We start from the raw sequence: 288,358 nt of genomic DNA, 5'->3' as shown, positions 1-288,358 counted from the left end.
AGACCTTTCAACCGAAAATTGATATACATATGGTGCTGACTTCAATTTCCAAATTATTAATTTTCCCTTTCTTGATAGTATCATCCTTCGTTCCTCTAACTACGGTGATTACCAGTTGACTTTATATTTAAGGACTTTTCCCTATTATTACGATTTCCGTGACATATCTCGACTACTGACACAGGGTTTCGAGATGCAGGTTGATGAAGACCATGGGAAAGTCAGGATCACGTTTGGTAATGATATATTTGCTTCTGTGATAGTAACTTTTCGATGTCTCTTGATATGCCTAATAGCTCCACTGTCATCCCCTTACTACTCATTTTGAGAATGTGACTAATCCCAGATATCGCCTTGATTTGTATGGCGGGTGTCGTTCGTGACCTAGATTGGAATTACGGGTGTCGTCGTGACCTAGATTTGTATGGCGGGTGTCGTTCGTGACCTAGATTTGTATGGCAGGTGTTGCCGTGACCTAGATTTGTATGGCGGCTGTCGCCGTGACCTAGATTTGTATGGCGGGTGTCGCCGTAACCTAGATTTGTATGGTGGGTGTCGTTGTGACCTAGATTTGTATGGCGGGTCTCGTCATGACCTAGATTTGCATGGCGGGTGTCGTTCGTGAAGCCGAAGACACTTCTTTTACTTCCTGTACTTTTAAAGTCCATATTTTTGATCGTATTATGTCCTCATTGTGGTTTCGTTATTATTTCGATTTTTTTTTTCGTTTGCTTTTATTGATCAAAAGTTCTCCGGAGTTCTTATTATCCACATCAATTATTTTCTGCTACGTCTAGAGCACAAGCATGCCAGCAAAGCTTGACATAAAGCGACCATATTACCTACGTACATGTAAGCAGAACGCTGACATGTTAAGGCTATGCAATTGTGTCACGTCTCGTTTAAGAAAACGAAAACTAGAACCCATTGCTATGTTACATTGTAATCCATTGCCGTGTTCCATTGTAAAACCCAATATTAATTACACAAAATACAATTGTATTATCTAATTAAAAATACATAGTAAGGAAGGACAGCGAATATAATCTTCCATGGGTGTCTTTGTTTACACCTACCTCGTAATCCATTTCTATTTTTGGTAAAGTAATGGCGGACGAACTCGTGACGACGTGTACACCTACGCGACGCCATTTGACTTTCTCTGAAAAGCATTGTTTACAAACTTCAATCGAGGTTAACACTGCTTAAAACTCGTAAACAAATATTCATAAAGCATTCTTACTAGTCGCTTTAATGAGGACGAATTATACAGTTGTAGTCGCTATAATGAGTATGAAATCTACAATTATAGTCACCTCAATGAGTATGAAATCTACAGTTATTGTCGCTTTAATGAGTATGATATATACAATTATAGTCACCTCAATGAGTATAAAATTTAGTTAGAGTATGAAATCTACAGTTATAGTCGCTTTAATGAGTATGAAATCAACAATTATAGTCACCTCAATGAGTATGAAATCTACAGTTATAGTCGCTTTAATGAGTATGATATATACAATTATAGTCACCGCAATGGGTATAAAATCTAGTTAGAGTATGAACTCTTCAGTTATAGTCGCTATAATGAGTATAAAATATACAGTAATAGTTACTTTAATGAATAAGAAATCTACAGTTATAGTCGCATTAATGAGTATAAAATCTACAGTTATAGTTGCTTTAATGAATAAGAAATCTACAGTTATAGTTGCTTTAATGAGTATAAAATATACAGTTATAGTTGCTTTAATGAGTATGAAATCTACAGTTGTAGTCGTTTTAATGAGCATAAATTCTACAGTGAAAGTCACTTTAATAGTATTTAATCGGAGTAAATTTTGGATAAATGATTAATTGAGCAACATCAGGAACCAGCAATATCCTCGACATAACAAATCGACAAGACAAAATATAAATCATCAGAACGGTACTCGATGCACTGAAAGGGAAACACAGTACTATGACCTCTAGTAGTTAACAGAATTTCACGAGGAGAATTTCAGTCTCATAGAATCGATCATGGTTGCAGGCTGTCAAGCGTGTCCGCTGTCAAAGTACATCTCTTGTTTGCCTTGGTCGTTTCAGGATGATGATCTATTGTAACGACCATATTCTGCTATTTTACTATGATTGCTGCTGGTAAGGACATTTTGGTTCGAGTATTTGTAACGAGACTTTATAGTAAATGGATAACTGGTAACGAGAATTCACATCAAAACGACAACTGTGAAATAAACTTCCAATTAAAACATCTACTGTGTATTGGTAATGATAATTTATATTAAATCGATTAGTAAAATGACTACTGGTAACGATAATTCATATTAAAACGACTACTGGTAACGAGAATTCATATTAAAACGACTACTGGTAACCAGAATTCATATTAAAACGACTACTGGTAACGATAATTCATATTAAAACGAATACTGGTAACGAGAATTCATATTAAAACGACTACTGGTAACGAGAATTCATATTAAAACGAATACTGGTAACGAGACTTCATAAAAAATACTACTGTTAACGTGAATTCCTATAAAAACGACCAAATTCACATTAAACCGAATAGTAAAAAGACTTCTGATAACGAGACCGACAAGAAACAACTACTGGTAGCGAGATCTCCAATGAAGACAACCATTTTTAATGAGAATTCAGAATAAAACGACCAGGAAAAAAGAACAAGAACGGCTATTGGTAAAGACACTTAATAATAAGAACGGCTACTGGTAAAGACACTTAATAATAAGAACGGCTATTGGTAAAGACACTTAATAATAAGAACGGCTACTGGTAAAGACACTTAATAATAAGAACGGCTATTGGTAAAGACACTTAATAATAAGAACGGCTATTGGTAAAGACACTTCATAATGAGAACGGCTATTGGTAAAGACACTTAATAATAAGAACGGCTATTGGTAAAGACACTTAATAATAAGAACGGCTATTGGTAAAGACACTTCATAATAAGAACGGCTATTGGTAAAGAGACTTAACAATAAGAACGGCTATTGGTAAAGACACTTAATAATAAGAACGGTTATTGGTAAAGACACTCAATAATAAGAACGACTATTCGTAAAGACACTTAATAATAAGAACGGCTATTGGTAAAGACACTTAATGATAAGAACGGCTATTGCTAAAGACACTTCATAATAAGAACGGCTATTGGTAAAGACACTTAATAATAAGAACGACTATTGGTAAAGACACTTAATAATAAGAACGGCTATTAGTAAAGACACTTAATAATAAGAACGGCTATTGGTAAAGACACTTGTTAATAAGAACGGCTATTGGTAAAGACACTTAATAATAAGAACGGCTATGGGTAAAGACACTTAATAATAAGAACGGCTATTGGTAAAGACACTTGATAATAAGAACGGCTATTAGTAAAGACACTTCATAATAAGAACGGCTATTGGTAAAGACACTTCATAATAAGAACGGCTATTAGTAAAGACACTTCATAATAAGAACGGCTATTGGTAAAGACACTTGATAATAAGAACGGCTATTGGTAAAGACACTTGATAATAAGAACGGCTATTGGTAAAGACACTTAATAATAAGAACGGCTATTGGTAAAGACACTTCATAATAAGAACGGCTATTAGTAAAGACACTTAATAATAAGAACGGCTATTAGTAAAGACACTTAATAATAAGAACGGCTATTAGTAAAGACACTTGATAATAAGAACAGCTATTGGTAAAGACACTTAATAATAAGAACGGTTATTGGTAAAGACACTTGATAATAAGAACGGCTATTAGTAAAGACACTTAATAATAAGAACGGCTATTGGTAAAGACACTTAATAATAAGAACGGATATTGGTAAAGACACTTGATAATAAGAACGACTATTAGTAAAGACACTTAATAATAAGAACGGCTATTGGTAAAGACACTTAATAATAAGAACGGCTATTGGTAAAGACACTTAATAATAAGAACGGCTATTGGTAAAGACACTTAATAATAAGAACGGCTATTGGTAAAGACACTTAATAATAAGAACGGCTATTGGTAAAGACACTTAATAATAAGAACGGCTATTAGTAAAGACACTTGATAATAAGAATGGCTATTGGTAAAGACACTTCAAAATATTAATATTAATACGACTGCTGGTTATAAGACTAGTAACGAGAAATCCCTAGAATTATCATTGGTAATGAAAATTCATATTAAATCGAATAAATGACTATTTGTAACGAGAATTCCTCGACCTTTGGAAATAAGAAGTCCTATTAAAACGATTACTTGTCACGATAATTCCTCGACCTTTGGTAAGGAGAATTCCTATTAAAACGATTACTCCTAACGAGAATTCCTCGACCTTTGGTAATGAGTATTCCTATTAGTAAGATTACTTGTTACGAGAATTCCTCGACTTTTAAAAATGAGAAGTCTTATTAAAACGATTACTGGTAACAAGAATTCATCGACCTTTGGTAACGAGAAGTCCTATTAATCCGACTACTGCTAACAATATATCCTATTAAAACAAATACAAGTAAGAAGAATAAAAACAGTAAAAGACTAATTGTAACAAGACTTCATATAAAAACGACTACTGACAACGACAATTCCTACCAGATGAAAACAGGATAGGAATACGATGAAACAGGCCATTAGTACCACAATAACAAATGATATCCCAACATACCGCGTCCGACTTTCTTAAAAATCTGATAGGAGATACATATAGAAGATACTTTTCTGGTCCCTATGGAATTGATAAACCCACAGTTTATATGTAAATACGACCGAATGACACATGAACTGATCAAGGTCGTAATAACCTACCACATACAGTGGTCCTCTTCACAAACACTTCCAAACAGAGAGTACTGTTTTAAAAAGATACCCTCAGAATAAATATTCATGATTCATATAGTAAAGTGTCATCTTGAACAGACAAAATGTGTCTTAATGTCTGGTTTTCCAAATACCCTTTTAAGAAACATGTTATTCACTATCTGCATCTCAGTGTCATAGCTAACACCATCAGACAACTGCTAGTAAAACAACCCATATCTTGTCACGCCACGGGCGATAATTACACACTAGGTCAGTCCAGGAGGAGCACTAACACCAGGAACAACTAGGGCATATGCACTGTCCAATGGAAGCGCCAAGACCGGGGCAAACAGGACACGTGCACTGCCCTGAGGAAGCACTATGTCCGAGACAACCAGGACACGTGCACTGCCTAGAGGAAGCACTAAGACCTGAGACAATCAGGACACGTACACTGCCCAGAGGAAGCACTATGTCCGAGACAACCAGGACACGTGCACTGCCCAGAGGAAGCATTAAGTCCGAGACAACCAGGACACGTGCACTGCCCAGAGGAAACAATAAAACCGAGCCAACCAGGACACGTGCACTGCCCAGAGGAAGCATTAAGTCCGAGACAACCAGGACACGTGCACTGCCCAGAGGAAACAATAAAACCGAGCCAACCAGGACACGTGCACTGCCCAGAGGAAGCATTAAGTCCGAGACAACCAGGACACGTGCACTGCGGCGGCGTTAAAGTAAATTCGTCTTTAGTCACAGCCACATGAAATGTTGGAGAAATCAAAGGACACTTGAAACGGTGCTCTCGTGCCGACAGTAGAGCCAGACACATAGATAGTCTTACTATTATCTTTATGGCGGCATTATATGACAATCATATACGGAAGAATTGACACCAGTAGGTTTAGTTTTAACGGAAAGTGTCTATACACATATAATTTAGGCATTCCGATATGGTATTGTTTTAGATAAAGTCCGCTAGGGACAGGCGAGCTAGCTGCGAGGTGTCTTTATCGAAAATGCATTTGGACTTTATAGAAAAAGGACAATAACCGCATGTCGTCTGATACATATTACTTTCAAGAGACAAACAATATTGAGCGTTACAATAACAATGCTACAAAGATCATCAGAGAATAGTAATTTGAATGAAACATGTTACCCCACTGTTCATTTTAGTACAATCTGACAGGTAACGGTATTGCTTGTTTCATTTGAATCAATTTTCATTTGCTAATAGTTAAGATGTTGTAAAATTGATCCACTTTCATCCTGCTCAGCCTTCGTGAAATGGTTCGTGATAGACGGCCAGCATTGGGATTATATTCCATTGCATTGAAACTGAATAGCAATGAAATGGACAGGTACCCCCAGATAACAGCTTCTTCGTGCTGAACTGTCACATATCAAACCCGATTAACATCGCGAGTTAGCTCACAAAATTAGCGAATAGTGACAAGTTTAGTTTCGGAGTGGTAGGACATGGATTGCCAGTAATGCTCCATCCGACACCTGTGTCCACACAGACCTGGAGTTTAATTGACTATTCGCGATGGCACCTTGATCCTAACCGGGCTCATCCATCACATAAAGCAGTGAAATCTACAACGGATATTGATTACCTGTCCACGTGATTGATATGATTGGCTATAGAACTCGGCATTTAGACCAGTCCTTCCTGGTATTATCACGGGGTCGTCAGCAGTCTCCGCTATTATCTCCTCAGTGGCCGAGTGAAGATGTATCCAGATAGCGTCATAAATTGTCTTTCTAATAGTATGTATTTATTGTAATACTTGTGATGAAAACACACTTGTTAAGTTGGTAAACATATATCATTTCGGGTAAATCTATGTCTAAAATATCGAAGGGTGATGTATCAAACGGTACATTCCGTTGCCAAACGTCCATACAGTGTTTTTTTATTTGTATTGGTTACTTTCCAGAAACAGTCGTGACCAATACTTCAACAGCTTTTCTCTGATCTCCCGCCAATCCTCCACTGAATGGGTGGATCGCGGTGATGTCGGGATATTAGTTCACATCGGGGCATTGAAATGATTATTAACAGATGTTACTGTATGTATTTATGTTGTCTTTGAGAAATCCTGTTTCATTACTTTCTGTTGACACAGTTAAATTTTATATGGCGTACTGCGTGGCCTACTACGTTTGGGTGATACACCATATTTGTTTTGCATTTCATGCATATGAACATAAATAGAATGGCCATGAGATGTCTGACTTTCTTAGATGGCATTCACTTTAATGACAGTTGATTTTATCAAATTAGAAGAAGATATCATAAATTGGTTCATTGAACAGATGCAGTGACTTGCGAACAGAAAAACAGTTAAGTGTTTGTAAGCTGCAATATTTTTAAAAACAATTCCCCATCGTGTCATTGACTGTCAACCCTTCACTAGTCCCGAGACTGTATAGGCACTCAGACTGACGGACCGTCCGTCGATTTTAGCATTCATCTTTCCCTTCACATCGCTCATATTCATTCATTGATTTCGGTCGTCAACATCGGCTGTTAAAATAAAAATTCATCAACTGCTATCGTGTGATCGTCTGTCTCTTCTCCACTGTAGCAAACAATCATATACATGTCAGTCCTAACAGCCCGGGCCATGTAGATAAGGTACCTCGTGTCAATGTTTCTACTGTTCACCAATACCATGTCCTGATTAAATGTATCAATTTCGCTTCCATATTTGTCCTTTAATTCTCTATGGAACTGTGGTCAACAAACGTACGCTTAGCTCCTCAAACACCCGAGGTCAGAAGATTAATGGTAAGTCGTACTTTGTCGAATCTGATGTCATACTGACCTAGTTAATGTACACCACACTCCCTTCTCGGAAGCAGTTGTCTTGAATTAATGGGAGTTATCAAAATAAAGACTTTGAAATAAACGATCAGTTGACAATATGCTAATTAGGCATGTTTTAATTATGTTCATTATTGTACTTAATCTCCAGCTTTCCTGATAATGTTTTTTTCAATACGATCATACATGTATTTTAAAACGTCATCGCTTGGGAAAATGAATGGTGAGCACGTTTCGAGCACAAAAACCTTCCAGTTTAAAAATGCATTTAAGATCAGTATTGATTTACTGAAGAATAGCGTGTTTCTATCTTCTGGTTAGAAAATTGGGGAAAACATAATCTGTGCCCCAACTGGTGAGATCTGTCTTCGTATGACGTCAGCTGTTATGAGGACTTTAAATGAACAACAAACAATATTTGCGTTAAGCAGCCATCTTGTTCCAATTGTCAGTACTATTCTAATATATTCTCTCGGACGGGCGCAGGCCATACCATTATACGCCATGTCCAAGATACATTTAGTAGTAAAAATGAGTTAACTTCCAGTTGCATTAACTGAACGGAAAGCAAAACGAAGCATAAAGTATGGTTTCTATCAACACATGAAACGCAGGAGTTTAGTCAAGGATTGGTAGAACAAAAGAAAACACAAAGAGACCTTTGATCAGGAACGCTTCATATGAAGTTCTCTGATGTTTTTATCATCGCGTTACCATGACTACTTGTCATGCTGGACCATGTACAAAGGATATTTCCCTTAGAAACGTAATCAATTTAAATCTGTGATTTACATGAAAAATGGCGTAAATAAAAACTTCCATAGGCATGTCGGCTGCTCAATATATTACCTCATATACTGCCATGGTCTGACCGCCATGTTGAATCACTGGATCACGGCGACAAGTCTCGGAGCACGTAACGAGATTACTGGAGTCTTATAGAAACCACGTCGACAGGAGAGGCGAAGGTAATAGAGTTAGTACCATCAGTTTATTTATCACTGTCAGCGGGGAAAAACTGTTCTATATAAGGTAATTCCTGAGATATATACGTTATACAACCTAAGGTTACTGAAGTACGGAAACCTAGCCAAACTCACGTAGCAGGATTCCAGGACATACCAAGTCGATCAATCAATAATAAAAAAAATGTTATTTTTTTTAAATAAATGACACAACTATTACAATATTTGGAAATGAGACATATAATGAGGATTGAGTGTTCCAACTATTTATCAATACAGTACGGCTGGTGTACTTCTATACGGCCGTGGTAACCTCAATTGATTTCCTTCTACCTATACCATTACCTCTCGTATTGGGATCCTCAATGGCCGGCCAAGCGTCGTATTGGGATCCTAAAAGGTCGATCGCGCGTCGTATTGGGATACTCGAGGGCGACCAGGCGTAGTATTTGGGCACTAAAGGGCCAACCACGTGTCGTCTGGGGATAATAAAGGGCCGGCCAAGCGTCGTATTGGGATCCTAAAGGGCCGATCACGCGTCGTATTGGGATCCTAAAGGGCCGGCCAAGTGTCGTATTGGGATCCTAAAGGGCCGGTCACGCGTCGTATTGGGACACTTAAGGGCCGACTACGCGTCGTATGCGGATACTAAAGGGCCGATCATCTGTCGTATTAAGACACTAAATAGCAGACCACGCGTCGTACTTTAGGGTCGGCGCCGTATCGTATTGGTGACTACGCGTCGTATGCAGATACTAAAGGGTCGACCAAGCGTAGTATTGTGACACGAAATAACAGACCACGCGTCTTATTGGGTTAATTAAGGATCGACCACGCGTAAGGCATCGAGCTTTCTGTTGGTTCATGGACCAAAATGACAGTTAGCGCCTTGTTGGTTTATGGACCTAAATGACATTTAGCGCTCTGTTGGTTCATGGACCAGAATAGCATTTAACATTCTGTCGGTTGATGCACATGGAGAATTAGTCGATTCCATATTCCTTTGATTTTCACACGAATACAGGAATATTAAGCGCACTTTGCCGTCCTATTTTCTAGAATCGAGCATCGAATAAAATTCCTACTTTTCGCCAAATGTAAAGGAGACATACCGATATTGACAGATCCACTAGACATGTCTCAAAGTAGGATTTGGCGGCTCTTGACACTGACAGGGTATAAATAGTTTGGAAACAAATAATCGATAACAGATGAAGAAACTTGGAAAGAGCTTGTACTTTTAAGATAAATACTTCAAACTTCAATCGCCTCAAATCATCAGACTAGCTGTTTCCATAGCAACTTATTGGCTTTTTTCAATCATCTGTTCAAACATTAAGAGGAAGTGCATATTTGTCTCTGAATACATATAATCCTCTTAGAATACCAGAAGGAAAAATCCGATCACGGACCACTTATTCCGCGCTCGCGCTGTACAAGACACAGGAGAGTGATCAGGGAGCCGACAGTCAATGACGGACATCAAAATTGTCTGATCGTATTAACATGAACACAAACACCTCGGAGCCATATCAGGAAGTTAGTATAACAGTAAACAGAATATGTAGGCGAAGTTATCGGCAGTGTCATACCTATTAAAAAAACGCACACTCAACAGAACTGTTAACCGTAATTTCAAGCGAAATGTGGAACAATTTCAGAGTACAGAAACGATACCGTTAGACATGTGTTATAAAATTTCCGATATACAATAGAGGTGACTAAATCTATCAATAAATACTGTCAGCGTTCGTGATATGCCGGAGGAAAGCAACGAAAATGACAAGTAATATTTACTTGATAAACAATAATACCGACACGTTAGAGATACCATACTCCTTATCGCCCGACAAACTGCGCAATGACCTCAAATACCAAGCTCTAAAGATTACGACAGGCATTAATATATTTCTAAAAAGCAAGGTATAACTCATACACATTTTCTGGTTTTTGATATACACTTTTTTTTTTTGCCATGAAGAGTCTGGCCTGCTCTACTCTGATTTAGAATCAGCTGAATGCGTGTATACTGATGCGTAAAGGTCAGTTTATCTGCCTTATAGTTTACATAACAAGGTGATGATAAGATGATGTTAAGTTTTATTGCTATACAGAGTTTTATCTTCTGTGCCGATTCAAAACAACTGCTAAAACCATGTCATTTGACTCTCTGGTTTTGTATAGTTTAACGTCCTATCAACAACTATGTTCTTTTAGGGACGGCTTGACTCTCTGTTTTGGTTTGAACTGTTTAACGTCCTATCAACAGCAATGGTCTTTTAAGGATGGCCTAAATCTCTGTTTTGTTTCGATTTGTCAACGTCCTATCAACAGCTATAGTCTTTTAGGACGACTTTACTCTCTGTTTGGGTTTGTACTGCTCCTATCAACAGCTACGGTCTTTTAAGGACGACTTAACTCTCTGTTTTGGTTTGTACTGCTCCTATCAACAGCTACGGTCTTTTAAGGATGGCTTGACTCTCAGTGAACACCAATGCGAAAAGAAACGTATGTAAAGGATAACATTCTTCACAATCTAAAAATAAACACTTCCCCAAGGATGTTTTTTTTTTACCTTTGATTAAAATCCAATCATAACTGTTTAATTTGTAGGGATTTGAATCAAATGTTGACGGACGGTAGATCGACAAACGAACGGCGGACGTTGCGCCATGCCATAAGCTCACCGGCCCTTCGTGCCAGGTGAGCTAAATATATTTTTTGGACCTCTGTTAGACATAAACTTCAAACAATTCTTCTCTATTGATTAGATAGGTATTTTGTGTTCGTCATCACATTCCCTTGTAGTCTTTGCTTGAGTCGACCTGTAACATGTATCATGTTCTCGTGAAGACGAATGCTTTCATGTGTTACACGCAAATTGATTCCGTAAAATATTCCCAGTTGGTCCTCGCTATCAGTGACGATTAATTTGAACGGTATTACAGCAATGTTCTCCCAGGATACTCGTCAGTAATGGCGGGTTTGGTGTGATACATGAAACATATTCTCGTTGTCCTCATCAGAGGTGACGATTGATTTCTTGTATATAATCATAGCCTTGTTCCTCTTGATCCTGACGACGATCGGTCTTAACTTTTTGCTAGTGATATTGAATTAGTACACATCCATTTGGTATGGCATTGATAAAACGAGTCTAAGGTTTTATTATTATTATGTTATAGAGCTGCTTACATAAATTCTATGTAAAATAAATATAAATTGTAAGAATATGTTTATCAGCAGCATTTTATCAGACTCTCATGGAATCTAAAACGACTTTCTTTGATGACGTCACGATGCGGGTAACGTTAAATGCTACCAAAACTGAAACAATGAGAACAATTACAGCGCTGCCAATGGGGACAACTAGGGAATGAGAAACTGTTTTGTGTCCTGTGTTTGGGACATAAAAGCGACCAAAATAAATCTGCTATAGCCATACATACATTTGGGACCTATACTCTCTACATTCTAACTGCCCTTCTTTCTCTAACGACGCGAGAGTCCTGCTTTAGCAAGGTTATGTCTCCTGGCCGAGACATTGTCTATAAAATTGGTACTTATAGCTCTCAGATTGACATCCAGCTTAAGATGAAGTCTTCGCTGAATACTAGCTAGCCCATAACCCACGGACTCCGTCCTCGTTTGACCAGAGTTGTTTTGGGGCCGTAAAGTCCCAAACAACCACCCATTGCCACATTTTATATATCACTATATGGAGTTTAGTGTTTTTATATTTCATGTTCACTGACGTCAATCAAATATTTTATTACAAATAGTTTGATTCATACATTTAACCACCGATATTATATTTTTATAATTGTATTTCTATTGCAAATCCTTTTATGATCACTACGAACGGAAATCAATTAGCAGTGTATGTTTTGGCGCATGGTGATCACAAGTACATGTGTTGTATGTTACCAGTATATCAACAGTATACCACTCGTAATATACCACTAGTATATCACCAATATACACCAGTATACACCGGTATACCACCGGTATATCACCAGTATATCAACAGTATACCACTCGTAATATACTACCAGTATATCACCAATATACACCAGTATACACCGGTATACCACCAGTATACCTCTAGTACATCACCAGTATATCAACAGTATACCACTCGTAATATACCACCAGTATATCACCAATATACACCGGTATACCACCAGTATACACCGATATACCATCAGTATACACCAGTATATCACCAGTCTACACCAGTATATCAACAGTATACCACGAGTTTATCACCAGTTTACCAACAGTATACCACTCGTAATATACCACCAGTATATCACCAATATACACCGGTATACCATCAGTATACACCAGTATACTACCGGTACATCACCAGTATACCTCTAGTACATCACCAGTACATCACCAGTATACCACGAGTACATCACCAGTATACCACGAGTTTATCACCAGTATACCACGAGTACATCACCAGTTTACCACGAGTTTATCACCAGTATACCACGAGTACATCACCAGTATACCACGAGTTTATCACCAGTATACCACGAGTACATCACCAGTATACCACGAGTACATCACCAGTATACCACGAGTTTATCACCAGTATACCACGAGTTTATCACCAGTATACCACGAGTACATCACCAGTATACCACGAGTACATCACCAGTTTACCATCAGTATACCACGAGTACATCACCAGTATACCACGAGTTTATCACCAGTATACCACGAGTTTATCACCAGTTTACCATCAGTATACCACGAGTACATCACCAGTATATCACCAGTTACAATGTATGCATGTCGTAGAACCATTTTACGTTTTGTTTAAACATTCATTACTTACATTCAAATGACCAATACTATGTTTGATCCTATGTTTATCAACGTCACTTTGACTCTTCCCCTCGCTTCGTAAGAAGCAAACATATTGATGACTATAGGCTGGTTCATGAATGATGTTGGCAATAACGAAACATAAAGTTAAATGTCGGAAATCTATAGGGAATACAGATAATTCGAGCACTGTACTTTTAAAATGTAAATGTTTGTATTGGACATGTCCCCCATTAAATCACTAAGCGATAATAGGAGTGGGATGCTTCATGCAGGCAGATTATTATCAGACTCACTTCTGAGGATACAGCTTTTACCACACGCTCCATCGCAGAGACAGTCTTTGCGGGGACTCACACAAGTCCCGTTTTGGCACTTCTTCTTACATGTGCGGCCATTGTTTTTGTCAATCCGTCGAGGACAGTCTTCGTTTGCTGGCAAAGGAACAAATGAAAAAAACATTAGCTAAAGTAGAGAGGAAACGCAAACATCTTTGTTTCATGAACAATTAACATCGTGGCACCTACACTGTCCTTAACCACTGGTACACCTCTACTATACAATAAGTGTTACTGTATGTTGTAATGAAAACAAAATCTCCCAGAGATCCTCTGGCACAAATATTCTTCTATGGGGAAATCAAGATATCACTTTTGAACAAAAACAGCAAAAGTTTTACCTATATATGTAAGTACATTACAGATACAAACCATTCCAAGTAGTCTTAATTACACAATTTTTTAGTGTGTAAGCCTTGGGTAATACTCTTGGGTAGTTTAGGGTACAGAGAAACAACTGTCAACAAATTAAAACAAATTATGATGTTAATTTAATCAATCTAGATAAAAATTCTATCCAAACATCAAGACAGTAATGAAGTATACAAAATGCATTTAAGTTAGGAAAGGGCTAACTAAGTTGTAAGAACTTGTGCCTAATCCATTTTGTCATTTTAAAGGAATCAAATATTTTTAAACCAATGAAAATGAAGCCGTCCCCTGATCTGACCTATAGGCACGGTACCCTCCACGTTCCACAGTGACAGAAGTAATCGTGCTACATGGGTTTTGGTATGTTTTCGAAACTCTCTGAAAATATCTGACAAAGAATTTTCACTGAGATGACAATGGCGTTACTCTTACTTCGTTCATTATTTCTGAATCCCCTGACGTCACAGTTAAAATTGACGTCATTTAAGGTGTCATCTCGTCTTATAGAACATATATCTTAATTAATTCGTGGTGCAACGCAGTATTAAAATGAACTATCGAAATCATATAATCATGATGTGCCGCCATGACAGGCATATAAAGCCCAAATGAACATGGCAAACGGCGCCAATGACTGATCCGATGTGTCATTAAATATAAGTGTTAACGTTTTTTCTTTGTTTTTTTAGTTTCTGAGATCAAAATTTAAACAAAATTAATTGTTTATCCTTAAATCTATGGTTGTAGCATTTATGATGTTGGAATTAAGCTAACACAGCTCAGAGACTTGTGGCGGCACATCACGATTGTGCATTTGGCAATATGTGTTTTACTTGCATAAGCGAATACATTATTTATGTATGTTTTAATGTTAAATGCTTACAGTGCAGATCTACAGTAAAATCACACAAAAAAACGTATTTACTCCTCATTGTTAACGCCTTAATAGGACAACTTCACGTCAACGTCATCGATTGACAGAAATAGATCCTGACGACAGATTGAAATAAAAACACAAAATTATGAATAATGCTTTCCTATGAGTTTCCATTAGTGTCGCTCAAAAACTCCGTTCTTGTCACGTTACAGGACACATTGATGATACTGTCTTTGAATAAATCGGTGTCCTTAAATGAATCGTTTGGAGATTCTCCTTTTCTAGTCATCTGTCATAGATCCTAGGTAATGATAGAAAATGAGTTCGGTATTACGTGGGTCAAGCCCGAGCGTGTATCGGACTAAGTGGTCAATTTAAGCGGCCATGGCTTGGTACGTGCGTGCTGTACCACGACATAGCAAACCTATATTATAGCCATAGGATCAAGGCATTGTCACAAATGACTAGTCTAGGCGGATTTGGCGGGAATTAATGAGCGCCGGATGTCGCCGCATGCAAATGGAACAAAACCAGCAGGTCTGAGGACTCTGGAGAGTCTGGCGCGGCAAGAGCATGGGCGTCTGTTAGTCCTAACACGGCAGTAATTAAACCTGCTTTATTTTCAGTTTGATGCAATTTTGTCAATGTCAATGTTTGTGCATGGGTGTGTGAGGCGTATTATCTAACGTAAAACAGCTGGCCGGTACCTAAAACAAGAATTTCATGTCTAGAAATCTATTCAGTACCCATCTAACTACACGTCGCCATGACAACGCACTTTAACAACAATGGAAAACGCTCCTAGAGACCCGACATAAATTGCACGTGACGTGTTCAGTTGCATGACTTGATTATCATCCGGAGTAGTTTTCTCACAGAACCTCCATCAAACAATGTGTATGTAAAACCATTGTCATATTTTAATGATCCATTCTCAGGCGAGCTAAGATGCCACGGGATGAATTGAAAGGCACCAGAGTGTTCTTATAAAGTATAAACCAACTGTGGTACTGTTGTATTGAATTCGTGCCATAAGGAGAACAAACAACTATACAAGGTGTATTGTCTTCAGTACAGCTAATGACAACTCTCTGAATAACAGGCCAAATTACCAATGCTGAGAGTCACACGGCAAGTCGGAAATGGGGTTATGAAATATTGATGGCGGCAGTTACAGGTTGTGATGTGTGTCAAGGTGACAGAGGTGTGCTACATGTCTACCTACCTTGCTGTAAAAATGATACATCCACATCGATTTTGTCTGGTCATAAAACCAGGTAATCAAACATATCAAACGTGTACCTTAACAGGTCTTCCGCATGATTGGGTGTTTATAACCAAACACGACGGGTAATGTCATTCAGGGTTTTAGCCATTATTATTTAAACCTTGTTTATATTGGTTCTTTTATTCTGGCTATCAAATGATCAACACAACAACATCGTGCCATTCATAACCGACACTCATCTGACAAAACTACATTGTTTCCATGACGATCTGTCGGTTTATAATCGTTTGCTTCTTTGTCATAAAACTGCATTTTTGTCTAAAAATCGTCTGCTCCTATCTCACCAAACTACTTTGGTTCCATGGCGATTTCAACGTGGTCGTCTGCTTCTATCTTACCAAACTACCTTGGTTCTATGACGATTTGTCGCGTGACCGTCTCCTTCTATCTTACCAAACTACCTTGGTTCTATAACGATTTGTCGCGTGGTCGTCTGCTTCTATCTTACCAAACTACGTTGGTTCTATGACGATTTGTCGCGTGGTCGTCTGCTTCTATCTTACCAAACTACATTGATTCTATAACGATTTGTCGCGTGGTCGTCTGCTTCTATCTTACCAAACTACCTTGATTCTATGACGATTTGTCGCGAGGTCGTCTGCTTCTATCTTACCAAACTACCTTGGTTCTATGACGATTTGCCGCGTGGTCGTCTGCTTCTATCTTACCAAACTACCTTGGTTCTATGACGATTTGTCGCGTGGTCGTCTGCTTCTATCTTACCAAACTACCTTGGTTTTATGACGATTTGTCGCGTACCCGTCTCCTTCTATCTTACCGAACTACATTGGTTCTATGACGATTTGTCGCGTGGTCGTCTGCTTCTATCTTACCAACTACATTGGTTCTATGACGATTTGTCGCGTGGTCGTCTGCTTCTATCTTACCAAACTACCTTGGTTCTATGACGATTTGTCGCGTGGTCGTCTGCTTCTATCTTACCAAACTACCTTGGTTTTATGACGATTTGTCGCGTGACCGTCTCCTTCTATCTTACCGAACTACATTGGTTCTATGACGATTTGTCGCGTGGTCGTCTGCTTCTATCTCACAAAACTACCTTGGTTCCATGACGATCTGTCACGTTACCGTCTTTTGATATCTCGCCAAACTACATTTGCGTCAAATAAGCGTCTGCTTCTATATCCCAGGCTAAATTAGTTTCACGGCGACTTGTGAAGTGATCGCATAATAATTTAGCCAGTGACATAACTTTTGTCGTCACCGGAAGTCGTTCTGTGTTCAAATTGAGTTAAAAAAGAAACTAATTGAAGTTCGAAATGTTCTCACCTAATTTCTAATTTTACACAAAACCAATTCTCAACATCCAAAACATCCTGTTAGTCTATTACAGACATTATTTCAGATCATGAGAGAGTTTATCTAATCTTTTTACTCGAATTACTTATCAACTTATCCTTCATTTTCTAAGTATGAAATATGTAAAGAAAAGATCTTATAAAAATTGATTCTGAAACATTGTCATTGTCATATGTCGATGGTTGCAAGGCGATGTTTCATAGCAGGGAAAGAGTTACATTTGGACTTTCTCCGTGATCTGACAGCGATCATGGTGGAACATAAACCGATCACTTTTTCGGTAGTCTCAGTTTACCTGATTTCCTCGACCTCTGTTTTGTTTTGTTTTTGTTTTTGTTTCATTTTTTGTTTTTGTTTTTCGGCCATTAATAAACACGCACATTCAATGAATAAAATAATTTCATGTGCACGTGTAAAACATGTAACAGTTCCTGGTGACTGAATATTAGTGATATCAATCAATAGACCGCGAATCGTGTCCTAACCTTGATGTTACGGCTTTCATCGCCGTAAATACCATCGTATCTAGTCAGCGCCATCCTCATCATTAAAGCAAAGACCGGTATGATTGGGTTTGATCTTTTGTAATCACGTGAAACATGTGCTGAACGGGATGGCGTTAATATAGAGGAAGAATGACCCTACCTGTAACACAGTAGAATGTCCCTACCTGTAACACAGCAGAATGTCCCTACCTGTAACACAGACAGTAGAATGTCCCTACCTGTAACACAGACAGTAGAATGTCCCTACCTGTAACACAGACAGTAGAATGTCCCTACCTGTAACAGACAGTAGAATGTCTCTACCTATAACACATACAGTAGAATGTCCCTACCTGTAACACAGACAGTAGAATGTCCCTACCTGTAACACAGACAGTAGAATGTCCCTACCTGTAACACAGACAGTATAATGTCCCTACCTGTAACATCCAGTAGAATGTCACTACCTGTAACACAGACAGTAGAATGTCCCTACCTGTAACACAGACAGTAGAATGTCCCTACCTGTAACACAGACAGTATAATGTCCCTACCTGTAACACAGACAGTAGAATGTCCCTACCTGTAACACAGACAGTAGAATGTCCCTACCTGTAACACAGACAGTAGAATGTCCCTACCTGTAATACAGACAGTAGAATGTCCCTACCTGTAACAGACAGTAGAATGTCCCTACCTATAACACAGACAGTAGAATGTCCCTACCTGTAACAGTAAAATGTCCCTACCTGTAACACAGACAGTAGAATGTCCCTACCTATAACAGTAAAATGTCCCTACCTGTAACACAGACAGTAGAATGTCCCTACCTATAACAGTAAAATGTCCCTACCTGTAACAGACAGTAGAATGTCCCTACCTGTAACACAGACAGTAGAATGTCCCTACCTGTAACACAGACAGTAGAATGTCCCTACCTGTAACACAGACAGTAGAATGTCCCTACCTGTAACACAGACAGTAGAATGTCCCTACCTGTAACACAGACAGTAGAATGTCCCTACCTGTAACACAGACAGTAGAATGTCCCTACCTGTAATACAGAATTAAGACTGATGAGAGGACCGTTTTATTGGTGATTTAGTGGGCCGAAAGGGCACGCGATCGGTGATGTAACATTGCAGGTAAAATAACGGACGGCTGCTCGCTTAACATGTAAAAAAATATTTATAACCCCATAAATAAACGTACTCGCAGAATTGTGGACAAAAACACAGTCATCAATGTACCGTCGACACGCTGCTGTACAATTGTCGTTAATCGACCGTCATATTATCGTAACTTACCTGTAAATGTCAATTTATCACGCCATCACACCGGCGAGGTGTGACTGTCCATTTATAGGCATCTTACCGGCACTACACGGTAGTGAGAGCGGTCGATCCGTACAAGTCTGGTACGGAGACTTATTAGATGGCCTGCCCTCTATCGGATTCCGTACGACATCGACGTTTGTTTGGATGTTTCCAAAAATCCAGTGTGAATTCTGTCACGTTTCTCTCATAATTCTAATTGAATATTCTGTTTCATTTTCCCTCTTGAAAAATGGACCGATCGAATTTTCCCAGAACTCATAATTTATTATGTCACTGGGTAATGGACTTTGATGAGTTCGGCAGCTATGATTAAACTGTGGCAATGCGTCAGACGCGTTAGTTCGGCAGATATGAAGGTGTGATAGGAAATGCCCACACCTGTTGTGGTGTCCGTTCTCTGCAATACGGGTTGTACGAACATTAGAATGCTTATTTGACGACGACAGATTAGAATATCAAATAAATATTCCAAAAAACCGTGAACAGAATACAAAGTGTGCATACATCGGCTATGAAAAGGTATGCATGACTCAGGCGAAAGACAGACAATAACACATCCCTGTCTCGAGAGCCCATTCTACAGTCATGAAGTACAGTATCTACAAATTGTGTCATTTACATCCGGGCATTATGTCGTCTATCCCATCATTCTCAGTGTTAACCAAGTACATCTCTTCCCCAGTGTAGAAGGTCAAAGAAATACTTCCAGACAAAGCAATGCCCTCGATGTCATTTGTCAAAGACGCAAAAAATATATGGAATGAATCTTCTGTGTTACTGAGGTTGGGTAACTTGGGAGTCTGTGTTATTGAAAAGTCTTGGTAATATAAATGTTGCCGGTATTAATGATGGAATTCTAATTAACACACAGATTACCCCTATTGCTCCGAGTCATTGGTATTCTGCAGTCTTCGGTAATATCATTACACCACTGATGAACAGTTGATTACGAGAACACTATTTCAAGTATGTGATTATATTAAGGTTTACATTTTTTACACTAGTAACCTCCCGCGTAAAAGCCCACAACTGCTGACAATCGTACAACATAACAAAGTGACGTCAACGTTTAGTACAGCTACATTTGGTATTTACGTAAGCGTGGTATCGCACTTTGGTACAACCACAGGAGGATAGCTGCAGGGGAATGTATTATCTGGGCTTTTCGTTCTGTTATAGTAGTCCGGAATCAAAAATCGTGACGTGAAATCCACATTATGACGGAAATCTCCATAGAGTTTCCGATAAACGTTCGTCGCGAGTCGGAGATGGTTAATATTTATACATAGTTGTCGTCTTTTTAGGGCACTATTGTCTAATGAATGGTATTGTCTCTGGATGACATAGAGTCACGTTCAATTCCGCGCCAACGATAGTGCCAAAGTGCCCGCAGGAGCGGGATACTATTGCCTCATATTACCCATGTGTGAAGCCAATGGGGAGTCAGTATTATGTCATGTGATGTACTGAGGAAACACAACTCTGTTCTAAAGAGCTGAATCACTTTTTTAATGTATATATTAATAATTATTGCAGGCTTTTCAAAATATGTCATAATATGAAACATGTCTACACTCACAAAAAGACTATTAATAGTCGAAACAGATACAATATACAATATACAACACACACAGATCCAATATACAACACTCACAGATACAATATACAACACTCACAGATACAATATACAACATACAACACTCACAGAACCAATATACAACATACAACACTCACACATCAAATATACAACACTCACAGATACAATATACAACACTTACATATACAATATACAACATACAACACTCACAGATATACGTAACATACAACACTCACAGATACAATATACAACACTCATAGATACAATATACAACATACAACACTCACAGATACAAGATACAACATACAACACTCACATATACAATATACAACACTCACAGATACAATATACAACACTCACAGATGCAATATACACCATACAACACTTACAGATACAATATACAACACTCACAGATACAATATACAACACTCACAGATCCAAGATACAACACTCACAGATACAATATACAACATACAACACTCACATATATACGTAACATACAACACTCACAGATACAATATACAACACTCATAGATACAATATACATGTACAACATACAACACTCACAGATACAAGATACAACATACAACACTCACAGATACAAGATACAACACTCACATATACAATATACAACACTCACAGATGCAATATACACCATACAACACTTACAGATACAATATACAACACTCACAGATACAATATGCAACATACAACACTCACAGATCCAAGATACAACACTCACAGATACAATATACAACATACAACACTCACAGATCCAAGATACAACACTCACAGATACAATATACAATAAACAACATTCAGATACAATATACAACATACAACACTTACATATACAATATACAACACTCACAGATGCAATATACAACATACAACACTCACAGATACAATATACAACACTCACAGATACAAGATACAACAAACAACACTCACAGATACAATATACAACATACAACACTCACAGATACAATATACAACACTCACAGATACAATATACAACATACAACACTCACAGATACAATATACAACACTCACATATACAATATACAACATACAACACTCACAGATACAATATACAACATACAACACTCACATATACAATATACAACACTCACAGATACAATATACAACACTCACAGATGCAATATACACCATACAACACTTACAGATACAATATACAACACTCACAGATACAATATACAACACTCACAGATCCAAGATACAACACTCACAGATACAATATACAACATACAACACTCACATATATACGTAACATACAACACTCACAGATACAATATACAACACTCATAGATACAATATACATGTACAACATACAACACTCACAGATACAAGATACAACATACAACACTCACAGATACAAGATACAACACTCACATATACAATATACAACACTCACAGATGCAATATACACCATACAACACTTACAGATACAATATACAACACTCACAGATACAATATGCAACATACAACACTCACAGATCCAAGATACAACACTCACAGATACAATATACAACATACAACACTCACAGATCCAAGATACAACACTCACAGATACAATATACAATAAACAACATTCAGATACAATATACAACATACAACACTTACATATACAATATACAACACTCACAGATGCAATATACAACATACAACACTCACAGATACAATATACAACACTCACAGATACAATATACAACAAACAACACTCACAGATACAATATACAACATACAACACTCACAGATACAATATACAACACTCACAGATACAATATACAACATACAACACTCACAGATACAATATACAACACTCACATATACAATATACAACACTCACAGATATACGTAACATACAACACTCACAGATACAATATACAACACTCAGATACAATATACAACATACAACATTCACAGATACAATATACACCATACAACACTTACATATACAATATACACCAAACAACACTCACAGATACAATATACAACATACAACACTCACAGATACAATATACAACACTCACAGATACAATATACAATTTACGTACAACACAATATACAACACTCACAGATACAATATACAACATACAACACTCACAGATACAATATACAATTTACGTACAACACAACATGTAACACTCACAGATACAATATACAATTTACGTACAACACAACATGCAACACTCACATATACAATATACAACACTCACAGATACAATATACAACATACAACACTCACAGATACAATAAACAACACTCACATATACAATATACAACATACAACACTCACAGATATACGTAACATACAACACTCAGATACAATATACAACACTCATAGATACAATATACAACATACAACACTCACAGATACAAGATACAACATACAACACTCACAGATACAATATACAACACTCACAGATACAATATACAACATACAACACCCACAGATACAATATACAACATAAAACACTCACAGATATACGTAACATACAACACTCACAAATACAAGATACACCATACAACACTCACACATCAAATATACAACACTCACAGATACAATATACAACACTCACATATACAATATACAACACTCACAGATACAATATACAACACTCACATATACAATATACAACTCACAGATACAATATACAACATACAACACTCACAGATACAAGATACAACATACAACACTCACAGATACAATATACAACATACAACACTCACAGATACAACATACAACACTCACAGATACAATATACAACATACAACACTCACAGATATACGTAGCATACAACACTCACAGATACAATATACAACACTCACAAATACAATATACAACACTCACAGATAAGACAATTAATAGTCGATATAGATACAATATACAAACGCCTCCACCTACTTTTCCAACCGCTGCTGGCAGCGGATTCGTTAATCGAACCCCAATCTATTACTATAAGAAAAAAATACTTAGATGTAACTGAATCCCCAATCCACTGCTGCAGCGGATTTGTTATTTGAATCCAATCGTCAAAATGTCAATTAAAAGAAATATCATTTAAACATAAAACACTGAATCCCCAATCCGCTGCTGGATTCGTTATTCGAATCGCCAACCGCTGCCAGTTATTCGAATCCCCAATAACGAATAACGAATCCGCTGCTAACTTCAGCCCGCTATATACGGTAGGTGTCTTCTGATCTATAAAGCTTTAGATCTACCGGACATTTCTGGCACTGTCACCAGTCACTTATAATACACGTGTAGGTGTCTCGTGACCTATAAACCTTGAGATCTACCGGACATTTCTGACACTGTCACCAGTCACTTATAACACACGGGTAGGTGTCTCGTGAGTTATAAACCTTTAGATCTACCGGACATTTCTGGCACTGTCACCAGTCACTTATAACACACGGGTAGGTGTCTCGTGACCTATAAACCTTGAGATCTACCGGACATTTCTGGCACTGTCACCAGTCACTTATAACACACGGGTAGGTGTCTCGTGACCTATAAACCTTGAGACCTACCGGACATTTCTGGCACTGTCACCAGTCACTTATAACACACGGGTAGGTGTCTCGTGAGTTATAAACCTTGAGATCTACCGGACATTTCTGGCACTGTCACCAGTCACTTATAACACACGGGTAGGTGTCTCGTGAGTTATAAACCTTGAGACCTACCGGGAACTTCTGACACTGTCACCAGTCACTTATAACACACGGGTAGGTGTCTCGTGAGTTATAAACCTTGAGACCTACCGGACATTTCTGGCACTGTCACCAGTCACTTATAACACACGGGTAGGTGTCTCGTGAGTTATAAACCTTGAGATCTACCGGACATTTCTGGAACTGTCATCAGTCACTTATAACACACGGGTAGGTGTCTCGTGACCTATAAACCTTGAGACCTACCGGGAATTTCTGACACTGTCACCAGTCACTTATAACACACGGGTAGGTGTCTCGTGAGTTATAAACCTTGAGACCTACCGGACATTTCTGGCACTGTCACCAGTCACTTATAACACACGGGTAGGTGTCTCGTGACCTATAAACCTTGAGACCTACCGGGAATTTCTGACACTGTCACCAGTCACTTATAACACACGGGTAGGTGTCTCGTGAGTTATAAACCTTGAGACCTACCGGACATTTCTGGCACTGTCACCAGTCACTTATAACACACGGGTAGGTGTCTCGTGACCTATAAACCTTGAGATCTACCGGACATTTCTGGCACTGTCACCAGTCACTTATAACACACGGGTAGGTGTCTCGTGACCTATAAATCTTTAGATCTACCGGACATTTCTGGCACTGTCACCAGTCACTTATAACACACGGGTAGGTGTCTCGTGACCTATAAACCTTGAGATCTACCGGACATTTCTGTCACTGTCCCCAGTCACTTATAACACACGGGTAGGTTTCTAGTGAGTCATCACTTATAACACACGGGTAGGTGTCTAGTGAGTTATAAACCTTGAGATCTACCGGACATTTCTGGCACTGTCACCAGTCACTTATAACACACGGGTAGGTGTCTAGTGAGTCATCACTTATAACACACGGGTAGGTGTCTCGTGAGTTATAAACCTTGAGATCTACCGGACATTTCTGGCACTGTCACTATTGACTTATAATTTGAAATCATTGCGATATCTCCGCGGTATTTATCACATCTTTTTAATCTCCACAAACATGCAAGCAGTTCCGTGCCTTGTGGAGAAAGAAATCTATATATAGGTTTCATTTTTAAATCAAAAGGTTTGCTCTCCTTCTACTTAATCAATACAATGATAATTTACAGTTTACAGTAGACTTGTAATACCCCTGACAATAGCTGTATGTAGAGCCTTTATCATATTCCCTGTATACATGCATTCACTGCTATTGTTCAGGATCCGCGTTTTATATTATCAGGGCGCGGAAAGAAATTAATTTTTAAAGAAAATATCGGGGAAATGCCATTCGAAAGCTGGCTTTCATTCCTTGTTGATTTACTACTATATTTGGAATTAGAAATATGAGTTATGATTATAAATATGATTGGTAATTTCCTTTTCAGTCGTAGTCATGGTAATAATATCAAGTTTGACGAAAATATTTCTTCGATGCACAGAACTGACATGTCACATATGTGTAGAACGGTTTCAATTACCAAGGCTATACTGCAGAAAGTACGCCATTCAAAGACACGGTAAGAACTCAGCCAGATAGGTAATGTTTGAAAATGAAAGTTTCTTACTGTCCTGGGTGATGAATTGGCTTCATAGCACACAATTTTCTTTTCCTTAATGTCCCTTCAGAAAAAAATGAATTCTATAAATATCTTTTTAGTGACAAATATAAGGCGTATTTCCCCTAAAATCTACTGACAAGCGCAGCAGACAGGCACAGACGACTTGTTATAGTTGTATAGACATCCATAAAAACACAGGACCAGCTTCCTTCTTACCTAATGTTGTCTTTTCGTTGTCTGGTTCTTACATACAATGGTGGTGAATAGGTAGTATACAGTAGGCAATAAGCACGATACAATAAGTAGGATTAACTGCTCGTGCATTAAGCATTAGGTAATAAGCACGATGCAATAAGTAGGTTGACTTGCTCGGGCATTAAGCAGTAGGCGATAAGCACGATACAAAAAGTAGGTTGACTTGCTCGGGCATTAAGCAGTAGGCGATAAGCACGATACAAAAAGTAGGTTGACTTGCTCGGGCATTAAGCAATAGGCAATAAGCACGATACAAAAAGAAGGGTGAATTGCTCGGGCATTAAGCAATAGGCAATAAGCACGATGGAACAAGTAGGGGGCATCAACTCACCCAATAACTGTTGTGAACACAAACCTCATACCGACGATTACACCACAACAGATGTAACCAATACCCCCATACCGACGATTACATCACAACAGATGTAAACACTACACCCATACCGACGATTACATCACCACAGTTGTAACCACTACCCCCATACCGACGATTACATCACCACAGATGTAAACACCACCCCCATACCGACGATTACATCACCACAGATGTAACCACTACCACTATACCGACGATTACATCACCACAGATGTAAACACTATCCCCATACCGACGATTACATCACCACAGATGTAAACACTACCCCCATACCGACGATTACATCACAACAGATGTAAACACTATCCCCATACCGACGATTACATCACCACAGATGTAAACACTACCCCCATACCGACGATTACATCACAACAGTTGTAACCACTACCCCCATACCGACGATTACATCACCACAGATGTAAACACTACCCCTATACCGACGATTACATCACCACAGATGTAACCACTAACCCCATACCGACGATTACATCACAACAGTTGTAAACACTATCCCCATACCGACGATTACATCACCACAGATGTAACCACTATCCCCATACCGACGATTACATCACAACAGTTGTAAACACTACCCCCACACCGACGATTACATCACCACAGTTGTAAACACTACCACCATACCGACGATTACATCACAACAGTTGTAAACACTACCCCCACACCGACGATTACATCACCACAGATGTAAACACTACCCCCATACCGACGATTACATCACCACAGATGTAAACACTACCCCCATACCGACGATTACATCACCACAGATGTAACCACTACCCCGATACCGACGATTACATCACCACAGATGTAACCACTACCCCGATACCGACGATTACATCACAACAGTTGTAAACACTACCCCTATACCGACGATTACATCACCACAGATGTAAACACTACCCCCATACCGACGATTACATCACAACAGATGTAACCACTACCACTATACCGACGATTACATCACCACAGTTGTAACCACTACCCCCATACCGACGATTACATCACCACAGATGTAAACACTACCCCCATACCGACGATTGCATCACCACAGATGTAAACACTACCCCCATACCGACGATTACACCACAACAGATGTAAACACTACCCCCATACCGACGATCACATCACAACAGATGTAAACACTAACCCCATACCGACGATTGCATCACCACAGATGTAACCACTACCCCCATACCGACGATTACATCACAACAGTTGTAAACACTACCACCATACCGACGATTACATCACAACAGATGTAACCACTACCCCCATACCGACGATTACATCACCACAGATGTAACCACTACCCCCATACCGACGATTACATCACAACAGATGTAAACACTACCCCCATACCGACGATTACATCACCACAGATGTAAACACTACCCCATACCGACGATTACATCACCACAGATGTAACCACTACCACTATACCGACGATTACATCACCGCAGATGTAAACACTACCCCCATACCGACGATTACATCACAACAGATGTAAACACTAACCCCATACCGACGATTACTTCACCACAGATGTAACCACTACCCCCATACCGACGATTACATCACAACAGTTGTAACCACTACCCCCATACCGACGATTACATCACCACAGATGTAACCACTACCACCATACCGACGATTACACCACTACAGTTGTAACCACTACCCCCATACCGACGATTACATCACCACAGATGTAAACACTACCCCTATACCGACGATTACATCACAACAGATGTAAACACTACCCCCATACCGACGATTACATCACTACAGCTGTAACCACTACCCCCATACCGACGATTACATCACCACAGATGTAAACACTACCCCATACCGACGATTACATCACAACACATGTAAACACTACCACTATACCGACGATTACATCACAACAGATGTAAACACTACCCCCATACCGACGATTACATCACAACAGATGTAAACACTACCCCCATACCGACGATTACATCACCACAGATGTAAACACTACCCCCATACCGACGATTACATCACCACAGATGTAACCACTACCCCGATACCGACGATTACATCATCACAGATGTAAACACTACCCCCATACCGACGACTACATCACCACAGATGTAACCACTACCCCCATACCGACGATTACATCACCACAGATGTAAACACTACCCCCATACCGACGATTACATCACCACAGATGTAAACACTACCCCCATACCGACGATTACATCACCACAGATGTAAACACTACCCCGATACCGACGATTACATCACCACAGATGTAACCACTACCCCCATACCGACGATTACATCACAACCGTTGTAACCACTACCCCCATACCGACGATTACATCACCACAGATGTAAACACTACCCCGATACCGACGATTACATCACCACAGATGTAAACACTATCCCCATACCGACGATTACACCACAACAGATGTAAACACTACCCCATACCGACGATTACATCACCACAGATGTAAACACTAACCCCATACCGACGATTACACCACCACAGATGTAAACACTAACCCTATACCGACGATTACATCACCAAAGATGTAAACACTACCCCATACCGACGATTACATCACCACAGATGTAAACACTATCCCCATACCGACGATTACATCACAACAGATGTAAACACTACCCTCATACCGACGATTACATCACCACAGATGTAAACACTAACCCTATACCGACGATTACATCACCACAGATGTAACCACTACCCCCATACCGACGATTACATCACAACAGATGTAACCACCACCCCCATACCGACGATTACATCACCACAGATGTAAACACTACCACCATACCGACGATTACATCACCACAGATGTAAACACAAACCTCATACCGACGATTACATCACCACAGATGTAAACACTACCCCCATACCGACGATTACATCACCACAGATGTAAACACTACCCCCATACCGACGATTACATCACCACAGATGTAAACACTACCCCCATACCGACGATTACATCACCACAGATGTAAACACTACCCCCATACCGACGATTACATCACCACAGATGTAAACACTACCCCCATAACGACGATTACATCACCACAGATGTAAACACTACCCCTATACCGACGATTACATCACAACTTAAATCGTCCATTTCTACTTCCTGGTGTTCCACATGTTCTAAACAAATGGTCGGATATCTTATTCCTCTTAAATCATTCTCTCTGATAACATTTGCATTAGTGATATGAAAAAATCGTGGCTTTGATTTTATCAGTATTTGTGATACTGGAGAGTAATACACCGCGAGCAATGACAGCAGCTGAAGTTAGCCTCTTGACCGAAGTTCATTGTCAATAAGGACGTGTGGAGGGCTTTACTACGGTACACTTAAGATATGATTATCTTTCTAATCAGCCCAGAGATATTATATTTACCGACATCAATTTCTTTACAGTTTTGTGGTGTACATGAAGATGTTCCCGCTTTAGGAGAAATCTGCTGTACATCACTATACTATACGTAGCCTTCTGTATCCTATACTGGTACCATGCCACTCCTAGTGCTCGGCTCCCTGGAGTGGATACCATGTTGAGGAAAGACATTTTATTTATCCTATAATGGCCTTGTGTAGTCTAAACAAACGTACGACGGCGATGTAACATGTACACAGCCTGTATTAATAACACATAACACGTTCTTTCTTCACAAAAATAATACACTGCCGTCAGGGGAAATGTTAACACTAAATAAACTGTTTGCGCGCAGTTGAAACTTTTTTGAAAGGATCCTATAATTAGTTGATCGTCAATTAACTGGCTTAGCCTGAAAGCGATCCTGTTGATTTTCCAAATAATTCTAATAAAAAATACAGTTTCTAGGGCACTCAGATTTTACTGGTTCCTTCATAGATAGCTCCGTCATTTTTTGAAAACTGCGCAGCAATCTATTCGATAAACATGTTTCTTATACGAAATGTGATCCTGGGTGTCAGGGAGCAGATGTACGTGGTGGGTTTCTCTACTTTGTTTTTCTACGGTTTTATTGACTGAGAACTGAATCCTCGTTGGAAATCTCGGCAAACCGGCCACTTCTTGTACGGAAACTTCACACGAGAAAACAGCGTAACTGTCTGTATATGTGGCGAGGACACAGGTTATACGGCATCAAAGTTTGAAAGCCTCGCGAGGATTTTTGACTGGTGTCGAGGAGACACCAATACAAGTGCTAAACAAAGCACAGAAACGCCGAGCAATGAGGAAATAAAGGACCTCAAGGACAAAGAGTATACAGCGTAAACGTTTGTAACAGTCGCGAGGACACAGAGAATACAACGGAAACGTTTGTAAGCGTCGCGAGGACACAGACTCTTGTATAGCGTAAACGTTTGCAAGCGTAGCTAGACACTGTGTATACAGCTTAAACATTTGTAAGCGTCGCGAGGATAACGTAAACCTTTGTAAGCGTCTCGAGGATAACGTACAGTGTACGTTTGTAACCTTCGTGACAACAGACTAGACATCGTTAACATTTGTTAGCGTATTGATGGAATCCATGTTTTTTTCTGGGTACTTTTTTCGGCCGTTAATGGGCCCCATTCCCAATAGCAATACTTTCATATTTTAGCCAAATTCCAAAAAGTTGCGGTTTACTCCTGAACAAATCTTTCCCAATTCACCAATGTTTTTCCCAAAATGAGACAAACAGGCCCTTTCCCAAACCAGTGATAAAAAGTCCTGGAATCGATCATAACGCGTTAATGTTTGTATGCGTCGCAATCACTGTTGTGAACGTCGCGAAGACGCAAATTTTACTTCTCACTCATAAACTTTGTGAAGAAGAAACTTTCCATTGATAACTTTTATGAGTAGTATGCTATTTACAAAGCTAGTGATAACATGTTTTCTCATTAGAAAAAAAAAAAAACTCCGATAGAAGAAAAAGTTTCATTGAAATATATAATGTAAGTAAAGTTCGCCCATTGGATACAATTGGTTGGAACGCCGGATAACACGACGGGTCTCGGCTGTCTACCTTCCGGATTACAGACAGTCCACACTGTTCTGTAACTCATTAGTCACGTTATGTCCGGTACTGTACATAGGGTTGTATATCACTTCCCTTGATCTGTCTCACTTTAAAACATTGATTCCATTTTCTACTCTATCAAAACCTAAAATGGCATTTGACAGGGGTGGATTTAATTTAACTAGGAAATAACAGCGAGTGTCAAAGATTTATCAATAAACATGACGATGTTCCGCGGACGGCCATGATGTAAGAGTGAGTTACAAGATTGGATTCTCCACCTCCGGATACTGTAATTCAGAAACACGTGTTTTCTACAGTATCCATGAGGACTGTATTAGAGACAATAATGTATTCTTTTACAATATACTTTGTTTTTCTAGGTTGTGGTATACGGTCCCAACAATATCTTCAATTATATGAAGGTATTGTTGTTATCAGCAAAAAGTTATGCTACTTATCATTGCGAGTGTGGTTTATAATACTGTACTGTGGTACAGATAGAAACATTGTCTAATTGAACTGTGGTATATACAAAAAGTTTGTGTCACTGAACTTTGGTATAGACAAAGTTTGTCACCGTGAACTGTGGTAAAGACAAAAATTGTCACACTGAACTTTGGTATAGACAGAAAATTTGTCACAGTAAACTGTGGTATAGATAGAAAATTTGTCATAGTGAACTGTGGTATAGGCAGAAAGTTTGTCACATTGAACTGTGGTATAGACAGAAAGTTTGTCATAGTGAACTGTGGTGTAGACAGAATGTTTGTCACAGTGAACTGTGATATAGACAGAACGTTTGTCATAGTGAACTGTTGTGTTATAGACAGAAAGTTTGTCATAGTGAACTGTGGTATAGACAGAAAGTTTGTCATAGTGAACTGTGGTATAGACAGAAAGTTTGTCATAGTGAACTGTGGTATAGACAGAAAGTTTGTCACAGTGAACTGTGGTATAGACAGAAAGTTTGTCACAGTGAACTGTGGTATAGACAGAAAGTTTGTCACAGTAAACTGTGTAATAGATAGAAAGTTTTTCACAGTGAACTGTGGTATAGACAGAAAGTTTGTCATAGTGAACTGTGGTATAGACAGAAAGTTTGTCACAGTGAACTGTGGTATAGACAGAAAGTTTGTCACAGTGAACTGTGGTATAGACATAAAGTTTGTCACAGTAAACTGTAGTATAGACAGAAAGTTTGTCACAATGAACTGTAGTAAAGACAGAAAGTTTGTCACAGTGAACTGTGGTATAGACAGAAAGTTTGTCACAGTGAACTGTGGTATAGACAGAAAGTTTGTCACAGTAAACTGTGATATAGACAGAAAGTTTGTCACAGTGAACTGTGTTATAGACAGAATGTTTGTCACAGTGAACTGTGGTATAGACAGAAAGTTTGTCACAGTAAACTGTGATATAGACAGAAAGTTTGTCACAGTGAACTGTGGTATAGACAGAAAGTTTGTCACAGTGAACTGTGGTATAGACATAAAGTTTGTCACAGTGAACTGTGGTATAGACATAAAGTTTGTCACAGTGAACTGTGGTATAGACATAAAGTTTGTCACAGTAAACTGTAGTATAGACAGAAAATTTGTCACAGTGAACTATGATATTGGCAGAAAGGTTTTTCATAGAGAACTTTATTATCTCTACAGATAAAGAGAATGCAGTATTCCAAACCAGCGTAAGATGATGCATGCTACACAGCACAGAAGGTTATAGACAGAACATCATATTTCTTCTCCCCGTCTCGCATCAATAATGCAAAACATCCGCGCCAAACAAATGAATGTTGAAAGCATAACAAAATAATCAAACGTAATCTCCTGCACAACTTTCACACGTGTTTTGTACATAAGGAATTGCTGCACATATTAACAGGGCTGGAGGTATACAGAGTCGAATAATATGACGTTGTTTTCACTTATGAACACAGGAACAGGCTGCACATTAGGAATCCCCCCTTAAATGACAAGCATTTGATGATATGAGAAACACCAGAATATTCTCTGTGAACGGCGATGATTGATTTTGGTAACATTATCGTGATTTCTGCCAGATAGTGATTAGATTAAGTTCTCTAACGCGCCCTCTAACTTCACTGTTTGACCTTTGGTCGGAGTGAGTACCTACGTAGTAAACAAGATAAACAGCAGTTGTTATTATAGATACCGAGAACGTGTAAGTCCTCCAAATAAATACTACGTCCTAATGTCCATGTCCTCCAAAACAGATACTACGTCCTAATGTCTAAGTCCTCCAAATAAACATCAAATATGTACCGTCCCAATGTTTAAGCCCTCTCAGTGTGTATCAAATATGTACCGTCCCAATGTGTAAGCCCTCTCAGATTATATCAAATATGTACCGTCCCAATGTGTAAGCCCTCTCAGATTATATCAAATATGTACCGTCCCAATGTGTAAGCCCTCTCAGTGTGTATCAAATATGTACCGTCCCAATGTGTAAGCCCTCTTAGATTATATCAAATATGTACCGTCCCAATGTTTAAGCCCTCTCAGTGTGTATCAAATATGTACCGTCCCAATGTTTAAGCCCTCTCAGATTATATCAGATATGTACCGTCCCAATGTTTAAGCCCTCTCAGTGTGTATCAAATATGTACCGTCCAAATGTGTAAGCCCTCTCAGTGTGTACCAAGTATGTACCGTCCCAATGTGTAAGCCCTCTCAGTGTGTATCAAATATGTACCGTCCCAAAGTGTAAGCCCTCTCAGTGTGTATCAAGTATGTACCGTCCCAATGTGTAAGCCCTCTCAGTGTGTATCAACTATGTACCGTCCCAATGTGTAAGCCCTCTCAGTGTGTATCAACTATGTACCGTCCCAATGTGTAAGCCCTCTCAGATTATATCAAATATGTACCGTCCCAATGTGTAAGCCCTCTCAGTGTGTATCAACTATGTACCGTCCCAATGTGTAAGCCCTCTCAGTGTGTATCAAGTATGTACCGTCCCAATGTGTAAGCCCTCTCAGTGTGTATCAAGTATGTACCGTCCCAATGTGTAAGCCCTCTCAGTGTGCATCAAATATGTACCGTCCCAATGTGTAAGCCCTCTCAGTGTGTATCAAGTATGTACCGTCCCAATGTGTAAGCCCTCTCAGTGTGTATCAACTATGTACCGTCCCAATGTGTAAGCCCTCTCAGTGTGTATCAAGTATGTACCGTTCATAACTTAAATGTGTTGAGCTTTCTCAGAGTGTATAAAGTATGTACCGTTCATAACTTAAATGTGTAAGCTTTCTGAATGTGTATCAAATATGTACAATATGTACAGTTCTTACCGATAATGTGTTACCTTTTACAATGCGGTGTTTTTTAACGTTTTAAAAAGACAAAACGTTTGTGTCACAATGTCAAATGTTTGTGCTACTTACATTATATCTAATTCATAAAAACAAACAGTTGTCTTATTGACAAATATTCGTGTTACAAAGACAACTGTTCCAAAAATATTTAAGTTACAAAGTCATATTTTGAGATGTGTCACAAAAACAAGTCACTTTGTTATAGCCGTCATTTAAAAGTCAAATTCTTACTATAGTGGAACGCCACAAGAGGATAAACACGGGACAAAAGGAGCCAGATTCATGACATTGTTACGGACATTAAATTTAAGTTACGTCGCATCTGATGGCCAAAACATTGTAGTACAAAATGATATCACCAGGTCGTCAGTCTAATAACAACTACAGAGATGTATGTAAGACACCAGTGTGTTCTGTAGGTAACGAATCTCATACGTCTGTTTACATCGACAAACACGTGCACCGCACAGGTGTAAAACGCACATGTGTGTAAAGTGTGAGGCAGACTTACCATATGTAAACACAAGCATCAAAGACAGCAGGTACAGTCCACGTAATTCCATGTTCCGTGTGTAGACAGTTATCTGTGACGATGGCACACAGCCGCTGAATCACGCTTCACTACCACTTTAGAACGGATCTGTGACGAGCTATTTAGACCCCGGCTGACACACGCCCGACCTCGGAAACTAATTAGATTTGCACATTTCTCTGTAGATCCTGCCTATATTGACTTAAAGCTCGTTCGCCCTCCCGTGCACTTTATCTCTATTGGACAACTCTGAACGCGCACGTGGTGGACAGCTAGGCCGAGGAGTAGTAGAGAAGTTGTATGAAAACTCATTTCCACAGAAGAGTCATCAGCGTCACAAGAATTAACTAACCGGTCTAAACTTGTCCAAAAACAACGACGTGCGGTGTGCAATTAAGTTGTCTGAGAAAGTTGTTCCCCAAAGGAGTTATTGGACTGAGTCAGTAATCCCAATCCGCCTATTTGTTAAGCCGTACTGTCGCTCTCTGTGGTCCCTGGTCAATTTCTCTGCGTTTTCAATACTTCTATCATAACATATGTTGTACGTTTCAAGGCCGTGCACTACTCATCTCCGTGCTATGTGAATTCCACAAGTGTTTATAGCAGGGATTCAACTGTACAGCGGCAGCTAATTTGTCAGATCTGGCGTTGATTCAGGAACGAATTTGAAACTGATTTTGAGTTGTAGCATCTCGCTTTAGGATATTTATTATATGATGAAGGTGATGACGATTTGCGTCCGAATCCCTTTCACGCTCGACGGAGGCTAGGCCCAGGGGATAGACGGTATATACGTTACTAACAAACTCGGGTTCGTCTGATACATCTATAGACAAAAAACCAATTCGAAGAAAGAAACCAATTGCCTTTCAGGTGATATTTCTGGCGACATTCGCTGATTTTTAATCTTGGAGAGAGTGGGCGAGGGAGATTTAAAGAAGGAAATTAGGAATAAGACATTTAGGCGAGAAAACCACTAGCTACAGAAAATGTAAACAAACACAGCAAGTTAAGCAATCGACCATCAACGTGTCATGTAATTACGTCGGTGTAAAACGCTGGTGATACAAGCCATTACGCCAATGAACAGAGCCATATCTCTCGGATCGCGCCACGGAACCATCAGCACCGCCAACACACCAGCAGAGGTTGCAGAGGGGCGCCGGTGCTTGCTTTAAATCTAAGAAGACATAATTGTTTGTATAATAAAAAATATTTGGAGATATCTAAATGTGTGATTCCGTAATGGAATCGTTTGAAAAGCACTCGAGGGAGAGCGTTGCTAATGCACATCTCCGGATCTGGAGCTTTTCCTAACTGAAGAACGTCGTTATAGTGCCAGTTTTTTATAATCCAAAGTGGGCGATTGTATGGCGATATATCTTGTCAGCCACCTCCGAGAATCTGTGCTGATGGAACCGATGATCATTTATTTATTGTAAACAACGGTCGTCCGCCTGCATTTATTACCCACTCGTAGTTTCAAAAACAATTATCAGAATAAAATCAGATCAATATTTATTCTTGTAGATATTTTATATAGATATAACCGCCTGGAAGAAGGTCTCAAAACCTACTGTTAAGTAACGTACTCCAAGCGTTACGAAACTTTCTGAATGTCGACCGTTAAGACCCCATATTTACATACATAAAAAGTTTCCCAATTATAAGTTTGTATTGTATTCCTGTAATAGTTGCCGAATGAAAAAACACAGTGAAATTACATTCAATTTTACGATGAACATAAAATATTTTTCCAACAGCAGCAACCATTTGTAAATTTAATGTTAAAATGATCAGTTTTGAAAACGTACTGATGTTGTCGACCTCGCTCCCTCGTGCCTGTGGACATGCCGTTGTCGACCTCGCTCTCTCGTGCCTGTGGACATGCCGTTGTCGACCTCGCTCCCTCGTGCCTGTGGACATGCCGTTGTCGACCTCGCTCCCTCGTGCATGTGCACATGCCGTTGTCGACCTCGCTCTCTCGTGCCTGTGGACATGCCGTTGTCCACATCGCTCCCTCGTGCCTGTGGACATGCCGTTGTCGATCTCGTTCGCCTGTGCCTGTGGACCTCGCTCCCTCGTGCCTGTGGACATTTCGTTGTCCACATCGCTCCCTCGTGCCTGTCGACATGCCTTGTCGATCTCGTTCGCCTGTGCCTGTGGACCTCGCTCCCTCGTGCCTGTGGACATGCCGTTGTCGACCTCGCTCTCTCGTGCCTGTGGACATTTCGTTGTCCACATCGCTCCCTCGTGCCTGTCGACATGCCGTTGTCGATCTCGTTCGCCTGTGCCTGTGGACCTCGCTCCCTCGTGCCTGTGGACATGCCGTTGTCTACCTCGCTCCCTCGTGCCTGTGGACATGCCGTTGTCTACCTCGCTCCCTCGTGCCTGTGGACATGCCGTTGTCGACCTCGCTCCCTCGTGCCTGTGGACATGCCGTTGTCGACCTCGCTCCCTCGTGCCTGTGTACATGCCTTTGTCTACCTCGCTCCCTCGTGCCTGTGGACATGCCGTTGTCGACCTCGCTCCCTCGTGCCTGTGGACATGCCGTTGTCGACCTCGCTCCCTCGTGCCTGTGGTCATGCCGTTTGTTATAAGCATATAGATAGATTGGACACATTTAGATAGAGTGTTAGCGTTTAGGTAGAGTGTACGCATTTATATAGAGTGTTATATGCAATATTTAGATTGTTGTAAGCATTTAGATAGAGTATAAGTATGTCGAAATGTAGTAAGAATTTGCCTTTTATCGGCTTTTTTCATCATTCATAATCAGAAATATAATTCAGTGATGACGTTTAAAACAATCAGATACCGACGCATTTGTTTTAATTTGTATTGATACAGCAGGACGAAGTACATATATTTACATGTAACAAAATCAATATATATTCGCGTTAAAGTCCTATATAAACCGTTTGTCAGGCATTTATATCCATTTACAATATTGATAAAACAACACATGTACCCTTCCCTTGTGATTCCTGCATTAAAGACAACACACTTATCACGTAACGAAGGGAGCAATTCGAACTGGCAGGCTGGTGTAGGAGTGAACTGGCAGGCTGGTGTAGGAGTGAACTGGCAGGCTGGTTGTAGGAGTGAACTGACGGGCTGGTTGTAGGAGTGAATTGACGGGCTGGTTGTAGGAATGAACTGGCAGGCTGGTTGTAGGAATGAACTGGCAGGCTGTGTGTAGGAGTGAACTGGCAGGCTGGTTGTAGGAGTGAACTGACAGGCTGGTTGTACATTGTAGGAATGAACTGGCAGGCTGTGTGTAGGAGTGAACTGGCAGGCTGGTTGTAGGAGTGAATTGACAGGCTGGTTGTAGGAGTGAACTGACAGGCTGGTTGTAGGAGTGAACTGGCAGGCTGGTTGTAGGAGTGAACTGGCAGGCTGGTTGTAGGAGTGAACTGGCAGGCTGTGTGTAGGAGTGAACTGGCAGGCTGGTTGTAGGAGTGAACTGGCAGGCTTGTTGTAGCAGTGAACTGGCAGGCTGGTTGTGGGAGTGAACTGGCAGGCTGGCTGTAGGAGTGAACTGGCAGGCTTGTTGTAGCAGTGAACTGGCAGGCTGGTTGTGGGAGTGAACTGGCAGGCTGGCTGTAGGAGTGAATTGACGGGCTGGTTGTAGGAGTGAATTGACAGGCTGGTTGTAGGAGTGAACTGACGGGCTGGTTGTAGGAGTGAATTGACAGGCTGGTTGTAGGAGTGAACTGGCAGGCTGGTTGTAGGAGTGAACTGACGGGCTGGTTGTAGGAGTGAATTGACAGGCTGGTTGTAGGAGTGAACTGGCAGGCTGTGTGTAGGAGTGAACTGGCAGGCTGGTTGTAGGAGTGAACTGGCAGGCTGGTTGTAGCAGTGAACTGGCAGGCTGGTTGTGGGAGTGAACTGGCAGGCTGGCTGTAGGAGTGAACTGGCAGGCTGTGTGTAGGAGTGAATTGACGGGCTGGTTGTAGGAGTGAATTGACAGGCTGGTTGTGGGAGTGAACTGGCAGGCTGGCTGTAGGAGTGAATTGACGGGCTGGTTGTAGGAGTGAATTGACAGGCTGGTTGTAGGAGTGAACTGACGGGCTGGTTGTAGGAGTGAATTGACAGGCTGGTTGTAGGAATGAACTGGCAGGCTGTGTGTAGGAGTGAACTGGCAGGCTGGTTGTAGGAGTGAATTGACAGGCTGGTTGTAGGAGTGAACTGACAGGTTGTGTGTAGGAGTGAACTGGCAGGCTGGTTGTAGGAGTGAACTGACAGGCTGGTTGTAGGAGTGAACTGGCAGGCTGGTTGTAGGAGTGAACTGGCAGGCTGTGTGTAGGAGTGAACTGGCAGGCTGTGTGTAGGAGTGAACTGGCAGGCTGGTTGTAGGAGTGAACTGGCAGGCTGGTTGTAGCAGTGAACTGGCAGGCTGGTTGTGGGAGTGAACTGGCAGGCTGGCTGTAGGAGTGAATTGACAGGCTGGTTGTAGGAGTGAATTGACGGGCTGGTTGTAGGAGTGAATTGACAGGCTGGTTGTAGGAGTGAACTGGCAGGCTGGTTGTAGGAGTGAATTGACGGGCTGGTTGTAGGAGTGAATTGACGGGCTGGTTGTAGGAGTGAATTGACGGGCTGGTTGTAGGAGTGAACTGACAGGCTGGTTGTAGGAGTGAACTGACGGGCTGGTTGTAGGAGTGAACTGACAGGCTGGTTGTAGGAGTGAATTGACGGGCTGGTTGTAGGAGTGAATTGACGGGCTGGTTGTAGGAGTGAATTGACAGGCTGGTTGTAGGAGTGAACTGACAGACTCGTTTTAGGATTGAACTGACAGGCTGGTTTTAGGAGTTAACTGACAGGCTGGTTGTATGAGTGAACTGGCAGGCTGGTTTTGGGAGTTGACTGACAGGCTGGTTGGTTAACAAGTTTTAAAAAAAATGTACAATTAATATAGAATCAAAGTGAATTTTCCCTTTAGTCATTCAAAATGATCAATATATAGGGATTTCGAAGATAAAATGTACCTTTAACATCAATTTAGAGTAAATATCCCCTTCAGTGATGACTTCATTCATCAATTGCCCCTCTCTACCTATCGTGATCATTTAAAACCATGACAGCGAATCAACTCAATCTAATTACTGTTCATCACGTTTCTGTAGCATTTAACGGCTTTATTGTGTGACCACTTGAACGATGGCCTTGATAAGATCTCAGCTCCTTAAACATAGACTTGGATTGTATTGTCATAAATCGTTATTGAGCGATATAAAACTTGAAGTGGGTTTAACGTGGATCATACGCTCACTAACTTGACAGGGTATACACGTGAAAGATGTCACTAACTTGACAGGGTATACACGTGAAAGATGTCACCAAATGAGAGCCATGATCTTTGATAATGTGAGAGGGGAGTCACGTGACGCTGACTATCCAATCGCACAGTTGTGCAGAGCGATGATCTCTAATTATATGACAGATAAGTCACGTGAGATCATAACCGTATAGAAAGTTGCACGGCGGATGTCAATAATGAAAATATAAGTATTTTTGTTTTGTTAAACGGCGTTTCATCCATGCGAATTTCGAAAAAGGACGAAATCTCCGCAACATCACGTGCATATGTTGATGACGATCTTGTTACAGTTATGACAGACAATGTGTGTGATAACATTGGTCGTTCGTATATCAGTTTTATTTCACATTGATTCAATTATACACAATCTCCAGAGAAACACTGGTGGTTTGATCGATGCCATAACGACACTGGTCAGACATATAAATATGGAATTGAACAGTTGTCGTAATACGATAAGCAGTATAAAGGACATTTCCTTAACTGGTCACGACAAAACACGTAAGCAAACAAATCACATGACACTTCTCCCAGTTTATCGTGAAGGAAAAGTAAAACACAACAACTGTGTCTGTCAAGGTGTGTGGGAACAAACTGTGTAGGAACAAACACGTGTCTGTCAATGTGTGCGGGAACAAACTGTGTAGGAACAAACACGTGTCTGTCAAGGTGTGCGGGAACAAACTGTGTAGGAACAAACTGTGTAGGAACAAACTGTGTAGGAACAAACACGTGTCTGTCAAGGTGTGCGGGAACAAACTGTGTAGGAACAAACACGTGTCTGTCAAGGTGTGCGGGAACAAACTGTGTAGGAACAAACACGTGTCTGTCAAGGTGTGCGGGAACAAACTGTGTAGGAACAAACACGTGTCTGTCAAGGTGTGCGGGAACAAACTGTGTAGGAACAAACGTGTGCATGTCAATGTGGTGTAGGAACAAACACGTGTCTGTCAAGGTGTGCGGGAACAGACTGTGTTTGTATTATATGATTGTATTACACGTCATTTTACACAAAGCTAGACGACCAAAGAAAACAGGAAAGGCATAACATGATTATAATATCATATTCTATTAAATGGTAGAAATTAAACTGGCACCGAGCGTTTGTGTACTGGACACTGATGTTTTGTTATTCGTGTGATTAGACCCAACATCCGTTTGTAATGCGAGTCGACAGTAAAGGTCGTGAAATCTAAAAATAATACAGGTAAAAGCGGATACAGAAATTCTGATTTTTTAAAGAAATAAAATCAAATAATTTCTCTTAACATTTGTGACACATGCATCACTGTTGGAATCATTAACGATAATTCCTATTGTCATTCAAATTCAATTCATCGATTTATGAACACCAATGCTACCGCCAGCATCCACCATATTTACAGATGTGTATAGATAGACATGTAACTACTGTTTACTCGTGAAGCGATGAACGGAGCACTGATCCGTAAGAAACGTCAATTGGCTCCGACTCTGGATTTCTGGAGACACGAGATGAACAATTCTATAAGGGGAAATGCTACAGTTTACATGGTAAAATATTGCGCTTGGTATATATTGCTAACTCTGGCTTTGCCGTTGGCGGACAGTATATCACTATCATTGGTGATAATCTGACTCAAAATCGATAAAATCAGAGCAGATATGAACAAAAAACAGAGACAGCACTTGATAATAAAATCGAATGATCCGGAAGGCAAAGCGTCCCCCGTTCTATCGACGAAACCCGCAATACAAATAAAGGTCACGACGATACCCGTCATACAAATCTAGGTCACGACGACACTCGCCATACAAATCTAGGTCACGACGACACTCGCCATACAAATATAGGTCACAACGACACCCGTCATACAAATCTAAGTCACGACGACACCCGTCATACAAATCTAGGTCACGACGACACACCCCATGCAGATCTATGTCACGACGACACACGCCATACAAATCTAAGTCACAACGACACCCCCATACAGATCTAAGTCACAACGACACCCGCCGTGCAGATCCAGGTCATGACGACACCCAACGTACAGATCTGGGTCACGACGACACCTGTCATACAAAACTAGGTCAAGACGACACACGCCATACAGATCAAGGTCACGACGACACGCGTCATACAATTCTAGGTCAAAATTACACCCGCAATACAAACCAAGGCCACGACGACTCCCGCCAGGCAAACCTAGGTCACGACGACACCCGCCAGGCAAACCTAGGTCACGACGACACCCGCCATACAAATCGAGGGTACGACGACAACCGCCATACAAATCGAGGGTACGACGACACCCGCCATAAATTATAGGTCACGGCCACACCGGTCACACAAATATAGGTCACGACGACACGCCATAGTCTAGTGTCCTCCGTAACAGTGTTATATTAGAGGAATATCTTACATGTGTCCTCGTGTAACGGTGTTATATTGGAGGAATATCTCTTACACTGTCCTCGTGTAACAATGTTATATTAGAGGAATATCTTACACGTCGAGGCCTCGTGTAACAGTGTTATATTAGAGGAATATCTTACACGTGTCCTCGTGTAACAGGTTTTTATTGGAGGAATATCTTACACGTGTCCTCGTGTAACAGTGTTATATTAGAGGAATATCTTACACGTGTCCTCGTGTAACAGTGTTATATTAGAGGAATATCTTACACGTGTCCTCGTGTAACAATGTTATATCAGAGGAATATCTTACACGTGTCCTCGTGTAACAATGTTATATTAGAGGAATATCTTACACGTGTCCTCGTGTAACAGTGTTATATTGAGGAATATCTTACACGTGTCCTCGTGTAACAATGTTATATTAGAGGAATATCTTACACGTGTCCTCGTGTAACAATGTTATATCAGAGGAATATCTTACACGTGTCCTCGTGTAACAATGTTATATTAGAGGAATATCTTACACGTGTCCTCGTGTAACAATGTTATATCAGAGGAATATCTTACACGTGTCCTCGTGTAACAATGTTATATTAGAGGAATATCTTACACGTGTCCTCGTGTAACAGTGTTATATTAGAGGAATATCTTACACGTGTCCTCGTGTAACAGTGTTATATTGAGGAATATCTTACACGTGTCCTCGTGTAACAATGTTATATCAGAGGAATATCTTACACGTGTCCTCGTGTAACAGTGTTATACATGTATCAGAGGAATATCTTACACGTGGCATCGTGTAACAGTGTTATATAAGAGGAATATCTTACACGTGTTCTCGTGTAACAGTGTTATATTAGAGGAATATCTTACACGTGTCCTCGTGTAACAGTGTTATATTGAGGAATATCTTACACGTGTCCTCGTGTAACAATGTTATATTAGAGGAATATCTTACACGTGTCCTCGTGTAACAGTGTTATATTAGAGGAATATCTTACACGTGTCCTCGTGTAACAGTGTTATATTGAGGAATATCTTACACGTGTCCTCGTGTAACAATGTTATATTAGAGGAATATCTTACACGTGTCCTCGTGTAACAATGTTATATTAGAGGAATATCTTACACGTGTCCTCGTGTAACAGTGTTATATTAGAGGAATATCTTACACTGTCCTCGTGTAACAGTGTTATATTAGAGGAATATCTTACACGTGTCCTCGTGTAACAATGTTATATTAGAGGAATATCTTACAGGTGTCCTCGTGTAACAATGTTTTATAAGAGGAATATCTTACACTGTCCTCGTGTAACAGTGTTATATTAGAGGAATATCTTACACTGTCCTCGTGTAACAGTGTTATATTAGAGGAATATATTACACATGGCCTCGTGTAACAGTGTTATATTAGAGGAATATCTTACACTGTCCTCGTGTAACAGTGTTATATTAGAGGAATATCTTACACGTGTCCTCGTGTAACAGTGTAATATTAGAGAAATATCTTAGAGTGTCCTCGTCATACCTAGTACCAGAATGTGTTGTATAGGGGATAAACTTACTGAAGAAGAACACGAAGTAGGCGGCGTGATCCTTCAGAGAATTTGTGATTTACTACAAAAGATGTAAATAATATATTTAGCAAATATCGATTAGGACAATTCTTAACATGGTACAAAGAAAAAACGAATTAAAAACGTCACGGAATCGGGGTGGGGGGGGTGGGGGGGGGGGGGGGGGGGGGGGGTTAGAGTGTATAACAAGTACACTCTGGTTATTGCTTTCCTATCGGGATGGAGCAAAAACAAAAAACAACTTGTCGGTTGAGCCCAAGTTGAACTTATCACTCCTCTTTCGTCCGTAGCTACGCCTTTTGTGCTATTTTAGTAAAGGTATGAATAATTAACATCGCAGGAGGTCTGGTTTGATGCTTTAAATTCGTTAAAAATAGTGTTTACCATATAAGTACAGCTAACCCAATCGTTTATATTAACTAGATATCACTTTTGATTGATTCCAATCCAAATGTTTGATTTTGTCCTATAGAACAAGGCCAAGTTTGGAATCGATGATATTTCCCCGTGATAACTTTCATACATACATGTACCTACTTCTTTCTGATTCCTCACAATCATTCTAACTATAAACACATGTTTGACTGTCGTGTTATATAAAGTACGTACAAATACAAACACTTTGACAACATGTTAATATCAAGGAAGATTTTACATCACGTGTACCGCCGATTGTTGTGGATTTCTGTAACATTTACATACACATAAGGGAGAAATCATTATATATTTGCTAAATGAAATAAATGTTGTGACTTTTCGTATCATTTTAATGTTGTATTCAAAATGTTACGAAAAGAAATTAGGTCACAGTATGTAAGACTCGTGCGATAAAACGTCATGGTATACTCTTCACATTTTCAATTTTTATTACCATGACTACTGTGATTTTATTCGATGTACACATCGAGTGATCGTACAGTATTGTATCTAGTACAAAATTGTCAACTAACGATTACAGAAACAATCAGACGACAGGTATCCATGTTATGCTTGCTGGTGAATTATGGGTACATGTCTGTACGTACGGGGGAATGGGGGTCGAGATTACAGGTATCTGTCCGTAGGTGTGAGATTACGTTCATTGTACCGACGATGATTAAGCTGACTACGTCATTGGGTCAAAGCAGCGATACAAATGGGTCCCGATACTATACCTGGCGACAATCTTGTTGTTAGGTAAATTACGACGCGGTTGCTAAATGTTTAATGTTTGAAAGAGTTTAAACGAATCCGTAACTCTCCAATTAATACTGGATATAATTACATACATATACCTCCGAAACACAGGGAGAACACCTTAGTTCATATCGGTGCTAACATTAACTTAATAGGGGCATTCATCGAACTGGACGCCAATGTGTAAGACTCAAAAACACCAGGAAGGCGTGGTGGTTTACTGAGGTATTTTAAAGTTTATGTTTTAACAAGTATGAAAGACCATCCGCCACAGGTTCGAGGAAGGAGGGACCTCCCATCCCGTGAAGAAGAGGCAAGCGAGCTCGGAGAGCATGTATTCGAGGAAGAAGAGAAAATAGTTGATGTTCCCGAGGACGAAAGGAGATGTATCAACGCGAAGATGTGCCTTATGACGTCATCGACCGACACAGGGAAGAATCTGTAAGCTACATTGATTTTTATTCCGTGTTTAAAACGCTAACATTGTGTTTGAAAAGTTGACACTGCAAGAGAATAATTTCGTGTAACCATTCAGGAAATTGTTTATATACAATGCCATAAGGTGTTGATAACCGTCGTTTTAACGACATGGATAAGGATGCGACACCCCTGTACCCGATGATGTATTTCTGGTTGTAGGTATGACCTCCTGAGCAGTCTCCTGGGAGATGTCCTGTATGAACGACCAGTTGATGCGCTCGAGAATCTTGAGGATAGAATCATTGACCGGAAGAGGGAGGCTCTCTCGTTCGACTCTTCCACTCTCCTTGACAAACCTACGACTTCACAGGAACAGTACCTCGCGCATTCGCAATGGAGAATATTTCAGGTCGGTCTGTGTTGATCTGTTATACATTAATAATGATATAAACTGACGGTAAATGGTTTTCAGATAACAAGTCAACATTTAGTTTTCTTTTCAAATTTCTTTGATTTGAAGCTTGTTTAGATGTTGTTATTGCTAAAATATCTAGTCATTTACAACAAACCTGCTCAGATTGGAAGTGTCAAAATTCAAAGTGTAATTCACCTTTTGAACTTTTTAATGCAATGGACGATCCGATGTATGACTGCTTGACTTCCGGGGTATACTCAAGTGACCATTTAGATCTAGATTTGTTTTCAAATTGTACCAACATGGGCAATTTTGATTTAAATCAATAAAACATTTCGTTGTAGAAAACATGAATCTTATTATCGATTTAATATAAAATCATGTACATGTGTATGTCCAGAGTGTCACAATAGTTTATTTGAGGAAAGAATCCTTTCCTTGAACCTATCAACGCCTCGTTATCCATTTAGAGTTTTAAAGAGATGCACACATAATCATACAAAGCTTTGTATCAGAACTATCCCAGTATAACTTTACTGGTATTACTGCTAGGTATAACACAGTGCTGATATTCCTGGAATGCTTATCGAAGGTGCTACACCTCCAACAAACAGTGTTTTATGTATCAAAAACACGAATAGACTGACATGTATTTTTTCTTTATCAATAAAAGATACACACTTTACACTTTTACCAACCTCGGCAATTGCCATCTTTAAAAAAAAAAAAAATAGAAATAATTACTAGTAATACCGTTCCGAAAGAAATTCCATTTCGCTCTGCCTCCATATTGAATGAAAATACTGATTGCGCATGCGCCGAAAACAGAAACGCAAACGAGTAATGGCGATCGTACTATGAACCGAGGAAGGACACAGATGTTAATATCTCCAGAAAATAAGGAATCAAGCGTAAACTAGATTATGAAATGAATAAAAGGAGGGTTCCAATCTATTCGACTATTAGATAATATGAATACCGGGATCGTAATGTATTTACATACATGGATCTGAATTTCCTGTCGTAGTTGTACTGAGATGAATATTTATGATATGTGTACAATTCGCATCCATGTATGTAAACATCTAATAGATGACTTCCACTATGATCATGTCAGGAGGTTCGGCCGACCATCCATGCGCCATTGAAATGTTCTTTTTTAAGAATGCCGATGTGGGGCAGCGGTATAAGCTGCGGGTATTTCTGGCTAGGCGATTGGGTGCCGTAGATCGTGAGTTCAAGGCCGGTCAGGGCACGAGTCATAAAGTTGTCTTCCTTTGTCAATTGTGTTACTATGTTATATATTGTATATAAAACGACAATGAAATCGGAACACAATCGGAAATGTTTTTGTTTGGAGAAGCAAGTGTGTAACGTTCGGTCTGTTGTTATCATTACTGAAAACTGTAAGCATATGCTTAAACTTACTGATACAAATCCAGTGAAATGGGGCCGAAGGGGATATCGGTAAGAATGCTTTTCAGTTCGTGGGTGGCAGCATGCAGAGGATCGTGATTATTCACGAAGGATAATATTGAAATGGTTATTTTGTTTTTATTTTCTTTTTGCATTTTATGATAGACAACAGGCAGTATTTGCACCAGCTGAATCCACCATGTTTATTTTCTTCTCTATGTAAATCTCTCCCAGAATGCACTGCGATCAAGGTCACGTGTATGCAAAGGAAATTATAATGTTGGTCTCTTTCATGGGCAGGGATATTCAAAAGTTCGTAACTTCTTGGCTTCATTACAACAATTTTGGACATTATAAAATTTTCCTTTTTATTTGTAGTCTTAAACAGGCATGCATATATGGACTAAATGTTATTTATTGTCAAAATAATAACAATATATTACACTCTGTCTGAGGTGTAGCATCTCTAATCGATAACATTTTATTTTCAGAATGCTGGTGAAGATACCGAGGAGTATAAAAGGTCGTTCCGAAATGAACACGGTAAGATACCGAGGAGTACAAAAATAGCCGTTCCGTACTGAATACGGTAAGATATATACCGAGGAGTACAAAAATAGTCGTTCCGTACTGAATACGGTAAGATATATACCGAGGAGTACAAAAATAGTCGTTCCGTGCTGAATACGGTAAGATATATACCGAGGAGTACAAAAATAGTCGTTCCGTACTGAATACGGTAAGATATATACCGAGGAGTACAAAAGAACGACTTATCTAGAACATGGAACGATACCAAGGAGTACAAAATGTCAAACAGGTACAGAACACGGTAAGATATCGAGGAGTACAAAATGTCAAACATGTACAGAACATGGTTAGATAACTAGGAGTACAAAATGTCAAACATGTACAGAACATGGTTAGATATCGAGGAGTACAAAATGTCAAACATGTACAGAACATGGTTAGATATCGAGGAGTACAAAATGTCAAACATGTACAGAACATGGTTAGATATCGAGGAGTACAAAATGTCAAACATGTACAGAACATGGTTAGATATCGAGGAGTACAAAATGTCAAACATGTACAGAACATGGTTAGATATCGAGGAGTACAAAATGTCAAACATGTACAGAACATGGTTAGATATCGAGGAGTACAAAATGTCAAACATGTACAGAACATGGTTAGATATCGAGGAGTACAAAATGTCAAACATGTACAGAACATGGTTAGATATCGAGGAGTACAAAATGTCAATTATGTACAGAACATGGTTAGATATCGAGGAGTACAAAATGTCAAACATGTACAGAACATGGTTAGATATAAGAAGTACGAAGTGGCCACTTTGTACAGACCAGGTAAGATGCCAAGGGGTACAAAATGTGAACATGTACGAAACATGGTGAGATGCCAAGGAGTATAAAACTCAAACTAGTACGAAAGGTGGACTTGTATAGTAAGATACCGAGGATAACAGAAATTGGATGATTTCAGCAGTAATACAAACATCCCTTTACCTAATATACATAGTGACCTAATGGCAATAAAGTCGGAAACATGCTCAATATGATAAAGTTAATACTGACCTCAATGCTTCCAATATGACCTTCATTGTCAGGGAAAGAGAGCCATATCAGTCATGAAAATAAATAACTTTACCTAAAATACCACCCAATGCCTTATATCAGCCAAAGCATAATGATCTTCTAATTGTGTATTGGAAGCTCTATAGCACTTGTTTACTCTTTATACAAAATTAACTCTTTGAATTTGTCACAACTAAATTCCGGATGTTCATACAATGCCAGTTATAGGAGTATAGTCCCTGAAATGGATACAGACAATATATCCGCGGATGCTCTCATCGGAGGCGTTCTAGTCCAATGTAAATAGCAGGTTAAACGGACATCAACACTGTCTGGTAGTCATCATCAACCGAGCACATATAGTTGTGAAATCTCTCGGTGACAGTCGCTCCAACAAAAGGTCACCTCGACATTCTGATCAACCATAGTCCATCTTTGGGGATCATTAAACACTGCGGCATAAGGAGAAATACATGTAGCTTAAACTATGGTCTAATGAGTGTATGGTTTAAGTAATGGTGCAAGTGAGGGATTAAGGGCATGTGTATAGAGAAGGGTGTAAGTAACGGGTATAGGGAGTGTGTATGGAGAAGGGTGTAAGTAACGGGTATAGGGAGTGTGTATAGAGAAGGGTGTAAGTAACGGGTATAGGGAGTGTGTATGGGGAAGGGTGTAATTAACGGGTATAGGGAGTGTGTATGGGGAAGGGTGTAAGTAACGGGTATAGGGAGTGTGTATGGGGAAGGGTGTAAGTAACGGGTATAGGGAGTGTGTATGGAGAAGGGTGTAAGTAACGGGTATAGGGCATGGGTATGGAGAAGGGTGTAAGTAACGGGTATAGGGAGTGTGTATGGGAAGGGTGTAAGTAACGGGTATAGGGAGTGTGTATGGGGAAGGGTTGTTAATTAACGGGTATAGGGAGTGTGTATGGGGAAGGGTTGTAAGTAACGGGTATAGGGAGTGTGTATGGGGAAGGGTGTAAGTAACGGGTATAGGGAGTGTGTATGGAGAGGGGTGTAAATAACGGGTATAGGGAGTGTGTATGGGGAAGGGTGTAAGTAACGGGTATAGGGAGTGTGTATGGGGAAGGGTGTAAGTAACAGGTATAGGGAGTGTGTATGGGGAAGGGTGTCAGTAACGGGTATAGGGAGTGTGTATGGGGAAGGATGTAAGTAACGGGTATAGGGAGTGTGTATGGGGAAGGGTGTAAGTAACAGGTATAGGGAATGTGTATGGGGAAGGGTGTAAGTAACGGGTATAGGGAGTGTGTATGGGGAAGGGTGTAAGTAACGGGTATAGGGAGTGTGTATGGGGAAGGGTGTAAGTAGCAGGGTATAGGGAGAGTGTATGGGGAAGGGTGTAAGTAGCAGGTATAGGGAGTGTGTATGGGGAAGGGTGTAAGTAACGGGTATAGGGAGTGTGTATGGGAAGGGTGTAGTAAAAGGGTATAGGGAGTGTGTATGGGAGAAGGGTGTAAGTAACGGGTATAGGGAATGTGTATGGGGAAGGATGTAAGTAACGGGTATAGGGAGTGTGTATGGGGAAGGGTGTAAGTAACAGGGTATAGGGAGTGTGTATGGGGAAGGGTGTAAGTAACGGGTATAGGGGAGGTGTATGGGGAAGGGTGTAAGTAACGGGTATAGGGAGTGTGTATGGGGAAGGGTGTAATTAACAGGTATAGGGAGTGTGTATGGAGAAGGGTGTAAGTAACGGGTATAGGGAATGTGTATGGGGAAGAGTGTAAGTAACGGGTATAAGGAGTGTGTATGGGGAAGGGTGTCAGTAACGAGTATAGGGAGTGTGTATGGGGAAGGGTGTAAGTAACGGGTATAGGGAGTGTGTATGGAGAAGGGTGTAAGTAACGGGTATAGGGAGTGTGTATAGAGAAGGGTGTCAGTAACGGGTATAGGGAGTGTGTATGGGGAAGGGTGTCAGTAACGGGTATAGGGAGTGTGTATGGGGAAGGGTGTAAGTAACGGGTATAGGGAGTGTGTATGGGGAAGGGTGTAAGTAACGGGTATAGGGAGTGTGTATGGGGAAGGGTGTCAGTAACGGGTATAGGGAGTGTGTATGGGGAAGGGTGTAAGTAACGGGTATAGGGAGTGTGTATGGAGAAGGGTGTAAGTAACGGGTATAGGGAGTGTGTATAGAGAAGGGTGTCAGTAACGGGTATAGGGAGTGTGTATGGGGAAGGGTGTCAGTAACGGGTATAGGGAGTGTGTATGGGAAGGGTGTCAGTAACGGGTATAGGGAGTGTGTATGGGGAAGGGTGTAAGTAACGGGTATAGGGAGTGTGTATGGGGAAGGGTGTCAGTAACGGGTATAGGGAGTGTGTATAGAGAAGGGTGTAAGTAACAGGTATAGGGAGTGTGTATGGGGAAGGGTGTCAGTAACGGGTATAGGGAATGTGTATGGGGAAGGGTGTAAGTAACGGGTATAGGGAGTGTGTATGGAATAGGGTGTAAGTAACGGGTATAGGGAGTGTGTATGGAATAGGGTGTAAGTAACGGGTATAGGGAGTGTGTATGGAGAAGGGTGTAAGTAACGGGTATAGGGAGTGTGTATGGAATAGGGTGTCAGTAACGGGTATAGGGAATGTGTATGGGGAAGGGTGTAAGTAACGGGTATAGGGAGTGTGTATGGAATAGGGTGTAAGTAACGGGTATAGGGGTGTGTATGGAATAGGGTGTAAGTAACGGGTATAGGGAGTGTGTATGGGGAAGGGTGTAAGTAACGGGTATAGGGAGTTTGTATAGAGAAGGATGTAAGTAACGGGTATAGGGAGTGTGTATGGGGAAGGATGTAAGTAACGGGTATAGGGAGTGTGTATGGGGAAGGGTGTAAGTAACGGGTATAGGGAGTGTGTATGGGGAAGGGTGTCAGTAACGAGTATAGGGAGTGTGTATGGGGAAGGGTGTCAGTAACGAGTATAGGGAGTGTGTATGGGGAAGGGTGTAAGTAACGGGTATAGGGAGTGTGTATGGGGAAGGGTGTAAGTAACGGGTATAGGGAGTGTGTATGGGGAAGGGTGTCAGTAACGGGTATAGGGAGTGTGTATGGGGAAGGGTGTAAGTAACGGGTATAGGGAGTGTGTATGGGGAAGGGTGTAAGTAACAGGTATAGGGAGTGTGTATGGGGAAGGGTGTAAGTAACGGGGTATAGGGAGTGTGTATGGGGAAGGGTGTAAGTAACGGGTATAGGGAGTGTGTATGGGGAAGGGTGTCAGTAACGGGTATAGGGAATGTGTATGGGGAAGGGTGTAAGTAACGGGTATAGGGAGTGTGTATGGGGAAGGATGTAAGTAACGGGTATATGGAGTGTGTATGGGGAAGGATGTAAGTAACGGGTATAGGGAGTGTGTATGGGGAAGGGTGTAAGTAACGGGTATAGGGAGTGTGTATAGAGAAGGGTGTAAGTAACGGGTATAGGGAGTGTGTATGGAGAAGGGTGTAAATAACGGGTATAGGGAGTGTGTATGGGGAAGGGTGTAAGTAACGGGTATAGGGAGTGTGTATGGGGAAGGGTGTAAGTAACAGGTATAGGGAGTGTGTATGGGGAAGGGTGTCAGTAACGGGTATAGGGAGTGTGTATTGGGAAGGATGTAAGTAACGGGTATAGGGAGTGTGTATGGGGAAGGGTGTAAGTAACAGGTATAGGGAATGTGTATGGGGAAGGGTGTAAGTAACGGGTATAGGGAGTGTGTATGGGGAAGGGTGTAAGTAACGGGTATAGGGAGTGTGTATGGAGAAGGGTGTAAGTAACGGGTATAGGGAGTGTGTATGGGGAAGGGTGTAAGTAACGGGTATAGGGAGTGTGTATGGGGAAGGGTGTCAGTAACGGGTATAGGGAGTGTGTATGGGGAAGGGTGTAATAACGGTATAGGGAGTGTGTATGGGGAAGGGTGTAAGTAACGGGTATAGGGAGTGTGTATGGAGAATGGTGTAAGTAACGGGTATAGGGAGTGTGTATGGGGAAGGTTGTGAGTAACGGGTATAGGGAGTGTGTATGGAGAAGGGTGTAAGTAACGGGTATAGGGAGTGTATATGGGGAAGGGTGTAAGTAACGGGTATAGGGAGTGTGTATGGGGAAGGGTGTAAGTAACGGGTATAGGGAGTGTGTATGGAGAAGGGTGTAAGTAACGGGTATAGGGAGTGTGTATGGGGAAGGGTGTAAGTAACGGGTATAGGGAGTGTGTATGGGGAAGGTATAAGTAACGGGTATAGGGGTGTGTATGGGGAAGGGTGTAAGTAACGGGTATAGGGAGTGGTGTATGGGGAAGGGTGTAAGTAACGGGTATAGGGAGTATTATTGGGGAAGGGTGTGTAAGTAACGGGTATAGGGAGTGTGTATGGGAGAAGGGTGTAAGTAACAGGTATAGGGAATGTGTATGGGGAAAGGGTGTAAGTACGGGTTATAGGGAGTGGTGTATGGTGAAGGGTGTAAGTAAACGGGTATAGGAAGTGTGTATGGAGAAGGGTGTAAGTAACGGGTATAGGGAGTGTGGTATGGTGAAGGGGTGTAAGTAACGGGGTATAGGGGAGTGTGTATGGGGAATGGTGTCAGTAACGGGTATAGGGAGTGGTGTATGGGGAAGGGTGTAATAACGGGTAGATGGAATTGTGTATGGGGAAGGGTGTAAGTAACGGGTATAGGGAGTGTGTATGGAGAATGGTGTAAGTAACGGGTATAGGGAGTGTGTATGGGGAAGGTTGTGAGTAACGGGTATAGGGAGTGTGTATGGAGAAGGGTGTAAGTAACGGGTATAGGGAGTGTATATGGGGAAGGGTGTAAGTAACGGGTATAGGGAGTGTGTATGGAATAGGGTGTAAGTAACGGGTATAGGGAGTGTGTATGGAGAAGGGTGTAAGTAACGGGTATAGGGAGTGTGTATGGGGAAGGGTGTAAGTAACGGGTATAGGGAGTGTGTATGGGGAAGGGTATAAGTAACGGGTATAGGGCGTGTGTATGGGGAAGGGTGTAAGTAACGGGTATAGGGAGTGTGTATGGGGAAGGGTGTAAGTAACGGGTATAGGGAGTATGTATGGGGAAGGGTGTAAGTAACGGGTATAGGGAGTGTGTATGGGGAAGGGTGTCAGTAACGGGTATAGGGAGTGTGTATAGAGAAGGGTGTAAGTAACGGGTATAGGGAGTGTGTATGGAGAAGGGTGTAAGAGATGGACATAGTGAGTGCGGAGAAGTTTGTGTCATTAGTGCAAATTAAGAGATGATTTTTTTTTTGAACTTTTATTGATACTTCCGCTCGGTACGCGTTATTTATTTTCAAAATAAGTATTTCTAAGTTAAACTTGTACCTCATCTGCCTGTATTGAATTTGTTCGGTCCATGGCGTGTGGTGTAATTTAAAGAAACTATTTTGCCAAGTAATGGGAGAGCCATTTTTGAGAGAACAAGACCGTGTTTTATATAGTTCCGTCGATTAGACGCCATTATGAAGACCTCGGCAGTTTCCAATTACTTGTTGTGCTGCTATTGAATAACTACAACCAATTTGTTTGTAAGATTGATCTGAGGGTGGTATAGCGTTGATATAACGTGTTATAAGACCTCTTGTGATCCCCTCGCGATGGTCGGCGATGGGCATAGCGATAGGCTCGTTCGGATCCAATTGCCATGAAACTTTGTACTTACTCATAACAATCAACTCTCGAACGAGTTCGTTACATAAGGTCAAAACTGATGCCACTAGGTGTTACTTTCAATAGATTCCCGATGTCCTCGCTTTACATACTTCAGTAATGATGAAATTGTGCTGAAACTTCAAATACTTACTCATATCCATCATATCTTGTACGAGTTAACATTTCAAACCTTGAGTCAAATTTGAGGTCCAACAACCTAAATGTTTGAAGACCATACTCAGTGGACTTCATTAATTGCCTGAGTGTCCTGAAACTCCATACACTTGCAGTATTTGCAGTTCCGTCTCCTGTGATTCAAAATGAGGTCAGTCTTACTATAAATAGATTTGGTAGCCTGTGCGCTACCAGCTTCATTAATAATCAGATTGTTCTGTAACTTATCTTACCCACAGATATACTTTCTTGTTATGATGTTGATCAGTGTTTCCCAAGTGGAATCTACAGTTCTTCATCTTTTGTTGCGTATTGGTCAATGTTGGAGAGCGAGGAGATTTGTGTCGCTCGAGATGCTCGTTAAAAATAGGGTTATGAATAACTATTCAGCAAACTTGGCAATAGTTATCACCATATAAACCCATACAATGTCTTTACTGTCACCCCTTGTTAATGTCAAGTCTAGTCACTGTGTTAATATTAAGTGTCGTCACTCTGGGCTATTAAGTGTCGTCACTCTGGGCTATTAAGTCTAGTCACTTTGGGCTAATATTAAGTCTAGTCACTTTGGGCTAATATTAAGTCTAGTCATTTTGGGCTATATTAAGTCTAGTCACTCTAGGCTAATATTAGGTCTAGTCACTCTAGGCTTATATTAAGTCTGGTCTCTCTGGGTTAATATTAAGTCTGGGCAATGTAATCACATTTTATTCAGTTAGAATCTATCAATCAGTTATGTTTGGTTAGTTTCGGAACATTTTGTTCTCATTGAATTTCCTACCAGGTCCCGATAGGGACTGGGTCGCCCCGTAATCCTCTACCGTCCCGATAGGGACTGGGTCACCCCGTCCTTCCGTCCTGATAGGGACTGGGTCGCCCCGTAATCCTCTACCGTCCCGATAGGGACTGGGTCACCCCGTCCTTCCGTCCTGATAGGGACTGGGTCGCCCCGTAATCCTCTCCCGTCCCGATAGGGACTGTGTCGCCCCGTCCTCCCGTCCCGATAGGGACTGTGTCGCCCCGTAATCCTCTCCCGTCCCGATATAGACTGTGTCGCCCCGTCCTCCGGTCCCGATAGGGACTGTGTCGCCCCGATCTCCCGTCCCGATAGGGACTGTGTCGCCCCGTAATCCTCTACCGTCCCGATAGGGACTGTGTCACCCCGTCCTCCCGTCCCGATAGGGACTGTGTCGCCCCGTCCTCCCGTCCCGATAGGGACTGTGTCGCCCCGATCTCCCGTCCCGATAGGGTTTGTGTCGCCCCGTCCTTCCGTCCCGATAGGGACTGTGTCGCCCCGTAATCCTCTCCCGTCCCGATAGGGACTGTGTCACCCGTCCTCCCGTCCCGATAGGGACTGTGTCGCCCCGATCTCCCGTCCCGATAGGGACTGGGTCGCCCCGTCCTCCCGTCCCGATAGGGATTGTGTCGCCCCGTAATCCTCTCCCGTCCTGATAGGGACTGTGTCGCCCCGATCTCCCGTCCGATAGGGACTGTGTCGCCCCGATCTCCCGTCCCGATAGGGACTGTGTCGCCCCGTCCTCCCGTCCCGATAGGGACTGTGTCACCCGTCCTCCCGTCCCGATAGGGACTGTGTCGCCCTGATCTCCCGTCCCGATAGGGACTGTGTCACCCCGTAATCCTCTACCGTCCCGATAGGGACTGTGTCGCCCCGTAATCCTCTACCGTCCCGATAGGGACTGTGTCGCCCCGATCTCCCGTCCCGATAGGGACTGTGTCGCCCCGATCTCCCGTCCCGATAGGGACTGTGTCGCCCCCATCTCCCGTCCCGATAGGGACTGTGTCGCCCCGATCTCCCGTCCCGATAGGGAAAGTGTCGCCCCGTCCTCTACCGTCCCGATAGGGACTGTGTCGCCCCGTCCTCTACCGTCCCGATAGGGACTGTGTCTCCCCGATCACCCGTCCCGATAGGGACTGTGTCGCCCCGATCTCCCGTCCCGATAGGGACTGTGTCGCCCCGATCTCCCGTCCCGATAGGGACTGTGTCGCCCCGATCTCCCGTCCCGATAGGGACTGTGTCGTCCCGTCCTCCCGTCCCGATAGGGACTGTGTCGCCCCGTCCTTCCGTCCTGATAGGGACTGTGTCACCCCGATCTCCCGTCCCGATAGGGACTGTGTCGCCCCGATCTCCCGCCCCGATAGGGACTGTGTCGCTCCGATCTCCCGTCCCGATAGGGACTGTGTCGCCCCGATCTGCCGTCCCGATAGGGACTGTGTCGCCCTATGTCCCGCCCCGATAGAGACTGTGTCACCCCGTCCTCCCGTCCCGATAGGGACTGTGTCGCTCCGATCTCCCGTCCCGATAGGGTTTGTGTCGCCCCGATCTGCCGTCCTGATATACCTTTTCTATATAGTCCTCAGTCACATCTCTATTTAACATCAGTTCAGTAGAGTCTTCCTCACCATTCCTCCTCCACATCTTACCATCTCGATTACATCTCCCATTGTCATTTCTGACCTAATACATATCCCTGGGTTGTTATCTCCGTTCCCTACAACGTACTCTTTGACTGTGCCTCATCAAGTTCATCCTTCTCGAACAGCATACACCAACGACGTTTCATCAAACCTCCATTTCTGTCCCCCACAACACACACATCCTGACCTTTCAACATTTTACATTACAAATAATGACAAGAGTTAGTCCTATTACTTTTTTTTTTTTTTAAGCTGACCCATCAGAGGATGATAAATACGTAATTCTTCCGAACCTTCTACGCCAAGCCTATTTCTTCGAACAAATCGGATTCGGTCTTCCAAGAGAAGAAATTGTAAGAGTATCGATTGCCATGCGTGACATCGTTGAGCAATGGCCGATCGAGAACATCCGGTTCTGGGGGAAGATCTTCGGCATACATCAGAATTACTATGTAGTGGAGACCGAGTTCCAAGAAGGTGACTACGAGAGTGACACAAGCGATCTAGGATTGGAGGAAGATATCGCAGACGAAGGGGTATGTCCAGTAGTTCGATAAATTAAGAGCTTGCCTGTTAAAATACTTCCTTTGAAGTGTTTCCGTTACATTTCGTTTGACTTTATAATAATTTAATCCATGAACTGAAAACAAAACAAAGTTTAATTTTGTAATCAATAAATCATTCAAACAGCCAATACTCAGGTAGGTCGATACTAGCATTGTAAACTTTTAATCTGGATATTTACCGTTGGTAGCTGAAGATTGTATATGTATTTACCGTGGGTAACTAAAGTTTGTATATGTATTTACCGGGGGTAACATAAGTTTGTAGATTGTATATGTATTTACCGTGGGTAACTAAAGTTTGTATATGTATTTCATTTCTTACCAACAGACAACAGACAGTTTATTTGATGGTAAGTTGACGTGTGTCCGTGTATACTATGGTAAGATAAAGAATGAGGACTTCCTTATCCAACAAGGTTGACACAAACGTTAATTCCAGACAGCTTGTTTGATGGTAAGTTGCCGTAACACATTCTAATTAACATTTATGATGGCGACAGACTGTCTTTATGACAGTAGGTTGACATCGGTCTGTATCATAGTAGGTTAAGGAGAGTCTGTATGACAGTAGGTTGACATCGGCCTGTATCATAGTAGGTTAAGGAGAGTCTTTATGACAGTAGGTTGACATCGGCCTGTATCATAGTAGGTTAAGGAGAGTCTTTATGACAGTAGGTTGACATCGGCCTGTATGGTGGTAGGTTAAGGAGAGTCTGTATGACAGTAGGTTGACATCGGCCTGTATCATAGTAGGTTAAGGAGAGTCTTTATGACAGTAGGTTGACATCAGTCTGTATGGTGGTAGGTTGACATCAGAGTGCATGGTGACAGGTTGACATCAGTCTGTGTGGTGACAGGTTGACATCAGTCTGTGTGGTGGTAGGTTGACATCAGTCTGTATGGTGGTAGGTTGACATCAGAGTGTGTGGTGGTAGGTTGACCTCAGTCTGTATTGTGGTTGGTTGACATCAGAGTGTGTGGTGGTTGGTTGACATCAGTCTGTATGGTGGTAGGTTGACATCAGTCTGTATGGTGGTAGGTTGACATCAGAGTGTGTGGTGACAGGTTGACATCAGTCTGTGTGGTGGTAGGTTGACATCAGTCTGTATTGTGGTAGGTTGACATCAGTCTGTATTGTGGTTGGTTGACATCAGTCTGTATTGTGGTTGGTTGACATCAACCTGTGTGGTGACAGGTTGACATCAGTATGTGTGGTGGTAGGTTGACATCAGCCTGTATGGTGGTAGGTTGACATCAGTCTGTATGGTGGTAGGTTGACATCAGCCTGTATTGTGGTAGGTTGACATCAGCCTGTATGATGGTAGGTTGACATCAGTCTTTATGGTGGTAGGTTGACATCAGCCTGTATTGTGGTAGGTTGACATCAACCTGTGTGGTGATAGGTTGACATCAGTCTGTGTGGTGGTAGGTTGACATCAGTCTGTATGGTGGTAGGTTGACATCAGCCTGTATTGTGGTAGGTTGACATCAGAGTGTATGGTGGTAGGTTGACATCAGCCTGTGTGGTGACAGGTTGACATCAGTCTGTATGATGGTAGGTTGACATCAGCCTGTGTGGTGACAGGTTGACCTCAGTCTGTATGATGGTAGGTTGACATCAGCCTGTGTGGTGACAGGTTGACATCAGAGTGTATGGTGACAGTTTGACATCAGCCTGCATGGTGGTAGGTTGACATCAGCCTGTGTGGTGACAGGTTGACATCAGTCTGAATTGTGGTAGGTTGACATCAGTCTGTATTGGGGTTGGTTGACATCAGTCTGTATTGTGATAGGTTGACATCAGCCTGTATGGTGGTAGGTTGACATCAGTCTGTATTGTGATAGGTTGACATCAGTCTGTATTGTGGTAGGTTGACATCAGTCTATATGGTGGGTGGTTGACACCAGAGTGTGTGGTGGTAGGTTGACATAAGCCTGTATGATGGTAGGTTGACATCAGCCTGTATGATGGTAGGTTGACATCAGCCTGTATGGTGGTAGGTTGACATCAGTCTGTGTGGTTGGTTGACATCAGCCTGTATTGTGGTAGGTGGACATCAGCCTGTGTGGTGACAGGTTGACATCAGTCTGTGTGATGATAGGTTGACATCCGTCTGTATGGTGGTAGGTTGACATCAGCCTGTAAGGTGGTAGGTTGACATCAGTCTGTATTGTGGTTGGTTGACATCAGTCTGTATTGTGGTAGGTTGACATCAGCCTGTATGATGGTAGGTTGACATCAGCCTGTATGATGGTAGGTTGACATCAGTCTATATGGTGGTAGGTTGACATCAGTCTGTATTGTGGTTGGTTGACATCAGTCTGTATTGTGGAAGGATGGTATCAGCCTGTATGATGGTAGGTTGACATCAGTCTCTGTGGTGGTAGGTTGACATCAGTCTGTATTGTGGTTGGTTGACATCAGTCTGTATTGTGGTAGGTTGACATCAGTCTGTATTGTGGTTGGTTGACATCAGTCTGTATTGTGGTTGGTTGACATCAGTCTGTATTGTGGAAGGATGGTATCAGCCTGTATTGTGGTAGGTTGACATCAGTCTCTGTGGTGGTAGGTTGACATCAGCCTGTATGGTGGTTGGTTGACATCAGTCTGTGTGGTGGTAGGTTGACATCAGTCTGTATGGTAGTATGTTGACATCAGTCTCTGTGGTGGTAGGTTGACATCAGTCTGTATGGTGGTTGGTTGACATCAGTCTGTATGGTGACAGGTTGACATCAGTCTGTATGGTGGTAGGTTGACATCAGCCTGTATGATGGTAGGATGGTATCAGCCTGTATGATGGTAGGTTGACATCAGCCTGTATGATGGTAGGATGGTATCAGCCTGTATGATGGTAGGTTGACATCAGCCTGTATGATGGTAGGTTGACATCAGCCTGTATGATGGTAGGATGGTATCAGCCTGTATGATGGTAGGTTGACATCAGCCTGTATGATGGTAGGATGGTATCAGCCTGTATGGTGGTAGGTTGACATCAGCCTGTATGATGGTAGGATGGTATCAGCCTGTATGATGGTAGGTTGACATCAGCCTGTATGATGGTAGGTTGACATCAGCCTGTATGATGGTAGGATGGTATCAGCCTGTATGATGGTAGGTTGACATCAGCCTGTATGATGGTAGGTTGACATCAGCCTGTATGATGGTAGGATGGTATCAGCCTGTATGGTGGTAGGTTGGCATCAGCCTGTATGATGGTAGGTTGACATCAGCCTGTATGATGGTAGGATGGTATCAGCCTGTATGGTGGTAGGTTGACATCAGCCTGTATGATGGTAGGTTGACATCAGCCTGTATGATGGTAGGATGGTATCAGCCTGTATGGTGGTAGGATGACATCAGCCTGTATGACACTAGATGGACAACTGTCTGTGTTGCGGTCGGCTGACGACAGATCAGCTGTTAAATAGATAACGTTAGGTATAACAATACAAGTTGAAAGCAGACATAAGGATTTATCCCACGAATGATTTTCAACATGAACACGTGAATATGGAGTTTGTTTAAGATCAGTTGAATTTATCGTTTTAATGTTATTGATTATGCGTTTCACAGTATAAGGGCGTCGACAGTTAAACGAATTTAGAAACGCAATTCTCGTTTAAACTTTAACTTGCATGTGCCTGTCTACAGTTGTCTTGGATTGATCATTCAATAATTCCATATTACCAACACCTAGGGAGAAGACATTGGCAGTGGCAGGCCGGTAGTTTTATATAGGCGCGGTTTATTACGACTTCAAATGCAATACTTTAATAGAATATTTACAAGCTACCACAATCGATTAATCAGCTTCCCCCTTGTGATGTTGTTGACAATATTGGTTTGACTTAGAAGTGTAATTGTGTGCCGTGTTGCCGTTGATTGTTTGTATATACTTGTAAGTATATTTCCATTTCAGAGCTATCTACATCCGATGACATCAAACCAACATATAAGCCAAATCCAAAAATCCCGTGTGAAGCTTTAGGAACCGGTCTTAATAAGAAGATCTACTTTGTATGTTCCGAACGTAAGCTTACTTTTGAATGACCTCCTATATATATGACACTCGGCTAACATAAAGCACCGTACCAATTCTCACATGCTTTACATGAACGTGAAGGAATGAGAATTTCGAACTAAGATAAAGCCATACCAGTCTGACATTTTATTAACTCTACATGTCCTCGCTTCCGGCATGGTAGTAAAGGTTGACGGAGCGAGGTACAATTAAATGATAATTTGGTATTCGGCCCTTACCAGACACCATAGCAAACACTCTTTCATTAAAATGTGCTACTTGTCTACTTATTGGGTGAGAGAATGAGCCAGGACGTAGGGACACTTCTGATTAGTGGCGACACTCGAGAGAATATAAATAACATACTCCAGTCTGATTGCTATAACTTGTAATTATTGGGGATGAATAGGAGGGATGCTGAGAGAGGCTTGGGAACCAAAACATACTTGGTTACCATGGGTAATAACGCTGTAATGATTTTATGACAGACGGCATTACCAATGATGTAGATTGTCAATTGTTGAAGACAGGTCGTATAGATATAAATCAGTTTATCATCTGGTATTCCCCTACTCCCATCCCCACGATATGGCAATGTAGTGCTTGATATCTGGTAGCCAATCATACTCCATCCGGTCAGCAGGTCAAAGGTCATTTAAGAGTGGGGTTTTAAGTGATATGATAGTACCAGAAATGACAATACGTTAAGAACATTTCGTTACTTTAACCTTATGACAAGATATACTTCCGGGTCGGGTGGTATAGAAATAAATCCGGATAGTTTGATATTGTCCTTCACTACACGGGATATAGATGGGTATATGCGCGCGTAATAAGAAGCCAGTTGAGAAGACACCACAGCCTGTTTACATGTTATGAGAAGTTTATAGATAAGACACTATAGCCTGTTTACATGTTATGAGAAGTTAATAGATAAGACACCACAGCCTGTTTACATGTTATGAGAAGTTTATAGATAAGACACTACAAACCTGTTTACATGTTATGAGAAGTTTATAGATAAGACACCACAGCCTGTTTACATGTTATGAGAAGTTTATAGATAAGACACCACAGCCTGTTTACATGTTATGAGAAGTTTATAGATAAGACACTATAGCCTGTTTACATGTTATGAGAAGTTTATAGATAAGACACCACAGCCTGTTTACATGTTATGAGAAGTTTAGAAGTAAGACACCACAGCCTGTTTACATGTTATGAGAAGTTTATAGATAAGACACCACAGCCTGTTTACATGTTATGAGAAGTTTATAGATAAGACACTACAAGCCTGTTTACATGTTATGAGAAGTTTAGAAGTAAGACACTATAGCATGTTTACATGTTATGAGAAGTTTATAGATAAGACACGCCGCCTGTTTACATGTTATGAGAAGTTTATAGATAAGACACGCCGCCTGTTTACATGTTATGAGAAGTTTAGAAGTAAGACCCCATCGCCTGTTTACATGTTATGAGAAGTTTAGAAGTAAGACCCCATCGCCTGTTTACATGTTATGAGAAGTTTAGAAGTAAGACACCACAGCCTGTTTACATGTTATGAGAAGTTTATAGATAAGACACTATAGCCTGTTTACATGTTATGAGAAGTTTATAGATAAGACACCATAGCCTGTTTACATGTTATGAGAGGTTTAGAAGTAAGACACTATAGCCTGTTTACATGTTATGAGAAGTTTATAGATAAGACACTATAGCCTGTTTACATGTTATGAGAAGTTTATAGATAAGACACTATAGTCTGTTTACATGTTATGAGAAGTTTAGAAGTAAGACACTACAGTCTGTTTACATGTTATGAGAAGTTTAGAAGTAAGACACCATAGCATGTTTATATGTTATGAGAAGTTTATAGATAAGACACCACAGTCTGTTTATATGTTATGAGAAGTTTAGAAGTAAGACACTATAGTCTGTTTACATGTTATGAGAAGTTTACAGATAAGACACTATAGCCTGTTTACATGTTATGAGAAGTTTAGGATTAGACACTATAGCCTGTTTACATGTTATGAGAAGTTTATAGATAAGACACCACAGCCTGTTTATATGTTATGAGAAGTTTATAGATAAGACACTACAGTCTGTTTACATGTTATGAGAAGTTTAGAAGTAAGACACTACAGTCTGTTTACATGTTATGAGAAGTTTAGAAGTAAGACACCATAGCATGTTTATATGTTATGAGAAGTTTATAGATAAGACACTATAGCCTGTTTATATGTTATGAGAAGTTTAGAAGTAAGACACCACAGCCTGTTTACATGTTATGAGAAGTTTATAGATAAGACACTACAGTCTGTTTACATGTTATGAGAAGTTTATAGATAAGACACCATATCCTGTTTACATGTTATGAGAAGTTTATAGATAAGACACCATAGCCTGTTTATATGTTATGAGAAGTTTATAGATAAGACACCAAAGCCTGTTTACATGTTATGAGAAGTTTAGAAGTAAGACACTATAGTCTGTTTACATGTTATGAGAAGTTTACAGATAAGACACTATAGCCTGTTTACATGTTATGAGAAGTTTAGGATTAGACACTATAGCCTGTTTATATGTTATGAGAAGTTTATAGATAAGACACTACAGTCTGTTTACATGTTATGAGAAGTTTAGAAGTAAGACACTACAGTCTGTTTACATGTTATGAGAAGTTTAGAAGTAAGACACCATAGCATGTTTATATGTTATGAGAAGTTTATAGATAAGACACTATAGCCTGTTTATATGTTATGAGAAGTTTAGAAGTAAGACACCACAGCCTGTTTACATGTTATGAGAAGTTTATAGATAAGACACTACAGTCTGTTTACATGTTATGAGAAGTTTATAGATAAGACACCATATCCTGTTTACATGTTATGAGAAGTTTATAGATAAGACACCATAGCCTGTTTATATGTTATGAGAAGTTTATAGATAAGACACCAAAGCCTGTTTACATGTTATGAGAAGTTTAGAAGTAAGACACTATAGTCTGTTTACATGTTATGAGAAGTTTAGAAGTAAGACACCATAGCCTGTTTACATGTTATGAGAAGTTTAGAAGTAAGACACTATAGTCTGTTAACATGTCAATTGTTCCATGTATTCTGTCATTGGTTACACATGTCCTATGTACGGGACAGTGGTTTGTACAAAGTTCACGTGATCCATGTGTTGTTGTCTCCTTCTCGATATTAAGCGATGGTTATATTCATTTGAATGACGTCATCACACATGGGGTCGTTGCTACAGAGAACACACTGCTTTTTAACGGCCAAAGCCCATCTCAATACGAATAGAGAAATGGGCCTAAATAATAGATGAGGGTCGCATTGAGAAGACGCCTGAGTTCTTTTTTGCAATATAAAATTTCGTTCATAAGAGGCAATGCTATTAGGAGTCCAAGCTTCATTTCGTGCCGACTGTTTCATGCGATCGAGGGTGTAAAATTCCAATTACAGAGTCGGTTATAGTTTCTGTCTACAGATCAAATGTGAACTTTGGTGTATTTTGAAATATTGGTTGATTTTGACAGCTGGATTACCCTGGGAGAGATTGCCTCATATCACTCCAGCACAGGTGGTGGCAGCACGGCAAATCCGGCGGTACTTCACCGGCACACTGGATGATCCGGTAGGTGGCAAGCAGTGTCTGCGAGCGTCTTGACCCATGGGGACACTCGTCACATCTCGACAGATTCCGTGCATACATTAATAGATGCCGGAATCAGCCGAGGTTAGCCGAATGCAATGGGGACTGGTTTATGCCCAATACCTAATAACTAAAATTAGCAAATGTGCTTGCTCTTAGTCCAAATATACCTAAAAAGTGTGTAGACCATTTTAGTGGACTACAATCTATTCAAATATACATGTACCTTAAAAATCAATAGACTATTTGGGAGACTAATTCGAAACGTATACAAAATGTTTTTTCTATGTTTTTTGAAAATTCCATAGGACTGTGAGCGTAAACATCATATTGTCATCAGGGAGTCTTTCTGATATGAAGATAAACATTTTGTCTGTTTTGATTATTGATATGAGCAAAAACTCATGATGAATCAAGCCTCTATGCAGTATTTTACAGTTCGCGTAACTTTGCGAAGGATTCACAGTTGTTTATGAATTCATGTCTATGAATTGTGTAGCTTAAAGACACAACTAATCATCTGTGAACATGATGGCCCGCCATCTTGAAAAGACCGTTCTGTAACGGGTATACGATAGTGATCAATGCTACTTCTGTTTTTCTAGTTGAATATTCGCACAAGTGAGAAAGTCTATGTATTGTATTATACTCAATATCGTCTTTGTCAGAAAGTCTATATATAGAGGATATTGAATGGTTCCCCGTTTAATATAACATATATTTCACGAGTATGACAGAATATCGATATTTTCACGAGTGTGAAGCACGAGTGAAAAATATCGTAATATTCTGTCATACGAGTGAAATATATGTTATATTTAACGGGAAACCATTCAATTTTCTTTTTATTGCATTTCATAAACTTAAAAACAAAATTTTAAAAATCGAAAAATTAATAGTCAAAAAGTGCGGGAATCAGTAATGACGTCATCTCTTTGTGACGTTACTCAACGTCAACATGACGGCGCCATTTTGAAATGGCTGATCAGCGCAATGTAAGCGTTTTCTGCTGTTATCGGAGAATCTGTGCATGATTAACTAGCGTCAAGTGAGTATTTAGTCAAAAACTAGTCAGAATATTTCAGAAATACAGCAAAATAACCAATTTATCTATCTCCGCTTCGATTGGAAAAATCGGCAAATTTCAACGAGGTGAATACAAAGGTCCGCTGTGATTGATCAAAACCGGAAAACTGATATTTTCACTGCAAAACTTATATTTTCACTGTTAAATCTTATATTTTCACTGCTCATCGCTGCAGTGAAAATATAAGTTTTATTAGTGTCATCAATCTCTATATTTCACTGGCAAAAATGCAATAAACTGTATTATAAGCTTACCCCCAGATCGTCTATGTGAGGAAGGCTATGTACTGTATTATACCCCCAGATCGTCTATGTGAGGAAGGCTATGTACTGTATTATACCCCCAGATCGTCTATGTGAGGAAGGCTATGTACTGTATTATACCCACAGATCGTCTATGTGAGGAAGGCCATGTACTGTATTATACCCCCAGATCGTCCATGTGATGAAGGCTATGTACTGTATTATACCCCCAGATCGTCTATGTGAGGAAGGCTGTGTACTGTATTATACCCCCAGATCGTCTATGTAAGGAAGGCTATGTACTGTATTATACCCCCAGATCGTCTATGTGAGGAAGGCTATGTACTGTATTATACCCCCAGATCGTCTATGTGAGGAAGGCTATGTACTGTATTATACCCCCAGATCGTCTATGTGAGGAAGGCTATGTACTGTATTATACCCCCAGATCGTCTATGTGAGGAAGGCTATGTACTGTATTATACCCCCAGATCGTCCGTATGAGGAAGGCTATGTACTGTATTATACCCCCAGATCGTCTATGTGAGGAAGGTTATGTACTGTATTATACCCCCAGATCGTCTATGTGAGGAAGGCTATGTACTGTATTATACCCCCAGATCGTCTATGTGAGGAAGGCTATGTACTGTATTATACCCCAGATCGTCTATGTGAGGAAGGCTATGTACTGTATTATACCCCCAGATCGTCTATGTGAGGAAGGCTGTGTACTGTATTATACCCCCAGATCGTCTATGTGAGGAAGGCTATGTACTGTATTATACCCCCAGATCGTCCATGTGAGGAAGGCTATGTACTGTATTATACCCCCAGATCGTCTATGTGAGGAAGGCTACGTACTGTATTATACCCCCAGATCGTCTATGTGAGGAAGGTAATGTACTGTATTATACCCCCAGATCGTCTATGTTAGGAAGGCTATGTACTGTATTATACCCCCAGATCGTCCGTATGAGGAAGGCTATGTACTGTATTATACCCCCAGATCGTCTATGTGAGGAAGGCTGTGTACTGTATTATACCCCCAGATCGTCTATGTGAGGAAGGCTATGTACTGTATTATACCCCCAGATCGTCCATGTGAGGAAGGCTATGTACTGTATTATACCCCCAGATCGTCTATGTGAGGAAGGCTACGTACTGTATTATACCCCCAGATCGTCTATGTGAGGAAGGTAATGTACTGTATTATACCCCCAGATCGTCTATGTTAGGAAGGCTATGTACTGTATTATACCCCCAGATCGTCCGTATGAGGAAGGCTATGTACTGTATTATACCCCCAGATCGTCTATGTGAGGAAGGCTATGTACTGTATTATACCCCCAGATCTTCTATGTGAGGAAGGCTATGTACTGTATTATACCCACAGATCGTCTATGTGAGGAAGGCCATGTACTGTATTATACCCCCAGATCGTCTATGTGAGGAAGGCTATGTACTGTATTATACCCACAGATCGTCTATGTGAGGAAGGCCATGTACTGTATTATACCCCCAGATCGTCCATGTGATGAAGGCTATGTACTGTATTATACCCCCAGATCGTCTATGTGAGGAAGGCTATGTACTGTATTATACCCCCAGATCGTCTATGTGAGGAAGGCTATGTACTGTATTATACCCCCAGATCGTCTATGTGAGGAAGGCTATGTACTGTATTATACCCCCAGATCGTCTATGTGAGTAAGGCTATGTACTGTATTATACCCACAGGTCGTCTATGTGAGGAAGGCTATGTACTGTATTATACCCCCAGATCGTCTATGTGAGGAAGGCTATGTACTGTATTATACCCACAGATCGTCTATGTGAGGAAGGCTATGTACTCTATTATACCCACAGATCGTCTATGTGAGGAAGGCTATGTACTGTATTATACCCCCAGATCGTCTATGTGAGGAAGGCTATGTACTGTATTATACCCCCAGATCGTCTATGTGAGGAAGGCTATGTACTGTATTATACCCCCAGATCTTCTATGTGATGAAGGCTATGTACTGTATTAAACCCCCAGATCGTCTATGTGAGTAAGGCTATGTACTGTATTATACCCACAGGTCGTCTATGTGAGGAAGGCTATGTACTGTATTATACCCCCAGATCGTCTATGTGAGGAAGGCTATGTACTGTATTATACCCCCAGATCGTCTATGTGAGGAAGGCTATGTACTGTATTATACCCACAGATCGTCCATGTGAGGAAGGCTATGTACTGTATTATACCCCCAGATCGTCTATGTGAGGAAGGCTATGTACTGTATTATACCCACAGATCGTCTATGTGAGGAAGGCTATGTACTGTATTATACCCACAGATCGTCTATGTGAGGAAGGCTATGTACTGTATTATACCCCCAGATCGTCTATGTGAGGAAGGCTATGTACTGTATTATACCCCCAGATCGTCTATGTGAGGAAGGCCATGTACTGTATTATACCCCCAGATCGTCTATGTGAGGAAGGCTATGTACTGTATTATACCCCCAGATCGTCTATGTGAGGAAGGCTGTGTACTGTATTATACCCCCAGATCGTCTATGTGAGGAAGGCCATGTACTGTATTATACCCCCAGATCGTCTATGTGAGGAAGGCTACGTACTGTATTATACCCCCAGATCGTCTATGTGAGGAAGGCTATGTACTGTATTATACACCCAGATCGTCTATGTGAGGAAGGCTATGTACTGTATTATACCCCCAGATCGTCTATGTAAGGAAGGCTATGTACTGTATTATACCCCCAGATCGTCTATGTGAGGAAGGCTATGTACTGTATTATACCCCCAGATCGTCTATGTGAGGAAGGCTATGTACTGTATTATACCCCCAGATCGTCTATGTGAGGAAGGCTATGTACTGTATTATACCCCCAGATCGTCTATGTGAGGAAGGCTATGTACTGTATTATACCCATAGATCGTCCGTGTGAGGAAGGCTATGTACTGTATTATACCCCTAGATCGTCTATGTGAGGAAGGCTGTGTACTGTATTATACCCCCAGATCGTCTATGTGAGGAAGGCTATGTACTGTATTATACCCCCAGATCGTCTATGTGAGGAAGGCTGTGTACTGTATTATACCCCAGATCGTCCGTGTGAGGAAGGTTATGTACTGTATTATACCCCCAGATCGTCTATGTGAGGAAGGTTATGTACTGTATTATACCCCCAGATCGTCTATGTAAGGAAGGCTATGTACTGTATTATACCCCCAGATCGTCTATGTGAGGAAGGCTATGTACTGTATTATACCCCCAGATCGTCTATGTGAGGAAGGCTATGTACTGTATTATACCCCCAGATCGTCTATGTGAGGAAGGTTATGTACTGTAGTATACCCCCAGATCGTCTATGTGAGGAAGGCTATGTACTGTATTATACCCCCAGATCGTCTATGCGAGGAAGGCTGTGTACTGTATTATACCCCAGATCGTCCGTGTGAGGAAGGTTATGTACTGTATTATACCCCCAGATCGTCTATGTGAGGAAGGCTATGTACTGTATTATACCCACAGATCGTCTATGTGAGGAAGGCTACGTAGTGAAATACTACAATGAACACTCAGTACTTTATTTTTAGCGCTAAAATTGCTTCCCCCGTTGACACATCCTGGAGTCTATATTGTGGATCGGGAGACTTGGCATGCCAATTTGACGTAATCTCAGTCAATAGTACTATTACACGTTCTAGATTCGACACTATTTAAGAAGGCACTGCCTTATTTCAATGACCAAATACGTTAACTTAACGTTAAACAGTCTAGCCAACCAGTTACCGGTGTTGTCTGATACTCTCTTATGGAGTAATGTCTTGTACTGTTGACACGAGGAGCGCCGGTATTGACGTTCCAGTCTCCAAAGCAAAATGCAAAATACTGTTATTTACATAAAAAACAGACTGTGATTGACGTGTACAATCTTTGATTTCGGCTTCGATTCTGGAAAATAACAAAAAAAAAAAAAAAAAAAAAAACAGACACATGATCAGTCAATCGGAAATTGGCCCATTAGAAAAGTATGCAAATTCTGCCAACAGTCCTTCTATATCTGTCCTACGTGTATAACGTATCGTGGGAATGTAGCTACTGTAAATATCAATAACTTACGGGTATATTGAAAACGGAAACTCGCTGATTTGCCACTTCATAACAGACAGTTAAACGTCGACGGCTACATTGGAAAATAACCAATTTAACAGCCTGACTTCACCTCCATATCTGCATATAATTACTTTTTAAATCAATGACTGAGGCATTATGGATATTGGTTAATTGATGCTAGAAATATCAACACTTATTCATCTGGTGTAATTTTCGTCAAAGAGACCAATAATGCATACATGTAGTTTATCACGTGGTCGATACAATGGCCTTTCTCATTGGTCAATCCTGAAGTAAGATATGGACAATCTTTATATGCAAGTGAATTTAACTTTTGACAAATTAAAGGACATTCTCTATGCTAGTGTACAGTCACGTGACACTGACACAATATGACCCTTGGCGCCTGCTCAATGTCCAGCGATTAACGGTATCGAAAGTGATACTAGCATGTTAATGAAATGAAAACAATGTCACCAAAGCAACACGTTTTTGTGCATGCAAATGAACAGCTGTATTTGAACTCAGGCAAGTAGATAAGGTAAGTCAAGCGAAAAGCAATGAGATAGACATGAAAGGTCGTGTTCTCAGCTAATAATAGATTAAACAAACTTCTACACAGCGGATGAACTATTCCGTTAGGGACAAATTTCCAATATCACTCCTTCGACCTAAACGCGAAGGAGCGAAGAAGCGAAGGAGCGAAGGAGCGAAGTTCCATCGCTCCTTCGCCATCTTGTTTTCGCTCCTTCGCTTCTTCGCTTCTTCGCTCCTTCGCCATCGTGTTTTCGCTTCTTCGCTCCTTCGCGTTTAGGTCGAATGAGCGAAGGTTTGGCCCTAACGGAACACAATACTTTTATATTTTTCGGGCGTTGAGACTTACCTTTGTACGTATAATTCAGAATAACAGTATTTCAGTCTAGCTATTGATCTCATTGCCATAATCAATACGTTGATATTCTACCACGCAGCATAATGTAAACATTAGCGATAGATGGGCTTGATACACCATTCCAGCTTTTCGACTATCAAGCACTGTCGTCAAAGCTCTTGAGATGTTTTGCTTTATGTGTGTTACAGATCATCGCCTACCCACCATTCCCAGGAATCGAACGAAACTATCTGCGTGCGCAGATTGCTCGGATAAGTGCGGCAACAAGCGTATCTCCAATTGGCTACTTTCGGTTCGACGACCAAGAGGAGGAAGAAGAAGCGGAGGAGGCAGGTATGGCATTACTTAAACAGTGAAGTGTTACTGTGATCTTAGAGACAGGTATGTCTCGAGACTCTTAAACAAAGATTCTAAAACAGTAAATGTTTACCGAGATCACGGAGACAGGTAATGAAATTCTAAAACAGTAAATGTTTACCGAGATCACGGAGACCGGTAATGAAATTCTAAAACAGTAAATGTTTACCGAGATCACGGAGACCGGTAATGAAATTCTAAAACAGTAAATGTTTACCGAGATCACGGAGACAGGTAATACAATTCTAAAACAGTAAATGTTTACCGAGATCACGGAGACCGGTAATGAAATTCTAAAACAGTAAATGTTTACCGAGATCACGGAGACCGGTAATGAAATTCTAAAACAGTAAATGTTTACCGAGATCACGGAGACAGGTAATGAAATTCTAAAACAGTAAATGTTTACCGAGATCACGGAGACCGGTAATGAAATTCTAAAACAGTAAATGTTTACCGAGATCACGGAGACCGGTAATTGAACTATAAAGTAGTAACTTTTAATAAAATCAATAAACTGCTGATGTAGACACAGACAACTAATCTTAAAGATACACCAAGATTATGCAACTTTCCTTGTATTACAAATAGCGATTGAAAATGATCAAGACTTTAAGACAGCCCGAAGAAGGCGGTAGACAAGATGGTAGGGTAGAAATCCCTGACAAGGCCAAAGTACGATCATGGTCTAATATAATCAGTCATATTCTCGCTTAATTGTTGTTTTGATCTGATTCCAATGTATGTTTGTATCAATCAAGGCTCATTCTGATTCGTCATCACGCTTGTTTCTCTTATCACCTTGTATCTTTGCAGCTATCATGTTCTCGATGTCAGAAATCAGAAGCTTGACAAATTGGTCAATAATGATAATAATCATAATGATAAATCGAATTGTACAAATTTGATGTTTCTTTTGTAACGTATCTATCGTAGAAATGATCTCGACTGAGTTATCTTGGTGGCATAATTCGATACCGGCACGTCGACACATTTTACCGTAGTAGATTGGGGTATTGGACATCCACTAGAGTTTCCTGTCAGTATCTTTACCAGAATATCATATGGTTCTCTTTCCTAATGAAGAATATTTCAGAAAAGTAAAGGATGATGGCCACTATTCTATTATCTAGTTTGTGTCATCAGTGGTTTAATCAGGAGGAAGACCTATTGGGTGTTTAATCATTGTAAACGGGTACGTCATTACGAAGGGGAAGAGTGACAGCTTTGTCATTCCAAGGTGTAAAGTAATGTATCAAAATAATGTCGTCTGAAGTTTTACAAACATAACAAGATTAGCTGAGAGTTGCTAACAGAAGATGGAGCTGTTACAGGAAAATTGGAAATCGTTTCCTAGGAAACTGAGCCTTGTGACTCCCGGCTCGTTGGTGCTCACCACGTTCTGACTTTGTATTCTATCAGCAGGTGGACGTAGTGCGTGTGTGATTGACACCGAGTATGATGGACTGCCCCTCCGGGAACTCGTGGACCCTAATCTACAGTCATGGTGTCACCACGTTCAGTCAATACTACCGCAGGTAAACATCCCATAATATCACGTCATGGTTTTTACGTGGAATTTAGTACAATAATGTTGAGAATTGCTATTTGACTTTGTTATTTAAAGGTATTTTTTTTAACAATTAAAGCTAAAACGGAGAATGCCAAAAAATCCAGTTAGCACCATCAACTTATATAACTAACGGTAGAGACAGTCGGATAATGTCATAAACAGAAATCTCAGGATATGTCTGTAGTCGGAATGTCATAAACACACATCTCAGAATATGTCTGTAGTTGGAAAATGTCATAAACATACATCTCAGGATATGTCTGTAGTCGGAAAATGCCATAAACACACATCTCAGGATCGGGAAATGCTATGAAATTCCGGCTATATGTAACGTAAATTATTCGAATCGAAACACAATTTACAGGGTAGGAACACTTGGTACAACCCTGTGTCGGCCCATATCGAGGGGGAAATGGAGGATAGCGAGATAGAGGACAGAGAGGAACCCGACGAACCGACACCGGAAGTTGGTCCGCCATTGTTGTCTCCTTTATCAGAAGATCAGAGTGAGTATTGTCGCATCAAAGTTTATGTGTGATTGAGGGAAAAGTCTGTTTGGCTGTGAAAAGTGTCTTTAAACATTCAGATGCAACAATAAAACTAAAACAAAAAACACACGTTCCATCAATTAAAACTCTTCTGATGTACGTGCTTCACAAATTATATGTAAGGGATTCAGTTGTTTTTGATTTTTCTGGAAAGAAAATAACACGGATGATGTAGGTGGACAGTAAGACGGATGATGTAGGTGGACAATAACACGGGTGATGTAGGTGGACAATAACACGGGTGATGTAGGTGGACAATAACACGGGTGATGTAGGTGGACAATAACACGGATGATGTAGGTGGACAATAACACGGATGATGTAGGTGGACAGTAAGACGGATGATGTAGGTGGACAATAACACAGGTGATGTAGGTGGACAATAACACGGGTGATGTAGGTGGACAATAACACGGATGATGTAGGTGGACAGTAACACGGGTGATGTAGGTGGACAGTAACACGGGTGATGTAGGTGGACAATAACACGGATGATGTAGGTGAAATATAACACGGGTGATGTAGGTGGACAATAACACGGGTGATGTAGGTGGACAATAACACGGGTGATGTAGGTGGACAATAACACGGATGATGTAGGTGGACAATAACACGGGTGATGTAGGTGGACAATAACACGGGTGATGTAGGTGGACAATAACACGGGTGATGTAGGTGGACAATAACACGGGTGATGTAGGTGGACAATAACACGGATGATGTAGGTGGAATATAACACGGATGATGTAGGTGGACAATAACACGGGTGATGTAGGTGGACAATAACACGGATGATGAAGGTGAAATATAACACGGGTGATGTAGGTGGAATATAACACGGGTGATGTAGGTGGACAATAACACGGGTGATGTAGGTGGACAATAACACGGGTGATGTAGGTGGACAATAACACGGGTGATGTAGGTGGAATATAACACGGGTGATGTAGGTGGACAATAACACGGGTGATGTAGGTGGACAATAACACGGATGATGAAGGTGAAATATAACACGGGTGATGTAGGTGGACAATAACACGGGTGATGTAGGTGGACAATAACACAGGTGATGTAGGTGGACAATAACACGGGCGATGTAGGTGGACAATAACACGGATGATGTAGGTGGACAATAACACGGGTGATGTAGGTGGACAATAACACATGTGATGTAGGTGAAATATAACACGGGTGATGTAGGTGGAATATAACACGGGTGATGTAGGTGGAATATAACACGGGTGATGTAGGTGGACAATAACACGGGTGATGTAGGTGGACAATAACACGGGTGATGTAGGTGGACAATAACACAGGTGATGTAGGTGGACAATAACACGGGTGATGTAGGTGGACAATAACACGGGTGATGTAGGTGGACAATAACACGGATGATGTAGGTGGACAATAACACGGATGATGTAGGTGGACAATAACACGGGTGATGTAGGTGGACAATAACACGGGTGATGTAGGTGGACAATAACACGGGTGATGTAGGTGGACAATAACACGGGTGATGTAGGTGGACAATAACACGGATGATGTAGGTGGACAATAACACGGGTGATGTAGGTGGACAATAACACGGGTGATGTAGGTGGACAGTAACACGGGTGATGTAGGTGGACAATAACACGGATGATGTAGGTGGAATATAACACGGATGATGTAGGTGGACAATAACACGGATGATGTAGGTGGACAATAACACGGATGATGTAGGTGGACAATAACACGGATGATGTAGGTGGACAATAACACGGATGATGTAGGTGGAATATAACACGGGTGATGTAGGTGAACAATAACACGGATGATGTAGGTGGACAATAACACGGATGATGTAGGTGGAATATAACACGGATGATGTAGGTGGACAGTAACACGGTGATGTAGGTGGAATATAACACGGGTGATGTAGGTGGACAATAACACGGATGATGTAGGTGGACAATAACACGGGTGATGTAGGTGGAATATAACACGGATGATGTAGGTGGACAGTAACACGGGTGATGTAGGTGGAATATAACACGGGTGATGTAGGTGGACAATAACACGGGTGATGTAGGTTGACAGTAACACAGGTGATGTAGGTGGAATATAACACGGGTGATGTAGGTGGACAGTAACACGGATGATGTAGGTGGAATATAACACGGGTGAAGTAGGTTGACAGTAACACAGGTGATGTAGGTGGAATATAACACGGGTGATGTAGGTGGACAATAACACGGATGATGTAGGTGGAATATAACACGGGTGAAGTAGGTTGACAGTAACACAGGTGATGTAGGTGGAATATAACACGGGTGATGTAGGTGGACAATAACACGGATGATGTAGGTGGAATATAACACGGGTGAAGTAGGTTGACAGTAACACAGGTGATGTAGGTGGAATATAACACGGGTGATGTAGGTGGACAATAACACGGGTGATGTAGGTGGACAATAACACAGGTGATGTAGGTGGACAATAACACGGGTGATGTAGGTGGACAATAACACGGGTGATGTAGGTGGACAATAACACGGGTGAAGTAGGTGGACAATAACACGGGTGATGTAGGTGGACAATAACACGGGTGATGTAGGTGGACAATAACACGGGTGATGTAGGTGGACAATAACACGGGTGAAGTAGGTGGACAATAACACGGGTGATGTAGGTGGACAATAACACGGGTGATGTAGGGGGACAATAACACGGATGATGTAGGTGGACAATAGCACGGATGATGTAGGTGGACAATAACACGGGTGATGTAGGTGGACAATAACACGGGTGATGTAGGTGGAATATAACACGGGTGATGTAGGTGGAATATAACACGGGTGATGTAGGTGGACAATAACACAGGTGATGTAGGTGGACAATAGCACGGATGATGTAGGTGGACAATAACACGGGTGATGTAGGTGGACAATAACACGGGTGATGTAGGTGGACAATAACACGGGTGATGTAGGTGGACAATAACACGGATGATGTAGGTGGACAATAACACGGATGATGTAGGTGGACAATAACACGGATGATGTAGGTGGACAGTAAGACGGATGATGTAGGTGGACAGTAACACGGGTGATGTAGGTGGACAATAACACGGGTGATGTAGGTGGACAATAACACAGGTGATGTAGGTGGACAGTAATACGGGTGATGTAGGTGGACAATAACACGGGTGATGTAGGTGGACAATAACACGGGTGATGTAGGTGGACAATAACACGGGTGATGTAGGTGGACAATAACACGGGTGATGTAGGTGGACAATAACACGGGTGATGTAGGTGGACAATAACACGGTGATGTAGGTGGACAATAACACGGGTGATGTAGGTGGACAATAACACGGGTGATGTAGGTGGACAATAACACGGGTGATGTAGGTGGACAGTAACACGGGTGATGTAGGTGGACAATAACACGGGTGATGTAGGTGGACAATAACACGGGTGATGTAGGTGGACAATAACACGGGTGATGTAGGTGGACAGTAACACGGGTGATGTAGGTGGACAATAACACGGGTGATGTAGGTGGACAATAACACGGGTGATGTAGGTGGACAATAACACGGGTGATGTAGGTGGACAGTAATACGGGTGATGTAGGTGGACAATAACACGGGTGATGTAGATGGACAATAACACGGGTGATGTAGGTGAAATATAACACGGATGATGTAGGTGGACAATAACACGGATGATGTAGGTGGAATATAACACGGGTGATGTAGGTGGAATATAACACGGGTGATGTAGATGGACAATAACACGGATGATGTAGGTGGAATATAACACGGGTGATGTAGGTGGACAATAACACGGGTGATGTAGGTGGACAATAACACGGATGATGTAGGCGGAATATAACACGGGTGATGTAGGTGGAATATAACACGGGTGATGTAGGTGGACAATAACACAGGTGATGTAGGTGGACAATAACACAGGTGATGTAGGTGGACAATAACACGGGTGATGTAGGTGGACAATAACACGGGTGATGTAGGTGAAATATAACACGGATGATGTAGGTGGACAATAACACGGATGATGTAGGTAGAATATAACACGGGTGATGTAGGTGGAATATAACACGGGTGATGTAGATGGACAATAACACGGATGATGTAGGTGGAATATAACACGGGTGATGTAGGTGGACAATAACACGGGTGATGTAGGTGGACAATAACACGGATGATGTAGGTGGAATATAACACGGGTGATGTAGGTGGAATATAACACGGGTGATGTAGATGGACAATAACACGGATGATGTAGGTGAAATATAACACGGGTGATGTAGGTGGACAATAACACGGGTGATGTAGGTGGAAATATAACACGGGTGATGTAGGTGGACAATAACACGGGTGATGTAGGTGTACAATAACACGGGTGATGTGGGTGGAAAATTGCGCTAATTTCTGCATGCTATACATTCTAATGTATTTTCTTCTGTTGATTTAATTTCTGATGGCCACGAGATTCCTGAGATTTCGACTCGGGTCGAGGTCGAGGGATCAGTTGTCTCCGAGATTCAACATCAGGAAAGACAAGGCGGGATAACTCGTACATGTTTCGTAAACAGGTATAGGCGAAAGTCCGGCTTGGATTGCCCGTCACTCTTCTAAACTGGTGCCCGAGTATTCCATTGCAATGCTACAATCAAACACTTGGCCAGGAGCTGTCACATTTGGAGCCGACAGGGGCAGGTAAAATTCGCGATCAATATTACGTGATTAAAAGCAAAACCATTTTAACTGCCGGATTATTTTAAACCATTGTGAACTTTTTTTTTATCAGTAAAACTTTGTCTTAGACCAGTACGTTATTGACTTACAACGAATGTACTAATATCCTGACATACCAAGTCAGTGTTACTTAACTATTGTTTCTGTGCTTGTTTTATGTACATTTTCTGTACTTGTTTTATGTACACTTTCTGTACTTGTTTTTAAGTACACTTTCTGTACTTGTTTTAAGTACACTTTCTGTACTTGTTTTAAGTACACTTTCTGTACTTGTTATGTACACTTTCTGTACTTATTTTATGTACACTTTCTGTACTTGTTTTATGTACACTTTCTGTATTAGTTTTATGTACACTTACTGTACTTGTTTTAAGTACACTTTCTGTACTTGTTTTATGAACACTTTCTGTACTTGTTTTAAGTACACTTTCTGTACTTGTTTCATGTACACTTTCTGTACTTGTATTATGAACACTTTCTGTACTTATTTGAAGTACACTTTCTGTACTTGTTTTAAGTACACTTTCTGTACTTGTTTGATGTACACTTTCTGTACTTGTTATGTACACTTTCTGTACTTGTTATGTACACTTTCTGTACTTGTTTTATGTACACTTTCTGTACTTGTTTTATGTACACTTTCTGTACTTGTTTATGTACACTTTCTGTACTTGTTTTATGTACACTTTCTGTACTTGTTTTATGTACACTTTCTGTACTTGTTTTATGTACACTTTCTGTACTTGTTTTTATGTACACTTTCTGTACTTGTTTGAAGTACACTTTCTGTACTTGTTTTAAGTACACTTTCTGTACTTGTTTTATGTACACTTTCTGTACTTGTTTTATGTACACTTTCTGTACTTGTTTTATGTACACTTTCTGTACTTGTTATGTACACTTTCTGTACTTGTTTTATGTACACTTTCTGTACTTGTTTTAAGTACACTTTCTGTACTTGTTTTAAGTACACTTTCTGTACTTGTTTTATGTACACTTTCTGTACTTGTTATGTACACTTTCTGTACTTGTTTTATGTACACTTTCTGTATTTGTTTTATGTACACTTTCGACGTTTATGACACTTCTGTCTTGTTTTACCGCGTATTTCCGGAAACCCCAACGTTTTTGACACTTTGTACTGTTTTGTACATTTGTATTTTTTAGTACCCTTTCTGTACGTTTTTGTACACTTTCTGTTTTTGGTTTATGTACACTTCTGTACTGTTTATGTACACTTTCTGTATGTTTTATGTACACTCTGTACTTGTTTTAATGTACATTTCTGTATTGTTTATGTAAAAATTCTGACTTGTTTTTAATTTTTACAAACTTTCTGTACTTGTTTATGTACACTTTGTACTTGTTTTATGGGAAATTTCTGTACTTGTTTAGTACACTTTTGTATTGTTTTATGTACACTTTCTGACTTGTTTATGTACACTTTCTGTACGTTTTATGTACACTTTCGTATTTTTTTATAACACCTTTGTACCTGTTTTATGTACACTTTCTGTACTTTTTTTTATGTACACTTTCTGTACTTGTTTTATGTACACTTTCTGTACTTGTTTTATGTACACTTTCTGTACTTGTTTTATGTACACTTTCTGTACTTGTTTTATGTACACTTTCTGTACTTGTTTTATGTACACTTTCTGTATTTGTTTTATGTACACTTTCTGTACTTGTTTTATGTACACTTTCTGTACTTGTTTTATGTACACTTTCTGTACTTGTTTTATGTACACTTTCTGTACTTGTTTTATGTACACTTTCTGTACTTGTTTTATGTACACTTTCTGTACTTGTTTTATGTACACTTTCTGTACTTGTTTTATGTACACTTTCTGTACTTGTTTTATGTACACTTTCTGTACTTGTTTTATGTACACTTTCTGTACTTGTTTTATGTACACTTTCTGTACTTGTTTTATGTACACTTTCTGTACTTGTTTTATGTACACTTTCTGTACTTGTTTTATGTACACTTTCTGTACTTGTTTTATGTACACTTTCTGTACTTGTTTTATGTACACTTTCTGTACTTGTTTTATGTACACTTTCTGTACTTGTTTTATGTACACTTTCTGTACTTGTTTTATGTACACTTTCTGTACTTGTTTTAAGTACACTTTCTGTACTTGTTTTTATGTACACTTTCTGTACTTGTTTTATGTACACTTTCTGTACTTGTTTTATGTACACTTTCTGTACTTGTTTTAATGTACACTTTCTGTACTTGTTTTATGTACACTTTCTGTACTTGTTTTAAGTACACTTCTGTATTTGTTTTAATGTACACTTTCTGTACTTGTTTTAGTACACTTTCTGTACTTGTTTTAAGTACACTTTCTGTACTTGTTTTATGTACACTTTCTGTACTTGTTTTAAGTACACTTTCTGTACTTGTTTTATGTACACTTTCTGTACTTGTTTTATGTACACTTTCTGTACTTGTTTTATGTACACTTTCTGTACTTGTTTTAAGTACACTTTCTGTACTTGTTTTATGTACACTTTCTGTACTTGTTTTAAGTACACTTTCTGTACTTGTTTATGTACACTTTCTGTACTTGTTTTATGTACACTTTCTGTATGTTTATGTAAAACTTTCTGTTAAGTTTTATGAAAACTTTTTGTATGTTTAAGTACACTTTCTGTACTTGTTTTATGTACACTTTCTGTACTTGTTTTTATGAACACTTTCTGTACTTGTTTTATGTACACTTTCTGTACTTGTTTTAAGTACACTTTCTGTATTTCTTTTATGTACACTTTCTGTACTTGTTTAAGTACACTTTTCTGTAAATTTGTTTTTATGTACACTTTCTGTATGTTTTTAAGTAACCTTTTTGTACTTTATGTACACTTTTTGTACTTTTTATAACCTTTTGTACTTTTTATGTACACTTTGTACTTTTTTTAAGTACCCCTTTTTGTATTGTTTTAGTACACTTGTCCGTTACTTTTTTTATGTACACTTTCTGTACTGTTTTATGTAACTTTCTGTACTTTTTTTATGTACCACTTTCTGTACTTGTTTTAAGGGTTTAACACTTTCTGGGACTTGTTTTTAAGTAACTTTCTGTACTGTTTTATGTACACTTTCTGTACTTGTTTTATGTACATTTCTGTACTTGTTTTATGGACACTTTCTGTACTTGTTTTATGTACATTTCTTGTACTTGTTTTAAGTACACTTTCTTACTTGTTTTAATGTACACTTGCTGTACTTGTTTTAAGTACACTTTCTGTACTTGTTTTATGTAACACTTTCTGTACTTGTTTAATGTACACTTTCTGTAATTGTTTTATGGACACTTTCTGTACTTTGTTTTATGTAACCCTTTCTGTACTTGTTTTAGGTACACTTCTGTACTTGTTTATATGTACACTTTCTGTACTTGTTTAATGTACACTTTCTGTACTTGTTTTATGTAGCACTTTCTGTACTTGTTTTATGAACACTTTCTGTACTTGTTTTAATGTACACTTTCTGTACTTGTTTCCCGGAGAGTATAACTACACTTTCTGTACTTGTTTTATGTACACTTTCTGTACCTGTTTTAATGTACACTTTCCTGTACTTGTTTTAAATGTCACTTCTGTACTTGTTTTATGTACACTTTCTGTACACTTTCTGTACTTGTTTTATGTACACTTTCTGTACTTGTTTTATGTACACTTTCTGTACTTGTTTTATGAACACTTTCTGTACTTGTTTTATGTACACTTTCTGTACTTGTTTTAAGTACACTTTCTGTACTTGTTTTATGTACACTTTCTGTACTTGTTTTATGTACACTTTCTGTACTTGTTTTATGTACACTTTCTGTACTTGTTTTAAGTACACTTTATGTACTTGTTTTATGTACACTTTCTGTACTTGTTTATGTACACTTTCTGTACTTGTTTTATGTACACTTTCTGTACTTGTTTACAGTAGAATGATCTGTAACATTGTTAATGACACTTTCTGTACGTGTTTTAAGGTACACTTTCTGTACCTGTTTTAAGTACACTTTCTGTACTTGTTTTTATGCACTTTCTGTACTTGTTTTATGTACACTTTCTGTACTTGTTTTATGTACACTTTCTGTATTCCTTTTATGTACACTTTCTGTACTTGTTTTATGTACACTTTCTGTACTTGTTTTATGTACACTTTCTGTACTTGTTTTATGTACACTTTCTGTACTTGTTTTATGTACACTTTCTGTACTTGTTTTATGTACACTTTCTGTACTTGTTTTATGTACACTTTCTGTACTTGTTTTAAGTACACTTTCTGTACTTGTTTTAAGTACACTTTCTGTACTTGTTTTATGTACACTTTCTGTACTTGTTTTATGTACACTTTCTGTACTTGTTTTATGTCACTTTCTGTACTTGTTTTATGTACACTTTGCTTGTCTTGATTTTATGTACACTTTCTGTACTTGTTTTATGTACACTTTCTGTACTTGATTTTTATGACACTAATTCTGTAGCTTGTTTTATGTAACCTTTTATGTACTGTTGTTTTATGTACATATTTGTGCTTGTTTCACATGTAGCTTTTCTGTACTTAATATTGAATACATTTTCTGTACTTGTTTCCAGAGACATTACTAACATGTATGTACATTCTGTACTTGTTTTATGTACACTTTCTGTATTGTTTTATGTACACTTTCTGTACTTGTTTATGTACACTTTCTGTATTTGTTTTATGTACACTTTCTGTACTTGTTTTATGTACACTTTCTGTACTTGTTTTATGTACACTTTCTGTACTGGTTTTATGTACACTTTCTTTACTTATTTTATGTACACTTTCTGTACTTGTTTCCAGGAGAAGGACTAACATATGAATACTTTCTGTACTTGTTTTATGTACATTTTCTGTATTTGTTTTATGTACACTTTCTGTACTTGTTTTATGTACACTTTCTGTACTTGTTTCCAGGAGAAGGACTAACATATGAACACTTTCTGTACTTGTTTTATGTACACTTTCTGTACTTGTTTTATGTACACTTTCTGTACTTGTTTTATGTACACTTTCTGTACTTGTTTTATGTACACTTTCTGTACTTGTTTTATGTACACTTTCTGTACTTGTTTCCAGGAGAAGGACTAACATATGAACAATTTCTGTTGTATGCATGCAGGTTGATGTGCATGTTCAACTTCCCTTCCCTTCCAATATTCACCTGATAGGATTTAACTAGGACGCTTAAGTACATGAACTACAATTGTGAAGTCGATAGTAAATACCCACTTATTGGAGAAAAAAATCATAAACGGTAATGGAAGTGAATCAAACTCAAACATTTTGATTTAATTTCGATGACACCCCACCCACTCATTAAACACTATCGATATTAACATATTGATTTCTAATACAGATTTTTTGAGACGTTATATGTTGGGTGGGGACTGAAGAACCTCCCAGCCGAGTACGACCCTACCATTCCCTCATCTGCAATGACGGAGTTCCCGAGTGGACCGGAAGTGACGGAAGCAGATGACCCTACACCGGAAGAGGAAGCAGCATTCAAGGCGGCATTACAGGAGAAGGAGCAGGACGATGAAGTGGGCGGTGATGAGGAGGGGGAGGACGAGGATGACTGAAGGAGATAATCAGTTGTGTCAGGAGAAAATGACTCAAAGTGTGAATAAGAGCTCAAATGTATTTATATTTTTTAAAATAAAACATTATTGATAGGACATGCAATGTCTTACAAAATCATTAATTTACCTTGTTCTCATTTCTATAATACCCGCATGTGTAATTAGCATTACAATTACAGTCTCACTCCACCTGGAGAAAAAAATAGTAAAAGGGATTAAGTAAAATGGGAAGTATGCAGTGCATTACTGTCTCCCATCACACTGTGGAGTCAATAGTACTGTGTATGATAGAGTACATTATACAATTATTGCATTTTGTGCTCGGTGTATACGAGATTATATACGGACCTGGTCAAGAGTTTGTTCATCAAGGTCGCAGACCTTGTCCGTATAGTCTCGTTGCGGCCTCGATGAACAAACTCTTGACCAGATCCGTATAGTCTCGTGTACACCGAACACAAAAGGCAATAACTGTTTTGTAATATCGCACACTAAAATGAATGAATACAAATCCCAAGGCTCAATCCAGACTAAATCATGTTGACTAAAGTTTTCAAAGTCGGCATGCAGACTGACCTTTGGAACTTAAATATGGCCGGAATAGCCTTGTTGCACCTAAGTATTTTCCCGGGTATTCAACAAGTCTTTTTTTCTTCAAAATATCTTCTAATCCCTCCTCGTTTATTGTAGCGAAACGTTGTTGGGGTATCTCGTCTGCAATATTGTAAACAAAGTGATGCCGAAAAATTGTTTGTTTCCAGCATTCTGATTGGCTATTGTCCAAAATAACACGTTGAGTGATTGGAGGCAAAGATTGGAGCACGAACAGGTCGGCAATGGCCGCAATGCCTGTGGAATTTCCCATCTGAGCTATTTTTTTAGCACGATCAGGTCTACTCACTGATGGGTACTAGTGAGGGAAACAGGAAATTGGCCAATGAAAATTAAGGAAACACTCCAGTCATATTACAAATGCTTATATAGTCTATCACAAGAAACGCAAGCAAAACCAAAACTCTGTTGATGACCATAGAAGACCAAGTACCTCCGTAATATTCAAAGATGGCGCGTGTCACCTCTCTATGGCTATGTGCATTGTCAATATGAGTACAGGGAGACAATACAACAACATTCTGTAAATAACACTGTTTATCTTTAATCTCGAACGCAGCGTATTTCCCCGCTTCAGCTAATTCGAAGGGTAGTAAACTTTCCTTAACTATATACAATGTACTAATTTTGTAGATTTTGTTATTGCTGTTTTATCTATTAAAGGCACGTATCTTTCATACAGTGTGTCTAAATACACATTAACTAAATTGTACTTGACCACCAACATTCTGAACTACCATATTAACACAATCCTCTATTCTCTCATTGATGGCAATGACAGGGTAGACCTAGAAATCTGAACGTCGTACAAACCACACTTTAGATGACAGACAGATGTACCTATGATAGAATGAGAATCGTTACACCACCTTTGCAATAACTGAAATTCACTATGGACCATTCCTACCAACGGTTCTCCTTTCTGGACAGTGGAACTTCACAGGAAGGTGATACGTTATATCATATCTCCTCTACACCTAACCCATTGGCAAACACTATACATACTACCTACACTTCAACGCCCACCTCCCACCTCAGTACTATACATACTACCTACACCTCCAATTTCATCAAAATACGATAAGATAATTTCTTATGCGTGCCTTCTCACTAGAATGTCCATCAACTTGACTCTAAATAGCCAAAAATATAAATACAATTGAGCTGTATGATTTTGGTCTTTAGGGTCTGTCTAGGAGTGTTAGAATTTAGCTGAGCAATTATTAACAAAACTGTTATGGGCTGGTGTCCAGTCTAACCTTCTCACTATAGTGAGATTATACTCTCTGACAGGCAATCTACAAAACACACTCACAATTTATCCTAACCCTAGTGTCCGTGGTCACACAGAGCCACGACTCCTACCAAATAGTATCGACCGTTATGTCAGATATATTCCCAGGCCTGCCTATCAAACCAAATCGCCCCCACCTTCACCTATAGTTCGGTTGACCGTCGTGGTCCCAAATGTAAAAGTCCTCCTCGATAGAGCCTGGCTGTTCAAGGTTTGTCATTCTAAGATAAATATTACATTTTCGTCCGATGACCAGCTCCACCGACAAGGACAGGGGATCGAAAGGAAACCATGGTGAAAACCGACCGATATACTCTGGTATTGAACTCTACAAATTAGCTTTACTTTAATGCTGTGTAGTCTTCTCCCAGCACCACCACCCAACACCACCACCCAGCACCACCACCCAACACCACCACCCAGCACCACCACCCAACACCACCACCCAGCACCACCACCCAACACCACCACCCAGCACCACCAGCACCACCACCCAGCACCACCACCCAGAACCACCTTAATAGGTTAATCGGGACAACAAAGTCAGATGGATGGTATTATTAAAGTCAGAATGATAGTTCCTGAGATTTATTTTACTCGTTTTATTGGGAAGCATGACCGATGTCCTATACTTTTACATATTCGAATGTGCTAGGTAACATGAACTGCAGAGTTTGTTACAGTCTTCGTATATTTGGACCTAGCCTAGTGAGTATGGATGGGAGGGAAGGAGGTTGTGAGATTTACCAACAGTTAATCTAACCCCCCCCCCCCCCCCCCCCCCCCCCCCCCCCCCCCAAATATGTTTATCGATCCACCATCTTGTGATTTTTTTTTCATCTTGTAATTACATGATAACCAGGCCATGTATAGGATAAATCCCGTAAGTCAGATTATGATTCATTTATACATTTGATCAGTAATATTTTATCGTTAACTAAGGTAGGTGACATATTTGTATCTGTGTGTAGTACACGAAGGCGGAGACATGACAACTGTTCGTGGTGGGACAATACACTTTGACCTATATACTGACATTGGACACAGAAGCAGGATGAACTCTCCATTTCCTTGGTCAATGTATCGAGGAAGGTAAGCAATTATTTTTCCAATATAATGATTTTGCAAGATATATACATTGTAGATAACAAAAATCTAGCTGTGTCATACCATTCCTATTAAACACTGATTAGCACATGTAATGACAGACTGATATAAAACGCCAGTAATGTATTCGAATAGATGATGACCGGTACATATGGATGATGATCGGCAGACAATTCGTTGTGTGGACACCAGTCAAATAGGTAGTTGTGTGGTCACCAGTCAAATAGGTAGTTGTGTGGACACCGGTCAAATAGGTGGTTGTGTTGTCACCAGTCAAATAGGTGGTTGTGTTGTCACCGGTCAAATAGGTAGTTGTGTGGACACCGGTCAAATACATGTAGGTAGTTGTGTGGACACCGGTCAAATAGGTAGTTGTGTGGACACCGGTCAAATAGGTAGTTGTGTGGACACCGGTCAAATAGGTAGTTGTGTGGACACCGGTCAAATAGGTAGTTGTGTGGACACCGGTCAAAATGGTATTTGTGTTGACACCAGTCAAATAGATACACATTTCATTCGCCATGACATATTGCAGAGGTTTAGAGAGGTTTACGTATAATCTGATATTTCCCTTTTTTTGCATTTTTGCCAGTGAAATATAGAAATTTATCAAACTAATAAACCTTGCAGCGATGAGCAGTGAAATTATAAGATTTTGCAGTGAAAATATAAGTTTTCCGTTTTTGACCAATCAGTGCGAACCTTTGTATTCACCTCATTGAAACTTGTCGATTTTCCCAATCGAAGCGGAGATAGATAAATTAGTTATTTTGCTGTATTTCTGAAATATTCTGACTAGTTTTTGACAAAATACTCACTTGACGTTAGCTATTCATGCACAGATTCTCCAATAACAGCAGAAAACGCTTAAAGTCACATACTCCCGAAGAAACATATATCAATGTTTACATTTTGAGCTTTTTACAGTTTTCGGACTTGATACATGCCTGACAGATTATCGTGAATCAGAAACTGAAAGAAAATGTGTATTTATGAATGTATACGGGGAATTCCCAAAAATGATAGCTGTGGCTGCCGGACCAAGTTTCTCTGATAATTAGTCCCACAATGCAACGACAGGTTTTACAGTCCATACAAAAAGGTGGAACGCCGAAAGCGTGGACCTGCGAAAACGCAGACAGAATCTGCCAAAAAAAAACAAAAACGCAAAAGTGAGTTGAATCGGCAAAACACGAGTATTTCCTTAGGAAAGGAAATGATTCGTTGGAACTTAGCAAGAGAAGAAAAGGAAATAGACTCGAATTCCGATTTTGCCGGACGTCTATTGGATTGCTGATTAGCTTTTGAACATTGTCAACCTCACCGATCTAAAATTTTATCGATGTTTTGTTGTATGCATATTGCTACATTTTAGAATTAAGTATTTAAATGTAAATTATGTTTGTTGATTTTATTCAGTTACCTGGGTATTACGCGAATATTCTGTTAATATGTTTAAATGAAAGCATTATTTGGAAAAGTTCACGTATGCTCGATGTAAACAACGCCCATGTGTGTAGTTTATGTGCATCGCACGTTGTTATAGCCTCGTTCTCGCCTCCGTGACAAATCTCGCTATAAATATAAATGCGGCGAGTTATTTTTATACACTGATGTCTCAAGGACTCCCCCAGTCAAGCGTCCAGGCCAGTGGTCATTGTTATGTTAGGATAGCGTGAATGAGCGTCTTGGATTACCATTAATACATATGTGCAACTTGAATTTTAGGTTGTTTGGGAGTATATGACTCTAAATTGCGCTGATCAGTCCTTTCAAAATGGCGCCGTCAAGTTGACGAGGAGTAACGTCACAAAGAAATGATGTCATTACTGATTCCCGCACTTTTTGACACAATTAATTTTTCGATTTTTTAAACTTAAATGTTTTTAAGTATATAAAATGCAATAAAAAGAAAAATGAATGGTTTCCCGTTGAATATAAGATATATTTCACTCATATGACATAATATTTCGATATTTTTCACTCGTGCTTCGCACTCGTGAAAATATCGATATTCTGTCATATGAGTGAAATATATGTAATATGCAACGGAAAACCATTCAATATCCTCTATATCTTTCTCAGGTGAAATGTTATCATAACTCGATTTTAAGTGAGTTCATTCCCTTTGCTTGTGCTCGGGTTCGCTACGACCAACACGAAGCAATTCTGTAAACAAAGTCCATCTTCCAAATCTAAAAATCATATAATTTATTTTGACATGTCTTTTTTCAGTGGTGCCCATGATACTCCCCAGTACAAGATCATTTCTGTTAACTCTCACAGTGGGCTGGTGTTGTTTAGAGGAATTCCCATCATCTTACTTGGATAGAACAGGTGCGGTCACCTATATGGTATTCGGTCTTATAAATGCATCTACATGTATATTAAAGCTGGTGGTGAAAACATTACTCGAAAGAAATTTGTTTTGTACCTATTTAAACAAGAAATGATTCCGATAAAAACTGTCCATGGACAACTAAAACCATTTCTTTTTCCAGGGCATTTGGGAATACGATCCACCGCAAAATTCTTCATGAATGCAGCGTTCTTGGCATTTCGGAATGGATATTTTGACCGTGCTAACATTGATAATGATTATACACATGCCTTTTTCCTCGTAAGCCAGAGTCTGAGACTGTCAAATCATCTTTATTGTGACATTGTACGCTTATCGTCGTCCGATCTTCTTGTGGCGAGTCGAGCAGCTGCAGTAGGGCGCACATCTATGACCAATCTGTACATCCTGTCATGCGCAGATACAAAAGTAGAGCTTGCCCGTTGCGTAACCGCTCTCGTCATGACGAATGTGGACACCAGACGCCCAACTCCACTGCCCAAGTGGTTCAAAGTAAAACATACGTCTGCTACTAGTGCTAACTTTGATCTTTTACAAAATGAAGTCAAAACAAGTCGAGAATTTCAGCAAGTTCCCGAAGAGTGTTTCCGGAGTGAAGTGAAAACCAGATATAGTGACACAGACTTCAACAACCATGTCAATCAGACAGAATACATACAGTTCTGTCTGGAGGGTGTAGAGGAAGCGTCTCAGTCCGGTTATTATAGACACTTCACGTCAGATATACTCTTGTACCCAGTTCTAGAGTTCGATATCATACATCTCGGCGAATCTCGCGCCTGCGAGATATTGACGGTTTCCACATGGCAAGATAAAACAAACGACCAATTAGTGCATTTCTCTATTCATAATAAATCGTCGTCGAAATGTGTTGCTGTCGCTACGATCAAATTTGGTTCCCAATCATTGAGAACGCCAGCAAGTTCTAGTCTGTAGATTTGAATGAAATGTGTAAATATTAGACATGAAAATATAGGCAAAGTATCGCGTTTGGAGATAATTGTTTTAAATGTATTGTTGTTTTAGTATTGCAATGCATTTTGACGTTAGAAAGCTTGCATAGTCGTTTACTCGAGAGGAATGGCTTGTATCGATTCTACATTCCTGAAGTTTATTACAAAATTCACAGAACGTATTTTGTTGTCTAAATAACTTTATAATTCTGATCAATGCCTGTCTTATTACTGCGACCTTGACCAAAGGCTCTCGACATTGCTAAATGGCATATACCAAATATTGACATTATCTGGACATGAACATTCCACTGTATATTATCATAATGAGTTTAGTAACAATGGAATCAAAATGAATGAAAGTAACTAATAAATAATATGAAAGCTTGATTTTGGTAAGTGTTCATTGTAATACGACGAGACGTATTGATTGTCCAAAAGGACCAAGAAAGGCGTACAACTAGAAGATCGGCTATTTTGTTTTCTTCACACCTGTAAGTAGGCTTCAATGACCATAAGTGGGCCGTGTGAATTAATATATTGGTGCTGACCATTTGAATAACCGAAGTTAATATGTTCCGAGTTCCTAATCGATTGGATATAGTCAGCTTCACCGACGTGGCGAGTCTGTGGTCCGTAGTCCTTAATCATTTTGTCCACAGGTTTGAACACTTTGATTTCGATATCTAAGTGCTGATGTTTTATCTGTACGATTTTGTGCCCAATACAAGCTCCCCTTAAATTAACAACCAATAACAGGTATAGCATTGAGCTGACCATGCTTTAAATCTCGATGTGATCGGTATCAATATAAATAGCCCGGCTTAACCAATATCGGTAAGCTGGGAAGTTCAATGTATTGATAGCTTTAAATGAGTATGTTTCTCTCTCAGATTGATTTTTTTTAAGTGTACGAAATAACAAATGTTTTGAAAGAAGCAAAATATAAAATCAAAATTTCCATTTCGTCAGTTACAATACAAAACAGGTAATCCGTATAGCAGAGTTATTTTAAATATCGGTAAATATCGGTAAATATACCTCTTTTGTTGTCCGTGTAATAATGATAATTGGTAAACCATTCTTCAGCACTGAACTGGCATACTAATGATCCTGATCTAGTGGACAGAGCGAGACACGCGTTAGTGTATATATCTATATGTATGTGTTAGTAGTGTATATATATATATGTTAGTGTATTGGGTGGTTATCTAGTCATTCACAGTAGTTAGACACGCGGGCTTTAACGTTCTGGGGGTTCCTTGTGTACTATTTACAGGTACACAATGTATTCATGTTACAACCTGGATATCGGCGTACAACATGGCACCTGAGGCATGTCAGATATAGGTAAGGGTATCAATGCATGCGAGTATTTGAAAACATTCATGTTATTAGTGGTACAGAATGCATTAACGGGATATATAAATACGTTGTGGATATGTGTTAACACTAGATTCAGTGTGTCGATGGACACTGTTTATGTCAAGAGTGATAAATGGTGTTTAGTAGTTATGTTTGTGTTAAACCTGTTAATACCTTCCGTGTTGAGAACAGTGTAACCTTGTCGGAGATCAACTATTAGCTAGGCTACTCTGCCACGTAATTGTAGCTTTGGAAAGGTAAATCGAACCATTCCGATAATACAGGAAAGTCAATAGAGGAAAGTCAAACTAACTCTTTTTATTGTATATATTTACTTAAGATTATTAATCTACTTGCCTCATACTCCAATACTAGGGGATTATGTGTGTCATGTTGACAGAATGGTAACGGAGCGGCTATCAGCAACACTGGTTGAATGGGCAATGTAGTAAGTCCAAATACATGGCACTCCAGTGTCGGTAAGTATTTCATATTCTCATGCACGATATTTCACTAGCTGAAGATGTTAACGCTTATCAAAATTGCAGTGAACTTGTTACCGATTTCTGTAGTTTAGGTACAGTGAACTTGTTATAACTTTCTATAGTTTTGGTACAGTGAACTTTTTACCACTTTAGGCCAATCAAGGTCATAATATGAGACCAGTTAATCCGGAATGGTCAGCGTTATCTGTTTATCAATAAACCCCAATGTCACTCTAGGCCAACCTAATATGAGATCAGGTTAGATAACGGAACCACCTGGCATATTAACATTGTATAACTTAATACCACGCAAGGAAGTAAAACGTTCCCTAATCAGATCGTAATGGCGCCCAATAAACTCATCCGTGGTCTTCAATTTACAAAATGGTCATTTAAGTCACACTAGTAATCACGTCAGATTACTAGGTTAGAATATCCACAGTATCAACAGATTGATTTAATCCCGTGTATCATGTCTCTAAAATGGTTACAGTCAGAGAAACACAATATCTGAAATGAATGATGGGACTAATTTATTGACTTGGCGATATGTATTGGTAATATTTTCGAGAAGTCATTTAACGAATTGAAGATCAATTAAAACTGATATTTTCAACATATGTATAGATACTGCTGGCGGTGAGGACCCCGCCCCTTGGATGTCAACAACGGTCCGTTCCAACAGAACATTTGCAGATCACCTTGTCGCCAAGGCAACCGGTTTCAGGAGGATTAATGAAAACACAGTAGTTAATCAATCAAAGGGTGAGTAAAGTCAAGAAAAGAACTCCCAATTCTGATATTGGAGATAGGTAAAATCAAAAGAGAAGAACTCTCAAATCCTCAAATCTGGTATTGGAGAAAATCAAAAGAGAAGAACTCCCTAATCTGGTATTGGAGGTAGGTTAAGTCAAGAGAGAACTCCCAAATGTAGTATTGGAGATAGGTAAAGTCAAGAGAGAAGAACTCCCAAATCTGATGTTGGAGGAAGGTAAAATCAAGAGAGAAGAACTCTCAAATCTTATGTTGGAGGTAGGTAAAATCAAGAGAGAAGAACTCCCAAATCGTATGTTGGAGGAAGGTAAAATCAAGAGAGAAGAACTCCCAAATCTTATGTTGGAGGAAGGTAAAATCAAGAGAGAAGAACTCCCAAATCTTATGTTGGAGGTAGGTAAAGTCTCCTCAATCAAACATTCCGTTCACCTCTTGTGATTTGCGTTATGATCACTGACAACAGGAACACGTCAAATAACCATTAGCTATTAGTTTTGATTTAAAATTTCTTCCAGATCCGGAGACAACATATGGAGTGAAATGGAGTCGAGGATTTTGTAAAGGCCGTCACATCTTTGAGATAGGTTTCCCGACGTGGATGCGAGGAAAACATGCTAGTGTGGGAATCGCAAACGAAAGCGCACCAATTTACCTTCATAAAAGTGCTGCCCTAGTTGGAGAAACAAAGGATTCATGGGGAATTGATCTTGTGACGTCACGTACGGTTCACAACGGAAAGGAGATTTCAAAGTTTCCCAGGGGTGGTCAACGTAAGTTACCGGACAGATTTTACATGTATGTCGACATACCAGAGAGGAAATTATTATTTGGGGCTGATGGGATATTTTATGGGTGCGCCTTCTCCGATATGGACATTGAGGGACAAACTGTGTATCCTATGATATCAGCTACGTCACCAGGGGCAGCAGTCACCATGGTCTACAGAGGAAAAGGTAGGCGGGTCGGTAGTTTACAGCAGAAACCTTCATGCTTATATATAGTACTTTTGTCTAGGTCTTGGGTTACATTTTACAACGTTAGAACACTGTATATTAGTAAACGACACATCAAGTTGTCTATTTGAACCACAATCCAACATCTTCGTGACAATTCTTTTTCTTTGTTTATCATTGTTTATGTTCGTGTCATGCTAAAATTGAAGTTACACAACTCGCATCTATTTTGCCGGAGTTTCTTGCCTTGATGCAATTTATCTCCGTTATGCTTCTCACATAAGTTTTCCTCACACTGTATTTTCGAAGCGGAGCCAAGCATAGAGTAGAAAACTACTTCAGGGAATTCAGTCATAAATGTATCTATTCTTTTCGCAGGTATCATCGTGACAGGTCCTATCCGCAAGACAAGATGACGTAATCACTTCCGGTTCAGGGTGTTTCCGTGATGACGTGTTCTCTTCATTGCCATGTGAAGAAATCTTCAAGTTTATATCTAACTTCTGTGTAATCCCTGTACATAGAATTAATTACCATAACAGCTGTATACAGCGTTACCCTTTAGGTACCACACGTGCAAGATCGGGATAGGTCAGCACGTGTCATGGGTACCGTAGTTACGTACTAAGCACAGAAGGAAAATATCTACAAGAGTCATCAAAGTTTGGCCTTTCTAGTGTCTAACGCAGTCATCGTTAGTGATACGCATTGACAATATCTCACTGACGAGGGCACCTGTTTTGTATAAAGCTAAATATGTGAAATGTCCAGATACCCAGTGTCTTTTCCATTATATTAATGATTCCACTGTATAGACAATTAAAATATTCATTTATATAAGTTTGCGCTCATTGTTTTGCCGAGGTACTTAAAACAACGTCGTTATTTGAAATCTAAAGAATGAAATAATAATACAACGGCACTCGACTGAGTTCTGCCATGTTGGAATCGCGATTGAAAAGAAAGTTACGTACTTTCTCCGAGTAGTGATATATCAGATTTATCACATGCAACTGATTCTAACGTTAAATACCAAGTTATCCCGGTGATAATGAAGACGAAATGTTTCTGAAGGCTCGGAGAGTCCCATTATTGTTATGGAATATACAAGTCCATAGTTACGGTGAGTCCATGTATGGATACATACACTAGGCCATAGCTACATATTACAAGAAAAGTCGTCAAGCCGTGAAGTGATTCTTCCAGTCCTCGATCACATCATTTCGCTGTTAGGGCTTGTCAATGTCGGCGTCCACAATGACTCCTCCCTTCCTTATAACCAATATCAGTAATGCTCTCACTGCAGCTTCTCTCCAATCACCCGATGGCTGTAATTCTGATTCTTCTTGCGAATCTCGCGGAACTCCCATTCCGACTGTACGGGGCAGCCAAAAATTATCTAGCAGAGCTCCCAATACGTTATGGAACATTTTTGTGGTTGGTAATTGTTTGTACGATTAGATTTCCTATATCACAGCCAGTTGTCCATTTGTCTGGGGAAACGTGACAGTTTAAACGCCAAAACGTCACGTTTAAAATAACAGGTAGTGATATACGGAAATCTATTTACCAACAAGACGCTGATTTTTCTCTGCACAAATCCTGACCCTTTGCCATCCTCTCCCTCATATACTTGCAACGCTCTTAAGGACCCTCCACCAATGAATCCACCACACACTACTGGTTAATGTTAACAGGTGAAACCATGGTGTACATACGAAATGGTTGAAAATTGTTAGCTCCGCCTGATATATGTATAACATTAACATTATCACCAGTCTACTAAAGTAATCAACAACCGACCCCAAGGCCGCCGATCTGAGCAGCTGCTGAAGCCCATTACCATTTTTGGAGCCTTTTTAGGGTGATGTCTGAAGTCCATACAGCATCACCCATGCTAGCTTTAGTTAGTTATTCAATGTATTCAGCATTGTTTATCCGCTGGTGACATCAGCAGTGTATATGTGCTAGGGTTTTTTTTTTTTTTTTTTTCCGTTACCGACAGACAGAGGCATGGAACCGGTTGCCGTGGCATTTTGGGTGTCTTTGGGTGACAATAAGAACAACGTTCTTGGTTCTTAGCGCCCTGACATTGAGAAAGGGCACAGAACATGTTCCAAAAACAAGAATCTCGTATCGAAACCTAGACCATACACAGCAAGAACAAGGCATTGTCTTTATGTAGACTGCCAAACGTCTGCACTTTATCCATATTGTGCTCAATAAACATCACTGATGCGGGAAATCGCTATACTGTTATTTAAATAATATCTGCACAGTATAGTGACTTATGACGTATAAATAAGAGTATAATGAGTGTTTGAGATTTTCAGCTGCCCACTAATGGTTTGTGGACGCCAATGTTTCTGCTACGTTCACGGAGACGGGGCGAAAATTTACAGGAACATGTTCTACACTGTTCTCGAAACAACAAGAACGTGTCGTCCGAGACTGTGGCTGTGAATGTTTTATCCTATGTTAAAGGGAGATAATCTGTTTATATGATATCAATGGTACAACATCAGATTTTTAAACTTGTCAGCTGAAAGGCCGGAAGGCTGTAATAACAGACAGAAAACCAGTTATGATTAATAGTATACGGTTCACGTTTTGACCAGTATACAGCTTTATTGCTAATATGTATATATTACAAAAACAAAATTCAACTTTGAAATAGCTGACCCCAGTTTCATCAACATATCCCTTAACTTAAGGGGATTCTGTATTATTGAAGGAAGATTCAAATTCCTTAAGATTTTCCTATAAATCCATTAATGTTTTCCAGTGAAAAGTTTCAAGCTAAGGAATATTGTTGACACAGGGGCCTGCTAACTTAACATACTTTAGAGCTTCTGTAGGGTATGTCCTGGCGTTTGGTTTATTTGGCCTATTTTGTTTAACGTCCTATTAACAGCCAGGGACATTTAAGGATGTGCCTGGTTTTTTGAGGTAGGGAAAAGCCGAAGTTCCTGGAGAAAAACAAGCGATCTATGGCCAGTACCAGGCAACTGCCCCATATGTCCTTACAACCAGTAAAATTATCAAATAACTTTCACATGTTAACCCATGTGTCAATAGCCTCTACAGTACCTTCAGCTGAATATCTTTTTTCACAAACTACATTATTATGAAGTTCACAACAAAAATATGCACATGTGATGATGTTGAGACATACAATGTAATACATGTTTATGTATAGTAAAATTATTAACAATGAAAACTTTTCTATAGTATGAATACCCAGGTATTACAATATCAAAAAGTAATTTAAACTTGGTCCATAAGGTAGTCATGGCAGCACAATTACAATAAAATATAAACTTGGTGAACATTACATATGTACAAAAACTATACTGATTTGTGATAAAAATAAACAATAGAAACCAAACAACATAAATCGGCCAGTCATGCCCTGCAGCAACAATTTGTACACTCATCGTATTACATTTAAAACTGTGCCAAAATATAATGTAGTGTGTTACTAAGGTACAGGGAAATATTTTAGGATTTGTAGATACAAAATATATACACTTAACTTTACTAGCCAAAGGAATCAGGCAGGCAGATCCAAATTGCTTCACCTTTAAAAAGTCATGTTTGCATTATTTCCAATATTACATAAAATATTATAAGTGAAGAGAGGAACAAGACATAAATGAAGTATTAATCATTGTCTTGGCAATGTAGGTAAAGTAGCAAGCTATACTCTGGACAACCTTCTGTATAAATAAGGCTATAGCCAAAATGAACAATACTGTGGATATACAAATCACATCCCAAATTGACTTACTTTCTTACAATAAAAAGATAGATTTTATAGAGATTTTCAAGAGTTGAATGGAGATTTCCAAGGCAAATTTAAAATTCCAAAATGAAATAACCCTTAAAAACTCATGAAATCAACATTCTGATTATAGAACCTACCAATTTAAGTTTCAAAGAGATTGGTTTGAAATTGACAGAAGAGATCTTCAGACTGCAACAGCACCATACATCAACAACAAGTCTAAATTAAAACTGAACCATGTGCCATAACCCATTACAGTATTGAAGGGACATACAGCCATATAATCCTGGTACTACAACCTTTCTGATTATTACACATTAACAACCTAAATTTCTAATCATTTTGACATATTTCTTTGACTACATGTAACTAGAACACTGACAGGTCAGCAAGGGCCATGCCATGTGGCTATATATCCTTTAGAATCAGCAAGAAGCCATTTGCCTGCACTTTCAATAAGAAAGCACTGTATGAAGTTTGAGGTCGATTGGCTCAAACGGAACTCATGTTATTGCAAGGAAACTGTTTTTCTGTTTATTGTAACAGTGACCTTGATCATTTCAAACTATAAAAAAATTCTAAGCATCTAAGCATGTATGAAAGTATTGAAAGAATTAGATTGACTACAGCAAACTAAATTTTGCATGGAAAGTGATGAGTTCTTATATATTCATAAAGTAACAGTGACCTTGACCTTTGAGTTCTAAGCAAGCTCTTTCAATTAGGAAGCACTGTAGGAAGTTAAAGTTACATCGGCCCAAGAAAAGTCAAATTATTGCTTGGAAACTTATTTTCTATTTATAGTAACAGTGACCTTGACCTTTGCCTTTGACACTGAAAAGCAATCCTAAACAAGCACTTCCAAAAAAGAAGCACTGTATGAATTAAGTTTGAGGTAGATCGCTTTGAAGTTTCAGTCTGATTGGCAAAAGCAAACTGAAGTTATTGCATGGAAACTTTTTTTCTATATTTAGTGACCTTGACCAAGCAGGTATTCAGTTTCATCCCAGTATGTCGTGTGTGATGAAAAGAAAGGGCTAAGAGATGGACGGATGTTGCAGGGTATACTTTAACACAACCCATTGTCGATGTGCATATCAAAATATTTAGTGCTGAATTTACAATTTCAATGCATAATGTGAAGTCTGCACCATTATAAGACAAGAAATAATTTGTAGAAAATATTACTGCTACAAAAGTAACCCTGTAATAGGTAAACAATGGCCTGAGATCACCGACTCCTGCATTAATGACACATGACAGGTGATTGCTATTTATCAATATAATGCTGAAAATATAATACTTTAGAGTAATATTGTATATGTAGTACCTCGTCTTATTTCAATTCATCTCATCAAACTTAATATGAAAATGGCGCTGTTCAGGGATTATTGACATGGCATCACGATGTAAAATAGATATTCACATCCACAGTAATGTACACACCTTTACATAAGTACATTGATACCCAAGATAACAGTCTCGCCCACCATCTATACTAATACTCAGGATAACAGTCTCGTCCACCGTCTATACTAATACCCAGGATAACAGTCTCGTCCACCATCTATACTAATACTCAGGATAACAGTCTCGTCCACCATCTATACTAATACCCAGGATAACAGTCTCGTCCACCATCTATACTAATACCCAGGATAACAGTCTCGTCCACCGTCTATACTAATACCCAGGATAACAGTCTCGTCCACCGTCTATACTAATACCCAGGATAACAGTCTCGTCCACCGTCTATACTAATACCCAGGATAATAGTCTCGTCCACCATCTATACTAATACCCAGGATAACAGTCTCGCCCACCATCTATACTAATACTCAGGATAACAGTCTCGTCCACCGTCTATACTAATACCCAGGATAACAGTCTCGTCCACCGTCTATACTAATACTCAGGATAACAGTCTCGCCCACCATCTATACTAATACTCAGGATAACAGTCTCGTCCACCGTCTATACTAATACCCAGGATAACAGTCTCGTCCACCGTCTATACTAATAGTAATACCAAGGATAACAGTCTCGTCCACCGTCTATATCAATACCCAGGATAACAGTCTCGTCCACCGTCTTAGTAATACCCAGGATAACAGTCTCGTCCACCGTCTATACTAATACCCAGGATAACAGTCTCGTCCACCATCTATACTAATACCCAGGATAACAGTCTCGTCCACCATCTATACTAATACCCAGGATAACAGTCTCGTCCACCATCTATACTAATACCCAGGATAACAGTCTCGTCCACCATCTATACTAATACCCAGGATAACAATCTCGTCCACCATCTATACTAATACCCAGGATAACAGTCTCGTCCACCATCTATACTAATACCCAGGATAACAGTCTCGTCCACCGTCTATACTAATACCCAGGATAACAGTCTCGTCCACCATCTATACTAATACCCAGGATAACAGTCTCGTCCATCGTCTATACTAATACCCAGGATAACAGCCTCATCCATCGTCTATATTAATACCCAGAACTCTCGTCCACCATCTATACTAATGGTATTATACCCAGAGCTCTCTCATTCACAGTCTATACTAATACTCACAACTCACTCGTCCACCATCTATAGTAATACTCACAATTCTCTCTTCAAACATCTATACTAATATCTAACTAACAGTTAAGCATCCCAAGACATACTGAATGATTTTAGATTCTGTATCATCTTCTGTAGTGTTACATTCTGCCTACTCTTGAAGAGGAGTACTCAGATTGTAACGGTTGGATAGTGAAGACGACCCTGTATGAAAATGTATAAACCACTAGTGGTCATATGTTGAAAGACAAGGTGCTGATAAAGTTTTCCTGATTTATTAGGTTTTTGATTTTTGACAAGGTGAAATGGGAATCTCTTTAGCCTCTCTTCAGACTTTCAATGAACATGTCGGATTGAAAAGAAGTGGTGAATATTAATTATTTTATGGCTGGACATTCTCTACTTTTAGATTTAGATTTTCTTTTTTTCCTAAATGAGGCATTACTAAAATGCAAACAAGAAGGTTGGCCTAAACCAGCAGAAACCTTGACAGACTGACCTTATCACCAATCCATGAGTGACAAATGCATTGCAATCTATTCAAAAAGTGCTTTCAGACATTTGAAGCAAGTCTCCTGTGAAGCTACTAAGTAAAAGATAGTAAAAACGACACCACATCATTATCAAGAAAACAATGGTTTCCTGTATGAGAATGTTTTAAGTCGGGCAGTATGTTTCAAATACATCCCTGTTTGATGTCTAATCCTTCAGCTGAAGAGCTGTATAACCCTGGTGTATCCTAGCAGTCAGGTTTTGTCTGTCTTTCAGGAGCTGCTCCAGGCTGAGACTGCCCGACTCCATCAACATACCTGTCAACAGAAAATGAAGGATGTAAGTCTCAAGCTTCTCAAAACATTCACTCAAATGTCTCCCATTTTGACTATAAAAAGATTTCCCTGTCAACTTCTATGATGTGACAGATTGCATACACTAAACCTGAAGTAAGTGTTGAATGAACAGCATGTGGATCTCTTATTGCTACTGAAACACGTACTGTTACATTGTAGATGCCTTGAATAGACTAGACAATTCCATCACTTAACAGTTGGCGATTAGACAATTCAATTCTTAACAGTTGATGAATACACAATTCCATCAATTACATTTAGTGATAAGACAATTCCATCATTTACATTTGGTGACTAGACAATTCCATCATTGAAATTTGGTAACTAGACAATCCCATCATTAAAATTTGGTGACTAGACAATTCCATCATTAACAGTTGGTGACTAGACAATTCTATCATTAAAATTTGGTGACTAGACAATTCCATCATTAAAATTTGTGACTAGACAATTCCATCATTAACAGTTGGTGACTAGACAATTCCATCATTAACAGTTGGTGACTAGACAATTCCATCATTAGCATTTGGTGACTAGACAATCCCATCATTGAAATTTGGTGACTAGACAATTCCATCATTAACATTTGGTGACTAGAAAATTCAATCATTAAAATTTGTGACTAGACAATTCCATCATTAAAATTTGGTGACTAGACAATTCCATCATTGAAATTTGGTGACTTGACAATTCCATCATCAACATTTGGTGACTAGACAATTCCATCATTAAAATTTGTGACTAGACAATCCCATCATTAAAATTTGTGATTAGACAATTCCATCATTGAAATTTGGTGACTTGACAATTCCATCATCAACATTTGGTGACTAGACAATTCCATCATTGAAATTTGGTGACTTGACAATCCCATCATTAAAATTTGTGATTAGACAATTCCATCATTAAAATTTGTGACTAGACAATTCCATCATCAACATTTGGTGACTAGATAATTCCATCATTGAAATTTGGTGACTTGACAATTCCATCATCAACACTTGGTGACTAGACAATTCCATCATTAAAATTTGTGACTAGACAATTCCATCATTAAAATTTGGTGACTAGACAATTCCATCATTAAAATTTGGAGACTAGACAATTCCATCATCAACATTTGGTGACTAGACAAATCCATCATCAACATTTGGTGACTTGACAATTCCATCATTAAAATTTGGTGACTAGACAATTCCATCATTAAAATTTGGAGACTAGACAATTCCATCATTGAAATTTGGTGACTAGACAATTCCATCATTAAAATGTGGTGACTAGACAATTCCATCATCAACAGTAGGTAACCAGACTATTCCATTAGTTAATAGTAGGTAACTAGTCTATTCCATTAGTTAACAGTTGGTGACTAGACTATTCCATTAGTTAATAGTAGGTAACTAGACTATTCCATTTGTCAACAGTAAGTAACTAGACTATTCCATTAGTTAATAGCAAGTAACTAGACTATTCCATTAGTCAACAGTAGGTAACCAGACTATTCCATTAGTTAATAGCAAGTAACTAGACTATTCCATTAGTTAACAGTTGGTGACTAGACTATTCCATTATTTAACAGTTGGTGACTAGACTATTCCATTAGTTAATAGTAGGTAACTAGACTATTCCATTAGTCAACAGTAAGTAACTAGACTATTCCATTAGTTAACAGTAGGTAACTAGACTATTCCATTATTTAACAGTTGGTGACTGGACTATTCCATTAGTTAACAGCAGGTAACTAGTCTATTCCATTTGTTAACAGTAGGTACCTAGACTATTCCATTAGTTAACAGTAGGTAACTAGACTATTCCATTATTTAAAAGTTGGTGACTGGACTATTCCATTAGTTAACAGTAGGTAACTAGACTATTCCATTAGTTTACAGTAGGTGACTAGACTATTCCATTAGTTAACAGTAAGTAACTAGACTATTCCATTAGTTAACAGTAGGTAACTAGACTATTCCATTATTTAACAGTAGGTAACTAGACTATTCCATTAGTTAACAGTAAGTAACTAGATTATTCCATTATTTAACAGTAGGTAACTAGACTATTCCATTATTTAACAGTAGGTAACTAGACTATTTTATTAGTTAACAGTAAGTAACTGGACTATTCCATTATTTAACAGTTGGTGACTAGACTATTCCATTATTTAACAGTTGGTGACTAGACTATTCCATTAGTCAACAGTAAGTAACTAGACTATTCCATTAGTTAACAGTAGGTAACTAGACTATTCCATTATTTAACAGTTGGTGACTGGACTATTCCATTAGTTAACAGTAAGTAACTAGACTATTCCATTAGTTAACAGTAGGTGACTAGACTATTCCATTAGTTAACAGTAGGTGACTAGACTATTCCATTAGTTAACAGTAGGTAACTAGACTATTCCATTAGTTAACAGTAGATAACTAGACTATTCCATTATTTAACAGTTGGTGACTAGACTATTCCATTATTTAACAGTAGGTAACTAGACTTTTCCATTAGTTAACAGTAGGTAACTAGTCTATTCTATTTGATAACAGTAGGTAACTAGACTATTCCATTATTTAACAGTAGATAACTAGTCTATTCCATTTGTTAACAGTAGGTAACTAGTCTATTCCATTTGTTAACAGTAGGTAACTAGACTATTCCATTAGTTAACAGTAAGTAACTAGGCTATTCCATTAGTTAACAGAAAGTAACTAGACTATTCCATTAGTTAACAGTAAGTAACTAGACTATTCCATTAGTTAACAGTAAGTAACTACATGTAGACTATTTCATTAGTTAACAGTAGGTAACTACATGTAGATTATTTCATTAGTTAACAGTAGGTAACTAGACTATTCCATTAGTTTACAGGTGACTAGACTATTCCATTAGTTAACAGTAAGTAACTACATGTAGACTATTTCATTAGTTAACAGTAGGTAACTACATGTAGACTATTTCATTAGTTAACAGTAGGTAACTACATGTAGACTATTCCATTAGTTAACAGTAAGTCACTAGACTATTCCATTAGTTAACAGTAAGTAACTACATGTAGACTATTTCATTAGTTAACAGTAGGTAACTACATTAGACTATTTCATTAGTTAACAGTAGGTAACTAGTCTATTCCATTATTTAACAGTAGGTAACTAGACTATTCCATTAGTTTACAGGTGACTAGACTATTCCATTATTTAACAGTAGGTAACTAGTCTATTCCATTATTTAATAGTAAGTAACTAGACTATTCCATTAGTTAACAGTAAGTAACTAGACTATTCCATTAGTCAACAGTAGGTAACCAGACTATTCCATTAGTTAATAGCAAGTAACTAGACTATTCCATTAGTTAACAGTTGGTGACTAGACTATTCCATTATTTAACAGTTGGTGACTAGACTATTCCATTAGTTAATAGTAGGTAACTAGACTATTCCATTAGTCAACAGTAAGTAACTAGACTATTCCATTAGTTAACAGTAGGTAACTAGACTATTCCATTATTTAACAGTTGGTGACTGGACTATTCCATTAGTTAACAGTAGGTAACTAGTCTATTCCATTTGTTAACAGTAGGTACCTAGACTATTCCATTAGTTAACAGTAGGTAACTAGACTATTCCATTATTTAAAAGTTGGTGACTGGACTATTCCATTAGTTAACAGTAGGTAACTAGACTATTCCATTAGTTTACAGTAGGTGACTAGACTATTCCATTAGTTAACAGTAAGTAACTAGACTATTCCATTAGTTAACAGTAGGTAACTAGACTATTTCATTATTTAACAGTAGGTAACTAGACTATTCCATTAGTTAACAGTAAGTAACTAGATTATTCCATTATTTAACAGTAGGTAACTAGACTATTCCATTATTTAACAGTAGGTAACTAGACTATTCCATTAGTTAACAGTAAGTAACTGGACTATTCCATTATTTAACAGTTGGTGACTAGACTATTCCATTATTTAACAGTTGGTGACTAGACTATTCCATTAGTCAACAGTAAGTAACTAGACTATTCCATTAGTTAACAGTAGGTAACTAGACTATTCCATTATTTAACAGTTGGTGACTGGACTATTCCATTAGTTAACAGTAAGTCACTAGACTATTCCATTAGTTAACAGTAAGTAACTACATGTAGACTATTTCATTAGTTAACAGTTGGTAACTACATGTAGACTATTTCATTAGTTAACAGTAGGTAACTAGTCTATTCCATTATTTAACAGTAGGTAACTAGACTATTCCATTAGTTAACAGTAGGTAACTAGACTATTCCATTATTTAACAGTTGGTGACTGGACTATTCCATTAGTTAATAGTAAGTAACTAGACTATTCCATTAATTAACAGTAGGTAACTAGACTATTCCATTAGTTTACAGGTGACTAGACTATTCCATTAGTTAACAGTAAGTAACTAGACTATTCCATTTGTTAACAGTAGGTAACTAGACTATTCCATTAGTTAACAGTAAGTAACTACATGTAGACTATTTCATTAGTTAACAGTAGGTAACTACATGTAGACTATTTCATTAGTTAACAGTAGGTAACTAGTCTATTCCATTAGTTAACAGTAGGTAACTAGACTATTTCAGTAGTTAACAGTAGGTGACTAGACTATTCCATTATTTAACAGTAGGTAACTAGACTATTCCATTAGTTAATAGTAAGTAACTAGACTATTCCATTAGTTTACAGTAGGTGACTAGACTATTCCATTAGTTAACAGTAGGTAACTAGACTATTCCATTATTTAACAGTTGGTGACTGGACTATTCCATTAGTTAACAGCAGGTAACTAGACTATTCCATTAGTTTACAGTAGGTGACTAGACTATTCCATTAGTTAACAGTAGGTAACTAGACTATTCCATTAGTTAACAGTAGGTAACTAGACTATTCCATTATTTAACAGTAGGTAACTAGTCTATTCCATTAGTTAACAGTAGGTAACTAGACTATTCCATTAGTTAACAGTAGGTAACTACATGTAGACTATTTCATTAGTTAACAGTAGGTAACTAGACTATTCCATTAGTTTACAGGTGACTAGACCATTCCATTAGTTAACAGTAGGTGATTAGAATATTCCATTCGTTAACAGTAGGTGATTAGACTATTCCATTAGTTAACAGTAGGTGACTAGACTATTCCATTAGTTAACAGTAGGTGACTAGACTCTTCCATTTGTTAACAGTAGGTAATTATATAGTAGGTGACTAGACAACTCTAACAACAGATTAAGACAATGAGTGATGAATCACTTGCAGTAAAACCTTTAAAGGATGATAACAGACCTGTGATTTTGGAAGCTATATCTAGTAAAACCTTTCGACGATGAATCTATGATAACAAACCTGTGATTTTTGAAACTATATCTCGTTAAACCTTTAGACGATGAATCTATGATAACAAACCTGTAATTTTAGAAGCTATATCTGAATCAGGGTATATGTTCTCCACTGCCTCAAACAACTGGTCTCCTATGGAATCTTCAGTGTCTGAACCCTCATCACTGAAATTATCAGACACCTCCTCAACTGCCTCAGGCTCTCTAGCAGACAGAGACATCAGTGCTTGCTCTACTGCCTGCCTTAGGACCTCGGGGTCATGTAACATCATTTCCACTTCCACAGATTCTGCTTCCAGTAACATTCCTTAAGAAAAGAGTATGCATGATACAAGTATGGTAATAAACACATATCAAAAACCTGTACATACTATAATGTATGTCAGTATCAAGATGTATAAAGGGCCTGTATGTATTAATTATAGATACCATGAAATGTAAAGTGCATTATCTAATACATGCATGTACAATGTAAGTGCAATAGGCTAAGGTTTGCTACCAGGTATGGGCTTAAATTTATTGGCAGATCAATATATAGAGAATTCAATTTGATACACTATTTCTCTTTATGTTCAGCAGAAAATTGTTTTTGATTTCATTTCAATACCAAAATTCTCATATGGGAATTTTATCTGTACAGAAGCCAATATTTATTTGGTATCCTTAATTCACCTAAATATCAAGTTTAGAGCAGTATCTAAATTTCAACCAAGAAGAGGCCACTCTTTGCTTCAGCAAGGTTGCCATGGCAACAAATCCTATATAGTGATGTTTGGCATCCCTTAATACCCCTGTACACCAAATTTGGTCAGAATCAGTCAATAATTAAATTTTGACCCATCAAAGTCACTTCTGGCTTTAGCTTGGATTTCATGGCAACAAAATGCAAATACCTTTGTATAATAAATTTGGTCAAAATTGGCCAATATCTTAACTTTGCCCAATCATATTCGGGATTGTGTTGCCAAGGTAATAGTTTTGGAAACACCTAATATGTCAAAATATAGGTTTTTTTTTTAATTCACCATTTTACAAAGGTTAATGAAATTGACTGAAGAGTTATGGCCCTTTATCAAAAACCTGTTTAAAGTGACCATTTACCATATGGCAGCTAAAATTTCAAAGAAAAAAGGTCACATGCACATCTACATAAGGTCTTTTATTTACATAGTGACAATACAGTTTATTAGCAATGTGAGATGTGACATAGCTATAGGTGAAGGGACCATTTATGTACATACTGCTGGTACTTTGTTAGAATTTGAATAATATTGAAACTTTTTAAAGTTTTTATTTAAATATAATAATGGAAGACCAATAACATGTTAAGAGAATAATTTTATTTTCAATCTTACCTGTTATCTGACAAGGCAATGCTGGTTCTAGCTGACTGACTTTTTCAAACAATGAATCAGCTACAGAGATGGGAAGAATTTCTGAAGCAGGAAGTGCCTTGACTAATTCGTTTTCCTCTATATACGATCCACTACAACAGAGAATAAGCCCCATGTTAATACATACATGTATCAATTTCTTTATTATAGTGTGAAGTATCATGTCGCCTTTTATTACCTGTTCCTCTGTCCTATTAAACATCCCATCTGTTACACAGGTAAGAACCCATATTCTTTTTATGATCTGAGCCTCCCATCCTTTCACCTGAACTTAGCAATTCATATTATCCATTTGCTAAATTGTATGTACCTTCAAAACATTGTCTCTTATGACTACTTTTTAAAGTTCCTAAATGTTTTTAAATTATTCAAATTTCTCCAGATTTCTAAGTAGAAAGTATTAGGGTATTTAGTAAATCAAATATGGCAACAACAAATACAGCACCATGTATATGTCCTTAATATAAGTATAAAATGATGTGCTTTAAAGATCCCAGAATAAATGAAAACTATCGAGCAATGGCTTGGAATTCCTTCATTTCACTGACTAGCAGTGATTTATGGATGAGAAAAACTGTGTTAAGGAAACACATCAAGAGCTAGTGCTGCTATCACAATTAAAATTTAACCTGCACATACTACTTTTCCTTCACATATATACCTTTCCTTCACATACTGTTCCTTCACATACTGTTCCTTCACATACCTTTCATTCACATACCGTTCCTTCACATACTCTTCCTTAAAATATCATTCCTTCACATACCATTCCTTCAAAGTTTCTTCTGCTAAACGGATCCTAGTTCCTAGGAAATCTTTGTCCTCCAGCAAGCGGAAGGCGTCTTCTTTTCCACACTCCAATAAGATTCCTGTTATTTTCTGTGCATGGCACTCATTTCTACAATACTCAAGTACTTTACTATAAAGATGTTCTCCTAAAACTTCCCTAAAGTCAAGTAACTTGGGATGCTTCATATTGTCCATGTTCTTCTGTGACATTTTGTTGACCACCGCATTGATGTAGTCACTCTGTGCAGATATTATCAGTGATAAATTACACTATTTAACCTGTTATTTATGAAGGTAGACTGATGGGGTGTGAGAGGGAAAGGATGGGTTTACATATATAACCAATGTCATTTTCTACATAACTGATTTATAAATATATATGAACAAGAAATAAATTTCAAAGTTGGAAACATTTAATTTGTAAAGAATCTGCTGGAATCTGGTCTTTTATTTTCCCCATTCAGTCTTCAGACACCAATGTTTCATAGAGTCCATGTTACCTGTAAATTACATGAAAGACAAACTTATGATTCGATCATACTTTTAAAACATAGTTTAAAGCCTTATCAAGCTAAATATCACAACAGTATTTTAACATATCTAATGGTTGAGAAATTGCAACTGGGGAAGTGGAATGTCACATTGCAAATGGTCTAAGTCTATATGTATATAATTTTATTTTTCAATCCAAGCAAGCTATCTGTTTGATATTTAAAATACATGGAAGTTGATAGTCATTAACAAAACATTTATATTTGCAAAACAACATAAAAAAAACAAAAACATGAAAACAAAAAAATGCTTTTCACATCTGAATGCTTTAGTCACATTAGACCTGATTCTCCCCTAGTTAATTACAAGATACTATAAGTATTTTGACCTCTGTTACTCTGGGATATTATCCCTTTCCTACCAAACTTGAAATATGTTTATTGAACCACAGGTACTCGCCTCATCTGTCAATACACCCAACATATAATCAAACATATATGGATCATGACACTTATATCCAATAGCTGCCAGCACAAAATTTTATACTGCTGCATCACAAAAATATTCAATATCATAAAATGTAATTATGGAATGCTAAAAGAGTATAATATATAATTATTTATTCCGAATAGTTGATATCAATAAATGACTGGTGTTGATCAGTAATTGGCAAAAAACTTATGTTTGAAAATTTGAGAAATTTATCACAAATTTGACTAAAATGCCCACGAATGTTTGGTCTGAATGGCAGTTGGTGCACAGGTAACCAGGTCGCCCCAGTCAAGACACACCTGGAATAAGACTACACAGGTAAGCATGTGACTAACCCGTGTAGACTTATTCCAGGTGTCTCCTGATACAGACGACCCAGTTACCTGCATTACCATTCAGACCAAACAACTTTTCTCAAATTTTCATGCAAACGTTTTTTGCCAATTACTGATCAACAACAGTCAATTATCGTAATCAACTAAAAAAGATGTAAACTTTATTTATTTTACTGTAACAGAGCACATGATTAATGAAATCAGAGACCTACATTAATTTAGTGTAGTATTTTTCTATATTAGTGTAGTATTTTTCTATGTTTCTATTTTCTGTTATACCATCTTTGCTTTAGGAATTTTAATAGCCCGTCAATCTGTTGACCGTTGGTAATTAGATGGGGGGGGGACACGTGGGGATGATATCCCGTGAAGTAATCAATTCACCACGCCCGTGGCAGTAATCGTCTGCCCGGCCCCCGTTCATGTTTATTGCCCCTGTCAGAGAGGTATTAATTGCCTCTCATCCCTATTATCCACTACAAATGGCTGGACCTGTCTGGGAGCTCCAGCGATGCCCCATCTTTATTACACATGGTCAACATTTACTCGCGGCTAATTGTTTTTCTAAGTGTTATGTACATTGTTATTTACACATTTAAGTCACCGGAGCGGAAGGCTCCGGTACAGGTGTGCACCGCTCCGGCAGGGCTCCGGCAGGGCTCCGGCACTCCGTTAGGTTTTGGTATAAAAGGGGTGAAAGCGAGAGCGGAGGGGGAGTTCAGTTCAGAGAGGGAGTTCGTGGAGTGCAAGGAGTTAGTTGCAGTTCGAGGGGGAGTTCAAGCCAGAGAGTGTTAGGTGTTACTTTGCTGGATGTTGCTACGTATGCTGATGAAAGCGAGAGCGGTGTTGCCATTTATATATGCTCTGTACACTGCTGATGTTGCTGAATACATAGGCTGAAACTTTACGACGGTGTTGAATTGTGTTTCTCGACGACCCACACTATTTAATTCTAAACTTGGGTATTGTGGCGGGTGTCTGACGCTACCTCGAGGACACGTAACGAGGGCTGCGGGACTTTGAGTATATAGTTCCCCGGCTATTTCGCTACATTAGTATATATAGGTCTCTGATTACAACAATTGCGAAAATAGTTACATTAACTTATATTAATCACGCTTGTTGGCCCGGATGGAAGCTCCCAAGGGGTCTTACTGTGGGAGGAAACCGGAGTACCCAGAGAAAACCCACGTGGTTGGTAGCCCATACATTTTCACGTCCGATCGGGGAATCGAACCCCGGCAGCTAGCATAAGTGAAAGCCAAGTGTGTTACCACTGTGCCAACCGACCACCCAACTAGTTAGCATAAATATAGAAATTATATGCTCTTTTATGATTCCGTTATTATATTTGATGATATTTTATACTTATGCTGGCATAATATGGGGAGTACAATTGCAAGTGTACAAGAGCTTATCTATACTGGGTTTTTTTTTTTTTTTTTTGTGAAACAGTTATATATAATAATATCATTTTAATAGTGTTTATCTATGTCGTGCCATGCTTTTTATTTTGTAAATTGTAAATTTTGTAATGCAAAAAAACTCAATTTAGACAGTTTATGGTTTTACATGAATGTGTAAAATGTATGTGTAAACAGAGCTTGTTCATTGCAACCTTTTTTCTCAATAATATTATCTCCCTTTGGTCAACAAACCATTCAAAACAGTCCGGACGTCTGCGTCATGTGTTTCCTGAAGCCGACTATTTACACATTTTAATTTAAGGACTAATTGTGACATTTACGAAGTAAACAATTGCATATTGATGTATAGAAAAACAGAAGAAAAAAACATACCGTACTTACCTTAGCTATCCGCAATTTCCGTCACAAAGATAATCAGGCTTCCTTATTAGAATTTAGCTGTTTCCGGCAAAAACTATCATTCATCCGCTACTCGAAAGAGTTCTCGGATATAATCAAAATTTTAACTCATTATTGAATTGGACAATCGAATGATATTTAATCTATTTTGAAAGATACCATACCTGTATACACAAAAAATAAATACATTTCCAAATAATTGGTGTGATCATTTTTATCAGTTCTCACTCACGAACTACTTTCTTACTCTCTTTCTCGCTGTAACTTCCTGAGGTGACCATGCTTTCCTTTGCTTCTTCATTTCTATTGGCAGATTACTTAAAATATCTCAACCAAAATGTTTCAAATTAATAAATCAAACACATAAAACTCTTTTAGCGACAATGATGTTTAAAATAATTCATTATTGCTGTATCAAAACCCTCTCGATGCCATCGAAACACATTTGGGTAGCAGCTCCCCCGGTTTCATGCACATGTTTTTTTTTTGGAACGTGTGGCAATTTCTATCGGTTAATGACCGACTTGACCTAGGGACATACATTGCGAACAGAATTATGTCATGTCACAATTAGGCTATGTGATTTAATATTATGGTGATCATATCGGGAATACTAGAAACTTTAACCAGCTTGTGAATATTGAGTTCTTTTCCTAATTACCCTAGATGTCGATGGGCCGTAAAACCCAAACAAAGTTTTATTAATGGAATGCGAATACTAAATTTACAAACCGATGCATATGATTTATATGGCCCAGAGATCGACACTAACAGTAGCCCGGCAGCCCTGGGCGGCCTGAAATCTGGTCGGGCTGCCAGAATGTCCAGACAAGCAGCCCTGTGGGCTGCCAACATTTTCAGTGTTTATGTCCAGCTAAAATTGTCCTCGTTTGCTTCAATAATTTTATTTTCAAAACTGTTTATATAAAACCTGTTGGTGTAAGATCTAATATGTTTATGCTCAGAATAAACTAGACTGCAGGAAACTGCATTTTAGGGACCTTCCCCCAAATCCCCTAGGAGGGCCGGGTTTCACCATTGGCAGCCCGGGCTGCCTCATTTCAAAACCTGGCAGCCCAGCGGTCTGTCAAGGCAACTAAGTTAGTGTCAACCCATGTCAGACCACTTATAACGTCTCGCATATCAATAGAACTGTCACGGGTCCGAGTTACTCGTACATACTTGCTGACTCTCGAGGGTCCGGGCTCAAATGACACCCAAATGTATTTATATTAAATAATTCTTGCACAATATGTATCACAAGTCCGAATTCTCTACAGTAACGATCTTGCTATGCAGATACCACCAGGCACCTTTAAAGGCAATTTTAACATCAGAACCCTTCAGATTAATCACATGTAAGAGTAGAGAGTATAAGGTCACCTTACTAGCTCAGACTAGCGGTGATTTCCCTTTAACTTAGTGGTAGGATGTTTGCCTTGAGAGAGAGAAATCGCTAGTTCGAGCCCAAGTGCGGGCAGGGTATTTTTCATTACTCCTTTGAATTCCTATTTCATATATATATATATAAATGCTTATGTTTTCAACCATGGATATCACTTTTCCAACACACGGGATTTGCCCAGTGACCTTACACAGTGTAACAGAAAACAATTGATTGCCTCGCAGCAGCACACAAGAATATGTTGTATTTAAAATTTGTTTTGTGATTCCTGGAGGTCCATTTTTCATTCCATAAGTAATTAGTATACAACTTATCATTCTCAGAAAACTTGTTATCAAACAGTACTTGGACCACAAAGGTCTGGCACAAATTCCCAACCCACAGTTGTTATACATGTTTGAAAGAACGGGGGAATTAAAACTTGTTACTGCTGAGTGCCCCAACGGGAATCCAACCAGGTGATAACCCACAGCGCTACCTCCTGAGTTGTGATAGCTCAGTCGGTTAGAGTGCTGGGCAAGTAACCTCAGTACTAGTTAAACTTAAAGATCTGAGGTCTTCCTTCAAGATAAGGGACAGACTCCAAGGTTTGAGTGCAATTGTCCCAGGGAGGTGGCATGTAAGTAGATTAAGCCAAGATTTTATATATACTAAAAGATAAAAACAATGAATTTAAGGTAGATTGTAGCTATAGCTAGCCAGGGCAGACCTAAAAGAGTCCAGGTCTGGATCCTGCGCTAGAGATGCTGGTAAAAAGTACCAATCGATGATGGTGCAAAGTGAATGTAAAAGATTTGTGTATGAGGATATTTGAGTTTATGTGCACCTCTTGTTCTATCACTTGAGGTAAGGTGTTGGATCAATAGCCACATGATTATGTATAATTTTATAGAGCATGAGTATTCTGGCTTTTGTTTTTCAATGGTTAAGGATTCCTAGTTCAGAGATGTTATGTTGGTTATGCAGACCGTTTCTCTACGTCTATGCTAGTTGTAAACATAGCTCTTCTCTGGGTGTTCTCAATTGCAAGGTGCATGGCCAGACGCTCAGTATCTGTTATATTAGTTTGTGTTTCTCGGGAAGCTGAGAAACAGGCTGGTCTGTGCTATCATCAGTCTGCGACTTTAGACACTAGTCCTATGCCCATGACTAGTAATTTTTGGTTCGGATTAGTGGAAAATCCTTGAATTTCAATATAATTTTCATAATAAACACTGCATTTTGCTTGTCCTGACTAGTGCTTGAAAATGTTAGCATCACAGACTGCTATCATGGTTGTGTCCTTGGGCAAAGAACTTTACCCTAATTGATCTGGATAGCATATGATATGCCTCCTGTATATTGTTCATTGAGGTAGTCGCCAGCTACTACAAAGAGACCCTGCCTCAAAATGATCCAGGCTGTTCACAGTGTAATAAATCCCAGCAAACAATCCTAAGCCAGAAAAGCATGCTGATCAGCTGAGTGATAGAGCATGTATTAAACACTATATGTACAAGCCACACCAACCCGCTCCTTTAACTGTCACACATGTATGAGTTTGTTCTAAGTCTCTGCTTGGGGTATAGATTTTACATCTTTGCAGATTTCAACAAATTAGATGAATGGAGGAAGTTAATTTATTTTCTATATCTGATGTTTTGTTTTTACAGATTCAAGAAGTCACCATGTCAGCCGATGTACAATGGGCCATCATCAGGAACAACTCCTGTTTCCTGCTGAAGGGAAACAAGAGAACTTTTAGCATGGTACAGTAAAACAAAATTCTTATTACTATCCAAGGGCTAGTAGACACTAAAATCCCACCAGCCCAAACTAATATCTGCTATAGACAAACAAATATAAATATGGGGGGGGGGGGGGGGGGATAAGGAAATTGAAGATTTGATCAATTCAGAAAGGCCTTTTTAGCATGCATGTGAAAAGCTATGTCAATCATTGAAACTGCATGATCTATTTGGCACAAATGAAATGTGACTTCTTTTTTTCTTTTTTTTTTCTCCCAAATTGGTCAAATTTACAGTTTGAATTGGAAATCTGACATGGTTCATAAATCTCTCAAATCCTTCAAACAGCCTTTAGTTGATGATGTATGAATTTTATATTTGGAATGAAGTGAAAATTTCAAACTACTTTAAGTATTTACTGTTAACAGTAGTAAAAGTTGGAAAATTGATTACATATATGTTGTTAAAAATAAATGACAGGTATTTTCAAGCGACCATTTATGTTCGTTTTATCAGAAGAGGTCATCATTCTGTTCTTGAAGATTACAAATAACATACAGGTCTTCTTCTGAAGTAAGTTCATATAACAGGACTGAGGTTTACCCCATCATTTATTTCTGATGTTAAAACTAATTTCAGTTAGATAACACTTTGGTTAATACATTTGTAACTTTAAGAACCATTAATTTAAATCTATTATTATTTATCAATCCACCATTGTAAAAATTATCAATGTAACCGAATTGCATTTCAGGAACCCAACAATTTGAAGGCTATCAACTCATTCCGCTACAACGGAATTGTTCAGCGCAAGACGATTGGTGTAGAGCCAGCCAAGGATGGCAAGGGTGTTGTCATGGTTACACGAAAAAACCAAGGTACACATATTAGTCTGTTTTCTGTCGGTCAACAACTGTGATATTTCAATTAATTCTTTTGTCAAAAGGATATTATGGCAATGTGTAAAGCCACCTAGTGGGCTTTATTAATTTTGTCTTGGCGGAAGTTGAGGTGTAGACACATGTGGGGGTGCGCACGCAGGTTACATACCAAAGGTTGATTAGAGGTCTGAAGATAGAAGTTGTGAGGTGTAGATAGAAGTAGTGGTTCAACGTATGTAGTAGTTAATAGCTATGAAGCATGTATCCATTCCTCTTTGTTTTTCTTTTCTTGAGTGAAAATTATTCTACTTACCATGGGGGGGCAACAAAGCAATCACACATACCTGATGTGAGCTTGGTAACGATAAACTGAAGCGGTAGATCACACCAACGCTTGTATACGTCAAGTTTTCAAGTGCTTATTTTACACAGTTGTTTCCGTTCCTGAGCACATGCACTGAAACCAGGATGATAAAGTCCATAACCTATAATAGTTTAATTAGATAGTATTTGGTCTTTTAGCTGACAGCATGAACAAGGTATTTACTTTTTATTCTGTGTGTGCTTTCATTTCATGAGCATCCATGTGAAATTATGTACAATGATGATTTATTGTCAGTCCTAATAATTATCCTACTCTATAATATAGATATGTCATATGAAGTCACTTCATTAAACCTACACAAAGCTAGGGGTATAGTAACACCGCCGTGGTTCCGTGCGTCATACTTTTGTTGTGAACGCGATCGAGACTAAACCATTAGGCACATCTTGATCAAACTTGGTACACATATGACTTATGGACAGAGGACAGATTCATTCTCAACATCCGAGGTCAAAGGTCAAGGTCACGAGGTACATGTGATTTGCTATGCTTTGTGTTGCCCTTGTTAAGATTGTTTTATGGGCAGTAGTGGTGAAGATAAAGTTGTGATGAAAATTTGTTCTATTTTGTATTTTCCTATACATAACATTTTCAAATTTGATCCCATAAAACATTAGCAAACCATTTTTTTTTTTCTTTTATATTACAAAGTTATTTGTTAGGTCAAGGACGTAACTGTATCGTATCTATTTCCCTGGTTAGGTATTGTGCATTACTTCGATCTGGAAACCATAATAATTCATGCACATGATGTACTCATTCTTGGATAAGACAATGTTTTTAGGTCACCTGAGACAAAGTCTCAAGTGACCTATTCTAATCCCCTTTTGTCCGTCGTCGTGCGTCGTCCGTCGTCCGTCGTGCGTCGTCCGTCGTGCGTCCGTAAACAATTCACATTTTCAACTTCTTCTCCAAAACCCACAAACCAAATTCTATGAAATTTTGCAGGAAGCTTCTATAGCTAAAGGTCAACCAAAATTGTAAATTATATGGTCCCCACCCCCCAGGGGCCTGAGGGGCGGGGCCAAAAAGGGTCAAATTGACTAAAACTTCAAAAATCTTCTTCTCTACTCTCAGATATGCTGGAATCAAACACTCTTCATAGATGGAAGGGTCTTAAGGTGCTTTACCAAAATTGTAAATTTCATGACCCAGGTGTTTCACGTTTGCCCCTGGGGAGGGGCTAAACTTTACTATAGTTTATATAGGGAAATCACATTTTTGACTTTAATTTATTTTATTTCTATTGGAATTCATTCTAATTTTGTAAACATTGTCAGCATGAGATGACAGTTTGATGGCATGCACATATTGGCCCTGACTGACCCCAAGGGGCTGATGGGCGGGGCTAAAAAGGGCCAAATTGACTAAAACTTCAAAAATCTTCTTCTCTACTCCCAGATATGCTGGAATCAAACACTCTTCATAGATGGAAGGGTCTTAAGGTGCTTTACCAAAATTGTAAGTTTCATGACCCAGGGGTTTCACGTTTGGCCCCTGGGGAGGGGCTAAACTTTACTATAGTTTATATAGGGAAATCACATTTTTGACTTTAATTTATTTTATTTCTATTGGAATTCATTCTAATTTTGTAAACATTGTCAGCATGAGATGACAGTTTGATGGCATGCACATGTTGGCCCTGACTGACCCCAAGGGGCTGATGGGCGGGGCTAAAAAGGGCCAAATTGACTAAAACTTCAAAAATCTTCTTCTCTACTCTCAGATATGCTGGAATCAAACACTCTTCATAGATGGAAGGGTCTTAAGGTGCTTTACCAAAATTGTAAATTTCATGATCCAGGGGTCTCAAGTTTGCCCCTGGGGAGGGGCTATACTTTACTATAGTTTATATAGGGAAATCACATTTTTGACTTTAATTTATTTTATTTCTATTGGGATTCATTCTAATTTTGTAAACATTGTCAGCATGGGATGACAGTTTGATGGCATGCACATGTTGGCCCTGACTGACCCCCAGGGGCTGATGGGCGGGGCTAAAAAGGGCCAAATTGACTAAAACTTCAAAAATCTTCTTCTCTACTCTCAGATATGCTGGAATCAAATACACTTCATAGATGGCTTGGTTTGAAGGTTCTTTACCAAAATTGTGAATTTCAGGACCCTGGGGTCTCAAGTTTGCCCCTGGGGTGGGGCTAAACTTTACTAAAATTTATATAGGGAAATAACATTTTTGACTTTTATTTCTATTGGAATTCATTCTAATTTTGTAAACATTGTCACCATTGACGTGTTACTATAGTTTATATAGGTAAATCACATTTTTTAATATGCATATGTTGGCCCTGACTGACCCTAGGGGCTGATAGAGAGGGGGGGGGGGGGGGGGGGCAAAAAGGGTCAATTAAATAAACTGAAATAATTCAAATCTCAGGTGACCGTTAAGGCCCATGGGCCTCTTGTTTACATCATACAATAGATTAAATTGATCCAGGTTGCTGTAAGGACGATAAAGCATCTAATTCAAGTTATTGTATGTGAAAAATGGGGTAAACACATTTCATGTTAGTTTTAATTTCTAGAGCAGTTAAAATGTTGGCGGCTTGAATGTCGGACTGACATAATTCTAGTTACAACTGCAGATGTGTTACCTCAGTAAGGAGTTTTCACATTTTCAGGAAAATCCAAACAAATAATTGAACAAGCTTGTCTTAATCTTCACCTGCATGTAACTTTTCAAATACTTTTATGTAACATGCACAAAGCTTTAAAACTTTTTGTGTTAAGTAAAAATAAAAGTAAATAAATTTTAGATTATCAAAATGTATACTACCAGGTAATTTGATTTGAGGTCACCTGAGATGAAGTCTCACCTGAGATGAAGTCTCACCTGAGATGAAGTCTCAGGTGACCTATTCCAATCGTCTTTTGTACTGTGTGGTGTGTGGTAAACAATTTACATTTTCAAGTTCTTTTCCAAAATCGCTGAACCAAATTCAATGAAATTTAACTGAAAGCTTTCATGGCCAAATGGCAACCAAAATTGTGAATCATGTGGTCTCTACCCCCAGGAGCCTGATGGGCATGGCCAAAAAGGGTCAATACTAAAATTTCAAATATCTTATTCTCCATTTCCAGATATAGAAGAATAAACTACTCTTCACAGATAGAGTGGTCTTAAGATTTTACCAAAATTGAGAATTTCATGACCCTGTGGTGTCGCGTTTTCCCCTGGGGAGGGGGTAGACTTTACTGTTGTTTTATATTGGAAAATCAAGTTTTAGAACGTCATTTGTTTCATTTCTATTGGAATTCATTCTAACTTTGTTAGCATTAAAAACATGGGATGACAGTTTTATGGTATGCACATGTTGGCCCTGACTGACCCCAGGGACTAATGAGTGTGGCCAGAAAGGTGAATATTGTGAATTTCATGACCCTGGAATCTCATGTTTGCCCCTTTTGAGGAGGTACACATTACTGTAGAATATATAGGGAAATTAGATTTTGTGCCATTTCTATTGGAGTTTGCAGTTTTGGAAGGCAGTTTGCTGGCATTCAATTATTGGCCCCCAGGGACTGATAAGCGGGTTCAAAAAGGGTCACATTTACAGAAATATTTCAAAACTTAGGTGAAACTTAAGGCTCATGGGCCTCTTGTTTTGCTATACAACTTTTTTGTTAATTTCATATAATATGATTAATATCTCCAATAAATATCAATATTCTTTATGACTTTCAAAATTATGTTATTGCTTTGAAATTGAGTAAAAATATTAATATTCATGTTAATACACACAAATCTCCCTTATTTTAGGCTTTAAAATAAATCATCAGTCTTCCTTATTGGTCTCCATAAAGTATGGCATTTTATGTATACACTTTGATCAAATGCCTGACTGGAATTTAACTTTGTCCAATTCTTGTTAATTCTTGATACCACACTTTGTTCTTCCCCATGTCAAATTGAATCTATTGCATAAAATTGATGTGTTAGATAATAAATTTTGATATCATACCAGTGCTATAATTTCTGCTTGTATCAAACCCCAAGACCTTGACAATAATATATCTTTGTTTATTTGTACATAATTCTGCCCATAGTAAAAACACTTTGGTACTAAGTTCATAAAGTTGGATTTTGGTGGCCATTTGTAAAGGTTATAGGGTCAAAATTTAAAGGTCATAATTTATATAAATTACTACAGTCAAACCTGCTCTAACGACCCCCTGTATATAACGACTGCCTGTCTATAACGACCGGTTTTAACATTCCCCGTGAGATTTTACCAGTGATCACCATTGCCTGTTTTAACGTGGCGGCCCGCCACCCTTAGCTGGGTACCCGCCACGCTTACACAACCAAATTCACTCGATCCGCCACGCATGTAATTGTTACCTAACACCCCTATTTTGTATCGATTCCAAGCAGAAAACTGACCCGTTTCTATAGCGTCCGATACTCATTACCTATGGCCCCTGTTTTTACAGGTGAACTAGGCCTAATTGACGAATTGCGATCTCGGTAAGGTGCCTCACCGTTATGTTTTGATACGGTTGACTGATCTCTTGATCACACCTATATCGATGGTGATAATTAATTAATAGTAGGTGTACTGTTCTGACCATCGGAACAGATGTGATTGTATGGTTTCAGTCGATCGGGACATCAGAGAAAATGTTACCATCGTCTACATCGGAAAAACCGACGGTCCGATAAGATTTTTTTTTTCACAAGAATTAATATTCAGCTGGGATAATCAAACTGATAATATCAATACCTAAGCCGATGTTTGAGAAGCATGGATACATTTTTGAAAACTTTATGGCAATGTCACCATGAAGAGAGGAGTATCAGCTCCTTTTTTGGAACACCATGTGAACGACATGCGATCGCGACAACCGATCTAGAAAACCTGCAGCCAACAGACTGAAATCTGATATATCGCGCAAGCCACGGCTACAGAAATGTGCATGGATTAATTGTGTATGAAGATGACCAAGGTAAGCTTACAATTAGCCTATATTTGATTTGCTAGATAATGATAATAATCTAATGAATATTTCGTGCATTGGTTTTCTTGTCACGTGCTATTTTTAGAAAGTACTATTAGAGTGATCTCCCTTCCAAAAACGATCTCGAAACGTCCAATAATATAAATAATCTCAGAATCTCTCCTAATGTATCTCTCTATTTATTATTTGATAAGTGTTATCTAGGTTTTTGATTTTCTTTAATTATAATTAAATAAAGATAAGTGAATTAGCACCTCAAGTATATACACTGTAATTAAAAAATAACATGTACATTTGTAATGAATATGTACTAATTTGATTATATTTAATTTGTTAAAATATAATTAATTTGTTTTTTTTTGGGTTTTTTTTTTCCCAAAGATTTATTGATGGTTTTAATTGTTTTGCTTATTACAAATTTGTAGGAATAAGAAGTTCATAATTATAATATGGTAATGACCACAATAAGATTCATTAAGCTTTTCAAAAATATTTATTTATTTATTTATTTATTACCACCAGCAGGAACAGGCTCTCTCAGAGGATCTTGAACTCTCTGATGATGGTGTTTACCCAGAAAGTTCCCTACAAGAAAGCTGCTTCATTCTAGAAGGGACTGTGCAACAGCAGAATGTTCATGTCATTTGGAGAGACAAATTGTGTTTGGCTTCAATTGTTCATATATAGTGAAGACTATTTTCAGGAGAAAATTATAGTGACTGTGTTGAATTGATATCTTAATTGAAATTATATTGTGGCTTGTGCATTGCTTTAAATACTTTATATATTCTTATATTATGTCCAGTAAAAGTTGCCATTGAGTTTGATTTGTAGATGCTGTATCATAGATATAATAGTTGCTATTAATATGTTCACTGATAATATTATAGTGCAATTTATGAAATTAATAATTGAAATGTTTTAACTTATAATACTTGACAATGCAATATGATCTTGGGTGTGAATGTTTATCATATTTATAACAGTAAAAGATGCTATTTGAGTTTGTTTTATTCAATGTTATATTAAAGAACAGCGAATTGGAATTGAGATTGAAATGGTTTTGTGAAAATAAATTGATGATTGTTTAAATGAGGAATGTATGTTTGTAGTTTTTTAAAGTAATGGTATAAGCTGTTATTTTGTTTTAATTTACACGATATATATGGCATAGAGTGAGCAAATGATTAAAATGCATATTTATTTAGAATTAAATCTCTATTCTTAATGTCATAATTGATGATGTTTCTCGAAACATCGCACCGCGAGGCTGCATGACATCCACAAAAGTACATGTTCAGAAAAAATTGTCAAAAATTTTTCCTCCACCCATCATTTTGAAATTGTGGTGATCCCTGTTTTACTATATAACGACCCTCTGTATAGCGACTACCTGTCTAATGTGGCTAACGACCGGTGATTTCGGAACGGCGGTCGCTAATTTGTTTTCTATAGCGACCGATTTCTGTCAGCCATCTTCTGCTCTCGGCAGTCATCCCTCATAAAATCCCCGGAAAATTCAGACACATCGACTCTGGCTTGATTATACAAACAAAGGACCACCACAACCCTGGCCTGAGTATACAAACAAAAGACCCCTACCACCTGTTAGCCTATAATTACTGTAGCTGCCCTGGCCTGGGGCTCGGTAAGAGGGTCGGGTCACCATGCGTGTCGGTATTACATTGCAACTGTACTTGGAAAATTAAAAAGCTGCATATTTGTCTTTGTGGATAACTATGATAGAACTTCATTTTTTTTTTTTTTTTTGCAGGATGGAGGAAGCCCAATAAGAACTACTCCAAAATGGAGCTGAAGAGAGATCCAAGGCGTGTGCTGGGCACCATCAGGAAGACTGTCGGTAACAACAGATACAGGAAGGACCTGAAGATGGTATGTTAGGGTTCATCAGTTATTTTTTATATAGTGTGGGGTGTGGATGTCTGCTGATTGTTTTCTTAACCAGGCAATTGCCTTAATTCAATATGTCCCTGCAGGAAGTGTGTAAGAATTTTACCTGCTTCTCCTTTGCATGTTTGTTAGAGGCTGAATGTGGAATCCATCTTTTCTCTTCTTTCTAAACTTTCTTCTTCCTCATGTCTCCCTTGACACTACATCACCTGTGGCCTTTAGTTGAGCATTCGCCCCTGTGGGGAAGGCTTTAGGATCTGTTCCGAGGGCGGGACATACCAGAGTCTCTAAAAATAGTAGTTTCTACTACTTAATTAGCACTCATGCAACATTTTGGAAGTGGGACAATTTGTTTGTCTGTTGTTGGTATGTGAGGGGTTTGTGAGTCCTGCTGGGTGTCTTCGGCAGAATGCGGCAGTGAGGTGGCACTACATGTTTAAGTCAACATTAGTTTCGCACTATCACAAGGAGACAGACTCGAGCATACTGCAGCTTCCCAAAACACGCATATAACGTTGATTGTTTGGTGACTAGTAAAGTTTTCTCCTACTAAGTTTACATGTATAAACCAAAGGTAATCTGGAATGAAGTTCATACATAACTTAAGTTAAACTGAACATCTTCTGTATCAAAGTTCAGACATAATGAAGTTTGTATGTTATTGAAGATGTGATAAGAAAACAATGTTTTTTTAATAATTAACATGATACGATATTATGTGTGGGCTATACATGTGCAGTGTAGCTTTCTCTAATGTTAAATATGATTCTTTGTTGTAGGCTGCCATCCGCCGTGCTAGTGCCCTCCTTAAGAGCCAGAAACCTGTGGTTGTCAAGTCAACAAGAAAAACAAAGAGTTAGACAATTCAAGTGTACATAGCGGCTAATAAACGTGGAAAAGAAATTTGAGGCTTTTAGTGGTTTATAAGGTTATTTCTGATGATCAGGAACACAGTTTTGTGTCCATGGTTGCATATATGTAGACTTTGGATTCTACACTTGTCAAGGGTATACAAACAGGTTCTGTGGCTACGACCAATTATCAGTGGATAGCTTTTTGTTGTAGTTCCACTTACAGATACAAATTCTGTATCAAATGGTTAGTTTGATGTCAAATGCCTGAAAAAATTAATACGTTCTCTCAGAACGAGCATGGTCAAGTTTTGATTTCATATATACATATCTCATTTCCATTACATTGTCTAGTCGTTATACAATACATGTCCCCTACCACAACACATTGTCTAGTCATGATACAATACATGTCCCCTACCACAACCCATTGTCTAGTCATGATACAATATATGTCCCCTACCACAACCCATTGTCAAGACATGATACAATACATGTCCCCTACCACAACACATTGTCTAGTGATTCAATACAAGTCCCCTACCACAACTCATTGTCAAGACATGATACAATACAAGTCCCCTACCACAACACATTGTCTAGTCATAATACAATATATGTCCCCTACCACAACACATTGTCTAGTCATGATACAATACATCTCCCCTACCACAACACATTGTCTAGTGATTCAATACAAGTCCCCTACCACAACACATTGTCAAGACATGATACAATACAAGTCCCCTACCACAACACATTGTCTAGTCATAATACAATATATGTCCCCTACCACAACACATTGTCTAGTCATGATACAATACATGTCCCCTACCACAACACATTGTCTAGTGATTCAATACAACACATTGTCTAGTCATGATACAATACATGTCCCCTACCACAACACATTGTCTAGTGATTCAATACAAGTCCCCTACCACAACCCATTGTCTAGTCACGATATAATAATACAAGTTCCCTACCACAACACATTGTCTAGTCATGATACAATACATGTCCCCTACTCTCTCATATTCCCTAGACTCTAAGTATAATGACGATATACTTCATTTTTATGCCATTTTTTTAATTTAATAATGACAAACTACAAATTATTGTACATAAATATATTTTAATTGTGACTGCTTAGTAATCATGTATGCACAGGTTTAAAAAAAAAAAAAATTATCCTCTTAATGGTCAGACAAAGCAATATCACAATTTGTTGTCTGTATGCCTATGGTAAACACCAGGAATACAATAGTGCGAGGACCCATCCATACAACACTTCTATACCAACTGAATACAAAGTGCAAGACTATATTACAGTTCTTACTCTCAGATACCTTATAGATAACGAGTACATGTAAAGTCCCAAACTCATAACAAATTATATAATATTGGGAGCATACACATTTGGAATCCTTAAACTTTAGTGGTTTTAACAAATACACAGTTGGATGAATTGTGTACTTGCACTATTGTTATAAAGCATACAACACATTTTAAGTGCAAATTTGTTAAGCCTCAAAAGTAGTAGAAACAAGACTGATTAAATAATTATGTATGTTTACAATATATTGAAATTACAGGTTCAATTGAAAGGACTATCATTAGTTATAGATATATTATTTCTATACCTTTGTGAATATCAATTTTATTGGATAATACAAACATTATTTGTAAAAGTAATGATTTCAGAAGCATTAAATCGATTTGTAGAAGAGGCATCATCTTTGTTTCTAACTAGAAACATTTAGTTTTGACTCCATAAACTTGTGTTATGAAATGCTTTTGAACATGGCGACAACTCGACCCCATTTCAAAATGATTTCCAATGAAATATTGCTATTACAATTACATATCACATAATATCAAAATAAAACCCAAGATATCAAGTTACATACCTACCAAAATTGATCCACTTGAAGATTTCCAAGAAAAACTATCAAGGGAGGTAACTATTCCTTTCTTAAAGAATATTTGAGAAACTGTTAAATGGCAAGATTTGTGTAATCATGATGTGTGTATGGTATCGCTCTCTAGACCTAAACGACCAAAATATTTGTATACATTGCGGAGATTGGTTCCGTAACTGATATTAATTGCTAGATTATTGAAATCATTTTTTTCCAATAAAAAATATTTTAATTCTGACCGTATTTAACACATTTTTCAGGCAAATATTCTGTCTGCATAAGGAGGTTATCAAAAGGTGTATATTCAGAACTTATATTATATAACTACCTTAAATCTGATTAAAAGATTTGTACTTCTAAAATCGTTTTTTTCATGATACAGTTTAAGTATTTAATCTACAATATAAAATTACTACTTAAAAGGATGTAGCTATAAAACTTTTGGTACAGAAAAATACATGAAAAGAATTGAACATTTTGTAAAAAGTAAAATCATTTCTGTGCTAAATGTATAAACTTATGTAATCAAATAGAATGTACATATTAAATAAAATATATGTAAAAAAAATGTAAACGGTAATGAGCTTCTTACAACTGTTTTGTGCCAGTAGATTCTAATGGGGACGGATACAACACTCGACGGAGCTAATTGGTGGGACTAATGGGGACGGATAAAACACTCGACGGAGCTAATTGGTGGGACTAATGGGGACGGATACAACACTCGACGGAGCTAATTGGTGGGACGGATATAAACTATGTAAAATTATAAATGTCAATCACAGTACTAGTATGTTTGATCATGTTTGCTACATATCACAAATAAAATAAACTGATGTGTAAATAATATGCCAGTAAGGTATGATACAAATCACTTACAAATACAATTTATATCACAGTAATGCAATCTCTTGGAGGGTAATTATATATAAATATTGTTCAGCATGTCCTTCATTATATGACTGCCATATATAGACTTATTCACAACGTATAAAACCTGGGGCTCTCCGTCACGTTAAGATAAGATACAATTATTAATCTTTGTATGATACCAATGTGGCAAAAATTATACGAACTGTATTTTACTTTGAAGTATCATACTATAAAATGATTAAACAGTTACGGTTTGTGCTCAGGTTAAAATAACACTCATCTGTAGAGATTACTTCAGTTAATAATGTTTGTTTGCAAAAATACCAAATTGTATGTTTATAGTACCAAAGCTAAAATGGTTCTATGTGAGTAAATATAATACAATTTGATTTTATTTCACATTCAGTGATGAAATGGTGTTATAACTAATTCATCACATGATTAATTGGTACCATATTCTATATACAATATATACTTACGATACAGCATAATATGTAATGCTTACTATATAACACAAAATACATGTTCTAATTTACAAATGATATAAAAAATCTATTTACATGCACCAGCTAAAGTCTATAACCAAGATTCCATACACAGCTACACAATTGAGGTATTCTGTATATACATTGAAGTAATTCAATGTTTAATGAAAAAGCTAGTTTATATTACACATTCTTCTTCACAATGATAGGAATTCAAGTATAATAAAAATGTTAATTTAATTATCACTTACAGTCACAACAGCCACAAAAGATCACAATCAGAATATTGGAAAATAAATAAATTCAAAAAAAAACCCAGATGTTAAGATTTCTTTTTTTACTGGTATTAGCTAGGTAATATTTTCAAAAGGCATGAGTTAATTAAGTTTTATTATACAAAGAAGTTTAAGGGCAATTGCAAGCACAACATAAATTATAAGGGATTTCAATTAATACAACTTTTAATGTATCTTGTTGTTAAATTAGGAATGGATTTTTGAGGAGAGGTAAAAACATATGAGTGATAAAGTCTAAAACAGTTTTCACAGCTGTATTGTAGATTCCAGAAAAAGATGTAGATGATAAAGGACACAAAAACTGCCCTTCCCCTCACTACATACATATATGTATTTATTTATGAACACCAAGCAAACTTCCTTCTTCATGGTACTGGCTTTGTAGGTATGTTATATAACAGATACTATCTTACTGGTATACCATAAATATTCTAATGTACACCTCAGTAGAGGACAAATATAACATTATTAGATGAATACAACTGGTATGTGTAAACTTGGACGGCAATTTAAGTTGGTAATACTGATCTTGTCCTCTGAACTGAAGATAAGTTAGTCATACATATAACTTTAATAAAATGGAAATCTTTTGCAGGTTTTACACCTCTGTAGAGTGTAGAGTAGAGTAGATGGGACAAAATGTTTATCTCCTCACAGACTCACTCTGGCCCTTACATATTGCTCATTGCACTTAACCAAAGTTCAGGCAAATAGTAAATTTATTTCAACACTTCTTGGGAAAAGGAGAGAGAACAATTTCACTGACCATACAATCAAACCTTAATGAAACCGTCCAGTGGTTGTGTTGCCCAACTGTATTGTAAATACACTTTTTACCTTATAATACCTCTTTCAATTCATGTTTACATGAATACATCATGCACACTACATTCTCAACAAATATGGCAGTCTGTAAATATTAACTTATATATTCTCTAGTTGTTTTCCATGTTCAGAGTATTGTTCTCATCAACTTTGTATGTTTCACTATTTCACTCAGCATTATCCACATCTACACCGATACATTTTTGGAATGCTCTGTGAGACCAATCAACATCTCCTCTCTATCCAAACCTCTGTTGTGCTCAACATTGAACTAAGCACACACCATCAATACACTGCAGTCTTTACAGAGCCCTACACCAACACAACAAGGCTACACACTATGTACCTAACTGAAGGCAAAGTGACCACGGTCCTATAATGTTCATGTAGACATCCAGAGATGTGTATAGATCTGTTATCAGGCAGTGCAACATCATTCTCTTGTAAGAAATGTATGGAAGAACGTTTTTTTTCTAATGTAGCAGGGCAGTCTCTTAATACAGAGATAGATAATGAGTACATCATTCTACTGTAGTCAATTTAGACCTGCAGTCCTACTGATGGTACCTACTACCATCTATACTTCCTAATGAGTCGATGGAAGATCACCATAGACAGAAGACCACATTTCACCATACAGAGGAACCGAAATCTTTGTGTTTCTTTGCCCGCTTCAGCTCACCTCGAACTGTACTCATCATCTTGGTTGTGAGGTCATCAATTTCTTCTGTCAAATTAAGTGATTGGTTTAGAGCGTCCTCATACTCCTGTAATAATCAATCACAACATTATTATAATGTACGTACTGCCTAGTATTATACACATGTATCAGAGAACTTTCAACAAGTGATGGCCGTAACAAGCATAGTGTCATAGTTACCAACCATACAAAATTTCCATGGATGATTTTAAGTATATTCAAATTTCAAGTCTCAAAAAGGTTCTTCAAGTCCTTACAACCATTAAGCAACAGGCTCATTGGACCTGTATCGCTGACCAGTGTTCAACAGACTTTCAAGACTTGCTTCATGAGTGACTTTTAAAGCTAATTAATTTGACCAATACCCTTTATTTCAAGTATGCACCACATCTAACATCATAATACTGGTCTTCTGGATTATTCAGAAAAAAACATCTGAAAATGTCAACACATTGACCCATACATCCTTATGTAACCCTGGTAAATACTAGCCGCAATATACCGCTCGGCTAGAGAGATCTTCTCCTTAGCTCGATCGGTTGAGCGTAAGACTAGTAAGCCAGAGGTCCCGGGTTCGATCCCTAGCGGAGGCAGTGATTTAAATTTAATTAATCCTGCAATCTGTTACATTGGCGCCCATGTAGGGACTCGGGAATGATATTCATCGCTGCTTGCGAAAGCATCGCTGTTACCCCTGGAAACTCGAGGACGAGTTCTTTCCTGGAGGGGGAGTATGTAACCCTGGTAAATACTAGCCGCAATATACCGCTCGGCTAGAGAGATCTTCTCCTTAGCTCGATCGGTTGAGCGTAAGACTAGTAAGCCAGAGGTCCCGGGTTCGATCCCTAGCGGAGGCAGTGATTTAAATTTAATTAATCCTGCAATCTGTTACACTTAAACAAACTTAAAATCCTTCATACAAGCATACTACTGGTCTAATGTGGCACCCTTGATTCTATTTGTTAATAGAAGAAATCATTGAAAGGTTTGAGTACATTTGACCCCTGTGACCTTGGAATTATGTACAGGTGTATATGTCATTCATTTGAATAAACTTTATGTCCTTCCTCCCAGCATACCCCTTGGCCCAATATAACCCTGGACCTCTTGGTCTTTGACCAAGAAGTTGAAGAAGTTGTTTGAAGGAAAAGATTGATGGATAAATGGCAGACAGATACTGCACCGTGCCATAGATAAGTTCTTTAACTCTTCTGGCAAGTGATCTAACAACATAATTCAAGCTGTTCCTTCTGTCTGGCTTGTTGAATTAAGAAAATTATGAATCCATGCAATACAGACTGACAATTCAGCATGCCTAAAACCTGGGTAAAAATTGAAAATCTGTACCTTCTAAATATCGAGTGTTGGCAAGTACATATTTGGTGTACAGCATGTGAGCTTTAAAGAACAATTTATAACTCACAACAATAGAAATTTGAATCATGACACGGTGTCATACCACCAAGTTCACACTGATATCATCCAATCACAGAGAAACAACAAAACATGTCAATCAATTAATTTATATAGTATGAGGTGATACAGCATTGATTTTCTTCACTTTAATTACTCAGGTACAGTAAAAAGTATGTATAAGTTATATAACTTGTGCGGATTGATTACCAATAAAAACACAATATTAAAGTATGAATTATATTAAATTATGATAATGTATAACACATTTATATGGAGAGTATCATAATTCATTACACAAAAAATCCGGGATTACAAACACTCAACAAACTTCTCAGATAAGTTTTATACTGTAATTATGAATAGATATACAAACAACATGTTAACTATATGTATCAGTCATAAGTATAAAAACTCTAGGGTAAAACACAGACACAAGTAATACATATATGTAGAGACATGGTGCAATAGAGGTGACAGGGGCGGATCCTTAATTTTATAACCAAGAGGGGTTCAACTTTGGGCTTTGAATTTAAAAACTATGACATATTTTAAACTTTTTTAACACATGTTGAAAAACAAAATATGATGCATACAACCCCCTTTTCCATTGGATCCGCAACTGTAGAGAACTCTGGGTAAGAATCAGACAGAAAATGTAAGAAGTGAGTAGACAGCAAGTGTGACACTGGTTAACATACACAGAAGGATTACAGACACCGTAAATCACCTAGATTGTATTGTATGTAACTTTTCATTTATTTAACGGGAAGAACTATACATTACATGAATTTTAGGGCTGATCCTATCTAGAAAATATTTAATAAATATACATGTACATGTATAGCCCCAGTTTTTTTTCAAAAAATAAAACTAAACTGAAAATGCAACACTATATATTCAGTGAAGCAGCAACATAGGTCACAGTGACCTATACATCACATGATGGTGTTCTTAGAACCCAGAAGAAATATCTCTATATATACGTTGAAGTTTGATGCATGTCTTTGGGGATCAGGGAAATGGATCGAGGATATAAAGGCATAATCTATCCATCATATCCAAGCATCCAGCATGCCCAGATAATAAAATCTGGCCCAAACTTCATCAATATTCCATAATTTAAGAAAAGATCCTTCATTAAGATTTTTTCTTTAAAACAATAATGCTTTCCTTTGCAAATTTTTTGTTAAGGAATTTTCTTAAGTTAAGGAATTTTGATAAAAGGGCCAAGTATGCTAGGTGATTAACAGTAATCAGATAGACAGAATAGATTATGTAATTAAGAGGAGAAACATTGGAGTGTATAGAACATGCTACATTTATATAGACTACAGGTGGTACATAGGTTACACAGACCCTAATGAAGGAGATATTCACTCATAATTCACTGCTTATTTTCTTCATTTTGGTATCTCTATAAGGTAATCTATCAAATAGGCCTACCAGTAACTGATCGCTGGCAATAAGTACTGGGTATAAATGATTGATCAAACTTTACATGCATCTAACTCAACATTAGTAACTATCAGATACCGAATCTAAAACTCATCTCATAGCTGTTAATACAGGAATATTGGCTTTGAAATATTTGGGAATTTCTACGTCTGAAACTAGGTCATTTTTCTGGATGCCGACTGACCCTTATTCTGTGAGCGAAGAGTAACTGCTATCTGTACGGTCTGAACGGACTGACGTACCCCTTCATCAGAGTCATTGTTAGGCGGGTTAGTCTCGACAGCAGTGCAGACACCATCACCACAGTCACCATGGCTGGGGCTACCATGGTCACCATTTTTTACCTTTCTGTATCGTCGAGCAGGTCTTCTTCTCCTCCTATCTGAACTTCTGCTCCTATTCAAAGTTCATAATTCACAATATGTGTTAAAATCGGTATCAAAAACTATATCTTAACAATAATACATTAAAACATTCGATTTTGAATAGATTTCGAACAAAAATATACTTCCCTAAAAGGCTTGTTCTGAAATAAGATTTTTGGACCCGATTTCCATGAAGTAAAATATGTACCGGTATAAGAATATCCTTTTAAGAAGAGTTGTCAGAAGACTATAGCTTGTCAGGTGGGTTGAAATTATGAAATAGTTTTTTAAAAGTAGGTCAAAGGTCATGGTCAAGGTCAGCAGGTCTGCAAATGTACTACATGTACCAATAGAAAGGTCTTGTCACAAGGAACACACAAGTTGAATATGAAAGCCCTAGGTCTTGTCACAAGGAACACACAAGTTGAATATGAAAGCCCTATCTCGAATAGTTAACATACTGTGGCTAAGGTTAAAGTTTTCTTAAAAGTAGATCAAAGGTTATGGTCAAGGTCAGCAGGTCCGCAAAAGTAATACCAGTGGAAAAACTTTGTCACAAGGAAAAAACATATGTCAAATATCTAAGCTGCATCGATCCTCACTAGTATTGACACAACACTGTTTTATAAAAAAAACTTTAATCTAGCTGTCTACAGCCGACACTGATGGCAACGCCAGGGGTATAGCAACAGTTCCCCTGGACTTCGTCCCAGTCAGCTAAAAACTTTGTTTGAAAGAAGTTATTTGTATGAAGTGTTTTTACTGCTTACCTTCTGTGATACATCTCTTCCTCTGACTCAGCACTCTCACTCTCACTACGATACTCTCTGACAAGATAGCGTGACCGCCTTCTTCCTTCAGGGGAGTAGTGGCGCAACCTGGTAGCCGATTTTGATCTTGGTCTTGGTCTCGACCTTCTCAGAGAAATAAAGGAAAATAACTATGAAACCCCCAACAGATAGATCAACCTTCAGTGGAAATGACAATATGCCTGTTACTTTATGTATAGATGTCTGATAATTGTGTTCACTTATCCTGACATTGCTACATTTCATGAAACCTCTTAGCACTAGACTTCGTTTCAGTGTATTTTTCAAATTTCATTCACATTGTCAATTCAGTGGACATGTTTGGTGACAATAATGATGCCAATTACACTCTTTAGATTACCTAATTGTCATAAAGTATGTGTCTATTACTTTGACTCTGTGTGAAAGTGATATATACTGTGACTTTGTATACACGAGATAGAAAAAATCATGGACATTATTGTTAATTTGCTGATAACTCATCAGATAGTTTAAGAGGAATTACCTTCTGACTGGCTGTGGTAGTGTGTACACGACTGCGGGTGTTGCTGTCTGGGGTGCTGCCTCCTGTTCAGTATGGGTGTGGTAACCTACCCCTCCACACAGTGGACAAACAGCACTATCCACCGCTGTCTCATACACCGGCTCAGTGGCTGTCGGCACCTGATCGGTCAGGATATAGGCTACAGGTGCTTGTTGGTAAGTGTGACCGTGACCTTGGACATCTATGTCATCATAAGAATAAGTGCGCTGTTGCTGTGGTGATGAGGGAATCCTATGTTGTGGCTGCTGCCGTGCTCTGAGACCATAACCCAGCAGGAGATGGGGGTGGAATAGTTGGCAGTTCTGGGTGTGTATTGCTGAGTTTGGGTGGGTTGTGGTGGTGCTGCATACACTTGGGGCTGGGTATTAGGCTGTGGGATAGGCTGCATAGTAGAGGTTCGGCTGGGAGCTGTACCTTGCTGCCCTCTGTGTGCCCTGCTGTGGAGTGGCTGCCACCTGAGTAGGGTGCTGGTATCGTGGCAAATAATAATTATACAACTGGTCATCAGTGACAGTAGAGGCTGTGGCTCTTGTTGGTGACTGATCAGATTCATAACCAGCTTGTGTCTGCGCTGCATTCTCTGAAGTTGTCTTGCGATACTTTTTTCTGATACGATGTCGACCCCTAGGGCGTACCTCTTGACCTGTTTCCAATGCAGCAGCTGTTGCAGCAGCGGCCGCTGCCGCTTGTCTCCTTGGTGTGGCATATGAATCTGCTGCAGCATAACCCAGAGGTATCTCCGCTCCATCGTTGGGGTTATTTAGGGGGTACTTCCACCAATCATCCCAATCTCTTACGCCTGCTCCTGAGAAAGAATTTGCTCTTCTACGAGGACCTCTCATGAAAGCGTAGGCATCCTCTGTAGGGTCAAAGAAATGATAATCGTCCTGCTGCTGTTGTTGTTGTGGAGGTTGTGGTGGCTGTGGTTGGGTGTGTTGTTGGTGCTGTTGTATCATCTGGTGGCGTTGCTGTTCTGTTGCCTTTTGGAATTCATCCCTGAGTCGACCAATCTCATCCTGTAGAATCCGGAATTTCTCACTGGAATAAAGTCATTTTAAGATGAGATGTGAACGGCAGCATGAATGTTATTAGATATTCTTATTCTTGAAAATGTTTCTTGGGTTATCTCCCTTTAATCTTTCCAGAGAGATACAATGTTATATTTCCATTTGCTCTGCATTGTCACTATATAACCTTACCAAACAAAATGAAAAGTTATCAGATCATAATTCTCCCATTGGTGTAGTAACATGAAGAACAATGTTCATGACATTGTCACTAAATGACGTTGTTTTATTTGACATTACTATGAATATCACAAAAATCTGTGCTACCAGATTAAAAAACACGATTGATCATTTTAACTTGCAACAATTTATGTAGCTCTGTTGTATAAAAGGTTAATATCCTCACAGTGGAATATATTGATTAGATCCTGTGAGAATTATAGGACCAAAGAAAACAGTTTAATCCTTACCTTCCTTCTGATGCCTTAGTTGCCACTGTAGCTGCCTCAGATCCTTCCAAAGTGTCATCACTGTCTGAACCGACACTTCTGTCCTCCATCACCTTGGGTCTTGTCTGTTCAGTTGGTCTTTCTTGGGTCTTCATGTTTCCTCGGTGACCTCCACTGACCTCCTTACCTTTGGCCCCTGGAGTAGGTGGTCTCTCAACCTTGGCCACTGGTGGTGTCTGTGGGCGGCGATGTTTTTGTGATTGCCTGGTTACAGTGGCAGGTTTTTGTGCCTCTACTTTTGGCTCTTCCCTGTAAATTTCCTGAGCTTCCTGCCTTGGGGTGTCTTCCCCTGATAAAAAGACATCCTGGCTTTCATTAAAACTGACATTGGGTGTAGCTCGTGGTGTAAGGTGTTCCCCAGATATGTTTAATGATGATCTGGAGACATCCGCTTTTGACTTGGCAGGTTTGCCAGGGGTACGAATGATTGGTTGATGAGGTTCTACTCGTGACTTTTGACTTTGTTTTGTTTGCTGTTGTCTGGGAGTGGCTGGAGGACGTCCTGTCAGAGGAAGAGAAAAAATATTACCATTGGTTTTACAAAATATTGATAGAATTTTACCTGGTAAAAAAAATGTAAATATTTCTAACTATTAACTTACAGGAAGCTATACTTCCATACTGTAACAATGTACTGATCACCCGTTCCCTACACTGAAGATAAGGCTTTGTTAGTATAGACTTCATCAATGACTTAACGGCTGTATTTGTTACTCTACATAGTCTACTTTGTCAGACAGTAGCTTTCTTTATTCTTGTCATCAAATCTGGCATTTGTATATAATCACAAATGTAGGAGTACTCTGTACAAACCAGAGTCTTGAGTCAGACTAGCAGTTCTTTTCTTTTTAATGAACAGTTCATTTCAACTTGAATATATTTTCTTGATCAAGAGCTTGTTTAAATCTCAAATCCATCATGTATCCTTGTATAAACTTCATAACATTCATATTTTTCTCCAGAAAAAAAAACAAAAAAAAACAATCGTTAATGTAAAGTGGCAATTACCACTTAAATAGTAAAACAGAGAGCATTTTTAACTGAAAGTTCTAAGACAAGATCTCTGACTTTAAGATCCATAAAGTTTTTGTTTTGATCAAACAATATCACTCTAATTATTAAATGAAAATAATAATATTTGATTCTGGGTATCAAAGGTAAATTATTTGATGAAATAATCATAAATGATGATTATCATGTAAAGACAAAGCAAAATTCTGGCACTATACATAACTGAAGATGAACCTTGATAAAGTATATTATAATAATTATATAGCTAGGCTTATCTAAAGTCTGTATATAAACTTAGCAAAAAGGCATGGAAGGTGGATAGGGGGGGGGGGGGGGGGGGGGGGGGGTGGTATAAAACTCAACAACACAGTTTGATTAAAAAGGCTACAAAAGTTTACTTACAATGTAACAATACAATAAATTTAGCTATATACAACAAAGTATAGGAGGTTGTACATTTGTAAACAAGATAAAATATAATTATATATACAGTAGGGAGGGGTTGGTATGTGAATGATTAACTTTTTATTGAGATACATATTACAATAACTTAATCATAAATACTGGCAACAGAGGTACAAACAAAATGTAAATGAATATTTACAAACATAAATGAGGAGTTTCAAACCCACACTGAAAAATAGCAACATAACTGTTGGATATAAGGGCAGTAATAAAGAGGATACACAAACTCTATGATTGAGCCTACAAACACACAACACAAACAATGGTGGGTAGAGATCTAACCCCTCAAGTCAGCTAGCCAACCCAAATTAACCGTGGCTTTCTCCTCAGATCTTAATGTATCTCCACCTGTGAAGAAATGTTAAGTAGACATAGAGGTATTAACTTGTTTAGATATCAGTGATAGATCTCTTAACTAATAACTATTGTATAGGAACAGAAAGTCAAATACATTATTATTATAAAAGAAGCCAGACAGAAAAAGGAAGACAAACTTGTTCAAGATTGCATTGTTGTATTTAAAAATCACTGGTCCCTTATCAAATCTTATCTATTCAGACATAAATGTAAAGAACAAAGGGCCATAACTCAGTATAAAATTTTATTATAAGAAATTGTAGTCTTATGGTGGTCAACCATAATTGAGCAGATAATCCAATGAATGACATTCTACTCTCCCAAGAAGTGTTCACATACAAAAAATGGCAATGTGGATGACATAGTTCATCAAATTTAGACAAGATAACACACAGTAAACAAAGGGCTGTAACTCTAGTTTATAGGAGGAATGGGGAGCTAATGAAATCAACGAGCTGGTCACCAGTCATCAACCTAGTTTACTGTACCACACAATGATGTTCCATTATATACTTATTGCCCTTCTCCTAACACCGGACTTGATAGTTGTTCACCATCACCATACAGGTATATATTATAATGTATGTATCTACCAGTACATTGTATTGGTTTTAAGGGGACAGACTCAAAGTCCTTATATCGCCATTAGCATACTTCAGATGATGGTTGTCTCTGAGATAGACAGAACAATTTACATTAAATGGGTTGATATTCCTCCTGAGCAAAGACATTTTCCCTCAGCCTCTCTCCAAGTGACCTTTAACACTCACCTTCTTCTTCTTCCTGTATAGAGGCCTCCACCATACTGCGAGGTCGTTGTCTGCTACGACGAGAAACCTGGGAAGAGTCGAAACTCACATCACTTTCCGTCAGGGTGTAACTATCATCTGTGAAATCTCGACTCATATCCGTAGTCATATCTCTCCTACTTCCTGACCTCAGTGACCCTCGAGATGAAGGTCGGTCATCCTGTCTTGATCTCCCAGACCTGGCTGACCTTGAACTTGTAACTGAAGCTGTATCCATGTCACGTGATCTTGACCTTGGTCTGTTATAGACAAAATAACTTTTAAAAATTGTCAACGTTATTTCAGAATAAAAACTATAAACTGAAATAATACCTAGATATGTACACACACTGGGATTAATATCAACATTTTAGGTTGATTAATAGATTTCTTAATTACTAAGACAGTCTTTCACATGGGTAACCAAATCAGCCACTGGATAATAGTATATTATAGTGATCTGTATATGTCCGTGTAAGTACACCCATTAAGTTATAATTACAATGATGTACTATGATAATAACTTTTGAGATATTTAATTAAAATATAATGGATGTCTACAATGACATGATAATTCACACATGATTTACAAGTATCTTCTCAAAGATTTGATACAAAATAATAAGTTTAAATCATATGCCCATCTTAAATGATATTTTGTGGGAAAATACTAGAATTATCAAGATGCAGAAAAAATGCTTTAAAAATACAGAAATAAGATGAAAACATAAGAATTTGAGATAACTTGTAAACCAACGAAATCCAACCTTTCATCAGTATCTGCTTGGTGTCGTAACCGTAATGAAGGTTGGGCTTGGTCCTGTTGCTGCAGTTGCTGTTGCCGTGATGACATCTGACTGACCTCTGACCCTACCATTGAACCAATAAAACCACTGTCGGCATCAGGAGCATTTCTTTGTTTTGTCATTTGCTTGAATTTTCCTGGACCAGGGAGGCTGGACAGATTGCCAGCAGTGGCTCCGCCTCCGTTAGTGTTGTCATGCTCCGATATACCACTGTCACCAAGACTACTGAGACTTCCTGCCTCCGGTCTCTGTCAGGACAAATAAAGATTAATCTTTTATAATTCATATGGATCAGATTAGTCCCTCTGTGATGTTGAGTATCAGGACTGTACGGTACACATCTACATTAATACACTGATAATTCACATTATTTTAATATATCTTAAGGATATGCTTTTTTATTAAGGTATTGTTAATATTCATAATCATAATTCTACATAGTCATTTTTTAGTTCATGTTTTGAAGATAAAATCGGCAAAATATAAATAAATCTTAAAATTTTGACAGTACAATTATTTAACTATGACTCTTGAACAGTTTTGTGACTTTGAGACCATTATAATTCCAATTGTAGAATGTTTAAAATGTATTCTCCCAAATTTTCACATTATGTATATTTTTAATGTAAATTATACACTATTCCTTAACAGATAAACTGTAAAATATTATCTTTTATATAAAACCTCTGTATCCACCTACAGACCAATACAAAAAGAACAAACTGTGAGGTAACCCTGTAGGATAAAGTGTGTCGAACATGCTCAGATCTCCAGAGATGGAGAAATAGTGCAGATTCAGCAAATGTCATCATCACAAGTGCAAGAGACTGCAGATTACACTCAAATATATCCAAACATTAAACCTACAACACCACCCAGGTACAGGGTAACATGTTTCCATAGATACTAATTTTCTATTAACTTGCATGTGTTGAGCCATCAATTAAAGACACGACATTGTGAAAACAGAACTTGTGGTTTAGTTTTGCGAGTGGATGTCCAAGTGATAACAGAGGTTGTGTAGGAGACAACAGTAGCATTAGTTGTTATTTATAATCTATAAACATTTCAAACCTGCCACTGCCATCGTTTCATAAACTACAAACACATCATACAGATTTTCTTATCAATACAGTAAAAGGAAAGATTTGTGACAGAATTAGAGTTTGTTTCTGAATTACACCAGAATTCAATGTGGTGTTAAGTATTGACAGCATGTTTAATCAGCTTATGAATGTATGTTTTCAGCTTTTGAATTATACATAAAATTTCATTAGATCTCAGTCATGGTTAAAATTGTTATACAAATGTATTGTATTATAGATGATTCCAGTAAAAACTTGCATGTAATTGGTTTTTTCAATTTTATTTGAATGAGACCCAATTCAAATTATTCACACCTTTCCTAATAAGGGGAGACAACTCACCTTTTTGAGTCCGTGTTTCCTGTCAGGGTGGTCGTGCCTGCGGGGTCGGGGGAGCCTGGGGTTGGGGGAGTTTCTGTCTGGATCCCGTGGGGTCCCACGTGAACACAGGCTGCTACGACTGCTGCTGATGCTGCTAGACTGATGTAGGCTGTTGTCCCTGGGTAGGCCACGAGGTGTGTCTGTGGAGACAAAGACAGTGAAACTGACAAACTTCAGATATATATAATTATAAGGTTCACTTGATCATCAATGTGTTGTGAACATTATGTGTATGTAACAAATAAAATCTCAGCTGTTCAGAATTTTTGCTTACAAGCAGTGACAGGGTGACCTCACCACACTTACCTCCGTTGTATTCCGAGTAGGACCTGTCCATGGACCAGTTATGGGAACTGGTTGGTGTATCTCGTCCCTAGTAACAGACAATAAGCCATATGGAGCATTAGATTCATTAGATTTATTAAAATGTCCACCCAAGTCCCAGTTCCAGTAAAAGTCACAAAGTTAAGAGATAAAAAAGGCTTTCACGTGGATACAAAAGCTGGATATATAAAACACCTTACTACTAGCCACTCAGGGATTTGACCTTGACCTTAGATGAATCCAACATTCATTAATATTTCAGAGTGTCTGTTGTCTTGTAGATCACCACAATTAATTAGATGTAAGTAATGGAGCTATCATATACAGCAGCATCCATATCTTAAAATGTCCCACTTTGATTTTTATTATAACTTAATTCTAATACATTTTTTTGTAATTGTTTTTTTTTTTTAAGTTTGTTTCCTTTTTTCAGTTTGTTTCCTTTTTTCAACAAATGAAAATGAAAAGAAGTATAGTCAAAGTCTGATATTATCATTAAGAAGAACACATTTGAAATTTAATGATTCCATTTGAAATGACCTAATACCTACCCTGGTAAATGAATGGTTATGGACACTGGCCATCTGTTCATGCTGTTGCACCTGTTGGCTGGGGCGCCGTCCCATGGCAGGGGAGGCAACTGACATTCGCCTCCCATCCTCGTCTCTCTCCTGAAGTTGTTCCCACCTGTTGTGAGAATTCAATGAAATGATAAGTTTTTAATTGGAACACCTATCAACATTATTGATATCTTAAAATTCAAGTCATAATTCTATCGACCTTCTTTCTTCATATGTACAACATCTGAAAACGTTAACAATCCACATTTAAAAAGAAACATCTATTGATTTTCAAGGATGAAATTAAACAAGAGAATATCTATTTATGTCAAAGATGGAACAAATAGCATAAACTCTGTCAATCAATCATTAATAATACAGTTACTAGTAATAGTTTTATGCAAAACGTATTATCTATATTTATTACGATTCCTCAGACTTCTCTAAAACATTATAAACATGTGTACAGTCAGACCTGTCTAGAAAGGCCACTAGGGAGTAAAGAAGTGCCCTTTGTAAGCAGGTGATCTTTATAAAAGGTTCATATACAATTAATTGTGACTCATTGAGAATAAAAACAGGTGACCTTTACAGACAGGCTTTTGTTTTTACAAAATATTTTTTGAGCAGGTTTGACCGTACTTTAACATCACAACAATGGAACCCTGGAATGTACAGTAAACTTAATTGCTCTTCAGAATCTGTTTATACTTATTCAAGTACTTTTTACTTTTTATTGGGCTTATATTTAGATTTCAAAAATCTAAGAAACAAGTAAATAAGTAAAGCAACAATGATGGACACACTTCTATTTTCACAATATAAATGATGGAAACAATAATGATAAGAACAATGGATGTTGACTACAATGTTCAATAAAGTAATAATAGTATTTATAATTACAACACATTACAATAAATATCAGGTATATTTACGAACATATTCCATACTATTCTGATTTTCGAATCCTATATATATATCCATACGAACAGGGCTAGCACTTATATAATTGTGCTCTACGTTCTATAGAGAGATACCAATTTGCTCTATATCACAAAGATTTGAGATGATCATTAAAGTAACCAGGTAAATAAATATTAAGACTCTAACAGAAATGTAGCATGTATATACTACTCTACATTTCAATCTGTCTATGTAGTGATGGACACACATTTGAAACAGAAAAGATTTTTTCATTCATTCCGATTTGTGCTCACAGGAACAAAAGAGACAAGAAATCACAAGAGGTCCAGAGGGCCTGTATCACTCACCAGAAAATGTCAGCAATCAATGACAAAGCAACTTCATTTATAGCACTATTACAAATATTTACCTTTCTAAGCTTTGTATCTCATTACCAAGAGGACTTTCGTTTAGAACATCAGATTTCCCAAGGATGATTCATTACAAATTCTGTTTGCCTCATTTTGCTTTCAGGGGGCCATATGCCCTCCTTTTATATAGATATATACATATTCTGTATACTGATAAATATTCTTTAGGGATCATATGCAAGAAATTTGGTTAGAATCCCTTCTGTACAGAAGAAATATTCCTGATAATTTCCTGTATTTTACCCACCCTGTTTCTGTTGAATCAATTAAAGTACATGTCATGCACCAACAGATGCACCATATCCAACTAAAGAGTTAAAATCCCTATACCTGTAGAAAAGGAAAAGGTTTTTGTTGTATCCATTTCCCGTTCCGACCTTGTACCTCTACCCCATTCACTTACAGTTGTTCCAGACCAAAATTTGGTAAGCTAGTTTATAGTGTTCTAAAGAAATAGGTGATAGACTGACATCTACAGACAACAAACACAGTGTCATGGCATATACAGGCCCACTGTGCCCCCAGAACAAATGAGCTAACAAAAGTAAAATCTCAAAAGGTGCAGAACAACAAACAACTCTTTCAAAAATGGGAAGGTGAAGGATTCAGAATGTTTCACACTCTATTAATTATCTATTTCATATGTTTTTAATTTCCTAAATCAATTCCTGAATTAATTTCTTGTTTTCATTGTTTGGAACATCTCGAGCAACAGTCAACAAATGTTTATATAACATGGACTTCTAAAAAAGATGTGCAATAGTTCACGAAAGTCAGCAAAGTCCTATAGATGATATAAATAATGAGACTAGTGGTAATTCTATTCTATAAGGAAGCAGGCACAGAAATGGAGAGCAGCTTACTTCTTCCTTCTGTATGGACTTTGGGGGTAAAATCAGAATTGAATATTTAAACATGCATGAATGTTCAACACAAAATTACATTTTGTATGATCAATGTTTTTTAAAGTTGGGTTAAGTAAATCAATTCCCAAACAATTACAAATTGTACATATTTACTGTATTGCAAGACCTCTTGTCATATGAAGGTTAATATATACCATGGATAACTCTTTTTTTTTTCAACTTCACTAATAAATATTTCATAATCTAGCTACGTAATAGAGTAAATTGAATAGACATTTGTGAGCACATCTGAATTCATATGTATCACCACCTGTATCAATCAAATTAACTTATACAAGTTTCTTCCTGAAGGCAATGCCTGCTGTGTTCTGATACAATGTTTCAATGTCAAATAACAAGACAAGGAACAGAAGTTTAAAGGGAGATAACAAGTGCTGACAACAGAAAATGACCCTTGACCTTTCATTCCACAACAGTATTACTACCACCAGATTGAAAGCTGCATAGCAATGGTCAATCTGCTGTCACATGACCAAACAACATCAGTGAATCAGGAAGGGGAGGTAACCAGTGTTGTGCAATCCAGTGAAACATTTGACAATAATTTACCTGGCCGGTTCATCGTCTAAATCACTACCTGTTTGGCTTACATCAGAGGCAAATGAGATCTCTAGGCCTTGACTGCAATCATGGGAAATCAATAGAAAAACTTGCCTAGTCATTACAAGTCTGGCCGTAATTACTAATTAGTATTGATCTCTGTTATGGTTTAAATCATGAGGTGGGTTTATGATCCGGTGGTTCAGTTATGGTTTAAATCATGAGGTGGGTTTCTGGTCCAGTGGTTCAGTTATGGTTTAAATCATGAGGTGGGTTTCTGATCCAGTGGTTCAGCCTCCATATTTGGGGCTGTGAAGTGGGGACCTGACCTTGACATAACGTTGTCCATGTTTTATCGCGCACTTATAGTGTCATCACGAAAGTAGAAGTATTTAAATCAACGAAGGTTCCTGTGATGTTTTATTTGATATTATTAAATGTGTATTAATTTAAGTAGTCTTGCAACAAACAAATAAACAATGGTATCCCAGGTTAAGGAAACAAATGTATCACAAATAAAATGTGTTCCTTGTCTTGATTAAAAGTTATCTTGTAAGAGAATCTTAACTGATACTGAAGGTTTTGAGATTCTTCCTATCAAATAAGAAAACATAAATTACCTTTCTTGCAATTCTTTAGGCATCTTGAATATTTCTGGCTCAGAATTACAGATGTGCTTTCAATTTCTGAAAAATAGAAGAAAAAAACCATGTTGCATTATACAGTGGTTCAAATGCAGAGAAGATAAATGTTTTTACTCTGTGTAAAATAGGTGATCCTGAAATGTCCCATGGAAGGAAAGTCACAATTTACCAAGGTAAATACAGAAAGTCTGACACCATCAACTGAATTTTCATGGTATCAGAGACTCTCAATACCATTCTCAAAACTCTGGTATCAGAGACTCTCAATACCATTCTCAAAACCCTGGTATCAGAGACTCTCAATACCATTCTCAAAACTCTGGTATTAGAGACTCTCAATACCATTCTCAAAACTCTGGTATCAGAGACTCTCAATACCATTCTCAAAACTCTGGTATTAGAGACTCTCAATACCATTCTCAAAACTCTGGTATTAGAGACTCTCAATACCATTCTCAAAACTCTGGTATTAGAGACTCTCAATACCATTCTCAAAACTCTGGTATCAGAGACTCTCAATATCATTCTCAAAACCGTGGTATCAGAGACTCTCAATATCATTCTCAAAACTCTGGTATCAGAGACTCTCAATATCATTCTCAAAACTCTGGTATCAGAGACTCTCAATATCATTCTCAAAACTCTGGTATCAGAGACTCTCAATACCATTCTCAAAACCGTGGTATCAGAGACTCTCAATATCATTCTCAAAACTCTGGTATCAGAGACTCTCAATACCATTCTCAAAACCGTGGTATCAGAGACTCTCAATATCATTCTCAAAACTCTGGTATCAGAGACTCTCAATACCATTCTCAAAACCGTGGTATCAGAGACTCTCAATATCATTCTCAAAACTCTGGTATCAGAGACTCTCAATATCATTCTCAAAACTCTGGTATCAGAGACTCTCAATATCATTCTCAAAACTCTGGTATCAGAGACTCTCAATACCATTCTCAAAACTCTGGTATCAGAGACTCTCAATACCATTCTCAAAACCCTGGTATCAGAGACTCTCAATATCATTCTCAAAACTCTGGTATCAGAGACTCTCAATATCATTCTCAAAACCGTGGTATCAGAGACTCTCAATATCATTCTCAAAACTCTGGTATCAGAGACTCTCAATATCATTCTCAAAACTCTGTTATCAGAGACTCTCAATATCATTCTCAAAACTCTGGTATCAGAGACTCTCAATACCATTCTCAAAACCGTGGTATCAGAGACTCTCAATATCATTCTCAAAACTCTGGTATCAGAGACTCTCAATACCATTCTCAAAACCGTGGTATCAGAGACTCTCAATATCATTCTCAAAACTCTGGTATCAGAGACTCTCAATACCATTCTCAAAACTCTGGTATCAGAGACTCTCAATACCATTCTCAAAACCCTGGTATCAGAGACTCTCAATATCATTCTCAAAACTCTGGTATCAGAGACTCTCAATACCATTCTCAAAACTCTGGTATCAGAGACTCTCAATACCATTCTCAAAACTCAGGTACCAGGGAAACTCAACACTTAGTGACCATTTCAACCAATGACTAGGGATAGATATGCTCAAACATCTCTTGACAAGGTGATGGGGACAGGCCTAGGAGCAAATATAAACGACTCAGAACTGAACAAGTTCAACTTCAGGTTTGAGAAATGAATGTTATATTAACAGAACACAAGCAGTCCATACAAATGGATGAAAGATTCAAAATCAACTTTCTAATATAACAATGGTGACCTTGACCTTTGATCTTTGAACCTTATATATAAAGCAATCACTTTTATGCAATGTCTGGAATTTCAGTTAGATGGCCATAAGAGAACAAGTTATTGCCAAAAAATCTTTGTCTGGATGACAACATTGATAACTGACTGATACTGCTGTCCCAGTGATCCTTAAGGTGACACTTAACAGTATATGTGTAGTTTATAGTCGGAAATGTGTGTGTTTCCAAAATATAAAGGAAATTACACACACTGACAGAATACAAACATCAATGTATCAAAGTGTGTCAAGCTAAACATGTAACAGGGTTTTAATTCAAACAAAGGTTTGATAAACAGATACGATCATAGGTATTCATTCCACTGTGTCTCCATAAAGTGTGGGAACAAACACTGTGGTCTCATAGTGTCTGATGGGTGCTACATTAACAGGTGTCTGATGGGTGCTACATTAACAGGTGTCTGATGGGTGCTACATTAACAGGTGTCTGATGGGTGCTACATTAACAGGTGTCTGATGGGTGCTACATTAACAGGTGTCTGATGGGTGCTACATTAACAGGTGTCTGATGGGTGCTACATTAACAGGTGTCTGATGGGTTCTACATTAACAGGTGTCTGATGGGTTCTACATTAACAGGTGTCTGATGGGTGCTACATTAACAGGTGTCTGATGGGTTCTACATTAACAGGTGTCTGATGGGTGCTACATTAACAGGTGTCTGATGGGTGCTACATTAACAGGTGTCTGATGGGTGCTACATTAACAGGTGTCTGATGGGTGCTACATTAACAGGTGTCTGATGGGTGCTACATTAACAGGTGTCTGATGGGTGCTACATTAACAGGTGTCTGATGGGTTCTACATTAACAGGTGTCTGATGGGTTCTACATTAACAGGTGTCTGATGGGTTCTACATTAACAGGTGTCTGATGGGTGCTACATTAACAGGTGTCTGATGGGTGCTACATTAACAGGTGTCTGATGGGTTCTACATTAACAGGTGTCTGATGGGTACTACATTAACAGGTGTCTGATGGGTGCTACATTAACAGGTGTCTGATGGGTGCTACATTAACAGGTGTCTGATGGGTGCTACATTAACAGGTGTCTGATGGGTGCTACATTAACAGGTGTCTGATCATGATGGGTGCTACATTAACAGGTGTCTGATCATGATGGGTGCTACATTAACAGGTGTCTGATGGGTGCTACATTAACAGGTGTCTGATGGGTTCTACATTAACAGGTGTCTGATGGGTGCTACATTAACAGACTATATCTTTAATTAAGTGCACAGTTATATATATCATCTAATTAATAACTAACTTAACTTTGGTTTCAGTACTTCAAAACAAATGACTCTCTTGGAATTATGATTCAATGAACAGCCGGACATTTAAAATATTCATTGCCAATATTGCATGTTCCTAACATTTTTCTGAACCACATTTTCTTAGTTACAGCAAACCAATAATATATTTACTATGTAAAGAATACTACTATCTGAATAATAATTTAGTAATTGTGAGAACTGTAAAAGACAAGACAAAAACAATGTAATTTGCCAAGCCTTCAGGTACATGACATCAAATCACTTAACAAGTTTACTAAAAGTCATATCTCTCTGACACAAGTGTAAAATCTATTCATGAAAAGAAAGGCAAAAACTCAGAAATGCATTTTCCTACAAAACATTTCTGAATCAAACAGTTAGTTTTTTTGCTTCATTGACAAACTGTGTCTACAATCCTGGGTAGGACTTTTTGCCCCTTCTACCCCCTACACTGACAAACTGTGTTTACAATCCTGGGTAGGACTTTTGACCCCTTCAACCTCTACATTGACAAACTGTGTCTACAATCCTTGGTAGGACCTCTGACCCCTTCCACCCCCTACACTGACAAACTGTGTTTACAATCTTGGGTAGGACTTAATTCTGACCCTTTCAACCGGACGTACCCCCTACACTGACAAACTGTGTCTACAATCCTGGGTAGGACTTTTGACCCCTTCAACCTCTACATTTACAAACTGTGTCTACAATCCTGGGTAGGACTTCTGACCCTTTCAACCCCCTACATTGACAAACTGTGTCTACAATCCTGGGTAGGACTTTTGACCCCTTCCACCCTCTACATTGACAAACTGTGTCTACAATCCTGGGTAGGACTTTTGACCCCTTCCACCCCCTACACTGACAAACTGTGTTTACAATCCTGGGTAGGACTTAATTCTGACCCTTTCAACCCCCTACATTGACAAACTGTGTTTACAATCCTGGGTAGGACTTCTGACCCCTTCCACCCCCTGCAGTGACCAACTTAGTCTACAATCCTGGGTAGGACTTCTGACCCTTTCCACCCCTATATTGACCAACTGTATCTACAATTCTGGGTAGGACTTTTGACCTCATTCACCCCCTACATTGACCAACTGTGTCCACAATGCTGGGTAAGATTTTTGACCTCATCCACCCCCTACACTGGTCAGAAGTCCTTACCTAGTGAGGTTTGTGTAGACACAGTTGGTCCCTTCCACCCCTACACTTATATATGATATACTGGATTACATTTCTTGGACTAAGATACATCAGACCGAGACTACAAAGGATACACCAGGATAAGATGAACATATAACTGTATATATACAATGCCACACTTGTGTATGCTCTTATATGAACCTGTAGATTGATTATCTAAAGCTTATCATTGTAAACCGTCTCAGTCGAGCGGCCTTCCATTAAAATGATGTATAAACACTTACACACACAATATAAAGCTTGAAAAAATGCCAAGACATTATAAGTTTACCTTTATCCTACAAACCCTAAAACTGCCAAGTTAAGTAAAATGTTGGTTGTGTATAGGACGACTGGGCAGAGCATACAGTGCTTTGTATTCCAACCCCAATAAACAGCTGACAAAAACAGTAAGGTTTTCTGTTATAGTCACTATACCAGAGAGGCTGTCACATATTAAGTATATTTACATCTGATTGACATGCTTAAAAATATCAATGAGTCTACTACTATACAATTGAACACTATGTAACATTTCAGGGGTGTAGTGTTTATCGAGGTTTTATTGTCACCAACACATGGTTAGAGTTAGCAGAGATACAAATGTATGCTTAATTACAACACCACCAATTCTTCTTACATACATTGGCATCAAATTAAGAAAGAAAGGTAATTCACATATAGCCAACTAATATATGTCTGCAATTCATAAAAAATTTGTTTTGTACACAAACAAAAATTGAAAACTTAATTTGGGAGCTTTTGAAAACATCTGTTTCCTTTGACAAGCAAAGCGAGTACAATAGCCGAGAGTCGGAGTTCTGACCGCCAATATTAAGGGGCAGAATGGGTTAACATGTTACCTGTCCGTCTGCCTACCTACAGTATTAGAGTACATTTCGATGAAACGCTGTGCTACAAATTTGACAGATGACTTCACTAACTGAGCCTATTTTGGGTAGTGAGCCGATTCCAGCGGTCAGAACACCAACACTCGGCTATTGTACTCTTTGCTTGACAAAGGAAACAGATGTTTTCGAAATGTCGCAAATTAAGTTTTAAATTTCTGTTTGTGTACAAAACAAATTTGTTATATATCATTCATACCAAACTGATGAATCTTATTCCTAATATGTTTACAATACTTTGTTCTAGACAATCCTTATAGGACAAACATAGAAAGGGCAATATAACTCAATTAAATGTTTCTACAATTACAAATACCAAATTAAAGGGCACAACAATCTGTATTATGGCAAATTTGAAAGAATTCACTGAAGTATTTCATGCAACACCAATATCTAAAACAGATGGACAGACAGTTTTATACTATTTTATTATATCTATACCTGTAGGGTTATTAGAGCAGCAGTACCTATACACGTGGACCCCCCATAGGTGTGGGTCCTCGTACACATAATACCTGTAGGTTTGGACACGAGCCAGATTGTCATTTTTGATAGTCAATAATGTAGTGCAGTTTAACATGACTGTTTTCTGTAATGTCAGCACTTCCAGACAATCTACCATCAAAACCATCTGAGACCTCCATCCCCTAACTCCACATTGTTTGATTTAACAAAGACAAGCATTGATTTGGTTAAATGATTTTTATGTTTAATTGTTGATATGCAACCAAGTTCCTGAAATAAGCCTACCCTGGTACTTCCACTTGCTATGAGTTACCTGTATGTGGGCGACATACCTATTGTTTACCTGTCACCAAAGACAGGTGTATCATCGGTACTACTCATTAACTACCACACAGGTTTTTACGTTTGGTATCTACTACTCAGGCATAAAATAGGAAACATTTAATAAGTTACATTGTAAACTTTGTCCTCATTCTGAAGCCAGGTCATCAAACATGTCAGCTGTATTAAGTAAGGTGGGAGAGCAACCTTATGACAGGTTTATATTTATATCAGTAACTTGTACCAGTCTTAACAAGTGTAGATAAAAATAATATCAGACATAGCTAATAAACAACATGTCCCCTCTCATCCCCCACTTAAAATACTAGAACTTGTTTACTGATATTACAGTCCTTTATTGTGAGAAGCTTGTTAAAAAAATCCTCAAGAAACCGCTAGAGCGCTGACAAACTTTGGCTTTAAGTAGTACAAGTAGCACACTGAATGAATGTTTTGTGAATACATCTACCAGGTAGGTGTTTTTAGTTTTTTCTTCATGCTCGAAAATCACAATATCAGAACCAATCTTGTTCACATATTATATATTACATTGTACATATATTACAAACATTTGTCTTACCTTGACTAAGTTGTCTATTTCCTTGTCTCGTTCAGGTGTTTGTGCCATCTGTTTGAGTCGGCGGTACCTGTCCATTAGGTTGCTGTACTCCACATGCAGACGATTAACGGTGTCCTGAAACTGCTGATTTTTTTGTGGCTTGACAAGGTCATCGCCAGCCATTACACTAACCATTTTCTTTTTGGTATGATCTATGGCTCGACCTTCAACATCACTACTATCCAATGAAATATCACCATTCGATTGTGTACGGTTACTCTGAAAAGGCTGTCGTTCTGAAGATTTCTTTTGCCTATTCTCATCCACTTTTTCATGAATTTCATCAAATTTCATTCCAAGTCTAAATAATTCCCCTTCAAGCTCCTTTTCTTGGTCAAAATTCACATCACCTACATTGGCATTTGCACGTTTTAACACATTATAATCCTCTTTTGATTGGAGATAATCACGACGCAATTTTTCATGATCTGTCCGAATTTTTTCAAACACTTTTTCTTGTTCATCATGCGTCAATTGCTGTTCATCCAACAAAGTTTTGAAAGATTCCATCTGATAACAAACAATAGGAAAGCATTGTAATATCAACAAAAAACTGCATGTAATTATGCCCTCCTGTTTAATGCCTTCCTGTTTAACAACATGTCCTTATCTGTGTCACTGATCTAAAGCTGACTTATCCCTCAAGGCTCTACAGCATGGTATCAACTTTGGTTATGAGACGTCCTGATTGATTTGTTTAATGTTGATGAATGTTAATTTGAAAGACCCCTTTTCTAGTTTTTCCAGTCCTTCCCGACACCTTCAAAGCCATTTTAAACTTGTTGAAATGTGAAGTAAAATGTCACAAAATATCACTGTTAACAGCTTCACAAAGTACCTGATTCATGCTGATTCTCTGCTGTTAAAGGTTCAGGTAAGGTATTTATATAAAACCTCAATTCACAGCCTCAACAACATAGTTCAACAAGTATATCTACAGACTAACACATGTGTATGGTGTTGGTTTCTACCAGAAACATGCTCAGCATAAATGTTAATTCAGTCGATGTCTTTTCAATTCAAATCAACTCAATGTATCATCATTGTGAATTGAAGCAAATAATGATATGAATACAGATATAAATACAGTATTCTTCCAAATATTGAAATCCGATTATCGATTATAAAACTGCAAACATCAAAACAGCAATACAACAGTGAATGAGAAAATACCTAACAAAATGTCACACACACAAAAGAGGCCTGGAAAAGGATTGGTGACAGCATTTAACCTTTCATGGCATAAGTTTTCATAAGATGTCTCCATATTGTGTTTATAAGAGTATGTACGGTACCATATTGTGTTTATAAGAGTATGTACCTTACCATATTGTGTTTATAAGAGTATGTACGGTACCATATTGTGTTTATAAGAGTATGTACGGTACCATATTGTGTTTATAAGAGTATGTACAGTACCATATTGTGTTTATAAGAGTATGTACGGTACCATATTGTGTTTATAAGAGTATGTACGGTACCATATTGTGTTTATAAGAGTATGTACGGTACCATATTGTGTTTATAAGAGTATGTACGGTACCATATTGTGTTTATAAGAGTATGTACATGTACCATATTGTGTTTATAAGAGTATGTACCGTACCATATTGTGTTTATAAGAGTAAGTGTGGTACCATATTGTGTTTATAAGAGTATGTACGGTACCATATTGTGTTTATAAGAGTATTACGGTACCATATTGTGTTTATAAGAGTATTACCATACCATATTGTGTTTATAAGAGTATGTACGGTACCATATTGTGTTTATAAGAGTATGTACAGTACCATATTGTGTTTATAAGAGTATGTACAGTACCATATTGTGTTTATAAGAGTATTACCATACCATATTGTGTTTATAAGAGTAAGTGTGGTACCATATTGTGTTTATAAGAGTATGTACAGTACCATATTGTGTTTATAAGAGTATGTACCGTACCATATTGTGTTTATAAGAGTAAGTGTGGTACCATATTGTGTTTATAAGAGTAAGTGTGGTACCATATTGTGTTTATAAGAGTATATATGGTACCATATTGTGTTTATAAGAGTAAGTGTGGTACCATATTGTGTTTATAAGAGTATATATGGTACCATATTGTGTTTATAAGAGTAAGTGTGGTACCATATTGTGTTTATAAGAGTATATATGGTACCATATTGTGTTTATAAGAGTATATATGGTACCATATTGTGTTTATAAGAGTATGTACGGTACCATATTGTGTTTATAAGAGTAAGTGTGGTACCATATTGTGTTTATAAGAGTAAGTGTGGTACCATATTGTGTTTATAAGAGTATGTACGGTACCATATTGTGTATATAAGAGTATGTACGGTACCATATTGTGTTTATAAGAGTATGTACGGTACCATATTGTGTTTATAAGAGTATGTACATGTACCATATTGTGTTTATAAGAGTATGTACATGTACCATATTGTGTTTATAAGAGTATGTACATGTACCATATTGTGTTTATAAGAGTATGTACAGTACCATATTGTGTTTATAAGAGTATGTACCGTACCATATTGTGTTTATAAGAGTATGTACATGTACCATATTGTGTTTATAAGAGTATGTACAGTACCATATTGTGTTTATAAGAGTATGTACAGTACCATATTGTGTTTATAAGAGTATGTACATGTACCATATTGTGTTTATAAGAGTATGTACGGTACCATATTGTGTTTATAAGAGTATGTACGGTACCATATTGTGTTTATAAGAGTATGTACAGTACCATATTGTGTTTATAAGAGTATGTACCGTACCATATTGTGTTTATAAGAGTATGTACGGTACCATATTGTGTTTATAAGAGTATGTACGGTACCATATTGTGTTTATAAGAGTATGTACGGTACCATATTGTGTTTATAAGAGTATGTACATGTACCATATTGTGTTTATAAGAGTATGTACGGTACCATATTGTGTTTATAAGAGTATGTACGGTACCATATTGTGTTTATAAGAGTATGTACGGTACCATATTGTGTTTATAAGAGTAAGTGCGGTACCATATTGTGTTTATAAGAGTATGTACGGTACCATATTGTGTTTATAAGAGTATGTACGGTACCATATTGTGTTTATAAGAGTATGTACGGTACCATATTGGTTATAAGAGTAGGGTACCATATTGTGTTTATAAGAGTATGTACGGTACCATATTGTGTTTATAAGAGTAAGTGTGGTACCATATTGTGTTTATAAGAGTATGTACGGTACCATATTGTGTTTATAAGAGTATGTACGGTACCATATTGTGTTTATAAGAGTATGTACGGTACCATATTGTGTTTATAAGAGTAAGTGTGGTACCATATTGTGTTTATAAGAGTATGTACGGTACCATATTGTGTTTATAAGAGTATGTATGGTACACTTCTGAGAGACTGCCATATAGTCTACTATCTATAAGCTATGCAAGTGTCAGGAACGTACACCTCTAAGAGACTCCCATCCATACTACTGTCTATAAGCTATACAAGTATATAGTGAAACAAAATTCCAAAGTACACTGTATTTCAGGAATTGTTTTGATTTGTTGATTGTTGATTATTGATAATCGAAAAAAAAAAAACTGGTTTCTCACTCGAGACAGGGCAGCAGTTGAAGATTCTATTTTTCCATTATTTATAATTACTGTATGTTATACACCTACCCTGTCATCAAGGCCATTGGCCTGAAAGGTAAGACCAAGCCTAACACTTTCTGCTCCATTTTCCGACGATAGCGCCATGTTACGTGCCTCCCTCTCCGCGTTACCATTGGTAAGTGCAGACTCGGACTGCGATCTGAACTTGTTCTTTGATCCTTGTCCTTGGTCATTGTAAGAGTCAGCAGCGGTACTATCTGAAACAACAAGTGGACTTTCTCATTATCTTATCTAACTAAAGTCTCGCTGAAACAACAAGTGGACTTTCTCATTACCTTATCTAACTAAAGTCTCGCTGAAACAACAAGTGGACTTTCTCATTACCTTATCTAACTAAAGTCTCGCTGAAACAACAAGTGGACTTTCTCATTATCTTATCTAACTAAAGTCTAAGACCTTAAACAGGTTATAAGGTACATATTTACAAATCTTATTTCAGCTGATGAAGCAGAGGTTGATTAATAAATCTTGCCCACTATTTGACCATTTACTGGTATATCATTCAATCTATCTAGTTGGCCAGTAAGATTTCCTTATTCACCAATTCTCACAATATTTGCCAACAGTCACATGTTCACTATGATATTTTCCTGATATTAACCAGTAGAAACAGTGGAGAACCCATTTATTGTACATTTAACAGAAACAGATCGAACGATTGCTTCTAGGTCAGGAGTCCGTTTACAGGGGATAGGTACCTTCTACCTGGAAAATCTTCATTTAAAGGCAAACACCTAAGGCCTTTAAAATCTTCCAAACCATACACCTTTAGAAGTGAGCATCAGTAAACAGACATAGGTATATGGGTACAGGAGAAATTAAATTCTTTATCATGACCTTTTGTACAAGATCAGAGTTGTTTAATGAAAAAGATCAACTGACTTTAAAAGGAACACATCATGGCCAAGTGACCAGGAAATCTTTCAGAAACAAAAATTATTTAGCCGTCTATAAACAGGAACTTGAAAGTAGTCAGTACCTTCACTTTTAAAAGTCAAATATTTTAAATATTTGACAGACAAAATTCTAACTCTAATTGGACTTTTTTTCAATTCTGTTTTCAGAAGAAAATATTGCTTGTATACTTTGGTGACCTGCTGTATGTGGTATTTAAAGATCAAAACTGCTGCATGTGCTATTTAAAGATCAAAATTAAAATATGCCTGGTATTTTGAAGTGTGTTCCACTAGTGTGATAGGTACAAAACCAACATACAAAACATTTCACCATCAGGGTGTTCCACTAGTCTGACGGGTACAAAAACATACAAAACATTTCACCATCAGGGTGTTCCACTAGTCAGACGGGTACAAAACATACAAAACATTTCACCATCAGGGTGTTCCACTAGTCTGATGGGTACAAAAACATACAAAACATTTCACCATCAGGGTGTTCCACTAGTCTGATGGGTACAAAACAAACATACAAAACATTTCACCATCAGGGTGTTCCACTAGTCTGATGGGTACAAAAACATACAAAACATTTCACCATCAGGGTGTTCCACTAGTGTGATAGGTACAAAACATACAAAACATTTCACCATCAGGGTGTTCCACTAGTCTGATGGGTACAAAAACATACAAAACATTTCACCATCAGGGTGTTCCACTAGTCAGATGGGTACAAAACAAACATACAAAACATTTCACCATCAGGGTGTTCCACTAGTCTGATGGGTACAAAAACATACAAAACATTTCACCATCAGGGTGTTCCACTAGTCTGACGGGTACAAAAACATACAAAACATTTCACCATCAGGGTGTTCCACTAGTCTGACGGGTACAAAAACATACAAAACATTTCACCATCAGGGTGTTCCACTAGTGTGATAGGTACAAAACATACAAAACATTTCAACATCAGGGTGTTCCACTAGTCAGACGGGTACAAAACATACAAAACATTTCACCATCAGGGTGTTCCACTAGTGTGATGGGTACAAACAAATACAAAACATTTCACCATCAGGGTGTTCCACTAGTGTGATGGGTACAAAACATACAAAACATTTCACCATCAGGGTGTTCCACTAGTCTGATGGGTACAAAACATACAAAACATTTCACCATCAGGGTGTTCCACTAGTGTGATGGGTACAAAACAAACATACAAAACATTTCACCATCAGGGTGTTCCACTAGTGTGATGGGTACAAACAAACATACAAAACATTTCACCATCAGGGTGTTCCACTAGTCTGATGGGTACAAAACAAACATACAAAACATTTCACCATCAGGGTGTTCCACTAGTCAGATGGGTACAAAACAAACATACAAAACATTTCACCATCAGGGTGTTCCACTAGTCTGATGGGTACAAACAAACATACAAAACATTTCACCATCAGGGTGTTGCACTAGTCTGATGGGTACAAAACAAACATACAAAACATTTCACCATCAGGGTGTTCCACTAGTCTGATGGGTACAAAACATACAAAACATTTCACCATCAGGGTGTTCCACTAGTCTGACGGGTACAAAACATACAAAACATTTCACCATCAGGGTGTTCCACTAGTGTGATGGGTACAAAACAAACATACAAAACATTTCACCATCAGGGTGTTCCACTAGTCTGATGGGTACAAAACAAACATACAAAACATTTCACCATCAGGGTGTTGCACTAGTCTGATGGGTACAAAACAAACATACAAAACATTTCACCATCAGGGTGTTCCACTAGTCTGATGGGTACAAAACATACAAAACATTTCACCATCAGGGTGTTCCACTAGTCTGACGGGTACAAAACATACAAAACATTTCACCATCAGGGTGTTCCACTAGTGTGATGGGTACAAAACAAACATACAAAACATTTCACCATCAGGGTGTTCCACTAGTCTGATGGGTACAAAACATACAAACAAAACATTTCACCATCAGGGTGTTCCACTAGTCTGATGGGTACAAAACAAACATACAAAACATTTCACCAACAGGGTGTTCCACTAGTCTGATGGGTACAAAACATACAAAACATTTCACCATCAGGGTGTTCCACTAGTCTGATGGGTACAAAACATACAAAACATTTCACCACCAGGGTGTTCCACTAGTCTGACGGGTACAAAACATACAAAACATTTCACCATCAGGGTGTTCCACTAGTCTGATGGGTACAAAACATACAAAACATTTCACCACCAGGGTGTTCCACTAGTCTGACGGGTACAAAACATACAAAACATTTCACCATCAGGGTGTTCCACTAGTCTGATGGGTACAAAAAATATACAAAACATTTCACCATCAGGGTGTTCCACTAGTGTGACAGGTACAAAAACATACAAAACATTTCACCATCAGGGTGTTCCACTAGTCTGACCGGTACAAAACATACAAAACATTTCACCATCAGGGTGTTCCACTAGTCTGACGGGTACAAAACATACAAAACATTTCACCATCAGGGTGTTCCACTAGTCTGACCGGTACAAAACATACAAAACATTTCACCATCAGGGTGTTCCACTAGTCTGATGGGTACAAACAAACATACAAAACATTTCACCATCAGGGTGTTTACTAGTGTGATGGGTACAAACAAATACAAAACATTTCACCATCAGGGTGTTCCACTAGTCTGATGGGTACAAAACATACAAAACATTTCACCATCAGGGTGTTCCACTAGTCTGATGGGTACAAAACATACAAAACATTTCACCATCAGGGTGTTCCACTAGTCTGATGGGTACAAAACATACAAAACATTTCACCATCAGGGTGTTCCACTAGTCTGATGGGTACAAAACATACAAAACATTTCACCATCAGGGTGTTCCACTAGTCTGACGGGTACAAAACATACAAAACATTTCACCATCAGGGTGTTCCACTAGTCTGACGGGTACAAAACATACAAAACATTTCACCATCAGGGTGTTCCACTAGTGTGATGGGTACAAAAACATACAATACATTTCATTTGTTTGTTTGTTTTAATTTGTTTTTTTTTAAATACATACCATTGAAAATGCTGACAAAATAAATCTATTATTATCATCAGTTCTATCCTGAACAAAGAGTTCAACCCTGATTTGTGGTTATGTAATCTTCAGACAGGAAATCACAGCTGGATTACATACCAACACCGGTCATAAACCATAAATACAACCACCTATATTTTATATTACTGATATTGTTATACATGATACATATTACCGATATCATTTAGCATGATATATATTATTGATATCGCTAAACATGATATAATTATATTACCGATATCATTAAGCATGATATGTATGTTATTGATATCGTTATACATGATATATATTACCGATATCGCTTAACATGATATATATTACTGATATCATTAAGCATGATATAAAAATATATTACTGATATCGCTAAACATGATATATATTACAAATATCATTAAGCATGATATATATTACCAATATCGCTTAACATGATATATATTACTGATATCATTAAGCATGATATAAAAATATATTACTGATATCGCTAAACATGATATATATTACCGATATCATTAAGCATGATATATGTTATTGATATCATTATACATGATATATATTACTGATATCGCTAAACATGATATATAAAACAGATTCATGAAGATTATATGAAAATAAGAATATAAATGCATTCATCAACAAAATTGATGTATGACTAATAAACAAAGATTTTGTATGAGATTATCAGAAGTACTTATTTCCCTATAGTTGTTTAATACCCGTTTATTCCTGTGTGTGATTTACTTATATATAGTTATTATCCGTAAATATAACTACTAATCTGCTGTTCTACTCGTAACTGATTATAAATCACTGTACAGATTAAATACAGTCAATATATGACTATATGCCTTTACTAAAATCAAAATGTCATTTTTAAACAGATCATAGGAGTCCAGATTATACCTTATTTGGCCTGTAATAATTTCTTTTTTTTAAATGTAGCCAATTTCATTGATTGAATTTAAATACATGACTGATTATGAAAATTTCTTTTCAAGATATATGATTAAAAGTATTTCTGAAACATGAGCCCTCTCTCCTGTATTAATGTTCCACGTCAGCCTTTAGGTACATGTATTGTGTATTTAAAAAATGTATACAATTGAATTTTATTTTGGAGATTATAAATGAAGTCCTAATACCCGATCAGACTTGATATATAGACCACTTGTCTATTTTCTATATAGGAAATTTTAATGAGATGCATCAGATATGGAAGAAAGACGAAATTCTAAAACCAAAGAATGTTTCAAACAATTTATGATCAACGTCTTTAATTAAACTTTTAAAGCAGTTGTACGTACATTACTGCTTCAGCTACATATTTTCAGGTGAAATTACAAAAAGGACTCAAAAGTTGGAGTCTTCTGCCATTAGCTCTAGATCTGATGATTCCCTACAGTGGAGTTCTGTATTTCTGAACATTAAATCAATATCTAATATTTCATTTTTTTTTATATTTCAAATTAAAATAAGCTCCTTTTTATTTCAACATCTGCCCCTTATGTCTGTCAACCTTCATGAAACATGATTCCTTGTTTCTCCAATTATAATTTGAACTTTATGAAATACAATTCCCTGCCTGCCCCCAATAATGATCCTATTTTTTTGTAATACAGTTCCTTGTTTGCCCAAACATGATTTGACCTTCATGAAACACGATTCCCTGGTTAACCCCAAATGTTAAACAATTGATTCTAATAAAGGTTAAGGAACCAAAGAAATATGATTACCTACAATAAGGGTATGTGTACCACTCCAGTTGTTTGTTTTTGATAAGAGGAAATCTAATCACATACAATACAACAACAAATTAAAAAAAACAAATCATAATGAAAATAATCTGATAAACTTTCTGAGATTCATCATATTGTCTATAACACCTAAATACAACAGTGTACTGCCCTCCTACAGATCATTATCTATCATCATATTGTCTATAACACCTAAATACAACAGTGTACTGCCCTCCTACAGATCATTACCTATCATCATATTGTCTATAACAGTGTACTGCCCTCCTACAGATCATTACCTATCTAAGTCGTAAAACATTCCTTATTTGGGTATTCTAAGCAATACTCTTTGTACTTTGTTTTAATAAATTAGTGTATAACAGGTGTAATTTCTGTAAAAAGTGTAAAGATCACATTTGGGGGCTCAAATTTGTAACAGATCATGTTATAACCCACCAGAGTTTGAAACAGATAATTAATCCATATAGCTAGCCAGAGAAAATCTAGTGTAAAACAATATATTCCACCAGTAATTTTAGATTGTATTACAGGAGGAAATGAATTAATATGTTACACACAAAAACAACTGTAAACACATCTAAGAAATGTATTGTTTACAATATGATACACAGTGTCAAGAAATTAACATTAAAGATCAAATTCAAATATTGCAATAAACGGTTAGAAATTAACAAACAAATCAAATTACATCTCATGTACATGTCCAATATCCTATCAAACATCGTAACGAAGGACAGTACCACCATCCACAAACATAACATCACACATTATAACGACGGACAGTACCACCACCCACAAACACATCTCATGTCTAACATCACACATTATAACGATGGACAGTACCACCATCCACAAACATATAACATCACACATCGTAACGAAGGACAGTACCACCATCCACAAACATATAACATCACACATCGTAACGAAGGACAGTACCACCACCCACAAACACATCTCACGTCTAACATCACACATTATAACGAAGGACAGTACCACCACCCACAAACACATCTCACGTCTAACATCACACATTATAACGATGGACAGTACCACCATCCACAAACACATCTCACGTCTAACATCAAACATCGTAACGAAGGACAGTACCACCATCCACAAACACATCTCATGTCTAACATCAAACATCGTAACGAAGGACAGTACCACCATCCACAAACACATCTCATGTCTAACATCAAACATCGTAACGAAGGACAGTACCACCATCCACAAACACATCTCATGTCTAACATCAAACATCGTAACGAAGGACAGTACCACCATCCACAAACACATCTCACGTCTAACATCACACATTATAACGACGGACAGTACCACCACCCACAAACACATCTCACGTCTAACATCACGCATTATAACGACGGACAGTACCACCATCCACAAACATAACATCACACATTATAACGACGGACAGTACCACCATCCACAAACACATCTCATGTCTAACATCAAACATCGTAACGAAGGACAGTACCACCATCCACAAACACATCTCATATCTAACATCAAACATCGTAACGAAGGACAGTACCACCATCCACAAACACATCTCACGTCTAACATCAAACATTATAACGATGGACAGTACCACCATCCACAAACACATCTCATGTCTAACATCAAACATCGTAACGAAGGACAGTACCACCATCCACAAACACATCTCATGTCTAACATCACACATTATAACGACGGACAGTACCACCATCCAACCACCATCCACAAACACATTTCATGTCTAACGTCACGCATTATAACGACGGACAGTACCACCATCCACAAACATAACATCACACATTATAACGACGGACAGTACCACCATCCACAAACACATCTCACATCTAACATCACACATTATAACGATGGACAGTACCGTGACCATCCACAAACACATCTCACATCTAACATCACACATTATAACGACGGACAGTACCACCATCCACAAACACATCTCATGTCTAACATCACACATTATAACGACGGACAGTACCACCATCCACACATAACATCACACATTATAACGATGGACAGTACCACCATCCACAAACATAACATCACACATTATAACGACGGACAGTACCACCATCCACAAACACATTTCATGTCTAACATCACACATTATAACGATGGACAGTACCACCATCCACAAACATAACATCACACATTATAACGACGGACAGTACCACCATCCACAAACACATCTCATGTCTAACATCACACATCATAACGACGGACAGTACCGACACTCACAAACACATCTCACGTCTAACATCACACATTATAACGACGGACAGTACCGACACCCACAAACACATCTCACGTCTAACATCACACATTATAACGACGGACAGTACCGACACCCACAAACACATCTCATGTCTAACATCACACATCGTAACGATGGACAGTACCACCATCCACAAACACAGTCATTACTTACCTGGACATGGCAACGTCCTTCTCGCTATAGGCGATAAAGGATTTATTCAAAAATTCAAACTTAATTGTTCCGATTAGTAAATTGTAAAATTTGTGTTTTATTTTGTCAAAATGACTTTTAAAACAATAATTCTTTTGAATGTATTAATTATACAATGGATAAAGGATATGAGAGAATTACAATGATTGATACCTTAGAATGATGAAGTGTATGTTAAGTATGATGGTATTCTACTTTACACTGGCATCATGGTCATATTAATATTTTATAAAAACTATATGTACAAAGGAGTTTCAGGAGCGTTCTTTTGAGAATTTAATGACCTAACATTGGATCAGACGTGGTCATTTTAAACTCTCCAACCCAGGTAATGAGTACTTTATACATGGAAAGGTAGCCCTGAAGTGGGCCGTTGGACAGGTGGACATTTAAGCGGCTTGTCATGTTTGTATGTGACATGGGGATGTCCCTCAGATTATGCCTCGCCCATATTTGACCGTCAATACATATATGGTCATCATATATATACCGAAACTCTTGATTCAATATCAAAACATGCCCAATACATTTATCTTACACCAACAAAGCAACACCAGTCCGCACAACCTGTGATAGTAAGGGCACTGATAGTAAGGTACGTACATAGTCCAAGGGATAGACATTACAAAATTACATACCTTCTTCTAAGGAAACTTCCAAAATATCGTACAAATCAGCTGAGGAGATTATAGCACTTTGCATGTGGGCACATCTGAGATATTTTTCACCTTTGTGCTTTCCATCAGTGTTTTAAGTTTTACTGACACTGAGGAGTTATTGTCCCATTCCTGTATAATACTCCGACCATTTAAACACCTTTCTATGAATGTCCACACATGTTATTGTTGTTGTTGTTATACAGCTATTGCGTCCGATCTAAGATGCCAAGGACTGATGAATATTTCATAAAGAGGCCATTCAAGGGTGGGCAAATACCTTTAACATCGGCCAGGCTCATATAACATGACTGAATAGATTGTGTACATTACATGAAAAGACACAGAGAAAGCTATTCAACCTTTTTCACAAATCATGTTTCAAAATATATATCACATAAAGCAGAACACATGCTTTATCACATTTATAATCATTTAAATTTGAATGGGGTTTAATGGGTCAGTGGGCTTGGTTTGTGCTCTGGCTGAAATCTATGTCTAGGAGCAGCTTAATAGGTGATAATGTGTTTGGATTCTTAAAACTCAGATATCTGGAATTTAGATATTGATTAGGGATCACGATATTTGGAGAATCACAACTCAAACCTCAAGTCAAGAAATATTGATTCAAATCACACACAAAAATAACAGGAATAAGAAGATTAGAATAAAAACAATCTGACAATGTGTACCACTGAGTCTTTCAAGGAAAAATCAATTAATTCAGAACTGTATAATGGTACCTTATTGATAATTATAGAGGTTTAGCAGCTTTTGTATCTATGTATTCAATTATCAATTTGGACTATTTCAAGAACACCTTTCAAACTTTTTTTCATCAACAGACGACATATATTGTTTGAGGTTACAGCAGGTAAAGTGATCCAATGGATGCATCAAACAATTAAATAGATGTAGAAATAATCTTCCAAGTTACTACACATTTTTTCCCATTATTGCACTATTTTATTTATATTTTAGTATAAAGCACATGACAATGTGTCAATAAATACCTCCCTTGACATTATCTATCACAGAACAATGACCTCCCCTGAAAATATCCTGTGACAGAACAGTTACCTCCCCTGAAAATATCCTGCGACAGAACAGCTACCTCCCCTGAAAATATCCTGTGACAGAACTGTTACCTCCCCTGAAAATATCCTGTGACAGAACTGTAACCTCCCTTGAAAATATCCTGTGACAGAACAGTTACCTCCCCTGAAAATATCCTGCGACAGAACAGTTACCTCCCCTGAAAATATCCTGTGACAGAACTGTAACCTCCCCTGAAAATATCCTGTGACAGAACAGTTACCTCCCCAGAAAATATCCTGTGACAGAATAATTACCTCCCCTGAAAATATCCTGTGATAGAACAATTACCTCCCCTGAAAACTTTTGTCTTGATTCCAAAATTTACATGTATAAATTACCACTAATGATAATGAACATATTTTGTGGAATATTTGTGAATTTTCAAGATTTTAGTTCTAAACTTATTTGGTAAGTTGACCATTCCATAGTTGTGAGCCCAATCAGTGCTAGCTCAGCTGGCGTTTCCTCTGTTTCCAATACGAGACATTCAATATTCATACTATCTGTTAAAATGTCTTCATGTCAGGTATTGGGGCCAGAAGAAATCAGTCTGGATCTATGCCTACTAAATACATTGAATGTTCCTATATATAAAACTTAATATTTGACAGTCAATAAATACAAAACTACATGTATAAGCAGAAATTTCCTGCTATAGAAGTACTGCATATTATACTGTTTATAATCATAAGGCAGTACATTTGGTATTTGTACGTAGGTTGTCGTTACGTTTTTCCGTTTCAGTATTGACGATCACATTAACTGCCTAGCTAGAGATTGACGGCACATTCCATAGAGATCAATACACCATACATATGTTAATGAATTTAAAAGCAAACAAAGATATATTCAGTTGAATTTGGGACAGATTTTTACCTGTCACACCTAAAAGCTGTACCTGTATAACTGTTCTAATGAGCTTAACTCCCTAATCTAGACAATAAAAACACCTAAAGCATCATTCAAAATTTTGTACAACCTTTGTCAAATAATGAACATAGCTGGAATTTATACAAACTGAGGTAAAATTTGAACTGAATGACTACAAAAATATTTTCTTTTATTTAAATTCCAACTAACAAGACTTACGACACCTGTGGTCAGGTGAGATAGGGTGAGGCTGGCGAGTCCAGACATGCATGGGTCCCAGGTAATTCCAACCTATAATTCTAGCCTATAAATCCATTTACAGATATTAGGGTGATCTGGTGTTTATGACCTAAAGTGCAGCTTGGCACACACAGACAAATTTATCCCCAACCAAACTATTCACACTGCTATTTGTATAACATGTTTGGAACATTAAATATCTTCAATGTTGTGAAGAATGGTTTAACAAACTATTAACAAAACTGGTCCAGAAATAAAATCTAACTCCTCTTTAACATGAATGTGACTACTGGGTCAACTTAACATCTAAATGCTTTATAACAGAATCAAATATTTTAAAAATTTTGAAATGTGACACGAAATATTTATGACTTTCCACACAGTGATTAAAAATGTTAATAAGTTGAATATCAGATCAAATATATTCTTTTCCCAAAACATCAACCATAAATGTGAAGACTTGTGAGATTCACAGAGAGCTGTATTTTATGACTAATATCAATAGCATCTTTTCATACTGCATGCAACTTTGATTATCAACATTTACTAGAACAGTTGCCTTTTATGATAGGTTAATGTGTAGTAATAAATGAGTAGTATTGTATGACGGGTATATAAGGAGAGGTCTGTCTATTCCTTCATCCATGAGAAGTCAACAACACCTACCACAGGAAACTGTCCCTTGACAGGGATGTCCACCCTCTTATACATAGCAGCCTAAATAACCACCAAAGTTTCCACCCTCCTATACATAGCAGCCTAAATAACCACCAAAGTTTACACACTCCTATACATAGCAGCCTAAATAACCACCAAAGTTTACACACTCCTATACATAGCAGCCTAAATAACCACCAAAGTTTACACACTCCTATACATAGCAGCCTAAATAACCACCAAAGTTTACACACTCCTATACATAGCAGCCTAAATAACCACCAAAGTGTACACACTCCTATACATAGCAGCCTAAATAACCACCAAAGTTTCCACCCTCCTATACATAGCAGCCTAAATAACCACCAAAGTTTACACACTCCTATACATAGCAGCCTAAATAACCACCAAAGTTTCCACCCTCCTATACATAGCAGCCTAAATAACCACCAAAGTGTACACCCTCCTATACATAGCAGCCTAAATAACCACCAAAGTTTACACACTCCTATACATAGCAGCCTAAATAACCACCAAAGTTTCCACCCTCCTATACATAGCAGCCTAAATAACCACCAAAGTTTCCACCCTCCTATACATAGCAGCCTAAATAACCACCAAAGTTTCCACCCTCCTATACATAGCAGCCTAAATAACCACCAAAGTGTACACCCTCCTATACATAGCAGCCTAAATAACCACCAAAGTTTCCACCCCTAACCCAAGCTATGTCCAGGATAAGTACATATTCCTATATTAATGTATAGAACCTGAATTCCAACAACAAATGTCTGTTGATAATGAATCTGATATTGAATTACTCTGGTACTGATGGTGCAATAAAGATCAATCTGGCATGGAATTTGTAATGACCAAAAATTTTTCTTTGCTTTCAAAATGTCATCTTCTGAAGACTTGTATTGTGTAATTCAGAAATGAAGAAACATGCAATTTCTCTGTTAGAAATATCAGCTTTTTCTAGAATGTATTCATTGTTTAAATACATTAGATCTCCATTAATAACATGATGACAAGATAAATTAATAGATGATATGTCATAATTACTAGAGAAATGTTTCAGTACTTACCAACTGACATTGGACTGGCATATCCCAGGGAGCCCTGGAAGGGAGACGGTGACTTGACCCCACGATTGAGTTGCATGACCTGTGGTTGCTGCAGTGACTGAAGTGACCCTGTGGTGGCCTGACTTGGGGTCGGTGAGTTTGAGTGCAATGTGACCCGTGCCCCCAGGCGTAACTGGTCAATGGTAAGCTCAGCACTGGCATACTTAGATAACAGTTTATCATAGTCCTTTTGAAGTTGCTGAACAAGCTCTGTCGCCTGTTTTCTTTTATGGAATTCCTGATTTAATTTTGATGAGAGCTCATTTTTCGATTTGTCAGAGGTAGAATTTTGGGCCTCACTTTCATGTTCTTCCAACTGTACTCGTGACAGGTCCGATACAGACATGTGTTTGGGTTTAACAGGACCAGTTTTGGCAGCAATGTTGGTGGTGCTCTTGCTTTTGACCCGATAAGACTGACTAACTTCATTAGAATTGGGTTTTGGTAGCAGACGTTTTGGCATTTTGTCTGGAGTCGACTTTTCTGCAGATCTGACAGGTTGAAGTTCCGAGTCATGGAAGAAGCTTTCCTGTGACCTGGCTTTTGACAGCGATGGGTTGTCTTCTCTGGAAGTATTATGTGATGACCTTTGCCTTGACCTTGCTGACAATGTTTCTGATGCTGCTGACCTCTGACTGGCAGAAGAATCTGGTCTTGTGATTTCTGATTGGCTAGTGTTACGCGGGGTCAGTGACCCAGGTCGAGCCTCATAGTGAGACTCAGAGAACACTCCCGTGGATACAGGTGTTAGAGAACCATCTCTGCTGGTACGAGAAGCATATGAATGGTTACTTAAAAAAGAATCATTATGATCAAATGATCTTTCCTCACGAGACTTTGGGCGTCTAGGCAACTGATTACTCTCTTTAGAATGGTTGCTCATGAACGAATCATTATGATCAAATGATCTATCACTACTTCGAGAATTAGGTCTCCTTAGTAACTGACCTTTTTTGTCATGCAGTGTGTTAGAATGACTCCCATCATGACTCTGACGACTGCCCGACCTACTGCCAAAACTTGGTGTCAGCATAGATGGGGTATCTCTCTCCGAACCATAGGCACGTCGTTTGGCTGGCTTAGGAGCATCTGATATTCTACTAGTTATATCAAATATCTCATCATCATCTCCGGTACGGTGAGATTCCTCAAAGTCTATGCTTTCAGCATCTCTTACTCCAAAATCTAGCTCCTGGTCTGGATCACTTACTCTCTCATTGTAATACTTTAATGCTTCCTCTGGTGATATCTCAGGAAAAGATCGACTACTTATTGTCCGGGCTGAACTTGCTGTGTTCGGCCGTGTATGTGTTTGACGTTCTTCAGGTGGTTCGTATTCCTCACGGTTGTCTCCCCTATCACCATGAAACCCTCCAATGCCTGGACTTCTGATTGGAGTTTTCTTCAAAAAGTTATCAAGAGAGTTGTTCTCTTCTGGAGAATAATCAATATCTTCTCTTGATACATGATCTTCTAATATTTCAAATTCATCAAGAGAAGCCAAAGGTTCAGCGAGTTCTGCACCATCAATTAAAACACCTAGTTCCTCCAACTGTTTATAGTAATCAGAATCAAACAATTCCTTATTTCCAGAGTCTGTTGTACTTTTGAAATTATCATTTGTATCATCAAATGTCAAAGAATGTTCAAAGCTGCTTCTGCTGCTGAGCCCACTCTGAAGGTCACTGTGGTGTTTTCCAGCTGGTGAGGGGATATTACCATTATCATAACCTATGTCTCTGTCAAAACTGTTTCTAAATGCATCCCCCTCAAAACTGAGGTCATCTTTGGAGGCTTCAAGGTCACTGATGTTCACACGACTGTCCTCTAAAGCCTCATAGCTGGGGTAAGACTGAAGGTCAAACTGACGGATAGTGGAGGTGCTGCCACCTGACTGTTTGTCTCCCCCTAGTCCCGAGTCTGTCCAGTGGGTAGTAGAACTCCGAGAGGTGTACTTGCTCTGAGCATCAAAATCATCTCTTACAATTCCATCGTCGTCAATAAGTATACCTCCAGCTAAAATGAATAAAAAAATTCTTTTAGAAAATAAGCGAACAATATCTTCAAGGACTTCTTGTGTCACTGAATGTTTAAGCACACTAACAAAACATATTTTTGTTCTGTTGATATCAATCATTAATCTTTCATTTAATTTTCTTTCAAAGCATAATAAAACTCTGTCTTCAGACATGACATGAAATTTGAAATCCTGTTAATTTTTATAAACACGGCTATATGAGATTCCTATACCACCAATAGGCCTCTCTAACTCTAACCTTTGTAGCAAACAACATTACAAGGTTTGTATAAGGGCATAGTTTAACACAGACTTAGTGTATAGTTCATATTTCTACTCGTATAACACAAGGACACATTCCTCAAGAAGAAATATTGATATCATTTGGAGAATTTATGCTACTTGAAACCACCGAAAGTTGTAAAAAAATCATATATTTTTATTTTTTGTTTGCTTTGGTCTGGCTTGATAAAGTTGAATTAGCATTAGCTACATCAAGTAATTGTCATACAAATTTAACAAAGCAATGCAGTTATGTCAGCACATGTAATGCTTGGTAAAGTAAGACAGTCAATGTGAGCCGATGGTCGATGATCATTATAACGCTTCACTACTCCTCGTTGGGCATGACTATACCTCTAAGTTTAGCTCCACAACATAGCCTACCAGGTAGGTTATAAAACCGTCATGGCTGTCAACAGATTGCTATATAGTCAACCATATTAATTATTGATAACTAAAACAGAAGTATATTTTTAAAAAAAAGTGGATGTAGCTCATCCGAGGAGGAAAACCCATCGTTCCATCTCCATGGTGATGTGATGCAGGCAACTGCTGCAATCATCAACTCATAATACAGAACAGCCCATGACTTTAACAAATGTAAATAATTAAAATGTCTCTCAACCAAACATTTGGATGTGTGATGATGACAATAATGTGGCTTCTCTACAGAGAAACAGATATTCATTTGTTATGTGGGCAGCTTGTATAGGTTAACATAAAATACATTTATAGTAGAAATATAAATGTGACCCATCACTGATAAATCTCATCTGAACTTTAACCATTATGTCAATTGCATTACAGATATCAGAACCCCAGTTATACCAAGTGTTGGATTGAATATAGACCAAATATCTAGGTAAATCTCATCATGTTGTACAACCCGCTGGGTTAATAGAAAATCTATATCGGCAGGTGTAGGGCTTGAGGTTGACATCTACTCTATATATGTATTTATATATAATACAACTGGAAATTCAATTTTCTGATTACTGTATATAGCATCCCTGTGATGTGGTAGACATTACGTACAACTTAGTAACAAGCTCTGCTCAAATAGTGTAAATAATTATATCATATAGCGCTAATAGGGTAATTATTTAGTTGTAAAATTCAAATTACTGCAAAGTAAATGTGAATTTGATGATTTTATAGCAAGATCTCAATACATTTCTAGCTCTAAATTAATCTACAATCAAGAAACTTGAGTATAACTTTTGTAAACAAACAACGGAGGCCACCTATAAAATCTGAGGATAACAAATTCTCGATACATTATATCGTATTTACCCTGAAATTGTACGGTCTAAATGTAGCCCACGGAATTTCTAAGAACCTGAACACCTAAAACTAGCAATCTCAGTTTTAGTGTTAAAGAACGGGAGACCTGACCACTATAATCTTTTACCATTGCAGATATTGAGGTGATTTATCCTGGTTGAATCTAAAGTCATTAACTTGTATGAACTGTACATTAATCTAGATTGAACACTCAATGATTCAATGGAACACCAGTTTGGGCCTAATCACAAAATAATTGATAATGCAAGAAAGAGAAAATAGCAATATAAGTGTTTAACAATGTGAAAACACAAGGATATGTCATCATGGCTAGGAAGTGAAAGTACCTGTATGACGGCTCATCATACCTAGCTAACATTGTGGGAGAGAGATTATGAAATTTGTATTTTGGTCTCTTCACCAGCCATCACCTATTACATCTACAGTCTGAACAGCAACATCACAGAAAACAAATCACAGCATTAGGAACAACGGAAACCCTTTTACCTACCTTTACAATGACATTTGCACTACCTTGTTATCTTACCTGTTCAGGTAGGTTTCTAACTTTGATGAGTTACCATTACAAGTGCCTCCAACATTATAAAGCCTACAAACGATTTCCTTCCAGCTTTATGGCATCTTAATATTATGTACAAAATGATAACTCGGAGTGGTTTACATCCAAGGTAAGGTAAGTCCCCTTCTAACAGATGTCAACACAGTCGTAGGGCATATGGAGTGATAAATTTTGGATGACATTTCACCAATACTGTACATCAGGGGTATCAAAGGATAAGGTACTCGACTAAACTGGTCGCCAACCATTCTATACTTCCATAATAATTAAATTTGCAAATGAAAATCTTGAATATGAAGCAGATAGTATCTCATTTCCAGCTCTAGTAAATATGAAGTGCCAATAAAGTTAATACAGTATATACTACCTGTAGACATTTGGTGTATAGATTTCAATTGTTGTTTATAAACAGCCAAATTCAATTCATTTATTGGTTTGGAAAGGTTTTCACATAATTTTTGGCCCAATAAAGTTGTGCTGTCACTGAATTCATGGATAATGTATATAAAAGTACTTTTAAAAAAAGTCTGACAGATAAGTTAATAGATTTTGATAATTGCTGATTGATTTCTGCCAAATATTGGTAGTACATGCATACACCAATGTTGTATGGGTACACACCAGACTATAAACTCAGTTGGTTTTTTGGGGGGATGGGGGATTTCTATGGTATATGTGAATAAGAAAACGTTTCTAGTTTTCAGTATACAATACACAGTTAGCATTGACAATGTAGAGAGGTACACAGCAACATTATCAAAGACAAAACACTGTATATAAGCTATATAACAGTTCTATAAATGTTTTCATAAAAACTGTCCTCTTACCTTTTCCTGAGACTACAGCAGGCTCCTCAGATATGTTCGTCAGAAGCTCTTAAGAGCTTAGGTTATTTATTTTTTATGCCCACTGACTTTGAATAACATGTATCTGATTTTAACGGACACACTTCATAAAGCTATTGCAAGTTACCAGGTATGTCCCTCAAACAGACACACTTCATAAAACTAGCCTGGTATAGCAGATATGTCTGCCAATCACTTTCGTCCCTAACACTGTAACTAGTAAGACACAAACCCAAACAGGTCTGACTTATCTCCCAGAAAAGTCTTCATTTAAACATTGAATGGATGAACATGAAATAGGCCTAGGGGTGAGATTGGGACCAGAGTGTATTACAGAAATAGAACAAACATGGAAGTCTCACACCAGTGTGTGGATATTAGCTTCAATGGCTGATCATGATCAATCCTGTGTAGATTTTTTAATCTCATTGATTGTCACTGACCCAGTGAGAAAGAGAGAGTGTGGTTAGCTTGGAACATTGCAAAATGAAACTCTTCTAAAAATAAGAAATAACACACATGTATATGATATACAATAATTGACTATACTACTGATCTAAAAGGCCTTTAACTTAAGCTTAATTAAGAGAAAGGACATCAATTCTACAAATTAAAGCTGACAAATCATTGGTAAGTATTCCATTGGCCAGCCAGAGGAAAGATTATGTTATGTCAGTGTGAAAAATGTCAGATTTAAATTCAGTCATGCGCCATTCAAAAATGGCCACAATTCAATAAACAGTTCTACTTGACATAAAAACACTTCAAGTAAAAGATAAACATTGGAGGCTCCAACACAAGAGTTTATAATATTGAGCAGAAATATACATTTGTGTCAGCATTTTGGTAAACAATATAATACACCTATACCACAGTGGCGGTAACAGGTGTTTGTTAAGGTCTCAGGGGTCATTCCGCAATCTGTCCTAGTCAAAGAGTGTATGTTTTTGAGTGTTCTAAAAGAACAAATTAATTGACTATCAAAATAATAATACAGTGCACAGTCAAAATATTCCTAGTTAGTGTTAGTCCTGTAAGTCTCTATGAAAGTGTTAGTCCTGTAAGTCTCTACGAAAGTGTTAGTCATGTAAGTCTCTACGAAAGTGTCAGTCCTGTAAGTCTCTACGAAAGTGTTAGTCATGTAAGTCTCTACGAAAGTGTTAGTCCTGTAAGTCTCTACGAAAGTGTTAGTCCTGTATGTAAGTCTCTACGAAAGTGTCAGTCCTGTAAGTCTCTACGAAAGTGTCAGTCCTGTAAGTCTCTACGAAAGTGTCAGTCCTGTAAGTCTCTACGAAAGTGTCAGTCCTGTAAGTCTCTACGAAAGTGTCAGTCCTGTAAGTCTCTACGAAAGTGTCAGTCCTGTAAGTCTCTACGAAAGTGTCAGTCCTGTAAGTCTCTACGAAAGTGTCAGTCCTGTAAGTCTCTACGAAAGTGTTAGTCCTGTAAGTCTCTATGAAAGTCCTGTATGTGTCTCTAAGTCTCTACAAAATATTTCTGTTTGTGTCTCTACGAAATATTTCTGTTTGTGTCTCTACGAAATATTTCTGTTTGTGTCTCTACGAAATATTTCTGTTTGTGTCTCTAAGTCTCTACGAAATATTTCTGTTTGTGTCTCTACGAAATATTTCTGTTTGTGTCTCTACAAAATATTTCTGTACGTGTCTCTAAGTCTCTACGAAATATTTCTGTACGTGTCTACAAGTCTCTAGGAAATATTTCTGTACGTGTCTCTAAGTCTCTACGAAATATTTCTGTACGTGTCTCTAAGTCTATATGAAATATTCCTGTACATGTCTACAAGTCTCTACAAAATATTTCTGTACGTGTCTACAAGTCTCTACAAAATATTCCTGTACGTGTCTATAAGTCTATATGAAATATTCCTGTACATGTCTACAAGTCTCTACAAAATATTCCTGTACGTGTCTATAAGTCTATATGAAATATTCCTGTACGTGTCTCTTAGTCTATATGAAATATTCGGTATGAATATATACTTACATGAAGCAGAGTCTCGCAGGATTCCATCATCATCTAGGTCAAAATCATCACTGTATCCAAGGAACGCCATGGTAACCGTGTCAATAGCAGAGCCTGCAGATTATCATCACTGAATATTGACTGGTCTGTACTTAATCCCTCTCCATATATCCTGTCCCTGGTGACCGGTGGTCATTCTTTTATCTGTTATGGAAAATACTGATCAAGTTATCAATAATTAATAAATGAGTGTCATCAGTTTGGATAAATTTTCTCTCAAATTATAATAAGTACCTGTATGGGTATCCTTCAATTCTGATTTATATTAATTGTAAATCTCCGAGATTTTAATAAGTATCATTCTGTTATTGTTCCATCACAGATAGTAAATACCCTTCAATATTAATGACTTTTTGTTTTCTGTGTGTTCATCAAAAATAAAGGTCAACATCCTTCATTATTTTGTATTTTCTGTCTGGAAAATATTCACATAAAGATCTTCATTGGAGGAAATTAAGGTGTTTCAGGGTTCTGGGAACTTTTTGGGGATGTTCATGGGCCCAATTCCCAATTGAAATTATTTCATATTTAACCCAAATTCCCAAAATTTGCAGTTTACTGCTGAAAAAATCTTTTCTAATTTACCAATTTTCTTCCAAGAATGAAACTGAAAAGGCCCCATCCCAAACCAGTAGGACAAAGCTGTGTGTTTGTAAGTTCCACTCGAATTCCCATTAGTCCCTCTTCAGTTTGTCTTGGGGAAGAGGGACATGTATCAATTAAGATATCTATTGTACTAATGCTAATAGTGGCAGTCAGTATTAGGATATCTGGAGAGCTGGCACTTATGGTGGCAGTTTAACTATGAGATATCTGAAGTACTGGCATTAATGGAGGCAGACACAATAAGGATATCTAAAGTAATGGAACTAATGGTGGCAGTCACTATTAGGATATCTGAAGTACTGGCATTAATGGTTGCAGTAACTATTCAGATATCTGATGTTTGGTTTGGTTTGGTTTAACGTCCTACAACAGCTAAGGTCATGATATCTGATGTACTGGCACTAATGGTTGCAGTAACTATTAAGATATCTGATGTTTGGTTTGGTTTGGTTTATTTTGTTTAACGTCCTATTAACAGCTAAGGTCATGATATCTGATGTACTGGCACTAATGGTTGCAGTAACTATTCAGATATCTGATGTACCAGCACTAATGGTGGCAGTCACTACAAGGATATCTCATTAGTACTCATGCTAATGATGGTGGTTATATAAGATATCCTAAGTACTGGAATTAATGGTCGCAGTCCCTATTAGGATATCTGAAGTACCAGCACTAATTGTGGCAGTCACAATTATGATACTCAAGTACTGGCACTTCGAATGGTGGCAGTCACTATAAGGATATCTGCAATATATACAATAGGATATCATTCTTAATTGTGGCAGTCACTGAGGACTGACCAACACTATGGTGGACACTAACATATTAGAAATCATGAATGGCTGGCTTATGTATAGGATGTATATATCTACTACAAATGTATATATATATGTTTAATACTGCTAATATGTGTGTATGAGTGTGTGACTGCCATTCAGATGAATGTACACCAATTTGTGTCTGCCTGTCCATACCATGGATGAAGAATCTTTCCCTTACATTGAAAGGTGACAAAATATTAATCTGAACTTGATTTGAACACGACGATTTAATGTCCAAGCAGAGTCTCTGAGTCTCTGACGCAAGTTACTGGCAACTAAATGGGCTGACAAAATAACCCTTTAAGCTATAAAAGGAGACAAACCTCGCAATGGTGGGGGAGTCTTGATCAATAGTCTGAATGACTGGACACAAAATATTCAGTAAGAACTTAAGGCATGTTATGACATTAAAATCCAGTAAAGCATTTATCTATGCCAAGCTGTCCGAGCAGTGATGTGCTGCTATAATTGGTATCAACTATCACAAAACTGTCACAAAACACAACTAGAATCAGTAATACCAAACATTATCACAAAACTGTCACAACTAGAATCAGTAATACCAAACCTCACTACAGCACAGGGAGTGATTACCAACACTGAATACTTCCTACACATTATACCAACCTTACTGACAGCTACTAGTACAACTCTCTCTCCAGTTTAAGTTGAGATTAGCTGCTAGATTTCAGCATCGAGTAACTTTACCTTGGATATATCCGAACAGATTATAGGTCAATATTGTGATGCTTCCATTAAAATATAAAGCACCTGTTCGCCATATTTCCAAAATTAAAACAAAGTTGATAATGTGAATCATGAGTGGTCTGTACACAAAAGGTGTGCCCTCCTACAGTTATGTCCAGGTAAATGCTCCATTACCAGAACCTGCCATTGAAATATACACTTCCGAATATCCTACTGGCACCATTCCAGGATTATTGTTCTTGCTAGTGTGGAAATGTCGGGTTATATTCCAGCCATGGTTCAGTGCCATGTCGCTTAATTATACAGATATTTGCTAGGTATTCATGTATAGGATACAGAGGTATCAAATAGCTTACCTGTATATATTGATTTACATTAAATTTACCAGGTAATCAAAAGACTGAATACGATAAACATAGCAGAACCTCGCTATGTCGACCTTTCTGGAACCATGATCATAAAGAATTGTACAGAAATACTGAGTATTGATGACATCTATATAAGAAAAACAAAACAGTAGAGGATTGGCTCACAATGGCCTGATCAATGGCCTTATAACACATCCAACATTTAAAACACTATGTATTTACTATTTCAGCAAGGCTTAAGTATATCTAAAACCCCATAATCAGACTAAAAACTCCGGATTATGTATTATATAGATTCATTTTTACAGACACTTGAAATAGCTACCTCAAAGAATATATATGCACAAAGTTGCTACCTCGAACAATATGCACCAAGTGCTATTTCGAACAACATGGCGGCCACAAAGTTGCTAATTTGAACAATATGCACAAAGTTGCTAATTTGAACAATATGCACAAAGTGCTATTTCGAACAACATGGCGGCCACAAACTTCCTAATTTGAACAATATGCACTATAAGTTGCTTATTCGAACAATAGGCACAAAATTGCTACATCAAACAATATGCACAAAGTTGCATATTTGAACAACAGTCACAAAGTTGCTAATTCAAAATGCTATGCACAAAGTTGCCATATCAAACCATATGCACAAGGTTGCTTATTCATATGATGTGCACATATATACATGCATGATGTTCAATAATGACTCACCACCAGCTTAATTACTTTGGATTAGGCTCCAGCTGGTATTATAAAGTTGTTAAATATTAATGAAACACCCAAGGTAACCTTTGTCAATCAATTAATATGAGGTATGTATAAACTTATAAATAGTGGGTACTACTAAATTATTCCATAGATTACCAAATGCATCAACTTTTCATCCAAACATGTTCTCGTTCATTTAAACTTTCCATGCATCAAAACATTACATTTCCTTCCGTCTTAAACAATGCTTTCCAATGGAAAATTTGAAGTTAATGAATTAGGATAAAAAAAACCAGGGCCTGAATGTAATGAGTATGAGAATATTATATTTCTTTAACATACAGCAAAACATCCAGGTGTTCAATATTCTAATATAAACCCACTGACCTCTGTATACCAGTAAAATCATGTTTTCAGTCTTCTATCAGTTATGTTTTTTATTCTTTAAGTTTATGGAGGTCACTCAGACTGAAATAAAATTGTAGATACTTATTGTTAAATAGTTCATAGAAAATGTATTGGTGCTCAGAAATTGCTACCCTTGTCAACATTATGAACCAATTATGTGTAGATTGCTTTAGCTTTAAACACTGAACTATGAATTTCTTGAAGTTTACGAATCAACAGATTACCTTGAACATAAAAGCACTTTCCAAATGGAGTAATTGTATAATGACATAATTTCATTAAAATTGGAAACGGTACCAGATTTTAATCTTCTCCCTCTGTCAGCAATAGTGTATAGTAATGGTGGCCTTACCCGAGAAAAAAACAAGATTAAAGACGAAGGTCATATGATTACTCTAGTGACTTACAAAGACAACAATGACAGAAAAAATTAACACTGATCATTTCAGACATAATGAAAACAAGGATGATATTCAGTGACAGTCAAAGGACCCATTTTGTATGCCATACTATAACCTACATCAGTCAACAACTATTGTATTTAGGACAGCTCTGTAGAATTATAACTTTACAAATCCTCTCATAATAGGGTAAGTAATAGGGTAATTTTCATCTATTGAACAAGTGAAATTTTATCAATTACAAATAGGTACATTGTTAATCTTATCACTCACCACACACATCTGTATAGTGTCACCACTCACACACATCTGTATAGTGTCACCACTCACACACATCTATATAGTGTCACAACTCACACACATCTGTATAGTGTCACCACTCATACACTGTCTGTATAGTGTCACCACTCATACACATCTGTATAGTGTCACCACTCACACACATCTGTATAGTGTCACCACTCACACACATCTGTATAGTGTCACCACTCACACACATCTGTATAGTGTCACCACTCACACACATCTGTATAGTGTCACCACCCACACACATCTGTATAATGTCACCACTCACACACTGTCTGTATAGTGTCACCACTCACACACTGTCTGTATAGTGTCACCACTCACACACATCTCTATAGTGTCACCACTCACACACATCTCTATAGTGTCACCACTCACACACATGACATCTGTATAGTGTCACCACTCACACACATCTGTATAGTGTCACCACTCACACACATCTGTATAGTGTCACCACTCACACACATCTGTATAGTGTCACCACTCACACACATCTGTATAGTGTCACCACTCACACACTGTCTGTATAGTGTCACCACTCATACACACTGTATAGTGTCACCACTCACACACTGTCTGTATAGTGTCACCACTCACACAAATCTGTATAGTGTCACCACTCACACACTGTCTGTATAGTGTCACCACTCACACACATCTGTATAGTGTCACCACTCACACACATCTCTATAGTGTCACCACTCACACACATCTGTATAGTGTCACCACTCACACACATGACATCTGTATAGTGTCACCACTCACACACATCTGTATAGTGTCACCACTCACACACTGTCTGTATAGTGTCACCACTCAAACACATCTGTATAGTGTCACCACTCACACACATCTGTATAGTGTCACCACTCATACACACTGTATAGTGTCACCACTCACACACATCTGTATAGTGTCACCACTCACACACATCTGTATAGTGTCACCACTCACACACTGTCTGTATAGAGTCACCACTCATACACTGTCTGTATAGTGTCAACACTCACACACATCTGTATAGTGTCACCACTCACACACACCTGTATAGTGTCACCACTCACACACATCTGTATAGTGTCACCACTCACACACATCTGTATAGTGTCACCACTCACACACATCTGTATAGTGTCACCACTCACACACTGTCTGTATAGTGTCACCACTCACACACTGTCTGTATAGTGTCACCACTCATACACTGTCTGTATAGTGTCACCATTCACACACATCTGCATAGTGTCACCACTCACACACATCTGTATAGTGTCACCACTCACACACTGTCTGTATAGTGTCACCACTCACACACATCTGTATAGTGTCACCATTCACACACATCTGTATAGTGTCACCACAAACACACACACATCTGTATAGCGTCACCACAAACACACTGTCTGTTTAGTGTCACCACTCACACACTGTCTGCATAGTGTCACCACTCACACACATCTGTATAGTGTCACCACTCACACACTGTCTATATAGTGTCACCACTCATATACACTGTATAGTGTCACCACTCACACACATCTGTATAGCGTCACCACTCACACACATCTGTATAGTGTCACCACTCGCACACTGTCTGTAAAGTGTCACCACTCATACACTGTCTGTATAGTGTCACCACTCACACACTGTCTGTATAGTGTCACCACTCATACACACTGTATAGTGTCACCACTCATACACACTGTATAGTGTCACCACTCACACACATCTGTATAGCGTCACCACTCACACACATCTGTATAGTGTCACCACTCGCACACTGTCTGTAAAGTGTCACCACTCATACACTGTCTGTATAGTGTCACCACTCACACACTGTCTGTATAGTGTCACCACTCACACACTGTCTGTATAGTGTCACCACTCATACACACTGTATAGTGTCACCACTCATACACACCTGTATAGTGTCACCACTCGCACACTGTCTGTAAAGTGTCACCACTCATACACTGTCTGTATAGTGTCACCACTCACACTGTCTGTATAGTGTCACCACTCACACACATCTGTATCGTGTCACCATTCACACACATCTGTATAGTGTCACCACAAACACACACACATCTGTATAGTGTCACCACTCATACACACTGTATAGTGTCACCACTCATACACACTGTATAGCGTCATCACAAACACACTGTCTGTATAGTGTCACCACTCACACACCTCTGTATAGTGTCACCACTCACACACTGTCTATATAGTGTCACCACTCATATACACTGTATAGTGTCACCACTCACACACATCTGTATAGCGTCACCACTCACACACATCTGTATAGTGTCACCACTCACACACTGTCTGTAAAGTGTCACCACTCATACACTGTCTGTATAGTGTCACCACTCACACACTGTCTGTATAGTGTCACCACTCATACACACTGTATAGTGTCACCACTCATACACACTGTATAGTGTCACCACTCACACACATCTGTATAGTGTCACCACTCACACACATCTGTATAGTGTCACCACTCATACACACTGTATAGTGTCACCACTCACACACATCTGTATAGTGTCACCACTCACACACATCTATATAGTGTCACAACTCACACACATCTGTATAGTGTCACCATTCACACACAGTCTGTATAGTGTCACCACTCATACACACTGTATAGTGTCACCACTCACACACATCTCTATAGTGTCACCACTCACACACATCTATATAGTGTCACAACTCACACACATCTGTATAGTGTCACCACTCATACACACTGTCTGTATAGTGTCACCACTCACACACATCTGTATAGTGTCACCACTCACACACATCTGTAAAGTGTCACCAGTCACACACATCTGTATAGTGTCACCACTCACACACTGTAAAGTGTCACCACTCATACACTGTCTGTATAGTGTCACCACTCACACACTGTCTGTATAGTGTCACCACTCATACACACTGTATAGTGTCACCACTCATACACACTGTATAGTGTCACCACTCACACTGTCTGTATAGTGTCACCACTCACACACATCTGTATAGTGTCACCATTCACACACATCTGTATAGTGTCACCACAAACACACACACATCTGTATAGCGTCACCACAAACACACTGTCTGTATAGTGTCACCACTCACACACATCTGTATAGTGTCACCACTCACACACTGTCTATATAGTGTCACCACTCATATACACTGTATAGTGTCACCACTCACACACATCTGTATAGCGTCACCACTCACACACATCTGTATAGTGTCACCACTCACACACTGTCTGTAAAGTGTCACCACTCATACACTGTCTGTATAGTGTCACCACTCACACACTGTCTGTATAGTGTCACCACTCATACACACTGTATAGTGTCACCACTCACACAGTCTGTATAGTGGCACCACTCATACACACTGTATAGTGTCACCACTCACACACATCTCTATAGTGTCACCACTCACACACATCTGTATAGTGTCACCATTCACATACTGTAGTGTCCTCTTACCTCGTGACTACATGAATTATTTAAGTCCATTGGTTTAGCCTTTCCAATGAGAAAATTGCTTTTATAACTTGTTTTATCTGAAAAGTTTGACACAAAAAGAAATTTGTTACTGTAACTTGAAAGGGGATAATACTATTAGTGAAATATGCCTGTGTTACTATTGCATGGTTTGTATATAACTTAAAGATGGCTTACATAGGTAAAAGTAACATATACTGCAATCTAATTACCAAGTCTAGATGGTCATTCTCACTAGGTTACATGAACATCTAACGACATCGCATAAGGGGTCACATCAGGATGACCTTTTGGATTAACCAATCAAATTACTACTTACAGAATCCTGGAAATGAATTCTGTATGTACGATATAGAATGACTTCAGAGTGCATGACTTGTATAATCTGTCAATCTGTTTCAAGTCATTTTGTTCAACGAAGCACATAGCTATTTATAATATACATGCTGTACCGAAATGGTTAGCTTCAGATGCATGATGTGATGAATGGATGAGATCGATGACATCGAAAAATTGACAATTCGACCAGAAAGTGAAATATCGACATAAAAAGGTCACCAGAACGTCACCCCTTATGCGATATTGTTAGATGTTCATGTAACGTAGTGAGAATGAGCATCTATATTTCAATTAGATTGCATATGCTGTGATATTAGGTTTAAGGTTATCTTTTCTTATAACACTGTATTGTGTGTACTGTATTATTTGATTTAGCAACTAATGTCTGTATTGTACTAGTCAACAAGAGGACCATGTGGTAGATTAATTTAGGTATTGGCTAAACACGTTTTATTCTCAATAAAGAATGTTAATTATTATGTCTGTACCTTTCTTGTTCAATCTTATGTCTGTATCACAATAAATTACCAATCTGTATACACAAAATAACATTGAACAGGTGATCTAGATGCAGAAATAAATCTGGAATATTTACCTGTGTTATCCTAATCACTACAGTATATTCCAATCACTCATTACAGCACTGATCAATGATCACCTGAAGAGTACAGCGAACGTGCCCAATCACAAGACTCAACGTAATACATTCACAAACATTACGACTTTCATTCTAGCATGGCTTACCTATTTATACCAGGTCAATACAAGTTTTGATTTGATACAATGCCAAAAATTTCATTTCACGATTATCAAAATAAACATAGAGGTATGACTCGTCTAAAGTTCCGCAGGCATTTATGGGTCCGGCACTTGTAATGTGTTATCAGATATCAGGAATACACTAAACTAACACATGGGAAATACCTGGATGTGAGTATAACAGGCTTACACTCCTGTAGTAGGGATCGAGTATTCAGTGCAAAGGTGGCATAATAGTTCTAATAATATGTAAAGGAAAATTGATAAATATAATTCATATAATTTATTTGAAAATAGATCAATGAATCGTCTGAATACATCAATTCAATTTTACTATAAGGGATATGTACATTCTGTTATAAATATGTAATAGAAGAAAACAAATACAAAAAAACAGAACGGCATTCAGACTTGGGACCTCAAAACAGATCAAGAGGGACGCTATAACCTGGAACTACCAGATAACAGACGATCTGACAGTCGAGCCCAATTCATGGTTCCGTAATGATGTTAAACAGGTCAGGGAAATGGAAATATTACATAGGAGGGGACTAATGTGGGCTTCCATGCACAATTTTGTGTTTGCATGCTTTGAAGCCCTATATCATCAGATGCTTGAGGTCCTATAGTATAGTAACCAAATGAAAACTGTTGTCATCATCGCTGCATTTGTGACCTCAATGTATCAATGTATAAATCCAATTATTTCCTAGCAAACCTTTTTGTTCCTAATACCTCACTCAACAATTTATTTTTATTTTTAGAAATCAATCAAAATGAAAATAAGAAAATAATTGCAAAAGAAAAGTACACAATGTATTAAAATAATTGATTATTTATGTTTGTAACCCTGAAATTTGAAGAGCAGAGAGCATGGAACAGATAAGGGTTTGTTTTTTAAGAAAGACAAATTACGACAAATTTTAAGTCACACATATACATTTTTAAAAATTAATTTGTTCGTGCACGATACTTAATTATATATATATAAGTTAATTAAGACCGACAACTATATCAATTTCACATGTAGTCTGGAGACAACAAAAAGAACTTGCAGTTATGTATATAACCATTACATACATATACATTGTATTAGGAATACCACATACTTTGGAATTAAAATATCAACCCTGGGCATATAGCAGTAGGCCTGTATACATGTGTGTATATTACATGTCTTGTTTTCGTGTATAGGCATGCACCACTGAGACACAGGTAGGCCAATATCAATGTCTGACAATGACATGGCCATGCAACTCATAGGCTTACCTAAATACAACGTCGACATTAACATAGCGTTCAATAGGATGTGCTTTCTTTTCTCATTATTGAGGGGGAAGTCGACTTGACAGTCAATTAAAGCTATTGTTTTTATATTCCCCATTTCCCCCTAACGTTATCTTGCTTAACGCGTGTTGACAAGTATTTCGGCACAGCTCCAATATTTCTCGAAATACTAATTATGTGATAGAAGAAAACTGTAGTCTTCATTTTTAAATGAATAAAGAATAAGATTACCAAGAAAGGCCCCAAAACACGTTGCTACAGAAACCGCGTCGCTTTCCTAGATACGAGCAAAGATAACAGCACGGGTCCGTTAGGCCTTCAGTGAAGTCCGATGCATTTCGAAAAATCGCGTCAACAAAATTATAATAGATAATTAAAATATTGGAAACAAAGTAAAAATGACTTACCTTTGCACACATTAAACCTTATATCCATGCAATGAATATTTCATATAAACATCCGGCTCTCGGCACACTGACAGATGTCTCGTACAGTAGAGCCGATGCGCCTCGGTGAACATTTGCGGTTATTATAAAATTAGGAACGAAATACTGATTATTACACGGAGTGCACCATAACATATATCTTATCTGAAGGCTAGTTCGTTCCTGCACGAGCACAACATTTTGACAACAAAACAGTCGAAATTAACAAAAAAAGATCGATATGAATATTCTTATTATATAGGCCTACGTAGATATAGTTTAGTATTGGAGTGAAGTATTTGACATCATAAAAAATAAGTCCATGATCTGTTATATGCTTGTAGGTTTATTTTTCTTTCTTTTTATATATTTATTATGTTTTTCAATTTATTTGTTTATCTATTATTTACAACTAGATCTACATTGAAGTTAACAATCACAGGAACAAAATTATTAAAGATTCTCTAACATTTGTAATGTAACTTTGCATTCACATATACAGCATTTGCTAACATCAACAATAAGCATGGTGGACATTCCAAGACCATAACCCCACAACCTTGAAACTCGAACTAGACCTGTAGTCATTCATACTGAAGTTACATACCAACTTTCATCTTCTTCCCTTGAAGCATGCATGGCTGAGAAAAGTGCGGAAAACTGATTGGACGCGGACTTGTCTTGTCTTCAGTGTCTTTCTCTCCTTTCCATTCAGGAGCTGTCCAGATGAATCCCTGGACAATCTGTAGTCTGATTAAAAGCCAGTTAAGAATATCATTATTCCCATATTTGGGGAATGGACAGCCTAAAAACTTAAGATATTTGCAGCTATAGTTCCTTAGGGACTAGTTTAAAAAGAATTGCCGCTTGTTGGTCATTAAAAGAAGTGTCCTAGGGTCGGTTAAAACCGGAACAAGGACGTTAAGCCCCATCAAGCGATTGATAAGAGAGAGGTTTATATGGATAAAAACTGCTATTGGCAGATGCTAAAAACCCTGTGCTGACCGAGTGATAAAAGGTCTGCTATTGGCAGATGCTAAAAACCCTGTGCCGACCGAGTGATAAAAGTTAATTAAAATCCATAAAGGTGAGTTGCTACATAAAAAATGCGTTAAAAGTTACTTGCAGAGGTCACAGTATGCTTACATATCCTTTGAACATGTCTTGTTGTTCTTTAATTATAGTTCTGTATAGCCCGAGTTTCCTCTGGCCCTGACACCATGTACAGACATTGTGTCAGGGCCAGAGGAAACTCGGGCTAAGTTCTGTATTGTTCTACCACTCTCCCTGCCATTGCGGTGTGTGGGAATCAAGTATTGCATAGGTCTCCTGAATGTCTCGAAGGATTTGCACTATATTACATTTACACACTGCCACTTACGGATAGTATTTCGGCTCGTTTATGGTGGAGGGAATGGCAGAGGATCCGTAACAGACTCTCTAATTCCTCTAAGTTCGTTTTCTTGGGGATCAGGCTCTCCCGTATAGCTTTTGAAATTGGGTCCAGAAGAAGCTGCTCAAAAGGTTCTTGTTTTTGATATCATTTACAGTGTTTACTCCTCCGATTTTTGTAAGTAGGTGTTTCCAGACTCAGAGACATCCGGTTAGGAAGTGGAAGATATTTTCATCCTCTTGTTAACATAACAGACACGTCTGGTCGTGATTGTTTTTGCTGAATTTGACCTCTCTGGATTTGAGATGCTGGTAACTAGACGTGCTTTGATTTTCCGCTGCTTTGACATCTCTAACAGATAATCCTTCACTAGCCCATACATTATAAGCCTGGTATAGGTGTTGGTCTTGTATCTGAAGAAAGCGCAGTGAGGATTGTCTTTCTTGATTTTCTTTGCAAGTTTCTTTCTAGTGTTCGTTTGTAGCCGATTTCAGCATTCTTTTCCATGGCCATTTTTTGAAGGATTTTCAAGAATCGACCATGCCGAGGGGAGTTTGTATTTCTCGAGGAGCCTGGAAGCACGTGCGGCAAAAGTTGAGCTGTCGAATCCACTCGGCAGGAGCGATCTGCAGACAATAGCAATTTCAATGGAATCTGTGTTTCTTGAAATGTTTATAACGAATGTCACGATGTTCTTTTCCAGGGTAATACTGATGGGCTCACGGCAGATTTGAATGTAAACAACTGTTGCAGTTGACAGACCTTGGGGTTGTAAAAGGATTTCCTTGTGCATCATTTCTATTTTTTTCTATATCTGTTGCAGTGAGCGTCAATACTTCAAGTCCATATGCGAGACATGGAACGGCATATGATCTCCAAAGTTTCTTGCACATTTGATCCTTTCTTTGACGTTTGTCAGTAATGCCCAGGTACATTGGTTCTGCAGTTGATGTAATTTTGGATTGTCCAATGCTTATATATGTTTCCTGGTTTTTGCTGTTCCCGTATATATTTAAAACTGATTTTGCGGGATTGATGGCGACCCGATCAGTGTGGTGTGATAGACATCTAGCTCTAGCAGTGCTTGTATTTCGTGGTGGCTGTTGCCAAGGAGGGCAATGTCATCTGCGCAGGTAGGGCAGGTTACACTGATGTCTCCAATGTGGGTTCCCATGGCAGTGCTAGTTATACTGTCCAGTATGGTGTTATTAAAGACTTTATAGAGCGTGGTTGAGAGCTTGGCTCCCTGTTTGGTTGTACATCGTCTGAGAGGTTGTCTTCCCATTTGACTTTGATGATGGAATTCCTGAACATGTTCCTCAATAGGATCCAAAGAGGTCCCGTGACTCCTGCATGATAAATGTTGTGGAAGAGTATCCTATGGTTCACCTTGTCAAAGGCTTTTTGTGCCTCTAGCGTTATCAGAAACAGGTCTTTCTTGTTTTCTTTAGCATTTATGATTGCCTCAGAGACCATAAGGGCAGCCCACTCTCTGTAGTGGATTTTGCTTCAGATTCAGGATTTCCTGTAGTCTGGACTTCATGATGGCCTCGAAGACTTTGGAGAACGTGTTTGTGACTGTGATACCTCTATAATTGGATGGTATTGTTTTATCCTTTCCCTTTTCGAGTATAGGTGTTATAATATCCCTTCTTTCATTGGTTGGGGCATGTCCAGAATTCGCAGTAGCTTGTTGAAAATTTTGGCTAGGGTAGTTGCTAATTCACCCCCTGCATATTTCAGATGTTCTGCTGCTATGCCTTTTGTGTCCATGGCTTTTTCGGAGTTGAGACTTTTTATGGATATCTCCACTTCTTTTTCCGATATAGACTTGATCGTAGTGCCTTTTGAGAGTTCAATTTCCATGATGGCCCCATTTTGTATTTTCAATAAATGCTCTCTTGTTGAGTCGTAGCTAACAGCCGCTGGCGTGGCGGCTACCATAATTGTTGAAAATGTTCGTGCCATTGTTCCAGCATTTCCAAAGGTTCAGAGTAGAGAATGTTGATGACGTGAATTACTTAAGTTTTTGTGGAGCTTGACGATCTTTGCTTGCTAACCAGTTTGTAAAAGAGCTTGTTGTCCCCCAGTGAGGATTTCGTGATGTCATGATGAAGTTGGTCACGCTGGGATGCATAGGCTCTCCGTTAAAGTGCTCTTACTCTTCTGTTAAGCGCCTTGGCTTTTTGACGAAGCGTCAGGGCTTCCACCTCGGTTTTACATTTTCTTCGTTTTGCTTGTACTATTTTCGATTCTTTTTAGAGCTTTAGCTATGTCCTCATTGATGCTTGCTTTCCCCCACCTTTCTTAGAGTGGCGTGCTACCTGTATTTTGGTATGGAGATCTCTCCAGCCTTGTGTAGTGCCTTTTCCAGATTTATTCGATTTCTTTCCGGGCTCTTTTCGTGAGTGGTTGCATTTATCTTTTTGAGGTCGGTGGCCTGTAATTCCCGATTCATTTGACCCAATTGGGTCTTAATTGCACTTGTCTTATCCTGGAGATGGTGACCGGGAGGATGTTAATGAAGATAGTTACATGATCTGATGTGTTTGTAGGGTCCATGTCGGAGATGGTCACTGGAAGGTTCCGAAACTCTCCCTCAGTTGAGAGTAAGAAGTGGTCAATATGCGAGTGTGATTTCCCATGGTAGTTTTAGTATGTTGGTTTGTCGGAAGCAGCCGCAGAGTACAGGTGTTTTTTTCTTATTGAATTAATATTGAGCAGAATCACTAAGGAATGTTCAAATACATGTATGTAGACTTATTCTCAAGTCACTGTGAAGTTACATACCAACTTTCACCATTATTAAAGCATGGCTAAGAAAAGTGTGGAAAACTAAGGTGAACGGATCGACTGACAGACGTCCGGACAGACATAGACGGACGTGGAGGAAACCTATAACCTATTTCAATAATATCACAAGCCTTTCGTCGACCATTTTATTATGTATGATTAATATTTAGTGAAAGATAGTTCTTCATTTCCACATTTTAAAATGCTTTCTTGCTAAGACGGTTACTCCGAGAAATACATCCATGAATAAAGGGAAATAACTCGATTATTAACAAAGTACAGGACACGCATTCTCATACTTACAATGTTACATTTGATAATTTATATTTTTATATATAATTGGTATAAGATTACATATTGAAAATATTTGTAAATTATAGAAGCGAATTATTGTGAAAAAGGCATGGCTCTATTAATTCCATTAGATATACAGCATTTCGAGAGACCTAATATACATTGTATTGCACACATCATGTATTATTTAAGTGATACGTACGTACCCTCCTAAGTATATTGTCGAGAATCCTTAATGCATATATAGTTAATATTGGAGAAATCCCTGTTAGAACATGTCCAATACGTAAATATAATTTCAACCGGTTGACGGTAGGAATTAGGATGTAATTTTATTTTCTCTTCGGTATGAGGTACGCCAATAGGTGGCGTTACTGGTATTTGCACGTGCAAATCGGGTAAGGTATAGCCTATACGTGTCATTCAGGCGACACAGGTATACCAGATCACACGTAAATTTTTAACATTTAAGGGTAATTTTCATATGGTGTATTATAATACAGTATAGGTTAGGTTAGGGTAGGAGTTGTGTACGTGTGTGTGAAATATGTTATTTTGTAATACATGTATTGTTATTTGACAATAAATTAGTCAGTGCCTATGTCGCTGGGAAATACAACTTTTGTGTTTGTATTCTTTATCATATTCGATAGTTTAGAAGAGAATAATTTTGTTATTGATATGATTTATTGGTTCCTGGAAATAACTGAAATCTGTCAGTAGAATCAAACGCTTCAATTTCAGAAATGTGAAAAATTGCATAAAAACCAGCACTGTATGATTTAATCAAAATGATATATATTTACGCTTAGACTTTATGACGTTCATTGTGATCATATTTATATGCTAGCTATATTTCCTTAGAAGTACTACGCAAATATAATGTGGAGTGGGCTCTTGCAATCTTACTACGGACTCCGGGTGGTCGGGTTGCAATTATAAGATGCATAACGACAACATTAGCCTTTATCTTCAGTTTTAGTTAACTAAGAAACGCACATACGTATGTCCGTCTTTGGTTAACTATGTCAAAAGACCATAAGCTTACTATTAGTATAACAAGTTACAGGACAAGAAGGCAAGTTATAAATAATCATGGATCATAAAATTGTGTGTAGAGACTGTATATATTAATTTTACTTTGATAGTGAGTCTTCTGAAGTGATGAACCAAAAATATACTAAGATAAATACGAATAAAATTGAATTTTCAAATAAAGTAACAAATATTTGTGAGAGGCCTATGTATTTAGTTATTTCATAATAAACTATTTCGTAACACACTCTTTTGAAAAGGTGTGTAACTTAGTGAGGCTGACGTGTGTCACATGACCTAATTGCGAAATGTGTATAGCATAGTTATTGACCAATCATCGCAGAGCTACACATTAACCCCGAACCAAATAAACACAGAATACTGAGGAGGAAAGAGGGCTGGTCTCCTGTATTGGAGATTTCGCTTCAAAATGGGATTTGAAACATGTGGTCCGAACGAGGTGATGGTTGTTTCGGGTAAGTAAAATACATTTCACAACACTGTGTATCGACTTTATATACGATCGCGTCCAAATTCTTATCCCGAGCCTTGCACTACAGTCCGGAAGATTGATCTTCTGAGAATATAAATTATCATAAATATGATAGATTTTTTTTCATATTTCCAAGCGACTTACTACTCTATGATTCTTTTGTATGCATTGCTTAGCTAATTGTTCGCTCGTTTGTGTATAGACGAACTTTAATGCCATTGAAATTCATGGAAAAAAAGGAAATGCGATGTGCACAGTCACTCCGGCCGGATGTTTTGCATCCGATCTCATACAAATGGCTGCAGCTGACCCCCTGGGACTAGATAATGTTTGCATGGATCGGAGTGGACATAGGCACTGCCGACTGTCCTGCAAAATATAGTGTAATAAATATTGTAGTTGTAATTGCTCAACACATGTCGAATAGAGTTAGCTTTTGTGTTTTGCATTGTAACAAGGTCTCGCTCGTAGTCGAGAAACATAATCACTCAAGCGTGAAATAAATTGTTTGGGAGTTGGCTTTGGCCATGCTTAACATTCCTTATATATCTCATTACACATGTGCTGGCTAGACGTTAGAGCAATGGCTATCTTGACCATAAGCATCGCCATTTTGTTAGATATTATTCCTGATACAAAGGACACACATGATTAGTTGGTTACTGAAATTGCCAGAGATGTTAGATAAGAAGTAAGAGTTGGCCTTCAGGGCATTTTTTTAGTGTGATATTTCAGTTTCTTAGTAAAGGTAGGGCCGAGCACAAATATCAATCTTGTGATGCAATTATTGTCGAGAATCACTTATTTTGACATAATCGATCATCACAATGGGTCACAGGCAAGGCCATTCTGTCCAAAATGTAGCTATAGTTATAGATGTAAATTGACTTTTAATCATCAATTAATTAGCAAAATATGGAACTTTCAGATAGTCTTCAGAGAACAAATACACATAGTTTTCAAACTGTTTAAAACTTGATTAAATCTCTTCTTATGTATATATATAATGATCAGATAAAAAAAAAAGTAATAATGCTTAAGCATCTGACTAGTAATGACTGATAACTGCATGGTGATGAATATACGGTAACAAATTAGGGTGGAAACTTCTTTAAACAATCTTGATGTTGCTAGAGGACATTTTATCTGACAAATGAGTGCACCCTACATATGAATATATACTTTTACTTCTTACAAAGAATTTCTATTTGAACAGTTTTCATTTTTTGACATATCTCTTGGTTATTTTAAAATATAATGGTTTTCCAAAAAATGGTGATTTTGGAAGATATCAAATAAGTGTCAATCATCATTAAAAAAAAACCTGTTCAAACAAATTTGGATACATGTGAATCCATAACTTGGCATGAACAAATTTGGATACATGTGAATTGTGAAACCATATCTTGGCATTTGGGAGGAGACTTTTTCAGCCATCAAATATATTGTATAACTTCCTTAATCATTATTAATACATTTTTTTTAAATCCGATAAATTTGACAGAGTGATGTATACATTGTTAGTTTCTGAGACGTTCAAACATGTGCTATTGTAATAATGGCCACAGGTTTATTAGTTAACGTTTGGCTATCAGTAGAGCCTGCAGGAGATTTCATCTGAACCAAAGCACTACTTATTGATTACAAGTTCTATGTATTGTCACAGATTTGGTGCTGGGCTTTATTGTATGTCTAAGCTACATGTTTCGAATTCTGTTTTTCACAGGATGCTGCCATTCCAGATCCCTGTTTATCCCTGGTGGGCGTGTCTTTGTATGGCCTGTCATACAGCACCTACAAAGGTCAGTGTCACATGTTACAGTTGTGTTGTCTTGTATTCACTGAAATTATTCCGTGTTGTATTAGTATTTTATAAAATTTGCTCATTCTTGAAAGAAATTCGTCCATATTTGAATGACAAATTATCTAGGATATCAGAGAATTTATAGTGTTATATGATGAAAATAATGTGATGAAATTGATATTATTATGGCTATATTACATCTATGAAAACCTAAATGTAAAAAAAAAGTTTTTATTTCAGTAACAAAAACATAAATGTGATATTTGGCTTACTATAGATACTGATATTTACTTCAACAGACACCAGTATGAAATATAAATGATGTAATATATTATGGGAACTGTCAACATCATGGTAAGTATATGGGAGTGTATGATTGTGGTATATGGACATGCTATAACTGAAATATTTGATTTATCGTAAATGACAAGAAATAGCCAGTTCACATGATTATCTTGTTATGTGAACTTGACACGCTGTTTTAGTGGTATTAATTAGAAAAGAAAGAAAATTGCCTTTGGAAAATTATTGTCAGCAGAGAATATTGTTACTTCGTAAATTAAAGTGGAATCCTAAATATATATTATCCTACTGTACTATTTCTCATTTAAGTATCACAAGAGTCAAATTTTGAGTTACACCAGACATCAGTTCTTTTCCCAACAAGAATTACAGAAATATAAACCAAAGTCCAAATGATATAATCAAGTGGTAGAAATTCAGAAGTGTTGAAGTCAATTGAATGACATTACTCTCCAGATCTTTTCAGTTTCCACTGGCCAATATCTATTGCAGTCCAAGCTATTACCATCTTACACAAATATTATGGGGGTTGACAGCCCCAGAAAAAAGGTACTGGTCATGATCAGTTATCACAATGTGAAAATGGTATATTGGCTTGAAACCTGCTTACTATGAACTGTTTAAACCAGCACTTATTTCTACCTTGGTTATACAGACAATATTTTGTATGCAGTACAGAACTAGTGTACATTATCAAAAACATTTCCTGATTCATTTTTCTATAACATTTTATCAGTTAAGTTTTGCTTTTTATCTTGCCTCTACTGGTAGTTATTTTTGGTGAGATTTGATATGTAATGTCAAATGTTTGTAATACATGTTTTTCTGTCTCCTTAAATGCCTTAGAATGGCTCTGAGTACCTTGACCCTGGCCATAGAGAGTCCCATGGTATACACCAAAGAAGGTGTGGCCATATCAGTCACTGGTATTGCACAAGTAAGTGCAGTTAACAGTTGTCTGCCCTTGGATATAATCCCAGTGTTAGACACTTGCTTACCTTTAGCATGAGTAGCAGCATATGATCAGGGGTGTAAAAATCATGTCAAAATGAACTCTCTTGGCCTGTCCTGGTGGCAGCTGGCAGATTTCAGGATTGTGTAAATTTGAAGCCTCGGATCATGATGATGTATTTGGTATACAATATAAACCTATATATCAGATGACTGTTTACACCTCTTCAGCTCCATATTGTGTCGGTGCTTCCTTTTTTTCACTGTTTCTTATGATTTTTTTTTTTTTTAACTGATGTTGGGTGCTGTGACTGGTTTAGATATTTTGGACACACTGGTGTTGTTCATTTCTCATTTATCAAGATGAAAGGTTAACACATAAAAAAAATTACAGCATGTATTATGTTGAGCAGTAATATCATATTTTAATACGTAATTGTCTCAGTAGGTTTCCAATCCACAAAATTACACGAGAGCAATTAGCCAAATTTTGTTACGGGGCAAGTCACAATCAGCAAGGTCCACTTTCTCTCAGTATTCAAATTTTCCTGTCTGGTAGCGAAAAGAATTTTACAACTTCCATCGTTGGAAATTTGACGAATTTATTAAGATTTGCAGTACAACTCCGACTCACATCAGAAATGTGCAGACATCATATCAACAAGACAGAAGCTTGCCTTCTGGTTCTAGCCCTACATCCCATGTTGATGCGCACTCAGTGACCTCCCCCAACAAAACAAGGCTTAATTTCAGTGGCGATAACTCCCGCTGAAAGTGCAAATCAGAACTCGGAAATTACCTGATACCTTAAAATTGTTCAGCCAGCCTACTCAACAAAAAATCACAACACCTATACAACATCAGAATTTTGTTTCAGTTGCTGCATATCCTTTGTTTTGTCGTTTTGGCAGCCATTTGTTTTGAAGTATGTGGCTAAGTGTTGAGGGTTTATTTCAGACTGACCCTAAACACCATGGATATCCAGGTAGATAGTTCCAATGTATACACACAGCTCGGTGTAGCAATTTCTGTGACAGGAATCGCACAGGTAAGACTATTGGACAGTTTACTTCAACATTTATACATTTTGTAAATGGGCTTCTTGCAATTTCGCTTTCTCTTTTTCTAAAAGAATCGGATACATTCTCCATTAAATTCAGCTCAGTGATCACATAACATATTTATGAAATGGTGTTTGTAAAGTATTGTAACAGAGCGCAGGATTAATTAAATTTAGATCACTGCCTCCACTAGGGATCACACCAGGGACTTCTGGCTTACTAGTCTTACGCTCAACTGATCGAGCTAAAGAGAAGATCTCTCTAGCCAAGCGGTATATTGTGACTAGTATATATTTACCAGGGTTACAATATCAAAACTGAAAATATATTCCAAATTTATCACATACACTACCTTATAGTTAGAAGTATTACTTTTGTTGGTTTGTGGCACATTGAAATGTGTAGCTGAAACAGCATTAATAAACTAAGTTAGATATTTTATACTGAAATAACCCCTCACATTCACTTTAATATGATTTTATAACATGAGAAAAGTCCTGGATGGGACTGAAATATGAAATTGCCTTTCTTTTTTTTTTATATTTCTTTTATTTTTTAAACATTTTGCATGATAAACATCAAACAGGTTACATTTCACAAGTACATTTATATAATTACTTGCTCACAAATTTTCTTCATTCTCTCATTTGAACAGTTTAACTGATCACACTAATACTTACGTTAGATCCAACCCACCTTACATTCACACTCGCATACAACATGAAGACATACAGAATCAGACAAAGCACAAAGAAACAGCAGAACAAAAATATAACACATATAAAAGAGCTATAGTAAAGAAAGAGACAGAAAAGAGGGGGGGGGGGGGTTGATGGTGATGGAAAAGATAGAGAAGATAGGGGGATATTAGGGTGAGAGGTGGTCAGACTTTTGGTTTATATATAAAAAATATTAAATTTAACGTTTTTGATCAGGCAAGTTCAACAAGTTTTAACCATTTTTTCCATTCATTATTTAAAACATTGAGGCACTGTTCACCTTTTCCCTGAGCAATATACTTTTGGACTTTGTAATAATCTTTTATCAAATTTACCAATGCCATAACATTTAATGATTTATGAGCGCACCTGGTTTGGTACAGGTATTGTTTAAAAATTAAAATAATTTCATTATCAACTTTATTATAAATGCCTTTATGTTCAAATAATCCAAAAATCATAGCTTGTTTATTAATTGCAAAAGGAATAGTAATGATCTCTAAAAGTGATTCAAAAGTGAACAAAAATTGTTGAACTTCATTACATTCCCATAAAATATGGGTGATTGTCTCCCTGTCACCATTACAGAATGTACAGTTAGGATTATTTGTTAGGCCAATCTTGTAAATAAAAGCATTAGTGGTTAATATGTGATGATTTATTCTAAACTGTAGCCATTGTAGTTTTGTATTTTTTGTTATTCTAAATGGGAGAGAGTATATCTTTTTCCATGCATCATTATTAAAATCAAATATATTTCCCCACTTATTTTGAGCTAAAACAATGTTTTCTTGTTTTATAAGTAGTTTGTAAAAATCTTGAGACCCCTTTTTCTGTTTAAAAATAATTTCTAAATCTAAAGGGATGATCGGGTATTGTGGGGTTCTATTTAGGATAGGATAGTTATTCAGGAACTCTTTTATGCTTCTAATTACTCCATGATATTGTAAATAGTTAGCTATGTTCCCATATATATTGCAAAATTCTTCAAATGAAAAGAAAGAACCATCACTTTTATCCTTAATTAGGTCATTAATTATTATTATTCCTTTCTTAAACCAGTTTGGAAAAAAGATTACTTTTTTACCCACAATTATATTTTTATTATACCATAACGGTGATTTAAGAACAGAATAACCATCTTTCTTATATATTTCTTCTCTTACTCTAAGATTATTCCAGGCTTTAAAAACATCCACCCAAAACACATTTTTACAACAAGTCAATATTTTGTCAAGATATTTCCTTCCAGAAACAGCCAAAAGGTTAAGGTTTATTCGGGTCTTAAGAATTTCTAACCATTTCCCTTTTGAATTGAAAATCCTTCTTATCCATCCTATCTTTAAAGACTCAATAAAAGCTATCAAATTAACCATTTTAAGGCCACCATCACTATAATTTTGAATAATTACATCCCTCTTTACTTTATCTGTTTTACTGTTCCATAGAAAATTAAACAGAAGTGAATTCAGTTCTTTTATAAACTTTCCATCTGGATTTGGTAGGGAAATAAACAAATGATTTAACTGTGATATTAATAGTGATTTAATTATTGTGATTCTTCCTATTGGAGTAAGTAACCTTTTACTCCAACTCTTAATTATTGATTTCATCTTAGTAAGTTTTTTATCAAAATTCATTCTAGGTATTTTATGTAAATCTACATGAAATTCAATCCCAAGAAGGGTAAATCTATCTACTCCCCATTTAAAATTCAACTCTGGTAGAAAAATGTCATTACTGTATTTTTTGCTGCCTATCCAAACAACTTGTGTTTTACCTGTATTGACTTTTAGACCTGAAATTTTTGCAAAAAAATCCAATTCCTCAATTGATTTCTTCATTGATTTCTCGGTTCCATCTAGTATTAGTGAAGTGTCATCTGCATATTGAGAGTTTAAAATAGGGCAGTTATTAACATTTATACCATTTATATCTTTGTTATTTCGGATTCGTATTGCCAGAATCTCTACACACATTATAAATAAATATGGGGCGATCGGGTCGCCTTGGCGACAGCCTCGCTTGATATTGAAGAAAGATGACAAATTACCTCCTTGATTAATGGCAGAATTACTGTTATAATGTAATATTTTAACCCATTTTCTTATATCATTACCAAAACCGAAATATTTCAAAGCATTATCAATAAATTTCCAAGACACAGAATCAAAAGCCTTCTCAAAATCTATAAGCAAAAGCATACCAGGTATATTATTTTCTTCTGTATATTGCATGATGTCATAAATAAGTCTAGTATTTTCTCCAAGATAACGACCTGATAGAAAGCCAGTCTGATCCGAGTTAATTACTTTATCTAAGACTGATTTAAATCTACTTGTAATTGATCCAGAGGCAATTTTATAAACAATATTTAGAAGGGATATCGGTCGCCAGTTTTTTATGAAATATTTGGATTTATTCTGTTTAGGAATACAAGTAATAATGCCCTGTCGTTGGGTAATGGATAATTGGCCATTTACAAAACCAAAATTTATAGACCGTACAATAAAATTACCAATCTTTTTCCAAAAACATTTAAAAAACTCTGAGGTAAAGCCATCAGACCCAGGACTCTTATTATTTTTCATATTTTTAAGAGTTACAGAAGCTTCTTTTAAAGATATCATACCCTCTAGACCCAAAGCTTCCTCTCTATCTAATTTAGGAACATCAAACTCATCAAGAAATTCATCAATATTTACTTCATTGGTGTTACTATCTATTCCATATAAATTTTCATAAAAAGTTTTTACCTCAGTCAAAATATCTTCCTGTTTTGTTATTATTTCCCCATTATTTTGCTGTAATTTTGGAATTATCTTCGATGTAAAGTTTCTATTTTCTAAATTACAAAAATAATTAGTGGGTTTTTCCCCTTCCTCAGTCCATTGAGCCTTAGCTCTCACTATACTGCCCTTAATTCTATGTGACCTTATATCTTCCAATTCTTTTTTTTTTCAGATTTAAAACTTCAATGTCAACATTATTTTGACTTTCTAACAATTGCACTTCATGTAGGAGTTTTTTTTCTCTTAGTCGACTTTGTTTCTTTTTAAAAGATGAGTAGGAAATAGTTTTGCCTCTGATTTCCATTAAAAGAGTTTCTAGGAATAGCTGATCATTTATAAAAAATTGCAAACATGAATCAGGGATATCAGTTATCCTTTCAGGATTGTAAACTGGAAGACTATATTGCATTTTGATTTGTTCAATAGTGTCATTTATAATTTCAAGATAGTTTTGATCATGCAACAATGAATTATTGAATTTCCATAAGCCTTTACCTTTTTTAAATTCATTAAATTCTAAAGTTATTTTTGGGAAGGAATGATCAGATCTATATCCTGGATCTATGGCTGAATCAGAGATACTTGGTAGAAGGTTTACAGATACTAAAAAGAAATCTAATCGTGCTTGTTTTATTGGTCTACTCTTTCTCCGTGTGTATCTTGATGTATTAGGATGTTGCTCTCTATATACACATCAACTAAATTCAAATTCTCTATAACTTCTAACATCTTTTCCCTAGCTTTTGGATTATTTACCCGTTTATAATTTTTATCATAATCTATGTCAGGGTCAATCACTAAGTTAAAATCTCCACAAATTATACAATTCTGATTATTAAAGTCTGAGATAGTTTCCGAGATCTTATCAAAAAAAAAAAAAAAAAAAAAAATTGCCTTTCTTCATTCCTGATGTTAAAATGGAAATTCAAATATATACAGCAGTTGAAAGGATAGGTGTTCCATAGTATAGTGTTTTACATAGGTTAGTGTCTGGACTGCTACAATCAGTGATTTGAAGGGCATTGATTAGCATTACATAATACACTGCATACTGCGATGAAGCAATTGCCATGGAAACAGACTATAATGTTAATAGTTAATATCAAAATGTCTGACCTCATTGCTAGATTGTCAGCTGTGGCTGCAAAAAACATAGCTGTATAGTATGTCCCTTCAGATATAACAGACAGGGTCAGGATAAAAAACATCAGGAAGTTATCAATTTAATGCATGTTTTTAGTTTTTAGCATTTCTATCGATTTCGTTGATGTTTTGGTACTGTTTCTGTTGATCTGTCCCTGTAGTTCTATATTTTACTGGATTCTGTGGCATGTTATTACCATGGCAGCCAGCATGTATGTGTGACAAATATGTTTATATTAAAGTTGTCTTTATTCATTATCACACAAATAACAATGTACAGTAGCTATATATATATATATATATATACCATCCACTGTACATGTTTAGTTATCTCATCTTGTCTCTTATCATGATGCTAAGACTGTGAAATGAAATCTTATATTAGTTGGGAAGTTGTGTGCTGTATTTATGTGTACAATTTTATATAGCACACACTGTATATATAACGTACCTAGCTAGCTAGGTATATATAACGTACCTAGCTAGGTATATATAACGTACCTAGCTAGGTACAGAATGTATATATAACGTACCTAGCTGGGTATATATAACGTACCTAGCTGGGTATATATAACGTACCTAGCTAGGTATATATAACGTACCTAGCTAGGTATATATAACGTACCTAGGTATATATAACATACCTAGCTAGCTAGGTATATATAACGTACCTAGCTAGGTATATATAACGTACCTAGCTAGGTATATATAACGTACCTAGCTAGGTATATATAACGTACCTAGCTAGCTAGGTATATATAACGTACCTAGCTAGGTATATATAACGTACCTAGCTGGGTATATATAACGTACCTAGCTAGGTATATATAACGTACCTAGGTATATATAACGTACCTAGCTAGGTATATATAACGTACCTTGCTAGGTATATATAACGTACCTAGCTTGGTATATATAACGTACCTAGCTAGGTATATATATCAATGTTTAGATAATGGATTGTGTAGAGAGTGGGGGATTATTAATTTACTGTCTATGATGGCTTCAACTCTGACCTATGTATATATATATATATATATAAACAGAATAATTTGGTATCATTTATAATCAGATGTTCATGATCAGTTACATATACTACAGTCTCTGCCAGGTCTGTTTTGAAGGGAATACCCTCATTATTATAGATGTTTATAATTACTGTACAGACAATGAAGGATAATGGAAATAAGGATATTTTTATCAACATAGTACACTTAATGGTAAAGAAATGTGACCAAGGGAGATTATGTAACATCCAGGAGTCTTTGGTGTTTTTATCATCATTTCTACTCTAATGAAGACCTTTCGTTTATATCTTGCATGTCCTAAGTGAATTTGCTGCCATTAATATTACATATTTCTTTTCCGTGCAACATGCCTATCTGTCACACTGGGTGTCAGGTTGACTTGAGAACAGTATGGAACATGTCACCTTAAAATCTAATCTCCATAAACAGTGGAAAATAACACAAACATGGCATATAAGTCAACCATTAACTAGGCAGTGAAAAAATAAAAACTTGTACACAAGTCTTATCTTAATTTTATCGGACTTTTATTAATGTGAACTTATCTATAAAATATACATGTATATTCTGAACACCCTTTACTTTCAAATAAGGACGAAGGAATAAGCAACATGCTGCTTTTGTATACAAACTTTAAATTAATATTGTCCAGGAGAGGAATGCAAGATCTTTGGTCAAAAGCCTGTCTGTTTGGAGATGCTGACTGGCTTTGCTGTTTGATCTACCAGGAGTATAAAAGTTTAGCTAGGATTCTTGTTTCAATCTTAGTTTTTCTTTCTTCTCAATTCATCTTAGTTTAGCCATTTCCCAAATAATTATTGAACAAAGTCAAATAAAATTCATAGGTGCTGCACTTTACTTAGACAAAGAGCTGCCATCTTAAACCTTCCTGTCCTTACTGTGGAGTTGGTTTGAGATTTTGTTCTTGGAATATGGTCTATACTTAGTTCTCAATTTGTCAGGGGACCAAGAACATTGTTCTAGTGTTTGAATTCTAACAACCCAGAACACTAATGTTCTTGCCCACGGAACCCAATGCGTTTGTTTAACTTATGTTCAGCAAAATGAATATCGATTTGTTAATTAATTATTAGAAAAAGAATTCAGTCTCATTTATGCATTTTAAAATTCAAGATCAAATAAGTTAAGTTTCAAATTCATGGATATCGATATAAAGGTCAAGATCACATTAGTTGTGTTTCTAAGGAATAATGAATCAGTGGTCTGGTAATGTTAACTTTACCATCAAAAGCTTGATTTGAGTTAAATGTGTTATTAAAGTAATTATGATGTTAACATGTAGATACTACTATGATGCTTTATATGTTCATGTACTGTTGTTGTGACACTATTCATGTTCAAAGGATTGGAATATTTTATGGATGACTTTATAGGTAAAGATTCTGGGCTCCAGTAAAGACATGTTGGAGTCAGCATGTGAACTGTTCTTGGGAAAGCCAGAGGTTGAGATCCGCAAGGTGGCCCAGGAAACACTGGAAGGTCATCAGAGAGCTATTATGGGCAACATGACTGTAGAGGTACTCCATTGTCAACTTGTCATTCATCTACACGGTTCTGTAAAATTTTACTTGTCCATTGAAAGGCTGTAATAGCTTGACGCTAAACGCATTAAAATAATAATGTAAAAATTCCTTTGCTAATATATATATATATATATATACAAATATAACTTTAATATTTATGAAACTGCAGCAGTCATTTGATACAGAAGAATCATTGAATAAGACGGTTGTATTAAAATGTATTCAAATTTGAATTTTGTTTTGAATACCTGTTGAATAGATAAGAGTGTGCTTTAGAGTTGGTTCAACTTTTGGATTTGTGAATGTCCATTGTTTTACTTGGTACATAGGAAATTTACAAAGATCGTAAGAAGTTCTCCAAAGCTGTGTTTGAAGTGGCCTCATCTGATTTGGTCAACATGGGGATCTGTGTAGTGAGTTACACACTGAAGGACATCCGTGATGAAGAGGTCAGTATAATATTATGGTACAGACGCATGGGGCACTACACACTTAGCCTGTACTGCTGGCCCTACACATAGCCTATACTCCATTGTCCTCAGGGCCATTGTCTGGACTCAGAGGCCATTGTCCCAGTCTGGACTCAGGGCCATTGTCCCAGTCTGGACTTGGGTCAAATGTCCCCTAGCTTCAACACTTTCTAGTTATCAACATAGGCAGTTAATAAGATTTCATAGCTTAAGAAGTTATACAAAATATTTTACCTTAGTCACATGTGGAAAATCAGTCAATCAGTCTTTTTTTCTCAAATTATGTAAAGAAAAGTAAAGAATTAGAAATGTTTAAAATTATGAACTGGATTCTGGAATCAAAGAGACACAACACCAAACACTATGAGAGCTTTCATTTGACCCTTGGCCTTTAACATTAGCAATTTCAGAGGTCAAATTCAAAGGTCAAAACAAATGTCAAATGTGTGTCCTTATAAACAGAATCAAAAACATGTTCTCAATGCAAGTGCCAGGTAGAAGTGTTGGTCATTAAATATGTCATAAGCTGAGGTACCTGGTTAAATGGGGATTCAACCTTGGAAATGTCTCAATTTGTGGTATGATGCAGTTGTACTGCAATTTTTTGTGATCATTCAGTTGACACTGTTTTTATTCTGGATTTCTGATGTGTCATTATTTTACTGATAGTGAATTATAATTGTGAATAAAAGCTTTTTCAATCATGGCACTTGTATTGAGATATGTATGGAATCATGAGTGAAACATTGTGACAGATCTAATGTCAAACCCTTGCAGTATATATTTACCCACAATTCACCGCTGTTAAACAGTCAAAAGGTATCATGTACCTGGATGTATTTGGGTTTTCAGTTAAAAAAGCAAAACAAACGACCAAATCAGTAATGTGACTGGGCAGTTTGTGGTTTGTGTACTTAATAAACTGTTGGTATAATTCTATCATCTTATCTAAGAGCCCTAAGTACTTGATTCAGCTCATATATACACTTGAGTTGCTTCAGGATATCCTGCTTTACATGATTATGGCTGAAGATATGTAAATGACTTTGTTAATATGTATTTAATCACTATTATAACTATTACTATATATGTGATTGTGTATGAAAGGTAAAATAAAGTACATTCTCAAGTAGAATTTCTCTTGTATACGCTGATCTAATGATGGGCAAATCGGAGACCACAGAGCCATTCTGTTCACACCATTAAATTATGAAGAATGAAAACATCAGGCTGGATAGCCTTTCATAGTTTGTGATTTATAAACTCTTTTGAATAATGACCACCCTCTAATATCCCAAAACTGAATACAGCCTAATATCCCAAAACTGAATACAGCCTAATATCCCAAAACTGAATACAGCCTAATATCAGACGAGATAGATTCTATATGTTGTGATTGTGTGGTCAGTTACATCTGTTTTCATTGTATTAATGTTAATATTGTTTCTATTACGTTGACAGGTAAACACAAACTATATATTACATATATGGCATGGCATTTATAAACCATATGTTTTTCCTATTTAATATATTTTTGTCAAGTATCAAGTTTTGAAACAGACTCTCAAACTCCGACCCACACTTCTTGGTCAGCTGAGGTGCACACTCCATGGTCATCTGGGGTGGACACTCTTGGTCAGCTGGGGTGGACATTTCTTGGTCAGCTGAGGTGGACACTCTTGGTCAGCCAGGGTGGACACTCCTTGGTCAGCTGGGGTGGACACTCCTTAGTCAGCTTGGGTGGACACTCCTTGGTCAGCTGGGGTGGGGGATGTTCGATACCTTAAGGCCCTATATTCATTGATGAAACTTTGAAAATTGAGGAGTAATTACACTTTTATTTTGTCCTTAAATGTAATATCTCTATATTTGTTGAACATACAAATACCAGATGAAATACGTGTAAAATATAAGGCTTTAATTCTCGACAGTTGTAAATTGTTGAAGCTGATAGGTATGTATGTGTCTCCCTGACATATCTATAAACTGATGATATTGGTTGTTAGCTGTAAAGACAACTTCACGTCTAATTTCTATGTTATATATATATATACAGTGTAAAGCCTTGTTTTAGTTCTTACTCTTAGGCTAATCTTGATCCATGCGATACAACTTAATGGAATGTCAGTATTCAATATAAATCAATAATGCTTGAATACATATATGTTCTGGCATGCCATGTATTTTTTTTCAGGATTACCTAAAATCATTGGGTATGAAGCGAACTGCAGAGGTAAAGCGTGACGCCAGAATTGGAGAAGCAGAGGCCAAGAGAGATGCTGGCATCAAGGTGACTTACAAATATATGTTAATTTATTACAGCTGGGGAGAGGCCTGCAGAATAAAGATGAAGGGATTTACACGGTGGAAATCCTGTGTAAAAGATATCTGATCATTTCCTTAAAATCAGGAAAAATTTTTCTTTAGGGTTACTTGAAGTCTTTAGGCATGGCCAGGACAGCTCAAGTTAAACGTGATGCCCGTATTGGTGAAGCTGAGGCGCGAAGGGATGCAGGAATCAAGGTGACACTTGATTCTTAATAGATATTTACTTATCTACACAAGTCAGTTCAACACTTGTCAGCTTTTCTAATTATCTGCATGTATGTTGTAACCAATTCCTGCAGATATAGATTGTAGTAGTGGCTTCCTCTCTTGTATATAAGTGTGTGTTGTGATCTTCCTCTTGTAGTTCTGTATAGGAGGACTACGTACAAAGGCAGTTCTTTAGCAGGTCACATGACCAATTGTTCAAGGATGGTTATGATCTGTCAGGAGAGGATTGATGATGATAATGTTATCAAATTCCTAGAATTAATAAGTATTAAGGATGTATGTGCTGTATATTTCAACTACTACAGTTTTCATTCCAATTCTATTCTGAAGTTCAGCACTAGAAGTTCTGCTTATTTTTCAATCCACTAGTTTTCTTGAGAGTTATGTCCCTTCTACAAAAACTTTATAATCCCAAGTGTTGCTCTTATTGACAAATAATTTCCAGAATAATGTTCATCAAAAATGAACTTGCTACACATAATCTGACATAACTGGATATTGCAAATGACCACTGCATTATTTAGGTACTTTTTATGGTTGGTGGTATCAGTTAGGAAATAGTTCTCCTTGGACGATGCTTATATACAATTAGCATCTCATCTGGTCAAACGAGAAATCTGAAAGGGAAAAAAGTATTGAGTTAGTGACAATACTTAATGCCTAAAGAGTTGTTCGATTCTGTAAGTTTCCAAGTTTTCTGATTCTGTGGGACAAATGGGTAAATATTATTAAGTTGGAGTTGAGGCTGTACATAGCATAGTGTACTTAACATTGGTTAGTCACATTCCATCTCCTCTGTAAATACAGTAATGTTCAGTATTAGGGAAAGTCACGTGTAAACAACCAATACAATGTTTTCATTATTTAGATTTAACTACATGTCTGTTGGTAAATGATATCAGATTTTAGCTACAGGTCTGTGATGTTGAATGATATCAGATTTTAGCTACAGGTCTGTGATGTTGAATGATATTAGATTTTAGCTACAGGTCTGTTGGTGAATGATATTAGATTTTAGCAATAGGTCTGTGTTGGTGAATGATATTAGATTTTAGCTACAGGTCTGTGATGTTGAATGATATTAGATTTTAGCTACAGGTCTGTGTGGTTGAATGATATTGTATTTTAGCTACAGGTCTGTGATGTTGAATGATATTAGATTTTAGCTACAGGTCTGTGATGTTGAATGATATTAGATTTTAGCTACAGGTCTGTTGGTGAATGATATTAGATTTTAGCAATAGGTCTGTTGGTGAATGATATTAGATTTTAGCTACAGGTCTGTGATGTTGAATGATATTAGATTTTAGCTACAGGTCTGTGATGTTGAATGATATTAGATTTTAGCTATAGGTCTGTGTTGGTGAATGATATCAGATTTTAGCTATAGGTCTGTGTTGGTGAATGATATTAGATTTTAGCTACAGGTCTGTGTGGTTGAATGATATTGTATTTTAGCTACAGGTCTGTTGGTGAATGATATATATTTTAGTTACAAGTCTGTTGGTGAATGATATTGGATTTTAGTTACAGGTCTGTGTTGGTGAATGATATTGTATTTTAGCTACAGGTCTGTTGGTGAATGATATTGTATTTTAGCTATAGGTCTGTTGGTGAATGATATCAGATTTTAGCTACAGGTCTGTTGGTGAATGATATTGTATTTTAGCTACTGGTCTGTGTTGGTGAATGATATCAGATTTTAGCTACAGGTCTGTGATGTTGAATGATATTATATTTTAGCTACTGGTCTGTGTTGGTGAATGATATCAGATTTTAGCTACAGGTCTGTGATGTTGAATGATATTATATTTTAGCTACTGGTCTGTGTTGGTGAATGATATCAGATTTTAGCTACAGGTCTGTGATGTTGAATGATATTATATTTTAGCTACAGGTCTGTGTTGGTGAATGATATCAGATTTTAGCTACAGGTCTGTGATGTTGAATGATATTATATTTTAGCTACAGGTCTGTGTTGGTGAATGATATCAGATTTTAGCTACAGGTCTGTGATTGGTGAATGATATTATATTTTAGCTACAATTCTGTGTTGGTGAATGATATTATATTTTAGCTACAGGTCTGTGATGTTGAATGATATTATATTTTAGCTACAATTCTGTGTTGGTGAATGATATTATATTTTAGCTACAGGTCTGTGATGTTGAATGATATTATATTTTAGCTACAGGTCTGTGTGGTTGAATGATATTATATTTTAGCTACTGGTCTGTGTTGGTGAATGATATTATATTTTAGCTACAGGTCTGTTGGTGAATGATATTATATTTTAGCTACAGGTCTGTGTTGGTGAATGATATTATATTTTAGCTACAGGTCTGTGTTGGTGAATGATATTATATTTTAGCTACAGGTCTGTGTTGGTGAATGATATTATATTTTAGCTACAGGTCTGTGTTGGTGAATGATATTATATTTTAGCTACAGGTCTGTGTTGGTGAATGATATTATATTTTAGCTACAGGTCTGTGATGTTGAATGATATTATATTTTAGCTACAAGGTCTGTGTTGGTGAATGATATTATATTTTAGCTACAGGTCTGTGATGTTGAATGATATTATATTTTAGCTACAGGTCTGTGATGTTGAATGATATTATATTTTAGCTACAGGTCTGTGATGTTGAATGATATTATATTTTAGCTACAGGTCTGTGATGTTGAATGATATTATATTTTAGCTACAGGTCTGTGTTGGTGAATGATATTATATTTTAGCTACAGGTCTGTGATGTTGAATGATATTATATTTTAGCTACAGGTCTGTGTTGGTGAATGATATTATATTTTAGCTACAGGTCTATACAGTTTATAGATATTTACAGGGTTTTATGTAGTTGTCTTTATAGAAAATAGCTTTTGTTTATAAGTAATGTGTATTATTGTATTTTGTTTGTTCCTTATCTGTAGGGTAGTTATCTAAGCTTGCTTTGCTGTGAATTGGATTGCTTGTGTAGTTAAATAGGAAATTCACATTGGTGAAAAACACACAGGTGTTAGTTTGGTCAATTTCCTTAATTTTTGAAAAAATAACCATGAAGTACAGACACTTGGTATAGTGTCCAGACATTGACAACCCATTCTAGATTGTCATATAATAATTAGGAAATGATTTGGTGGTGAAGTGTATTTACTAGTGTGTTTTAATGAATCAGAGTTTTAACTACAAAGCGTGTGGTTGAATGATATTATATTTTAGCTACAGTCTTTTGTTGTAGACTATGTATATATTTTAGCTACAGGTCTGTTGGTGAATGATATTAGATTTTAGCTATAGGTCTGTGTTGGTGAATGATATTATATTTTAGCTACAGGTCTGTTGGTGAATGATATTATATTTTAGCTATAGGCCTGTGTTGGTGAATGATATTATATTTTAGCTACAGGTCTATACAGTTTATAGATATTTACAGGGTTTTATGTAGTTGTCTTTATAGAAAATAGCTTTTGTTTATAAGTAATGTGTATTATTGTATTTTGTTTGTTCCTTATCTGTAGGGTAGTTATCTAAGCTTGCTTTGCTGTGCATTGGATTGCTTGTGTAGTTAAATAGGAAATTCACATTGGTGAAAAACACACAGGTGTTAGTTTGGTCAATTTCCTTAATTTTTGAAAAAATAACCATGAAGCACAGACACTGTTGGTATAGTGTCCAGACATGGACAACCCATTCTAGACTTGTCCATTACTCCAGTTGTAGACTTGTCCATTACTCCAGTTGTAGACTTGTCCATTACTCCAGTTGTAGACTTGTCCATTACTCCAGTTGTAGACTTGTCCATTACTCCAGTAAAATAGAGGGAAATGAATTTAGTGGTGCTAAGGAGCTATAGTACTAGTGTCCTTTTTTAAAGCACCTTAGAAGGATGTTTCTACAAACCGATGGAGCACTAAATACAAAATGTATTTATCTTCATTATTATTGTTCATCATACCTATGTATAGACTTTTGGTATGATTTATGGTAGATCCAGAAAATGTTGATAGATATATGCAAAAGGTTTTAAATCTACATTGGTAGCTGTAGTTAATTCAGAGCCCAGGGGAAATGGGTTTATAAATCTAAAGGGTAGTATGGTATATTGTTGTACACAATGCTCTCAAACCCACATATCTGGACCTGCTATTGATGTCAGTAGATATTGTATGACAAGTGTTGAACTAAATCTTGGATTATGTTTGTGATGTCTTCTGTGAATCCGTTGGTTAATGTTTCATCTGTGTGTAGAGTGCCATCACTTATTAACACTAATTCAAGAGTGCTGCTATGGTTATAATGACTCTATGTCATAGGGTGCTGCTATGGTGACATAGACTCTAGGGTACTGCTGTGGTGACATAGACTCTAGGGTACTGCTATGGTGACATAGACTCTAGGGTACTGCTATGGTGACATAGACTCGGTACTGATATGGTGACATAGACTCTAGGGTACTGCTATGGTGACATAGACTCTAGGGTACTGCTGTGGTGACATAGACTCTAGGGTACTGCTGTGGTTATAATGACTCTAGGGTACTGCTATGGTGACATAGACTCTAGGGTACTGCTATGGTGACATAGACTCTAGGGTACTGCTATGGTGACATAGACTCTAGGGTGCTGCTATGGTGACATAGACTCTAGGGTACTGCTATGGTGACATAGACTCTAGGGTACTGCTATGGTGACATAGACTCTAGGGTACTGCTGTGGTGACATAAACTCTAGGGTACTGCTATGGTTATAATGACTCTAGGGTACTGCTATGGTGACATAGACTCTAGGGTACTGCTATGGTGACATAAACTCTAGGGTACTGCTATGGTTATAATGACTCTAGGGTACTGCTATGGTGACATAAACTCTAGGGTACTGCTATGGTGACATAGACTCTAGGGTACTGCTATGGTGACATAGACTCTAGGGTACTGCTATGGTGACATAAACTCTAGGGTACTGCTATGGTTATAATGACTCTAGGGTACTGCTATGGTGACATAGACTCTAGGGTACTGCTATGGTGACATAGACTCTAGGGTACTGCTATGGTGACACAGACTCTAGGGTACTGCTATGGTGACATAGACTCTAGGGTACTGCTATGGTGACATAGACTCTAGGGTACTGCTATGGTGACATAGACTCTAGGGTACTGCTGTGGTGACATAGACTCTAGGGTATTGCTGTGGTGACACAGACTCTAGGGTGCTGCTATGGTGACATGGACTCTAGGGTACTGCTATGGTGACATGGACTCTAGGGTACTGCTATGGTGACATAGACTCAAGGGTACTGCTATGGTGACATAGACTCTAGGGTACTGCTGTGGTGACATAGACTCTAGGGTACTGCTATGGTGACATAGACTCGGTACTGCTATGGTGACATAGACTCGGTACTGCTATGGTGACATAGACTCTAGGGTACTGCTATGGTGACATAGACTCTAGGGTACTGCCATAGTGACATAGACTCTAGGGTACTGCCATAGTGACATAGACTCTAGGGTGCTGCTGTGGTGACACAGACTCTAGGGTGCTGCCATAGTGACATAGACTCTAGGGTACTGCCATAGTGACATAGACTCTAGGGTGCTGCTGTGGTGACACAGACTCTAGGGTACTGCCATAGTGACATAGACTCTAGGGTGCTGCTATGGTGACACAGACTCTAGGGTACTGCCATAGTGACATAGACTCTAGGGTACTGCCATAGTGACATAGACTCTAGGGTGCTGCTATGGTGACACAGACTCTAGGGTGCTGCTATGGTGACACAGACTCTAGGGTACTGCCATAGTGACATAGACTCTAGGGTGCTGCCATAGTGACATAGACTCTAGGGTGCTGGTATGGTGACATAGACTCTAGGGTACTGCTATGGTGACATAAACTCTAGGGTACTACCATAGTGACATGGACTCTAGGGTACTGCTATGGTGACATGGACTCTAGGGTACTGCTATGGTGACATAGACTCTAGGGTACTGCTATGGTGACATAGACTCTAGGGTGCTGCCATAGTGACATAGACTCTAGGGTACTGCTATGGTGACATAGACTCTAGGGTACTGCTATGGTAACATAGACTCTAGGGTGCTGGTATGGTGACATAGACTGTAGGGTACTGCTGTGGTGTCATAGACTCTAGGGTACTGCTATGGTGACATAGACTCTAGGGTACTGCTATGGTGACATAGACTCTAGGGTACTGCTATGGTGACATAGACTCTAGGGTACTGCTATGGTGACATAGACTCTAGGGTACTGCTGTGGTGACATAGACTCTAGGGTACTGCTATGGTGACATAGACTCTAGGGTACTGCTATGGTGACATAGACTCTAGGGTACTGCTATGGTGACATATACTCGGTACTGCTATGGTGACATAGACTCTAGGGTACTGCTATGGTGACATAGACTCTAGGGTACTGCCATAGTGACATAGACTCTAGGGTACTGCCATAGTGACATAGACTCTAGGGTACTGCCATAGTGACATAGACTCTAAGTTACTGGTATGGTGACATAGACTCTAGGGTGCTGCCATAGTGACACAGACTCTAGGGTGCTGCCATAGTGACACAGACTCTAGGGTGCTGGTATGGTGACATAGACTCTAGGGTACTGCCATAGTGACATAGACTCTAGGGTGCTGGTATGGTGACATGGACTCTAGGGTACTGCTGTGGTGACACAGACTCTAGGGTGCTGCTATGGTGACATGGACTCTAGGGTGCTGCCATAGTGACATAGACTCTAGGGTGCTGCTATGGTGACACAGACTCTAGGGTGCTGCTATGGTGACACAGACTCTAGGGTGCTGCTATGGTGACACAGACTCTAGGGTACTGCCATAGTGACACAGACTCTAGGGTGCTGCTATGGTGACACAGACTCTAGGGTGCTGCCATAGTGACATAGACTCTAGGGTACTGCTGTGGTGACATAGACTCTAGGGTACTGCTATGGTGACATAGACTCTAGGGTACTGCTATGGTGACATAGACTCTAGGGTGCTGCCATAGTGACATAGACTCTAGGGTACTGCTATGGTGACATAGACTCTAGGGTACTGCTATGGTAACATAGACTCTAGGGTGCTGGTATGGTGACATAGACTGTAGGGTACTGCTGTGGTGTCATAGACCTTGTGACTGGTGTGACTAGTTCTGGTGATGTATCCTTGTGACTGGTGTGACTAGTTCTGATGATGTACCCTTGTGACAGGTGAGACTAGTTCTGGTGATGTACCCTTGTGACAGGTGTGACTAGTTCTGGTGATGTACCGTTGTGACTGGTGTGACTAGTTCTGGTGATGTATCCTTGTGACAGGTGTGACTAGTTCTGGTGATGTATCATTGTGACTGGTGTGACTAGTTCTGGTGATGTATCCTTGTGACTGGTGTGACTAGTTCTGGTGATGTATCCTTGTGACTGGTGTGACTAGTTCTGGTGATGTATCCTTGTGACTGGTGTGACTAGTTCTGGTGATGTACCCTTGTGACTGGTGTGACTAGTTCTGGTGATGTACCCTTGTGACTGGTGTGACTAGTTCTGGTGATGTATCCTTGTGACTGGTGTGACTAGTTCTGGTGATGTACCCTTGTGACTGGTGTGGCTAGTTCTGGTGATGTATCCTTGTGACTGGTGTGGCTAGTTCTGGTGATGTACCCTTGTGACTGGTGTGGCTAGTTCTGGTGATGTACCCTTGTGACTGGTGTGACTAGTTCTGGTGATGTATCCTTGTGACTGGTGTGACTAGTTCTGGTGATGTACCCTTGTGACTGGTGTGACTAGTTCTGGTGATGTACCCTTGTGACTGGTGTGGCTAGTTCTGGTGATGTACCCTTGTGACTGGTGTGGCTAGTTCTGGTGATATACCCTTGTGACTAGTGTGACTAGTTCTGATGATGTACCCTTGTGACTGGTGTGACTAGTTCTGGTGATGTATACATGTACCAGATATCTGTGTTGTGATGTACCCAATGAAGCTTTTTGTGTATGTAGTTCCTCAGTTTAAATGTTTTATAATTAGTATTCCTAGTCATCCTTTACTAACAGTCTTTATCTGATGTGGATAACAATGTATTACAATAACAACATCTATTGATGCAAATATTGGGAGATTGGTTAGATCCTAATGGAGTCGTTGTCTAGAAAGCAGGCCTTCATATTTAGTGTAATTCTTCCTCTTGTCTTGGAAAATCGTGGAGCAAAGCCTGGTACAGCTTCTGGAAGAACTGAATCTTAATTTTCCTAAGTTCATATTTTCAAATACCGAGACATATTTTAGTGGTTATCTTATTTGTGCTGGAAATATTCTGTGCCAATTCATTGTGCAAATCTGTTTTGATTTGAAAAGAAAAGGGAAAAGGAAATTATCAATATTTTTTTTTCTTTATGATTTTGTTCTAGATATAGTGTAATGCTTTAAAATAGTGTTGAATGTAATGTCCAGTGTTAAAGTTGTAGTTATAATTCCTATCTATTCTAATTTTTGAACAAATTTTGTATTATTCAATCAAATCTGTTAATGTTGTTAAAGAAACTTTGCCTTAGACATTTTCGAAAACCGTGTTCAATTATCTGCCAATAAATATTGTAGCAAATATATTGAATATTAATGAAAAAAAAAAAAAAAAAATTATCATTTAAATTGAATTTGAAGTATCATTATATAATGCTGTTATTCATATTTACTATACAGGAAGCTATGGCTGAGGAGCGGAGAATGGCTGCCAGATATCTCAATGATATTGAGATTGCTAAGGCTAGGCGTGACTTTGAGCTGAAGCAAGCTGCCTACAACATGGAAATTCAGACCACCAAGGCCCAGTCTGACCTTGCCTACGATTTACAGGTAAAAAGACACTGGCATTTGCAGGTTTATATCAATCAGTATTTACAGATAAAAAGACACTAGCATTTACAGGTTTATATCAGTCAGTATCTACAGGTAAAAAGACACTAGCATTTACAGGTTTATATCATGTAGTATTTACAGGTAAATGATGTTAGGAACAAGGGGTAAAGATGTAGTATTTACAGGTAAATCATGTTGTGATTGGCAGGTTGATACCTGGGTATGTGTATGCTTTTGGCATATTTAATGCAAATTTGAGTGCCATAAATATGCAGTTCATCATTGCAAAAATAGGCAATGCTTTTCAGATATACACAAAAAAGGATATGTAATAGATAAATTTGAGATATATTTGTTCCTTTTTATTTGTGATTTTCATTTCTTGTTTTAAGTTTTTTTCGCTTATCATAGTTGTTTTCATATTCACTATTTTGTTTGATACAATTTAGACTGGTAAACACATAGATAGACTCAGGTCAATCGAATGTTTGTATAGCAGTCACTATGAGAGAGACTCTGGTCAATCAAATGTTTGTATAGCAGTCACTATGAGAGAGACTCTGGTCAATCAAATGTTTGTATAGAAGTCACTATGAGAGAGAGTCTGGTCGATCAAATGTTTGTATAGCAGTCACTATGAGAGAGACTCTGGTCAATCGAATGTTTGTATAGCAGTCACTATGAGAGAGACTCTGGTCAATCAAATGTTTGTATAGCAGTCACTATGAGAGAGACTCTGGTTAATCGATTGTTTGTATAGCAGTCACTATGAGAGAGACTCTGGTCAATCGAATGTTTGTGTAGCAGTCACTATGAGAGAGACTCTGGACAATCAAATGTTTGTATAGAAGTCACTATGAGAGAGACTCTGGACAATCAAATGTTTGTATAGCAGTCACTATGAGAGAGACTCTGGTCAATCGAATGTTTGTATAGAAGTCACTATGAGAGAGACTCAGGTCAATCGAATGTTTGTATAGCAGTCAATTACGTAGTACATCCCCAATGAATTCATGACAAAAAACATATTATATGGATGATCATCTCTTACGAAATATACATTCCAGATGTTCTGAATACATGTTTCAAAATGTCTACCCAGGTCTGACATATGTTATTGATGGTAGGAATGTCGGGTAAATATGGTGTTGAAGTTTAAATGATATAATAAGCAAAGTATTACACATAAAAGAATAATATAAGCATTGCGGTCAGGAATTATTGGTGAAATCTTGTTTGTTTAGGCTGCCAAGACAAAGCAGAGAATCAAGAATGAACAGATGCAGGTCAAAGTTGTGGAGAGGACCCAGCAGATTCAACTACAGGACCAGGAAATCTTGCGTCGTGAACGTGAACTCGAGGCCCAGATACGCAAGCCTGCTGAGGCCGAGAGGTACCGACTGGAGAAAATTGCAGAGGCCGACAGGTAAGTCAATTGACCACTCTGCAGCAATACCAGAATTAGTTTCCCAACTTTAATGTCGGCTAAATCGCGGTATTGTTTTCTGCAAAGATGACTTTTTTAGATCAAAATTGGATTGCAGTCCGCACTGTAATGTGTTCTTATAAGCAATCCGTTAACTTTAATTACTTGGTAAAATATCAACTTTATTTCAGAATCAAGATCACCCTTGAGGCCGAAGCTGAGGCTGAATCAATCAGGGTTAGTACATTGCTTCCTCAGTAATACTTCCCTTATGTTACTGACCTCATGTTGTCAGACCGGTTTCTGGTGGTTTTACTATCATTGTAATATTAGTCGAAAGTAAAAAATACAGGCCTTTTCACTTATTTAGTTCAGGGCCTTTTTTGTTTCATTTTTGGGAGAAAATGGTAAATTTTGAACAAAATCTTTCAAGAGTTAGTGTGTTTGAGCTAATAAGGGCCCCTGCCCTAATAAGGGCACCCCAAACTTTTTTTCAAAAGTAATAATTCATGTGAAACCTTTTGCTACTTTATGTGTTCAATTTTCTTCAGCAAATTAAGTAACTGGAACACAAGTGTTCGCTACATTTTGTCTATTCCTACAGATGACATGTCAGTGCAAAGAGCACCCGAAACTAAACACGCATACAAATAATAACTTACCATCTTTATTTGAAGTAAAAGACTTCATTCTTGTTGATAAATAACTTTTGTTCAGAACAGAAAGCTGGTAAAAGACATTGTAAATCAATTATTAGGTCAAAGAAAACGATGTCTGATATGATCTGGGAAATCACCTGTGTCTATAAATAGAATACAAGAGTTCCATTGAACATAAATGGTGGAACACACGTTCTCTGGTCTAAAGATCAGCTGACATGGTTTACAAGTTTACAGGAATATTCAAGTGATGTTTAATCTTAATATATGTTATGAATAGATATCTACATCTGGAATATTTTTATGACTGAATATTTTACCGTTTCCACAGCCTTGGGTATTCTGCTATAAGGTATAGTCTGTTTCATAAAACTTCAGAATAACTAATCTTAATAAGGGGCGCCTCCACTGTCAATTACCCGCACCCTGCACCCTTATTAGGTCAAATACGGTAAGTGAAAATTATGAATAGCCTTGTTTTGAACAGAAAGAATGATGTAAGAAATGATGTAAGAAATGATGTAAGAAATTTTGCACTTTGAACAGGTAAAGGGTGAAGCTGAGGCTTTCGCTATTGAGGCCCGTGCCAAGGCAGAGGCAGAACAGATGGCCAAAAAGGCTGATGCCTGGAAGGACTACCAGGACTCCGCCATGATTGACATGATCCTGGAGACTATGCCCAAGGTAGGTCAGAAAATAGTACCAGGCTCAAAGATGGTACTAGGTATACCCACATCACTCAGGAGTAGTACTAGGTATACCCACGACACTCAGTAGTACTAGGTATACCCACGACACTCAGGAGTAGTACTAGGTATACCCACGACACTCAGTAGTACTAGGTATACCCACATCACTCAGGAGTAGTACTAGGTATACCCACGACACTCAGTAGTACTAGGTATACCTATGACACTCAGTAGTACTAGGTATACCCACGACACTCAGTAGTACTAGGTATACCCACGACACTCAGGAGTAGTACTAGGTATACCCACGACACTCAGGAGTAGTACTAGGTATACCCACATCACTCAGGAGTAGTACTAGGTATACCCACGACACTCAGGAGTAGTACTAGGTATTAGTGATGTTCCGATTAATCGAGTTCGTCGAGTATCACTTGTTTGAGACGTTTGATCAATTAATCGAGTAAGAAATCTGTAATCAAGTTTCGTCGGAAGTGCCCTACATCAGGTTTTATGAAAATATATTAGCCGATTTTCAGATACACATACGTAAATTCAGCTTGACAGTGTCTACAACACAGTCGCTTGCGGGAAATGGTTATGCTTGTATCATACAAAATCAAGCGTCACAATAACTGGTACAGTGTTGTAATAGTGGGAGGAATGTAAACATACCGATGACTAAGATTTCGTTTATAAGATCATAAGCAACTAGCCATGGAAGCAACGTTAAGTATATGATCTTTCTTCCCGGTAAATGGACAGGGTCTATTGTATGGAAACATTTTGGTTTTTAATGAAAACCAGAAGCAGAAGGTCCGTTAAGTAGATATACTTTAAATATGACGAAAACTATCTGTAAAATGTGCAGAAAGTCGTATTCCTTCAATGGTAAGTCACAGTTCTACTTTCGTTTTCAAAGTATATTAGACTTTCGATAACGGATGGATTAAAGCATTTTGCAGCCCGTGCCAAAATTTCCAGTTAGCTTAATACTCCAATGAACAATCCTTTTGTTGTTTTTTTCTGTGTAATAAACAAATAAACACACAGGAAGATGGTATACATGTAGGTATAACAGTTTATTAGTTACTGAAATTGTTGTTGAAAGCATTTCACAAAATATTGAGACATTATTACAAAAAATACATTTGGAAATTAATCGATCATCGATTGGTTTCACACAAGTGATGATCGATCAGAAAATTTCAACTGATTCCCAACACTACTAGGTATACCCACGACACTCAGGAGTAGTACTAGGTATATACACAGCTCTCAGGAGATGGTACTAGGTATACCCACGACACTCAGGAGATGGTACTAGGTATACCCACGACACTCAGGAGATGGTACTAGGTATATACACAGCTCTCAGGAGATGATACTAGGTATACCCACGACACTCAGGAGTAGTACTAGGTATACCTGCGACACTCAGGAGATGGTACTAGGTATACCCACGACACTCAGGAGTAGTACTAAGTATACCCACGACACTCAGGAGTAGTACTAGGTATACCCACGACACTCAGGAGTAGTACTAGGTATACCCACGACACTCAGTATTTCTAGGTATACCCACGACACTCAGGAGTAGTAGGTATACCCACGACACTCAGGAGTAGTACTAGGTATACCTACGACACTCAGGAGATGGTACTAGGTATACCCACGACACTCAGGAGATGGTACTAGGTATACCCACGACACTCAGGAGATGGAACTAGGTATACCTACGACACTCGGGATATGGTACTATGTATACCCACGACACTCAGGAGTAGTACTAGGTATACCCACGACACTCAGGAGTAGTACTAGGTATACCCAAGACAGTCAGTATTTCTAGGTATACCCACGACACTCAGGAGTAGTACTAGGTATACCCACGACACTCAGGAGTAGTACTAGGTATACCCACATCACTCAGGAGTAGTACTAGGTATACCCACGACACTCAGGAGTAGTACTAGGTATACCCACATCACTCAGGAGTAGTACTAGGTATACCCACCACACTCAGGAGTAGTACTAGGTATACCCACCACACTCAGGAGATGATACTAGGTATACCCACATCACTCAGGAGTAGTACTAGGTATACCCACATCACTCAGGAGTAGTACTAGGTATACCTACGACACTCAGGAGATGATACTAGGTATACCCACATCACTCAGGAGTAGTACATGTACTAGGTATACCCACCACACTCAGGAGTAGTACTAGGTATACCCACCACACTCAGGAGATGATACTAGGTATACCCACATCACTCAGGAGTAGTACTAGGTATACCTACGACACTCAGATGATACTAGGTATACCCACATCACTCAGGAGTAGTACTAGGTATACCCACATCACTCAGGAGTAGTACTAGGTATACCCACATCACTCAGGAGTAGTACTAGGTATACCTGCGACACTCAGGAGATGGTACTAGGTATACCCGCGACACTCAGGAGATGGTACTAGGTATACCTACGACACTCAGGAGTAGTACTAGGTATACCTGCGACACTCAGGAGATGGTCCTAGGTATACCCACGACACTCGGGATATGGAACTAGGTATATACACAACTCACAAAAGTCGGTACTAGGTATTCACATAACCAACACCATAAAAGGTGGTACTAGGAACATGTATATAAATGATTCCCAGAAATGTTTGTTTCATGAAAGAGTGACCAAATTTTATTTCTATTTACATCAGCTTGCTGCTGAAGTAGCTGCTCCTCTGACCAACACCAAGAAGGTGACAATGGTATCCAGCGGTAAGGGAGATATTGGAGCCGCTAAGCTCACTGGAGAGGTTCTGACCATCATGGAGAAACTTCCTCTGGTTGTGGAGAATTTGACAGGAATCAGCATCACAAAGGTATCTTCAATTTTAAAAGCGCAATGTCACAAAAAACAGCAAACTGGAAATAAGCTTCTGACAGTAGTTTTCATCAACACTTTTATGTAATTTAGCCTTGTTCTGTCATGATCAGTATTTGTATTTGGGGGCCACGATAGCTCAGTCAGAGCACCAGTCACGTAACCTCAGGTGAAGATCCCAGGTGCGTGGTCGGACACTCCTTACCTGTATCAGTTCGTGTTTCTCGGGAAGCTGAGAAACAAGTCAGTCTGCACTGCTGTGGTTGTGTCCTTGGGCAACACACTTTACCCTAATTGCCATGGATGGTATGCGAAGGACCTCCCATATGTTGTTAAGTGAGGTATATTTACATCACAAATTATATTTGGAAATCTTAACTTGTGTGATGCACTCTGTATGAGTTAGGTGAAATATGTAATATTTTTGGATTGGGGGTCACTAAGTACACCTGGAATGAAGTGGGGGGAGGGGGGGGGGGGGGGGGGGGTGGTGTCGCTGTGTACAACTGGAATTTGGGGTTACAGTGTAAACCTAGAATTGGAGATCACTGTGTAAATGTGGAATAGGGGATTATCCTGTACACCTGGGGGATTATCCTGTACACCTATGTGGGGTAGATTTACATGAGAATCTGGCATACAAAGAGATTCTCCAATTTTTCTCTTGTATGCTGCACTCAACACTCAATCATCTCTAGCTGGGGAGTTTCGTATTAGAAACAAAAACACTAGAACAAAATATATTTAACAGTTACACCTTGTCAGCTGAAATGTGTCACTTCTAATTATACCACTTTAATGTGTTTAGCTGTCACTTTCAAAAAGTTCTTAATTCATTATTTTTTCTTTTTTTCTTGTAGAACATCAAAGCCGCCACCCGTCGATAGATAGATGATGAGAGTTACCCACATTTAAACTTTGTACCTTTAATCAACAAAGGATGTGTAGGTCTAGTGACGTGAGAATGTAGGTCATACACTGTACCTAAACAGATGACTTGTGGTGTGCACATCAATGCGTGTGCATCTCTGTAGATATGTAGATTTTATATTGGTAGAATAAAAACTCACCATTTCTATAAACATTTCTTGTCTGCTGCGGTTGTGTTGTCCATGGTAACACTATACAATGTCGAAATGATTGTCGTTCCCGTCAGTAGATAGGTATGCTATACACAGGTATTTGACAGCTCATTAAGAACAGGTAGCAAGCAGTATATAATTATAATTTGATTGACAGAAATTATGAAACTCGTCAAGTGTTGCCATGGACATGTGTATAAGATTGTCAAAATGGAATGTTTTAATCACAGTTCTGTCTTTGATAAATGTGTGATTTTTAGAAAGGCATACAACTTGCTCAAAAGTTCTTACAACCATTGTGTCACTTAAGGTACAAATGACCCCTGATTATTGTGTAGTCTTTGTCTGTCATTAACTTCCAGGAATCCATACATAGTATAAATGTGCTGTTTTATGATTTATTTTAAAATTTGCTTTTTAACTTATTTTTTAACTGCTTGCCTCCTGTCTGACGAGATAATGTCCTGTACCTTGTATGTTGGAGGTGTATTGACAGTCGATTACTCTGGTAGCTATGTGTTCAAAGCACATGTATAACAAGTGTTACATATGGACAAACAATTGCTTTATATGGTAGCTATGTATGTGTACAACTGTGGTCCTAATACTCATTTGTTAGACTACATCATACCTGTACTGGTATAAACCATTAAAGGCCGTCGGTAGACTACATCATACCTGTACTGGTATAAACCATTAAAGGCCGTCGGTAGACTACATCATACCTGTACTGGTATAAAACCATTAAAGGCCGTCAGTAAAAGACCATTTGGGCATTAATTTGGATGAGTGACTAAGCAGTGTTTTCTACCTGTCTGAAATTTAACATTCACTAAATCCACTGGCAAAACAAGTAGTTCTAGATCCAACATGTGTAAGTTTACTATCAGATTTAATTGTGTTTCCCTTTACTCATGACATATTCTTACCGTAAATTTGTTATAAAGTGACTTTGTTATACAAACTAAGTGACTTGGTTATATCTATTGAAGCCATGCTGAAGCTGTTGATCTGATCAGCAATTGTTTTAAATCGCTTTGTTGTTTCTACAACAGCTTTGGTAGGACGAGTAACAGGCCACCAGATATTCTGCAGTTTTGAAATGTTTTAATGACGGAAAACATAAAAAAAAAATGTATCCACATCATGATTTTCTGACAAATTATATTGAGTATCTATTCTGAGCAATAGGAGTCGTGTTTGAGACTACCCCAGCTGTTAACCTTTAGATTTACACATGTTCATGGGTTTTAATTGTCAAAATGGAGTTATTATTTTTAGGCATCACAAGCGAGGTTGTGACACAATATTTTATTGTATGCTAGTTAGTTCCTTCTAGTCTTTGGACAATGAAATCTTTACACTCTAGTCAGAATGGTTATAACAAGACATGAACAACTATTGTGCATGTTGTTTTGCTGAGAATTATTTATCTTTCTGATGACTTTGATACATGTACAGCAAAAAACTGTTTATACTCGTGTGAAATCATCCTATGTTTCTGACAAAATGTTCTGACTTATTTGCAAAGTTTAACACAGTAGGGTGTCAAGTAAGAGACATTGGGACAGAAAAAACTTCCATTTTGACTTTAAATGTACATATACTGTAGGTTTTGCCAGTGGGTTTTTGACTTTCTTACCAATCACACAATCAGGGGTCATTTGTATCGTTTTAATCGTTCATCCATGGAATTCAAATATCTGTGACATTATTTGATGATATGTGTATAAGGTGGTTTGAACCCATACCTTTATCATCATACAGTAAGGAATATTTATTTTACATACATTACTTATTTAACAAATTATTCAGTATTTAATTCAGTTTTGAAATTTCCTAAAGATTCCCTATTTGTTATAGTAGTTTTGTGCAGAATGCAATAAATAACATGGACCTTTTATCATTTTAATCCCCATGATTTACCTCATTCTAATGTGAGATTGTTGTGTCTACTGTAATCCATTGTATATATAGCATTAGTAGACCTTGTGACCTCCACAATCCTCTGAAGACTCATTGCACTTGGAAATTGTGGAGGGCAGAAGGGATCTTTTATCATTATTCTTTACCCCGAGATATACCCCGACATAATTAGGATTGTTACAGGTGTTTTTGTAATACCTTTACCCAGTACATTCAAATATTCAGAAATGACAGTTATGTCAAAGCATTGTTGCAGTAATTTTCCCATTTGAAATTTTGCAATTTTTCAAATTTAAAGAAAAAATCTCTGCATAATATCATGTTTCTTTGTCTGTTGTCTCTCAGGGTTTGCTTAGTTTTGAAACTTGCAATAGGTAAGACATTCTGTTACAATTCTGAAGAACAAATGCCTAGTTTATAAAACTCAGTCCTGTAGATCCTCAAAGTAAGTAGTTCCCAACTGTAGATTTAGGCCATGCATAGTTCTCCGATTTTATCTGATCGTATTTGCATAGCAGATTTGCCTCCCATGATCAGAGAATTTCACTTTCATTGGTAACATGCACCACCCTATTTGACAATTCCTAAATCTGCACCTGTTCTGTTGAAATAAGATCATTTGATGTTTCCATCCAAAACGGACCATTAATATGCTGAGGCCTTATATATCTAAACACTTACTACCATAAAGAAGGTATGAACTTCTAACATGTTGACTGTTCCACTGTCTTGTTGCATGTTTGTAATGTTGTAGTAGTCCATAATCATATCTCTATCTTTGTATCAATTACCATTTGTAATCTTTGGAATATAATAAAATGTTGTATTGACACCGTGTGTGTTTGTGATGATATATCCTGCAAATCAGATTTGTTTTATTGAAATAAAACTAGAGCGTTCCTGATGGGACTAATACTTTCAATTTATAATGAAAAGCAAAACATTGTCATGTACCATTACATCCACGTAGCTACTACTGCCATCTAGGGGAAATATTTTTGGAGTTTACTAAAGTGGTGTGAATGTCATTGGTCGTTCTCCATGCTTTAATTCATTGTAGTCGGATGGCTGTCTTTACCTGTCGCTCTCTAGTTTTTAGGGGATATGACATGAAGAAATCATGATGTGATACACTTGGGCAGTTCCCCTGCTAGTTCTCCAGATTGCTAGGAATAGCAATTTACTTGAGTATTTTAGAAACTTCGTTGCTGCTGTTGACCTCTATCTGTTGTCGAAGAAAGTACTTCGCTACATTGACAATTTTTGATTGTATTGAAGTAGGTGGAGTTCAAATAAGAATGTTGACAACACCGGAAAATGAAAAATAAATTGGGAACACGATTTTGTATTCGAACATATCCACATTGATCAAAATTTTAAGAGAAATAGGGATTTGAAATAGACCGCACATCTTCTTTGTCGTTCATCCAATCGAGTTCATATTTCAAATAGGAACTGTCGCTACCCCAGTGTGTTTGTGTAGCGTACTCTTGCAACTAAATCATCAATCTTTTCCAGCATCAGTACGGTGTTGTTGAACTGAAGTTGCAGATTGCCTCACAGCAAGGACTGCTATATGTTTATATGTAAAGTGTACATGTAATTTCAATTAATAATCACATCTAAGTATTGTAGGGGTCCTCTCTAGGTGTTGTTCACAAAATGTTTGTCACGCAAGTGTAACTAAATTTGTTCAAGCCGAAGCAATGAGATGTAGTCAGGAAAAATCCTCGACTTAGTCTAACTTGTTTCAAACATACAACAATAATGTTTTTTGTAATCTGAAAGAAGCTGAACAGTAACCAATCAACCACAGGATAATCAATCAATTTAGTATTTTGCATTCAATCATACCGATATCATGAATTTGTTTAGATGCTAGATCTACATGTTGGAATTCTCTCTGCCTGGGAAACACAGCTGGACACGCTTGCACAAGTCAATCTCCTGGAAAGATATTGAAGCCCTGTCTACTTTAAGCGAACTGCTCAGTGAAGGAACATTTTACTACTTGAAGCCACGTGTTGTATTGGATAATGTACTATTGATACTGTTCGCAATAGTGTTCTACATTCATCGTTCACAGATAGGGTTCAACGGCAGTAAGTATGTCACCTTTTGAATTCATGGCGAAGATGAAAACTTACAGGTGAAGGTCATCAAATTGTCAACAAAGGTGAAATCAATATCCCACAGTTAAAACAAAGTTGTAAAATATTTTATTTAAGTTTTAATATCATCTAGTGTAAAATTAACATCTAAAATTATATTGTGTAGAATAAATCTGTATGAAAAATATGAAGCATATAAATATATAGTATAAAAAACAATTAGAGCCTTCTGTAAGTACTATAGCTTGTTTACCTTGGGACTTTCTGAGTTATCAATCAAACATCGGACATCGTTTATAAGGATTTATTTCCTGGTACTTATGAGGAATAGCGTGACTTGAATCCAAGTCCCTGTTTGCCAGTTGGTCGCCCACTGTTTACATTTATGCCATTGTAAGTTTTGTAAGATTTTGGTTTTACATCTGGAGCTGCCATTACAGGCACCTCTGGTTTTTCTGCTATTTGATAGAAGTGAGGATCCTTGGAGACCTGTAAAAAGAAGTCCATGTTTTCCTTGGCTTTGCCAGGAGACACCACAGGTTGTAACAAACTGAGGGCATCATTCCTTTTAGAAAACAACCTAGATAGAGGTTTTGGACGGCCTGGATGCTGACAATACTCAAAATTGTCTTTTGGTAATGACTTGTATTGAAAGTGATTGGCAATTTTCGAAGCTGTTTTCTGACTGTTCATTTTGGTATGCTGATGGCCTTTGTAAAGGCCAGGAGTGTCTTTGTTTTCTGTTGGAAGATCTGGACTAGCTGCAAGTGTATTTCTGGTTGGAGAAGACTCCTCTTCAGAATCGACCTCTCTATCCTGGCCTTTCTTACCTGGCATCTGGAAAAAGCTTGTGTCTCTGGCTACAGCACGGAAGAATTCCAGGTTTTGGTGGGCTACATCTCTACTGATGTAGTTACCTGGGTCATCAGGAATGTACCCTGGACTCCTCCTGCCACCTCTCGGCTTTATGACATTAGAGTCAGTTGTCTCTGTCTCCCTGTAAAACTCGGGATATTTTGATACTGTTTTAAAGAAAAGTAAATTGCCATCAGCTATTTCAGGATCAACTGTATGTTCTCTCGAGTCTGTTCTAGCAAAAGTTCTCGCAATATTTTCTTCTTCTGACCTTAGTGCTTGGCTGGTGTTCTGAGTAGCTCTTGAAACACATCTGAAGAAGTCAAGATTTTCTTCCTTTTTTCGGTGATAGCGATCAGTAAGGCTCGGTGCATAAGAGGGTTCTTTATAAGTTTGTGCATTTTCTTCTTGGTAGCTTCTATTTTCATCTGTAAAATGTAGCATTTCAGCATTTTGTGCTGCATGATTTGCAATTCTTGATAATACTTCAGCAGACAATCTTGAATCCCTGCTTGATGTGCCACTTGATTTCCAGAACCGTGGGTCTGCAGATACTTCATCCATGTCGGTTCCACTAAGTGGAGAGAACTGGTGATGTGGATCTGTTTGGTCTGAATCAATCTCGGCACTGAGTTTCCTCAGCTTGTTCCTCACATCAGACAAAGACTCTGGATTGTCATAGTTCTCCGACTGTTCCAAACTTTCATACCCGGTCTCGTCCAATGTGGTATCACATATACGAGAACGCTCATCACAATAAGCTTTGATGGGAGACATTTGTTTATCCTCAAATTCATTTGGGAAGATATTACCAAAGGGTGTTTTGATGAACAGATCCTGTGAAGCATCTGATTTCAAGTTGTCTGAATTCAAATCTTTCCAAAACTGGGCTCCTGGAAGATTCTTTTTTGGGGCACGGAAGGTGACTTGGAGTTTTTCATAATGTGCTCTCTGTTTTCTACTCAGAGTTGCAGGCAGCAATGTAGGTGTTGAAATGGTTTCACTTGGCTCATCATTCCTAACAGGGATATGTGATTTCTGACCTTGCACTGTCTCCTCTAGGCCAGCAGAGGCTTTCACCTTTGGCCTGAACTGACCGATAGGCCGAGTGATCTCTTCCCAGGTCTGATTCGGAGTCAACCTCATTTCGACTTCTGACTTGATATCACTTAGGTCATCCACTTCAGGAGATGATGTTCTGCTTGGTATGACATCACTTCTTTCCAGTGTACTTCTGTCCATTTCTATATCAAAACCTGAAATCAATGACAATACCCATAAGTATGTAACAACAGACAATTATCACATAACCTCCCTAGTCACGATAGTTTACACAAGGAAATGCTCACCACAGTGAAAAGTCTCGAAAAAGCATGAATTCATTAATTAATTCATAATGCTATTTATAAGTAGTATTAATCCCTAAATTTCACCAGCAAAGGACAAATATATTTCACTGGGGGAAACTTGTATAGTGTACCCAATCAACAATTTGTTTGTTCTATGAAATAGGGCTGCATTGCCGAATGTTTAATTTTTGTTTTGTTTTGTTTTTGTCGAGGTTTTATAAAATTGTCATTATTAACATCGAAAAATAAACAAATATTTGTGTTTGGTGCACAATATATCAAGTTATAGTTTTGCAACCAATCTATTTTTTTATATTAAATTAACATTCTATGTCAATCTGTACCTAAGACACCTGTAGCCCTATCTTTTCGTGCAGTCTATGTACCTGTTATGAGATTGCTGTACTGGGGATTCCTGATACCTGCTGTGGCAGTCTCCTTCTCTTTCTGTACAAGACACACAGGGGGCAGGTTCTTCTTATCAACCTATCATAGATAGTAGTTAAAATTAACTAGAAATCTAATGTTATATCATATATTTATAAAAAGAGCATTCTCAACCATAATATCAAATATTAATTATTCTCAGGGTAAAAATTAAATTGGGCTATAGATAATTTTAGTTGTATACTTAAGGTGTCATGTATTCAGTTTGGTCTCTTTATGAATAACGTTTCACCATGCATGTCATAGATATATTTTACAAAATTACGATGGTGTTTAACAATACACACCTGTCCAAGGCCAAAAAGAAATACATTATTGTATCAAGTAAATACAAATGTTGAAATGCCAGATGAATATTCTATTAAAATGCAGTGCAAGAAAATTGAAGGAGGATCAAAGAGTGAAATAAACAAAGGACAATAACTTTTGCAAAAACTTTCAAATCTAAATGCCTTTCAGGAAAACGCAACTACGTATCATGATTATGTTAAAGCCTACTGTGTCTTAAAGAAATTGGTCAGAAAATGTTTGAGAACGCCTTCAGACAAAAAATCTAATACTAATTTAAGAAAAAAAAAGGCAATAACTTTTGCAAAAATAGTCAAATCAAAATGCCTTTAAGTAAACGCAACTACATATATATCATGATCATGGACCTATGAATATTGGATATTCTCATCTTTCAATGACGACAACACCATTTTTCTTTTAATTTTTCAGAAAACATACAAAAATGAAGTTTGCACTTGACATTTTATTTTTTTGATATCAACTGATAATGTCACCTTAAACACATTTGGAGCAAGTTCCTCCCTGGGACCTGGAGCAGGATACTTGATATGGTTGTCTTGTCCTGTATGTGGATCCTTGTTATCCACAGTTTGAGTGAGATCTTGTTCTGCCAATTCCTCGGACTCTGTCTCGTCCACCTCCTGGATGGAATGGGGAATACTCATGTTTGATGTACTCCATAGAGATCTCGATTCTGGTCGACTGGGGCTGCCATTGTAGTAAAATGAATTAAACATACCATTCTTACTTGTACAATCAAATGGTTACAGAGATCAGCCTCAAACGGCCCTAACAAAACTTACCACAGGTAGTCTCTAACCATGGTGTTCTGATGAACTGCTGATAGGAAGATCATTTAAATCATGTTCCCTTGAATGTAACAGTCTGATGAGTAGCTAATGATGAATATTGGATGAACAGTTATATGAAATGTTTAATAAAGGACTTTTTACTAAATCTCTGTGCAGACCAAACAAGGGTAAACTCAAGACCTACACATAATTGTGCAGACCAGACTAGAGTAAACTCATGTTCTACACAATTGTGCAGACCAAATGATGGTAAACTCATGTTCTACACATAATTGTGCAGACCAAACTAGGGTAAACTCATGTTCTATATATAATTGTGCAGACCAGACAAGAGTAAACTCATGTTCTATATATAATTGTGCAGACCAAACTAGGGTAAACTCATGTTCTATATATAATTGTGCAGACCAAACTAGGGTAAACTCATGTTCTATATATAATTGTGCAGACCAAACTAGGGTAAACTCACCCAGACTGATTCACTCTTCTGACAACTGTCTCGATTTCCAAGTTCATCTCTCTGCCCATATTTATATCCACATCACACCCGACTGGTGTGGGTCTGTCTTGTTCAGCTACAAACTGATAGTGATCTTTGACAGTGCCAGAGGTTGACATCTTTCCTTCCCATTGCCTACCCTTGTCATTTTCTGCTCTAGGAACATGATGCCCTGTATCTCTATACCAAGGATGCCTCCACGGATTGTTGTTGACCACATTGTTTACATTGAGACATTCATTTTCACCAGTTACTTGTTTCTCCATTGAGCTGTCCTGTTCAGCCTTCATTAAGTGATTCTGTACATTGTCCAATATCCTGGATTGGTATACCAATGTACCCGGTGGAACCTGGGACCACAGATCGGTACTACCCGAGCTTTCTCCACATTCGTTTTGATCATTACTTTCATTCTCTGGATAAATTGACACATGCTGGTGGTCAACAGAATACTGCTGACCAATGAGGTGACCACCAGGGAACTGTTTGTACTCGTTCACGTTTCTGGAGTTTACATCAACAGATCTTTCTGTTTTTTGGTTTGATAAATTTCTGCCTTGCTCTCCACAAGTGACATTGACAGGGTTCGTCTTGGACACACTTACAGCTTGCTGTGAAAAGTTTTCCAAAGGTGTTGGTCCCACTCCTGCATCAACATATTTTTTACTTGATTTGTTGGGAACTGAACCAACTTCATCAAACTCTGACTCTGCTATCACAGTGTTTTCACCTTTAACATCAGTATTTTCAGCAATAGAAAAATCTGCACCGGATAATTCTTCTTCCGTAAAGTTTTTTACTTTTCTCTTTTGTTTGGATATGTCTTGGCCTAGATATTCAGCCTCTTCCTCTTGTGTTACAGCCTTGTCCTTTGTGATTTCATCAGAAGCTACTTTTGCTTCTTTTTGCTTTTTTCTGTCAGCTCGTTTTTTTCTTCGCTCCTCCTGAGAGAGCCTTTCTTTACTAACTTCATCTAAGTGATTGGATGCACTTTGTCCAATCGTGGAATGACTCTCATGGTAGTTGGGTTGCTCCTCATTGTTGCTGCGATTTAACAGAGTGTCTTCCATATTTCTGCTCTCATAGTATTTGTGTAACCTTTCCCTGGAATGTAGGGACTGTTCCATGGCCTCTTTTCCGCACCTTGGAACCTCTTCTTTCCTCTCATAGTCTGTGGTAATCTTTTCTTTCATCTTTATAATCTCAGTTGCCATATCTTCATCCCCAGCTGCTGGTGGCTCTTTGCTTTTTTTCTTCTTTGTCCGCTGTTTTCCAGGTGTAGCTGGTCCATCTTGGCAATCAGGTGTACGAATGTCTCCTTTTCTTTTCTTTTTGTCCCACTGTTGGAGTTTTTCCTCGAAGGTGAGAGTACTTTCAATGTTTTCCTGTCTGGGAAGGTCTCTTTCTGCCTCCAACCTAACAACTGCCTGTTGTCCACATCCCGATGCTCCTGTTGACTCCTCACTACATATTCCACTTTCCTTTTGCCTAACTTCCTTCTTTTTAGATTTCTTTTTACGTCTCTCCTCTTGAGGTGGGGTTTCTTGTTCTTTGATATAACCTTCAGCTGCCATTCTCATTTCTTTTCTTTTTTTCCTGTCAGCTCTTCGTCTAGCCTTCTCTAACTCCTGCCTGTCTGGATCAGTTGAAATACTGGAAGACTGCATGGTACAAACTGTATTAGATAAAGTATCATGGTCTAAAGCAGACCTGTTGCCAACTTCCTGAGCATCGAGCTCCCCTCCATCTTCTGTAATCCATGTCTTGATGTGCTGGCTCTTTGCTGAACACTGTGATAAAGATTTATTGGTCTTCCTTTCATCACTCTCGGTTTTCACAATGTCTCTGGGAGTTCGAGGGGTGTAATCTGGATTCTTCACAGTCACTAGTGTAGATGTGTGAGATGGAGAGACTGTTTCCTCTGCTTCATTCACAGGTGTAGTTGTGTGAGGGTTCTCTCCTCCACTTAAAACGATTGTAGGTGTTTGAGGTGGAGATGCAGGCTTCTCCTTGTCTTTAGAAATGTTGCCTGGCGTGGCTGGTCTCCAGGCTTTGTAGTCCTCAACTATGTGAAGTCCCTCTGACGGGTGATCTGAAAGGCACTCCACAGTCTCTTGATTTGGTTTAGCATCTGCTCTACCACCAAGGCTTGGGTATACTCTAACATTGGTTTGGAATTGGACAGATTTGCTTTCTGTTTTGTTCTCTGTATCCATGGCGTCTGCAGAGCCTTTTGTTTTCTGCTCTACAGCATCTGTAGATGATCCACAGGATGCCGTGGAAGATGTCAAACTAGCATGTTCCTCTTTTTGTTTGGCATCTTAAAAAAAGAAAATCAATTCAATATTATACACATATACATTTTAGTATTGTGTTGAAAAACATTTCATATCATTATCATTAGACTTAAAATTGTCAAAACAATAACCAACTCAAGTTCTTCTTGCACAAATGCTTCGCTTTTCAGGTGAAAGCAATCAAGAATGCTTGTGTGAAGTAGACATTGCATTGATGTGTCTGTGATGTCATACGATCATATTGTGAATGGGGAATACCCCTGTCTCAACCCAGGAAGGATAAGGAAATCACACCATACAATATATTTTGTAAAGATTCCACCATACAAGATTTACTAGTCCTCCTATATACTTACTCTCATTCCTACAGTGCCCTCTGTTGACAGTCCTGTTTTCTGACATCATTGTTTCTTCATATTGAGGATAAATCTGTCAGCAATGAAATAAGAACTTGTAATAGTAAAAATAAAATTTATCAAAAACACCACACCAGCTTGTATACATGTAATAGATATCAAATTTGATTCCATTAATCAAAAAAAATTGTTTTTATTCTTTCACAGGACACAATATAATATACTGTAGTCTGTAACAAATTAATTTTCATTAACACTAATTAGTCCCCCAAGACCAATGAAGTTACTGAAAGTCACTACCAAGGTCCTTGACTAACACAGTTCTTGACTATGAACAAAATTCATGATTTTAATAGTTGTATGGTTCCAATGTACAAAATCATTTTTTTATTACATATTTAACCATAAAACTGAATAAATAGTGTCTTGTTTTTTTATTGTATGTTAAATATTTACAAGTCTGATTTTGATGGAAACATATCAAATGACAAGATTTGAGATTTCATCATTTTAGAAATTTATATTTTGTAATAAGTAAGAAAACTGAACTGTTTTCATCTTTCTTTTGTGTCTATAAAGAAAGAAAAGCTGATTGGATTCCTTTCAGAGAAATATTATAAAATCTAAATGTAAGAAACATTGTCTTTTGCCATACCAATAACACAGGAAGGATACATATCAGGGTGAGGGTAGATCTTAGATGTAGACGAGATATGAAATGTACATGAGAGATGAAATGTACATGAGATATGAAATGTACATGAGAGATGAAATGTACATGAGAGATGAAATGTACATGAGATAAGAAATGTACATGAGATAGGAAATGTACATGGGAGATGAAATGTACATGAGATGAAATGTACATGAGATGAAAAGTACATGAGATAAGAAATGTACATGAGAGATGAAATGTACATGAGAGATGAAATGTACATGAGATGAAAAGTACATGAGATAAGAAATGTACATGAGAGATGAAATGTACATGAGAGATGAAATGTACATGAGAGATGAAATGTACATGAGATGAAAAGTACATGAGATAAGAAATGTACATGAGAGATGAAATGTACATGAGAGATGAAATGTACATGAGATGAAAAGTACATGAGATAAGAAATGTACATGAGAGATGAAATGTACATGAGAGATGAAATGTACATGAGATATGAAATGTACATGAGAGATGAAATGTACATGAGATAAGAAATGTACATGAGATAGGAAATGTACATGGGAGATGAAATGTACATGAGATGAAATGTACATGAGATGAAATGTACATGAGATGAAAAGTACATGAGATAAGAAATGTACATGAGAGATGAAATGTACATGAGAGATGAAATGTACATGAGATGAAAAGTACATGAGATAAGAAATGTACATGAGAGATGAAATGTACATGAGAGATGAAATGTACATGAGAGATGAAATGTACATGAGATGAAAAGTACATGAGATAAGAAATGTACATGAGAGATGAAATGTACATGAGAGATGAAATGTACATGAGAGATGAAATGTACATGAGATGAAAAGTACATGAGATAAGAAATGTACATGAGAGATGAAATGTACATGAGAGATGAAATGTACATGGGAGATGAAATGTACATGAGATGAAATGTACATGAGATGAAAAGTACATGAGATATGAAATGTACATGGGAGATGAAATGTACATGAGAGATGAAATGTACATGAGATAAGAAATGTACATGAGATAGGAAATGTACATGAGAGATGAAATGTACATGAGAGATGAAATGTACATGACATATGAAATGTACATGAGATAGGAAATGTACATGAGATAGGAAATGTACATGAGATGAAAAGTACATGAGATAGGAAATGTACATGACATATGAAATGTACATCAGAAATGAAATGTACATGACATGTGAAATGTAGATGAGAGATGAAATGTAGATGATATATAAAATGTACATGAGATATGAAATGTACACGAGAGATGAAATGTACTTGACATATGAAATGTACATGAAATATGAAATGTACTTGACATATGGAAATGTAATTGACATATGAAATGTACTTGACATATGAAATGTACATGAGATAGGAAATGTACATGAGATAGGAAATGAGCAAGAAAGAGACATAAGCCTGAATTATACTACCAGTTTTGAGTTTGTAACATCAGTAATATTTATTCTACCTGTCGGTCAACAATAGTTTCCTCCGGTTCTGGAGACAGACTGGCTATATCAAACATGTTAGTGATGGAGAAGGTCTGTGAAGATGAGTCCACAGCTGTTTGCGTTACATCCTCATTTTGAAGCCCAACAGACTGACCACTTCCTCGTGAAGAGCAGCTCTCTATTCGTTTTACTATGAAGAGAGAACACAATTTATTTAAAGGTCAGTCAGCTGGTATGAAGTTTCATCAGATTTCAGGCATGATGGTGTTTGGGAGACTGTGGGTGTTGGGAGACTGTGGGTGTTTGGGGGACTGTAAGAGTTAGTGGGACTGCAAGTGTTTGGGAAACTGTGGGTGTTTGGGACACTGTGGGTGTTTGGGAAACTGTGGGTGTTGGGGGAACTGTAAGAGTTAGTGAGACTGTGGGTGTGGGGGGACTGTGGGTGTTAGGGAGACTCTGGGTGTTTGGGAGACTGTGGGTGTGGGGGGACTGTGGGTGTTAGGGACACTGTGGGTGTTAGGGAGACTGTGGGTGTTTGGGAGACTGTGGGTGTGGGGGGACTGTGGGTGTTAGGGAGACTGTGGGTGTTTGGGAGACTGTGAGTGTTTGGGAGACTGTGGGTGTTTGGGAGACTGGGTGTTTGGGAGACTATGGGTGTTTGGGAGACTGTGAGTGTTGGGGAGATTGTAGGTGTTGGGAGACTGTGGGTGTTAGGGAGACTGTAGGTGTTGGGAGACTGTAGGTGTTGGGGAGACTGTGGGTGTTTGGGAAACTGTGGGTGTTAGGGAGACTGTGGCTGTTTGGGAGACTGTGGATGTTAGGGGGACTGTGGGTGTTGTTGGGAGACTGTGGGTGTTGGGGGGGGGGGGGGGGGGGGGGGGGGGACTGTGGGTGTTAGGGAGACTGTGGGTGTTAGCCTTAGGGAGACTGTGGGTGTTTGGGAGACTGGATGCTGGGAGACTGGGTGTTAGGGAGACTGTGGGTGTTTAGGAGACTGTGGGTGTTTGGGAGACTGAGTGTTTGGGAGACTGTGGGTGTTAGGGAGATTGTGGATGTTAGGGAGACTGTGGGTGTTGGGGGACTGTGTGTGTTAGGGAGACTGTGTGTGTTAGGGAGACTGTGGGTGTTGGGGAGACTGTGGGTGTTAGGGAAACTGTAGGTGTTTAGGAGACTGTGGGTGTTTGGGAGACTGTGAGTGTTTGGGAAACTGTAGGTGTTAGGGAGACTGTGGGTGTTAGGGGGACTGTGGGTCTTGGGGGAATGTGGGTGTTAGGGAGACTGTGGGTGTTAGGGAGACTGTGGGTGTTAGCCTTAGGGAGACTGTGGGTGTTTGGGAGACTGGATGCTGGGAGACTGGGTGTTAGGGAGACTGTGGGTGTTTAGGAGACTGTGGGTGTTTGGGAGACTGTGAGTGTTTGGGAGACTGTGGGTGTTAGGGAGATTGTGGATGTTAGGGAGACTGTGGGTGTTGGGGGACTGTGGGTGTTAGGGAGACTGTGTGTGTTAGGGAGACTGTGGGTGTTGGGGAGACTGTGGGTGTTAGGGAAACTGTAGGTGTTAGGGAGACTGTGGGTGTTGGGGAGACTGTGGGTGTTAGGGAAACTGTAGGTGTTAGGGAGACTGTGGGTGTTAGGGGGACTGTGGGTCTTGGGGGAATGTGGGTGTTAGGGAGACTGTGGGTGTTTGGGAGACTGTGAGTGTTTGGGAGACTGTGAGTGTAAGGGACACTGTGGGTGTTAGGGAGACTGTGGGTGTTGGGGGACTGTGGGTGTTAGGGAGACTGTGGGTGTTGGGGAGACTGTGGGTGTTAGGGAAACTGTAGGTGTTGGGGAGACTAGGTGTTGGGGAGACTGTGGGTGTTAGGGAAACTGTAGGTGTTAGGGAGACTGTGGGTGTTAGGGGGACTGTGGGTGTTGGGGAGACTGTGGGTGTTAGGGAAACTGTAGGTGTTAGGGAGACTGTGGGTGTTGGGGAGACTGTGGGTGTTTGGGACACTGTGAGTGTTAGGGAGACTGTGGGTGTTGGGGGACTGTGGGTGTTAGGGAGACTGTGGGTGTTGGGGAGACTGTGGGTGTTAGGGAGACTGTGGGTGTTTGGGAGACTGTGGGTGTTTGGGAGACTGTGGGTGTTGGGGAGACTGTGGGTGTTAGGGAAACTGTAGGTGTTAGGGAGACTGTGGGTGTTGGGGAGACTGTGGGTGTTAGGGAAACTGTAGGTGTTAGGGAGACTGTGGGTGTTAGGGGGACTGTGGGTCTTGGGGGAATGTGGGTGTTAGGGAGACTGTGGGTGTTTGGGAGACTGTGGGTGTTTGGGAGACTGTGGGTGTTGGGAGACTGTGGGTGTTGGGGGACTGTGTGTGTTAGGGAGAGTGTGGGTGTTGGGGGGGGGGGGGGGACTGTGGGTGTTTAGGAGAATGTGTGTGTGTTTGGGGGACTGTGGGTGTTAGGGAGACTGGGTGTTTGGGAGACTGTGGGTGTTTGGGAGACTGAGAGTGTTTGGTAGACTGTGGGTGTTTGGGAGACTGGGTGTTTAGGAGATTATGGATGCTAGGGAGACTGTGGGTGTTTAGGAGACTGTGGGTGTTTGGGAGACTGTGAGTGTTTGGGAGACTGTGGGTGTTAGGGAGATTGTGGATGTTAGGGAGACTGTGGGTGTTGGGGGACTGTGGGTGTTAGGGAGACTGTGTGTGTTAGGGAGACTGTGGGTGTTGGGGAGACTGTGGGTGTTAGGGAAACTGTAGGTGTTAGGGAGACTGTGGGTGTTGGGGAGACTGTTGGTGTTAGGGAAACTGTAGGTGTTAGGGAGACTGTGGGTGTTAGGGGGACTGTGGGTCTTGGGGGAATGTGGGTGTTAGGGAGACTGTGGGTGTTAGGGAGACTGTGGGTGTTAGCCTTAGGGAGACTGTGGGTGTTAGCCTTAGGGAGACTGTGGGTGTTTGGGAGACTGGATGCTGGGAGACTGGGTGTTAGGGAGACTGTGGGTGTTTAGGAGACTGTGGGTGTTTGGGAGACTGTGAGTGTTTGGGAGACTGTGGGTGTTAGGGAGATTGTGGATGTTAGGGAGACTGTGGGTGTTGGGGGACTGTGGGTGTTAGGGAGACTGTGTGTGTTAGGGAGACTGTGGGTGTTGGGGAGACTGTGGGTGTTAGGGAAACTGTAGGTGTTAGGGAGACTGTGGGTGTTGGGGAGACTGTGGGTGTTAGGGAAACTGTAGGTGTTAGGGGGACTGTGGGTGTTAGGGAGACTGTGGGTGTTGGGGAGACTGGGTGTTAGGGAAACTGTAGGTGTTAGGGAGACTGTGGGTGTTAGGGGGACTGTGGGTCTTGGGGGAATGTGGGTGTTAGGGAGACTGTGGGTGTTTGGGAGACTGTGAGTGTTTGGGAGACTGTAGGTGTTGGGGGACTGTGGGTGTTTGGGAGACTGTGAGTGTTAGGGACACTGTGGGTGTTAGGGAGACTGTGAGTGTTGGGGGACTGTGGGTGTTAGGGAGACTGTGGGTGTTGGGGAGACTGTGGGTGTTAGGGAAACTGTAGGTGTTGGGGAGACTGTAGGTGTTGGGGAGACTGTGGGTGTTAGGGAAACTGTAGGTGTTAGGGGGACTGTGGGTCTTGGGGGAATGTGGGTGTTAGGGAGACTGTGGGTGTTTGGGAGACTGTGAGTGTTTGGGAGACTGTAGGTGTTGGGGGACTGTGGGTGTTTGGGAGACTGTGAGTGTTAGGGACACTGTGGGTGTTAGGGAGACTGTGAGTGTTGGGGGACTGTGGGTGTTAGGGAGACTGTGGGTGTTGGGGAGACTGTGGGTGTTAGGGAAACTGTAGGTGTTGGGGAGACTGTGGGTGTTGGGGAGACTGTGGGTGTTAGGGAAACTGTAGGTGTTAGGGAGACTGTGGGTGTTAGGGGGACTGTGGGTGTTAGGGAGACTGTGGGTGTTGGGGAGACTGGGTGTTAGGGAAACTGTAGGTGTTAGGGAGACTGTGGGTGTTGGGGAGACTGTGGGTGTTTGGGAGACTGTGAGTGTTAGGGAGACTGTGGGTGTTGGGGGACTGTGGGTGTTAGGGAGACTGTGGGTGTTGGGGAGACTGTGGGTGTTAGGGAGACTGTGGGTGTTTGGGAGACTGTGGGTGTTTGGGAGACTGTGGGTGTTGGGGAGACTGTGGGTGTTAGGGAAACTGTAGGTGTTAGGGAGACTGTGGGTGTTGGGGAGACTGTGGGTGTTAGGGAAACTGTAGGTGTTAGGGAGACTGTGGGTGTTAGGGGGGACTGTGGGTCTTGGGGGAATGTGGGTGTTAGGGAGACTGTGGGTGTTTGGGAAACTGTAGGTGTTAGGGAGACTGTGGGTGTTGGGGAGACTGTGGGTGTTAGGGAAACTGTAGGTGTTAGGGAGACTGTGGGTGTTAGGGGGACTGTGGGTCTTGGGGGAATGTGGGTGTTAGGGAGACTGTGGGTGTTTGGGAGACTGTGAGTGTTTGGGAGACTGTAGGTGTTGGGGGACTGTGGGTGTTTGGGAGACTGTGAGTGTTAGGGACACTGTGGGTGTTAGGGAGACTGTGAGTGTTGGGGGACTGTGGGTGTTAGGGAGACTGTGGGTGTTGGGGAGACTGTGGGTGTTAGGGAAACTGTAGGTGTTGGGGAGACTGTAGGTGTTGGGGAGACTGTGGGTGTTAGGGAAACTGTAGGTGTTAGGGAGACTGTGGGTGTTAGGGGGACTGTGGGTGTTAGGGAGACTGTGGGTGTTGGGGAGACTGGGTGTTAGGGAAACTGTAGGTGTTAGGGAGACTGTGGGTGTTGGGGAGACTGTGGGTGTTTGGGACACTGTGAGTGTTAGGGAGACTGTGGGTGTTGGGGGACTGTGGGTGTTAGGGAGACTGTGGGTGTTGGGGGACTGTGGGTGTTTGGGAGACTGTGAGTGTTAGGGACACTGTGGGTGTTAGGGAGACTGTGAGTGTTGGGGGACTGTGGGTGTTAGGGAGACTGTGGGTGTTGGGGAGACTGTGGGTGTTAGGGAAACTGTAGGTGTTGGGGAGACTGTAGGTGTTGGGGAGACTGTGGGTGTTAGGGAAACTGTAGGTGTTAGGGAGACTGTGGGTGTTAGGGGGACTGTGGGTGTTAGGGAGACTGTGGGTGTTGGGGAGACTGGGTGTTAGGGAAACTGTAGGTGTTAGGGAGACTGTGGGTGTTGGGGAGACTGTGGGTGTTTGGGAGACTGTGGGTGTTAGGGAGACTGTGGGTGTTGGGGGACTGTGGGTGTTAGGGAGACTGTGGGTGTTGGGGAGACTGTGGGTGTTAGGGAGACTGTGGGTGTTTGGGAGACTGTGGGTGTTTGGGAGACTGTGGGTGTTGGGGAGACTGTGGGTGTTAGGGAAACTGTAGGTGTTAGGGAGACTGTGGGTGTTGGGGAGACTGTGGGTGTTAGGGAAACTGTAGGTGTTAGGGAGACTGTGGGTGTTAGGGGGGACTGTGGGTCTTGGGGGAATGTGGGTGTTAGGGAGACTGTGGGTGTTTGGGAGACTGTGGGTGTTTGGGAGACTGTGGGTGTTAGGGAGAGTGTGGGTGTTGGGGGGGGGGGGGGGGGGGGACTGTGGGTGTTTGGGAGAATGTGTGTGTTTGGGGGACTGTGGGTGTTTGGGAGACTGTGGGTGTTTGGGAGACTGAGAGTGTTTGGTAGACTGTGGGTGTTTGGGAGACTGGGTGTTTAGGAGATTATGGATGCTAGGGAGACTGTGGGTGTTGGGGGGACTGTGGGTGTTAGGGAGACTGTGGGTGTTGGGGGGACTGTGGGTGTTTGGGAGAATGTGTGTGTTTGGGGGACTGTGGGTGTTAGGGAGACTTTGGGTGTTTGGGAGACCTTGGTGTTAGGGGGACTGAGTGTTTGGGAGACTGTGGTTGTTTGGGAGGCTGTGGGTGTAAGGGGGGCTGTGGGTGTTTGGGAGACTGTGGGTGTTAGGGGGACTGTGGGTATTGGGGGGACTGTGGATGTTCGGGGGACTGTGGGTGTTGGGGGACTGTAAGAGTTAGTGGGACTCTGAGTGTTTAGGAGACAGTTAGTGTTTGGGCAAATGTGTGAGGGGTTGGAAGAATGTGAGTTTTTTGGGAGACTGTGAGAGTATTTTGGAGACTGTGCAAATGTTTGGAGAATGAAATAATATATGGAAGACTGAGTTTAGGAGACTTATGGTGTTAGACAGACAGTGAATATATTGGGTTGTTTATGGTGTTTGTGGCTGTTTAGGGGATGGAGTTTGTATGTGTTTTGGGTGCAAGTGTGGTTGTACTTTAAAGGGACATTGGGTGACAAATAAATTGTTCATCCCTTGGAGGTTGTGGTATATTAGGTGGTAGTGGGACTGAGTTAGGTTGTGGGGTTGTGGATGGTAGTGATGTTATGTGAGGTAGTGGTATGTTAGGTGGTAGTGGGACTTTGTTTGGTTGTGGGGTTGTGGATGGTAGTGATGTTATGTGAGGTAGTGATATGTTAAGTGGTAGTGGTATGTTAGGTGGCAGTGGGACTTTGTTTGGTTGTGGATGGTTGTGATGTTATGTGAGGTAGCGGTATGCTAGGTGGTAGTGGGACTGTGTTTGGTTGTGGGGTTGTGGATGGTAGTGATGTTATGTGAGGTAGTGGTATGTTAGGTGGTAGTAGGACTGTGTTTGGTTGTGGGGTTGTGGATGGTAGTAATGTTATGTGAGGTAGTGGTATGTTAGGTGGTAGTTGGACTGTGTTTGGTTGTGGATGGTAGTGATGTTATGTGAGGTAGTGGTATGTTAGGTGGTAGTGGTATGTTAGGTGGTAGTTGGACTGTGTTTGGTTGTGGATGGTAGTGGTGCTGTGTGAGTTAGTGGTATGTTAGGTGATAGTTGGACTGTGTTTGGTTGTGGATGATAGTGATACTGTGTGAGGTAGTGGTATGTTAGGTGGTAGTGGGACTGTGTTTGGTTGTGGGGTTGTGGATGGTAGTGATGTTATGTGAGGTAGTGGTATATTAGGTGGTAGTGGGACTGTGGTTTGGTTGTGGGGTTGTGGATGGTAGTGATGTTATGTGAGGTAGCGGTATGTTAGGTGGTAGTGGGACTGTGTTTGGTTGTGGATGGTAGTGATGTTATGTGAGGTAGTGGTATGTTAGGTGGTAGTAGGACTGTGTTTGGTTGTGGGGTTGTGGATGGTAGTGATGCTGTGTGAGTTAGTGGTATGTTAGGTGGTAGTGGGACTGTGTTTGGTTGTGGATGGTAGTGATGCTGTGTGAGGTAGTGGTATGTTAGGTGGTAGTGGGACTGTGTTTGGTTGTGGGGTTGTGGATGGTAGTGATGTTATGTGAGGTAGTGGTATGTTAGGTGGTAGTAGGACTGTGTTTGGTTGTGGGGTTGTGGATGGTAGTGATGCTGTGTGAGTTAGTGGTATGTTAGGTGGTAGTGGGACTGTGTTTGGTTGTGGATGATAGTGATACTGTGTGAGGTAGTGATATGTTAGGTGGTATTGGGACTGTGTTTGGTTGTGGGGTTGTGGATGGTAGTGATGTTATGTGAGGTAGTGGTATATTAGGTGGTAGTGAGACTGTGGTTGGTTGTGGGGTTGTGGATGGTAGTGATGTTATGTGAGGTAGCAGTATGTTAGGTGGTAGTGGGACTGTGTTTGGTTGTGGGGTTGTGGATGGTAGTGATGCTGTGTGAGTTAGTGGTATGTTAGGTGGTAGTGGGACTGTGTTTGGTTGTGGATGGTAGTGATGCTGTGTGAGGTAGTGGTATGTTAGGTGGTAGTGGGACTTTGTTTAGTTGTGGGGTTGTGGATGGTAGTGATGTTATGTGAGGTAGTGGTATGTTAGGTGGCAGTAGGACTGTGTTTGGTTGTGGGGTTGTGGATGGTAGTGATGCTGTGTGAGGTAGTGGTATGTTAGGTGGTAGTGGTATGTTAGTTGGTTGTGGGACTGTGTTTGGTTGTGGGGTTGTGGATGGTAGTGATGTTATGTGAGGTAGTGGTATGTTAGGTGGTCGTGGGACTGTGTTTGGTTGTGGGGTTGTGGATGGTAGTGATGCTGTGTGAGGTTGTGGTATATTAGGTGGTAGTGGGACTGTGTTTGGCTGTGGGGTTGTGGATGGTAGTGGTATGTTTGGCAGTGGTATATTAGGTGGTAACTAGTGGGACTGTGTTTGGTTGTGGGGTTGTGGATGGTAGTGATGCTGTGTGAGTTAGTGGTATGTTAGGTGGTAGTGGGACTATGTTTGGCTGTGGGGTTGTGGATGTTAGTGGTATGTTTGGCAGTGGTATGTTAGGTGGTAGTGGGACTGTGTTTGGTTTTGGGGTTGTGGATGGTAGTGATGCTGTGTGAATTAGTGGTATGTTAGGTGGTAGTGGGACTATGTTTGGCTGTGGGGTTGTGGATGTTAGTGGTATGTTTGGCAGTGGTATGTTAGGTGGTAGTGGGACTGTGTTTGGTTTTGGGGTTGTGGATGGTAGTGATGCTGTGTGAGTTAGTGGTATATTAGGTGGTAGTGGGACTGTGTTTGCTGTTGGGTTGTGGATGGTAGTGATGTTATGTGAGGTACTGGTATGTTAGGTGGTATTGGGACTTTGTTTGGTTGTGGGGTAGTGGATGGTATTGATGCTGTGTGAGGTAGTGGTATGTTAGGTGGTCGTGGGACTGTGTTTGGTTGTGGGGTTGTGGATGGTAGTGATGCTGTGTGAGTTAGTGGTATATTAGGTGGTAGTGGGACTGTGTTTGGTTGTGGGGTTGTGGATGGTAGTGATGCTGTGTGAGGTAGTGGTATGTTAGGTGGTATTGGGACTTTGTTTGGTTGTGGGGTTGTGGATGGTAGTGATGTTATGGTTGGCAGTGGTATGTTAGGTGGCAGTAGGACTGAGTTAGGTTGTGGGGTTGTGGATGGTAGTGATGCTGTGTGAGGTAGTGGTATGTTAGGTGGCATTCTCGCAACATTGACTGGAAGGGAAGTAACTCTGATATATCAGAATAGTTAGGTGGTAGTGGGAATGTGGATTATCAGATGGTAGTGATGTTATGTGAGATAGTGGTATTTTAGGTGGTAGCTTGACTTAGTGGACAGTGTTTGGTAGCTGGACTGTGGATGGTAGTGATATTATATATATATAGATATATATATATGAGATGTATGAACAAATCTTATAAATTTTTCATTAGATCAAGCTACTTGTGAGGCTTCTTGTGAGCCAAAATGCAAAATATGTGACATGATTCAAGAATGATTTTCTTTTTTTTTGCATGAATCTTAACTTCCATATTTTGTATCTTACCACTTAAGCGATGGATCACTTTCTGTACTCCAGGTGAAAAAGGTCTTGGCAAAGGAGCTTCCTGGAAAATACCAGAATAAAGTGATAAGCATGCTCTTTACTTACTAAATTAACTTATCAAAAAATAAAGAAAAAAGCTTTGCATGATACATGATGTTTATATACATGCATGTATCATGTGATATTTTTAAAATTCAAAACACAAAAAAAAAAGTTATTTGGCAAAGTAGAAAAGTATCAAATTTGAAAAGTAACAACAGTTATTATTAACATGCACAGAGTGTATCCTCTGAGAGCAGTTTATGACAAGAATATATGATACATCTAAGTTTACTATACTGCCTCCGAACAGTATGATGGAGTGTTTTACCTGTGAAGTCTGTGAAGGTTCTGTGTGTTCAGGTAACTCCATGATGACAGACAGTGAGCGATCTTCCATAACAGAAGTGCCGGAATGTTTGTTTGGATGAATTCTTTTTCCCTTTCTACGGAAACGCGCTGATATATAAAATGAAACCCAAAAATTAAACTTCAAAAGGTACATGTAAAGTTTATATATATTTTCCAGTAGATAAGTTTATTTCTTTTATATTTTTTGCTAGTTTTTTCAACAGATGACAAAATCTTCCTGTGAATTATTTTTCAGAAATGATGTCATTATAATTCACAATCATAAAACAATTATTCTAACTGATCTGATATATGGAGTGGCATTTGATTGACCAATAGTAATAACTTTATAACAATGATTATACCATTGTTGAAATTCTCATTTACTAAGTTAGGTTTGAAAAGCAAAGGTTAATGATCTATGTGACCTTAACTGTCATTTACTATAATGGTGATCACTGTAATTTCTGGGAAAATTGCACAAATAAATGAAATAATGCAATTTTGGTGCTTTCAGCTCCAGTGAATTAGAATATGGACAAGCTTATTGTGTTATAATATTCTATATCACTGTCACATATATCTCTTATATTTGCTCTGTTCTGTGGAGTCGGTGAAATTCTATTAGACAGTGGAATCAAGTGACACTAATGCAAATCTCAAAACACTAAAATGATCCATTACTATTTCTACTAGGAAATGCGGTGTATTTGGTTTTGAGATGCAGACTGATCAAACTTTGAAGTAAGAATGTCCAAACCGATTTTGTTATACTTTTCTTCTTCAAATTCAAATTTCATTTCTGCATACATGCTAGTGCTCTAAAAGTAAGATAGGTTGTTTACACTTGAGTTCCCAGTTTGGATACAATAAGTACACATATTACACAATATTACCATTGATCAAATACTTCATATTTTATAAATATGAACTTACACAATATTCTGCGGAAATATATTTTAAGCCTTGTAGAAAATCCCAACCTTATCCTTACATGTCCTGAACTTGTGCTGCTTGAAGTTGAAGAATTTGAAGAGGAACCTCCTGGTGATACTGTACCACTAGCTAAAATAAAACAAAGAAAAGAGTTACTCCAACATAATAACCTGCTGTAATCATACATTCACTAAACTCTAAATTCCGTCTAAGGTTAATCCAAATTGTGTATTTCCAATATATTCCTTGGGTCATCATGCTATTCATATTGTTTCAACTTAATTATATCAAACATATATCGACTACTCATGAAATAAATATCCTGAAGCTTATTAGCTATAGGCCCACAGGAAAGATAACTGTGTTCTTTTTGTATCACACTGCATTTTAATGTGTGTTTATTGTGTTTTGACTTAGTGGAATTAATTAGGCCTTCTTTTTCCAAAATTTGGTTTTGCAGTTAGGGACCTGGGCCCATATTCATAAAAAATCTTAAGTTAAATACTTATGTTTGACTTAAGTTATACTTAACTATAAATATTTTACTTAGTTAAATAAAACTTAAGTTAGAACTTAAGTACTATTCATAAACGACTTAAGTATTTACTTAGTGCATACTTAGCTAAGTATGAATATTTAAGTATTTCATGTAGTTGCTATGTTGTTGTTAAGTAGCTGCGTGATGTCTTTCGTAAAACGTGAAATTTGGCACCGGTGTCCTGGCATTCCAAGACGATCAGAATCCGGAAATGGCAACAGCAAAAAAGACGAGATGACCAAACTTGACAATGGACGAATAATGTCTGGCGATGGTGAGGCTAGTACATGTTTACAAGTGAAAGAAAACATGTCATACGTGGACGATTTAAGGACGGAATGTCGGCATTGGCAAATAGGCAAGCGTGGGTTCAGGTTTCCGGCAGATTGAACAGTTCAGATGCATTAATCAGGAGAGAGCCGGAAGAATGCATGAAAATTAGACTAACCTCGTCGTTCAGGCCAAAAATGCATATAGCGTGTTCATCGTAGAGTCAAAGAGAACAAGTACGTTTTAGTTGATTTCCACTAAACCAAACATCAGTTGAAATGTACATATCAAACCCCTAGTTACATTGTACGATCTGTAAAATCCCGCTCCGCAAACATGCTAGAACTGTCACAACAATCAACTGTTATTTAAAACTTTCGTTTCGTTATCAAAGCAGGGGAGTACTAAATACATGACAGGGCCGGAATGCACATGAACGGGTTAAAGTTCAAGTACAAGTAACCTCAATGTTTTTTTAATATACAGGTAAGAACTCTATAGATATACATGTTTTTAATTAATGAATAAAAGATACAATAAAACTTTGAGGCAGTATTTCTGGTTTGTGAAAGTCAGCAAGAGAAACAAAAATGAAGTTTTATCTAAATAGAATTTGATTGGTATGTGGGTATGTTCATTATAAACTACAATTGCTCCGTGTCGTTGTAGTATTGACTTCGTAATGGACCTTAACGACAGTGAGATTGACTCCTCCATCTTCGATTCAAACCCTTACATCTTGTTTTAAATGATTGAATACAACAAAATCTGAAGTTAATGATTTTTTTTTAAAAACAAGTTGATTTCTGTCGATTTCGTGAAGTCATCTTTCTTCTGAGTTGTTAAGTATTTACTTAAGTATTTTTAAAGGAAGTTAAACATCCTCATGACGTTACTTAACTTTAAGTAAAAACTTAAGTAATACTTAAGCTTAAGTAGTTTTATGAATACAACTTAAGATAAAACCTTGAATTAAGTAAATACTTAAGTTTATTTTAGTACTTAAGTACAAATGTCCTACTTAAGTATTTACTTAAGTGAAATACTTAACTTAAGTTTTTTTATGAATATGGGCCCAGTTGTGTAAGGGGTGACTATGTGCAGAGTAGGCCTACTCCTAGTGAGATGTGAGGTTAATAAATGTATATGGTACAAGGATGGCCCGAAGGTTTAAAATATTTAGAAAACCTTTTCTAAAATGGATGGAGGCCAGCCAGAGCACTCGAAACATATATCAAAATGATACTCGACATATTTCAGTGTCTACATGTATATTTATTGTTCATTTTTTTCCATAGCATGTTTAACAGTCTACTAGTCTAGTACCAGAACATTGACCTGATGTTTTTATTACACAAATCTGGTAAGATATAAGGACTGCAGTGGTTCAGTAGCTAGACGTCGCTATACGCATGACTCTAGTGTACGGAATAGGATTATCATAAACAATAAGAAAAATACTTACATCCACTACCACACAGTAGAAACCTGTTCCGCCTCTTCTTAATTGTCATTATGCAACCGCAACCCACGGTTGGAACGTCCCGTCTCCATGTTGGTTGCTACCGCCAATGAAACTTCAAAACGAGGCTCACCGGATGTTACATGCATAACAAAAGAAACTCGGTTACCTGCCGTAGTACAATTTCGCTCCGCTAGGAGTAGTTGTTTTTTATGGAAAGCCGATGCGACATGCTAAATGTGAATGCTTTATGCTAAATTTTCACTGCTAGCCTAAATGATAAATGCTTTATGCTAAATATTTACTGCTAAATGCGAAATGCTTTATGCTAATTGTTTAATGCGAAATGGTAAAATCTTGAGTTGTATTTTGAGTTCTTTCCATTATAGCCTACTAGGCCTACATATCAAACGTTGTTAATGAGGATAACTATTCATTTATAACGGAGGATGTCGTCGGATAGCACGAAGCTAAATTTATCACGTGATAAGCGTAGGGAAGTAAAATCAACCGTGAGTATCCGACGATAAATTGAGGATGACAATACTAGAAAAAGAAAAAAAAAAGCACACATGCTTCAAAGTTAAGACAGTTTGCCCTGAGCAGCTATAGAGTATTCAGCATTTCAAAATGCCCAGGCCAACTGTAAGGCTATTTCATAAAACAACATTTTCCAATTTTGGCTGAATGCAAAATGCTCAATGTTAAATGCGAAATGCTTAATGTTAAATGCGAAATGGCACATGCTAATTGCTTTAATGCGAAATGTTTTCTAGACTTAAAAGACGGATTTTACTTTGTTTACAGCTTATATCCCTCTTGGTTTAATTATGCTCAATTACAAAGGATTTCTGCATTAAAACATTTCGCATAAAAGCATTCAGCATGCTGTACCTGCTTTCCATAGCTTTTGATTTACACCATCCGGCTCTCTATAGCCTAAGAAATACGTGACCCAGTCATTGTGTATAATACTTACATGATACAGGTGGAGGGAAAAAACGGGAACTAGGGTTGCATATGATCTAGATATCTATTATTGCATCAAAGAAATAATGCACGATGAATATTGCTAAAAACATCCAAATGTCGCACATATTGGCTTTTATTGCGTTTTAAAGACAGAAGGAAAACATAACGATGATTAATATCATTACTAGCTGAGAAAAAATGCGCTAAGAGTTTTCGCTTTCATGCAATGAAGTTTATTCACCTAATTTTGAAAAAAAAGAAGTATATTGTGTGTGAATGATGACCTTCATATTTATTTCGTGAAAATATCTATTTTATGATGACTTTTCTTGCAAGGTCATCAGGTAATCAGATAACACTTGTTCCAGATTTTTGTTGTTCAGAACCGCGGTCTTCAGCCAAAATTGCATATAATGACGTTTTCACTTTTAGATCTGCAACACATATGTAAACTGATCTTACCTTCATTAGTATTTTAAATATAAAAAGCCTTGAGCATTTGATTTCCGTTTCTTAAATTACATGCTGCAAAAATATGTATATCATTCAATGTTGACAAAAAATAACACCAATTTAGAAAATAAAATCTATTTTCTAAGCCATATTGATAGTTCTTTTTTTTTCAATTCCATGCCCCAGTTGAAATTTGTTGGCAAATCTGTGTGCTGTATTTTAGTTGGTTTTACTATACTGCTAAATTTTCATCATATCCATCATGTCACAAGAGGTAGATATTATACTTCAAAGACGGTTAAACAAGTTATTTTCTCCTATTTTCTTAATCTCCTAAAAGGCTTAAAGATATTTCCCCAAAGGTCGATTTTGATAGACTTTTCCTTGTTATCATTTCACCTTTTGCGATTCCAGAAAGCAAAACCTAAATTCTGCTGCAATGATGTCCCGTTATGGGCGTTTTTTTTTCGGTAAATTGACTGAACTACTGCTTATTAGCCCGTGAACAGCCAGGGCCATTTTGAAACAGGGTCTCCCTTGTAGTAGTTGGTGACTACACCACTGAACAACATACGGGAGGCCCATTGCATGTCATCCACCGCAAGTAAGGGTAAAGTGTTTGGGACACAACCGACGACAGCATTAGACCAGCCCGTTTCTCAGTTTCCCAATAAACACAAATTGACACGGAAAAGGAGCGTCGAACCACGCATCTCCGGATCTTCTCGACTGGCACTCTAACCGACGGCCCCACCAAATCACACATACACGGCAGTGATAGTTACCTGTGGTGGAATATATTGTGACCAACTCCAGTGATATGTTGTGAATATAAAATCAACTTAATCTACAGCATTTACAGCACTTTATGACAAACAAGTTTTTTTTTGTTCAACAACACACTTTTTTATATCAAGAAATGTATGTTGGCGACACATAGAAGACGACCCTAGAAGGATTTTAACTGTATAACTGTATTTAACTGTACTGGATAAAAAACAAACAAAAAGCTTCTAAATGACGATTAACCTTTTATCAACTATAAAGTTACCACCCAGGTGCGTGTATTGTAAATATTGTGACTGAAATAAAATTAGGGACCATATCTAACTACAAGTCCGATGAGGAGGCACGATATGTCCTGTACTCTAGATACTTAGTAACTTGAAACTTTATTCATTTAAGCTGAGCGAGGTTTCTTTTTAATTAGGGATCATGCTTTTTGTAAAGTACTTCTGTCTGGGAACTTGATTGTAGCCATCTGTGAAAACGGAGCTACGGAAACACTGGAAGCTTTGATCCCTTCCGCTTACTTTACCATTATAAGTTTAAATTGGTGTCATGTAAATCATACAGTTGATCGTTCTTTGAAACATCACAAAAGATTCACAGGTAAAATCTAAATATTTCAGTCAGAGAAAAAAGTGACAAAACAACTATTGCCAAAGACAGCAATACAGAATATTAATGTAAACCTGCTTTATTATGTATTCCTAGCGTGCTCCTTATAAAAATCGTTAGTTGTTTTTGTAATTTGTTTAAAGAATTTCAAGTTCTCCTCGCTCTTGTGATGAAGTCTTCCTGTCAACACCATTTTCTGTCGGAATCGGAAGTTCTTTATCTTCTTTGGAACTGATGGGATAGACTCCATCGGAGGCTTTCGGATAATCGGTTTAACTGTCTGCCTTCCGTCCACAGAATCATCTACAAGAAATGTGGTACAGAAATATAAAAAAAGAAGAAGTTAAGGACCTAGCCTTTTACAGTCCCTTTACAATCTTAATTCAGTTTTGTTTGAATACACATTCCCTTTATTTGTTTTCAGAGCTTTTCTAGCAGTGAATATTCAATATATAATATATATGACGCGAGTTAGACGTTCGTGTTAAGTTCAGAGCCATACTGCATAGGCTTTTATTTTGTTTGTTTGCTATATACCTTTTTTTCTTCTTCTTTTTCTCTAAGTTTTGATATCAAACTGATCTTTGGACAAACCGGTAACCAAAGTACACACTCCTAGTCATCAAATCTAAGAGGCACTGCTTTTTTATTTACTTCTGAATTAAGCATGGCACGATCTTATTAGAATCATCAATCAATATTTACATCTTTATATGAATTAATAAGCATTACCTGCTACACTTGAAGTGGATGTTCGTATTCTGGATGGAGGGAGCGCTTTTACTGGTGTGGCTATAGTCTCCCTCTGTGGGCTGCTGACGGTGGGGAGTTTGTGCTTGTTTACAGGAAATTGGCTCGGAACAAGTTTTTCTATGGGCTTTGGCACAGGTAACTGAATACCTTTGCTTTCGTCGAGGCTAACGTTTCCCTCTCGAGGTGAATTTGCTTCCTCGTGGTGTGAAGTTTGTAAAGTCGCCGAATTCGCAACACACTTGATTTGCTGGGGAGTGGTGCCATCACGATGAAATTCGTTACCATCATTTATCATTACCTTGGTGTTCTCTGTGGCCGTGTTTACTTCAAACCCTTCCAAGTCAGTATTTTCCAAAGCATCGTCCACTTCCATACCAGAGCTTTCCGCAGGCATGGGATTCCCATCCTCCATAGCTGATTCAGATACTAGTTCATATGGCGTATTCGACTCGGAGATTATTTGTTCAAAGCGGAGACCAGTTGTGATTCCCTGGGAGGCAAGTACAGGAGGACCAATCCCTGCTGTTGATATCTGGGCTTTGCTCCTTAGCCGAGACGGAAAGATTGACCTACGTTCACTTATGGCTGTATTTAAAAACGTGCTCGATGTTTTAGATCCACTCATATTGTTAGTTGTCACACTTTCGTCTTCGACATTATTTAGCTGAGACAAAACTTGATCGTTGTTTTCCATTATTTCAAAAGCATCGTGTACTTCAGATATCATTTCGTTGTCAGAATATTCAGTACCAACATCCTGGTCATTTGGCATAAGAAATTCATTTTCACCATTGTCCGATGTTGCAGTGGGTGATGTATTATTAATGAGTGGATAGCCTGTTTGTCCTGATTGTTTGGTCTGTGAGTGTACTCTCAAATCATTACCCGATATTTCATCAGATAGTTGGGTCTGTGAGTGTACTCTCAAATCATTACCTGATACTTCATCAGATTGTTGGGTCTGTGAGTGTACTCCCAAATCATTACCTGATATTTCATCAGATGCAATTTCTTCACCCCCAGTTCCCCTTGTTACTTTAGAGGTAGAGAGCGTTCTGCGTCCAATCATCTTTCTTTTCGACGCTAGACGCACGCGAGGATAATCGGTACTTTTTGAAAATGGTTTCGTCTTACTTTCACTATAGGTATTTCCAGGACGTGCTTTTTCCAACTGTTGGCGTCGTCTAGGATCGGACGATGACCCATATTGAATTTGGTTAGCAGGCCTGGAAGACACGACATTTTTCGCACGAATAGGACGGTGAACATGTTTGTTAGCAGTGGGTTGAATATTTTCTCTCGTTAGATTATCAGGTTCACCTTTGTGTACAGTCCCTGAGGTGACTGAATTCACATCACTACTGGTTTGCTGGAAGTGACTGTCGTCATGTCGCACTGCACTATCGCGGACCATTTTTACTTGTGTACTGTCTGTGGTCATATTTACTTCCATGGTTTTAGTGCCTGTATTTATTCTAGGATTGTCGGTTTTGATACCAGTGTTCTCTGTGAGTATTGCACTCTCATCTCCATATGGCGCATAGCGGAGACCAGTTGTGTTTCCCTGGGAGGCAAGTACAGGAGGGCCGATCCCTGCGGTCGAATTCTGTGCTTTGCTTCTCAGTCGAGACGGAAAGATTGACCTACGTTCACTTATGGCAGTGTCCAAAAACATGCTTGAAGTTTTAGAGCCACTCATATTATTAGAAGAGATATTTTGGTCTCCAATGTTTTGTGACGGAGAAAAATTGTGTTCACACTCTTCAACAATTTCTCTACCATCTGATGTTTCCAGTGTTCTACGTACATTAGAAGATTCGTTTTCGGTTTCCCGATTATTTAACATAAGATAATCGTGCTCACAGTCGACAGCTATTGATGCAGAAGCACTGCTACTAATGGGTGGGTAGCTTTGCTGTCTTGTATAATCACTCCTTGTATGTGCTCCCTGATTATTATCATCAGGTCGTTCACTAGTTGTAACGACAGTTCTTTCCGTTAAGCTAGAGGAAGGTAGAGTATCACGTTTGATCATCATCCTTTTTGAAGCTGGATGAACGCGCGGAGAATAGGTTCTTTTTGAAAATAGCAACATTGGACTGGACATGTCTTTGTTTAAAGGAAGTTTGTTTTCCAGCTGCTGCCGAGGTCTTGGATCAGACGTTGATCCATATTGTACTGGTTTAGTTGGACTAGACGGGTCAGCCTTTTGACTTCTTACGCTGTAACGAGATGGTAATACTACTCTCCGTTCAATCATCGCATTTTTTAGAAAACTTCCCGAGGCAGCAGACCCACTTAAACTGCCGTGAAGTACAGGTTCTCGTTGATTTTCAGAATATACCAAGCCTGGTTCAATTTCTGTATTAGAATATGAATTTTTGACTGTTTTATCTCGTGAATGAGAGTCTACTCTCGGAATATTCGATTCAGGAAGCTGTTGTTTGGAGTTACAAGAGACGATAACAGGGTATTCCACCTTTTCCATTTCGGATGACGGCATATTTTTTCTTTCCCCCGGAGAGATCTTTTGTGCAAATGCTAGTTCTCCCGGAGACAAACTGACCGTATTGGCTCTTAAATCTACAGGATTATGTCTGTAGTCATGAGGTTCTAAATATGACTGTCCTATTGGTTCGGTAGTACGACCAACCACGTTGATGTCTTTTGTAAATCCTTCAACACCAGTAGAACGTTTTCTAGACTCAAAGAGGGATGGCGTATTCATGTCATCGTCTACTTTATAACTGGTAAATCTGAGTAAAGGTGGCGCAGCAGGTTTCCTTTTGGTCATGATCTTTTTAGGTATTGTAACAATTTCTCTTGTAGTGGGTTTGTTGACCGCAAGTGGATTTGAACTTGACTTTTGATTAGTTTTATTTCGGATATCAGTGTCGAAACATTCCTTAGTGTAATTGCTGCTGATGTCATCATTTTGCTTGATAGTGCCATCTCCACTACCTTTAGTAACAGTTCCTTCATCAACTCGTAGGTCTTCGGAAGATTGGGCTTTCTTCAGTTGGCCGTACACGCCCTGTATCTTACGGAACCGGAAGGCTCCCATACTTGCACTTAGTGGTCTCCCTTCGGGAGGGTAGGGCTGCCTCTTGTATTTTATTACGACATGACGTTTTCCGTTCTCATTGTGAACAGTCGGTGGTTGTATATTTGGCATAGAGTTACTGTGTTTGTCACCTTTCTGCAAAGTTCTTTCATCCGAATAAATTTCGCCTTCAGTCCTACTGCGAGCTACCTCCTTTGGTGAAGTCCCATTTGAAGCATTTTTGATGTTTTCCATCAATGGCTTCATAAGCCTGTCTCTTTTGTCCAATAAAACAGCATTTTCTTGATGCGACTTTTCTTTTTGTTGTGTTGCTGATGGGTTTGCCTGTGGGGAAGATGGCAGAATCTTGTCAATTTCCACGTCTTGTGCTGTTTCAGAATGAAACAAATCACCACTCCCATCCTCAGAAAAATCACTCTCTATCGTTGTTTGATCATGAGTGGAATCAACATATAGTTTCATCTGATCTTCCTGGTTAGATTGTTTCTGTTTTGGTTGTCCCTGATTAAATTCATGGGAAAGATGTATCTTGTATGAGACCGTTACGAAAACTAGTCTCTTCACTGGATGACTCCACTGATCTAGTTTGGTCTATTGAAACATTTAACAATACCGCCTCATTCACTTCCCTATCAGAGAGCTTCCCAGTCGTGTCTGTATTAAATTTTGAATATTCGACTACTGGTTCAACGTTTCTTTGTCCAGATGTATGTATGAGTGAATCTTTCTTACCATCAGCGGATAGTTGCTTTGTGGGATCAATCTGGTTGACATTTGCTTCTTTGGTACTTTCTCTGTTGGTATATTTAGGTTCACTATTCTGCCTACTTATGAAGAAGGCTTTATTGACTATAACTCGCTTCGCTGTTGAAACGTTACTATGATTAATCCTATTTGTTGTAGCAACGCCAAACGAATTGTCCAGACACATGAAACCATGTTTAACGTTGCTAGTTTGTTTTGTTGTTGAAGATATGTTTAAACATCCAGCGTCGTTTGCGTTAAGCTCGCGATATTTGTTTCCCTGATTTTCAAACATTGCACAATCGAGTTGTTTGACGGACAGTTCATATACCCCACCCTGAGGGCTAGGAAATAAAGCCGATGATGTTTTGAGCTTGGTGGCTCCGTTTGTTGTTGAAATGTTGTCATTCTTCTCTGTTCTTGTAAGTCTATGTTCTGGCGAAGGTTTTAAAGGTTCGTGCTCCATTTCCCGATTTATGTCGGATGTTACCATTGTAATCTCTATCGGGAGTGGTTGAGAATCTGTTTGCGCCCTCGACCATTCGCCATGTGTGGTTGTTTTGTCTTTCGATCGGCTTAGTTCCTTTTTTATCATTTGGTTCATATTGTCATCACACATTTCCGTGTCGTTGCAGGCTTGGTCTTGTCTGTGACGCACTGTTTGTATGGGAAGTACTTCTTCGTCAAAAGTGATGTCTTCACACTGTTCAGCAACAATCGTATGTTTCTCTTGGTTTATTTCTTGGCTGCTGTTCAGACCCGACTGTTGACCATTTGTTGCAACCGATGACTGGCTATCTGTTGCCTCTAGTGTTAGTCTGGTCCTTCTGGTTGGTTGTTGTCCATCAGCTAGACGACTGGGTTGTTTTCTTCTTGCTGTTATTGCCGGATCCTGCACTTTGTTAGTTGATTCAGAATGTCGACTGTTTATTTGCCCTTGGTGTTCACAGTCCATTACCTTTGGTTCTTGACCGGGGGTTTCCTCTAGATTTTGCTGTGTTGCCCTTGCTTCCTCCCCAAGTGTTGCTTCTTGCGACATTTGCGGTGTCTCTTGTAGGTCTCCACACCCTCCTGTACTTTTATAACGATTGGAAGTTTCTAATTTCTGACTGCTTATTTTCTCTTGTTTAGGTATGTCCTTGGGTTGCTTGACACCTGTTGCTTTGGGCATTTGACCTTTTGTTGACGTTACGTGGTCGTTGCTATCTATTTGTTGTTGGCCGTTTGTGGGCTTTGATTTTTGTCTGTCTGTAGTATCTAGTTCCTGTCCTTTTAATGCCTCTACAGAGTTTTGGCTGTTTAGTGTTTTTGGTTGTTGTCTGTCTCTAGTATCTAGTTCCTGCACATTTAATTCCTCTACAGAGGTTTGGCTGATTAATGTTTTTGGTTGTTGGCCAGGTGAATCTATCTCGTCGTTTGTTGCGTATGGATGACGTTCATTTTTGCTGTTTGGTTGTGCGATGTTTGTTAACATTTGTTGGTTTTGTCGGTTTACCACACATAATTCATTTGCAATATAATCATTTTCTTCTGTCTTATACTCTCTGACAATATCCTGATGATGAGCTACTACTCCAACATGTAAACCTTGTTCAACAGTTGTCAAATCACATTTATCTCCTTCAGGTTTATCTAGTTGTGGTGAACGAAAACATTCAATAATGTCGTGGCTCTTTGTATTACGACTTTGAGGTATTTCTACTGGTTTATCAGTTATAGCCAGTTTTAAGAGAGGCTGGAATTTTTCCTCGTTTGAATGGTCCGGTGTATCATTTTGTTGTTTTGAGCACCACTCATCAACTGTCGGATGTGTTTCTAATTCGATATCCTGTATATCGTTATTTCCATATTGCACATAGTTCCTGCTGAAGTTTAACGTCCTTTTGTGACGAGAAGGTAGTCGATTCCATATGGAAACCCGTGCAACAGAATCCAGTAACTTGGTGTGATCCGTTAGCGTTTGAGGTACGGATGGTCCACGGATGGGGATGTTTTCCTGTTGGTCAACGCTCTTTGATTGTACGAGATCTATACCGAAGGCATGGTCGCTGTCACCGAGTGGAACGGTTGCTGTTTTTCGTGAGTCGACCAGCCATCTAAATGAAGGCTGTTGGCTGTCGGTGATATGCCCATTAGTGGTAAATAACGATTCGTTTTTTGAAAGGTCTTTAGTTACTTCCGTCCTAAGGGAAGGATAATGTCGAGTTGGGCTTTTAACAAGCGTGGTGGAGGTAGATTGGACAACATGTACGGTATTGTGAATATGACTAGATAGATCCTTAGGAGACTTCTTGCTGATATTTTCTTTTTGAAGTAATTGGTGCAAGTATGTGGAGGTTTGTGAACCATCAAGTATAGGTAAGGTAGAAGGCCTAGTAGTATTGCACGTGTTGTCTTTCTCCTGGAAGACAGGTCCTGGTAAAACATGGTCGGGACGCTCTCCATCTGTATCCCCATGGTGGTATTGTAATACATCGTGTTCATGTGGTACAGGTAAAGTCGATTCAGGAATTGTCGATTCTGGAGGCTGACACTTGGAAACGTTGGTTGTCTTTTCCTCTGTTATAACTGTTCCATCCTACACAATTAAAAACAAAAGAAAATTGTAAATATTTCTCACTGTACAGTCATGTATCGACTCTTCACAATAAATACATTGGCGAAGGCTTATTTTAATGGAAACCAACTTGTTTATTTAGTCCTCTACACATAATTATCAACAAAGGGACTACATGTCGCAAAATGTAATGACTTATTTACAGCATTATTTATTTTTGAGAAAAAAAGTAAACAAAAAAATGTATAAATTGGTTTAATATTTAATGCTTTATTAATCTTTTGCGTACGTAATTGACTGATATTTTAAACACAACGTCATGTATGGAGAGAACATGTTGATAAATAAGCAAAAATTATATTGTAAAGCAAAATACCTCGTCTGAGTCTTGTTTTCCTTGACGGGCTGTCGATGACTGGTTCCCATCTGACGAATCTTTCTGGACACTGTTTCTAGGATTCTTGTCCTCAGTTGTCCTTCTCTGCTGGCGATGTCTGTCAATGCCACGTCTACATCGTACTGAAATAAGTAAACATAGATATACACCACACACCGAATAGAAGGTGTATACACTGAATCATTCGTGTCTAATTCTACAAGTGCTTTGTGTGTTAAATATATCTGTATATGAAGGCATACCTTAAAATCTCGAAAATATGTCGCGACTTATATTCATTTTTTTTTTCAAGATTTTTTTTGTTGCGAAACCGATAGACTTATTTTCAAATAGGATGGCACACCCCAGATGTTTACAATTAAATACTATTGGCGAGAGTGTATAATGTTGATTCCTAAGAATTGTTGCAGATTGCCCCATAAGTATTGTCTCATTGTATCTCAATGTTAGGCTACCACGAGTAACCTGTATAAAGGGCAATATTGAATACTTCACTTTAGAACCATTTAATTATTTGCTTACCATCGAACAAATACATAATCCGCTGTGACTTAAATTGCATAACAATACAAAAATAAACTGTAACGTGTATTTTACTCTTATTGGACTACTCACACGATATTCCTCTCAAAAATCTCCCCAATCTGTGTAAAAGTCCGCCGTCCGACCGGACTTCATCCTGACCTGGTGCTGTTTCTTCTATGGCTACCGGCATGAATGAAATATATTAAGAAATAAACATCCAACATTGCCGTATTAAGGTATGTTATGTTGTATATATAGACAGTGAGGGGATATATTTAATTGACACAATACCCGTAATACCATCGGAATATAGGTGACGGGCCGTCATAGGAGCTCACAATTCAACATATCACCTGTACGTATCACATAACAATAGGATAATGGTATAATTGAAACGACATTTAAATCTATTTCGATATGTGTTGATTTCATCTTAAGTGTGTGCCGAAAACAATTGTGAAATGACATTGTCCGAAATTAAAAGTTAAATCCGGTAGAGATTTTACAAGTACTCTAGGTGTAATTCGACAAATATTTCTACTTCATAAAGTGTTTTTACACACAGTGTGCGTTTTAAAGTCACAATTAACTTTGTACTAATATTTTTATCAAACAAAATTTTAAAATAACACTTAGGTGTCAAACTGGTAATGTAAGACGAAGCATATTGTAAGCTTATGTAAAACTTTCCCTGTACCAGAACAGTTACAACTCTATACTGATAAATAATAATAATAATAATATGGTGTAACTCACATGATGTACTTCCATTTCCACTCATAGCGTTCCCCGACAGTTAGATATAGGGGTACGGACCCACTATACACCAATTGACAATACATTAAGGAGGCAATCAATCTGTTAAGGATTCGCGTACCGTGATATTATAATTTATGTATAGTAAAAGATGTGGAATTTACGACAGTGTTGAGCTATTGTATTATATAATGACTAAATAAAAGCATTATGATATTGTAAGAAAATGATATACAAACCTAATTTTCTCACCAAGTCGTACGGACAATTAATCGTATAAAATAAACCACAAAGTTACTTTACATTATATATAAAATAAAGTATATTAAACAACAATTAATTAGTGAATTCCTGCATTAAAGTATGTCATTATGATAAAGATAATTCATTTAAGGTAAAATTATATTATTATGTCGATCGATATACCTTCTCACGAACGGGACGAGCAACTTTAAACTTTTCCTTCACTTACATGTTCTGTTATAATTCTTGGGCGATTATTTACTCTTACATTTAATAGGATGAAATCAAACCTGAAATCAAATATTCTTGGTGCGGTTCAGGCGGAAAGCTATCTAAACAAAGTGGGGTACATTAGAACATTAAGGTAGCCGGTATGGGATCCGTTGGTAAACAACTAACGGTAAACTCTGTTGTGTAAATTATAATTAACGCTGAAATAGTTGTATGTCAAGAGAGCATAGTGAGAAGTATGTGCTACTATATAAATTATAGGATATCTATAGAGGTATATAGCTTTACAGTGGCGAAAAGGTTGGACCCTGCATTTTGTATTTAACTTAATATCATAACTGGCAACGAATAAAGCCATTTATACCGGTTATAAAAAATGTATTCACCACAGGAGATGTATAAATATATGAATCAAAAACTATTACTATGACGTCAAGCTTACGGAGAAGCACCCGTCTGGTAGAATAGGTCTCTATGTGTAGATGTTAATATGAAGAGGACTGATATAACGTATTTGTATGAGATAAGTGTATTCTATTTTAGGCGAATCGGACCCTCCGGACGTTGTGTGACCAATTAGTCAATTTGCCACCACAGTTACCGTCACGGCGCCATAAAAAAGGCCCGTGTCTCCTGTAATATCCTGTTTATAGACACTTGACTGTTTATAGACGTAAGGTTCCCGTGAAAGCAACTGTCAATATATATCCAGTATTAAACACACACTTTATCATTTAACCATATAACAAGGTATAAACGCCATGTGAGCCTACATGTACATTTTGTATATGTAAAATCAAACCGTCGAATAAATGCCAAGTAACTATTAATTTATAATATCTGTAGATATATCAAAGTAAAAGTAACAAGACAGAACAAAACCAAACCAAACCAAAAGGTAACACAACCACAGGTACACAACACACACCAAACCAAACCAAAAGGTAACACAACCACAGGTACACAACACACACCAAACCAAAGGTAACACAACCACAGGTACACAACACACACCAAACCAAACCAAAAGGTACACAACCACAGGTACACAACACACACCAAACCAAACCAAAAGGTAACACAACCACAGGTACACAACACACACCAAACCAAAGGTAACACAACCACAGGTACACAACACACACCAAACCAAACCAAAAGGTACACAACCACAGGTACACAACACACACCAAACCAAACCAAAAGGTAACACAACCACGGGTACACAACACACACCAAACCAAAGGTAACACAACCACAGGTACACAACACACACCAAACCAAACCAAAAGGTACACAACCACAGGTACACAACACACACCAAACCAAACCAAAAGGTAACACAACCACAGGTACACAACACACACCAAACCAAAGGTAACACAACCACAGGTACACAACACACACCAAACCAAACCAAAAGGTACACAACCACAGGTACACAACACACACCAAACCAAACCAAAAGGTAACACAACCACAGGTACACAACACACACCAAACCAAAGGTAACACAACCACAGGTACACAACACACACCAAACCAAACCAAAAGGTACACAACCACAGGTACACAACACACACCAAACCAAACCAAAAGGTAACACAACCACGGGTACACAACACACACCAAACCAAAAGGTAACACAACCACAGGTACACAACACACACTATACCAAAGGTAACACAACCACAGGTACACAACACACACCAAACAAAACCAAAAGGTAACACAACCACGGGTACACAACACAAACTATACCAAAGGTAACACAACCACAGGTGAACAACACACACCAAACCAAACCAAAAGGCAACACAACCACAGGTACACAACACACACCAAACCAAACCAAAAGGTAACACAACCACAGGTACACAACACACACCAAACCAAACCAAAGGTAACACAACCACAGGTACACAACACACACCAAACCAAACCAAAGGTAACACAACCACAGGTACACAATACACACCAAACCAAACCAAGGGTAACACAATCATAGGTACACAACACACACCAAACCAAACCAAACCAAAAGGTAACACAACCACAGGTACACAACACACACCAAACCAAACCAAACCAAAAGGTAACACAACCACAGGTACACAACACACACCAAACCAAAAGGTAACACAACCACAGGTACACAACACACACCAAACCAAAAGGTACACAACCACAGGTACACAACACACACCAAACCAAACCAAAGGTAACACAACCACAGGTACACAACACACACCAGACCAAACCAAAGGTAACACAACCACAGGTACACAACACACACCAGACCAAACCAAAAGACCAATAACATAAATTGCGAGATACCAACAGGGGGCATCATACCAAAAGATGTGTGTTTCCTACCAAAAGTATGGCATCAGTCACGATATCTCATGACAGACTCAGACAGAAAACACAAGTTAGAAATAGGGTCGCGTGACGATCGTTTATACACGTGACAGTCATATCAATATCTTAGTATAATTGGGATATATCCATATAACCACCAGACCTGTAAAGAACTTAACTCCAAGGATATGTAGGTATTTCCCTGACTTTTGGGCATGTATGTAAGACCCTGGTCTGTGCCAGGGATTAATAGTTTGAACAGTATTATTACATTGTAAAATTTCCCTCAATCTGTTGCCTCTCCGACTGACATAAGATCATATGTTTGAATCTCGTGTGAATGGTCGTGGTTTATCAGTATGTCATAGGCCTCACTTACAAGGAGCAGTGATATGACTCTCAGCCAGCATGTTACGTTACTGTTCAGTGATAGGACTCTCAGTCAGCATGTAACGTTACTGTTAAGATTTTGATAAATTTGGCTGTCCTTGATAGCCCGTTGTTTTGTGCCTTCGAACGTAACATGAACTTTCTGATAACAAAGATGGGAATTAACACGTGCCTAGTACAGGATGAAAATCGACCAGGGAAACCTTCAAACACCACACATGGTTTGTAGACTATGATAGACTGGATGACCGCACTTCATCAATATAACAAAATAGAGTCCATGCATTTAACATGCATTCTTGAATAAATAAATAAATAAATAAATAATTGTGGGAACAACATGAGACAAACAACAAAATAACCATTTTCTGATAGAATAGTAAAAACTTCAATTACTTGCATAATATGTGGTTGAAAAGTTAAGAGGATTAAAGAAAATGAAGAAGACCCTAAACCAGAAAAGAAAGGCGATCAGAATAGGATATAGTTATCAGACTGCAGTTTGCAACAATGTCACAATTATATATCCTGTATTGTCACTACAATGTCACAATTATATATCCTGTACTGTTACTACAATGTCACAATTATATATCCTGTACTGTTTCTACAATGTCACAGTTATATATCCTGTATTGTCACTACAATGTTCAGCTACAATGTCACAATTATATATCCTGTATTGTCACTACAATGTCACAATTCTATATCCTGTACTGTTTCTACAATGTCACAGTTATATATCCTGTATTGTCACTACAATGTCACAATTATATATACTGTATTGTCACTACAATGTCACAATTATATATCCTGTATTGTCACTACAATGTCACAATTCTATATCCTGTATTGTCACTACAATATCACAATTATATATCCTGTACTGTTTCTACAATGTCACAATTATATATCATGTACTGTTTCTACAATGTCACAATTATATATCCTGTACTGTTACTACAATGTCACAATTATATATCCTGTACTGTCACTACAATGTCACAATTATATATCCTGTACTGTCACTACAATGTCACAATTATATATCCTGTACTGTTTCTACAATGTCACAATTATATATCATGTACTGTTTCTACAATGTCACAATTATATATCCTGTACTGTCACTACAATGTCACAATTATATATCCTGTACTGTCACTACAATGTCACAATTATATATCCTGTACTGTCACTACAATGTCACAATTCTATATCCTGTACTGTTTCTACAATGTCACAATTATATATCATGTACTGTCACTACAATGTCACAATTATAGATCCTGTACTGTCACTACAATGTCACAATTATATATCCTGTACTGTCACTACAATGTCACAATTATATATCTTGTACTGTCACTACAATGTCACAATTATATATCATGTACTGTCACTACAATGTCACAATTATAGATCCTGTACTGTCACTACAATGTCACGATTATATATCCTGTACTGTCACTACAATGTCACAATTATATATCCTGTACTGTCACTACAATGTCACAGTTAAATATCCTGTAGTCACTACAATGTCACAATTATATATCATGTACTGTCACTACAATGTCACAATTATATATCCTGTACTGTCACTACAATGTCACAGTTATATATCCTGTACTGTTACTACAATATCACAATTATACATCCTGTATTGTCACTACAATGTCACAATTATATATCCTGTACTGTCACTACAATGTCACAATTATATAAATTATATATCCTGTACTGTTACTACAATGTCACAATTATATATCCTGTATTGTCACTACAATGTCACAAGTATATATCCTGTACTGTCACTACAATGTCACAATTATATATCCTGTACTGTTACTACAATGTCACAATTATATATCCTGTACTGTCACTACAATGTCACAATTATATATCCTGTACTGTTACTACAATGTCACAATTATATATCCTGTACTGTCACTACAATGTCACAATTATATATCCTGTACTGTCACTACAATGTCACAATTATATATCCTGTACTGTTACTACAATGTCACAATTATATATCCTGTACTTGTCACTACAATGTCACAATTATATATCCTGTACTGTTACTACAATGTCACAATTATACTATCCTGTACTTGTCACTACAATGTCACAATTATATATCCTGTACTGTCACTACAATGTCACAATTATATATCATGTACTGTTACTACAATGTCACAATTATATATCCTGTACTGTCACTACAATGTCACAATTATATATCCTGTATTGTCACTACAATGTCACAATTATATATCCTGTACTGTCACTACAATGTCACAATTATATATCATGTACTATTACTACAATGTCACAATTATATATCCTGTACTGTCACTACAATGTCACAATTATATATCCTGTACTGTTTCTACAATGTCACAAACATATATCCTGTACTGTCACTACAATGTCACAATTATATATCCTGTACTGTTACTACAATGTCACAATTATATATCCTGTACTGTCACTACAATGTCACAATTATATATCCTGTATTGTCACTACAATGTCACAATTATATATCCTGTACTGTTACTACAATGTCACAATTATATATCCTGTACTGTCACTACAATGTCACAATTATATATCCTGTACTGTTACTACAATGTCACAATTATATATCCTGTATTGTCACTACAATGTCACAAACATATATCCTGTACTGTCACTACAATGTCACAATTATATATCCTGTATTGTTACTACAATGTCACAATTATATATCCTGTACTGTTACTACAATGTCACAATTATATATCCTGTACTGTTACTACAATGTCACAATTATATATCCTGTACTGTTACTACAATGTCACAATTATATATCCTGTATTGTCACTACAATGTCACAATTATATATCCTGTACTGTTTCTACAATGTCACAATTATATATCATGTACTGTCACTACAATGTCACAAACATATATCCTGTACTGTTACTACAATGTCACAATTATATATCATGTAATGTTACTACAATGTCACAATTATATATCCTGTACTGTTACTACAATGTCACAGTTATATATCCTGTACTGTTACTACAATGTCACAGTTATATATCCTGTACTGTTTCTGCAATGTCACAATAATATATCCTGTATTGTCACTACAATGTCACAATTATATATCCTGTACTGTTTCTACAATGTCACAAACATATATCCTGTACTGTTACTACAATGTCACAATTATATATCCTGTACTGTTACTACAATGTCACAATTATATATCCTGTAATGTTTCTACAATGTCACAGTTATATATCCAATGCTGTTACTACAATGTCACAATTATATATCATGTACTGTTACTACAATGTCACAGTTATATATTCTGTACTGGTTCTGCAATGTCACAATTATATATCCTGTACTGTTACTACAATGTCACAATTATATATCCTGTACTGTTACTACAATGTCACAATTATATATCCTGTACTGTCACTACAATGTCACAAACATATATCCTGTACTGTCACTACAATGTCACAATTATATATCCTGTACTGTCACTTCAATGTCACTATATAATGGTGACATTGTAGTGACAGTACAGGATATATAATGGTGACATTGCAGTGACCTTGATTTGTCTGCCGAATGTCTTGATGACCAAGTTTTGTATGCCGGGTGTCGTGGTGACCTAAATTTGTATGCCGCGGCGTGATGACCTAGATTTGTATGCCGAGTGTCGGGGTGACCTAGTTTTGTATGCCGGGTGTCGTGGTGACCTAGATCTGTATGCCGCGGCATGATGACCTAGATTTGTATGTCGGATGTCGTGGTGACCTAGATTTTCATGCCGGGTTTCGTGGTGACCTAGATTTGTCTGCCGAGTGTCGTGGTGACCTAGTTTTGTATGCCGGGTGTCGTGGTGACCTAGTTTTGTATGCCGGGTGTCGAGGCGACCTAGATTTGTATGCCGCGGCATGATGACCTAGATTTGTATGTCGGATGTCGTGGTGACCTAGATTTTCATGCCGGGTTTTGTGGTGACCTAGATTTGTCTGGCAGAGGTCGTGATGACCTAGATTTGTATACCTAGTGTCGTGACGACCTAGATTTGTATGCCGGGTGTCGTGGTGACCTACATTTGTCTGCCGGGTGTCGTGGTGACCTAGATTTGTATGCCGCGGCGTGATGACCTAGACTTGTATGTCGGATGTTGTGGTGACCTAGATTTTCATGCCGGGTTTCGAGGTGACCTAGATTTGTCTGGCGGAGGTCGTGATGACCTAGATTTGTATACCTAGTGTCGTGACGACCTAGATTTGTATGCCGGGTGTCGCGGTGACCTAGATTCGTCTGCCGGGTGTCGTGGTGACCTAGTATGCATTTACAGGCAATCTTCCGTCATTTTGACGAATGGATTATCTGACCATTTTTTATAATTACCAATGGGTTTTAATATGTTAGCATAGCGGTATAATGTGTTGTGGGTAAACGAGTATCATTAACTCGGCTCTAAAACGCTGACATTCACTTAATGGTGAGTTAAATAGATAGAAAAAACCAATACAGTTTCATTAATTATAGACTTTATTATATTGAAACTGTTTTCTGCTTCAGTATTTCTATCCAAAGATGTGTCCAATTGTTTCTCCAATAGCTTTTCCCGCACAAAATGCTCCTGAAACGTCACAGACAGGGTCGACAACTCCACCGAGGACACAAGCTGCCCCAGCAACTCCACAAGCGCCATCTACATAATCATCAGCTACCTTCTGATGCTCCACTGGCAACGCGCCTGTCAGATAGAAATTCAAAATCTTTATTTCGAATGTAGGAAAATGTTCACATTCCCTACCCTAGTATACAAGGAAACAATTCAAATTTGTACATTACATCACTCCCTTCTTCAGCTTAGTAAACTCTGACTGCGTTAAATTAACGTAAAGCAGTGAAAAAAGGCTCGGCGGATTAATAAGCGAGGTAATCAGTAACATAAGCATGACGTCGTCTCTTTGTGACGTTACCGGAACGTCAACTAGACGGCGCCATTTTCAAAAGACTGATCTACGCAATTTTAGCGTTTTCTCTTGTTACCCGATGATTTCTGTACAAAAAGCTAAAGTCAAGTGAGTTTTTTTGTTCAAAAGCTAAACTGAAGATTGCGGAAATGAGTGAATATTTAAATTCTCCACGAGGTAAGCTAACAACAAATGGCTGAAGCGTACAGTTCCTATAGAACAATCGACCGCATCACTACTATATCTGTGTCAATACTCGCTGTGCTTGGCAACCATAGTAAATGCGAGACGGAAATTGTGGATTGTGAATATATTAATGAATTAAAAACGTAAAATGTTTTAAACAAAATGTTGACTTGTTTCTTTTAATTTTGTAAATAATACTGGGGTCTTTACGTAGATTCACTGGGACTACATGTATATTACCAACGTCGTAACAAATCACCACTGTTATTTTCCCCGTACGGTATTTCAATGATTTTTTTTATGTAAATATACGCATTGAACGGTGTTTTTATTGTGTTACAGACATATTCTATATAAGAATATGTCTGTATCCCATCGCGTTCATACCACCGTAAACGCAATAAAAACACCGTTCAAGCACTATTTGAACCACTCGTTGATCATTGGATTCATTATTCTGTCAATCAAGTGATCCGTGACCGAAAAATACCCCGTTTTGATGACCTCATACAAAAGCGACTTTTAGAAACAATGCCTGTTTTGGGGTAACGTCAAAATCACTGCACCTTAGATATGTCTCGATAAAAGGCTCTCGGGGTTGTACATTAAACATACTTCAGAATCGGAGGTCTTTCTTAAATTATAATGACTGCAATATACATTTTACACAAACCTCTTCGCGAATTATTCAGAATGCACTTCGATTTTCGATCGATAGACCAATTTATTGATCGATAGACTAATTTCTTACCTACTTCAGTCCTAAAACATACGAATTCCTTTTTTTCATCGCGGATTAATATTCAAATTCAGTTAGAAGGTGTAAAATTCAAACGTAAAATTCCCTACTTTCAGCTGTAATGTAACAAATGTCCTTCTCGCCTTAAAAAAATTGTTTTGAACAATTACGATTACGATATATTTTGAAATTGAAAACATAAAAAAATGGCACAATTTCAGCACTAAAAATCATACACCAGACAGAAAACACTAAGAAAGTTTCGAAAAAAATCCTCATACAATTGTCAATGCAATTAATTCCATTGTTTGACAGTAATTAATAAAATCCTTCCATCCAGTTATATTGTGATGCCATATCTTATTCATTATATGCTTCAATAAAACAATGGTCAAGAAGAAAAAGCCGAAGACAGCTCATGATGTTGCTAAGGAGTCGCATTAGAAATTAACCTTATGATTGGTACAGTCAAAAATGATATAGCTCAGGCTGGAATCTATTATTTTTCTTATACCTATAGTTATATGTCTTTTATGTTTAATTTGTATTCTGCAAAATTGTTCCTCGGTGTTTTTATTTCATTTTTTTTAAACATTAATAATAATCATCATTATTAGATTTATTATGCGTATAGAAAGATGTATTGATAAAACACTAGAGAACCATAGTCAACTTACTTCTAGCCAGGGAGGCCATGCGGAGATTGTTGGCGATCTCTTGGTCTGATTTAGATTTCACTTGGAATGCATGTGACGCGGCAAACAGCAGAACACAGCCGAACAGCACTGTCAGTTGCATGTTGATTTTGAGCTGAAACAGAGCAATGGTGATCATGTTACAAAATAGAAGATTTCAAATGATGCTGTGATCCAGAAGGTAAAATATTGCTTATTTCAACGATAGATATACAAAATCATCAATCAGGTAAAATGATATAGAATGAATATAAATTGCATCATCAAAGTTCTTTGTTTCATCAGTTTCCCCTTGTGTTGTTTTAGAGAGTTATCCACAAACACAAGAACCCGCAAAAAAGTCGAGATCAACCCTGGAAGCGAACAAACAAACTTGAAATATAAGGAATATAATTGTCTTCAACCTCATCCATTAATTCTGGGTGCATTGTTTATAACTTACCGTCCCAGTTCTACAAGCTTTCTCAATACGAAATGCTGAAATGAAGGACAATTTTCTTAATCTACCTCTGTTCCTTTTGTTCCTGCAATTTTCAATTGCTTGTAAGTATTGTTCTTTTGTTGGACTATTGAGTTACTGCCTGGGAGCAAAAACGTAAATCATGCCTTAAAATTGATAGGTCTATGCTAAACCTCTCGTACTTGGATGAAGTTGAAGAAACTAAATCGTCAGGTCAAAAGCCTCTGTTTTATTTATGTTAATAAACATTACGTGTCGTCAATGGCTTACCTTGGATATCGTTTCGAGAGGAAGTGTGAAGCCAATGTAGGTCTGTAGAATTTATAGGGAAATGCTATTGACCAGGTTGACCAATCAGTGTTGAGTAATAAACAGTAGATAAACAGGACATTTGTCTTGGTCACACGTTCTGCTGACCGCTTAAAAGTACAAGGACAAGTAAACATTGCCCTCCCTTTCCAAGTCGTTTTAATTTTGTCGTGATTGACTATCTTTTTTTTATTTTAAAAAGCAAATATTGCTGTTTCTGTGACCCTTGCGAGGTAACGATATTGTAAGTATAAAGGAGACAAAATATATTAGCATTTTTTAATATTTTGAGATTTAAAACTGCATAATACAGCTGTTATACAACTCGTCAGTGATGTTAAGGGCCTGCAGCGTTGATACGACTGAGAAAACTTAAAATAGATAGAAAAACACATCTAGATGGCCAGGTGCAATATTCCCATAGTTCAATACATTTCATAATTTTCAAAACTAAATTTGAAACGTACTTCAAGCATATTCTGAACTGCAGTAAATATTCGAAATGTAGAGCGTAGAATGTAGGTTATGGCGAACCTCGGGCCAATCTAATTAAAATTAGACTTAAAATTTCCACTCCTCTACGATACTCTACGATACACTGCAATACAATACTTGTATTGAGGTGTATCGTAGAGGAGCGGGAATTTCAAGTCTAATCTTAATCAGATTGAACCTCGGGCCTAAAGCAAACCAAAAGTGTCAACCACTTGAGCCCCCAAATGAGTGATAAATAAAATACATAAACGCTAATGGCATTTTTCAAAAATTCCAGAGTTAGATACTGTAGAGTCAGTTACTGGAATGTCAAAATGAATTAAGCTGTGTTATACAGCTGTTTTGCCTTTCTGGGACTCGTCAGTGGTGATGCTAAACACCTAAAGTGTGTATCGACGGATGAATCCCAACATAACTTGAAAAAATGTCAATATTTGTTCCCATTAGAATAAGACGTTCTTGGTTATTACAAATTTTGGTTATCAAATAAAAGGCACATTTATCAATGTTGTTACACATGGTAAATATTTCTATTTTTAGTTCGAAAACCTGCACATACACGGAGTATGAAGCACAAATCTACACGTTTTAACACAATTAAAATGTGCTAAAAGAATAAGTGCGTAAAAAAGGCTTTTATATTCTACCTACCTGAAAACTCATTGAGGTTGGTATGTTGTTTTGAAGGTGCATTGACGATATCAACACATGGTGCAAATGGTATTACCAACTGATATTTTATGGATAGTGTTATTGAAATTTTCGCTTATATTGCGAGTTAAATAAATAATGAGCAATACATTACTATGTACATTTTGTATATACATTTTTATTCTGTTTATTGCGTTGAAACATTTTCATTTCTCTCAGCTTTTTTATCCAAATATATGTCCAAGTGTATCTCCAATAGCTTTTCCAGCGCAAAATGCTCCTGAAACGTCACAGACAGGATCGACAACTCCACCGAGGACACAAGCTGCCCCAGCAACTCCACAAGCGCCATCTACATAGTCATCAGCTACCTTCTGGTGCTCCACTGGCAAAGCGCCTGTCAAATAGAAATTCAAAAACTGTTATATTGGGAATGTAGGACAAATTGGACGGTTCATCATCAACCCCATTTGTCACATACAATTTTATCAATGTATCTTCTTATAAATCATCTCTGTTTTTATGCTTGTTTGTTTATTTTATTTCATTTATTTATTTATTTTGTTGTTGTTGTGTGTGATTTTTTTATTGGTATTTATTAGTATTTAAAGTATACTGCACCAGAAAGTATACTTTTAAGCGATATCAAATCTAAATCCATATTTATCAGGGATGATGATTTAGAATCAGATTGATTGGTTTACCTTTAGATAAATTCTTATCTCGTGATCTTATTGTAAAAGACCTTATCAAGAAATTAAAACGATTACACAACTTGAACAGCGTGTTGCTTTACCCAGTACATGTATTCACTGTTATTATGGCATTGATCATTCATTATAATTCATAGGATTTATAAATAACAACTTCCAAAATTTCAGATTTCTCAAAATAACTATGCAAAACTGAACAAACTAAGCATTATTATATTGAGAATTCAGAGTGACAAATGTATCTTTTCTACAGTGCGGCAAAATATACAGATATATAAGTAAACATTCAAAAAATGTCCAAAAAAATGAAACCCTCGACTTCAAATTTTATACAATGTTTAATTGTTTATTATGAAACCATAGACAGGCTTCAAATTTTATACAATGTTTGAACGTTTATTATGCAACCATAGATTACAAAGATCTGGTTTAATCCAATTACATATTGTAAACAAATCAGAGTAAACTTACTTCTGGCCAGGGAGGCCATGCGGAGAGTGTTGGCGATCTCTTGGTCTGATTTAGATTTCACTTGGAATGCATGTGAGGCAGCAAAGAGCAGGACACAGCCGAACAGCACTGTCAGTTGCATGTTGATTTCTGGCTGAGAGTATGAAATGGTGAAGAAGAAAATAATACATCAAATATTATCAAAATCCATCAGAATTCCGTACGTCAAGCTGTCATCAAACACAAGCCCCAAGGAGATAAGACGAAATCCATCGCTGACATGGATTGAGTTTACATTAACAACTAATTGAAAATATAACCTGAAGATAATATTGATATTTCATGTTAATTAGATTGTCGTCATGAGAACAGAAATAATCTTATTAAGATTTACTTATATTTTGTTTACATTGGGGACTACAATCTGTTCCATGCTTTGTTACTATTGTGTTTCCCCTGGCACCGATTCGTTTTTCAGTTAAGTAAAAAATTTGGAGTTTAGAAAAATCAGCACGAAAAATTGTTCTAGCACGAATTTGCAATAAAACCTGTTCAAAATCCTGAATACTTTCGCATAAGAAATGTCTTTGAAACTGATAGAGGCCGTAAATTCAAACCAAACCAAAATGTAACACAACCACAGGTACACAGCACACACCAAACCAAACCAAAGGTAACACAACCACAGGTACACAACACACACCAAACCAAACCAAAGGTAACACAACCACTGGTACACAACACACACCAAACCAAACCAAAAGGTAACACAACCACAGGTACACAACACACACCAAACCAAACCAAAGGTAACACAACCACAGGTACACAACACACACACACCAAACCAACCAAAGCTAACACAACCACAGGTACACAACACACGCCAAACCAAACCAAAAGGTTACAAAACCACAGGTACACAACACACACCAAACCAAACCAAAGGTTACACAACCACAGGTACACAACACACACCAAACCAAACCAAACAAACACAACCACATGTACACAACACACACCAAACCAAACCAAAGGTAACACAACCACTGGTACACAGCACACACCAAACCAAACCAAAATGTAACACAACCACAGGTACACAGCACACACCAAACCAAACCAAAGGTAACACAACCACAGGTACACAACACACACCAAACCAAACCAAAGGTAACACAACCACTGGTACACAGCACACACCAAACCAAACCAAAAGGTAACACAACCACAGGTACACAACACACACCAAACCAAACCAAAGGTAACACAACCACAGGTACACAACACACACCAAACCAAACCAAAGCTAACACAACCACAGGTACACAACACACGCCAAACCAAACCAAAAGGTTACAAAACCACAGGTACACAACACACACCAAACCAAACCAAAGGTTACACAACCACAGGTACACAACACACACCAAACCAAACCAAACAAACACAACCACATGTACACAACACACACCAAACCAAAAGGTAACACAACCACATGTACACAACACACACCAAACCAAACCAAACCAAAAGGTAACACAACCACAGGTACACAACACACACCAAACCAAACCAAGGTTAACACAATCATAGGTACACAACACACACCAAACCAAACCAAAGCTAACACAACCACAGGTACACAACACACGCCAAACCAAACCAAAAGGTTACAAAACCACAGGTACACAACACACACCAAACCAAACCAAAGGTTACACAACCACAGGTACACAACACACACCAAACCAAACCAAACAAACACAACCACATGTACACAACACACACCAAACCAAACCAAAGGTAACACAACCACTGGTACACAGCACACACCAAACCAAACCAAAATGTAACACAACCACAGGTACACAGCACACACCAAACCAAACCAAAGGTAACACAACCACAGGTACACAACACACACCAAACCAAACCAAAGGTAACACAACCACTGGTACACAGCACACACCAAACCAAACCAAAAGGTAACACAACCACAGGTACACAACACACACCAAACCAAACCAAAGGTAACACAACCACAGGTACACAACACACACCAAACCAAACCAAAGCTAACACAACCACAGGTACACAACACACGCCAAACCAAACCAAAAGGTTACAAAACCACAGGTACACAACACACACCAAACCAAACCAAAGGTTACACAACCACAGGTACACAACACACACCAAACCAAACCAAACAAACACAACCACATGTACACAACACACACCAAACCAAAAGGTAACACAACCACATGTACACAACACACACCAAACCAAACCAAACCAAAAGGTAACACAACCACAGGTACACAACACACACCAAACCAAACCAAGGTTAACACAATCATAGGTACACAACACACACCAAACCAAACCAAGGTTAACACAACCACAGGTACACAACACACACCAAACCAAACCAAAATGTAACACAACCACAGGTACACAACACACACCAAACCAAACCAAAAGGTAACAAAACCACAGGTACACAACACACACCAAACCAAACCAAAGGTAACACAACCACAGGTACACAACATACACCAAACCAAACCAAGGGTAACACAATCATAGGTACACAACACACACCAAACCAAACCAAAATGTAACAAAACCACAGGTACACAACACACACCAAACCAAACCAAGGGAAACACAACCACAGGTACACAACACACACCAAACCAAACCAAAGGTAACACAACCACATGTACACAACACACACCAAACCAAACCAAAAGGTAACACAACCACAGGTACACAACACACACCAAACCAAACCAAAATGTATCACAACCACAGGTACACAACACACACCAGACCAAACCAAAAGACCAATAACATAAATTGCGAGATACCAACAGGGGGCATCATACCAAAAGATGTGTGTTTCCTACCAAAAGTATGGCATCAGTCACGATATCTCATGACAGACTCAGACAGAAAACACAAGTTGGAAATAGGGTCGCGTGACGATCGTTTATACACGTGACAGTCATATCTATATCTTAGTATAATTGGGATATATCCATATAACCACCAGACCTGTAAAGAACTTAATTCCAATGATATGTAGGTTTTTCGCTGCCTTTTGGGCATGTATGTAAGACCCTGTTCTGTGCCAGGGATTAATAGTTTGAACAGTATTATTACATTGTAAAATTTCCCTCAATCTGTTGCCTCTCCGACTGACATAAGAACATATGTTTGAATCTCGTTGGAATGGTCGTGGTTTATCAGTATGTCATAGGCCTCACTTAGAAGGAGCAGTGATATGACTCTCAGCCAGCATGTTACGTTACTGTTCAGTGATAGGACTCTCAGTCAGCATGTTACGTTACTGTTAAGATTTTGATAAATTTGGCTGTCCTTGATAGCCCGTTGTTTTGTGCCTTCGAACGTAACATGAACTTTCTGATAACAAAGATGGGAATTAACACGTGCCTAGTACAGGAGGAAAATCGACCAGGGAAACCTTCAAACACCACACATGGTTTGTAGACTATGATAGACTGGATGACCGCACTTCATCAATATAACAAAATAGAGTCCATGCATTTAACATGCATTCTTGAATAAATAAATAAATAAATAAATAATTGTGGGAACAACATGAGACAAACAACAAAATAACCATTTTCTGATAGAATAGTAAAAACTTCAATTGCTTGTATAATATGTGGTTGAAAAGTTAAGAGGATTAAAGAAAATTAAGAAAACCCTAAACCAGATAAGAAAGGCTATCAGAATAGGATATAGTTATCAGACTGCAGTTTGCAACAATGTCACAAACATATATCCTGTATTGTCACTACAAGGTCACACTTATATATCCTGTACTGTTACTACAATGTCACAATTATATATCCTGTACTGTCACTACAATGTCACAATTATATATCCTGTACTGTTACTACAATGTCACAATTATATATCCTGTACTGTCACTACAATGTCACAAACATATAACCTGTACTGTTACTACAATGTCACAATTATATATCATGTACTGTCACTACAATGTCACAATTATATATCCTGTACTGTTACTACAATGTCACAATTATATATCCTGTATTGTCACTACAATGTCACAATACTGTACTGTTTCTACAATGTCACAATTATATATCCTGTACTGTTACCACAATGTCACAATTATATATCCTGTACTGTCACTACAATGTCACAATTATATATCCTGTACTGTTACTACAATGTCACAATTATATATCCTGTACTGTCACTACAATGTCACATTACTGTACTGTTACTACAATGTCACAATTATATATCCTGTACTGTTACTACAATGTCACAATTATATATCCTGTACTGTTACTACAATGTCACAATTATATATCATGTACTGTCACTACAATGTCACAATACTGTACTGTTTCTACAATATCACAATTATATATCCTGTACTGTCACTACAATGTCACATTACTGTACTGTTACTACAATGTCACAATTATATATCCTGTACTGTTACTACAATGTCACAATTATATATCCTGTACTGTTTCTACAATGTCACAATAATATATCCTGTACTGTCACTACAATGTCACAATTATATATCCTGTACTGTTACTACAATGTCACAATTATATATCCTGTACTGTCACTACAATGTCACAATTATATATCCTGTATTGTCACTACAATGTCACAATTATATATCCTGTACTGTCACTACAATGTCACAATTATATATCCTGTACTGTTACTACAATGTCACAATTATATATCCTGTACTGTTACTACAATGTCACAAACATATATCCTGTACTGTCACTACAATGTCACAATTATATATCCTGTACTGTTACTACAATGTCACAATTATATATCCTGTACTGTTACTACAATGTCACAATTATATATCCTGTAATGTTTCTACAATGTCACAGTTATATATCCTGTACTGTTTCTACAATGTCACAGTTATATATCCAATGCTGTTACTACAATGTCACAATTATATATCCTGTATTGTCACTACAATGTCACAATTATATATCCTGTACTGTTACTACAATGTCACAATTATATATCATGTACTGTCACTACAATGTCACAATTATATATCCTGTACTGTAACTACAATGTCACAATTATATATCATGTACTGTCACTACAATGTCACAATTATATATCCTGTACTGTAACTACAATGTCACAATTATATATCATGTACTGTCACTACAATGTCACAATTATATATCCTGTACTGTTACTACAATGTCACAAACATATATCCTGTACTGTTTCTGCAATGTCACAGTTATATATCCTGTACTGTTACTACAATGTCACAATTATATATCCTGTACTGTCACTAGAATGTCACAATTATATATCCTGTACTGTCACTACAATGTCACAAACATATAACCTGTACTGTTACTACAATGTCACAATTATATATCCTGTACTGTTTCTGCAATGTCACAGTTATATATCCTGTACTGTTACTACAATGTCACAATTATATATCCTGTACTGTCACTACAATGTCACAATTATATATCCTGTACTGTCACTACAATGTCACAATTATATATCCTGTACTGTCACTACAATGTCACAATTATATATCCTGTACTGTCACTACAATGTCACAATTATATATCCTGTACTGTCACTACAATGTCACAATTATATATCCTGTACTGTCACTACAATGTCACAATTATATATCCTGTACTGTTACTACAATGTCACAATTATATATCCTGTACTGTTACTACAATGTCACAATTATATATCCTGTACTGTCACTACAATGTCACAATTATATATCCTGTACTGTCACTACAATGTCACAGTTATATATCCTGTACTGTCACTACAATTTCACAATGATATATCCTGTACTGTCACTACAATGTCACAATTATATAAATTATATATCCTGTACTGTTACTACAATGTCACAATTATATATCCTGTATTGTCACTACAATGTCACAATTATATATCCTGTACTGTTACTACAATGTCACAATTGTACATCCTGTATTGTCACTACAATGTCAGAATTATATATCCTGTACTGTCACTACAATGTCACAATTATATATCATGTACTGTTACTACAATGTCACAATTATATATCCTGTATTGTCACTACAATGTCACAATTATATATCCTGTACTGTTACTACAATGTCACAATTATATATCCTGTACTGTAACTACAATGTCACAATTATATATCCTGTACTGTCACTACAATGTCACAATTATATATCCTGTACTGTTACTACAATGTCACAGTTATATATCCTGTATTGTCACTACAATGTCACAATTATATATCCTGTATTGTCACTACAATGTCACAATTATATATCCTGTATTGTTACTACAATGTCACAATTATATATCCTGTATTGTCACTACAATGTCACAATTATATATCCTGTACTGTTACTACAATGTCACAATTATATATCCTGTATTGTCACTACAATGTCACAATTATATATCCTGTACTGTCACTACAATGTCACAATTATATATCATGTACTGTTACTACAATGTCACAATTATATATTATGTACTGTCACTACAATGTCACAATTATATAGCCTGTACTGTTTCTACAATGTCACAAACATATATCCTGTACTGTTACTACAATGTCACAATTATATATCCTGTATTGTCACTACAATGTCACAATTATATATCATGTACTGTTACTACAATGTCACAATTATATATCCTGTACTGTCACTACAATGTCACAAACATATATCCTGTACTGTTACTAAAATGTCACAATTATATATCCTGTACTGTTACTACAATGTCACAATTATATATCCTGTAATGTTTCTACAATGTCACAGTTATATATCCTGTACTGTTTCTACAATGTCACAGTTATATATCATGTACTGTCACTACAATGTCACAATTATATATCCTGTATTGTCACTACAATGTCACAATTATATATCATGTACTGTTACTACAATGTCACAATTATATATCATGTACTGTTACTACAATGTCACAGTTATATATCCTGTACTGTTTCTACAATGTCACAATTATATATCCTGTACTGTTACTAGAATGGCGCAATTATATATCCTGTACTGTCACTACAATGTCACAATATAATGGTGACATTGTAGTGACAGTACAGGATATATAATGGTGACATTGCAGTGACCTTGATTTGTCTGCCGAATGTCTTGATGACCAAGTTTTGTATGCCGGGTGTCGTGGTGACCTTAATTTGTATGCCGCGGCGTGATGACCTAGATTTGTATGCCGAGTGTCGTGGTGACCTAGTTTTGTATGCCGGGTGTCGTGGAGACCTAGATCTGTATGCCGCGGCATGATGACCTAGATTTGTATGTCGGATGTCGTGGTGACCTAGATTTTCATGCCGGGTTTCGTGGTGACCTAGATTTGTTTGCCGAGTGTCGTGGTGACCTAGTTTTGTATGCCGGGTGTCGTGGCGACCTAGATTTGTATGCCGCGGCATGATGACCTAGATTTGTATGTCGGATGTCGTGGTGACCTAGATTTTCATGCCGGGTTTTGTGGTGACCTAGATTTGTCTGGCAGAGGTCGTGATGACCTAGATTTGTATACCTAGTGTCGTGACGACCTAGATTTGTATGCCGGGTGTCGTGGTGACCTACATTTGTATGCCGCGGCGTGATGACCTAGACTTGTATGTCGGATGTTGTGGTGACCTAGATTTTCATGCCGGGTTTCGTGGTGACCTAGATTTGTCTGGCGGAGGTCGTGATGACCTAGATTTGTATACCTAGTGTCGTGACGACCTAGATTTGTATGCCGGGTGTCGCGGTGACCTAGATTCGTCTGCCGGGTGTCGTGGTGACCTAGTATGCATTTACAGGCAATCTTCCGTCATTTTGACGAATGGATTATCTGACCATTTTTTATAATTACCAATGGGTTTTAATATGTTAGCATAGCGGTATAATGTGTTGTGGGTAAACGAGTATCATTAACTCGGCTCTAAAACGCTGACATTCACTTAATGGTGAGTTAAATAGATAGAAAACCCCAATACAGTTTCATTAATTATAGACTTTATTATATTGAAACTGTTTTCTGTTTCAGTATTTCTATCCAAAGATGTGTCCAATTGTTTCTCCAATAGCTTTTCCCGCACAAAATGCTCATGAAACGTCACAGACAGGATCGACAACTCCACCGAGGACACAAGCTGCCCCAGCAACTCCACAAGCGCCATCTACATAGTCATCAGCTACCTTCTGGTGCTCCACTGGCAAAGCGCCTGTCAGATAGAAATTCAAAATCTTTATTTCGAATGTAGGAAAATGTTCACATTCCCTACCCTAGTATACAAGGAAACAATTCAAATTTGTACATTACATCTCTCCCTTCTTCAGCTTAGTAAACTCTGACTGCGTTAAATTAACGTAAAGCAGTGAAAAAAGGCTCGGCGGATTAATAAGCGAGGTAATCAGTAACATAAGCATGACGTCGTCTCTTTGACGTTACCGGAACGTCAACTAGACGGTGCCATTTTCAAAGGACTGATCTACGCAATTTTAGCGTTTTCTCTTGTTACCCGATGATTTCTGTACAAAAAGCTAATGTCAAGTGAGTGTTTTGTTCAAAAGCTAAACTGAAGATTGCGGAAATGAGATGAAGCTTATGTATATAAGCTAAGTTTAAACTGACAAATCATAAGTCTATGTTTATTAATTCATATATTAATAAACCTTGATCTTTATAATTATCAAGAAGTACTTGTGAGGCATATTGACTTATTCAGAGTGATACAATATAGATAGGCCCAAGTAGGGCCAGTTTGTTTACGGTTATGATATACAGTATCGGGGCCGGGCAGGCCTAGGTCAATAAGTGATTTGATTGGTCAACAGAATTTGGCAAGCATCTTTTGTTTTAGTGGGGAATGGCTAACACAGCGTTTTAATCAGCAATTTATAACCACTCATCTACAACATCTACGAATTTAAATCATGGATATTTCTGACGGTACAAGACTTCAGCATTTGAGATTCTCTCTATTTGAGAAGTTTGCCGACTGTGGATTGTTTTAATAGCAGTTGCTGAAACCACTTTTGTTCGGACCCTTTCCCCCCGAGACCCGAGACGATGGCATCGACAAGGCAGGACAATACTTCATCCAGCAAACGCAGGAACCGATCTAATAATACGCCTTGGGACTCTAACAACCCAAAAAATTGGACTATCCAAAGACTAAAAAGTGAACTGGAAAATTTAGGAATTCACGGCTCATTCATGGGTATGACCAAAACGGCATTACGCAATCTCTACTTGGACAATGTGAATAGAGGAACCCAATCAACGAACTATGAAATATTACCTCGTGTGAATAATGCTTCCGAGGAGGATCTTGGTAATAATCAGACTGACGATTTACCGTCAAGTAGTGCTTCACAACATAATTCTAATGTGACCGAGGAACTACGTGCAGAAGCGGACCAAATCGCACAGTCATCCCAGTCAGGTAGTGATCAGTCGGCCCGCGCAACATCCCCGCCTGGTGGCGATAGCAGCAGCACAACGCGTAGGGATATTTCCAATATGGCGGCGCCCATGACAGATGTGCAAAATTTACAAAAAACGGTCATCGAGCTGCAACAAACTGTGATTTCGATGATGAATGGCAGGAATACAAACCGTGAAATCACCAGTGGACAGGCGTCCTCAGGATTTACATTATCTACAGCTATGGCGGCGATGAGGAACAATGAATGCGATAGCAACAGGATCTCTGCCACGTCAATGAATCCAGGTGGGTACAGTCTACCTCGTTCAAAATATGGCGTACCCGCCGAATGTATTCCACATGTCGATGTCGTATCGGAGAACACACAAAGGAAGATATGGGAAGGTAGAGATATCAATCTAGCTAGCCTGTTAATTCCCCGTTTTGAGACGTGTCGGAATGCCGGTGACGATTTCGGGGGGTTACATGGTATTAGTATAAACATAAATCAGAATGAAGATCGGGATCCACGCCTGAATAAAGCTTTGAGCATAGCAGAGTTCATTACTGCGTTTGGAAAATACAAAAGAGTACTGTGTACAAAATTCCCGGACCGCAGACCAGAATTAGACACATACGAGGCTAACATTATAGAAATTTCGAATATTTATGGCCCTCGTTTCTACGATTACCATTGCCAATTTTCTGCTAGGGCAGCAGCAGCATTGAGGGATAACAACATTAAAGTAGATTGGGCAGTGAAAGACAATGGCCTACTGAATATGGTTATTGGTAATACCAAAGCCAATACTTGCAATTTGTGTGGGTTGACTACTCATTCAACACCCTTCTGTCCACAACAGCGTAACAAATCGTGGAATAACAACAAACAGCAACAAGGGCGAAAGGATGTGGATAAGCATGGCCGTCCTAAAATCAAAGTCAATGGCCAAGAAGTTTGTAACAATTTCAACAACGGTAAATGCACACGGGGAGACAATTGTTTCTTTGCACACGTGTGTTCCAATTGTCAAGCCAACAACCATGGAGCTAATGCGTGTAAGAAAAACAAACAACAATGACAAACGGTTATGCCTGACAGGCCCTCTACACCTTTAAACATTGAGAGGTTAGCCGAAGAATTACAGAACCATCCCGACAGGCATTTCGTGGACTATTTAATATCAGGACTTAAGCAAGGTTTTGATACAAAGGTGTCAACTACCTCTCTTCCCACTAAGGAATGTAAGAACTTACAATCTGCCAACAATAATGCTACCATAGTAGATACTCTTATTTCCTCCGAGTTAGAGAAAGGGTTTTTATGTGGACCATTCCAACGACTTCCATTCGAGCATTACAGAGTCAGCCCCATTGGAGTTGCTATTGGGAAATACTCAAAGAAACCTCGATTGATCGTGGATCTATCTTCCCCTCATGAAGATACTGATCATCCATCCATCAATGAACTTATCGACAAAGAACAATGTTCATTAAGCTATGTTAAGATAGACGATGCGGTTAATATAATTCAATCATTAGGAAGAAATACTACAATGTGTAAAACTGATATATCAGACGCGTTCAAACTGATACCTATTCATCCTAGTCAGTGGCATTTATTTTGTGTTCAGTGGAAGGGAAGCTATTATTTTTATAACAAGCTAGCATTCGGGTGCAGATCAAGCCCTAAGATTTTTGACACCCTATCAGAAGCCGTGTGTTGGATAGCACAGCACAATTACGGAATTTCCCACATCATGCATTTGTTAGACGATTTCATCACTTTCGATGGCCCAGGCGTATGTGGGGAACGCAACATGGCTCTACTTTACCTGATTTTCAACAGATTAAATATTCCCATGGCCAAACACAAAACTTGTGGACCAGAAACTGTCATAGAGTATTTGGGTATTATTTTGGATTCTATCAATATGGAGGCACGGTTACCAGTGGACAAATTGGTAAGAATTACAGAATTCTTGACTGACTTCCTAAGTAAGTCATCGTGTACCAAGAGGGAGATGCTACAATTGCTTGGTCACCTCAACTTTGCAAGTAGAGTCGTGATACCCGGTAGAGCATTCGTTTCCCACCTGATTCGATGTTCTACTACAGTTAAACACCTTCATCATTATATCAGGATAAACAATGATTGTAGAGAGGATATTAGAATGTGGAGGCAATTCTTACTACATTGGAATGGTGTGTCTATGTTCTATAATACGCGAGTTATAACTTCTGATGACTTGCGTCTGTTCACAGATGCATCAGGTACTCGTGGATTTGGCGGTATATTTCAACAAGAGTGGTTCGCTGAACCGTGGCCTACAAGTCTACGTGAATCGGTGTCGCAAGTAGATGAATTATCTATCGCGTTTAAGGAACTTTATCCGATTGTGGTAGCAGCATTATTGTAGGGTCACAAATGGGTTGGCCAGCGTATCGTATTTATGTGTGATAACTCTGCTACAGTGGCTATTCTTCAGAAAGGCCGCTCCAAATCAGCTCACATTATGCCACTTATGAGAAGACTAACTTTGTGTGCTGCCACTCATAATTTCTGCATATTATCTAAACATGTCCCAGGTAGACACAATGTGATTGCTGATTCTCTGTCTCGATTACAGTTGCAGAAATTTCGACACCTGGTTCCAACAGCCTGCAAGTACCCACGCACAGTTCCAGCTCCAGCACACATCTTGTGGAGCTCCAGCCTGTAATTAAGGAGTTGTGGGATTCCGCGATAGCTCCCAGCACCAGATCGACGTATCAGACAGGTTTCAACTTGTTTATTAGATTCCTTCTAATGACAGGTGTTATAGTGTGTGCAAGTGCAGTTAAAGACATTCGTGTGACAGAAGACTTGTTGATTTATTTTGCCGCGAATTGCTTCACTAATAACTTATCTTACAGTACAGTTAAACTATATATTTGTGGCATTCGTTTCATGTGTCTTCAACAGAACATTAGTTATCCAGTCGGAACAGACTTGCCTCGTCTTTTTTCCATCATGAATGGTATCAAAAGATCACAAGCTAAGCCTGTCAAACCACGTTACCCTGTTACATTTACGATTTTGAAACAAGTTTGTGACTTCTTGAAGAAGAACAATGGGAATTTCAACGATTTGTTATTGGAAACGGTGTGTACAGTTGCATTTTTTGGTTTCCTTAGATGTGGGGAGTTCACTGTAAATAACAATTTTGACTCTACTATTCATTTGTGCATGAAAGACTTAACCATTTTACAAGATTGTGTGGTGTTGACACTGAAGTCGTCAAAAACTGACCCCTTCAGGAAAGGTATAGCCATTAAATTGTTCAAAATTGATCATGATATTTGCCCACATAAGGTGTGTAGCAAGTATGTCGCAGCAAGACTCATCATTTGTCATGGTCCGTCTCCAGCAGATCCTTTGTTTGTGACTCGAGATGGCAATGCTTTATCACGTTATACCTTTATTAATATGTTTAAGCACACTCTAAAATGTGTAGGTATTGACCCAACAAATTATAATGGGCATTCATTCAGGATTGGCGCAGCTACTTCTGCGGCTGCTGTCAACATAGAAGATCATATGATCAAAGTTTTAGGAAGATGGTCATCTGATGCCTACTGCAGATACATCAGAACGCCACAGGATGCCATTAGGCAAGCTCAGAAATCTATGGTATTGGCTAAAGGTAATGTTAATTAGGGTATAGCTTAACAATATATAGCTTATACCCCTAATTTACCTATAACATTTACTAATATTTTTGGGGCACTCAGTTCAATTCAGTATCATTTAACTGAGTCTTGGACTCTCATTCAAAATTTTAATAGATTCAATTTTTCTTTTCATCCCCAAAAATTATACTTGAGAAATCTTTACATTATATTGCAAGTATTATATTGTTATCATACTATTCCTACTGCTTTTTGCTGATGTATCATCCGAGGTACATAGGTGGAGAATTAGGAATTCATTTACAAATTAAGTTACATATTAATTATTACTTAAATCTTATTCGGAAGTATGTACATGCGTGTAGCTCAGCAAGCTACAACGAATGAGATTTAGGTATATTGTTTTCAACCTGCTCAAAGTCAGTTTTTTCGGAACTCACCATTCCTTATTCGGACCTGTAGCTCAGCAAGCTTCACCGAGATGAGGAATAGTATAAACGGGATGAATTATATTATCTTACTGCTGTATGACTGATTCCGCATCCAGACCTGGTAGCTCAGCAAGCTACCCTGTGATGGGGAATTCGGCTCAATCCTAGTTAAGTTCAGATGTGGTCCTCTTCTGCATTCATATACTCATCAGTATAATCTAGCCAAGTACTGTTCATCCTCTCATATTGTTGACGGTCCGCTAGACTCTTAGATGAGGACTCATACTGGACTCTAAACTATCTTTCTCCTGGGTGTCAGTTACCATTTTTTATACATGTATTTATCGTTCAATCCAGGAGAAAGATATTTAGTTGTTATAATATATATAGTAACTGAGTTGCCCTTTTTGCCAAACAATATATATGTAATAAGTTTAATAGTAATATGTTCTGTTTGTTAAATGGAAATTGTCAAGTTCAGTCATGTTTTATGCATACAATAAATGTATATATGTTTATATCTGTCTTTTTGTGATTTGTGCAGTTTAAAATGAAGCTTATGTATATAAGCTAAGTTTAAACTGACAAATCATAAGTCTATGTTTATTAATTCATATATTAATAAACCTTGATCTTTATAATTATCAAGAAGTACTTGTGAGGCATATTGACTTATTCAGAGTGATACAATATAGATAGGCCCAAGTAGGGCCAGTTTGTTTACGGTTATGATATACAGTATCGGGGCCGGGCAGGCCTAGGTCAATAAGTGATTTGATTGGTCAACAGAATTTGGCAAGCATCTTTTGTTTTAGTGGGGAATGGCTAACACAGCGTTTTAATCAGCAACCACCACCATCCCCTGCCACCAACCAGATTTTTAACTACCGGTTTTAATTAACCTTTTCAGTGGCATGGGCATTGGAAGCGAGAGATAGTTAAAGCTTTATACATGTTACATGATGATGTTTTCTATCTAGATATATGACACTCTTAACTATGGTGTTTTGTTTTGTTTTGTTTC

The 288,358-nt window shown here is 38.3% G+C and overlaps 13 protein-coding genes and 2 long non-coding RNA genes across 22 annotated transcripts in view; 7 read left to right on the top strand and 8 right to left on the bottom strand.

The window, feature by feature from the left end:
• LOC117316901 (protein lev-9-like) overlaps positions 1-36,470 on the bottom strand; it is a 55,371-nt gene extending 18,901 nt beyond the window's left edge. Inside the window, exons 1-2 of the mRNA XM_033871683.1 lie at positions 35,883-36,470; positions 13,764-13,901 (exon numbers count right to left, since the gene is read on the bottom strand). Of these exons, the coding sequence (XP_033727574.1) occupies positions 13,764-13,901; positions 35,883-35,934 (190 nt within the window). The 5' untranslated portion in view covers positions 35,935-36,470. The remainder of the gene's footprint in view (positions 1-13,763; positions 13,902-35,882) is intronic.
• Positions 36,471-36,943: 473 nt separating this feature from the next.
• On the bottom strand, positions 36,944-38,489 carry LOC117340935. The gene is made up of 2 exons (XM_033902727.1): positions 37,718-38,489; positions 36,944-37,083 (listed from the first exon to the last, which is right to left on the bottom strand). Exons 1-2 carry the CDS (start codon positions 38,487-38,489, stop codon positions 36,944-36,946), a joined length of 912 nt encoding a protein of 303 aa, XP_033758618.1.
• A 424-nt stretch (positions 38,490-38,913) lies between these two features.
• LOC117340927 (DNA-directed RNA polymerase II subunit RPB1-like) lies at positions 38,914-42,141 on the bottom strand. The gene is made up of 2 exons (XM_033902713.1): positions 41,864-42,141; positions 38,914-40,627 (listed from the first exon to the last, which is right to left on the bottom strand). The coding sequence occupies exons 1-2, from the start codon at positions 42,139-42,141 to the stop codon at positions 38,914-38,916; spliced, it is 1,992 nt and encodes a 663-aa protein (XP_033758604.1).
• Positions 42,142-46,409: 4,268 nt separating this feature from the next.
• On the top strand, positions 46,410-86,064 carry LOC117316883 (radial spoke head protein 6 homolog A-like). 2 transcript variants are annotated; one of them, XM_033871677.1, is made up of 12 exons: positions 46,410-46,817; positions 47,016-47,205; positions 49,119-49,170; positions 58,727-59,010; positions 59,369-59,390; positions 62,961-63,071; positions 66,616-66,713; positions 73,267-73,411; positions 74,861-74,973; positions 75,373-75,514; positions 80,165-80,288; positions 85,721-86,064. In XM_033871677.1, the coding sequence occupies exons 1-12, from the start codon at positions 46,630-46,632 to the stop codon at positions 85,944-85,946; spliced, it is 1,695 nt and encodes a 564-aa protein (XP_033727568.1). In that variant the 5' UTR covers positions 46,410-46,629; the 3' UTR covers positions 85,947-86,064. The 2 variants fall into 2 exon arrangements, with proteins under 2 accessions (XP_033727568.1, XP_033727562.1); XM_033871671.1 differs by having other exon boundaries at positions 46,411-46,817; positions 74,858-74,973.
• Positions 86,065-91,080: 5,016 nt separating this feature from the next.
• Positions 91,081-92,809, top strand: LOC117316864. Its single transcript, XM_033871652.1, has 2 exons — positions 91,081-91,296; positions 91,461-92,809. The coding sequence occupies exons 1-2, from the start codon at positions 91,203-91,205 to the stop codon at positions 92,252-92,254; spliced, it is 888 nt and encodes a 295-aa protein (XP_033727543.1). The 5' UTR covers positions 91,081-91,202; the 3' UTR covers positions 92,255-92,809.
• Positions 92,810-93,456: 647 nt separating this feature from the next.
• Positions 93,457-96,688, top strand: LOC117316870 (SPRY domain-containing SOCS box protein 2-like). Its single transcript, XM_033871661.1, has 5 exons — positions 93,457-93,621; positions 94,037-94,115; positions 94,749-94,886; positions 95,411-95,848; positions 96,227-96,688. The coding sequence occupies exons 2-5, from the start codon at positions 94,073-94,075 to the stop codon at positions 96,262-96,264; spliced, it is 657 nt and encodes a 218-aa protein (XP_033727552.1). The 5' UTR covers positions 93,457-93,621; positions 94,037-94,072; the 3' UTR covers positions 96,265-96,688.
• A 5,020-nt stretch (positions 96,689-101,708) lies between these two features.
• LOC117316855 lies at positions 101,709-113,784 on the bottom strand. Its single transcript, XM_033871639.1, has 5 exons — positions 113,728-113,784; positions 110,578-111,100; positions 109,773-109,903; positions 108,485-108,724; positions 101,709-103,022 (listed from the first exon to the last, which is right to left on the bottom strand). The coding sequence occupies exons 2-5, from the start codon at positions 110,808-110,810 to the stop codon at positions 102,913-102,915; spliced, it is 714 nt and encodes a 237-aa protein (XP_033727530.1). The 5' UTR covers positions 110,811-111,100; positions 113,728-113,784; the 3' UTR covers positions 101,709-102,912.
• Positions 113,785-113,994: 210 nt separating this feature from the next.
• LOC117316836 (60S ribosomal protein L28-like) lies at positions 113,995-125,934 on the top strand. Its single transcript, XM_033871622.1, has 5 exons — positions 113,995-114,018; positions 116,803-116,898; positions 117,632-117,755; positions 124,895-125,013; positions 125,811-125,934. The coding sequence occupies exons 2-5, from the start codon at positions 116,818-116,820 to the stop codon at positions 125,889-125,891; spliced, it is 405 nt and encodes a 134-aa protein (XP_033727513.1). The 5' UTR covers positions 113,995-114,018; positions 116,803-116,817; the 3' UTR covers positions 125,892-125,934.
• Positions 122,393-124,215, top strand: LOC117316848. The gene is made up of 2 exons (XR_004530017.1): positions 122,393-123,108; positions 123,643-124,215. It is a non-coding gene; the product is annotated as an uncharacterized LOC117316848 (long non-coding RNA).
• A 1,063-nt stretch (positions 125,935-126,997) lies between the features above and the next one.
• On the bottom strand, positions 126,998-187,272 carry LOC117340908. Its single transcript, XM_033902694.1, has 18 exons — positions 187,168-187,272; positions 176,475-176,657; positions 169,427-171,481; positions 156,558-156,748; positions 152,837-153,385; positions 146,335-146,351; positions 145,675-145,746; positions 142,857-142,992; positions 142,288-142,354; positions 141,943-142,121; positions 140,477-140,763; positions 139,692-139,969; positions 138,847-138,912; positions 137,050-137,590; positions 135,534-136,610; positions 134,990-135,133; positions 134,199-134,250; positions 126,998-131,050 (listed from the first exon to the last, which is right to left on the bottom strand). Exons 2-15 carry the CDS (start codon positions 176,542-176,544, stop codon positions 135,938-135,940), a joined length of 5,181 nt encoding a protein of 1,726 aa, XP_033758585.1. The 5' UTR covers positions 176,545-176,657; positions 187,168-187,272; the 3' UTR covers positions 126,998-131,050; positions 134,199-134,250; positions 134,990-135,133; positions 135,534-135,937.
• A 5,773-nt stretch (positions 187,273-193,045) lies between these two features.
• On the top strand, positions 193,046-225,938 carry LOC117316818 (flotillin-1-like). 2 transcript variants are annotated; one of them, XM_033871604.1, is made up of 12 exons: positions 193,046-193,176; positions 194,920-194,995; positions 197,209-197,299; positions 204,389-204,532; positions 204,868-204,987; positions 207,436-207,531; positions 216,281-216,433; positions 217,681-217,862; positions 218,054-218,099; positions 219,068-219,205; positions 221,932-222,096; positions 222,959-225,938. In XM_033871604.1, exons 1-12 carry the CDS (start codon positions 193,131-193,133, stop codon positions 222,983-222,985), a joined length of 1,284 nt encoding a protein of 427 aa, XP_033727495.1. In that variant the 5' UTR covers positions 193,046-193,130; the 3' UTR covers positions 222,986-225,938. The 2 variants fall into 2 exon arrangements, with proteins under 2 accessions (XP_033727495.1, XP_033727487.1); XM_033871596.1 differs by lacking the exon at positions 207,436-207,531 and adding an exon at positions 207,203-207,298.
• Positions 209,320-216,241, top strand: LOC117316831. The gene is made up of 2 exons (XR_004530012.1): positions 209,320-210,386; positions 210,831-216,241. It is a non-coding gene; the product is annotated as an uncharacterized LOC117316831 (long non-coding RNA).
• Positions 225,939-227,328: 1,390 nt separating the features above from the next.
• On the bottom strand, positions 227,329-249,296 carry LOC117316777. 6 transcript variants are annotated; one of them, XM_033871549.1, is made up of 10 exons: positions 249,155-249,296; positions 246,882-247,010; positions 245,926-246,053; positions 245,556-245,616; positions 236,312-236,484; positions 234,124-234,196; positions 231,441-233,790; positions 230,654-230,867; positions 229,808-229,907; positions 227,329-229,328 (listed from the first exon to the last, which is right to left on the bottom strand). In XM_033871549.1, the coding sequence occupies exons 1-10, from the start codon at positions 249,201-249,203 to the stop codon at positions 227,536-227,538; spliced, it is 5,070 nt and encodes a 1,689-aa protein (XP_033727440.1). In that variant the 5' UTR covers positions 249,204-249,296; the 3' UTR covers positions 227,329-227,535. The 6 variants fall into 6 exon arrangements, with proteins under 6 accessions (XP_033727440.1, XP_033727456.1, XP_033727463.1 ...); XM_033871565.1 differs by having other exon boundaries at positions 246,940-247,010; positions 249,155-249,270; XM_033871572.1 differs by having other exon boundaries at positions 246,929-247,010; positions 249,155-249,266.
• A 1,218-nt stretch (positions 249,297-250,514) lies between these two features.
• Positions 250,515-256,378, bottom strand: LOC117316758. The gene is made up of 2 exons (XM_033871529.1): positions 252,710-256,378; positions 250,515-252,280 (listed from the first exon to the last, which is right to left on the bottom strand). The coding sequence occupies exons 1-2, from the start codon at positions 256,254-256,256 to the stop codon at positions 252,060-252,062; spliced, it is 3,768 nt and encodes a 1,255-aa protein (XP_033727420.1). The 5' UTR covers positions 256,257-256,378; the 3' UTR covers positions 250,515-252,059.
• On the bottom strand, positions 256,287-260,813 carry LOC117316768. Its single transcript, XM_033871539.1, has 4 exons — positions 260,774-260,813; positions 260,108-260,197; positions 259,472-259,614; positions 256,287-259,116 (listed from the first exon to the last, which is right to left on the bottom strand). The coding sequence occupies exons 1-4, from the start codon at positions 260,796-260,798 to the stop codon at positions 256,306-256,308; spliced, it is 3,069 nt and encodes a 1,022-aa protein (XP_033727430.1). The 5' UTR covers positions 260,799-260,813; the 3' UTR covers positions 256,287-256,305.
• Between the last annotated feature and the right edge of the window lie 27,545 nt (positions 260,814-288,358).

Source organism: Pecten maximus, chromosome 2 (genome assembly GCF_902652985.1).
Source record: "Pecten maximus chromosome 2, xPecMax1.1, whole genome shotgun sequence".
Classification (NCBI taxonomy): domain Eukaryota; kingdom Metazoa; phylum Mollusca; class Bivalvia; order Pectinida; family Pectinidae; genus Pecten; species Pecten maximus.
This window is presented reverse-complemented; position numbering and strand designations above follow the sequence as displayed.

Excerpts from the sequence above, each read along its gene's own strand:
- LOC117316855 (XM_033871639.1), bottom strand. The coding sequence starts at position 110,810 with ATGTCACAGAAGAACATGGACAATATGAAGCATCCCAAGTTACTTGAC. Across the intron at positions 109,904-110,577 it reads GAAGAAACTTTGAAGGAATG|TGGATCGTATATAGAGGAAA; the intron begins GTATGTGAAGGA and ends TCTCTGTTGTAG. Across the intron at positions 108,725-109,772 it reads ATTGCCTTGTCAGATAACAG|GAATGTTACTGGAAGCAGAA; the intron begins GTAAGATTGAAA and ends TCTTTTCTTAAG.
- LOC117316870 (XM_033871661.1), top strand. The coding sequence starts at position 94,073 with ATGGGCAATGTAGTAAGTCCAAATACATGGCACTCCAGTGTCG. Across the intron at positions 94,116-94,748 it reads TACATGGCACTCCAGTGTCG|ATACTGCTGGCGGTGAGGAC; the intron begins GTAAGTATTTCA and ends ACATATGTATAG. Across the intron at positions 95,849-96,226 it reads CATGGTCTACAGAGGAAAAG|GTATCATCGTGACAGGTCCT; the intron begins GTAGGCGGGTCG and ends TTCTTTTCGCAG.
- LOC117316818 (XM_033871604.1), top strand. The coding sequence starts at position 193,131 with ATGGGATTTGAAACATGTGGTCCGAACGAGGTGATGGTTGTTTCGG. Across the intron at positions 216,434-217,680 it reads ACCTTGCCTACGATTTACAG|GCTGCCAAGACAAAGCAGAG; the intron begins GTAAAAAGACAC and ends TTGTTTGTTTAG. Across the intron at positions 217,863-218,053 it reads AAAATTGCAGAGGCCGACAG|AATCAAGATCACCCTTGAGG; the intron begins GTAAGTCAATTG and ends ACTTTATTTCAG.
- LOC117340935 (XM_033902727.1), bottom strand. The coding sequence starts at position 38,489 with ATGACCACAGGCACGAGGGAGCGAGGTCGACAACGGCATGTCCACAGG. Across the intron at positions 37,084-37,717 it reads GAGCGAGGTCGACAACATCA|ATTTAAAGCAAGCACCGGCG; the intron begins GTACGTTTTCAA and ends ATGTCTTCTTAG.
- LOC117316777 (XM_033871549.1), bottom strand. The coding sequence starts at position 249,203 with ATGACAATTAAGAAGAGGCGGAACAGGTTTCTACTGTGTGGTAGTGGA. Across the intron at positions 247,011-249,154 it reads TCTACTGTGTGGTAGTGGAT|CTAGTGGTACAGTATCACCA; the intron begins GTAAGTATTTTT and ends GTTTTATTTTAG. Across the intron at positions 233,791-234,123 it reads AGGGCACTGTAGGAATGAGA|ATGCCAAACAAAAAGAGGAA; the intron begins GTAAGTATATAG and ends TCTTTTTTTAAG.
- LOC117340908 (XM_033902694.1), bottom strand. The coding sequence starts at position 176,544 with ATGGCGTTCCTTGGATACAGTGATGATTTTGACCTAGATGATGATGGA. Across the intron at positions 142,993-145,674 it reads TTAGACGATGAACCGGCCAG|GTGGGAACAACTTCAGGAGA; the intron begins GTAAATTATTGT and ends TTCTCACAACAG. Across the intron at positions 142,122-142,287 it reads CTACTCGGAATACAACGGAG|ACACACCTCGTGGCCTACCC; the intron begins GTAAGTGTGGTG and ends TTGTCTCCACAG.
- LOC117316864 (XM_033871652.1), top strand. The coding sequence starts at position 91,203 with ATGATACTCCCCAGTACAAGATCATTTCTGTTAACTCTCACAGTGGGC. Across the intron at positions 91,297-91,460 it reads ATCTTACTTGGATAGAACAG|GGCATTTGGGAATACGATCC; the intron begins GTGCGGTCACCT and ends TTCTTTTTCCAG.
- LOC117340927 (XM_033902713.1), bottom strand. The coding sequence starts at position 42,141 with ATGCACACGTTTGTTCCTACACAGTTTGTTCCCGCACACCTTGACAGA. Across the intron at positions 40,628-41,863 it reads CACGTGTTTGTTCCTACACA|CCCGTCAATTCACTCCTACA; the intron begins GTTTGTTCCCGC and ends TCCTACAACCAG.
- LOC117316883 (XM_033871671.1), top strand. The coding sequence starts at position 46,630 with ATGAAAGACCATCCGCCACAGGTTCGAGGAAGGAGGGACCTCCCATCC. Across the intron at positions 74,974-75,372 it reads TTCAGTCAATACTACCGCAG|GGTAGGAACACTTGGTACAA; the intron begins GTAAACATCCCA and ends CACAATTTACAG. Across the intron at positions 80,289-85,720 it reads TTTGGAGCCGACAGGGGCAG|ATTTTTTGAGACGTTATATG; the intron begins GTAAAATTCGCG and ends TTTCTAATACAG.
- LOC117316768 (XM_033871539.1), bottom strand. The coding sequence starts at position 260,798 with ATGAGTGGAAATGGAAGTACATCAT. Across the intron at positions 260,198-260,773 it reads TGGAAATGGAAGTACATCAT|CCATAGAAGAAACAGCACCA; the intron begins GTGAGTTACACC and ends TCATGCCGGTAG. Across the intron at positions 259,615-260,107 it reads ATTTTTGAGAGGAATATCGT|TACGATGTAGACGTGGCATT; the intron begins GTGAGTAGTCCA and ends TACTTATTTCAG.
- LOC117316836 (XM_033871622.1), top strand. The coding sequence starts at position 116,818 with ATGTCAGCCGATGTACAATGGGCCATCATCAGGAACAACTCCTGTTTC. Across the intron at positions 116,899-117,631 it reads ACAAGAGAACTTTTAGCATG|GAACCCAACAATTTGAAGGC; the intron begins GTACAGTAAAAC and ends ATTGCATTTCAG. Across the intron at positions 117,756-124,894 it reads GGTTACACGAAAAAACCAAG|GATGGAGGAAGCCCAATAAG; the intron begins GTACACATATTA and ends TTTTTTTTGCAG.
- LOC117316758 (XM_033871529.1), bottom strand. The coding sequence starts at position 256,256 with ATGAAACTATATGTTGATTCCACTCATGATCAAACAACGATAGAGAGT. Across the intron at positions 252,281-252,709 it reads ATCCACTTCAAGTGTAGCAG|ATGATTCTGTGGACGGAAGG; the intron begins GTAATGCTTATT and ends CATTTCTTGTAG.